The sequence below is a fragment of the Toxotes jaculatrix genome, chromosome 19, assembly GCF_017976425.1.
Source record: "Toxotes jaculatrix isolate fToxJac2 chromosome 19, fToxJac2.pri, whole genome shotgun sequence".
Lineage (NCBI taxonomy): Eukaryota > Metazoa > Chordata > Actinopteri > Toxotidae > Toxotes > Toxotes jaculatrix.
Window position 1 is genome coordinate 17152755 of NC_054412.1, and position 283023 is coordinate 17435777.

General features: G+C 40.3%; 9 protein-coding genes and 1 long non-coding RNA gene across 18 annotated transcripts; 7 read left to right on the plus strand and 3 right to left on the minus strand.

Moving 5' to 3' along the window:
- The first annotated feature begins 11513 nt into the window (after window positions 1-11513).
- LOC121199855 lies at window positions 11514-14452 on the plus strand. Its single transcript, XR_005896473.1, has 3 exons — window positions 11514-11548; window positions 12563-12597; window positions 14101-14452. It is a non-coding gene; the product is annotated as an uncharacterized LOC121199855 (long non-coding RNA).
- Window positions 14453-17710: 3258 nt separating this feature from the next.
- fam49a (family with sequence similarity 49 member A) lies at window positions 17711-48008 on the plus strand. Of its 3 annotated transcripts, none has more exons than XM_041064081.1 (12): window positions 17711-17847; window positions 35502-35557; window positions 41497-41576; window positions 43929-44050; window positions 44215-44320; window positions 45022-45158; window positions 45335-45412; window positions 45768-45884; window positions 46181-46260; window positions 46461-46587; window positions 46717-46787; window positions 46878-48008. In XM_041064081.1, the coding sequence occupies exons 3-12, from the start codon at window positions 41507-41509 to the stop codon at window positions 46939-46941; spliced, it is 972 nt and encodes a 323-aa protein (XP_040920015.1). In that variant the 5' UTR covers window positions 17711-17847; window positions 35502-35557; window positions 41497-41506; the 3' UTR covers window positions 46942-48008. The 3 variants fall into 3 exon arrangements, with proteins under 3 accessions (XP_040920015.1, XP_040920014.1, XP_040920016.1); XM_041064080.1 differs by lacking the exon at window positions 41497-41576 and adding an exon at window positions 41925-42004; XM_041064082.1 differs by lacking the exon at window positions 17711-17847 and adding an exon at window positions 30651-30679.
- Window positions 48009-49749: 1741 nt separating this feature from the next.
- On the minus strand, window positions 49750-53277 carry fbxo16 (F-box protein 16). The gene is made up of 8 exons (XM_041065014.1): window positions 53182-53277; window positions 52622-52657; window positions 52222-52428; window positions 51929-52093; window positions 51503-51768; window positions 51042-51153; window positions 50351-50582; window positions 49750-49805 (listed from the first exon to the last, which is right to left on the minus strand). The coding sequence occupies exons 1-8, from the start codon at window positions 53275-53277 to the stop codon at window positions 49750-49752; spliced, it is 1170 nt and encodes a 389-aa protein (XP_040920948.1).
- Window positions 53278-103792: 50515 nt separating this feature from the next.
- On the plus strand, window positions 103793-122930 carry fzd3a (frizzled class receptor 3a). The gene is made up of 8 exons (XM_041064446.1): window positions 103793-103993; window positions 114237-114433; window positions 115522-115984; window positions 116079-116378; window positions 116517-116768; window positions 119680-119828; window positions 121502-121759; window positions 121859-122930. The coding sequence occupies exons 1-8, from the start codon at window positions 103793-103795 to the stop codon at window positions 122115-122117; spliced, it is 2079 nt and encodes a 692-aa protein (XP_040920380.1). The 3' UTR covers window positions 122118-122930.
- Window positions 122931-126459: 3529 nt separating this feature from the next.
- cdc42bpab (CDC42 binding protein kinase alpha (DMPK-like) b) lies at window positions 126460-194818 on the minus strand. Of its 6 annotated transcripts, none has more exons than XM_041063862.1 (43): window positions 193586-194818; window positions 168621-168712; window positions 163204-163287; window positions 161322-161417; window positions 160133-160281; window positions 152337-152430; window positions 151266-151466; window positions 150922-151060; window positions 150691-150800; window positions 150440-150519; window positions 149333-149511; window positions 149012-149134; window positions 148700-148833; window positions 148319-148440; window positions 148071-148161; window positions 147534-147644; window positions 146897-147138; window positions 145047-145152; window positions 142097-142221; window positions 140809-140914; window positions 140433-140581; window positions 140208-140299; window positions 139551-139627; window positions 137996-138034; window positions 137172-137291; window positions 136031-136114; window positions 135811-135916; window positions 135401-135537; window positions 134840-134979; window positions 134393-134474; window positions 134034-134253; window positions 133580-133642; window positions 133208-133461; window positions 132837-132961; window positions 132485-132699; window positions 132202-132299; window positions 131895-131979; window positions 131450-131573; window positions 131018-131135; window positions 130326-130443; window positions 130061-130218; window positions 128919-128993; window positions 126460-127389 (listed from the first exon to the last, which is right to left on the minus strand). In XM_041063862.1, the coding sequence occupies exons 1-43, from the start codon at window positions 193761-193763 to the stop codon at window positions 127258-127260; spliced, it is 5373 nt and encodes a 1790-aa protein (XP_040919796.1). In that variant the 5' UTR covers window positions 193764-194818; the 3' UTR covers window positions 126460-127257. The 6 variants fall into 6 exon arrangements, with proteins under 6 accessions (XP_040919796.1, XP_040919795.1, XP_040919794.1 ...); XM_041063861.1 differs by having other exon boundaries at window positions 130326-130428; window positions 148041-148161; XM_041063860.1 differs by having other exon boundaries at window positions 148041-148161.
- Window positions 194819-201916: 7098 nt separating this feature from the next.
- Window positions 201917-203836, plus strand: lft1 (lefty1). The gene is made up of 4 exons (XM_041064786.1): window positions 201917-202181; window positions 202406-202652; window positions 202800-203039; window positions 203512-203836. The coding sequence occupies exons 1-4, from the start codon at window positions 201917-201919 to the stop codon at window positions 203834-203836; spliced, it is 1077 nt and encodes a 358-aa protein (XP_040920720.1).
- A 1305-nt stretch (window positions 203837-205141) lies between these two features.
- On the minus strand, window positions 205142-216042 carry hnrnpub (heterogeneous nuclear ribonucleoprotein Ub). Its single transcript, XM_041064198.1, has 14 exons — window positions 215453-216042; window positions 213859-213973; window positions 211860-211939; window positions 211567-211706; window positions 211325-211424; window positions 210596-210708; window positions 209945-210208; window positions 209719-209838; window positions 209486-209614; window positions 209203-209371; window positions 208753-209034; window positions 208395-208666; window positions 208116-208253; window positions 205142-207373 (listed from the first exon to the last, which is right to left on the minus strand). Exons 1-14 carry the CDS (start codon window positions 215901-215903, stop codon window positions 207323-207325), a joined length of 2424 nt encoding a protein of 807 aa, XP_040920132.1. The 5' UTR covers window positions 215904-216042; the 3' UTR covers window positions 205142-207322.
- A 1508-nt stretch (window positions 216043-217550) lies between these two features.
- On the plus strand, window positions 217551-238673 carry kif26bb (kinesin family member 26Bb). The gene is made up of 15 exons (XM_041065015.1): window positions 217551-217610; window positions 217818-218186; window positions 220565-221029; window positions 222742-222863; window positions 223008-223179; window positions 226338-226547; window positions 227002-227095; window positions 229178-229449; window positions 230303-230480; window positions 230683-230821; window positions 231057-231216; window positions 231430-234595; window positions 236510-236679; window positions 237851-238001; window positions 238468-238673. The coding sequence occupies exons 1-15, from the start codon at window positions 217551-217553 to the stop codon at window positions 238671-238673; spliced, it is 5934 nt and encodes a 1977-aa protein (XP_040920949.1).
- A 3296-nt stretch (window positions 238674-241969) lies between these two features.
- Window positions 241970-257894, plus strand: cnstb (consortin, connexin sorting protein b). The gene is made up of 11 exons (XM_041063719.1): window positions 241970-242107; window positions 244545-245074; window positions 246281-246390; window positions 248420-248450; window positions 249863-249949; window positions 250082-250193; window positions 251050-251071; window positions 251165-251234; window positions 251588-251868; window positions 255212-255356; window positions 255520-257894. The coding sequence occupies exons 2-11, from the start codon at window positions 244987-244989 to the stop codon at window positions 255726-255728; spliced, it is 1155 nt and encodes a 384-aa protein (XP_040919653.1). The 5' UTR covers window positions 241970-242107; window positions 244545-244986; the 3' UTR covers window positions 255729-257894.
- Window positions 257895-258539: 645 nt separating this feature from the next.
- LOC121199571 (saccharopine dehydrogenase-like oxidoreductase) lies at window positions 258540-264871 on the plus strand. 2 transcript variants are annotated; one of them, XM_041064385.1, is made up of 12 exons: window positions 258540-258743; window positions 259306-259418; window positions 259549-259629; window positions 259824-259953; window positions 260235-260284; window positions 260670-260800; window positions 261543-261660; window positions 262773-262892; window positions 263344-263400; window positions 263515-263626; window positions 263754-263835; window positions 264014-264871. In XM_041064385.1, exons 1-12 carry the CDS (start codon window positions 258548-258550, stop codon window positions 264105-264107), a joined length of 1284 nt encoding a protein of 427 aa, XP_040920319.1. In that variant the 5' UTR covers window positions 258540-258547; the 3' UTR covers window positions 264108-264871. The 2 variants fall into 2 exon arrangements, with proteins under 2 accessions (XP_040920319.1, XP_040920320.1); XM_041064386.1 differs by having other exon boundaries at window positions 261561-261660.
- Window positions 264872-283023: the final 18152 nt, after the last annotated feature.

A 283023-nucleotide genomic window follows, 5' to 3' on the forward strand; every position in this document is an offset into this window, starting at 1 on the left:
AGCCTGATAGATAAAGCTGTTACCCAGTCTGGTAGAAGCTCTGGTATCTTCTCCCAGATGGCTGGAGACTGAAGAGGCTGTGTGAGGGATGGGTGGGGGTCATTCACACTGCTGGCTGCTTCATGGACTTGGGGGGGTTGGTGTAGTAAACGTCCAGGAGGGAGAGCAGAGAGGCACCATCCATCTTCACAGCCATGTTCACTATGTGCTGCAGGGTCTTACGGTTGGAGGCAGTGTAGCTCCCGAACCACACAGTGATGGAGCTGGTCAGGATGCTCTCAGTGGTGCCTCAGTAAAAGAAGCACATGATGGGTGGTGGAGCTCTTAGTTTCTGGAGGGAGTGGAGGCGCTGCTGGACCTTTCTTGGCCAGTGATGCAGTATAATTTGTCGTATCCAGTCTAGTATCCAGTTGCAGGGTGAACAGGTCCAGTAATTTCACATAAAAACCTTTCATGTCTATGGGTGAGGACTAAGTGGAGGGCAGAGGATACTGTGTCCTTAGTAGACTGGCTGACATGATATACAAACTGGAAGGGATCCAGGGTGGGAGGAGGGATGAATTTAATGTGGTGCATGTCTGGTCTCTCAAAGCCCTTCATGATGGTGGAGGCCAGTGTGGCAAGGCCGTAGTTTCTGGGACAAGATGGGGAAACGTCTTTGGCACAGGCCTAATGTGGGGACAACAGTGTGACTCAGTGAAGTGTTGAAGATGTCCATGAGGACATTCTTGAGCTCTTCTGTACACAGGGAAGCCCAGGTATATTTTCCAGACCAGCAGTCTTGCGGGCATCAATCATGGAAAGAAGTTGTTGAATTCAGCAGAGAGAGCTTCTCCTGCCACATGCTTCCCTGATGCCAGGCTGTTCTCAGTCCAGCCGCGTCACCAGGTCTGCAGATTTCTGGATCCTCAGCGTGAACGAGAAACACTGAGATCGAAAGTGACTGGTAGTATGCCACTTTGCAAAGTGGTTCAGCAGCACATGCCGATCCCTGGTGGTGCGCTGCTCATGACCACCACCTTTGATGTGTGATGGACTACACGTGCACAGGCTTCATCACAGCAGGTAAAAACGTGCTACATGTTCTCTGTAACGTTTTGACCAAGCACTAACATGGATAGCAGGGAGTGAGTGCACGGGTGAGAGATGTGGGAAGGCTGCATGAAGAGAGATGTGTGTATGCAGGAAGGAGACAAAGGCAGATGATACGGTATAATAAAAGAAAAGGAGTGTACCGGGACACATAGAAAAAAATAAGGGAGCCATGATGAGATGATGGTGGGAGAAAGGTACGGGTAGACATGGCGATTAGCAGAGAGGAAGGAATGAATTGCAGGGGAAAAGGGAGGGGGGAGATGAAGGTCGCAGTGAGAGTGGTATAATAAGAGAGTGAGGGAGCATTACAGGGAGCGAGGGAAAGATAAAGAGCGAGAGAATCAGGGGAGAGAAAATGAAAAACTAAAACAGGCCAGGACAGGCGAAGGAGTGAGAGATGACAGTGAAAAAGGTGGAAGATAGATAGATTATGAGAAAGAGAGGAAAAAGACAAATAAGGAATGACTCAAGACAGGGGAAGAAATAAGTAAGTGAACAGGGAGAGAGGAAAGAGAGACAGAGGCAGAGAGTGTGAGAGGGGAAGCCCGGCAGATCTTGTCTAGAGGGGAAATTGCATTGCTAAGGATTTATTGCTTCAAGTGTAATTGGGTTCAACCAGCGCCAGGAGAGAAAATCCATTGAAGTCTCCTCTCCTGTGCAGTGGAGAGCAGGTTGTTGATCTGCTGTGACTCCCACATGCCTGCTGCTGCTGCTGCTGTTGCTGCAGAGCGAGGTATCACTGCGCAAGCGAAGCAGCCCAATCATCTCCCTTGAAATGAACACACCTAAATAGCATAATAGCAGGGAGGGTGGTAGAGGGGGGAGGCTAATAAAGAAGCCTCATAATTTTAGATGCTTAGCAACTCAATTTCCCTTCCAACTCAGCTGACTCGGAGCTGCTTTGTCCCTGATGGTGGTTCGATTCCACTTGAGTATATTCTGGTATTACGGGCTGTAAAATTAGCTCCATTGTTGCACTGTGAAGCTTTTTGTTTCAAATTTTTAATTCACTCTCTCAGTATAGATGGGTTGTAGGTGGTAAAACTAGACGAGCCACCATTACTGCAGTGGCACCTCGTTTGTTGTGATATGAAAATCCAAAAAAAGTAACACAAAAAGTGAAGTATATTGGACAAAAGGTTTTCTTCATTCCTCCTCATTTCTTGTTGCATCAATTTGATTTTGTGTTTGTCAGTGAAGTAACTGGGCCCAGTTATGAAGTTGGACCCTCTTGGTTCAGTTTGATTCTTCCACCAAAGTAATGACGGCAACACATAAATCAGGAGCCGGATTCACCTACAGTGGAAGACACTGTGTTTACAGTTCATGCCTCTCCAGCAGTATTCACAGCTCTGACAATGTCATTGTCTGCATAGTGTGCTGAAGCATAACAGTGATGTATCGTGTTTTTTTCAGTACCAATGTATTGGAAAATAGACTTCATACTGTAGCAGAACATTAACCATTAAAGTGATGGATCAATGCAAACACTATTTTTACTGTGTGGGCAAAGAGAGAGATGCACATCTTTAATTTGAATGACAATAGAACCGTGACACACTCTGTCCAAAAAGGGTTTCCTGGTGCAGCACATTGGGGGGGGGGGGGGGGGGGGTCGTTTATGGAACTGTGTGTGTGTGTGTGTGTGTGTGTGCGTGTGCATGTGCGTGTGTGCTTGCGTGCTCGCTCCACCCGCCACTGCAGTGCGATTCCCCCATCTCCCTCACATGCAGCAGCGTTCACAAACCCACACTGCAGAACAGAGCAGGCCTGGCTCTGCATACCAATCAGAGAGGGAGAGAGAGATAAAGCGAGAGAGCAAAAGAGGAAGACAGAGTAAGGAACAATGAGAGAGAGAGAGAGAGAGAGAGAGAGAGAGAGAGAGAGAGAGAGAGAGTGGGATCCTGTGATGCAGAGACAAAGAGCAAGAGATGAAAGAGAAGAAGCACCTCTCCTCCTCTCTCTGTCTCTCCTCGTTTTCACCTCTGCAGTCAGCCTGTCATCCTGCCCGGCCAGGCGGGTTACAGCTCTGCAGTTCATACAAAGGGATTCTCCTTCCCAGGCTTTCCCTGCTGAGAGAGGAGGGGGGAGGAGGGGGAGGAGCCGGGGGGAGGCAGGTAGCTGCAGACGCCTGGCAGTCAGGTGGTGCAGCAGAGGCTCTGCTGCTTTGTCTTGATAACGGTATTGACTGCTTCTAAAAATGGAAGATGCATTGATTGAAGCTTAGGGAGTGTGTCCGATGTAAAGGGCTGGGGACCAGGACTCAAGAAACGAAGCATATTCAGAGCAAATCCTTTGCTTAATTCACTTTGTTTGGCTACCTTGAGAACACTGTCATTTAAACTTGGAAGGTATCAAATACCTGAGAAATGCAGGTTTAATATATTTTTAGGAGAGCTGCAGTGCAGCAGGAGTGAAAACGTAACTCGAACCAACTCAAGGTTTTATGGGCAGAAGGAGATGGATGTTGACATTTGATAGCCAGCAGTTATTCGTGCTTGGAGAGCCTGGAACAATAATCAGTCAAGGGTAAACTGCAGTCTGGACTGCAGCAGATATTTCCTCATCTGTTGGTGTAAAAATCAGAGAAGGTGGATACACATCCATCATGCTTAACTGAAGGACTGTTTTGACCACTGCTGTCAAAAACTTTAACTTGACAGAATGAAGGGTTACAAAAATGGTCTCCAATGAATATGCAGCTCAAAGAGTCCGTGTAACTTTTGTTTACAAGCCTCGGTTGGCTCGTGCTTTAAACAAACCAAGTACAGCAATGTATGCCACAGTATCCTCCCTCCACTGTTTACTTATATTGCCATTGACTAACAGGATAATAAAACAGAAAAAAACATAGTTCTGCTTCATCAAATTTATTTTTTGACCAGGTTTTTGTTTCCACTGTACTTTCTGAACCAGAATTTTGGCAGCGCTCAGGAGGTGGTTCTAGTCCAAGTCCCCAGGTTTTCTTTGGAGGGAGGGAATGTCACAGCTGGTTTGCATCATGGCAATTAATAACACAGGACATGTGTTTGGATGATCGCTGTGTTATGTTGTGGAGTACATTAAAAGTTTTATTACATTTCACATCAGAGAGCTGGTCGGTGTTGTGTGAACTGGTCTGGAGCCAGGAGCCATACTCTCTGCTTCATTCTGTCAAAAATACAACTGGAGTTTCTCAACAAAACAAGCACTGAGAAAAGGTTACAAAGACCCATAAGTCAAGGAAGACATTTGGGTGCAAATTTAAACCTGTGATTTTGATTCCTATTACAAGAAACTGCTTTTATTTCCTGTTGGATCCTGATTCACGACTTCAGACTGATCACTATTCATGCTTTGGAGCTTTCCTGCCCAGCACTAGTAGTGTGTCAGATTTAACCTTGAGAACAAATGCAGAGACATCTCCGTGTGGAGACATTTCCCAGTGAAAATTTATATCAGGTATCTCATAAAGAAGCATGAGAAGCAGAGCGCTGTACTGTGCGCCCAAATGCTCTGGCACGTTTCAAAGAAGAGAGGATAGAGAGTGTTTCTGCTGGGGTTTGGTGTCGAGAGGCATTAGCTGAAGGTTCTCTTTAGTCTGGAGGTTTTGTTTAATGAAATAGAGGGCATTTTGCTTGAGGGCATTCTCGAATTAAGAAGCTTTATTTCATGGCTCATTCAAAAGAATATTTAAAAAGTAACCCCGGTATATTTTAGCATTGATGTGGTCCCCATCAGACCAAACTGTATTAAAAATGAAGAGAAACAGCTCACATATGCAAATGACATTAAACATTCACAGTAAAAAGTACATCAGGATTAAAGACATCCAGTGTGAAGATTTATCTTTGAGAATCTCAAAGGAAAAAGAAAAATCTGTCCGCAGAATATGTTTTTGTGATCAGGTGAGATTGAGAGCGTTTCTGCGATGGCGAAATTGGGTAATCACACCTTGCTCGCTCGAAAGTGAGAACAGTTCAGCAGTAAAATGACCTTTGTTCTACAACAAACATGAAAGGATGAGTGGTGTTTGCCAACTGGACTGTCCACAGTACAACAATGTTCATCCAAGGAAAGGAAACAAAGGTCAAAAGATCTTCTCAAAAAGCATCTTCGCAAAAACTTCATCTATCTAAAATCTCAAAAGTAAGGTACAGAAGTAGTTTCATCTCAACAGGTAGAACTCCTGATGTTTTAAAGTACATCTGTAGTTGTTTGTGCAGAGATTTAGGGTTTTTAGGGTATTTAGAGAGTTTTATGCCGTATTTATCTGTAATCTGTATCTCACCTTTGCTTACAACAAAGCTATCATTCATCTTTCACAAAAAATATAGATGAACTCTTTCAGATGAGTGGCTCATGAAGTTTACGTGGCTAAGACACTGTAAAGAGATTAAAGTCATGGATTGGTATTAATGAGCAGTTTAAGTGCAAAGCATAAAATATGCAGGGATGGATGCAATGATTGCAAAACATCCCCGACATCCAGCAGCTTTCTGGAAGCAGGAATCTACATGTTATCAGCTGAGACAGTGGAAATAACAACTTCCATCACATATACTGTGTTAGAATCATCTACCACAGTACATCTAATTTTATAAAGTTGTGATTTCATACATTTCCTGGAAGATCAATAATCAGTTAATGGCTAAACAACCACGCTGGAGTGTGTGTTTTTTGGCTAATGCAGCAAATGAATGACTTTAAAAGCATTAATTCCTCATGTTGATAAAAAGTAGAGACAAAGATATTAAAAGATAAAAGTAGTTCTGATTATTGTTACTTACAATATTGCACATACACTGGAAATGCAAACAGAGGCATAACCAAAGCGTTATCTTATTCCTTGCTTGTCTCCCTGGAAACCGGGTGTGGCACAGCACAAACCGTGTGTAATGCATCATCCTTTGCCAATCATGAGTCTGCCCTTGGAATAAAGTGATAAATCTGTGGGGATCCTCTTTGATAGTATAGATAACACTGTCACGTTAGATGGCAAAGGAGAAAATGGGGTGAGATAAAAACGCGCTGTTCCCATTCATTTAGCCTGTCGGCCAAAGCTGCATGCTGGATAATTCGACGAAGTGTGGATCAAATGGGGGCCACATGATTTAAACTGCCTCTGTGCTGAGATCGTTCTGTTGTCTAAGCTGGAAAAAATGGTCATCCTCAAGTCGCATCAGAGGGGTGAATCATTGTCACAGCAAAGATTCTGGGAAACCACCGTCTGAGAGGGAACGTGCTGTTTCTGCTGCCAGCTCTGTTAAAGCATCTGAAACTGCCTCTGAGTTATTCAGGGGAAAAAGGTTAATTTGTCCTATTGATTGACTCAAAAAGAACAGTAATTCTAATCATTACTTTAGACCTTGTGAGCTCCATCATCAATTCAAGCAATTCTGCAATCCACTGTGTGCCATGAATTTTTTATATTTTGTTGTTTTATTTGAAATCAGGCCACAGCAAAAAAAATAAAAGAAAGGGGCCTAAAATTATCTGCCGTTCTGTGTGTTCAGAATGCCAGAAAATGTTAAAACACAAGCGTTGAAATTACGAGAAAACAGACAAATCAAAACAAAATCTTAATTATGTATTTGTCTTGATGCAAATGTGCCAGAGCCCCTCGATGTCCTACCAGCACAGGCAGCAAACTACCACAGAGAAGCAAACACAATCTAACGTTTTCCGACCACTGATTGCACGTCAGTTCCCGTCAAGCGGAACTCAAGGCAATCAACGGCGTCTGTCTCATTTTGCTGAGCAGTTTGTGTGCATGAGCACATGTGGGGGTGTGCAGAAAGAAAAGGAACAACACAGAAAACAGAGACACAGAATGGCAATTATCTGTTTTTATATAATATGGTAACAGCTGCCACTGTTTAGAGCAGGGGAATGCCGTTTGTTTTAAGTAGAAATAATGATGATGCCCCAAGGTCTTTGACTTCCATCTTGAGTGTTATGCAACTCCAGCTCCGGACTGGAACTGGGAAACGTTTGATTCAGAGAGCCCTGGATTACATAATTCAAGTGCAGAATGGAAACTTTCATGTATATTTCAGAGAATATCCATTATTTACTAAAGGAGGTTGGCTTTCTCTTCTTCTCTTTCTCTCATGCTGCTTTTTTGGAGTTAATGAGGAGAACATCTTCTCAGAGGAAGTGAGCGGAATTTCCCCATGGCATTACAGGAACGATACTCTCAAAACATTATTTGTCTTGAAAGACCATTGTGTGTGAAGACAAATAACAGCTATTGTCAGAGCTCCTGTCAAAGGATCTTGTTTTTTTTTTCCTCTGATGAAAAAACAGTGAGGTCACCACTACAGAGCAGCAGCATCCGCACACCCATACAAGAGAAATCCATTTTTTTTGACTGCTTCTCTTTTTTCTGTATTTTTATGCTTCAGTTCAAACACAGTGAGGGAGCGACCACGCTCCCGAGGGGCCGACACCACTGAATTAAATTCAGAGCCATGAAAGAGTGAAGGGGGACGAGAGACTGCGAAATGCCTGTGAGGAAGTTGCTTACCACATATGAGGTTTAAGTCAGAGATCACAGTGAGGAAAGCATCTGTGAACTGTAACACGCTGTTATGCACCACACACTGTGTGTTAATGTAATATCAAAGAAATCTGCTCCAGGATGCAAATATGGCACTTGTAGCTGTTTATGTAGCAATTAAATGCTAAAGTGTGTTGTAACAGTAGTGCAACTGGAGAAGAGTCAGTAAACTAAACCAGTAATGTCAGTTATACAACAATGTATTTTGACAGTTTGGTAACATCAGATAACATTAGCTACCATAAAATACACAAGACAAAGTAAAGCTGAAACAACAAAGCCCCTGACTGCACTGAATCAAACGAGGCTGTGTTTTATTGCTTTAAAATACAACTTTTCACTTTAAGAGGCAGATTTTTTTCTTCCTTCAAAAGTTTCACAGTGTCGCTTTAAAGCAGAATGATAGTGTACTTACACTCATCAGGTTGCCAGAAACACAACTACAACTCATGGCTAATGTCGCTTTGTTAGATGTGTTTGCTGGAAGTTTCATCAGGCAACTGTTCACATTATCCACATCAACTTTATAAGGCAATAACATGTCCAATGTGTGTGTGATATGAAATGACCAGTGCTGCATCAAACATGTCTTTCCCAAAACAAAAAACTCCAGCATAATGAAATGTCTGACTTGCTAACTGTTAGTTATCTGTAACAGAGTGGAAAGACGGTGGTTTTTCTATTCATGCTGTTGTCAGAGAAGGTAAGGTTTATCCTCTTGCTGTCCTTCTGCTAATTTTACTAAACTGAATGAAATTTGTTCTTAAATTTGTCTTAAATTTCAAGTGCAGTATATTGTTGTGACTAAGGAATACTCAGAAAGGAAGAGTTCTCAAGCTCTCAAGATTTCTCTTCTTTCAAACATCCTGAGCCTCCCATCAGCCTGCCTCTCTCTCTCTCTCTCTCTCCATCTCCATCTGCCTCCCTGTTTAATTTTTCTTACTTCATTTACCTTATCACCATGCTGTCTCTCTCAGTGGCTCTTTTTAGTTCTTTCTCCCTGCCTGTCTCTCCATCCCCCTCTATATTTTCAAAGCATACATAGGAGACTATATATAGATTCACAGCATCATTACCAGCAGCAGCGGCCAGCAAACCGAGCAGCAGCACCACCACCAAGATGATAAAACGGGAGCACACAGCGAAGCTGTCTGTGATGGATGGCATAAAGAGGAGGGTTGTGAGCCTCATATGGAAAATCTGTGTAAGCCATGCTAGTTCAGAGCTCCAGCAACTAAAGAGCTTGTATGACGGCTGACAAATTCACAAAAACTACCCTGTATAACTAAACTGAGGGCAGAGCTTGCTTTGTTTTGTGCTGCCAAAAAGTACTGCCATTTCTGCATTTTACAGTTTTTTTTATTTTTTATTTTTTATTTTTTTGAATGTTAGTACTTGGTAGGACCTGCTAAAATTAGCACTAAACCCCCATACACGTCAAGGGGGTTTCTGTAATCTGACAACTTCATTGTAATCCTCCAGGCGGGGGCAGCAATTGAGTGAGTAAGGAGGCTGCCATGGTTCAGTATCCACCGACAACTACCAGTGAAAAGTAAAAGCTTTAAGGCAGGGTGGTAAATTCATTTTAATGACACTTATAAAAGCCTGACTGGATGTTTTATTGGACTGATGAATCTTTTGGAACTTACTGCACAGCCAGAGGAAGTGAAGAAAGTCAGATTTTGTGGTGATCACTCATCACTGGTTTCACTAATCTTGAATACTGAGGTTTGTACAGACTACAGAATAAAACAACAAAGGCTAGGTTTTCTAAAATGGAAGTGCTAAATATTAGTTCAAGAGAAAGATCTGAAAGCAGCTGAAGTCAAACAAAAGACACTACTGAGTCGTGTTATGAGAAATGTAGGATTTATTGTGCTTTGAGCTTGATCCATACTAGGGACTGAAAGTCAGGATATCTTGGCCTCTTTGCATCGATTGTGACTTTTCTTCTTTTACTGAGTTTGTTTTGAGTTGATTTGATAAAAGTACATCAAATCAGTGGAGTACACCTTTAAATACTGAGGTTTCTACAGGCCACAGAATGAATACAAATTTTGCATGGCCAAGGGGTTTAAATTTGGAATGATTCTGGTGTCTTAATACGCACCAGTCCTCTTGTGAAATGTTGGACAAGCTGATCAATGGGTCACATTCAGCACACTCCAGTGACTTCAGAGGTGGGCTGTGTAATTTGCAATAAACCAATCATGAAAAGAAGAAGAAAACACCATCAGCTGATGTTGCTCCATATATTTTTGTATCAAATAGACTCTTCCTGCAAAACTTCTAAAAGTGCAAATGTGCAGAACCAATTCACAAAGGGGACACACGATATTAGCCACGGGGCATTTTCTGCACACAGAATGAAAACCAAAGGAGTGCAAAAGTGAGGATGTGATGTAATTCTATAGTGCATATTAGACTGTATTGCTACAGTTTCTTCCTGCCTTCGGGTTTTTTTTTTTGTTTTTTTTTTTGTTTGTGGTCAGGCTATATTGGCAAGTGAATAAACCAGATTCAGAGACTCATTTGGACTTCCTCAGGTACCAGCAATAGAACAAAAAGGTGTCAGTTCTTTCATGGTGATTTCATTTGTGATGCCAGAAAAGGCCCCATCCTGTTTGCAGCCTTACAATTTTCTGCTGAGGAACCTGTGGGTTGATATTAATGGTACCATGTGTGGTAAGAAGATAAATTCCCCACTCTCATAAAGTTAAGAGCCTGGATTTCTACCATCATTACAGACTTCTAATTGAGGCATAAATCAAAACGCACTGTGGTGCTGGACAGAGGGAGAATGATGAAGGTAAGAGTGAGTGTCACAGTGTGTTAGTCCCAACTCTCTGAGCCACTTTGGTCCTGCCAGACTTCTGCACTGAGCTGGAGAGACAGCAGCATCCCTCACAGGCTCTCTGTCCCTCTTTCAGCTTATCCTTCTGTTTCTCCTCTCCTGTTTCTTTTCCCTTTCGTGCCATTTATTGCTTTGATTTGATTCTTATACCCTTATTCCTCATCTCATTATTTGTCTTCTGCTCTGTCTCCTATAACCTTTTCATAATCTCTTTCTCTTCTCTTCTTCTCCTGCTCCCCCTGTCCAACACAGCCTCTCTTCTCACATGACATTGACAGGAATCTCTCTGAGTTGTTTACCTTATCTACCGACTCTCTCTCTCTCTCTCTCTCTCTCTCTCTCTCTCTCTCTCTCTCTCTCTCTCTCTCTCTCTCTCTTCCTCCCTCTCTCGCTCCCTCCTAACACTCGCTCTTTCTGGCACTCAGTAGTTCCCTGCACCTCCTCAATAGTCACGCTCTGATGCCTTGGCTGATTACATAAGAACATGGTGTCAAATGGCCACTCCGTCAGCGCCAGCAGAGAGGGATGGGGAACACCAACACCACTGCCCACAACAAAACAGTTTGTGTCTCAGTCTGCTTCCCAGTTGCCCTTGGCCCCAGTCTCCCAGTCCATGTTCTTCCCTTCATCTCCCCTGACTTGCCTTTCTCGAGTTGTCCACCAGATGTCCTCAGACTTGTTCCCATGTCTCCTCATCCCTGCAGCCACCTGAGCTCTCCCCACCTGCACCTCATTCACTAATCAGTCTTGCTCTACTTAATAACACTTCACTTTCTTTGTTCGTGATTGGATTGTCAGCCTAAGTTAACATGTTTTCCTTTGTGCCTGCTACCTGCGTGTTGTTCCCTGTTGTCCGCACCTGCTCTGTCAGTCTTTGTTTGAAGCCGATCCAAGAATCCTCGCCTCCCTGTGTGTTGCCCCTGGGTTCACTGGCCTATCCTTACCAGTTTGTGTGTGTACACATTATAGCTTCATAAAGTTGTTAGTAAACAAGCCTTTTTTTTTTTTATACTACACCCAGCTGACACGGAGAAACATTAGCATTCATTTGGAGTCCCGTAATCACTTTCTCTATTTTTGCCTGTATTTACTGGGAAGGAAAATATTGGGCTCTTTAGCAGCTTGATGCTCCTCTATGTTTGCAGGCTTGTCTCTAACTTTGTCTGTTAGCCATTTGGTGCTGAGCAGGTTTTGTACAGTTAGTGTTTTTGCTGAAAATGAAAAGAGGGGAAAATGTAGGCAGTATAGTTAAAAGAGAACCATCCAAACCCTTTCAAATGATCCACTGGTATAAATATAATGTGGGGTGTGGGTTTAAAGCTGCTGTAATCGACCTTTTTATATTACAGTGTATCACGTGGCTACTTGGAAGTGAAAGGGGGTCACTCATGGCAGTGAACTTACAGAGAATTTTCACCCAGATTTACAGTTGTTTTTGGCTGCAGTCTGCAGCTGTTTTGCAGGAAAAAATGCTGTGGTAAACCAACCATACACCATCTGTCCAGCACCAAACAAAGAGAACAGGCAAAGTTAGCAATTAGCGATTGAACACAATGAAGTATTTGCAACTAAACAAAAAGATACTGTGGTACTGGGAGTAAGTGGAGACCGAAACAGAGGTAAGAGGAGACTTAATATTGGACTTACATTTATTAGTTGGACAGAAACAAGACTACAATTTGATGCTAATGTCACTTCATGTCTGCTGAATCTGCAGTATTAAAACTTTCTTTTCTTGTTCAAACTTGCACCAACAACACCACGTCAAATTCCTTGTATGTGTAACATACCTGGCAATAAAGTTTTCTGATTCTGATTCTAATCATCTTAAAAGGTATGTCAGTGTTGTCCCTTGTTTTCTCCAAAATCTGGAAAAAAAAAAAAATTCTGTTACAAATTTTGCATCTAAAAGCCCTGTGATGTATGGACACTTTTTTATACATCATTATGTGTGGTGATGTAACATAATGATGATACTATTAAGGGTTTTTTAAATGGTCTTATTTCTGTTTTATTCACAACTGCCTCTTATCTGTATTTCTTCGGTTTGCTTCATTTCTTTGGTTCTACAGGTGCACTGATGTTGACTTGATGTGCCAAGTCTGAGGTGAGAAATGGGAAGTGATGGGGAAAAAATAGGCCACAATATCCCTCTGGTAAAAACAACCATCAGCATTTTAGAGTTAGAGTTTAAACCCAAATCTTATGGGAGCCAACCAAGCCTAAAGGATTCAAGTTAATTCGGGCTAAATTTCTCATTTATTTGTTTCATTTGTTTTTGTAGCTTTAGATCAAAATCATTAATTCAATTTAACATCAGAGGATTATTTGCATTTTTTGGCTCCAGCCAGAACATAGGCTGGGCGTCATTGCAGGTATGCTCAGACTAGACTTGAATATTCAAGCACAGAGACAAGCTCCGGGGCAAACACAGACTCTCTTTCAATTTCAGTGCAAGCAATAAATGCTCATCTTCCTACAGTGCCTGAGTCCTCACCGCCCCCGTTAATGTCTGACACTAATCTGATGACAAAGCCTAGGGTGTAGGTGCACAATAGCTTGAGAATGCTGTGGGTTTAGGTGTTTACTCTGCTTTCCCTTATGAATGATTTCTGTATTTGTTCCCTCCTTCCTGTCTGCACTAATCAGTCAGTACCCCCATGGCTGCTGCTGCTTCTGCTGCTCGGTTTTCTGACATGACTCTGCGCCAATAATTCCACTGTGGACCTCCGGCCATAAATCAGGACACAAAAGGAGACGTTGTTTCCATCAATAACCCTGGAATCCTTTGCAGAGAACTACCCAGTGCTACTGAGATGCACTTTTCACAGGCAGATCAGTGTGCAAAGATGCATGTATATGATTAACAGCAAGCTGCATCAAACCACTATCTGTGCAGCGAAGCTCTGAAGGCAGCAGCTTCTATAATGATCCAGTGAGCTGCAAAGAAACTGGCAGAAAGGAGGAGACAGAGAGACAGAGAAGAGGCAAAGGGGGTTATGACCAAGTTAATTAGATCAAAATGCCCAGAAAGATCCAACAAGTGCTCCAAAGTCTGGAGAGCCTGGCAGATCTGAGAAAGGCTGTTTACTGTTTACTGTCAAGATGTATGTGTGTGTATGTGTGTTTGTGTATGTGACTGCACACCACGCTCACAGAACAGAAGCCAATTAGTGTGACAACACTGCAAGGCACATGGGTGTTGCAGAGCAGCGGAGCACTTAGGCGCTGCCTCCTTTCAGGGCAGGCGAAATTCAAACAGCATTTCATTTCAAGACCTCTCAAATAGCTCTGAGCTTGATGATACACGGCGAAGCCTTTTAGTGATGTTTCCTAAACATTCTGGCAGACAGCCTCCAGACAAAGGCAGGTCAGCTGGACTCACAGTGTTAAACAAGAAGCCTTATGCAACCCGGACCAAGCAAGGGGGCCTCCGGCAAGGCGAGGAGGGTCCCCTGGGCTGAGGTTCGGTCAGGTAGTTTTTATAAATATGAGAACTTGAAAGCGCAAACAAGGAGGAGCAGTTTAGTCGAGTGTCATCAGACCAGATAAAAATGGAAGACAACGGGGGCGGATTTGATTCATTTTGCCCTCTCTGCTCAACTTGCAGCCCACCACGCACAACCTGGTGTTTCCACAACTGGGACAAATGGAGAGCTGACATTTGGACACTTCGCAGTGCGGAGAGGTTTGTGAGGAAGTAGCAATGACACTTCAATGCACCTCGTCCACCGGGCAACAAAAAGCTTTTTCATCATGCAACACTGGTGACATTTAGAATCCATGTATATTCACGTCTGTTCTGGCAGCATTTAGATTCTGACCCACAAAAATGGAAATGTTGACATATCATTTAACATTTTCCCTGCCTCTGTTTTAAACCAAAGTGTTTGAAAGGATGTGAAAACAGGTGAAAGGGGAAATAAGTGAGAATCAAAAAAATTAACAGGCTTGGATGCACTATTTTAGGCTAATATACTAAATAAATATACTAATGTTAGTATATCAAATATATATTTCATGCCCTCTTTTATGTCGGTGTACTGTTGAACAGCCAGTGTAACACAAACAAGTCCATGCAGCCGTTAGCAAGACTGGCCCGGCACTCAGCCAAGTATGGACATCGAGAGATGAAAGAACAGAAACTGTTGTTCTGCTCTGCACAGCGCCAAGGGCAAACAGAGAAGGGAGCAGTAACATGGTATTTGTTTTTGTATTTGTTTCCACCTCCAGGGCCTGAATGTCGATATTGGTACTGTATATGTGTTATTTTGTGCTCACATTATGCGTTTGAAGTGGCCTCTTGGAAACAACAGCCAACTGCTTTTCATCACCACATTAAGCTCGTTTTCAATCCCCATCCCGGGAGTAGATTAGTGCAGACAATAAACAAGATTTGGGTGTCCTTGCCCTGGGCCACTACTAACTTGAAATCCTATAACCCAGCTGGTGACTGCTGGAAACCTCCGCCCACAGTTGCTGTGTTTCATTCATAAATCATCAAACATAAAGTACAACACATAGAGCAGGTACAGTAGAACATGGATGAGAAAGCATATTAAGTGAAGTAGCTTGGAACATCAGAAGACTGAGTACCAGTAAAACTTTCTTTTAATGAACAAACTGTGGATCATGCTTCTACACAGCTGGATTAGCTGTCGTGTATTATCCATTAAAGTAAAGAATATGCACATTAAATTCAGTTTATATCTGTGCAGATGCAGCTAGACAGTCAGCTGAGTCAGCAGTGTGGAGAGCTACTGCCACCCAGAGGCTGGATATTTGTTCTTTATGTTAATTCTGCAGTACTGCGCCTGCATGTAGAGAACTGGAAACCACTGGAACCAGCAGTGACATGTTTTCCAGATTGAGAATGTATCACTACAGTATTTCATCTTTATATAGATTGTACATGCAAATATGAACTAAAAAGCAGGAGAACTGGATGGATACAGATAATACCTCTTATTCTCTCATTTGTGGCAGTGTAGATTGTGAAATTTGCGCTGGTTGATGGATAAGAGTTGTTCAAAAAGTATTAAAAAAAAAAAAATTAATAAATATTAGAGTAAAATCTACTTGGGCTCTTGCAGCTTCTAAAAGAACAAATAAAAATTTGTATAGAATGATGCATTGGAAAGTAAGAGCATCTTCACTTGATGGGATTTATCATTACATCACTTCAATTTACTTCACAACCAGCAGAGCCAAGTTTTATTCGCCATTTTAAGAGGGTTAAACCTTATCATTGTATTACATATTAAAAACACGTGTAGTCTAGTTTTATCTGATGTTCTAAATAAACTCATCCGGAAAGAGGCAGAAGCACATACATGCAGGGACTGTAAATTGTGGCATTGTGACACCGGCAACACTACAAGCAATCACCACCAGGGGCCACTTTTGGCCAAATTTTACACATTTGGACAATTTGTATAACTGTTAATTCATATTCTGTGACAAACTGATAATTCCTAAAGAGAAAGTTGGAATTTTCCCCTCTTCAGCCTCAGAGGTCAACTCTGCAGTGACAAAGAACTGAATGTGCTGCTCAAGGACACTTCAGCGCTGAGACTGCTTGTTTATATGTCTCCTCAGTCAGCACGCAGCCTGTGTTTCACAAAGCACTGACCGTGTCATCAAATGTCAAAGAATAAACAGTGGGACCAACACCTTCATCAAGATTGCTTATGAGATTTCCTATGAGTTTAAGTCCAGTCAGTTGATCTGCGAGTGAGTGAAAATGTCTGTTGTATCACAGTTTCTGTCACTAAACTTTTCAATTACAATCATTCTTTAAGCAAAGTATATTTTTATAAGGCTGTAACTCATAATGTTTCCTTGATGAGAACTGACCTATTTACAGCATTGTCTCATGTTTCAAAATGACATAACTCACATGATACAACACATCAATGGCTAATTATATCATCTAGTATGGTGGCTGGACAGAGTAACTATGTGTTTCTTTATGTGCGTGGGTGTGTGCAGAGTTACTGTAAAGGAAAGTTAACTCCATGACAGCCAGCGGTTGTGGTAGTGGAAGATGTGGGTGTACTCTGACCCCCCCCATACAACCTAATTGGCCCTTATGGTCTTGTGGAGGTGTGTTTACCCTGTACATACCTCTGACTACACTGCTGACAACGATGAACTTTTCTCACAGTCGCAGTCTCCAGGTTCCAGCATGCATTATGGCAACCTGGTATGGCAACACACAGGAATAGCATCAGTGAGATGCATGTGGCTTTGTACTGAAAATACTCTATGTTTTGATTGTAGAATCTTGGCGTTTTTAAAAGCTGTGTGTGTGTGTGTGTGAGTGTTGCTTTGCATTGTAGCCCTCAGGGCGAAGTATGGAGGACCCCATTCTCTACAAGCACTAATGTTCAAACATGCCTTTGACTTCATCCATCAGTCTTAATGTCAGCTCACAGCAGCCATTACAAGCAGGAAGTTTGCTATGATGTAGATTCCAGTTTGAATACTGACCCAGTTTTAAATGTAATGTGGTCAAAAGAAAAGTATTTGGTTTAATAACATGAAGAGTTCACTGGGCACAAGTTAGCAAGATAGGTTCTTCAACTGCTAATTCAAAATAGCCTACACTTATTTAGGGATTATTGTTTATTTACTGGAATAACTGATGAATCTTTTTTTCTTTCTATAAAATGTACATGACAAAGAAAAGCAGGAAATTCTAGTTTATCAGTTATCAGAACAGCTGCTGAACAAATTTCTGTCAATCAGCTAATCAACTAATAGTCTGACTTTTACACTTAATGACTAGATTTATAAGATAGTATACCTTTACAAATTAAACACTGATAAGGGTAGGATGAGGTGGCAGAAATCTATAAAGACACAAGTTTCAGATTCTAAATTGCATTAAAGTTGGTTAAAAAATGCTGTTATAATATTGGCCTGAAATATGAGTGTTTTAATGAACTATTAAATCACAGCATAGATAAAACTCAGTTGACACACTGTTTTCATCACAAATTTCATTTTCAGCTTGAATTTTCAGACAGGAAATCTTTGCCACCTTCTGCCGAGAGGAAAGAATTTGACGCATTACTATTGGACAAAGAAAACAACTATAGCTGATTTAATTGGCTTATTTCGCACTGACCCTAATTTTGACCAATTAAAAATGTGACTGGGCGGGGCTTTTGCCCTTTTTTTTTTTTTTTTTTTGCTTCGTTTTTCTGGTGGGAAGAGGGAGGGGTAAGTGCAGAGCGTGTTGTTGTCCGTGGCTGCTGGGGACAGACAGCGTTGTCGAGGTCGGTGAAAGTACTGCTCTGACCAAGACTTCGGTTCTTACTTTCTAAAAAGTGCTACCCCGAGAGACATACCGGTGAGTATTTGGCTTTAACCAACTTTTATTCTTGTTTAGCGCGCGCTAAGTTGGCTTTACTTCGCCTGGTGTCGTGCCAAATCGTGTATCCCCGTCAAATCAGTGACTGTCAAACGAGTTCACATGGGAAGAGATGCCGGGGAGGAAGCGCTAACTTGCTAGCTAGCATTAGCCGCTTTTGAGCGCTGAATTTAGTTATGTGGGAGCGTTAAATCACTGTGCAAGTGTGAGAGGACTTTTACAGAGGGCACAGTTTGCTGCTGATGTACTACCCTTTCCAGGTTTTTGCCTGGCAGCAGCGCCGGCTAAACGGTCGGACAGGCTAGCCAGCCTTAGCTTTCAAATTCTAGCCCCGTTGTAAGTTTACTGAAATACATCGCTACTGCTTTATTTTTATTATTAATCGCTTGAATGAGGGAGTGAAATGAACTCGCTTTGGGACCCCGCTACCCCGAGAGCGAGGTGGTGAAAGTTGTCACAATTCAACAACTCTTTACATCCGCAACCACTGCGTTTTCACAACTGTGTAAAGTCCACGGTGAACCCACAACAATGCCCTGAACATAAACGAGCAGGTGGCTGCATCAGAATATGAGTTATTTCCTTTCTAGGGACGCTGTGGTGGGGGTTTCTCAACCTGTTTGACCGGTAGAAGAGCCCTGTTATCCCAGCACTGTTTCAGTGTGTCTTGGTCTCTCAGACTGCCAGACAACAGCAGCTGTTTCTTTCACTTCTCTTGACATGAGCTGCCAATGAGTGACTCTGTTCTGCCCCGTGGGACATTACTGAGTACATACTTCATTAGGTCCAACAACAGCAACACATCATTGCCCATGGTTCATTCAGTCCAATGTTTAAAGGCATTGCAGTGTTAAGGTGTAGGTGTAGGCTACACATTAGGTATTGATTGTTTAAGAACTAGATCATGACTAAGGACTTTCCAAGAGTTGAGTCCAAAGGTTGAACTGTGTGAACCAGTTAATTGGCCCATGTAAAACGTTTTCAAAGTAAGTGTTGTGAGAGGAATGTGCTTTATGGCAGCTCACGGTGCACTGAAATGGCGCTCTTTTGTTGGAGAAGACATACAGCAACAGCTGCAGTCCTGAACAGCAGCATGTGTGTCCATGCACATATGTGTATATGGGTTTTGTCTCAGTCGGCATGCCAGGCTGTAATTGCAGTATTTCAGGAATGCTGGTTGAATTCTGTGACTTAAAGCATACTGGACAATGGCTTCTGTGGATGAACCCGATCTCTCGGGGAAGAAGTTGAAATGCTTTGCATGTTCTTTGCATGGCCTAGCCTAGCTGTGTGCCTCAGTACTCACTTTTACATGGTGGGGGACAAGTTGCGGCATGCAGGGCTTTGTATAGCCCCAAAAGGAAAATGCTAAGTCATTACTATAAGCTGCAAGGTATAAAAAGAATATGACACATATGATGTGGCACTTGGTTCACCAACCGTAAACCAAGTCTCGTGCTGTTTATAGATGTGTTAGACTTTTGCTTTCAAATTCCTGGCCAGCACCCGTCACTGTCTCGAGAGTTGTTGTAGAAAGACCTCTGTTTAACACTATCACCCTCCCAACATTTATTTAGATAAGTATTGCTTTAGTGACCAGATAATGTATTTCTTTGGGACATCCCAGTGACAGGACCCTGCAGACTTGGTTTGGTAATAATTACAATATCCAGCTGGTAATTTTATTCTTTGTTATGAGTGTGCAGCTAATTTAAAGTCACTAATTAGTTGTTGTTGGGTTTTGTGTGGTCCTTGTGAACCATGAAAAGGGTTCAGATGCTGTGCTGATGCAGTGTAGCGCTGCAAGTGGAAGAAGTCTGAAAAGAACAAGAGACATGCCAGACTTTACAAACGTGTCTTGGCAGAGTTTGAACGCAGTGTGTATGTGTGACTGAAACTCCGCTTGACCATCGTGCTGGCACAGCAGTGCCTGTTAGTTTGCAGTTAATGTCTCATAGTTTTGTTTTTTTTCCCTCAGTGTTTGTGCGTGTGACAGAATAACAGGATATGGTATCTTACACCCTTTCTAACAGTAGCATTTCATTTTTTCACATTGTGGTTTTTAACCTGCTGCTGCATTACAGGTTGCCTGAGGCGAGCACGTGGGGAAGCCTCTGTGCTGCGCTGCACTTTCTTTTGCGCTTATTTAGCTCTACTAGGAAGGAATTCTTAAATACCAACCATAGTAACCATATGGGAGATATGTATAGCATGATTGTTTATATCATATTAGTTCAGTCAGCTATACAGCTTTACCTCTGCAACCTCCACAGTAACCAAAACAAGACCAGAATATGTAATGTCAAACAACAAATGTACACGTCACCTGTTGGTTGAGTGTGTGTTGTCATGATCAAAGAAATCCAGTATCCACCTCAAACACAGCTAGCAAACTGGCATTGATGCTGCTTTCTGATGTGTGAAAGATGATGACTACAGCCATTACAGTCATATTACAAAGAAGCTTCCAGCTACTGAAATGTGCTGCTTTAAACTCTCACCAGGCCGGATAGAGGTAATGTGATATTTGCAGTTTAGCTGTTCTCAGACTCCACATGAAACTGCTTGCAGCAGCAATTTTTGATTGCTGTAGTCCAGCAATGAATCACAAGTTGCTTTGTGACACTAAATGAGAAATCCCAAAGGATTTCCTTCCAGCACTGCACACTTCACCAGTGCCAAGTCTAATATCTGACTGAGATTTTAGCTGAACAAGCAGTGCGAGGCCTTCTTGTATCATTATTTCACTGTTGATGCCAGCCGAGGTTAGCCTGCAGCACTGCGAGACTGTCTTGTGGACATTCAGTCAAACATTTGTTTATGCGTGTCAGATGTTGGCTGAATGTATAGTTCCTCCTCCTTTGTTCGTTCAACAGCATGACAAATTGAGAATGTCACTGTTGCATTGAGAGAACAAATAAAAAGTAAATACTGCACAGTTGGTTACAGTACGCAAATGTTTATGTTTAAGCTGAACCAGGTATGGCAAATGTTTACAGGTATTTGACCTGGACAAAATCACCGTCTCCATTGTCCTTAATCCACTTGATTTTCCTTGTTTGTCAGTTCGTGGTTGTGCTTATCCTTTCAAGAGAAGCTGAACACTTACACTTGTTAAAGTCGTTATTTCATTCAGACAGAACAAACTGGCTAAGAAGTCCCTGAGTTGCACAGCTCCCCCCTCATGGTGTTCGGCTCTCCTCCTGTTATCAGCGACTAATCATGCAGTGGACCACCAGCCACCGCTGACTCAGCCAATGCTGCCATCTGGGCTGGAACAGAAAGCACAACAGACTTCTCACTGGCTCTAGAGCCTCAGATGCTCAGCTAACAGATTTTGTGTGTGTGAGTGTATATGCGCACACACACACATGCATGCATGCATGTGTCCGACAGTGAAAAAGTGAAAGAGAACTGAAGAGAGCAATAAAGTGTAGACAGTAATGTGAAGATAAAGTCTTAAGAGAGTGTGAAATATGAAAAAAAAAAAAATGTTCCCATTTTAGTTTTTCTTTGTCTGGTGGAAAACTGGAGAATCTCACAATGTTGTGGGTCAAAACTGAAAATAAATTGAACACACAATGAATAAGGTGGGCAACTGTTTTGACAGCTAATTGTTTCAGCTCTACAATTATGTTTCTCGCCTATTCCCACTGAAATAAAAGACATTTTGACACATTCCGTTTAGTTACTTCAGGTTCAGGGTCCTGGTTTTGTGCATGCTGGCTCATTGCCTTGACTGAGTGGGACACTTGAACAGAACAGAGCCTTAGTTAATGTCATTGGTTACACCTGTGCTTTTCCTACTGTCACACGGCATAAAGACCTATGAATCAAGCTTATTATTTTAGCAGTAGTCTTGTACCCACTTACACAAGGGGCCTTTTTTTGTCTCGCAATTTGGCAAAGCAGGATTAATAAATCTCAGTTGTTAGAACAGCTTATATCTTAAAAGCTTAAAACTTAAGCCACTAGTGTTCAATATTCACCAGGAATAATGTTTTCCAGTAAAAAAAACTCTCCAATTTTTTGATCCCCTCTTGTTTTTGTTACTCTCAGGAAATTACCTATTTGTGTGTCGTCAACTGTGGCTGCGTCGCAGTAAAACAGTGCGAATGAAACTGTGCGCTCACAGTTCCTGTTTTATCCCCAAACAACTCGTCTGCCTGTGTTTTTATCTGTCTGTCTGCCTGTGAGAATAAATGTGTGTCGAACTGCGCTGCCTTATGACCCTGCACACTTCCCGCTCACGTTTCACTTTTTAAACTCACATCCTGTCAGCGGGACAACAGCTCTCTGTAAGTGTGTTTGCTCTGCAGTATCAGTATGCTCTCGCCGGCGAGTATTGTGCTGAGGCTGTGCTTGTAATTGTCAGTTCTGTAATGTTTATTATCCCTCAGTTGGTCCAGTATTATTAGTAATGATTTTTTTTTATTGGTTTGTTGTAACGTTGCTGTGTTTCCCACACTCTGAGCATTTACGTGTAGTGGTGGTTGGTGCGTCATGTGACCCATGTGCATGCGGGATGGGGGGGGGGGGGGGGCAGGCAGGCTTTTGGTAGATGTTAGCTAGGTGCACAGAGCTAGCTGTGCACAGAGAAGACTCTAGTCAGTTTCTGCAGTGCACACAGCTCAGACAGCTTTGTGGCCAAAAATTAGTTTGTTTGAGAAGAGTGAAATTAGGTGTGAGGTTGAAACTGAGTCATTTTAACTACCTGGGCGGGTCTTAACCTACCTGGGTATGCTGCCTAAGTAGAGCCTATGTTGTTTGCTTGTGTAACAACGTAGACTCTCTACAGGAAACACAGTTTGGTTTTATGATGGGAAGCTGAATTTTGGTAAACTAAGGAGGTTTCAAATCCTCCAACTTTCAAACCACATAATGTGTCCTAATGTACTGCAGTGTTTAAGGATGTTATTTTTTCAATATTTATGTAATTCACTGCTAACTCTTAACCTGCTTTGATTATTATTGTTATGAGAAATGTTTGTATTTCTGTCTTCCTTTTTAGTATAACTTTTATTTTGGCCCTATTTAACCTCGTAAGGTTTCATGTTCCCTCATGTCAGATAAAGCGACTGCTGTTTTTGAAACCTGAGTGGTGGGACGACAGGGTCATTTAAAATGCACGCCATCTGTCCTATCGATTTTGTGCAAACTACTTTCAACAACGGGCTTCTTTGCTTTGGCAGTTTATTTATGCACAAATGCCCAAAGCATCATACTTTCTAGGCCACTGGAAAATTGGAAAGCCTTGGAAAATGTGTTACAGTACAAAGTTAAGTTGAAAGCTATAAAACTAAAAGATAAGAAAAAAAAGTTACTTGGATTTAATTATTTTCATCTTTTCATTCTTTGTCACCTGTTGGATTTGTGCCATGTTACTGAGTGGTCATATTTACTCTGCGAAGGCGCTTTAAATCAACAGCTGCGATCACTTTATTCTGTTCCGTTTTATAAAGGTGATTGCCATTTAACAAAGGGAAAACGTCACGCTTCTGCTCTGTGAGTCACGCTTTCTGATTTGGTGAATTTAGCTGGAAGCCGCTATTCTCTTGCTGGCATGATGCTTGGTGAGTTTTAAAGCATATTCAGTTGAAATGTAAAAAGGTTTATGATACAAATATGCATCACAGGCCGCACCCCTAGCTTAATTTATAAAACATTGCACTATTTAACCTTCACAGAGAATAGTGAGCTCGCTATGTTCTGCCATTCCAACAGTTTTTTTTTTCCTCCATTTCCACAGCTTGGCCTCTGCTGACTTTTTTTTGCAACTCAGCAGCACACTCACTGATCTCAGCAGGTGCAGGAATCCGGAGATTTACAGCTGTTTATTGTTCATGAGAAGCTAATGCTGTGTGAGAGCAGAAATATTAGGATGTTTAAGAGGACAGTCGTCATCCTTTGGTAAGGAGGGTGTATCAGCACTGAAACCAGTGGAGTGACCAAAACAACAGCAGCTTGGTCAGGGCAGGGCACTGACTGTGTCCAAACTGATTTAATGTGTGAGTGCTACAGAGTAATGGCTCAACCCCTGATCCTGATTACTGCATGTTGGGATTGTGATGATTAACACTGATTATTAGTCTTGATAATTTGATTATGTAATTATTTGGAGGTCCAGAGGGTCTTTGTGGTTTAGTGTAATATGTCTACATGTGTGATGTTATGTCTGTAAATGTTTGGTATGATATCCGACTGTTTTTATGGTACCTGCCTGCTTTAGGACGACAGATGAAAATTAGCTATTGTGCTAATTCTGGCATATTTGCATTGATGCTCACTGCTGATATGTTGATAAATGTGCACTGTCCTAATTCAATAAACGAGTAAAGGTATAAATGGTCAGTTGTTCCTGAAACGGGTCACGACTCAGTTTGGCAGAGGTTGACATATATAAGTTCTGCTTGTGCTTTGTGCTGTTTCCTCAATTTGTTGCTAATGGTGTATGCAGAGCTAGATTTTCACTTACTAGGCACGGATATATGATATACAACAACATGCAGACTCAACGCAAAGGTAACAAAGTGAAAACTGAAAGAAGGAAAAACAAAAAAGCATTTGGCCTCGATATGTTGCATGACTAACTGAGCAAGTGCACTTGATCTTGGCCTCGGTTGACAGATTTGTCTGATGACAGAGACCAAAGGCCTGCATGGTCTGCAAAGGTCAAGTATCGTCTGCTTGGCCATTCTGAAGTGATTAGCGTTGATCCTTCACAGTAGAGCCAGCGTTCATGGAAAGCCATAAATAGGTTTGTTTTCATAAGGAAACTCCTGTGCCCCACTGGGGCCACACCCTGTGTTTGTATAGCCTGTTTTTGCAGAAATTAGCCAAAGACCATCTCTCTCTCTCTCTCTCTCTCTCTCTCTCTCTCTCTCTCTCTCTCTCTCTCTCTCTCTAAGCTGTGATCAATATGCTCAGCATTTTGTATCAAATTTCCCAAATTTAAACCAGGTACAGTATAGTACAATAGCCTAAATGTTAGACCAGTGACCATATCGCAATACTGATAACCAACCATATACTGCACAGCTGTAGTTAAGTGCTAAATATGTTCCCACATAGTGATGCGAGGCCCTTTGGATAAATGCATTTATCAAATGACTTCTGGTCTGAAAGCAGTTAGGAAGTCTGCAGCAACAAGTCAGAGCATTTATTGGTGCTCTTTAGGTCATCCCTAGCACTACCACATCTGTCTAATTATTTTGTCTAGAATAATCTTGCTGCCATAGTCTTGGTAGCTTCAGCTTTAGCGTAGCTTGTCAGACCTCCACCCAACAGAGGAGGGGCCTGTAGTGGTGCAGATTGCTTGATGCTCTCACGCACACACTTGCTAACACTAGTTTCACACAAGTCAGTCACACACAGACATGGTTCCCTTTGTATCTGCAGTGCTGCTGACATGCAGGGCTTGGCAGAACAGAAGTGGCATTGAGCAGAGACGTAGGAGGAATTTCTACGCCTGGAGTCCCACTCTATACAGCAGTGGCTGCTAGTAGCCAGACAGCCACTCTGCCTCCTCCTCCTCTCCAAATACCAAATGCCCTCCTTTACTTTCCTACTTGCTTTTTGCCTTGATTTCTTTTCTTCCTTCCATTGTTCTTTTCATGCACTCTTATGTGCCTTGGCAGTTTCTTACCCTCTCTCCCTCTCTCTATCACACGTTCCCTCTCTCAACATTGACAGAAGCCTCTGTGAGTTGTTTACTACGTCTACTGCCCCCCCCCCCCCCCCCCCCCCCCCCAGCTCTCTGAGCAGAAAATGACCACTGTGACTTTTTGTCTCTGTTGACATTACCAGGGTCCCTCTCCTTCTCTCCGCACCAGTGGCCAGATGTGGAGGAGGGATAGTGGTGAGTTTGTAATGAGCAAGTGTAAAATTAGGCAGCAGGCCCAGCTGGCTGAACCAGAGGGCACACAGAGTCAGCAGCTGAGCTGAGTACTGCTGCAGAGGAGGAGACTGAGTCAAGTGTGTGTGTGTGTGTGTGTGTGTTATATGTGATGCATGGTTTCTGAGTGAGAGCATTTCAGAAAGCACTTACTACTTAAAAACTTAACTTAAAAATGAACTGTGCTTGATGTATTAGCCCTAACTCTGCTAACTGGCAGAGAGTTCTTCACTGCGTATAGAGCGTTTGGAGAACGGTCAGTAGACCAAAACAATTGAATCCTGTGCTGGTATGTGAAGTAGACTGTAAGAGGCAGGGATAAAGGGCATCAGTGATACAGCAGAGGGAAGTAAGGCTGCCATTGTAGTGGTGCTGGGTCAGTTTCCCCTTCTTCACCCAGCCCACCCTCTGCCCTGGCTTCCAGACCCCCCCCCCCCCCCGGCTCCCCCTTGGCCTGTGTCCATATTAGGGCAAAACTCAGCCAACCTCCCCTCGAGCAGAGCTCAACCCCCCAACACGCCCTGCTGTCACATTTGCTCCAGCGAAGGGAGCCTGAGGGAGACGCAGCTCCCCTAACCCAATTTGAAGTCTTGTTTTTGTGGCCAGTCAAAACAGCAGAAGGATTTTAAAAATGGATGCAGAAAGCCAAGGTCAATCATGTTGTTTCTGTGTAAGAGGCATGCTGGTGTGTTTTATTGTTTTGTTTTTGTTTTATTTTTGAGAGCTCCAATTGAGCAGAGATTGTCACTTGGTAACCACTTCTCTTCAGCGTCCATAATAGTTCTATATGTGCATACATCCGCAGCCTGAGCCCAGACTGCGCCAGGCCAAAGGTCACAGCTTTGGGTATCAGTAGTTTCTTCTCTGCTTCTCTGAACGTCCTTCAGTGCAGCTGAACAGTTGTTCAGACACTTTTTCATGGAATTTTTACATGTGAATGTTCTTCAATGAGAACAAGAAAAAAAAAAAGTATGCTGTTATGTTACTGTAAAGACAGTTCAGTTTGGATAGCACTGGTAGTGAGAGACACTCGAGTCAAACAATTCATTTGTGCTTGCCAGTCATTTTCCTAGAGATTCCCAAACAGAAGTTATTTTGGGTCATTGGTGTTGATTTTGGTTTCCTTTGGTTTATACAAAGTTCCTCTCAGAGGAAATGGATTGACTTAACAGACATAAGAACTACTGGGTTAGCACTGAGTATTTTAGAGGTAGAACAGTTACACTTGTTTCATTGTACCATCCAATCACACATCAACACACAAATTGACAGGTTTGGATGTGCACACACTGGCTAAAGAGCTATTGGAGTTTCATAACAGGGTATTGACATGTCCAGGTTGATGTGTGCTTGGCACAGTGGAGAAAGTGAAAGATAAAATTCCTCTCCCTTTGTTTTGAAAACAGTCGACACTGAATGGAAGCTAATGGGCCATGGTTCTTGCAGCAAAAATAAAGACAGAAGGCACTCAAATATAAACAAACTAAAACAGAACTAAATGCACTGTGTCAGGACGTCATTGCGAGCATGCTGTGCTCTCTCATGTATGTTTGTGCACCTGCAACAGGGGGGAAAAAAATCTGCACTGCTGATCATGCGAGCTTGGAATGCAGGGCTAATCTGACTAGCTTGTTTTAGCTAATAGTCAACAACTGTCACACTGCCAGAGTTCTGCAGGGGGAACAGCCACTTTTGTATTTATGGTCCTCATGTGCCATGATAAAGCCTCTAATTAGACTGTCTTAGGCAATTAATCCCTAATTATTTGGTGTAATAAGGTGTACACAGAACATCCCGTACAAGGGAGGGGGAGAAAGAAAATCCAAATTTAATACGCAGACGTCTGAGATGTGTTTGCTTTATTGACAGGTGTCTCGGCCTGTCACAGTCAGTTGTGGTGGTTGCTAAACTGTCGCCCCTCTAAATCTTTCACCCCCATGTGTGAGATTTGGATTTTGTTCCACCAAAATGGCAGCAAGTATTCAACTTAAATCCAGGCTTCAAAAAATAAAGTGTTAACTTTTTTTTTGTAAACTGGATAATTTGTCTGTTTTGTCCCATAATCGCTGTCATTTTTCACTAGAGACCGAACTACGCTGTCATTACAAGTTTTTCATATCGGATTCTTTGCCAAAGTGGCTGGTAAATAAACTTCCAGACTCAGCCAAAATGTAGAAGCATTTGGCTGATGGTCATTTTCCTCCGTCTGGGATTTACTGCATTTAACTAGCACCACAAGCCTTTTTAAGTGTTTTTTTTTTTTAAATCAGAATATGCTGCTCAGGATCAGGTCTTTCTATGTCACGTTCATCATGCATCATGTTTGAAATATGTGTACCAAGGTAGAGCTAAGGAAACTGCTTCTCTTTATTACACATCTGACCTTTTTAAAAGGCTTTTGTTTTTACAGTTGCAGGAGATGCTTAGATAGTTACCTGATTGTGAGGAACCAAATGGAGCCACATTCCAGAAACTCCAAATCAGGTCTAGCTGGCTTGGGTTTTTCCCTGTAGAAGGAAAAAAGCCAACATAATTTCCTGATCTGTTATTATTTTCGTGTGCGCCTACGTCATAAATATATAACAACAGTTATATGCTGTTTTTTTTACCCTGGGTTATGACTGCATATTCAAGGAATCATGGTGATTATGTTGCTTGATATTTGTTGTGGTTTATTATTTGAGAGAACAAAACACCTTATCTGTCTCAACTACAGCAGTCATCCTATAAATGTTAAGTGAAGAGGAACTGTACAAGAACAATAATGATGAAGTCAAACTGAGGTTGTGCAGTTACACACATCAAGCTGCGCAGCTTTACCTGCATTAAAAAAAAAAAGGAACTTAACACAGTTCCCACACATTTCAGCACCTGTTCAGCCAGTTGGGGTTTTCGGTCTATAGAGAGTGAGTAGACTGATTCATTTCCTGTTCAACTGAGCGTCAGGTGATGAATGACAGTTGTCTCTCGCTGAAGAGTGAATTCTAAAATTTTCCTGTTTTTCATTTGTGGTTCCCTTTGAAGGTTACATGTACTGGTATCAGGGCGGTATTTAAGGCAAGAGTGAATACAAAGTGAATGTAGGCACTTGTTATCATACAGCACTGTCAAATCAATGAATCTTAGTGGTTAGTGATGTCCCTGTTTCCCCTTCACCCCACCAAACATCCCCAAACCCAGAGCTCACTGGGCTGTTAAAAACCCATCATCCATTCATCAGCTGTTGCCATGCAGAATGGAAGAAAGATACTCCATAGCTTTCTCACACACACACACACACACACACACACAAACACACACACACACACACACACTTATTCATTTACTCATGGGAGGCTTGCCATCTTCCAGCCCATTGAACTTCCATTGAGGGTTAACCCTTGTTTGAACCCTTAGAGGGTGTCTGTAGAAGGCAGATCGTCCTAAGCCAGATGTGACGCATAGCCCCCCTCCACCCCCACCCCACCCACAGACACACACAAACAGAGACAGACAGACTGCCTCACTCCATCCTTTGTCGCAGAAGAGGACAGGCTTTTGTCATCAGAGACACGTGCGCTTATGTGCACATACACACACCCAAGTTATCCCCTTGTTGGTTAACGTGAGCCAAAGGTGGTCTCACCTGGGGACTTATGCTTACTCTTTACACATATTTGCACACCAACTCCCCTTGCGTGACCTGGAGCCATGTTGGAAATGTGCATTTTCCAGCAGTAGAGATGACGCTCATTCATGTAAATAATTGATTTACAGGTTCAATCCCGACTGTCTGTGAACATCAACAGCTGTCACGCTATCCATGGGCTGTGCCAGGACCTCATGTCGCCAGTTTTATGGAGGATGTAATGGATCAGCAGCAGCTAATTTGACTGAATGGTCACAAAGTTCGGTCGTTTCACACAAAACAAACTGCACATCCATCGTACATGTCTCTTATTTTGGCTTATGCTTACACACCTGTCACATGTAGTAATGTATCTAATCATCTCCTGAAAAACACTGAAACATGTACATGGGGCCGGAAATGGTTTGCCCGTAAAAAGCTTTCACTTGAGATAGTGACGTTGTGTGTACAATAACTGCACTGGAACTCTGAGTGGTTGTCTGATTGCTGATTGAGATTAGCACGCGCTTGGCTGAGATTCAAGGAAAAAGAAAAGTGTTACACCTGTTAGCTGCTGGAGTCTGTAATGTTACTATCATGATGAACATTCTAAACTATACAGGACCATGAAATCATGTTTTCCTCCTAACCCTCTGCACTAAGGGATGTTTATAATTTTTGTAGCCTTTGCAAAATTTGAAATTAAGACTGTTTGTGGAAACTTAAATGTAGCATTAAGAAAACACTTTGTCTTGATCCAAACTGGATCATGGCCTGTTCCTCCCCCCGGGGTAAGAAATGCTATGACTGAGCACATGGAGAGACTTTAGTTCAACAGTATGAATCTCCTCATTGTAAAAGTCAAGAACCATTTTTGTTTTGTGCGCTTGCCTTTTCCCAAGAAGCACTGATGTGACGGCCTTGACTGTATTTTCTCTGAGCTAGTTTTCCGAGCGGAGCTGACTTTGTCTCTTTGTATTTCTGTGCTCGTCACTCTCCCATCACTGCAAGTGAAAATACACAGGATATAACTTCACTGAATGTGTTTCTTTTTTGTTGAACAATGACTTCAGTGAAAATATGTGCGGCGCACTACAAACACTGTATTCAGTTTGTTGAAGTTTCCAGTTGTTGTCAGATGGGTTTGCTATTGTTCACTCGGTGTAAGAAGTGGCCTAGTTGTAATCACGGTTTGCCAATGCAGTTTCCTGTGCCTGTAGTTTCCGCCCGTCACGTTGCATTGTGTTTATGAGTCATTCAGCCGCAGTGCTGGTGGTTACTAGAATCACAGTGTAAAGGAAGCAACGCAGGTAAGAGATTTAAGTTTGAATGGCAATTAACGGATGGCTCGCAGTCAGCATGAGCAGGACTGGTGCATGAGAGGAACACAAACAGAGAGTGCATAAGATCTGCAATGTTTACATAGTGTAGTTTTTGCTTTTTTGCTAAGAAAACCACTCTTCAAAGTGTTGTAGTGTTGTGAACTAATTTGCATTAGATTGTAATATGTACTTACTGATTTGTTGAGTACTCAGTGGTTTGAGGCTAATGTTGGCCATGTAAACACGCTGTGAAAACACAGCTGATATACGGACTAGATAAGAGAGACTCGTGAATGTTCGCTGTTACGGTCCATTAAACACAGTGAAAACTGGGATATGGAGTCTTTTGTCATCTTGTGTAAACTGTGGCTACAGACCATTGGAGTAGGGCTTTCACTGAGCCATGTGTGTGAGTGCGTGTCTTTCTGTGTCACACATTAATGCACCTAAAAGAAATCTGTACCTTTCTGTTTGTTATTAACAACAGTTCCCTGTTTCTGATGTTGCCTGTGCTACATGAAGTGAAAGCCTATTCCAGTGCTCTTCAGTTTCGCTCAACTTTAGTCAGTTTTGTTCTGCTTTGTTTATTCTCAGTTAATTCCCCTCTGAGGCAACACTGAGGTACCGACACAATAATGATGCCCTCTTTCTTTAGGTTTTTAGACTTTGTTTGGATGCACAACTCTTTTTCTGCAATTTCTCTCAGGATTTTTTTTTCTTCTCACCTCCATCTTCCTCCTGCAGTCTGTCACTCTCAGCCTCCACCCAGTGGGGTTGGCATCGTTCTTGCCAGGCATTCAACCACAAGTGACAGCTTTCATCACATACCTTCCCTTTTTCTAAACAGCAAACCACTGAAGAACAAAGGGTGTATGTGTGTGCCCCCTCCGGCTTCCACTCTGTCATATTCGTGTGCTTCCCCTCTTTTAATGGATGTCTCTGCTGTCACCATGGAAACGGATAGCTTTTAGACAAGGCCTGGCAGGCGAGGTGTGTGGCTATGCATGAAAGTAACTGTTAATGTTTTGGGTGTGTGAGTGCTTGTACGGGACAATGCCCCAGGTTAAGGTGGGACATTACCTGTCTATAAATTATTGACGTATGGTACTAACTTTTGAATTTGCTTTTTTTTTATTTGCCCTCATCACTTTCTCCAGACAGGTAAAATTTGTCCAGAGAAAGTTAATTAGAAATACTTCATCAGAAGCTGCTGTCACTGTGTCTCTAAGCAAAGGCCCTGAGCTGCTCCGTGTGTGGCTCTAGAAAACTAGCTGCTGCAGTGAGAAAACAAGTCAGATTTCATTTTTTAGTACTCTATCGCTTTGGAGATGTAAGATAATTAGGAACATAGAACAAAGGAAAGCTAATTGGAAGCAGTGCCAAAGTTCTTGCTCAGTCCCATTCCTTCAGTATCACAGACTGCATGGGACCTACGTCATGGTTAAGGTATTGTCCAGACCAGCTAACTAAAGCTACTTGATTGAGATAGAGAAAGATGCCAAGCTTCAGGGACCCTCCAGAGCCTGGCAGCGTAGTAGCTGAATAGATTATATTGTAATGGAAATGAAACCTTTGCACACATTCAGGATCTTAACAGCCATAAAAGAGGACACTAGACGTCTTCCTTTTCACTTGCTCAAAGTCATTTTCGATTACAGCAACAGCTCCACGCCTGAAGAGTCTTTATGCAATGAAAACGCTGATGTTTTTTGATACTCCTCATTTTCCTTGAGGGCATTTGATGAAAGTTTCCCTCCTTTTGTTCGAATAAATGAAGCGTTTGATTCCAACACATCATCTTCCACTGAGATGGAAAAATGAGGCACTCTTTTTGAGATGCATGTTCCTTTTTTTGAAATTATTATTTTTTGATTAATAGATAAGAGATTTCCTCATAAAATGACATTTTTGGCTGCCAATTTTTTTATTGTAATATAAATGAACTTTGCCAGTGCTCACACACATCACTGCTCTCAACAATACATTTTAGGGTTAAATCAAACCAACTACAATCGTATAATGTTATTCCTGTGGGGTCCCTGGAAAATTCCATTCCTACTCTCAAGTGACGTTTCCTGAAAAACATGTTTATTTTTTAGGTGTCTGGATGCATTGCCCTCCTCTCTGTCTGGCTCCACCACCTGCTAGGAAGATTGACAGATTTACTGACTGACTCATTTGCTGACTGGCTGGTTAAATGTGTGGCTTGTTTACTGAATGGGTGGCTATTCACCAGGCTAACACAGTGGCTAAATGATAGGCTGGATTGGTTATCAGTCTCTCTAGCTAACGGCTAGTTTTTTTTTCTGGAATGATGTCTGCTGGCTGAGTTCGTAAAAGGTCTTCCTTGCCAATTGAACTAATAATATTCAGTGTAACTGTGTAAATGAAATGACTGCCTGGTGACATCTGTCAGTCTGGTTGGGGGAAAAAAAAAGAAACAGAGAAAATCCAGCTCTGTTTAACGGTAAAGGGAAGCAGAGAAGTGAAAGGGAGACAGAAAGCCATGAGGGAAGAAAAGGGAAGGAGAGAAAGAGTGTATGTTGGATGAAGAAGTTGAAGTAGAGAGAAAAAGAGAGAAGTTGCAAGTGTAATGAGTGAAGTGGGTGTGATGATGAAGTGTCTGCTCTCATCAGCACTCAGTCTGTGCTGTCCACATGGTGTTTTGGCAAGCGAGTGTTTCCAAGAGGTCCAGAAGGGACACATGAAGTGTGTATGTGTGTCTGTCAACCTAGCGTGATGTGGAGGTGAAGTCTGCTCATGTGTCAGACCGCAGGGAGCTGCCACACACTACTATGCCCTTATCAGGAAAGTGTCCAGGGCCCCTGTGGGGCCTCCATCCATCCATCCATCCATCCATCCAACCACAGCATCCCACCTCTTTTTCCCTTGCTCTGTTGCTGTGTGGGTTCCACAGAGGGAGGGCTAGAGGTCAGCACAGATGGATGAGGACTGGATACTGTGACAGATGGGAAAGAAGACATACTGTATATGTGGGTTTAAATCTTAAATCTCTGACATGATAGATTGGATTGTTGGCATTATCTAAAAGACAAGCACACACCTGCATGTCTACAGTAAACAAAACATTTGCTTGTGTGTGGAAGAATTTGAATATAATAAGACGGATGAACAGTGTTTTCTGTCACCTGGTAATGTTCAGTAAGTTGTGTATATGCTATGCTATATGGAATACTGAGAAGAGCAAGACAGATAAATTGGTCAGGCCAATATGTCAGGCGGTATTAGCTTATTGCACATATACTGCTATTTGAAATTAAGTCATTTAGAATTTTCTCACCAAATAACTTGAAACCTCAAAATTTATGATGAGTGGGAAGTGAAACTCCAAAGGCTATGAATAAGGAACAAGCATAGTTTCTGAAGATATAATCAGTGCGCTAATGGAGCTAGCAGCTGATCTCAGGAGGGACAGTAAGTACCTGAGACATCAGTGACCTGGGACAAGGAATACACAGTAAATTTAACAACCTTGTGACAGAAATGAAGAGTTTGTGTGACCGTGTAGGAGAAGCAGGGACCCATATGTAACGGGTGGAGGGATGAGTGGCAGAGGTGACTGAAGGGCTCTGCACCTGCCTCGAACAGCAGAGTCCTGCAGCAGAAACTAACAGACTCAGAGTCCTGTACTCAGATAATTTACGCTAGCAAGATGCTGGTCAGACAGAAATATGAGCCACGGCATGTGGGGACATAAAACAAAAACATTTCAAGCCACAACGTGATGTGCAGTAAGATATAACCATCCACGAGACAGTAGAAAAACTCCGCTTTATCACAGCTGCTTATTTCCGTCCGGTCAGGCCTCTGTAAGTTTTAAACAACTGTTGGCCAAGTTGTAGGTCATTGTATTACTGCGCACCGCAGCAGTGAGAATGTGTGTTTAGACTACAACATGAGGCTGTAGTGCTGATGATGTCCTCTGTTGTTCATTATGAGAACTTCTTTCATATTTTAACACTGGAGCATTACAGGGTCATGTTACATCCAGTGTCTCATTCCACAGCAACAGGTTTTTTTTCTGAAAACCAACAGATGCTTAGTCGTTGAAGATTTGGTCCTGAAGTCCAACGACGAATTTCACTTACCAGGTGTTCAGGTGTAAATTGATAGTTTGCAGCTGAAGAGTTTGAATTAATCTCTACGTTAAGAGACACAAAATCAAAACAAAGTAGTTACAGTTTTTAGTGCTGCTTATTTTTTTTGTTGATAAGATGAAACTTATGTCAACATTTCAAAGTATATGTATGTAAAAGTATGATATGAATCTGAACAATGAGCCTCAGATAATCCTGTTGGGTTTTTTTCTCTTCAGCTGGGCAATAAATGTCACATTGAATGTGCATTACCTTTATTTATGACAGAATATGACAGTGCCATCTATTTATTTATTTTCTTCTCTCACTCTGGGGGAGGGGGGGGGGGGGGGGGTTTACTTTTCAGCGCATCCTGGTGACCATTAGCAGCCGCAGCTTGTCACAGGACATTTAATACTTCAGTGAACAGGCAGCAGACAGAAGCTTAATCAGCTTTATTTGGGATATAACAAGCAAGGGTGTAGATTTCGCTGTTGAATAATGTATTGGTGTGTTTTGTGACGGGAGGAGGGTTGTATCTGTTTGCTGAATGCTTGTATGTCAGGAGAAAAGGTGGTTAATGTGGAAAGCTGATACTGTACCTGTCTGACAGGTGTGTGATGTGCACGTGGACACACGCACACACACACACACACACAGGTTTCTAAAACATGCTGATTTTAAAACTTCTTTTTTTCTCTCTTCTGTTTCAGAGACAAAGAGAAAGCGGATGATATAAAGAGCAACCCAAGGTCCTCCACCAGAGAAGGTATATGACTCATTCATATACACACATACACACACACACACACACTTTAAAAAAAAAAAAAAAAGCTAGTGTAGTCATGTTTGAATAAGACCACACTCTAAGCTGCCACTGAGGCACATCAGCCCAGCAACAATGTTGAGGTTTAGATGATTACAGCAGGGATTAGCCCACGCTTGTTGTAGCTAGCCCAAAACTTTCTCTCTCGGAGGCTGCTGCTCTGTTAGTCCTCAGGGCCGTTAAAGAGAAATACTGAACCTTCAGTAGGAATTTCTCCAATGTACGCAGGGACAAGGGTTTCCTAACTATTTATGCTGGGAACTTACTTACCTTCTTACTTTAGTAAGAAAAAAACATGAAGCTGAATCTACAAGACTGTGAACTACAAATACCATGTCATACTTGTACATAAAAATGAGTTTTCCAGGTTGGTCATGTTTCTGCTTCCATTCTCCTCAGCAGAGACAGAACAAGATGTGAACTTCAGTTGCATTAAATTAAAATGTGCTTCTAAGCAAAATTCAGAGGCTGCAAAAGAAACTGTGAGATCAGCTGTAGGTATTTAATGGTGGCTCTGCTTTGTGTTTTTCAAAAAATAATTCAAAAAAAAATGTTCATTAAAGGTGTCCTGTGGAGTTTTCCTGCAAACAAACAAAACTCCTGTTTACATTCAGTGTTTCTCACCAAAACACAATGGCGTGTATCCTTGAGGTCTAAGAAACATCTTGAATTCATTTCTTTTCTCATTAAACATTCATTTTTTAAAATGACTTGTTTACATCCATATTTGCCAGATTGCTTCTTTACAGCCTTTGTTGACGCATTGCTATGCTTCTTATACATGTTCACATAATGTGATGTTGTCATGTTCAATAAATAGATAAAGAAAAACGGTGTTGCTGGACATCAAAAACTCGACAGGACGCCTAAAATCAAGAACTTGAACATGATTGAATGAAATCCTGACGTCTGGTATTTAATTATTTGGATTCTTCTCTGTAGGTTAACAGCAGAAACACTTTTGTTAGATCTGAAAATACTATTGACATCTGATATTTGCACTTCTCAAACTTTTTTCCCTCTTTCCAAAGAAAAGACCAATATAGTAATACCTTGTAATGCAATATGCCAAATTACATTCACGATTCAACAAATCATTTGGTTCGTCTCTTTTGCTCAGAGCATGATTTCTCCCTTTGCAGAGGTTGTTTCTGGCTCCCAGACAGCAGGGAAAGGCAATTTAAATGTGGCACTCATTTTGGTGCTTTAAATGCATAGAGTTTGCTTTAATTATAAAGTTCAAATAGCCTTGAGACTCCTACACGGTTTCACAGGCACTTTTTTTTTTTGAAGCAGGAGGAATGTTTTAAATTGAGGTTAAAGGAGGACAGTGGGGTTGTTGGGGGAGTTCCTGCTGCTGAGAACAACTTGAGCACCACACAAGTGTGATGGAAAGGCAGGTCACTGCTAAAGACCAACAAGTTGACTGTCAGGGTAATACAGAGTTCGTCAGCCTGCACAAATCTGTAACGTCACTTGGACATCTGGAGGGATTTGAAACTTGTTTATTTTTTAATTCCAGGGTTTTTTTTTCTGTCTGACAAAGAAAGGTCTCACTATAACTTCTTGTTTTCCTTTCGTCTTTTATTTTTTTTTAAATCTGAACTTCTTGTAAATGGCAGAAAGGGAAATACCTTTTGTATACAATACTTAAATGGTTTCAGTTGCACCCTCAGCACATCCTTCACAAAATCTACTCCTTTGGTGTACGATATGTGCTATTTCCCTTTAATTCAACCCATGTCAGCTGATGGTATACACTATGGGAAAGAGGAAAGTCAGAGCTTACGCATTTCCAGTCCAGGCTATAATAGATAAGTGGTTGTGAAAGAGAAACCGGTCAGACGAGAAAATTCCCTGTTCTAATTTTCCTTCCCTGTCTGGTATTAATATTTATGGGTAAAGATGGGAAAGTCTCTGACCAGTCAGGGGGACGACCAGGACAGAAAAAGCATATACTGTTCACTGTCTTACAGAATATAAACAGAGCAGCTTACTATTTGCATAATGCGCATTCAGCATGTATTTGTCTTTTCATAGGTTTGTCCCTTGCAGATATTCTACTCAAAGTCTTTAGTCTGCAGTAGTCCATGCACATCACTGCTAAACCACTGAATTACACAGAATTACATTACATAAGTACCAAATGAAGTTAAGTTTCAGCTCTCTCTGTACACTCTCATGCGTAGTCATCCCTGCACTCTCAGGTCTCTGGTGGTCTCCCTCTCTTTTTTATTTATTTTGTCTAGTCAGTATTTAAAGGTTGTTAATAACTTAAAATTTAATTCCTATCCCATCTCCTGGCCTGTGTTCAGCTCGGGTCAGGACGAGGATTTTGAAAGCGGGTCAGGTGATGTGCCTTAAGCCATTCAGATGGAGCATCAGTGTTGGTTTCACCCAGTTATTAAGGGTTTTACCAGCAGATCTGTGAGCAGGATTAGAAAGATGGAACAAAACTTCTTTCACAACTCTTTTAGAGTTTAACTGCGAATGAGTGTTTCTGTAAGTATTTCATGCATTTATCAACCTTTCTGAAAGGATGAGACAGGGTTAAACCATATCTGACACTATTAAAATCCAATTTCAGTTCTCATTCCAAAGAGTTATTACCATGTGTTGTCCTTCATTGTTCACTGTAGACTGTTTTTAACAGTAGACTCTTTGATGTGCCATTGTAGGAAAAGAACGGATGTAATTGATAACATTAATTACGGCTGCATTCCATTCAGGTGTGTCAGTTCTGACTGAGACACTTAATGGGACCTACCCTTCCTAGTATCATTAGTAGCATCTGTGCTTTTCCTTCTGTGACAAGTGAAAATATGTGTTGTGAGAAAAAGCATTGACCTTATAGATCACTGTGTAAAGTCAATGCAGAAAATCCAACTTCAGTCTTTTGCTCCAGTCAGCCTCAATTGTTGCAGTGGCAACAAACCATGTATAGTACATTGCCTTAAGTAAGTAAACAGGAGCACAGAGTGTGGATGGTTATGTATGCACAGTTTTACCGTGTGTTTTTATCATGTTTTGTATCTTTTACCCAATTAGCATAAATAGACTGAGGGGTATTAAGTTCTCTCAGACAAAAGCAGTTCTCATTGTCTCTGTAGTTCTCTCACTGTGCATTCCTCTGAGTATACATTTATAGCTTGTTTAGTGTAGAGTCCTGCTGATGGTTTGTTTCATTTACACCTTGGCTTCTTGAGAGAAAAGAAATAGTAGAGAAAGCTGCTGGATCTGGTTTGTTTACCTCAGAGGGGAAGTAAAGCACAAACGTAACTGCAAGTTAACTGTCACAGGACATTATTGGAGGCTTGTATTTGCATACACATTGGCATGTTTTACTTGCTTAAAGTCTGGTTAGTTCATGTGTAAGTTGGGTTTTTGCACTGTTGAGTCTGTTTTTTGGTTTGTTTTCTTACATCCTGCATCACATTACAAAAGCTGGAAACCTAATTTTTGTGTTGCCTGCACTTTACTAGATCTGGAGACAGTCGTCACAGATGTTTTATTCTGCTCAGCGTGTTGCTCTGAATCATTGCTTTCTTTGTGAACAGTAGCTGTAACATACCAGAATGCAATTCAGCTGCATTTCAAGTGACACCACAATCACAGACATTCCCCAGTGAGCACAAGCCAGCTGGTTTACTAGCAATGTTAATATGCACACACGTGCATGCACACACACACCCATGACTCAAAGCCATAAAGCTGTTCTCTGGAGGTCGTTAAAAGTGATTCTGGTGTAGTTTCGGAAATGACAAATTAATAATATCCAACAATGTAGGAATGCATGAGATTTACCTTAAGGCATCTCTTAAAAAACTGAAAGTTATGAGATTTTCTCTGTTACAAACTCTCTGTAATGAATGAAACAGTCCTTAAAATACCTTGAATGAAAAGGCATGTTAAAGCAAGCATTGCTTTCGTTTTCACTGGACCTTGATTGTATCTTGGTCTGTGGTCGCTCAGAAAAAGAAGCCGCTTTAGATGTAGTCGTCTCTGTTAGAGCTGGCCGTCAGTTTTAATACTTAACTGGTACCTGAAGGAAGCATATTCATTGTTTGGCTGGAGATTAAGGCGAGTGAGATTGTTGAGGAACTTGTTGTAGCCGCGGGTTAGGATTCACCCAGAAAAAATACGGCTTCTGCAGCACATGTACCAACATGACACCATTACAGCACAACGTCTATCCTTGTCAGTGAAATGTAAAAAATAAACCAGCACTGCCCCCTTCTGGTATTTTTTGTATTTTATCAAGTTTTGAATTGTAGCTGCATGAAATTGCTAATCAGACACATTACAAGGTTTATGATCTCTACAGAATCGAAGCTTTAACTGTAGGATCAGTATGTAGACTTATTTTTTATCCGGACTGTCACATATGTATGAATTTATGAAGAGTGCAAGATGAGGAATGAATGCCATGATTGAAAATGGTCGACAGCTTGCTGGAGGCTGTGCAGAGAAATGCAGTGTGATTATCATGTGCACACAGTAGCACAGTGTCTCTTTTGTTGTCACTTCACACTATGACTTAAGTCGAGGAGAAGCTGGATCTCTGTGTGTGAGGAGAAAAGACTGTGTGCTCTTATGGTTTCTCTCTGAATCTGCAACTACTGATTCATTTACATGTCCTAAATAGATTGACTGACTTTTTTTTTTAAGACTAAGTCTGTTTTTAGAGTACATCTGGAGTTTTTTTTTTTTTTCATTCAAATAACAACTTTTGTTTCCCACCCAACATGAATGTAACATCTGGTTAAATCTTTTGAACCCAGCAAGGTCATACTATTCCCACTTGTATCCCCGTGACATATTGTGACGTTCTCCCTTTTACCGTAATCATGGCCTCATATCTATTGTAAGTCTAAGGCCTGCTGTGATTACAGAGTTTGTGACCACCCTCCGAGGCTGGGGAGGTAGCCTTTTCTGAGGAAATTGCTACCTACCCACTGCCTTTTGCCGCCAATAAAACCTTTATAGAGTGTAACTGCCATTTAGGACTGCATCCCTGTGTTTGGTCACGTTTAGAAAGGCTTGAATCCAGAAGAGTAGAGAAACTGGTTCAGAACCTCAGGAGTTTTGTTCAGTGAGGGTGGGAGGGAATTTTTTTGCTTTTTCAGCCTCTTTACTGACACACACATGTAGTACGTACATACTCACAGCTGCACAGTGTGAATTCAGCTTGTACACAAAGCATTTTAAATGTCAACAATTTCATTTTGTCTTGATAACTAATCCCTGCTGTGTGTGGACACATTCTGATGGACACACAAATTATTAATAGTTAGAAATACATTTCCCCTTCAGTTTCATTTGTGTGAAGTGAGGTGAGATTATTTTAAAAGATTACGTCATTGATTGAAAAGAATTGACCTCACACAATTAGTTGAGTAATCAATCAACAAAAAATATTTAAAAAATATTCATCTTAGAGTAATATTTTAAACAAAAATACCTAAAATTCCGGTTTTTGCTTGCTGGGTTTCTTCTGCAACGTACATGCACATCAAGAGTCCTCTAACCATGCCTCAGTGTTTAGACAGGGCCATAATTGAATTCAGTCTATGCATCTGTTGCATCTAAAAGATGACACAAGCTGCACTTGAAGGCATCAGTTGAACACTTTGGCTTGTGGTTTGCTCGTAGGATCAGAAATATACCCATGTTATAAACCTTCAGGATCCAGAATACCTGCATTAACCTGGGCTGAAACAGAACCTACATCATTTAAAAATTCATAACTCAACTTGCTAAGGTTATCATTGTCTCTGTTATAGTACAAAGTTAGCTACACACTGAATGTATTTCGTGTCATATATACATGTATTCATGTCTTTTTGTGTCTCCTGTTTTTACCATTGTATTTTGACCATCAGGTTTGCTGGAATGGGTAACCTGCTAAAAGTCCTAACAAGGGAAATAGAGAACTATCCACACTTTTTCCTGGACTTTGAAAGTAAGTCTGGCCGAGGAGTGGAACAAAGGGAGAAAAGATGGATGGAGAAAGAGATGTGGGGAGGGGTGGTGCGGTGGTGTGGTGGTGGTGGGGTGATGGGGCGACCGGCTCAGCTGTTTCCTTTCCGTCAGCAGGTCTCTGCTCCCGGTGATGAAGCCATGAAGGAGTCTGCTTATGCTCCTATCTCTTCTCCTTTGCTTTTTCCCTTTCTTTTTCTTCCACTCAGTCTTGACCTCCTGCTATTTCAGCTCTGATCTCCCGTCTCCGTTCAAATAACGTTTTTGATGACTTTTTAACATCACACATACTTTTCTTCCTTTCTCTTTCTTTCTTTATTCTCTCTTGCAGAAACCAAATGGGGAATCTGTTAAAAGTGCTCACTTGCACAGAGCTTGAACAGGGGCCAAACTTTTTCCTTGACTTTGAAAGTGAGAAGAGCTTATGCCTGTCCTTCTGCTAGGCCAACCCTCCCCTCCATATCCCTAAATTCATTTTTCCTTTATACTCTTTGGCTGCTCTCACTGGTCAGGGGTCAGCCTATTCAGCCTTTGAACAGTTAACCTTTCCCCTTTCGATTTTCTAAAGCTGCCTCTGAAGGCTGTTATTATAATTCATGATTGATTTCAGTATGGTTTTAAAATCTATTCTCCTAATGCCAAGTTGAAGAAGAATGGAGCTGACCCTTGACCTTTGCTGTCTGTTTTTACTAACTTGTCTGCATGCATGACCCTGTAGGTTCACTTACAATAAGACACATCTGATGCATATGTATGTGGCATAATGTAATTACTAACACATTACTGATCGGGTCCCATATATAGTGGATTGAACAATGTTTTATCTACATTTAGTCTCATTTCTCTTCCTGTATAGTCATGTTATTTATAGTTACCATTAAATGTTCTGATCAGTATTCGTTGAATATGTGAACACTGTTAAGGTGGAATCATTCCTCCACCTTTCATCACTGCAGTAAAACATTAAATCAGCTACATTACTGCCCCGCTACACATAAAATAGACTATTTATCTCATTTTTAACACAGCAATTATATCTGCTTTTTCCAAAACCTTCCACAGAAAAAAAACAAAACAAAAAAACACAATACGCCTCCGCTGTTGCATTTCAGCCGCACTCACAATGTAGCCAACCTCAGGCTTTGTTTATTCAGCAAAGAGGAAATGATGGGAGTGGAAAGGGTTTTGAAATGCAAAACAGACCCCAGACACAGAGTTTTAATGTTAGTGATGCTCTATATTTAGAGCTGTTGTTGTACAGTTTGACTGTCTGTGGCCATGATAGCCAGTAAAGCCTGTATTCTGAGAATCTTAGTTGCCTGCAGACACTGTAAAATTAAAATGATGTGTTGTATTACAGAACTCACATTAGCTCACAGAATTAAAGTCCTTATCAAGCCATATTTACTGTAGTCTTGCTATGACCATGCAGGAAATATAAAAAAAAAAGAAACTTGCAATGAAATCATTCTTTTCCAGTAAAATGCCATGAATATTCTGATCCAGGCTTTTTAAAACATCTGTTCATTTTTTTTTTCCACGGCTCATTAACATGGTTCTACTGCAGCTCCATGTCTATCCAGGAGTTTGCTGCAGCATGCTTTGGATCAAACTGTCTGCAAATGCACTTACAAATATTTCACTCTGGTAGAACATTTACAGTTTATAACATATACTGTATACGCCCGTGCTAGTTCTTTTACTGTCAGCTTTCATACATTTCATACAGAGTTCTGTCTTATCAGTGTAGTTATGATATGCAGCAGATGTGTAACGTTTGGGTTTTGCATTCCAAATTAAAAGCGTCCCTGTGGGTGCTCAGGGCAGCAAATGTTGGCAGCTGACTGTTGAAGGACTTGATGTGGATATACTATATGTGCTGAAAATGTTAACTTAAGTGAAATAATGTTTTTAGTTTTGACCCACACACACAGTTACACTGAATGTTTTTGCTCTGATGAGTCCAGTTTCAGTGACAAAAACATTCAGCACACATGCCTGTGTTCTCCCAGTGAGTGTTTCATCATTAGTAAAAATAATGTCATTATTCCTTATTTAAAGCCATTTCACATCAATGAAAATTGAATGTGTGTTGTAATATAATGTTAGACTAGAAACAAAGAGTTAATTAAATCTGTGAGTTCGATATTTGTAAAATTGGAGATCACTCAAGGACTGATTCTTGATGTGAAAAGGCAAGACTTCATAGCTTTGTGATGTGTTTGCATTGTCAGACAGCTAGCTTAGCTAACTGTTCTGATGGTATGTGTTTGTGTTTTGTTGTGCGTGCGCATGTGTACACGTATGCACATGTGTGTGCATGTTTGTCTCTTAGATGCACAGCCGACAGAAGGAGAGCGAGAGGTATGGAACCAGGTGAACTCAGTCCTCCAGGACTCTGAGAGCATCCTGTCTGGCCTGCAGGCATACAAGGGAGCCGGCCAGGAGATCAGAGATGTAAGGAACACACACACAAACACAAAACCCATTTAATTTTCTAAACAGCATGCAATATCGGTGCTGTACCTGGTCCTTAATGTTGTTGAGCATTATAACACTAATCATGGATGTTTTCTGACGTTATCCTGTTTTGTTTTGTTTTGTTTTGTTGTTTGGTTCAGGCGATTCAAAACCCCAACGACTTCATGCTGCAGGAGCGAGCGTGGAACTCCGTCTGCCCGCTCGTCATCAAACTCAAGAAGTTCTACAGTTTCTCTCTTAGACTAGGTATGATCACAGCACAGGACAAAATGTCTTACCTTTCTTTTATTTTCAGTGGCAGGATGATCATTTCTACTTTGAATGAAAGGTCATGTCATAGACAGAAATGTTTAATCTCAATGATTCACTGCCCAGGCTAAACAATGGTAAAATAGTGTTCGAGAAGGTTTGACTTCTATAACACACAGGCTGCACAGTCACTGACTTTAAAACTCATCCAGATAGTATTTACACAGGGTTTGCATAACAGCCGGTCTGAGGTTATGTGCTGTTCTGTGTACTGTCCTGTCCCATTCAGATGAGCAAAACACACTCACTCACTCCGTCACTCGCTCATCGCTCATCGCTCACTCAGCTTCCAGTGGTTGCTGATGTAATTCCAAAGATAGAGGATATGCGAAATAAAAGGTTGTCTTGTAATACAGCTGATATCATGAAAGTCTATGATAAAGAAGAACTGAAACTAAAATCATGTCAAATAAAAAAATACGTTCACTACAAAGTGAAGTTCTCTCCTTCTCTTCTGCCTAAAACATGAATGTGCAAATAAATTCAGAACTGGAAGAGTTTTTCAGGGTTTGCAGGAGAAATCTAACACCTACACAGCAGCTGACGTCTTATCTCTGTGTGTGTGTGTGTGTGTGTGTGTGTGTGTGTGTGTGTGTGTGTTTGTGTGTTTGTGTGTTTGTGTGTGTGTCTGCCTGCAGAGGAGGCTCTGCAGAGTTTGTTGGAGTCCCTGACGTGTCCACCCTTCACGCCCACTCAGCACCTGGAGAGGGAGCAGGCTCTGGCCAAACAGTTTGCAGAGATCCTCCACTTCACTCTGCGCTTCGATGAGCTCAAGGTCTGCTGGAAAACACTGAGTGGCTCATCTCAGTAACACACACAGTCTTAGTCACTCTTCCCATATTACTTCAGTTAGTGACACATACGCATACAGTGTACATGTATGAAATACTGTGTTGGTTCTGTTTGTTCAACACTGGTGTCTAAATGTGTTGTTGGCCTGTTTTCATTCAGATGAGAATTCCTGCCATTCAGAACGACTTCAGCTACTACAGAAGAACTATCAGTCGAAACCGAATAAACAACATGAATGTGAGTTGTCCAGACATTATATTAGCTGAGATCTACATTAGCTGGCAGTAGGAAGACGGCCATCTTTTTTCCCGGGGTTCTCAAATTCACATATTTGCAGTGACATAAAAAAAGAACATGTCCACTGTCTTTTATGTCACGTCAGACCCCAGATGTAGGCCAAACTGATCACATCGGTGGTACTGTAGTATTAAAAATGGAACTGAGGTGAAATAGTTAGAGCTACTTTTCCTGCAGTGTATTGATGTTCAGTAAATATAAAATAGATTATCATGCCAATCCTCATTGGGAAATTTAACACCTCCTACGCTGACATGTCTAAGTCGTCTGTGTCCGTTTGCTTCTGAACCTGAAGTTGGACATTGAGAATGAAGTCAACAATGAGATGGCCAACAGGATGTCTCTGTTCTACGCCGAGGCAACACCCATGCTGAAAACACTCAGCAACGCAACCACAAACTTTGTGACAGAGGTGAGAAAACCATTTGTTGGATAACAGTGGTTGTTACTGTGTCAAATTTGTCACACTGGCAGTTTGAAATTCTGCTGTTAGTCTTGTTCCATCTGTCATACTTCACACATGTATAATTTAAGAGAAACTAATATTTGTTGCATTCATTGTCATAATGCTGGACCTCTGACCTCCCTCACTGAATGAGGGAAACACATCTGTGCTGAATTACATTGCCGAAGCATGATGATTTAAGAAATGTATGTAATTTTTTTAAATGATTAATGTTTAACGTCATTGGTTTGTGTGCTCTGTAGAATAAGACTCTTCCACTGGAGAACACGACAGACTGTCTCAGCACTATGGCCAGCGTCTGTAAAGTCATGCTGGAGACACCGTGAGTTACAGTGGTTTGCTACACACACATGCACACACACACACACACAATCATGAGGTTTATTAGAAGCCTTGAAAAAAAAAAAAACCTTAAACAGTTTGTAGATTAAAAGCAAGTCAAGTTTTTTTTTAATCAGTGGCTCTCAGTTTACAAACTCTTTCTTCACCATGTAGGTCTAAATCTCTCTGTTGTGTTTACAGGGAATATTCGAGTCGTTTCAGCAGTGAGGACACGCTCTTGTTTTGCATGAGGGTCATGGTCGGGGTCATCATTCTTTATGACCATGTCCACCCCAACGGCGCCTTCAACAAGTCCTCCAAGATAGACGTAAGACACGCACACATCTGATTTAAGCTGCACGTTTAACGTCACAGCGGCGTGTCAGAGCACAGATCTGTTTTGTGATGCGGCTCTTGGGTTTGTGTGCTCTCGTTCTGATTGTTCGTTTCTTCTCAGATGAAAGGCTGCATAAAAGTCCTGAAGGACCAGCCGGCAGACAACGTAGAAGGCCTCCTGAATGCCCTCAAGTTGGTTACATCCGCTCTGTTTAAATGCTTTTAAATGCTACTGTACAGAATGGCCTACTAATGCATTGTCCATCATTAATGTCTCATCAGATTCACCACAAAACACCTGAATGACGAGTCCACTCCGAAGAACATCCGGACGATGCTCCAGTAATATTTTGCTCTTTCTTTTTTTTTTTTTTTTTAACTATAAACAGATATGAAGAGGATCACTGCTCTGACCTCAAATAAGATGTATATGTTTACATTATTTAAAAAGACTCGATGTTCATACTTGTGTGTATTTGCATAGTCATTCCCTCCAAGTTATTGAAGCCTGCAGAACATGTACCTTGTACTTTGCAAAAAAAATATGAAAGCATCACATGAATTGCCTCTACTGTTAACAGCTGTCAAAGCACAAATGATGGATTTGTCAGCCTTATACTATAACTGAGCTTTGCAAGCAGCACTTGGAAATAAATGAACAAGGAAGCATAAAAAAAATTGTAAACAAATCTTTCATTTGACAATGGATTTAGTTTAGTGTGCAGATTTTTAACTTGGTGTTGAGCTTTGTGTTTTTTCAAACAGTGAAATTAAATTCTGACACAGGTTATATCACAATGACACAATCCTAAAAATCAACATGCATTTAAACAAGTGAAATTATATCGTCCTGTGATTTCACTTGATCTACAAAGACTAAGATTTGATGACAGAATGTGAAATCAGTCAATGTTAAGTGGACATTTCTGTGGCAGTGAAGGGCTAAATACTGAAAGCAGATAAGGGATGATTGGTTTGGTCAGCTGGGAGAAGCATTTGGGTGCTTTTCTCTTTTTATAGTCAGCTGTTGTAATTGTTTTTTCTTTTCAAACTCCAGTCTTGTGCATCTGATAAAATAAATCCACTGTGAACATAAAGACATACTTTGCACATTCAGTAAGATCCAGTGTGTCAAAGTTTGCTTTAACTTAGAGGTTTCGCTGATTGAGAAGGTCGTGATAATGAATCACAAAATCAAATCAACCAACCAAATGTTTTTATTTAATTGTTCTGTGGCAATGCTCTGAATGGTAGCTGTGTGTTTTGCCATGTTTTAAGTGACTTTTTTGTGGCTTTTTTGTTGAACTGAAAATCTGTCTCCCTAAATGAAAGGCCAAAACAAATCTTTGATCCCAAATAAATAATATGCGCTTCTTAAGCGAACAAAATGATTTTTTAAAAACCTTTTCCATTCTTAAAAAAAAAAAAAAAAAAAAAATCATCAGTTTAACCCCTTGGATATGTTCCCAGATGGGTTAATGGAATAATTCACCTTGTCTCCACTAGAGGGACAAATCTGACCAGGTCTGTCCCTGTTCAAAGTGACATTTGAGTTTACGAAACCCTTGTAAACTCTGTTAATTGTCTCCTATACATCAAACTATGCCTAGGATTTGATATAATGTACGCTTCAAAATTTGCCTTAAATTGGACTCGCAAGACTTGAGCCTTCAAACTGCTGCGTGTATGACTGTTGTCACTCATCTTTGCATTTTGCTGTGTTTCTGATATCCTGGCTCATTTTACTAATAATACACCATAGACGATCCTGATGGTCCCTCTGTCCCTCCACGTGCAGTAGCTCCTAACTAAAACAAACCTGTTGTCATGGACAATCTCATCATCCGTGATGGTTTTACATTGTACTCAGTGACATTGTGGTTCACTTTTTCTACACTCTTTATGAAGGTTAATGGATCAGATTGAATTTGTTTCTAAAGCTTCAGCTAATAAATATCTGGATCAGTTGTTAAGACATTTTGGGTAAAAATGTTGTAAAATCACCTACTTTTCCAGAGGAATAACTGAGCAGACTTCTTTAATTTTACCATCTAAGATAAGACTTGAGCTTCACCATCATCACCCCTGTGATCTCACCATACGGACAACGTGTCTGGGGCTTATCATAGAGCACAACATTGTCTTGAAGACAGAACATAAGCTGACAAATTACGGTTTTAACCTGTGAGACCTATAAAGACCATTTTTATTTTTCAGTCACAGCACAGACTTACTTTCATCAGCCACATTTACTGTACACTGTACCATACACACTCCTGCCCTTTGATTAACATGTCAGCATTCGGTTAATTAACATTAAATTAACATCAGGTATCTACCATTCATTTAAGTCCTTTATATTTGATCCTCTTGTAGTTAGTAATATATATACATGTGTGCGTGTGAGCCATACTTTGGATGCAATGTTTTATATGCAATAAGTGAGGTGTACGTATGATACTGATATTTCATATCTGACTGAAGTGGGGGTTTTTTTTTTTTTTTTAATTAAAAAAAAAAAAAAATCACGTCCTCTGTCATGATTGATGTACACAAAGCTTCCCTCTTTGCCCAAGATATGCTACTGTGTGTTGAATGCAAGATGTTGTTTTGAATAATGAGACAAAATCTTTTTTTTTTTTGTCTTAAACTGACAGTTATTGTTTGGAGTTCAAACTCACCTGTTTATATAAATTGCTTTGGCTTTGTACTGCGTTCTGAATGGGATGTGTGGATTGGATAATAAAGGTGGTACCTTTCTTTTACAGACTGTTTCCAATGGCTTATTTACAATTTGTGGCACACAATGTCAGAATAATGATGTGCAAATATCCAAGTCCATCCAGAGCTATTTATATCTAAATAGCTTGCAGAGAAAAATTGTAGTTGTTGAATTCTCTCCGGGTACTCCGGCTTCCTCCCACAATCCCAAAAACATGCATGGGTTAGGTTAACTGGCTACTCTAAATCGCCCGTAGGTGTGAGTGTGTGCGTGTGTGGTTGTCTGTCTTTGTGTGTCAGCCCTGCGATTGACTGGCGACCAGTCCAGGGTGTACCCCGCCTCTCACCCATAGTCACTGACATAGCTACTGACAGCTGATAGCTAGTGTAGTTCTGAAATCTTGCTGATGGGGGCGATATGCTTTACTCTTCATCAGTGTGCATGTGAAGCAGGAACAATCCATGGCTGAACCTCGAACAGTGGTTTACCTGGGATTGATGATGAGTTACACTTCATAAATCAGATCTCTATAGCAGTTCAAAGCAAGTCTACACACTAGATCAAAATCACTCAGCCTCTGAAATAATCTTTACAAACACTAACACAAAGGTGTGTGCTCATATTAAATTGGCTACCTATTAGAAATGTTCCTCTTTGATTTCAGCCCATGGCAATGAAATATTTTTGTGTAAAATAAAGTGAGTACACAGAAATTTTCAGCCTTCTCTTACGTTAACAGTTCAGCCTAACGTACATTTATTAGTGAAAGAAAACCACTCAAATGTATTTAGTGTAAAAACTGAATCAAATCTAAATCTATTTGCTAAATGCATCATACAATTACTTCCTAACCCTTCAGTTACAATACACAGAGTAAAGCATAATTTCTAATAGGGTCACAAACTGCATACACTGACTTTCTTGCAGAATCAGTCTTTTTTTTTTAACCCATAATTTGTCCTGAATGCATTTCTTGCTGTGTGGTTACATCATATATTCAGCCCAGAGCAGTGGAAGTGCGGTGATTACTTACTGGGTGAGCTCCGGTGTGAGCGCTGGGATGCCCTGAGCGCCTCCATGCTCAGCTGGGGCACCGCAGACCTCACCGGCCCCGGACGGATCCCAGCGTTCCACTGGGCCAAGTGCAGCAGGCTCTTGGTGGTCTCTTTGGTGACGGGGTAGTCGTTACTCTGAGATGCCCACTGAGGTCGGGTTTGGGTCTGATGAGGAGGATGTTGGGTTCTGCAGTTGGAACTGAGGAACATCTGAAGAAGGAGGAATACAAACGTTCTTAGAGAACTAGGGTTACCTTGATAACCACGTGTTCAGAGAAAAAAAAAATATAGCCTACTGGGTATTGTTATATTTCACAGTGGTTCCTGTACCCAGGCATTAAAACAAATGAATGATGATTTCACTGAAGTCTGAATATTAAATGCCATGGTGTCCTCTATCTCACCCTTTCCTCCCCTTCTCCTTCCACAAACCCCATTATCAGCATAATTTGGTTTCCCCCCGTCACCTCCGTCTCTGAGCAGCTTATCATTAACATGTATTTTGGTGTAAACGCTGCTCCATAATGCATGATGCCTGCTGGTTTCACAGTCTCCAGAGACCCTTCCGTGTTTATCGCCCCCCCCTCCACCCCCTCCCCTTTGATTCAGACAAGGAGGTCACAGTCACAGTGAGGGTATGGCTGTGATGATGAATGCACCGTGGTTTACCAGAGATTTGGCTTTGCGGAGTTTGTAATTTGCCTCAGACAGCGTTTTCTTGCTTCCGTCGTCTGGCTTCAATGTGTTACTACGGCAGGTGGTGGCTGCGCTTTTCGTCTGCCTGCAGAGAGACGACTGAGTCAGTGAGCAGAAATAACACTTCAGTGGATCTGTATTATGTAAGTATATAAAATATGTTGAAAATTAAAATATTATGTATCTTAAAACATCTTTATCTCTATCTCTTCATCTGCTATGTGATTTTATTTTCTACTGTACTGTTTTATTGGTGGTGACTTTTTTTTTTTTTGATGCCAAATTGTTTCTGTGCCTTGTCAGTGATCAGTACAAATTTAATTGCAAATGTTTTAATTCTAAAGAACTGGTTCCTGATGTTATCTCTAAATCACATCATATCACTATAATGTGCTTCATTGTGGTAACTTTCTGCCTGCTGCCCACAGTCTTACGCTGCCATGGCCTGTTTGACTGTGTCCAGGTTGTCTAGGTAGTTAAAGCGCAGTGTGTCTTTGGGATGTCTGTCAGAATCTCTCCATGGAGGCAGAGCATTTGGCTGCTTCTCCTTTATTAATCCAGTCCTGAGGCTGCTTCTAACTCGCTGTTTAGTGGACACTGGATGCTCGTCGGTGAGGAGGGGCGGTGCTAACAGATCTTCATGTGTAGTGCTGGTCGTGGCTGCATCTGGAATCGCAAACTGCTGCTGGGACCAAGCAGCCTGGAGGTGGGAAAAAGACTTTGCATGAACATTTTATCACTGCATTGTAATGTAGTTTTACTGTAACATCAGTTTGTTCTGCTTTATTCAGATCCTGTTTATTTGAGAATATAATAATACCAACCGAAGGATGAGATTGTTCTGCATCTGGTCTCCTGACCTGCAGTGGGGTGAGTCGCAGCTCCTGCACAGTTTGGATGTAGTACCTCTTCCAGACGCCCTGCTCAAACGGTGTGGGGGAGAAATTGATGCACCAGCCGAACCTCAGACACTTGGGCATCCACAGCTGGTCCAGCTCCACAATGCTCTTCCAGTGCCAGCTCACCTGCCCACAGCAACAAAAAAAGGGTCCAGAATGTTTTATAAAGCACAATCTACAGTTGGCTTAGTGATTGTTGGGTCATCTATGTTAAGAACCCTACTACAGGTCGATAATATGTTCAGTGCACGTACCTGTGCACATCGACATAGGCTGCGGGGGTCCAGGAAGGAGAAGATGTAGAGGCAGAGGGCTCGGGGCAGCAGGCAGGTGAAGTCTGCAGCCTGCAGGGGGAGCTGTCTGCTCACACTCAGACTCAGGAACTTCAGCTGCTCCAGCGAACAGCTCAGTACAAAATCCTGCAGCACTGCCCTCCTCTGACTGTCAGACCACTTGTCAAACTGATGAGGACATGAAAGACTGTGTTTCACATGCACTGACTCAATTTAATTGATTAACAGATTCAAAATGGGCTCCACAGAGCACAAAGAGTGGTTTCTAACAGCCTGTTATTTGTGTGAGACTCACAGCTCCCACTGCGCTTCCATCCATCAGTGCATTTAGTGTATCTCCATTTATGTGATTTAAACTTACCCACTTTGCCAGAAGGCTTCGTCTCTCTTCAAACACCTGAGGAAAAGGAGAACACTGAAAAATTAAACTGCTTATTAGAAATAACATAAGGAATAACTACATTCAATGAGAAGAATCTTGTATTATCAGAATAAATGATTTCCAGAACCTTGGACCAAACTTCAAACTATAGGTGCACAAGGCCTGTTTTTGAAAATCATACTGGCACAAACTGAAGCATGTCTGAGAGCAAATCTGTGCCTCATTACTGCTTAAAAACCTTGTGACTCCAGTTTTAGAGAGGGTCAGGGCTTAACTCGACTTAATACTCCACAAATGATTTGAATGCAGTAAGAAAATTCAAAAACATTTAGGCTCATCTTAAAAACCTGTCCAAATGCATGGCTAACAGTAAACTGGTTTTCATCTGATGGTCATAGTTCATATGAGGATGTAATTAAAGTAATAAGTAAGAACTTATAAATATATGTAACTAAGTAAATAATGTGTTATGGTTTGCAAATATCCCTCATATATCCTTTATTTGTTAAAACGCTCCAGGACAGATGAACTGATCTGACCTTGCTGTTTGCCAGAGGATGGTTCAGAGGAGTCCAGGCGCTCAGTTTTGTCTGCATCTTGGCACAGTTTGCAGAGGACCTTGGTGCATGTGGCATCTCTGGGTAACAGCCAGGTACAGGTGATGTGCTAAAATACACAACAATGAAACATCACTCTTGTGTTTGATACTTTCTGTGCACATTTTTGATTGTGTGCAGCTTATTTCTACCATTTCCCACCATGGTTTACAATAGAGCTATGCTACCTTACACCATCTGCCAGAGCACTTTAAAACTTTTACAGTATAAAGTTGTACAACATACCACCTTTTATCACAAGTCTTATAAATAACGCCAGATGATAATGTTGGCACCTTGTCAGATGTTTTTCTATAAATGTTTCTCTGACATTATGTTCTTCTCCACTGTTACCTACTAAACAAATCATTCTCCATCTTTTACTCTGTATCTTATAAAAATAAATGTTAAAAGCATAAGGATTCCAAAGTGAAAACGGCAAAAGTCCAACCTGACACTCACACACACTTAAAGCTGCAGTGTTATATGTGTGAACAGGACACTGCTGCTCAGCACTGCACAACACACTCCTCTGGTATTTAACTCACCATCAGTTCTCCTCGGCTGGCAGTAAGAAATAAATCCAACTCCTAAACACACTTTCTGTTTACGTGCATACTCCTGAAGGCCTTTGTGTCTGTACACCCAACTCTTCTTCTCTTCTTCTTTCCACTTCCCTGTGCACAGTTTACTTGTTTCCATAGTGACACTGAGAGCATTCTCCTTACGCAGACTGGCCTTCACAGCCTGTCACACACGGGGGGTGCTGCAAAGCAAACTATGGTGGAGTGTGGAGGCTTCAGTGGCTCTGATGATGACAAATGTAGTGCAGAAGGCCTGACACTGCAATCACTATAGAGACCATCTACCTCTGACACACTGATACTGCAAAGACAATATGTTTCACAGCTTGTTACTTCTATGTACGTATATATCTATGTGGACACTAAGAATATATTTTGGACACAGGAAATAAATAATCTACATGCACAGATACTGTGGGTCAACCTTCAAAATGTCAAAACGTATTTTAAAACATTAAATATATGTAACACGCATATATTTAAACTTCACATGATTATTATCAGTAGTAGTAGTTGCAGAAGTAGCTGAAGCAGTTGTATTGTAGGTCCCACATAAACGGACTTGTTTAAATAGCCTAATGTAGGCGCTGGCTCAGTGTGTTTCCGTGCAATAATGCGCCCGTTGTATCGGTTAGGTTAGAACCGCTGATGAGGGGTCACCAACAAAACGTTCAACTACAACCCAACAATCAATCCCACCAGTCAGAGAAGTTTTTTCATTCAAAAGCAGAAAGCGTGCTCGTGCTCGGTAGTGGTGTGTCGGTCACGAATGAAACGGCTCTGAGAAGCGAACGACGGGAGCTGGCTCCTGATTAGGAGCCGTTTTGTTTTGTTTTTTTTCTCTCTCTTTTTTCTTAAACCCACACGTGATTGATCAATATTTGTTTGCGGCCTGTGTTTGCGCTGAGTAGAGGGGGGAGGGGCGGTAGTTACACTCGCAGCAGCAGTAGCACATGAACAGGAGAGCAGGAGGGGAAGAGAGATAGAGAGCCAGGGGCTACAAGAAAAGACAACATCGACGCATGAGAAAGGTAAAGTTAAGAAAACGAGTGACACCAGGAAAAGAAGCAAAATCTGGAACCATTTCAATTATATTGATAATACAAAAGAAGAGTGTAGAGTCTGCAAGAAAAGAATTTCATATAGAGCTGGCTTTAAAAACAACCTGCACAGGCACCTGAGAATTGTTTGCTTGTTTAAAATTTGTTTAAAAGAAAAAAGCTTAAGTTTAATATTGTTAAAAATTGAATTATAAATAATTGGTTTTTGTATTTTTTATAGTTTATTTTTTATGTGGAGTAAATGAAGCAAAAAAAAGTCAAAATTTTTTTTCACTTCAAATTGTCATAAAAAACATCATAGTATAGTAAGGCATCAAAATCGGCCAAAAAAAGTCATACTTTAGTATGACCTCAAAATGTCATAAAAAATGTCATAGTATAGTAAGGCATCAAAATCGGCCAAAAAAAGTCAAAAATTTTTTTCACCTCAAAATGTCATAAAAAACGTCATAGTATAGTAAGGCATCAAAATTGGCCAAAAAAAGTCAAAAAAAATTTTCACCTCCAAATGTCATAAAAAACGTCATAGTATAGTAAGGCATCAAAATCGGCAAAAAAAGTCATACTTTAATATGACCTCAAAATGTCATAAAAAACATCATAATATAGTAAGGCATCAAAATCGGCAAAAAAAAGTCAAAATTTTTTTTCACTTCAAATTGTCATAAAAAACATCATAGTATGGTAAGGCATCAAAATCGGCCAAAAAAAGTCATACTTTAGTATGACCTCAAAATGTCATAAAAAACGTCATAGTATAGTAAGGCATCAAAATCGGCCAAAAAAAGTCAAAAAAAATTTTCACCTCCAAATGTCATAAAAAACGTCATAGTATAGTAAGGCATCAAAATGTCATAAAAAACGTCATAGTATAGTAAGACATCAAAATCGACCAAAAAAAGTCATACTTTAGTATGACCTCAAAATCTGCCAAAAATCGTCATAGTATAGTAAGGCATCAAAATCGGCCAAAAAAAAAGTCAAAAGTTTTTTTCACCTCAAAATGTCATAAAAAACATCATAGTATAGTAAGGCATCAAAATCGGCCAAAAATCGTCATAGTATAGTATGGCATCAAAATCGGCCAAAAAAAGTCAAAAGTTTTTTTCACCTCAAAATGTCATAAAAAACATCATAGTATAGTAAGGCATCAAAATCGGCCAAAAAAAGTCATACTTCAGTATGACCTCAAAATTTCATAAAAAAACGTCATAGTATAGTAAGGCATCAAAATGTCATAAAAAACGTCATAGTATAGTAAGACATCAAAATCGACCAAAAAAAGTCATACTTTAGTATGACCTCAAAATCTGCCAAAAATCGTCATAGTATAGTAAGGCATCAAAATCGGCCAAAAAAAAGTCAAAAGTTTTTTTCACCTCAAAATGTCATAAAAAACATCATAGTATAGTAAGGCATCAAAATCGGCCAAAAATCGTCATGGTATAGTATGGCATCAAAATCGGCCAAAAAAAGTCAAAAGTTTTTTTCACCTCAAAATGTCATAAAAAACATCATAGTATAGTAAGGCATCAAAATCGGCCAAAAATCGTCATGGTATAGTAAGGCATCAAAATCGGCCAAAAAGTCATACTTCAGTATGACCTCAAAATTTCATAAAAAAAGGTCATAGTATAGTATAGTAAGGCATCAAAATCGACCAAAAAAAGTCATACTTTAGTATGACCTCAAAATGTCATAAAAAACGTCATAGAATAGTAAGGCATCAAAATCGGCCAAAAAAAGTCATACTTTAGTATGACCTCAAAATGTCATAAAAAACGTTATAGTATAGTGAGGCATCAAAATCGGCCAAAAAAAGTCATACTTTAGTATGACCTCAAAATGTCATAAAAACGTCATAGTATAGTAAGGCGTTTTTTTCGGCCAAAAAAAGTCACAATTTTTTTTGACCTCAAAATGTCATAAAAAACGTCATAGTATAGTAAGGCGTTTTTTTTTGCCAAAAAAAGTCAATTTTTTTTTGGGCCTCAAAATGTCATAAAAAACGTCATAGTATAGTAAGGCGTCAAAATCGGCCAAAAAAAGTCAAAAGTTTTTTTGACCTCAAAATGTCATGAAAAACGTCATAGTATAGTAAGGCGTTTTTTTTTTCGGCCAAAAAAAGTCACAATTTTTTTTGACCTCAAGATGTCATAAAAAACGTCATAGTATATTATGGCGCTTTTTTCGAGCAAAAAAAGTCAAAATTTTTTTCGACCTCAAAATGTCATAAAAAACGTCATAGTATAGTATGGCGTTTTTTTCGGGCAAAAAAAGTCAACATTTTTTTCGGCCTCAAAAAGTCATAAAAAACGTCATAGTATAGTATGGCGTTTTTTTCGGCCAAAAAAAGTCAAAAAATTTTTCGGCCTCAAAATGTCATAAAACCTCATAAAAAACGTCATAGTATAGTATGGCATTTTTTTCGGGCAAAAAAAGTCAACATTTTTTTCGACCTCCAAAAGTCATAAAAAACGTCATAGTATAGTATGGCGTTTTTTTCGGCCAAAAAAAGTCAACATTTTTTTCGGCCTCAAAATGTCATAAAAAACGTCATAGTATAGTATGGCGTTTTTTTCGGCCAAAAAAAGTCAAAATTTTTTTCGACCTCAAAATGTCATAAAAACTCATAAAAAACGTCATAGTATAGTATGGCGTTTTTTTCGGCCAAAAAAAGTCAACATTTTTTTCGACCTCCAAAAGTCATAAAAAACGTCATAGTATAGTATGGCGTTTTTTTCGGGCAAAAAAAGTCACAATTTTTTTCGACCACCAACAGTCATAAAAACTCATAAAAAACGTCATAGTATAGTATGGCGTTTTTTTCGGGCAAAAAAAGTAAACATTTTTTTCGACCTCCAAAAGTCATAAAAAACGTCATAGTATAGTATGGCGTTTTTTTCGGCCAAAAAAAGTCAAAATTTTTTTCGACCTCAAAATGTCATAAAAACTCATAAAAAACATCATAGTATAGTATGGTGTTTTTTTCGGGCAAAAAAAGTCAACATTTTTTTCGACCTCCAAAAGTCATAAAAAACGTCATAGTATAGTATGGCGTTTTTTTCGGGCAAAAAAAGTCACAATTTTTTTCGACCACCAACAGTCATAAAAACTCATAAAAAACGTCATAGTATAGTATGGTGTTTTTTTCGGCCAAAAAAAGTCAAAATTTTTTTCGGCCTCAAAATGTCATAAAAAAGGTCATAGTATAGTATGGCGTTTTTTTCGGGCAAAAAAAGTCACAATTTTTTTCGACCACCAAAAGTCATAAAAACTCATAAAAAACGTCATATTATAGTAAGGCGTTTTTTTCGGGCAAAAAAAGTCAAAATTTTTTTCGACCTCCAAAAGTCATAAAAAACGTCATAGTATAGTATGGCGTTTTTTTCGGCCAAAAAAAGTCAAAATTTTTTTCGACCTCAAAATGTCATAAAAACTCATAAAAAACGTCATAGTATAGTATGGCATTTTTTTCAGGCAAAAAAAGTCAACATTTTTTTCGACCTCCAAAAGTCATAAAAAACGTCATAGTATAGTATGGCGTTTTTTTCGGGCAAAAAAAGTCACAATTTTTTTCGACCACCAACAGTCATAAAAACTCATAAAAAACGTCATAGTATAGTATGGCGTTTTTTTCGGCCAAAAAAAGTCAACATTTTTTTTGACCTCCAAAAGTCATAAAAAACGTCATAGTATAGTATGGCGTTTTTTTCGGCCAAAAAAAGTCCAAATTTTTTTCGGCCTCAAAATGTCATAAAAAAGGTCATAGTATAGTATGGCGTTTTTTTCGGGCAAAAAAAGTCACAATTTTTTTCGACCTCAAAATGTCATAAAAACTCATAAAAAACGTCATAGTATAGTATGGCGTTTTATTCGGCCAAAAAAAGTCAAAATTTATTTCGGCCTCAAAATGTCATAAAAAAGGTCATAGTATAGTATGTCGTTTTTTTTCGGGCAAAAAAAGTCAACTTTTTTTCGGCCTCAAAATGTCATAAAAAAGGTCATAGTATAGTATGTCGTTTTTTTCGGGCAAAAAAAGTCAAAAAATTTTTCGTCCTCAAAATGTCATAAAAAACGTCATAGTATAGTATGGTCATAAAAAAGGTCATAGTATAGTATGTCGTTTTTTTCGGGCAAAAAAAGTCAAAAAATTTTTCGTCCTCAAAATGTCATAAAAAACGTCATAGTATAGTATGGCGTTTTTTTCGGGCAAAAAAAGTCAAAAATTTTTTCGACCTCCAAAAGTCATAAAAAACGTCATAGTATAGTATGGCGTTTTTTTCGGCCAAAAAAAGTCAACATTTTTTTTGACCTCCAAAAGTCATAAAAAACGTCATAGTATAGTATGGCGTTTTTTTCGGCCAAAAAAAGTCAAAATTTTTTTCGTCCTCAAAATGTCATAAAAACTCATAAAAAACGTCATAGTATAGTATGGCGTTTTTTTCAGCCAAAAAAAGTCAAAATTTATTTCGACCTCCAAAAGTCATAAAAAACGTCATAGTATAGTATGGCGTTTTTTTCGGGCAAAAAAAGTCACAAATTTTCTCGGCCTCAAAATGTCATAAAAAACGTCATAGTATAGTATGGCGTTTTTTTCGGGCAAAAAAAGTCAAAATTTTTTTCGACCTCCAAAAGTCATAAAAAATGTCATAGTATAGTATGGCGTTTTTTTCGGCCAAAAAAAGTCAACATTTTTTTCGACCTCCAAAAGTCATAAAAAACGTCATAGTATAGTATGGCGTTTTTTTCGGCCAAAAAAAGTCAACATTTTTTTCGACCTCCAAAAGTCATAAAAAACGTCATAGTATAGTATGGCGTTTTTTTCGGCCAAAAAAAGTCAACATTTTTTTCGACCTCCAAAAGTCATAAAAAACGTCATAGTATAGTATGGCGTTTTTTTCGGCCAAAAAAAGTCAACATTTTTTTCGACCTCCAAAAGTCATAAAAAACGTCATAGTATAGTATGGCGTTTTTTTCTGGCAAAAAAAGTCAAAATTTATTTCGACCTCCAAAAGTCATAAAAAACGTCATAGTATAGTATGGCGTTTTTTTCTGGCAAAAAAAGTCACAAATTTATTTCGACCTCCAAAAGTCATAAAAAACGTCATAGTATAGTATGGCGTTTTTTTCTGGCAAAAAAAGTCACAAATTTTCTCGGCCTCAAAATGTCATAAAAAACGTCATAGTATAGTATGGCGTTTTTTTCGGGCAAAAAAAGTCAACATTTTTTTCGACCTCCAAAAGTCATAAAAAACGTCATAGTATAGTATGGCGTTTTTTTCGGCCAAAAAAAGTCAAAATTTTTTTCGACCTCCAAAAGTCATAAAAAATGTCATAGTATAGTATGGCGTTTTTTTCGGGCAAAAAAAGTCACAATTTTTTTCGACCTCAAAATGTCATAAAAACTCATAAAAAACGTCATAGTATAGCGTTTTTTTCGGCCAAAAAAAGTCAACATTTTTTTCGACCTCCAAAAGTCATAAAAAACGTCATAGTATAGTATGGCGTTTTTTTCGGGCAAAAAAATCAAAAATTTTTTCGACCTCCAAAAGTCATAAAAAACGTCATAGTATAGTAAGGCGTTTTTTTCGGGCAAAAAAAGTCAAAATTTTTTTCGACCTCCAAAAGTCATAAAAAACGTCATAGTATAGTATGGCGTTTTTTTCGGCCAAAAAAAGTCAAAATTTTTTTCGACCTCCAAAAGCCATAAAAAATGTCATAGTATAGTATGGCGTTTTTTTTCGGGCAAAAAAAGTCAACATTTTTTTCGACCTCAAAATGTCATAAAAACTCATAAAAAAACGTCATAGTATAGTATGGCATTTTTTTCGGGCAAAAAAAGTCAACTTTTTTCGACCTCCAAAAGTCATAAAAAACGTCATAGTATAGTATGGCGTTTTTTTCGGCCAAAAAAAGTCAACATTTCTTTCGGGCTCAAAATGTCATAAAAAAGGTCATAGTATAGTATGTCGTTTTTTTCGGGCAAAAAAAGTCACAATTTTTTTCGACCACCAAAAGTCATAAAAACTCATAAAAAACGTCATATTATAGTATGGCGTTTTTTTCGGGCAAAAAAAGTCAAAAAATTTTTCGGCCTCAAAATGTCATAAAATCGTCATAGTATAGTATGGCGTTTTTTTCGGGCAAAAAAAGTCAAAATTTTTTTCGGCCTCAAAATGTCATAAAAACTCATAAAAAACGTCATAGTATAGTATGGCGTTTTTTTTCGGCCAAAAAAAGTCAACATTTTTTTCGACCTCCAAAAGTCATAAAAAACGTCATAGTATAGTATGGCGTTTTTTTCGGCCAAAAAAAGTCAAAAAATTTTTCGACCTCAAAATGTCATAAAAACTCATAAAAAACGTCATAGTATAGTATGGCGTTTTTTTCGGCCAAAAAAAGTCAACATTTTTTTCGACCTCCAAAAGTCATAAAAAACGTCATAGTATAGTATGGCGTTTTTTTCGGCCAAAAAAAAACCAACATTTTTTTCGACCTCCAAAAGTCATAAAAAACGTCATAGTATAATATGGCGTTTTTTTCGGGCAAAAAAAGTCAACATTTTTTTCGACCTCCAAAAGTCATAAAAAACGTCATAGTATAGTATGGCGTTTTTTTCGGGCAAAAAAAGTCAAAATTTTTTTCGACCACCAAAAGTCATAAAAACTCATAAAAAACGTCATAGTATAGTATGGCGTTTTTTTCGGCCAAAAAAAGTCAACATTTCTTTCGGCCTCAAAATGTCATAAAAAAGGTCATAGTATAGTATGTCGTTTTTTTCGGGCAAAAAAAGTCACAATTTTTTTCGACCACCAAAAGTCATAAAAACTCATAAAAAACGTCATATTATAGTATGGCGTTTTTTTCGGGCAAAAAAAGTCAAAATTTTTTTCGACCTCAAAATGTCATAAAAACTCATAAAAAACGTCATAGTATAGTATGGCATTTTTTTCGGGCAAAAAAAGTTAACTTTTTTTCGACCTCCAAAAGTCATAAAAAACGTTATAGTATAGTATGGCGTTTTTTTCGGCCAAAAAAAGTCAAAATTTTTTTCGACCTCCAAAAGCCATAAAAAATGTCATAGTATAGTATGGCGTTTTTTTTCGGGCAAAAAAAGTCAAAATTTTTTTCGACCTCAAAATGTCATAAAAACTCATAAAAAAACGTCATAGTATAGTATGGCATTTTTTTCGGGCAAAAAAAGTCAACTTTTTTCGACCTCCAAAAGTCATAAAAAACGTCATAGTATAGTATGGCGTTTTTTTCGGCCAAAAAAAGTCAAAATTTTTTTTGACCTCCAAAAGCCATAAAAAATGTCATAGTATAGTATGGCGTTTTTTTTCGGGCAAAAAAAGTCAAAATTTTTTTCGACCTCAAAATGTCATAAAAACTCATAAAAAAACGTCATAGTATAGTATGGCATTTTTTTCGGGCAAAAAAAGTCAACTTTTTTCGACCTCCAAAAGTCATAAAAAACGTCATAGTATAGTATGGCGTTTTTTTCGGCCAAAAAAAGTCAAAATTTTTTTCGACCTCCAAAAGCCATAAAAAATGTCATAGTATAGTATGGCGTTTTTTTTCAGGCAAAAAAAGTCAAAATTTTTTTCGACCTCAAAATGTCATAAAAACTCATAAAAAAACGTCATAGTATAGTATGGCATTTTTTTCGGGCAAAAAAAGTCAACTTTTTTCGACCTCCAAAAGTCATAAAAAACGTCATAGTATAGTATGGCGTTTTTTTCGGCCAAAAAAAGTCAACATTTCTTTCGGGCTCAAAATGTCATAAAAAAGGTCATAGTATAGTATGGCGTTTTTTTTCGGGCAAAAAAAGTCACAATTTTTTTCGACCACCAAAAGTCATAAAAACTCATAAAAAACGTCATAGTATAGTATGGCGTTTTTTTCGGGCAAAAAAAGTCAACTTTTTTCGACCTCCAAAAGTCATAAAAAACGTCATAGTATAGTATGGCGTTTTTTTCGGCCAAAAAAAGTCAAAATTTTTTTCGACCTCCAAAAGCCATAAAAAATGTCATAGTATAGTATGGCGTTTTTTTTCGGGCAAAAAAAGTCAAAATTTTTTTCGACCTCAAAATGTCATAAAAACTCATAAAAAAACGTCATAGTATAGTATGGCATTTTTTTCGGGCAAAAAAAGTCAACTTTTTTCGACCTCCAAAAGTCATAAAAAACGTCATAGTATAGTATGGCGTTTTTTTCGGCCAAAAAAAGTCAACATTTCTTTCGGCCTCAAAATGTCATAAAAAAGGTCATAGTATAGTATGTCGTTTTTTTCGGGCAAAAAAAGTCACAATTTTTTTCGACCACCAAAAGTCATAAAAACTCATAAAAAACGTCATATTATAGTATGGCGTTTTTTTCGGGCAAAAAAAGTCAAAAATTTTTTCGACCTCAAAATGTCATAAAAACTCATAAAAAACGTCATAGTATAGTATGGCATTTTTTTCGGGCAAAAAAAGTTAACTTTTTTTCGACCTCCAAAAGTCATAAAAAACGTCATAGTATAGTATGGCGTTTTTTTCGGCCAAAAAAAGTCAAATTTTTTTTCGACCTCCAAAAGCCATAAAAAATGTCATAGTATAGTATGGCGTTTTTTTTCGGGCAAAAAAAGTCAAAATTTTTTTCGACCTCAAAATGTCATAAAAACTCATAAAAAAACGTCATAGTATAGTATGGCATTTTTTTCGGGCAAAAAAAGTCAACTTTTTTCGACCTCCAAAAGTCATAAAAAACGTCATAGTATAGTATGGCGTTTTTTTCGGCCAAAAAAAGTCAAAATTTTTTTCGACCTCCAAAAGCCATAAAAAATGTCATAGTATAGTATGGCGTTTTTTTTCGGGCAAAAAAAGTCAAAATTTTTTTCGACCTCAAAATGTCATAAAAACTCATAAAAAAACGTCATAGTATAGTATGGCATTTTTTTCGGGCAAAAAAAGTCAACATTATTTTCGACCTCCAAAAGTCATAAAAAACGTCATAGTATAGTATGGCGTTTTTTTCGGCCAAAAAAAGTCAACATTTCTTTCGGGCTCAAAATGTCATAAAAAAGGTCATAGTATAGTATGTCGTTTTTTTCGGGCAAAAAAAGTCAAAATTTTTTTCGACCTCCAAAAGTCATAAAAAACGTCATAGTATAGTATGGCGTTTTTTTCGGCCAAAAAAAGTCAACATTTTTTTCGACCTCCAAAAGTCATAAAAAACGTCATAGTATAGTATGGCGTTTTTTTCGGCCAAAATAAGTCAAAATTTTTTTCGACCTCAAAATGTCATAAAAACTCATAAAAAACGTCATAGTATAGTATGGCGTTTTTTTCTGCCAAAAAAAGTCAAAATTTATTTCGACCTCCAAAAGTCATAAAAAACGTCATAGTATAGTATGGCGTTTTTTTCGGGCAAATAAGTCACAAATTTTCTCGGCCTCAAAATGTCATAAAAAACGTCATAGTATAGTATGGCGTTTTTTTCGGGCAAAAAAAGTCAAAATTTTTTTAGACCACCAACACTCATAAAAACTCATAAAAAACGTCATAGTATAGTATGGCGTTTTTTTCGGGCAAAAAAAGTCACAAATTTTCTCGGCCTCAAAATGTCATAAAAAACGTCATAGTATAGTATGGCGTTTTTTTCGGGCAAAAAAAGTCAACATTTTTTTCGACCTCCAAAAGTCATAAAAAACGTCATAGTATAGTATGGCGTTTTTTTCGGGCAAAAAAAGTCAAAATTTTTTTAGACCACCAACAGTCATAAAAACTCATAAAAAACGTCATAGTATAGTATGGCGTTTTTTTCGGGCAAAAAAAGTCAATATTTTTTTCGACCTCCAAAAGTCATAAAAAACGTCATAGTATAGCATGGCGTTTTTTTCGGGCAAAAAAAGTCAAAATTTTTTTAGACCACCAACAGTCATAAAAACTCATAAAAAACGTCATAGTATAGTATGGCGTTTTTTTCGGCCAAAAAAAGTCAACATTTTTTTCGACCTCCAAAAGTCATAAAAACTCATAAAAAACGTCATAGTATAGTATGGCGTTTTTTTCGGGCAAAAAAAGTCACAAATTTTCTCGGCCTCAAAATGTCATAAAAAACGTCATAGTATAGTATGGCGTTTTTTTCGGGCAAAAAAAGTCAACATTTTTTTCGACCTCCAAAAGTCATAAAAAACGTCATAGTATAGTATGGCGTTTTTTTCGGGCAAAAAAAGTCAAAATTTTTTTAGACCACCAACAGTCATAAAAACTCATAAAAAACGTCATAGTATAGTATGGCGTTTTTTTCGGGCAAAAAAAGTCAATATTTTTTTCGACCTCCAAAAGTCATAAAAAACGTCATAGTATAGCATGGCGTTTTTTTCGGGCAAAAAAAGTCAAAATTTTTTTAGACCACCAACAGTCATAAAAACTCATAAAAAACGTCATAGTATAGTATGGCGTTTTTTTCGGGCAAAAAAAGTCACAAATTTTCTCGGCCTCAAAATGTCATAAAAAACGTCATAGTATAGTATGGCGTTTTTTTCGGCCAAAAAAAGTCAACATTTTTTTCGACCTCCAAAAGTCATAAAAAACGTCATAGTATAGTATGGCCTTTTTTTCGGCCAAAAAAAGTCAAAATTTATTTCGACCTCAAAATGTCATAAAAACTCATAAAAAACGTCATAGTATAGTATGGCGTTTTTTTCGGGCAAAAAAAGTCAAAATTTTTTTCGACCTCCAAAAGTCATAAAAAACGTCATAGTATAGTATGGCGTTTTTTTCTGGCAAAAAAAGTCACAAATTTTCTCGGCCTCAAAATGTCATAAAAAACGTCATAGTATAGTATGGCATTTTTTTCGGGCAAAAACGTCATAGTATAGTATGTCGTTTTTTTCGGGCAAAAAAAGTCACAATTTTTTTCGACCACCAAAAGTCATAAAAACTCATAAGAAACGTCATAGTATAGTATGGCGTTTTTTTCGGGCAAAAAAAGTCAATATTTTTTTCGACCTCCAAAAGTCATAAAAAACGTCATAGTATAGTATGGCGTTTTTTTCGGGCAAAAAAAGTCAAAATTTTTTTAGACCACCAACAGTCATAAAAACTCATAAAAAACGTCATAGTATAGTATGGCGTTTTTTTCGGGCAAAAAAAGTCACAATTTTTTTCGACCACCAAAAGTCATAAAAACTCTTAAAAAACGTCATAGTATAGTATGGCGTTTTTTTCGGCCAAAAAAAGTCAAAATTTTTTTCGACCTCAAAATGTCATAAAAACTCATAAAAAACGTCATAGTATAGTATGGCGTTTTTTTCGGCCAAAAAAAGTCAACATTTTTTTCGACCTCCAAAAGTCATAAAAAACGTCATAGTATAGTATGGCGTTTTTTTCGGCCAAAAAAAGTCAACATTTTTTTCGACCTCCAAAAGTCATAAAAAACGTCATAGTATAGTATGGCGTTTTTTTCGGGCAAAAAAAGTCAACATTTTTTTCGACCTCCAAAAGTCATAAAAAACGTCATAGTATAGTATGGCGTTTTTTTCGGGCAAAAAAAGTCAACATTTTTTTAGACCACCAACAGTCATAAAAACTCATAAAAAACGTCATAGTATAGTATGGCGTTTTTTTCGGGCAAAAAAAGTCAATATTTTTTTCGACCTCCAAAAGTCATAAAAAACGTCATAGTATAGTATGGCGTTTTTTTCGGGCAAAAAAAGTCAAAATTTTTTTAGACCACCAACAGTCATAAAAACTCATAAAAAACGTCATAGTATAGTATGGCGTTTTTTTCGGGCAAAAAAAGTCACAAATTTTCACGGCCTCAAAATGTCATAAAAAACGTCATAGTATAGTATGGCGTTTTTTTCGGGCAAAAAAAGTCAACATTTTTTTCGACCTCCAAAAGTCATAAAAAACGTCATAGTATAGTATGGCCTTTTTTCGGCCAAAAAAAGTCAAAATTTATTTCGACCTCAAAATGTCATAAAAACTCATAAAAAACGTCATAGTATAGTATGGCGTTTTTTTCGGCCAAAAAAAGTCAAAATTTTTTTCGACCTCCAAAAGTCATAAAAAACGTCATAGTATAGTATGGCGTTTTTTTCGGGCAAAAAAAGTCAAAATTTATTTCGACCTCCAAAAGTCATAAAAAACGTCATAGTATAGTATGGTGTTTTTTTCTGGCAAAAAAAGTCACAAATTTTCTCGGCCTCAAAATGTCATAAAAAACGTCATAGTATAGTATGGCATTTTTTTCGGGCAAAAACGTCATAGTATAGTATGGCGTTTTTTTCGGGCAAAAAAAGTCAGAATTTTTTTCGACCACCAAAAGTCATAAAAACTCATAAAAAACGTCATAGTATAGTATGGCGTTTTTTTCGGGCAAAAAAAGTCACAAATTTTCTCGGCCTCAAAATGTCATAAAAAACGTCATAGTATAGTATGGCGTTTTTTTTTGGGCAAAAAAAGTAAAAAAATTTTTCGACCTCAAAATGTCATAAAAACTCATTAAAAACGTCATAGTATAGTATGGCGTTTTTTTCGGGCAAAAAAAGTCAACATTTTTTTCGACCTCCAAAAGTCATAAAAAATGTCATAGTATAGTATGGCGTTTTTTTCGACCTCCAAAAGTCATAAAAAACGTCATAGTATAGTATGGCGTTTTTTTCGGCCAAAAAAAGTCAAAATTTTTTTCGACCTCCAAAAGTCATAAAAAATGTCATAGTATAGTATGGCGTTTTTTTCGGCCAAAAAAAGTCACAATTTTTTTCGACCTCAAAATGTCATAAAAACTCATAAAAAACGTCATAGTATAGTATGGCGTTTTTTTCGGCCAAAAAAAGTCAAACTTTTTTTCGACCTCCAAAAGTCATAAAAAACGTCATAGTATAGTATGGCGTTTTTTTCGGCCAAAAAAAGTCAACATTTTTTTCGACCTCCAAAAGTCATAAAAAACGTCATAGTATAGTATGGCGTTTTTTTCGGCCAAAAAAAGTCAACATTATTTTCGACCTCAAAATGTCATAAAAACTCATAAAAAACGTCATAGTATAGTATGGCGTTTTTTTCGGGCAAAAAAAGTCAGAAAATTTTTCGGCCTCAGAATGTCATAAAAAACGTCATAGTATAGTATGGCATTTTTTTCGGGCAAAAACGTCATAGTATAGTATGGCGTTTTTTTCGGGCAAAAAAAGTCACAATTTTTTTCGACCACCAAAAGTCATAAAAACTCATAAAAAACGTCATAGTATAGTATGGCGTTTTTTTCGGGCAAAAAAAGTCAACATTTTTTTCGACCTCCAAAAGTCATAAAAAACGTCATAGTATAGTATGGCGTTTTTTTCGGCCAAAAAAAGTCAACATTTTTTTCGACCTCCAAAAGTCATAAAAAACGTCATAGTATAGTATGGCGTTTTTTTCGGCCAAAATAAGTCAAAATTTTTTTCGACCTCAAAATGTCATAAAAACTCATAAAAAACGTCATAGTATAGTATGGCGTTTTTTTCGGCCAAAAAAAGTCAACATTTTTTTCGACCTCCAAAAGTCATAAAAAACGTCATAGTATAGTATGGCGTTTTTTTTGGGCAAAAAAAGTCACAATTTTTTTCGACCACCAACAGTCATAAAAACTCATAAAAAACGTCATAGTATAGTATCGCGTTTTTTTCGGCCAAAAAAAGTCAACATTTTTTTCGACCTCCAAAAGTCATAAAAAACGTCATAGTATAGTATGGCGTTTTTTTCGGCCAAAATAAGTCAAAATTTTTTTCGACCTCAAAATGTCATAAAAACTCATAAAAAACGTCATAGTATAGTATGGCGTTTTTTTCGGCCAAAAAAAGTCAACATTTTTTTCGACCTCCAAAAGTCATAAAAAACGTCATAGTATAGTATGGCGTTTTTTTTGGGCAAAAAAAGTCACAATTTTTTTCGACCACCAACAGTCATAAAAACTCATAAAAAACGTCATAGTATAGTATCGCGTTTTTTTCGGCCAAAAAAAGTCAACATTTTTTTCGACCTCCAAAAGTCATAAAAAACGTCATAGTATAGTATGGCGTTTTTTTCGGGCAAAAAAAGTCACAATTTTTTTCGACCACCAAAAGTCATAAAAACTCATAAAAAACGTCATAGTATAGTATGGCATTTTTTTCGGGCAAAAAAAGTCAAAATTTTTTTCGACCTCCAAAAGTCATAAAAAACGTCATAGTATAGTATGGCGTTTTTTTCGGCCAAAAAAAGTCAAAATTTATTTCGACCTCAAAATGTCATAAAAACTCATAAAAAACGTCATAGTATAGTATGGCGTTTTTTTCGGGCAAAAAAAGTCAACATTTTTTTCGACCTCCAAAAGTCATAAAAAACGTCATAGTATAGTATGGCGTTTTTTTCAGCCAAAAAAAGTCAAAATTTATTTCGACCTCCAAAAGTCATAAAAAACGTCATAGTATAATATGGCGTTTTTTTCTGGCAAAAAAAGTCACAAATTTTCTCGGCCTCAAAATGTCATAAAAAACGTCATAGTATAGTATGGCGTTTTTTTCGGGCAAAAAAAGTCAACATTTTTTTCGACCTCCAAAAGTCATAAAAAATGTCATAGTATAGTATGGCGTTTTTTTCGACCTCCAAAAGTCATAAAAAACGTCATAGTATAGTATGGCGTTTTTTTCGGGCAAAAAAAGTCAACATTTTTTTCGACCTCCAAAAGTCATAAAAAACGTCATAGTATAGTATGGCGTTTTTTTCGGGCAAAAAAAGTCACAATTTTTTTCGACCTCAAAATGTAATAAAAACTCATAAAAAACGTCATAGTATAGTATGGCGTTTTTTTCGGGCAAAAAAAGTCAATATTTTTTTCGACCTCAAAATGTCATAAAAAACTCATAAAAAACGTCATAGTATAGTATGGCGTTTTTTTCGGCCAAAAAAAGTCAAAATTTTTTTCGACCCCAAAATGTCATAAAAACTCATAAAAAACGTCATAGTATAGTATGGCGTTTTTTTCGGCCAAAAAAAGTCAACATTTTTTTCGACCTCCAAAAGTCATAAAAAACGTCATAGTATAGTATGGCGTTTTTTTCGGGCAAAAAAAGTCAACATTTTTTTCGACCTCCAAAAGTCATAAAAAACATCATAGTATAGTATGGCGTTTTTTTCGGGCAAAAAAAGTCAACATTTTTTTAGACCACCAACAGTCATAAAAACTCATAAAAAACGTCATAGTATAGTATGGCGTTTTTTTCGGGCAAAAAAAGTCAATATTTTTTTCGACCTCCAAAAGTCATAAAAAACGTCATAGTATAGTATGGCGTTTTTTTCGGGCAAAAAAAGTCAAAATTTTTTTAGACCACCAACAGTCATAAAAACTCATAAAAAACGTCATAGTATAGTATGGCGTTTTTTTCGGGCAAAAAAAGTCACAAATTTTCACGGCCTCAAAATGTCATAAAAAACGTCATAGTATAGTATGGCGTTTTTTTCGGGCAAAAAAAGTCAACATTTTTTTCGACCTCCAAAAGTCATAAAAAACGTCATAGTATAGTATGGCCTTTTTTCGGCCAAAAAAAGTCAAAATTTATTTCGACCTCAAAATGTCATAAAAACTCATAAAAAACATCATAGTATAGTATGGCGTTTTTTTCGGCCAAAAAAAGTCAAAATTTTTTTCGACCTCCAAAAGTCATAAAAAACGTCATAGTATAGTATGGCGTTTTTTTCGGGCAAAAAAAGTCAAAATTTATTTCGACCTCCAAAAGTCATAAAAAACGTCATAGTATAGTATGGTGTTTTTTTCTGGCAAAAAAAGTCACAAATTTTCTCGGCCTCAAAATGTCATAAAAAACGTCATAGTATAGTATGGCATTTTTTTCGGGCAAAAACGTCATAGTATAGTATGGCGTTTTTTTCGGGCAAAAAAAGTCAAAATTTTTTTCGACCACCAAAAGTCATAAAAACTCATAAAAAACGTCATAGTATAGTATGGCGTTTTTTTCGGGCAAAAAAAGTCACAAATTTTCTCGGCCTCAAAATGTCATAAAAAACGTCATAGTATAGTATGGCGTTTTTTTTGGGGCAAAAAAAGTAAAAAAATTTTTCGACCTCAAAATGTCATAAAAACTCATTAAAAACGTCATAGTATAGTATGGCGTTTTTTTCGGGCAAAAAAAGTCAACATTTTTTTCGACCTCCAAAAGTCATAAAAAATGTCATAGTATAGTATGGCGTTTTTTTCGACCTCCAAAAGTCATAAAAAACGTCATAGTATAGTATGGCGTTTTTTTCGGCCAAAAAAAGTCAAAATTTTTTTCGACCTCCAAAAGTCATAAAAAATGTCATAGTATAGTATGGCGTTTTTTTCGGCCAAAAAAAGTCACAATTTTTTTCGACCTCAAAATGTCATAAAAACTCATAAAAAACGTCATAGTATAGTATGGCGTTTTTTTCGGCCAAAAAAAGTCAAACTTTTTTTCGACCTCCAAAAGTCATAAAAAACGTCATAGTATAGTATGGCGTTTTTTTCGGCCAAAAAAAGTCAACATTTTTTTCGACCTCCAAAAGTCATAAAAAACGTCATAGTATAGTATGGCGTTTTTTTCGGCCAAAAAAAGTCAACATTATTTTCGACCTCAAAATGTCATAAAAACTCATAAAAAACGTCATAGTATAGTATGGCGTTTTTTTCGGGCAAAAAAAGTCAGAAAATTTTTCGGCCTCAGAATGTCATAAAAAACGTCATAGTATAGTATGGCATTTTTTTCGGGCAAAAACGTCATAGTATAGTATGGCGTTTTTTTCGGGCAAAAAAAGTCACAATTTTTTTCGACCACCAAAAGTCATAAAAACTCATAAAAAACGTCATAGTATAGTATGGCGTTTTTTTCGGGCAAAAAAAGTCAACATTTTTTTCGACCTCCAAAAGTCATAAAAAACGTCATAGTATAGTATGGCGTTTTTTTCGGCCAAAAAAAGTCAACATTTTTTTCGACCTCCAAAAGTCATAAAAAACGTCATAGTATAGTATGGCGTTTTTTTCGGCCAAAATAAGTCAAAATTTTTTTCGACCTCAAAATGTCATAAAAACTCATAAAAAACGTCATAGTATAGTATGGCATTTTTTTCGGGCAAAAAAAGTCAACATTTTTTTCGACCTCCAAAAGTCATAAAAAACGTCATAGTATAGTATGGCGTTTTTTTCGGCCAAAATAAGTCAAAATTTTTTTCGACCTCAAAATGTCATAAAAACTCATAAAAAACGTCATAGTATAGTATGGCATTTTTTTCGGGCAAAAAAAGTCAACATTTTTTTCGACCTCCAAAAGTCATAAAAAACGTCATAGTATAGTATGGTGTTTTTTTCGGGCAAAAAAAGTCAAAAAATTTTTCGGCCTCAAAATGTCATAAAAAACGTCATAGTATAGTATGGCGTTTTTTTCGGGCAAAAAAAGTCAACATTTTTTTCGACCTCCAAAAGTCATAAAAAACGTCATAGTATAGTATGGCGTTTTTTTTGGGCAAAAAAAGTCACAATTTTTTTCGACCACCAACAGTCATAAAAACTCATAAAAAACGTCATAGTATAGTATCGCGTTTTTTTCGGCCAAAAAAAGTCAACATTTTTTTCGACCTCCAAAAGTCATAAAAAACGTCATAGTATAGTATGGCGTTTTTTTCGGGCAAAAAAAGTCACAATTTTTTTCGACCACCAAAAGTCATAAAAACTCATAAAAAACGTCATAGTATAGTATGGCATTTTTTTCAGGCAAAAAAAGTCAAAATTTTTTTCGACCTCCAAAAGTCATAAAAAACGTCATAGTATAGTATGGCGTTTTTTTCGGCCAAAAAAAGTCAAAATTTATTTCGACCTCAAAATGTCATAAAAACTCATAAAAAACGTCATAGTATAGTATGGCGTTTTTTTCGGGCAAAAAAAGTCACAAATTTTCTCGGCCTCAAAATGTCATAAAAAACGTCATAGTATAGTATGGCGTTTTTTTCGGGCAAAAAAAGTCAAAATTTATTTCGACCTCCAAAAGTCATAAAAAACGTCATAGTATAATATGGCGTTTTTTTCTGGCAAAAAAAGTCACAAATTTTCTCGGCCTCAAAATGTCATAAAAAACGTCATAGTATAGTATGGCGTTTTTTTCGGGCAAAAAAAGTCAACATTTTTTTCGACCTCCAAAAGTCATAAAAAATGTCATAGTATAGTATGGCGTTTTTTTCGACCTCCAAAAGTCATAAAAAACGTCATAGTATAGTATGGCGTTTTTTTCGGCCAAAAAAAGTCAAAATTTTTTTCGACCTCCAAAAGTCATAAAAAACGTCATAGTATAGTATGGCATTTTTTTCGGCCAAAAAAAGTCACAATTTTTTTCGACCTCAAAATGTCATAAAAACTCATAAAAAACGTCATAGTATAGTATGGCGTTTTTTTCGGCCAAAAAAAGTCAACATTTTTTTCGACCTCCAAAAGTCATAAAAAAGGTCATAGTATAGTATGGCGTTTTTTTCGGGCAAAAAAAGTCAACATTTTTTTCGACTTCCAAAAGTCATAAAAAACGTCATAGTATAGTATGCCGTTTTTTTCGGCCAAAAAAAGTCAACATTTTTTTCGACCTCCAAAAGTCATAAAAAACGTCATAGTATAGTATGGCGTTTTTTTCGGGCAAAAAAAGTCACAATTTTTTTCGACCTCAAAATGTCATAAAAACTCATAAAAAACGTCATAGTATAGTATGGCGTTTTTTTCGGGCAAAAAAAGTCAATATTTTTTTCGACCTCCAAAAGTCATAAAAAACTCATAAAAAACGTCATAGTATAGTATGGCGTTTTTTTCGGCCAAAAAAAGTCAAAATTTTTTTCGACCCCAAAATGTCATAAAAACTCATAAAAAACGTCATAGTATAGTATGGCGTTTTTTTCGGGCAAAAAAAGTCAGAAAATTTTTCGGCCTCAAAATGTCGTAAAAAACGTCATAGTATAGTATGGCGTTTTTTTCGGCCAAAAAAAGTCAACATTTTTTTCGACCTCCAAAAGTCATAAAAAACGTCATAGTATAGTATGCCGTTTTTTTTTCGGCCAAAAAAAGTCAACATTTTTTTCGACCTCAAAATGTCATAAAAACTCATAAAAAACGTCATAGTATAGTATGGTGTTTTTTTCTGGCAAAAAAAGTCAAAAAATTTTTCGGCCCCAAAATGTCATAAAAAACGTCATAGTATAGTATGGCGTTTTTTTCGGGCAAAAAAAGTCAACTTTTTTTCGACCTCCAAAAGTCATAAAAAACGTCATAGTATAGTATGGCGTTTTTTTCGGCCAAAAAAAGTCAAAATTTTTTTCGGCCTCAAAATGTCATAAAAAAGGTCATAGTATGGTATGGCGTTTTTTTCGGCCAAAAAAAGTCAAAATTTTTTTCGACCTCCAAAAGTCATAAAAAACGTCATAGTATAGTATGGCGTTTTTTTCGGCCAAAAAAACTCAAAATTTTTTTCAACCTCCAAAAGTCATAAAAAACGTCATAGTATAGTATGGCGTTTTTTTCGGCCAAAAAAAGTCAACATTTTTTTCGACCTCCAAAAGTCATAAAAAACGTCATAGTATAGTATGGCGTTTTTTTCGGCCAAAAAAAGTCAACATTTTTTTGGACCTCAAAATTTCATAAAAACTCATAAAAAACGTCATAGTATAGTATGGCGTTTTTTTCGGGCAAAAAAAGTCAGAAAATTTTTCGGCCTCAGAATGTCATAAAAAACGTCATAGTATAGTATGGCATTTTTTTCGGGCAAAAACGTCATAGTATAGTATGGCGTTTTTTTCGGGCAAAAAAAGTCAAAATTTTTTTCGACAACCAAAAGTCATAAAAACTCATAAAAAACGTCATAGTATAGTATGGCGTTTTTTTCGGCCAAAAAAAGTCAATATTTTCTTCGACCTCCAAAAGTCATAAAAAACGTCATAGTATAGTATGGCGTTTTTTTCGGGTAAAAAAAGTCAAAATTTTTTTAGACCACCAACAGTCATAAAAACTCATAAAAAACGTCATAGTATAGTATGGCGTTTTTTTCGGCCAAAAAAAGTCACAATTTTTTTCGACCACCAAAAGTCATAAAAACTCATAAAAAACGTCATAGTATAGTATGGCGTTTTTTTCGGCCAAAAAAAGTCAAAATTTTTTTCGACCTCAAAATGTCATAAAAACTCATAAAAAACGTCATAGTATAGTATGGCGTTTTTTTCGGCTGAAAAAAATGTAAACATTTTTTTCGACCTCCAAAAGTCATAAAAAACGTCATAGTATAGTATGGCGTTTTTTTCGGGCAAAAAAAGTCAAAAATTTTTTCGACCTCCAAAAGTCATAAAAAACGTCATAGTATAGTATGGCGTTTTTTTCGGCCAAAAAAAGTCAACATTTTTTTCGACCTCCAAAAGTCATAAAAAACGTCATAGTATAGTATGGCCTTTTTTTCGGCCAAAAAAAGTCAAAATTTATTTCGACCTCAAAATGTCATAAAAACTCATAAAAAACGTCATAGTATAGTATGGCGTTTTTTTCGGGCAAAAAAAGTCAAAATTTTTTTCGACCTCCAAAAGTCATAAAAAACGTCATAGTATAGTATGGCGTTTTTTTCTGGCAAAAAAAGTCACAAATTTTCTCGGCCTCAAAATGTCATAAAAAACGTCATAGTATAGTATGGCATTTTTTTCGGGCAAAAACGTCATAGTATAGTATGTCGTTTTTTTCGGGCAAAAAAAGTCAAAATTTTTTTCGACCACCAAAAGTCATAAAAACTCATAAGAAACGTCATAGTATAGTATGGCGTTTTTTTCGGGCAAAAAAAGTCAATATTTTTTTCGACCTCCAAAAGTCATAAAAAACATCATAGTATAGTATGGCGTTTTTTTCGGGCAAAAAAAGTCAAAATTTTTTTAGACCACCAACAGTCATAAAAACTCATAAAAAACGTCATAGTATAGTATGGCGTTTTTTTCGGGCAAAAAAAGTCACAATTTTTTTCGACCACCAAAAGTCATAAAAACTCTTAAAAAACGTCATAGTATAGTATGGCGTTTTTTTCGGCCAAAAAAAGTCAAAATTTTTTTCGACCTCAAAATGTCATAAAAACTCATAAAAAACGTCATAGTATAGTATGGCGTTTTTTTCGGCCAAAAAAAGTCAACATTTTTTTCGACCTCCAAAAGTCATAAAAAACGTCATAGTATAGTATGGCGTTTTTTTCGGGCAAAAAAAGTCAACATTTTTTTCGACCTCCAAAAGTCATAAAAAACGTCATAGTATAGTATGGCGTTTTTTTCGGGCAAAAAAAGTCAAAAATTTTTTCGACCTCCAAAAGTCATAAAAACTCATAAAAAACGTCATAGTATAGTATGGCGTTTTTTTCGGGCAAAAAAAGTCACAAATTTTCACGGCCTCAAAATGTCATAAAAAACGTCATAGTATAGTATGGCGTTTTTTTCGGGCAAAAAAAGTCAACATTTTTTTCGACCTCCAAAAGTCATAAAAAACGTCATAGTATAGTATGGCCTTTTTTCGGCCAAAAAAAGTCAAAATTTATTTCGACCTCAAAATGTCATAAAAACTCATAAAAAACGTCATAGTATAGTATGGCGTTTTTTTCGGGCAAAAAAAGTCAAAATTTTTAGACCTCCAAAAGTCATAAAAAACGTCATAGTATAGTATGGCGTTTTTTTCGGGCAAAAAAAGTCAACATTTTTTTCGACCTCCAAAAGTCATAAAAAATGTCATTGTATAGTATGGCGTTTTTTTCGACCTCCAAAAGTCATAAAAAACGTCATAGTATAGTATGGCGTTTTTTTCGGCCAAAAAAAGTCAAAATTTTTTTCGACCTCCAAAAGTCATAAAAAACATCATAGTATAGTATGGCGTTTTTTTCGGCCAAAAAAAGTCAAAATTTTTTTCGACCTCCAAAAGTCATAAAAAACGTCATAGTATAGTATGGCGTTTTTTTCGGGCAAAAAAAGTCAACATTTTTTTCGACCTCCAAAAGTCATAAAAAATGTCATAGTATAGTATGGCGTTTTTTTCGACCTCCAAAAGTCATAAAAAACGTCATAGTATAGTATGGCGTTTTTTTCGGCCAAAAAAAGTCAAAATTTTTTTCGACCTCCAAAAGTCATAAAAAATGTCATAGTATAGTATGGCGTTTTTTTCGGGCAAAAAAAGTCACAAATTTTCACGGCCTCAAAATGTCATAAAAAACGTCATAGTATAGTATGGCGTTTTTTTCGGGCAAAAAAAGTCAACATTTTTTTCGACCTCCAAAAGTCATAAAAAACGTCATAGTATAGTATGGCCTTTTTTCGGCCAAAAAAAGTCAAAATTTATTTCGACCTCAAAATGTCATAAAAACTCATAAAAAACGTCATAGTATAGTATGGCGTTTTTTTCGGGCAAAAAAAGTCAAAATTTTTTTCGACCTCCAAAAGTCATAAAAAACGTCATAGTATAGTATGGCGTTTTTTTCGGGCAAAAAAAGTCAACATTTTTTTCGACCTCCAAAAGTCATAAAAAATGTCATAGTATAGTATGGCGTTTTTTTCGACCTCCAAAAGTCATAAAAAACGTCATAGTATAGTATGGCGTTTTTTTCGGCCAAAAAAAGTCAAAATTTTTTTCGACCTCCAAAAGTCATAAAAAACATCATAGTATAGTATGGCGTTTTTTTCGGCCAAAAAAAGTCAACATTTTTTTCGACCTCCAAAAGTCATAAAAAACGTCATAGTATAGTATGGCGTTTTTTTCGGGCAAAAAAAGTCAACATTTTTTTCGACCTCCAAAAGTCATAAAAAATGTCATAGTATAGTATGGCGTTTTTTTCGACCTCCAAAAGTCATAAAAAACGTCATAGTATAGTATGGCGTTTTTTTCGGCCAAAAAAAGTCAAAATTTTTTTCGACCTCCAAAAGTCATAAAAAATGTCATAGTATAGTATGGCGTTTTTTTCGGCCAAAAAAAGTCACAATTTTTTTCGACCTCAAAATGTCATAAAAACTCATAAAAAACGTCATAGTATAGTATGGCGTTTTTTTCGGCCAAAAAAAGTCAAACTTTTTTTCGACCTCCAAAAGTCATAAAAAACATCATAGTATAGTATGGCGTTTTTTTCGGCCAAAAAAAGTCAAAATTTTTTTCGACCTCCAAAAGTCATAAAAAAAGTCATAGTATAGTATGGCGTTTTTTTCGGCCAAAAAAAGTCAACATTTTTTTCGACCTCCAAAAGTCATAAAAAACGTCATAGTATAGTATGGCGTTTTTTTCGGCCAAAAAAAGTCAACATTATTTTCGACCTCAAAATGTCATAAAAACTCATAAAAAAAGTCATAGTATAGTATGGCGTTTTTTTCGGCCAAAAAAAGTCAGAAAATTTTTCGACCTCCAAAAGTCATAAAAAACGTCATAGTATAGTATGGCGTTTTTTTCGGCCAAAAAAAGTCAACATTATTTTCGACCTCAAAATGTCATAAAAACTCATAAAAAACGTCATAGTATAGTATGGCGTTTTTTTCGGCCAAAAAAAGTCAACATTTTTTTCGACCTCCAAATGTCATAAAAAACGTCATAGTATAGTATGGCGTTTTTTTCGGGCAAAAACGTCATAGTATAGTATGGCGTTTTTTTCGGGCAAAAAAAGTCAAAATTTTTTTCGACCTCCAAAAGTCATAAAAAACGTCATAGTATAGTATGGCGTTTTTTTCGGCCAAAAAAAGTCAACATTTTTTTCGACCTCCAAAAGTCATAAAAAACGTCATAGTATAGTATGGCGTTTTTTTTGGGCAAAAAAAGTCACAATTTTTTTCGACCACCAACAGTCATAAAAACTCATAAAAAACGTCATAGTATAGTATGGCGTTTTTTTCGGCCAAAAAAAGTCAACATTTTTTTCGACCTCCAAAAGTCATAAAAAACGTCATAGTATAGTATGGCGTTTTTTTCGGCCAAAAAAAGTCACAATTTTTTTCGACCTCAAAATGTCATAAAAACTCATAAAAAACGTCATAGTATAGTATGGCGTTTTTTTCGGCCAAAAAAAGTCAAACTTTTTTTCGACCTCCAAAAGTCATAAAAAACATCATAGTATAGTATGGCGTTTTTTTCGGCCAAAAAAAGTCAAAATTTTTTTCGACCTCCAAAAGTCATAAAAAACGTCATAGTATAGTATGCCGTTTTTTTCGGCCAAAAAAAGTCAACATTTTTTTCGACCTCCAAAAGTCATAAAAAACGTCATAGTATAGTATGGCGTTTTTTTCGGCCAAAAAAAGTCAACATTATTTTCGACCTCAAAATGTCATAAAAACTCATAAAAAAAGTCATAGTATAGTATGGCGTTTTTTTCGGGCAAAAAAAGTCAGAAAATTTTTCGGCCTCAGAATGTCATAAAAAACGTCATAGTATAGTATGGCATTTTTTTCGGGCAAAAACGTCATAGTATAGTATGGCGTTTTTTTCGGGCAAAAAAAGTCACAATTTTTTTCGACCACCAAAAGTCATAAAAACTCATAAAAAACGTCATAGTATAGTATGGCGTTTTTTTTCGGGCAAAAAAAGTCAACATTTTTTTCGACCTCCAAAAGTCATAAAAAACGTCATAGTATAGTATGGCGTTTTTTTCGGCCAAAAAAAGTCAACATTTTTTTCGACCTCCAAAAGTCATAAAAAACGTCATAGTATAGTATGGCGTTTTTTTCGGCCAAAATAAGTCAAAATTTTTTTCGACCTCCAAAAGTCATAAAAAACGTCATAGTATAGTATGGCGTTTTTTTCGGGCAAAAAAAGTCACAATTTTTTTCGACCACCAACAGTCATAAAAACTCATAAAAAACGTCATAGTATAGTATCGCGTTTTTTTCGGCCAAAAAAAGTCAACATTTTTTTCGACCTCCAAAAGTCATAAAAAACGTCATAGTATAGTATGGCGTTTTTTTCGGGCAAAAAAAGTCACAATTTTTTTCGACCACCAAAAGTCATAAAAACTCATAAAAAACGTCATAGTATAGTATGGCATTTTTTTCGGGCAAAAAAAGTCAAAATTTTTTTCGACCTCCAAAAGTCATAAAAAACGTCATAGTATAGTATGGCGTTTTTTTCGGCCAAAAAAAGTCAAAATTTATTTCGACCTCAAAATGTCATAAAAACTCATAAAAAACGTCATAGTATAGTATGGCGTTTTTTTCGGGCAAAAAAAGTCACAAATTTTCTCGGCCTCAAAATGTCATAAAAAACGTCATAGTATAGTATGGCGTTTTTTTCGGGCAAAAAAAGTCAAAATTTATTTCGACCTCCAAAAGTCATAAAAAACGTCATAGTATAATATGGCGTTTTTTTCTGGCAAAAAAAGTCACAAATTTTCTCGGCCTCAAAATGTCATAAAAAACGTCATAGTATAGTATGGCGTTTTTTTCGGGCAAAAAAAGTCAACATTTTTTTCGACCTCCAAAAGTCATAAAAAATGTCATAGTATAGTATGGCGTTTTTTTCGACCTCCAAAAGTCATAAAAAACGTCATAGTATAGTATGGCGTTTTTTTCGGCCAAAAAAAGTCAAAATTTTTTTCGACCTCCAAAAGTCATAAAAAACGTCATAGTATAGTATGGCGTTTTTTTCGGCCAAAAAAAGTCACAATTTTTTTCGACCTCAAAATGTCATAAAAACTCATAAAAAACGTCATAGTATAGTATGGCGTTTTTTTCGGCCAAAAAAAGTCAACATTTTTTTCGACCTCCAAAAGTCATAAAAAAGGTCATAGTATAGTATGGCGTTTTTTTCGGGCAAAAAAAGTCAACATTTTTTTCGACTTCCAAAAGTCATAAAAAACGTCATAGTATAGTATGCCGTTTTTTTCGGCCAAAAAAAGTCAACATTTTTTTCGACCTCCAAAAGTCATAAAAAACGTCATAGTATAGTATGGCGTTTTTTTCGGGCAAAAAAAGTCACAATTTTTTTCGACCTCAAAATGTCATAAAAACTCATAAAAAACGTCATAGTATAGTATGGCGTTTTTTTCGGGCAAAAAAAGTCAATATTTTTTTCGACCTCCAAAAGTCATAAAAAACTCATAAAAAACGTCATAGTATAGTATGGCGTTTTTTTCGGCCAAAAAAAGTCAAAATTTTTTTCGACCCCAAAATGTCATAAAAACTCATAAAAAACGTCATAGTATAGTATGGCGTTTTTTTCGGGCAAAAAAAGTCAGAAAATTTTTCGGCCTCAAAATGTCGTAAAAAACGTCATAGTATAGTATGGCGTTTTTTTCGGCCAAAAAAAGTCAACATTTTTTTCGACCTCCAAAAGTCATAAAAAACGTCATAGTATAGTATGCCGTTTTTTTTTCGGCCAAAAAAAGTCAACATTTTTTTCGACCTCAAAATGTCATAAAAACTCATAAAAAACGTCATAGTATAGTATGGCGTTTTTTTCGGGCAAAAAAAGTCAAAAAATTTTTCGGCCCCAAAATGTCATAAAAAACGTCATAGTATAGTATGGCGTTTTTTTCGGGCAAAAAAAGTCAACTTTTTTTCGACCTCCAAAAGTCATAAAAAACGTCATAGTATAGTATGGCGTTTTTTTCGGGCAAAAAAAGTCAAAATTTTTTTAGACCACCAACAGTCATAAAAACTCATAAAAAACGTCATAGTATAGTATGGCGTTTTTTTCGGGCAAAAAAAGTCACAATTTTTTTCGACCACCAAAAGTCATAAAAACTCTTAAAAAACGTCATAGTATAGTATGGCGTTTTTTTCGGCCAAAAAAAGTCAAAATTTTTTTCGACCTCAAAATGTCATAAAAACTCATAAAAAACGTCATAGTATAGTATGGCGTTTTTTTCGGCCAAAAAAAGTCAACATTTTTTTCGACCTCCAAAAGTCATAAAAAACGTCATAGTATAGTATGGCGTTTTTTTCGGGCAAAAAAAGTCAACATTTTTTTCGACCTCCAAAAGTCATAAAAAACGTCATAGTATAGTATGGCGTTTTTTTCGGGCAAAAAAAGTCAAAAATTTTTTCGACCTCCAAAAGTCATAAAAAACGTCATAGTATAGTATGGCGTTTTTTTCGGCCAAAAAAAGTCAACATTTTTTTCGACCTCCAAAAGTCATAAAAAACGTCATAGTATAGTATGGCGTTTTTTTCGGGCAAAAAAAGTCACAATTTTTTTCGACCTCAAAATGTCATAAAAACTCATAAAAAACGTCATAGTATAGTATGGCATTTTTTTCGGCCAAAAAAAGTCTACATTTTTTTCGACCTCCAAAAGTCATAAAAAACGTCATAGTATAGTATGGCGTTTTTTTCGGCCAAAAAAAGTCAAAATTTTTTTCGACCTCAAAATGTCATAAAAACTCATAAAAAACGTCATAGTATAGTATGGTGTTTTTTTTCGGGCAAAAAAAGTCAAAAAATTTTTCGTCCTCAAAATGTCATAAAAAACGTCATAGTATAGTATGGCATTTTTTTCGGGCAAAAAAAGTCAACTTTTTTTCGACCTCCAAAAGTCATAATAAACGTCATAGTATAGTATGGCGTTTTTTTCGGCCAAAAAAAGTCAACATTTTTTTCGACCTCCAAAAGTCATAAAAAACGTCATAGTATAGTATGGCCTTTTTTTCGGCCAAAAAAAGTCAAAATTTATTTCGACCTCAAAATGTCATAAAAACTCATAAAAAACGTCATAGTATAGTATGGCGTTTTTTTCGGGCAAAAAAAGTCAAAATTTTTTTCGACCTCCAAAAGTCATAAAAAACGTCATAGTATAGTATGGCGTTTTTTTCTGGCAAAAAAAGTCACAAATTTTCTCGGCCTCAAAATGTCATAAAAAACGTCATAGTATAGTATGGCATTTTTTTCGGGCAAAAACGTCATAGTATAGTATGTCGTTTTTTTCGGGCAAAAAAAGTCAAAATTTTTTTCGACCACCAAAAGTCATAAAAACTCATAAGAAACGTCATAGTATAGTATGGCGTTTTTTTCGGGCAAAAAAAGTCAATATTTTTTTCGACCTCCAAAAGTCATAAAAAACGTCATAGTATAGTATGGCGTTTTTTTCGGGCAAAAAAAGTCAACATTTTTTTCGACCTCCAAAAGTCATAAAAAACGTCATAGTATAGTATGGCGTTTTTTTCGGGCAAAAAAAGTCAACATTTTTTTCGACCTCCAAAAGTCATAAAAAACGTCATAGTATAGTATGGCGTTTTTTTCGGGCAAAAAAAGTCAACATTTTTTTAGACCACCAACAGTCATAAAAACTCATAAAAAACGTCATAGTATAGTATGGCGTTTTTTTCGGGCAAAAAAAGTCAATATTTTTTTCGACCTCCAAAAGTCATAAAAAACGTCATAGTATAGTATGGCGTTTTTTTCGGGCAAAAAAAGTCAAAATTTTTTTAGACCACCAACAGTCATAAAAACTCATAAAAAACGTCATAGTATAGTATGGCGTTTTTTTCGGGCAAAAAAAGTCACAAATTTTCACGGCCTCAAAATGTCATAAAAAACGTCATAGTATAGTATGGCGTTTTTTTCGGGCAAAAAAAGTCAACATTTTTTTCGACCTCCAAAAGTCATAAAAAACGTCATAGTATAGTATGGCCTTTTTTCGGCCAAAAAAAGTCAAAATTTATTTCGACCTCAAAATGTCATAAAAACTCATAAAAAACGTCATAGTATAGTATGGCGTTTTTTTCGGGCAAAAAAAGTCAAAATTTTTAGACCTCCAAAAGTCATAAAAAACGTCATAGTATAGTATGGCGTTTTTTTCGGGCAAAAAAAGTCAACATTTTTTTCGACCTCCAAAAGTCATAAAAAATGTCATTGTATAGTATGGCGTTTTTTTCGACCTCCAAAAGTCATAAAAAACGTCATAGTATAGTATGGCGTTTTTTTCGGCCAAAAAAAGTCAAAATTTTTTTCGACCTCCAAAAGTCATAAAAAACATCATAGTATAGTATGGCGTTTTTTTCGGCCAAAAAAAGTCAAAATTTTTTTCGACCTCCAAAAGTCATAAAAAACGTCATAGTATAGTATGGCGTTTTTTTCGGGCAAAAAAAGTCAACATTTTTTTCGACCTCCAAAAGTCATAAAAAATGTCATAGTATAGTATGGCGTTTTTTTCGACCTCCAAAAGTCATAAAAAACGTCATAGTATAGTATGGCGTTTTTTTCGGCCAAAAAAAGTCAAAATTTTTTTCGACCTCCAAAAGTCATAAAAAATGTCATAGTATAGTATGGCGTTTTTTTCGGGCAAAAAAAGTCACAAATTTTCACGGCCTCAAAATGTCATAAAAAACGTCATAGTATAGTATGGCGTTTTTTTCGGGCAAAAAAAGTCAACATTTTTTTCGACCTCCAAAAGTCATAAAAAACGTCATAGTATAGTATGGCCTTTTTTCGGCCAAAAAAAGTCAAAATTTATTTCGACCTCAAAATGTCATAAAAACTCATAAAAAACGTCATAGTATAGTATGGCGTTTTTTTCGGGCAAAAAAAGTCAAAATTTTTTTCGACCTCCAAAAGTCATAAAAAACGTCATAGTATAGTATGGCGTTTTTTTCGGGCAAAAAAAGTCAACATTTTTTTCGACCTCCAAAAGTCATAAAAAATGTCATAGTATAGTATGGCGTTTTTTTCGACCTCCAAAAGTCATAAAAAACGTCATAGTATAGTATGGCGTTTTTTTCGGCCAAAAAAAGTCAAAATTTTTTTCGACCTCCAAAAGTCATAAAAAACATCATAGTATAGTATGGCGTTTTTTTCGGCCAAAAAAAGTCAACATTTTTTTCGACCTCCAAAAGTCATAAAAAACGTCATAGTATAGTATGGCGTTTTTTTCGGGCAAAAAAAGTCAACATTTTTTTCGACCTCCAAAAGTCATAAAAAATGTCATAGTATAGTATGGCGTTTTTTTCGACCTCCAAAAGTCATAAAAAACGTCATAGTATAGTATGGCATTTTTTTCGGGCAAAAAAAGTCAAAATTTTTTTCGACCTCCAAAAGTCATAAAAAACGTCATAGTATAGTATGGCGTTTTTTTCGGCCAAAAAAAGTCAAAATTTATTTCGACCTCAAAATGTCATAAAAACTCATAAAAAACGTCATAGTATAGTATGGCGTTTTTTTCGGGCAAAAAAAGTCACAAATTTTCTCGGCCTCAAAATGTCATAAAAAACGTCATAGTATAGTATGGCGTTTTTTTCGGGCAAAAAAAGTCAAAATTTATTTCGACCTCCAAAAGTCATAAAAAACGTCATAGTATAATATGGCGTTTTTTTCTGGCAAAAAAAGTCACAAATTTTCTCGGCCTCAAAATGTCATAAAAAACGTCATAGTATAGTATGGCGTTTTTTTCGGGCAAAAAAAGTCAACATTTTTTTCGACCTCCAAAAGTCATAAAAAATGTCATAGTATAGTATGGCGTTTTTTTCGACCTCCAAAAGTCATAAAAAACGTCATAGTATAGTATGGCGTTTTTTTCGGCCAAAAAAAGTCAAAATTTTTTTCGACCTCCAAAAGTCATAAAAAACGTCATAGTATAGTATGGCGTTTTTTTCGGCCAAAAAAAGTCACAATTTTTTTCGACCTCAAAATGTCATAAAAACTCATAAAAAACGTCATAGTATAGTATGGCGTTTTTTTCGGCCAAAAAAAGTCAACATTTTTTTCGACCTCCAAAAGTCATAAAAAAGGTCATAGTATAGTATGGCGTTTTTTTCGGGCAAAAAAAGTCAACATTTTTTTCGACTTCCAAAAGTCATAAAAAACGTCATAGTATAGTATGCCGTTTTTTTCGGCCAAAAAAAGTCAACATTTTTTTCGACCTCCAAAAGTCATAAAAAACGTCATAGTATAGTATGGCGTTTTTTTCGGGCAAAAAAAGTCACAATTTTTTTCGACCTCAAAATGTCATAAAAACTCATAAAAAACGTCATAGTATAGTATGGCGTTTTTTTCGGGCAAAAAAAGTCAATATTTTTTTCGACCTCCAAAAGTCATAAAAAACTCATAAAAAACGTCATAGTATAGTATGGCGTTTTTTTCGGCCAAAAAAAGTCAAAATTTTTTTCGACCCCAAAATGTCATAAAAACTCATAAAAAACGTCATAGTATAGTATGGCGTTTTTTTCGGGCAAAAAAAGTCAGAAAATTTTTCGGCCTCAAAATGTCGTAAAAAACGTCATAGTATAGTATGGCGTTTTTTTCGGCCAAAAAAAGTCAACATTTTTTTCGACCTCCAAAAGTCATAAAAAACGTCATAGTATAGTATGCCGTTTTTTTTTCGGCCAAAAAAAGTCAACATTTTTTTCGACCTCAAAATGTCATAAAAACTCATAAAAAACGTCATAGTATAGTATGGTGTTTTTTTCGGGCAAAAAAAGTCAAAAAATTTTTCGGCCCCAAAATGTCATAAAAAACGTCATAGTATAGTATGGCGTTTTTTTCGGGCAAAAAAAGTCAACTTTTTTTCGACCTCCAAAAGTCATAAAAAACGTCATAGTATAGTATGGCGTTTTTTTCGGGCAAAAAAAGTCAAAATTTTTTTAGACCACCAACAGTCATAAAAACTCATAAAAAACGTCATAGTATAGTATGGCGTTTTTTTCGGGCAAAAAAAGTCACAATTTTTTTCGACCACCAAAAGTCATAAAAACTCTTAAAAAACGTCATAGTATAGTATGGCGTTTTTTTCGGCCAAAAAAAGTCAAAATTTTTTTCGACCTCAAAATGTCATAAAAACTCATAAAAAACGTCATAGTATAGTATGGCGTTTTTTTCGGCCAAAAAAAGTCAACATTTTTTTCGACCTCCAAAAGTCATAAAAAACGTCATAGTATAGTATGGCGTTTTTTTTCGGGCAAAAAAAGTCAACATTTTTTTCGACCTCCAAAAGTCATAAAAAACGTCATAGTATAGTATGGCGTTTTTTTCGGGCAAAAAAAGTCAAAAATTTTTTCGACCTCCAAAAGTCATAAAAAACGTCATAGTATAGTATGGCGTTTTTTTCGGCCAAAAAAAGTCAACATTTTTTTCGACCTCCAAAAGTCATAAAAAACGTCATAGTATAGTATGGCGTTTTTTTCGGGCAAAAAAAGTCACAATTTTTTTCGACCTCAAAATGTCATAAAAACTCATAAAAAACGTCATAGTATAGTATGGCATTTTTTTCGGCCAAAAAAAGTCTACATTTTTTTCGACCTCCAAAAGTCATAAAAAACGTCATAGTATAGTATGGCGTTTTTTTCGGCCAAAAAAAGTCAAAATTTTTTTCGACCTCAAAATGTCATAAAAACTCATAAAAAACGTCATAGTATAGTATGGTGTTTTTTTTCGGGCAAAAAAAGTCAAAAAATTTTTCGTCCTCAAAATGTCATAAAAAACGTCATAGTATAGTATGGCATTTTTTTCGGGCAAAAAAAGTCAACTTTTTTTCGACCTCCAAAAGTCATAATAAACGTCATAGTATAGTATGGCGTTTTTTTCGGCCAAAAAAAGTCAACATTTTTTTCGACCTCCAAAAGTCATAAAAAACGTCATAGTATAGTATGGCCTTTTTTTCGGCCAAAAAAAGTCAAAATTTATTTCGACCTCAAAATGTCATAAAAACTCATAAAAAACGTCATAGTATAGTATGGCGTTTTTTTCGGGCAAAAAAAGTCAAAATTTTTTTCGACCTCCAAAAGTCATAAAAAACGTCATAGTATAGTATGGCGTTTTTTTCTGGCAAAAAAAGTCACAAATTTTCTCGGCCTCAAAATGTCATAAAAAACGTCATAGTATAGTATGGCATTTTTTTCGGGCAAAAACGTCATAGTATAGTATGTCGTTTTTTTCGGGCAAAAAAAGTCAAAATTTTTTTCGACCACCAAAAGTCATAAAAACTCATAAGAAACGTCATAGTATAGTATGGCGTTTTTTTCGGGCAAAAAAAGTCAATATTTTTTTCGACCTCCAAAAGTCATAAAAAACGTCATAGTATAGTATGGCGTTTTTTTCGGGCAAAAAAAGTCAACATTTTTTTCGACCTCCAAAAGTCATAAAAAACGTCATAGTATAGTATGGCGTTTTTTTCGGGCAAAAAAAGTCAACATTTTTTTCGACCTCCAAAAGTCATAAAAAACGTCATAGTATAGTATGGCGTTTTTTTCGGGCAAAAAAAGTCAACATTTTTTTAGACCACCAACAGTCATAAAAACTCATAAAAAACGTCATAGTATAGTATGGCGTTTTTTTCGGGCAAAAAAAGTCAATATTTTTTTCGACCTCCAAAAGTCATAAAAAACGTCATAGTATAGTATGGCGTTTTTTTCGGGCAAAAAAAGTCAAAATTTTTTTAGACCACCAACAGTCATAAAAACTCATAAAAAACGTCATAGTATAGTATGGCGTTTTTTTCGGGCAAAAAAAGTCACAAATTTTCACGGCCTCAAAATGTCATAAAAAACGTCATAGTATAGTATGGCGTTTTTTTCGGGCAAAAAAAGTCAACATTTTTTTCGACCTCCAAAAGTCATAAAAAACGTCATAGTATAGTATGGCCTTTTTTCGGCCAAAAAAAGTCAAAATTTATTTCGACCTCAAAATGTCATAAAAACTCATAAAAAACGTCATAGTATAGTATGGCGTTTTTTTCGGGCAAAAAAAGTCAAAATTTTTAGACCTCCAAAAGTCATAAAAAACGTCATAGTATAGTATGGCGTTTTTTTCGGGCAAAAAAAGTCAACATTTTTTTCGACCTCCAAAAGTCATAAAAAATGTCATTGTATAGTATGGCGTTTTTTTCGACCTCCAAAAGTCATAAAAAACGTCATAGTATAGTATGGCGTTTTTTTCGGCCAAAAAAAGTCAAAATTTTTTTCGACCTCCAAAAGTCATAAAAAACATCATAGTATAGTATGGCGTTTTTTTCGGCCAAAAAAAGTCAAAATTTTTTTCGACCTCCAAAAGTCATAAAAAACGTCATAGTATAGTATGGCGTTTTTTTCGGGCAAAAAAAGTCAACATTTTTTTCGACCTCCAAAAGTCATAAAAAATGTCATAGTATAGTATGGCGTTTTTTTCGACCTCCAAAAGTCATAAAAAACGTCATAGTATAGTATGGCGTTTTTTTCGGCCAAAAAAAGTCAAAATTTTTTTCGACCTCCAAAAGTCATAAAAAATGTCATAGTATAGTATGGCGTTTTTTTCGGGCAAAAAAAGTCACAAATTTTCACGGCCTCAAAATGTCATAAAAAACGTCATAGTATAGTATGGCGTTTTTTTCGGGCAAAAAAAGTCAACATTTTTTTCGACCTCCAAAAGTCATAAAAAACGTCATAGTATAGTATGGCCTTTTTTCGGCCAAAAAAAGTCAAAATTTATTTCGACCTCAAAATGTCATAAAAACTCATAAAAAACGTCATAGTATAGTATGGCGTTTTTTTCGGGCAAAAAAAGTCAAAATTTTTTTCGACCTCCAAAAGTCATAAAAAACGTCATAGTATAGTATGGCGTTTTTTTCGGGCAAAAAAAGTCAACATTTTTTTCGACCTCCAAAAGTCATAAAAAATGTCATAGTATAGTATGGCGTTTTTTTCGACCTCCAAAAGTCATAAAAAACGTCATAGTATAGTATGGCGTTTTTTTCGGCCAAAAAAAGTCAAAATTTTTTTCGACCTCCAAAAGTCATAAAAAACATCATAGTATAGTATGGCGTTTTTTTCGGCCAAAAAAAGTCAACATTTTTTTCGACCTCCAAAAGTCATAAAAAACGTCATAGTATAGTATGGCGTTTTTTTCGGGCAAAAAAAGTCAACATTTTTTTCGACCTCCAAAAGTCATAAAAAATGTCATAGTATAGTATGGCGTTTTTTTCGACCTCCAAAAGTCATAAAAAACGTCATAGTATAGTATGGCGTTTTTTTCGGCCAAAAAAAGTCAAAATTTTTTTCGACCTCCAAAAGTCATAAAAAATGTCATAGTATAGTATGGCGTTTTTTTCGGCCAAAAAAAGTCACAATTTTTTTCGACCTCAAAATGTCATAAAAACTCATAAAAAACGTCATAGTATAGTATGGCGTTTTTTTCGGCCAAAAAAAGTCAAACTTTTTTTCGACCTCCAAAAGTCATAAAAAACATCATAGTATAGTATGGCGTTTTTTTTCGGCCAAAAAAAGTCAAAATTTTTTTCGACCTCCAAAAATCATAAAAAAAGTCATAGTATAGTATGGCGTTTTTTTCGGCCAAAAAAAGTCAACATTTTTTTCGACCTCCAAAAGTCATAAAAAACGTCATAGTATAGTATGGCGTTTTTTTCGGCCAAAAAAAGTCAACATTATTTTCGACCTCAAAATGTCATAAAAACTCATAAAAAAAGTCATAGTATAGTATGGCGTTTTTTTCGGCCAAAAAAAGTCAGAAAATTTTTCGACCTCCAAAAGTCATAAAAAACGTCATAGTATAGTATGGCGTTTTTTTCGGCCAAAAAAAGTCAACATTATTTTCGACCTCAAAATGTCATAAAAACTCATAAAAAACGTCATAGTATAGTATGGCGTTTTTTTCGGCCAAAAAAAGTCAACATTTTTTTCGACCTCCAAATGTCATAAAAAACGTCATAGTATAGTATGGCGTTTTTTTCGGGCAAAAACGTCATAGTATAGTATGGCGTTTTTTTCGGGCAAAAAAAGTCAAAATTTTTTTCGACCTCCAAAAGTCATAAAAAACGTCATAGTATAGTATGGCGTTTTTTTCGGCCAAAAAAAGTCAACATTTTTTTCGACCTCCAAAAGTCATAAAAAACGTCATAGTATAGTATGGCGTTTTTTTTGGGCAAAAAAAGTCACAATTTTTTTCGACCACCAACAGTCATAAAAACTCATAAAAAACGTCATAGTATAGTATCGCGTTTTTTTCGGCCAAAAAAAGTCAACATTTTTTTCGACCTCCAAAAGTCATAAAAAACGTCATAGTATAGTATGGCGTTTTTTTTCGGCCAAAAAAAGTCACAATTTTTTTCGACCTCAAAATGTCATAAAAACTCATAAAAAACGTCATAGTATAGTATGGCGTTTTTTTCGGCCAAAAAAAGTCAAACTTTTTTTCGACCTCCAAAAGTCATAAAAAACATCATAGTATAGTATGGCGTTTTTTTCGGCCAAAAAAAGTCAAAATTTTTTTCGACCTCCAAAAGTCATAAAAAACGTCATAGTATAGTATGCCGTTTTTTTCGGCCAAAAAAAGTCAACATTTTTTTCGACCTCCAAAAGTCATAAAAAACGTCATAGTATAGTATGGCGTTTTTTTCGGCCAAAAAAAGTCAACATTATTTTCGACCTCAAAATGTCATAAAAACTCATAAAAAAAGTCATAGTATAGTATGGCGTTTTTTTCGGGCAAAAAAAGTCAGAAAATTTTTCGGCCTCAGAATGTCATAAAAAACGTCATAGTATAGTATGGCATTTTTTTCGGGCAAAAACGTCATAGTATAGTATGGCGTTTTTTTCGGGCAAAAAAAGTCACAATTTTTTTCGACCACCAAAAGTCATAAAAACTCATAAAAAACGTCATAGTATAGTATGGCGTTTTTTTTCGGGCAAAAAAAGTCAACATTTTTTTCGACCTCCAAAAGTCATAAAAAACGTCATAGTATAGTATGGCGTTTTTTTCGGCCAAAAAAAGTCAACATTTTTTTCGACCTCCAAAAGTCATAAAAAACGTCATAGTATAGTATGGCGTTTTTTTCGGCCAAAATAAGTCAAAATTTTTTTCGACCTCCAAAAGTCATAAAAAACGTCATAGTATAGTATGGCGTTTTTTTCGGGCAAAAAAAGTCACAATTTTTTTCGACCACCAACAGTCATAAAAACTCATAAAAAACGTCATAGTATAGTATCGCGTTTTTTTCGGCCAAAAAAAGTCAACATTTTTTTCGACCTCCAAAAGTCATAAAAAACGTCATAGTATAGTATGGCGTTTTTTTCGGGCAAAAAAAGTCACAATTTTTTTCGACCACCAAAAGTCATAAAAACTCATAAAAAACGTCATAGTATAGTATGGCATTTTTTTCGGGCAAAAAAAGTCAAAATTTTTTTCGACCTCCAAAAGTCATAAAAAACGTCATAGTATAGTATGGCGTTTTTTTCGGCCAAAAAAAGTCAAAATTTATTTCGACCTCAAAATGTCATAAAAACTCATAAAAAACGTCATAGTATAGTATGGCGTTTTTTTCGGGCAAAAAAAGTCACAAATTTTCTCGGCCTCAAAATGTCATAAAAAACGTCATAGTATAGTATGGCGTTTTTTTCGGGCAAAAAAAGTCAAAATTTATTTCGACCTCCAAAAGTCATAAAAAACGTCATAGTATAATATGGCGTTTTTTTCTGGCAAAAAAAGTCACAAATTTTCTCGGCCTCAAAATGTCATAAAAAACGTCATAGTATAGTATGGCGTTTTTTTTCGGGCAAAAAAAGTCAACATTTTTTTCGACCTCCAAAAGTCATAAAAAATGTCATAGTATAGTATGGCGTTTTTTTCGACCTCCAAAAGTCATAAAAAACGTCATAGTATAGTATGGCGTTTTTTTCGGCCAAAAAAAGTCAAAATTTTTTTCGACCTCCAAAAGTCATAAAAAACGTCATAGTATAGTATGGCGTTTTTTTCGGCCAAAAAAAGTCACAATTTTTTTCGACCTCAAAATGTCATAAAAACTCATAAAAAACGTCATAGTATAGTATGGCGTTTTTTTCGGCCAAAAAAAGTCAACATTTTTTTCGACCTCCAAAAGTCATAAAAAAGGTCATAGTATAGTATGGCGTTTTTTTCGGGCAAAAAAAGTCAACATTTTTTTCGACTTCCAAAAGTCATAAAAAACGTCATAGTATAGTATGCCGTTTTTTTCGGCCAAAAAAAGTCAACATTTTTTTCGACCTCCAAAAGTCATAAAAAACGTCATAGTATAGTATGGCGTTTTTTTCGGGCAAAAAAAGTCACAATTTTTTTCGACCTCAAAATGTCATAAAAACTCATAAAAAACGTCATAGTATAGTATGGCGTTTTTTTCGGGCAAAAAAAGTCAATATTTTTTTCGACCTCCAAAAGTCATAAAAAACTCATAAAAAACGTCATAGTATAGTATGGCGTTTTTTTCGGCCAAAAAAAGTCAAAATTTTTTTCGACCCCAAAATGTCATAAAAACTCATAAAAAACGTCATAGTATAGTATGGCGTTTTTTTCGGGCAAAAAAAGTCAGAAAATTTTTCGGCCTCAAAATGTCGTAAAAAACGTCATAGTATAGTATGGCGTTTTTTTCGGCCAAAAAAAGTCAACATTTTTTTCGACCTCCAAAAGTCATAAAAAACGTCATAGTATAGTATGCCGTTTTTTTTTTCGGCCAAAAAAAGTCAACATTTTTTTCGACCTCAAAATGTCATAAAAACTCATAAAAAACGTCATAGTATAGTATGGTGTTTTTTTCGGGCAAAAAAAGTCAAAAAATTTTTCGGCCCCAAAATGTCATAAAAAACGTCATAGTATAGTATGGCGTTTTTTTCGGGCAAAAAAAGTCAACTTTTTTTCGACCTCCAAAAGTCATAAAAAACGTCATAGTATAGTATGGCGTTTTTTTCGGCCAAAAAAAGTCAAAATTTTTTTCGGCCTCAAAATGTCATAAAAAAGGTCATAGTATGGTATGGCGTTTTTTTTCGGCCAAAAAAAGTCAAAATTTTTTTCGACCTCCAAAAGTCATAAAAAACGTCATAGTATAGTATGGCGTTTTTTTCGGCCAAAAAAACTCAAAATTTTTTTCGACCTCCAAAAGTCATAAAAAACGTCATAGTATAGTATGGCGTTTTTTTCGGCCAAAAAAAGTCAACATTTTTTTCGACCTCCAAAAGTCATAAAAAACGTCATAGTATAGTATGGCGTTTTTTTCGGCCAAAAAAAGTCAACATTTTTTTGGACCTCAAAATTTCATAAAAACTCATAAAAAACGTCATAGTATAGTATGGCGTTTTTTTCGGGCAAAAAAAGTCAGAAAATTTTTCGGCCTCAGAATGTCATAAAAAACGTCATAGTATAGTATGGCATTTTTTTCGGGCAAAAACGTCATAGTATAGTATGGCGTTTTTTTCGGGCAAAAAAAGTCAAAATTTTTTTCGACCACCAAAAGTCATAAAAACTCATAAAAAACGTCATAGTATAGTATGGCGTTTTTTTCGGCCAAAAAAAGTCAATATTTTCTTCGACCTCCAAAAGTCATAAAAAACGTCATAGTATAGTATGGCGTTTTTTTCGGGTAAAAAAAGTCAAAATTTTTTTAGACCACCAACAGTCATAAAAACTCATAAAAAACGTCATAGTATAGTATGGCGTTTTTTTCGGCCAAAAAAAGTCACAATTTTTTTCGACCACCAAAAGTCATAAAAACTCATAAAAAACGTCATAGTATAGTATGGCGTTTTTTTCGGCCAAAAAAAGTCAAAATTTTTTTCGACCTCAAAATGTCATAAAAACTCATAAAAAACGTCATAGTATAGTATGGCGTTTTTTTCGGCTGAAAAAAATGTAAACATTTTTTTCGACCTCCAAAAGTCATAAAAAACGTCATAGTATAGTATGGCGTTTTTTTCGGGCAAAAAAAGTCAAAAATTTTTTCGACCTCCAAAAGTCATAAAAAACGTCATAGTATAGTATGGCGTTTTTTTCGGCCAAAAAAAGTCAACATTTTTTTCGACCTCCAAAAGTCATAAAAAACGTCATAGTATAGTATGGCCTTTTTTTCGGCCAAAAAAAGTCAAAATTTATTTCGACCACCAACAGTCATAAAAACTCATAAAAAACGTCATAGTATAGTATGGCGTTTTTTTCGGGCAAAAAAAGTCACAAATTTTCTCGGCCTCAAAATGTCATAAAAAACGTCATAGTATAGTATGGCGTTTTTTTCGGCCAAAAAAAGTCAACATTTTTTTCGACCTCCAAAAGTCATAAAAAACGTCATAGTATAGTATGGCCTTTTTTTCGGCCAAAAAAAGTCAAAATTTATTTCGACCTCAAAATGTCATAAAAACTCATAAAAAACGTCATAGTATAGTATGGCGTTTTTTTCGGGCAAAAAAAGTCAAAATTTTTTTCGACCTCCAAAAGTCATAAAAAACGTCATAGTATAGTATGGCGTTTTTTTCTGGCAATAAAAGTCACAAATTTTCTCGGCCTCAAAATGTCATAAAAAACGTCATAGTATAGTATGGCATTTTTTTCGGGCAAAAACGTCATAGTATAGTATGTCGTTTTTTTCGGGCAAAAAAAGTCAAAATTTTTTTCGACCACCAAAAGTCATAAAAACTCATAAGAAACGTCATAGTATAGTATGGCGTTTTTTTCGGGCAAAAAAAGTCAATATTTTTTTCGACCTCCAAAAGTCATAAAAAACGTCATAGTATAGTATGGCGTTTTTTTCGGCCAAAAAAAGTCAACATTTTTTTCGACCTCCAAAAGTCATAAAAAACGTCATAGTATAGTATGGCGTTTTTTTCGGCCAAAAAAAGTCAACATTATTTTCGACCTCAAAATGTCATAAAAACTCATAAAAAACGTCATAGTATAGTATGGCGTTTTTTTCGGGCAAAAAAAGTCAGAAAATTTTTCGGCCTCAGAATGTCATAAAAAACGTCATAGTATACTATGGCATTTTTTTCGGGCAAAAACGTCATAGTATAGTATGGCGTTTTTTTCGGGCAAAAAAAGTCACAATTTTTTTCGACCACCAAAAGTCATAAAAACTCATAAAAAACGTCATAGTATAGTATGGCGTTTTTTTCGGGCAAAAAAAGTCAACATTTTTTTCGACCTCCAAAAGTCATAAAAAACGTCATAGTATAGTATGGCGTTTTTTTCGGGTAAAAAAAGTCAAAAATTTTTTTAGACTACCAACAGTCATAAAAACTCATAAAAAACGTCATAGTATAGTATGGCGTTTTTTTCGGCCAAAAAAAGTCACAATTTTTTTCGACCACCAAAAGTCATAAAAACTCATAAAAAACGTCATAGTATAGTATGGCGTTTTTTTCGGCCAAAAAAAGTCAAAATTTTTTTCGACCTCAAAATGTCATAAAAACTCATAAAAAACGTCATAGTATAGTATGGCGTTTTTTTCGGCTGAAAAAAATGTAAACATTTTTTTCGACCTCCAAAAGTCATAAAAAACGTCATAGTATAGTATGGCGTTTTTTTCGGGCAAAAAAAGTCAAAAATTTTTTCGACCTCCAAAAGTCATAAAAAACGTCATAGTATAGTATGCCGTTTTTTTCGGCCAAAAAAAGTCAACATTTTTTTCGACCTCCAAAAGTCATAAAAAACGTCATAGTATAGTATGGCGTTTTTTTCGGGCAAAAAAAGTCAAAATTTTTTTCGACCTCAAAATGTCATAAAAACTCATAAAAAACGTCATAGTATAGTATGGCATTTTTTTCGGCCAAAAAAAGTCTACATTTTTTTCGACCTCCAAAATTCATAAAAAACGTCATAGTATAGTATGGCGTTTTTTTCGGGCAAAAAAAGTCACAATTTTTTTCGACCACCAACAGTCATAAAAACTCATAAAAAACGTCATAGTATAGTATGGCGTTTTTTTCGGCCAAAAAAAGTCAACATTTTTTTCGACCTCCAAAAGTCATAAAAAACGTCATAGTATAGTATGCCGGTTTTTTTTCGGCCAAAAAAAGTCAAAATTTTTTTCGACCTCAAAATGTCATAAAAACTCATAAAAAACGTCATAGTATAGTATGGTGTTTTTTTCGGGCAAAAAAAGTCAAAAAAATTTTCGGCCCCAAAATGTCATAAAAAACGTCATAGTATAGTATGGCGTTTTTTTCGGGCAAAAAAAGTCAACTTTTTTTCGACCTCCAAAAGTAATAAAAAACGTCATAGTATAGTATGGCGTTTTTTTCGGCCAAAAAAAGTCAACATTTTTTTCGGCCTCAAAATGTCATAAAAAAGGTCATAGTATAGTATGGCGTTTTTTTCGGGCAAAAAAAGTCACAATTTTTTTCGACCACCAACAGTCATAAAAACTCATAAAAAACGTCATAGTATAGTATGGCGTTTTTTTTCGGCCAAAAAAAGTCAACATTTTTTTCGACCTCCAAAAGTCATAAAAAAGGTCATAGTATAGTATGGCGTTTTTTTCGGGCAAAAAAAGTCAGAAAATTTTTCGGCCTCAAAATGTCGTAAAAAACGTCATAGTATAGTATGGCGTTTTTTTCGGCCAAAAAAAGTCAACATTTTTTTCGACCTCCAAAAGTCATAAAAAACGTCATAGTATAGTATGCCGTTTTTTTTTTTCGGCCAAAAAAAGTCAACATTTTTTTCGACCTCAAAATGTCATAAAAACTCATAAAAAACGTCATAGTATAGTATGGTGTTTTTTTCGGGCAAAAAAAGTCAAAAAATTTTTCGGCCACAAAATGTCATAAAAAACGTCATAGTATAGTATGGCGTTTTTTTCGGGCAAAAAAAGTCAACTTTTTTTCGACCTCCAAAAGTCATAAAAAACGTCATAGTATAGTATGGCGTTTTTTTCGGCCAAAAAAAGTCAAAATTTTTTTCGACCTCCAAAAGTCATAAAAAACGTCATAGTATAGTATGGCGTTTTTTTCGGCCAAAAAAAGTCAACATTTTTTTGGACCTCAAAATGTCATAAAAACTCATAAAAAACGTCATAGTATAGTATGGCGTTTTTTTCGGGCAAAAAAATTCAGAAAATTTTTCGGCCTCAGAATGTCATAAAAAACGTCATAGTATAGTATGGCATTTTTTTCGGGCAAAAACGTCATAGTATAGTATGGCGTTTTTTTCGGGCAAAAAAAGTCAAAATTTTTTTCGACCACCAAAAGTCATAAAAACTCATAAAAAACGTCATAGTATAGTATGGCGTTTTTTTCGGGCAAAAAAAGTCAATATTTTTTTCGACCTCCAAAAGTCATAAAAAACGTCATAGTATAGTATGGCGTTTTTTTCGGGTAAAAAAGGTCAAAATTTTTTTAGACCACCAACAGTCATAAAAACTCATAAAAAACGTCATAGTATAGTATGGCGTTTTTTTCGGCCAAAAAAAGTCACAATTTTTTTCAACCACCAAAAGTCATAAAAACTCATAAAAAACGTCATAGTATAGTATGGCGTTTTTTTCGGCCAAAAAAAGTCAAAATTTTTTTCGACCTCAAAATGTCATAAAAACTCACAAAAAACGTCATAGTATAGTATGGCGTTTTTTTCGGCTGAAAAAAATGTAAACATTTTTTTCGACCTCCAAAAGTCATAAAAAACGTCATAGTATAGTATGGCGTTTTTTTCGGGCAAAAAAAGTCAAAAATTTTTTCGACCTCAAAATGTCATAAAAACTCATAAAAAACGTCATAGTATAGTATGGCATTTTTTTCGGCCAAAAAAAGTCTACATTTTTTTCGACCTCCAAAAGTCATAAAAAACGTCATAGTATAGTATGGCGTTTTTTTCGGGCAAAAAAAGTCACAATTTTTTTCGACCACCAACAGTCATAAAAACTCATAAAAAACGTCATAGTATAGTATGGCGTTTTTTTCGGCCAAAAAAAGTCAACATTTTTTTCGACCTCCAAAATTCATAAAAAACGTCATAGTATAGTATGGCGTTTTTTTCGGGCAAAAAAAGTCAAAATTTTTTTCGACCACCAACAGTCATAAAAACTCATAAAAAACGTCATAGTATAGTATGGCGTTTTTTTCGGCCAAAAAAAGTCAACATTTTTTTCGATCTCCAAAAGTCATAAAAAACGTCATAGTATAGTATGCCGGTTTTTTTTCGGCCAAAAAAAGTCAAAATTTTTTTCGACCTCAAAATGTCATAAAAACTCATAAAAAACGTCATAGTATAGTATGGTGTTTTTTTCGGGCAAAAAAAGTCAAAAAATTTTTCGGCCCCAAAATGTCATAAAAAACGTCATAGTATAGTATGGCGTTTTTTTCGGGCAAAAAAAGTCAACTTTTTTTCGACCTCCAAAAGTCATAAAAAACGTCATAGTATAGTATGGCGTTTTTTTCGGCCAAAAAAAGTCAAAATTTTTTTCGGCCTCAAAATGTCATAAAAAAGGTCATAGTATAGTATGGCGTTTTTTTCGGGCAAAAAAAGTCACAATTTTTTTCGACCACCAACAGTCATAAAAACTCATAAAAAACGTCATAGTATAGTATGGCGTTTTTTTCGGCCAAAGAAAGTCAAAATTTATTTCGACCTCAAAATGTCATAAAAACTCATAAAAAACGTCATAGTGTAATATGGCGTTTTTTTTCGGCCAAAAAAAGTCAACATTTTTTTCGACCACCAACAGTCATAAAAACTCATAAAAAACGTCATAGTATAGTATGGCGTTTTTTTCGGGCAAAAAAAGTCAACTTTTTTTCGACCTCCAAAAGTCATAAAAAACGTCATAGTATAGTATGGCGTTTTTTTCGACCAAAAAAAGTCAAAAATTTATTCGGCCTCAAAATGTCATAAAAAACGTCATAGTATAGTATGGCGTTTTTTTCGGGCAAAAAAAGTCACAATTTTTTTCGACCACCAAAAGTCATAAAAACTCATAAAAAACGTCATAGTATAGTATGGCATTTTTTTCGGGCAAAAAAAGTCAAAATTTTTTTCGACCACCAAAAGTCATAAAAACTCATATAAAACGTCATAGTATAGTATGGCGTTTTTTTCGGCCAAAAAAAGTCAACATTTTTTTCAACCTCCAAAAGTCATAAAAAACGTCATAGTATAGCATGGCGTTTTTTTCGGGCAAAAAAAGTCAAAATTTTTTTCGACCTCAAAATGTCATAAAAAACGTCATAGTATAGTATGGCGTTTTTTTTCGGGCAAAAAAAATCACAATTTTATTCGACCACCAAAAGTCATAAAAACTCATAAAAAACGTCATAGTATAGTATGGCGTTTTTTTTTCGGCCAAAAAAAGTCAACATTTTTTTCGACCTCCAAAAGTCATAAAAAACGTCATAGTATAGTATGGCATTTTTTTCGGCCAAAAAAAGTCAAAATTTTTTTCGACCTCAAAATGTCATAAAAACTCATAAAAAACGTCATAGTATAGTATGGCGTTTTTTTCGGGCAAAAAAAGTCACAATTTTTTTCGACCACCAAAAGTCATAAAAACTCATATAAAACGTCATAGTATAGTATGGCGTTTTTTTCGGGCAAAAAAAGTCAACATTTTTTTCAACCTCCTAAAGTCATAAAAAACGTCATAGTATAGTATGTCGTTTTTTTCGGCCAAAAAAAGTCAAAATTTTTTTCGACCTCAAAATGTCATAAAAACTCATAAAAAACGTCATAGTATAGTATGGCGTTTTTTTCGGCCAAAAAAAGTCAACATTTTTTTCGACCTCCAAAAGTCATAAAAAACGTCATAGTATAGTATGGCGTTTTTTTCGGGCAAAAAAAGTCACAATTTTTTTCGACCACCAAAAGTCATAAAAACTCATACAAAACGTCATATTATAGTATGGCGTTTTTTTCGGCCAAAAAAAGTCAAAAATTTTTTCGACCTCCAAAAGTCATAAAAAACGTCATAGTATAGTATGGCGTTTTTTTCGGGCAAAAAAAGTCAAAATTTTTTTCGACCTCAAAATGTCATAAAAACTCATAAAAAACGTCATAGTATAGTATGGCATTTTTTTCGGGCAAAAAAAGTCAACTTTTTTTCGGCCAAAAAAAGTCACAATTTTTTTCGGCCTCAAAATGTCATAAAAACGTCATAGTATAGTATGGCGTTTTTTTCGGCCAAAAAAAGTCAACATTTTTTTCGACCACCAAAAGTCATAAAAAACGTCATAGTATAGTATGTCGTTTTTTTCGGGCAAAAAAAGTCAACATTTTTTTCGACCTCCAAAAGTCATAAAAAACGTCATAGTATAGTATGGCGTTTTTTTCGGCCAAAAAAAGTCAACATTTTTTTCGACCTCCAAAAGTCATAAAAAACGTCATAGTATAGTATGGCGTTTTTTTCGGGCAAAAAAAGTCAAAAATTTTCTCGGCCTCAAAATGTCATAAAAAACGTCATAGTATAGTAAGGCGTTTTTTTCGGCCAAAAAAAGTCACAATTTTTTTTGACCTCAAAATGTCATAAAAAACGTCATAGTATAGTAAGGCATCAAAATCGGCCAAAAAAAGTCATACTTTAGTATGACCTCAAAATGTCAGAAAAAACGTCATAGTATAGTAACGCATCAAAATCGGCCAAAAAAAGTCATACTTTATTATGACCTCAAAATGTCATTTAATCAACAAAACAATCTGAAGAGCTGCTTGGGAGCCGAAAGAGTCGGCTCTTTTTAGTTATGCGAGCCAAAAGAGCCGGTTCTCTAAAAAGAGCCTGAAATCTCATTACTAGTGTTAGGATGTGCGATCGCGCGCAATAAAGACAGAAAACCTGCTGTGAAGAAAGAGGGAGGGCTCCGACAAGTTACACACACAGAGGCGGATCACCACCGGAAACCTGGCGGTTATCCTTTCAGAATAATATTGTACAATTTGCCAATGCATCAAAAAAAAAAAAGGTTTGGTTTTGAGATAGCATGTAACGTGTGCTTGCTATGTGTCATCATATACTGTATCACACATTTCACACAGTGTCCATTTGAATTTTTGTTCGGCTTCGACATTTCATACAACTTCACAAAAGTACCCCAAGTATGTGCAAAATGTGCCAAAGTTAATGTATTGATTTTGCAGAAAAATACTCCCTGTGAGAGATGTTTTTGTATTTTACTATATTGCATGATTGTTAATACTAATGCTTGAATACCACTTTACTGTTGTAGCTCTTTGATTTTAAATAAAATGTTAAATATTAACATTTCATTCTGGTAGGTGGTTGAGTCTACATAATGTGAAGTCAGCCCATCCAGTGTTTTAATGTAATAATGTTGATCTGTAAAAACAAACTTGTAACTGTGAGAGATTAAAAATGTAGAAGAATGAAAAGCGCGTTTACCTCTCAACTTTGTGGAGTAGATGTTTAAAATGCCATGAAGTATCTCATAACTGTACTTAAATGCAGTAGTAACTCTAAGTGGTTATTTTTCACTACTGCAAATTGTTGTTTGTGAAATAAATAACTGTAAATAAACCCTAACACATTAGCAACTAAGCTGACAATATAGTAAAATATAACACTCCTTCACTACCTCATTAAAAAAATTTACTGATTTCTGTATGGTTTAACCAGGCTTTTAATTTGACGGGTTTGAGTGGAAGTCGTTTTGAAAATCTCACGGACTTGACGCTCGGCAGGGAGGAGGGAGAAGGAGGAGGACAGAGGAGGAGGAGGAGGAGGACAGGAGGAGAGTAGAGGAGGGTGCGGGTAGAGGGACATTCACTCATTGTTACCAACTAGAGGACCGGCGGAGACCCCGTTGCAACACGTGAATTTTCGGCACAACACTCAGGTAAAGTTGGCGATAATTTAACTCGTTCAGCTTAGATTAGCTCACCGCACCGGCTGGGTGCAGATCGGTACAGATCAGGCTACGTTACATTTGCCACGGTTAGTATCAGTTAGGATGAAGTAACCGTCATCTTTTGTCTGCGCTGCGTTGCTTGACATTTCCATCGGTTTAATCCAACAATTTCTGTGCTGTGAGTCAGTTACAGTGGACAGGGACAGACAAACCGGCCGTGACGTGCACATCGGTAACGTTAGTTTGATACAGTCTCATTTATGAGGAGCAATTAATTTATGAATGCCCTGCTAGGAGCTGCAGGAGGAGCCCGTTAACAGTGACGCACAGGTAGGGGAGGCTAACAGGCGCATTCATATCACATTAAGAATAAACCTCCTTAAAAATACAGCTGGGCTTTTTAAAATTTTATTTTGCATTTATATTAAGTAAACACAAGTGTACAAGAATAAATTATGTTTATATTTTGCGTGTCATTGAATGGAAAGGTAATTGGTTGTTATGGGTGTGTTCTGGCATGTAAATGTAGCAGCATCTGCTATATGGAAAATTAAAAACAGGATAAACTATTTCTGAACATCCTCACGGCAGTACCAGAGATAATATCACAAATCATAATAAGTCACTTCAACAAACTGTTAAAAACGAAATTGTATATATGTGTAAATATAGAACAGATTTGGATCTTACCACTGTATGTGATTGTATTTGCTGTATTTTTTTTTTTTTTTTAGCACTGATTATGATATATTGCTGTTAATTAATGCTGCTAATGTTATAATTCATCCACATGGACCACCACCACAGTTAGTGACCTAAAAAGCAATTACCAACCCTCCTGAAACAGTCTTTTGTGTGTTTTTCCGATGCAAGCTGTAATATCTAATCTTCATTTCAACAGGAGGTAATTTCTGGTTCTGGTTTTTTAAAAAAAATGCGCCAGATATCTCATAACCTTCTTATTTAGAGCGTGTAACATTTGAACAAATGTATATATATTTGAAATTTTGTGGTTTTATTTTTCAGATCGCAGACAGATCGTCTCCATCTGTGGTTGTCATCAGTATTTCCTCAGAAGCATCATCGCCGTCCTTTGAGTCAGGAGAGGGAGGAGTGTGAGCCGTTCGGTCACAGTGCAGCATCTTACAGGACTACAGCATCTCTCAGGAGATGGAGGTCTTGTGACATACTCCTGCAAGAATTGCCACAGTGATGGATGCAGCCAGCTTCAAGCATGGCCGTGTTGGATTTTGCTGCCCAACCCAGACTGTTTCTCTGTGAGCTGAAGAGGTGGACGAGACAACCACACAGTCCTTAAGCCTTGCGATTTCCCCTCCTTGGTGAATGAGCCAGATGCTAACGGGGCTCAACCCCTCGTCCTAACCAGCCGTTCCTTGGGTCTTCCTTCTCTCCTTCTGTACGGATCAGCCATGGATCTCCTGTGGGTGCTGTCGGTGTCCATGCTGACGGTGTGCGTTGCCATCCCCATGGATGCCGTGGCGGGGAGCCACAGTCTGTTCACCTGTGAGCCCATCACCCTGCGCATGTGTCAGGGGCTGCCCTACAACTCCACCTTCATGCCCAACATACTGAACCATTACGACCAGCAAACTGCCGCTCTCGCCATGGAGGTACAGTACACTGCTGACACGTGAAATATGTAAAAAGCTTCATTCAGGCATCAGTGTATTTGTCTGAATGTGAAGGGTAGTACACATACATGCTGATGTTTTGTGCTGATAATCAATACTGATTTTTTAACAGAGGAAATAAATGCTGTTAGGGTGGGAAAACCTTTGTGATCCACCACACCTATTCAGAAGACACAATGTGACTTAATGTACAAATGTACAAAAAAAACTAAAACCTGTTTGGTTGAAAATTTAGAAAAATTGCAAGAAAAATAAGACAAAGATAAGAAACATGTCTAGATTTTTTTGACCTAATTGTGGTCAGATAAACCTTTTATCAGAGGTAAAGAAAATCACTAACTGATTACTAATACAAGAAGAATATCTGAAAAATATGGATTTTAACCTATTTGTTTTTATTATTTATTACCAATTTGTTAATTCATTTTTCTTAAAACTGTGGACTGGTGCCACAAACATTTGATGGGCCTGTACAAAATTGGCTACTACCTGTCCAAAGTAATATGTTAAATTCCAGTTGGTCACATTTTGAGCAATCTTAAAAAAAAAAAAAAGAATCACTAACATACAGGCTGTTTCTCTCTGTTTTGATCAGTGTTCATATTATTGCCTACCAAGACATCCAGTATATTTATTGTGTGATTCAAAAGTGCTAGCTGGTCTTGTTGCAGATGTTCCAATTCCTCCAAAAATTTGAAAAACTACTTCACATAATAAAGGTTAAATGTGAAATAGTGTGTATTTTTGTGATCTGTGACCCTTTCTCATGGATTTGTTCTCCACTGTCCCTGCTGCTGACCTTCTCTGAGCGTTTTTTCTTCTGGTCCGTTCTGGATCTGAAACAATTTGTCGATCACGCAGTTAAGATGAAATTCGTTGGCAACTATTTTGATAGTCCAATCATTTTTCAAGCAAAATGCCAAATCATGAATCTTGATTGCATCTTGAAATATCTGGTGCGTATGATTTTAGCCTCCTTCTGCTTAAACCCGTGGATTAAGAGCACAAATGGGAAATTCTCTTCTTTTTGCCTCTCTTTTTTTAACAATTTGACCTTTTCTTTAGTTTTTCCCTCTCTTTCTCCCTCCTACTTCATTCCTGTATCTGACCTTTACTGTGCATGTTTCCCTGGTCCCCTTCACTCCTTTTCTCTATTGAAGTGCGGCACAGAGTTAAAATTGACATCTGCAGACACACACATATCCAAACAGAGTAAGGCACAGGGGTTTGTGAAAGTGATTAGTGATTGTGATTGTTAAGTAATTAGTCTTCCTCACATGTTGAACAAGTGGTTCAGTGTGTCTGGTGCACTGCCTGCCCCATGGACATCAGTAGCCTAGATTGCTATCACCACGGCTAACTGGGTACGTGCTGAGAGTTGGTAATTTCAAAGTGCTAGCCTACTTTAATTTGGTTCCTCTAGCTCCAGGGACTGGGAGTGTATTACCAAAACATTAAGCAGAAAATTAAGTTTTAATATTTGTCCCTGGGGGCCATGAGAACAGTGCATTATTAAACTCCACTAATTTAACAGGGCGTGTTGCCCTAAAATGATTTCTGTCCGCACGTCTGGCATGTTGACAGGCAGAGCGATTTACCACATGTAGTGACTCTTCACATCAGTTGTTGTGCACCAAGCCCATTTTACATAACAGGCTTTTCAACAGTTTGTCAACTCATTCTGGGAGCACAGATACAAACTTTGTTTCAGTGGATTAAAGCTCAGATTCCTGTGTTTGGTGCATATTTTATTGTTTCTACCTCTTAGATAATCTATAGATTACCAGCCACAGCATTTGACTGTTGTGGCTGTGTTATCCTCTTTGAAATGTCGAGTTAGGCATTTAAACATAATCATGGAGCAGATGCATCACCTCGTTAAGTTAATCCCGCCCTTCATGTAGGCTGATCTCTCTGGAAGCTCAACCTATCGAGCAATTACTGGCCAGACTGCACCAAAACATTAGATTGGATGCTCTGTTGACTGAACTATCTGTGTGTGTACGCGTATCACTCCATCCATCTATATTTATCTCAGTTTATCCATTATCAGCATCATGCTCCCATTGGCTCCCGTTCCCTCTATCACTTTTACCCTTTGACCGCGCCCCGCCCTGCCTGGCACAGCGAGGATGTTGATGTGCGAGGAGCCCTGCCGACCATCTGTGCCTTCTCCACTTTGCAGTACTCTGCAGTGAGTACACACTAAGTGAAAGAGAGAGATGGAGGGTGGGAGGAGCTGTGTGGCACGAAAATCCAGGGTTATGTAACCTCTGAACATGCCCTGCCCGGCTGTGGGAGCATGCAGCATCGCATCAAATCGCACCACAACACAGCTGCACTCTCATTTGAAAAAGATGCAAGCACCCCCACCTCTGTTGACTTGACTGCCTGCTCACAGTCTCACTGTGTCCTTTCTTGTCATTGCCAAAATATTCTTTCTCATCTCCTGGGTTTAGTCGCTCTTTCATATCTGTTTACGATCTTCATAGTGTAATTTTTTTGATGGAGACAACACAAGTTGGATTTTAATGTGCAGATACGATAGGTGTATGTGGTTCCAGTAGAATTATTTTCTCATTGCCAGTATGTTAATAACCCAGTGCAGTGTTGTTTTGAGGCCAGGTTAGCTTCTTACGCCTCATCACAGTGTGTGGGTTGCAGTGAACAGAGAGAAGCACTTCTGGTTTAGACGGTGTTCACTTTGATTGGTCATGGATCCACAATTAAGTCTCTTTTAGAGCTCACAAATGCTGGTTGGTAAACTCATGGACACCAAATAGGTTCTAAATAACGGGGCCTGCGCCTCTGTTTGGCTCTTGTTTTCCAGATAACTTGCCCTAGATCCAGTTCATGGGAGAATTCAAAGCCTTTAAGATGTTGAGGGCAGCCAAATGAGAATTGACAGCTGATTTTAAAGGGAATTAGCTCCACCGAATAGCTATGATAATGATGATGAATGCCTTGCACCATGGAGAAACTGCGAGTTGGACGAGAACCAACGCCTGCCATTCTTGCACTTTTTGTCTAAACCCCCTGAAGTGGTGTCTTTCTGGATTTCTTTTTTCATGCCTTGCTGTTTTCAAGGTCTTTTCAAGGTTTTTGTCTTTTGGGAAAATGGGCACAGTTTATATCACTATATTGTTATAGACTTTCACATTTTCTTTGTCATTTGAGATTCCTAAAACTACTGTCTAGTAATGTTTGTACCACTTTTTGCAAACTTTATAGTCTTTATGTCTAAGTTTGGCACCAGGTTGGCACAAAGCAATGTGTTGCAAACCACCGTAACAGACTGAATTTACACCAGGATAAAAAAAAAGAACAACTTTGTTTTAGGTTTTTTTGCCAGGTATATTTCACAAAGTAATATTCTATGGCTGTCTGAACAGGAGACACCACTAACTAGGTGATTTCTAAAAACAGAATTTTCTGTTTCGGTGTTCATCCTTGCTCAGTCAGTCATCGCTGACCGTCGAATGACCTCGCAGCTGAAGTGGGACAGAGGCCTCGGGGCTGGGAATCAGCTATTTCTGTGCCACAATGATACTGTGCCACACTCATAAGATAAGTGGGAGCGTGGCGGATTTGACTGGCATTACAAAAAGAAAAAAAATAAAAGGGCGAAAATCCCCTTATTTACAGATAGATGCACAATGTAGGTACTGGATGAAAATGTAAAGCAGCGTGGGTTCATCACAGTAATCAGTTCAGCTGGTATGAACTGTCCTTGGCATCCAAAACAGATTAGGCATTAGGATCACACCGCAGCGATGATAAATTATATACTAAAAATCTGAACAGCTCATTACATCAAGTGTGTGTTATTGTAGATTGGAAAATTTGTCCTTTGTTGGACTTTTAGTAGAAGACATCTACAAAGTGTAGAAACAGGTTCTTTAGCCTGGGACCAAAAGACACCATTGTAAATATCTTGCATTAGCCAAAACATTGCATTCTGTTAAAAGGAAAATTGGCTCCTTTTTATTATTTGGTATGATTCTCAGATATTTAGCAGGAAAAATAAATTGTGCTATCTGGATGAGGAAACACTGGGTGATGGAAGTGGTTTTCAGAAAAGTTGGAGTCGTGCTAAAGAGTAGGGACTGCTTTGCCAGATGGGCCAAGCCAGGGTCAGGGCCGACTGAAGATGTTAATTGAATCAGGTTGATAAGAGGGTTTGTTTACATGAAGTCAAAGCCAAGCCAGTAAATCATTTTTAGTGGCTGCAATATAATAAAAAAAGGGTCACATGAATGTTGTTATCCCAGGGAAATTCAGTGCAAGGTTTTAGTTTCTCACTCTTCACAAATGCATGAAATTAAAGATGAATCCCAAGTTACTCTGCCTGTTCTCGTTGTTTCTCGGTCATCTTGATTTCAGCTTTCACGGTGTTTGTCACGTTTTGTTTTGTGTGAAGGGTGTGCAGTGACAGAAAGACTAGTCAGTGGTCTGTTTTTAATCTGCTCAGTCCCACTTCCACTCATTTCCTCCTCCTTTCAGGCTGTTAAATCAGCCTCTTGTCTCAGGTTTACAACAGGTCCAGATAAACTGTGTCATGTTACATCTGCTGTTTAGAATAACCTAGATCCTCCACCCATGCTGTGTGAATGGATTTGTAAAGGAGAGGTGTGTGTGTGTGTGTTTGCGTGTGTGTGTTTCTGTAAAATGCTGATACAGCTGTGTGATGGCTGCAAGTCTGTTAAAACGTTCTGCAGTGAACTAAAAAGTACACCATTTAACATGCTTATTGTGTTGGCTAGTAAAGATGTATCCCAGCTAAGCACACACACACACACACACACACTCATGCAGACACAACATGGTCTGATAAATCCTACCCAGCGTGACCCAGGATATAAAAGAGCCTCTTGTTTTATGTAATGTCCAACACCGTGTTTATTGGCAGTGCAGTGAATGAGAAGCACATCCAGAGAGCAAGTCGCTGGTCCACAACAACCTTTCTGTGTGTGTGTGTGTAGACATTACAGACCTCAGAGTGTGAGGTTTTCAAACACTTTCAAACACGGTGAATGACACGGCTGACTCCGTCAACCCATCCCTCCTCTCTCTCTCTCCCTCTCTCCTCCACCCTCTCAACCCCCCCTCACCCATATCTTTTGTCCTCCCCCTCCCCCTACGCAGGGCTCACCCGTTGCCCAGGAAACAGTCCCAATTGTGCTGTTAACAAAGGGAGCAGAGGCTTTCTTGCCTCCCGGGAGGTGGTCCCCTCCGCCCCGCACCCTGACCTCCTCGAACCCTGCTCTCCTCCCTCTTCCTCCTCCTCCTCCCTGGTGATGCATCATTTGTCGCCATGGTGCTGAGCTTGGAAATTTGGAGAATTGGAATGGCAGCGGAGGAGAATGGAGGATAAAGGGGGGAGAGAGGGAGAGAAAATGTGGGAGGGAAGGGGGCTGAAGGAGGAAGGGGGGTGATGGGAAGAGAGGTGACTGGGAGGTATTTATAAGAGAACAGATCAACACAGACCAGTTGGCCATGGTGTGCTTCTTTTGTCAGTGATTCATCAGTCACAGCATCTTACCAGCTGACTCAGAGCCTTTATTTAAAACTAATTACTTTAGCATTAGGAAGGTACAAACAGCCACACTTGGATGCACTTCATTGGACTAAGCTGTATTAATAATTAATATCACAACGATCTTGGTTTGCTTCAAAACATGCTCTTTAATCTCAAAACTGCATGGAGGTGAAACTGAGGTCAAGGCTGTGACCTAGTTCTTCAAAGACAAATGCATGCTTGCCACATTGATCTTCATGTTAATAATCACTTAAAAATAATATTCCTTAGGTTTTTTTTTTCCTCTCTTCAGTTTGGGAAAGATTTCAGTAATCACTCTAATTTAAGACCAATGGTTTTCAGTCTCAGAGCACCTGTGGTGTTTGCCATTTAATCACAGATGATTTACGTCAGCACGAATGCATCAAAGTGAATGCACAACTACAATTAACAAACCTGGGGATGGCGAGCTAGTACCATACACTGCCAAATTATCTCTTTAACACCAGATAGACTGAGGCCTATTTCACTGATGACATGTTGACAGTTCACAGTGGGAAAAGTACAGGTGTAAATAATAAAAAATGAATAATGGCAGAATTCCATTTACCTGCTTCAGTTTCAGGGTCCTGGTATTGTGCATGCTGGCTCACTGTCACACTGTCGGGACTAACTGGGACACCTGAACAGAACAGAGCCATGGTTAATGTTATTTGTAACACTTGTGCTTTTCCTACTGTGACCAGGAAAAATGAGGAAAAAAACATTATGGATCTTTTACTGACTTAAATTTCTGAATCTGTAGTCCGAACCAAATGTTATATATAGTTGGATTATAAAACTGTTATTGCTGCATTTATTTTTAATCTAGATAAAATTTCTTGTTTCTACTTTTAAAGTCTGAATAAACCTTCTGTAAAATTGTAAAACAAACCAGCTTTTGTAACTACATTTACCCCCCTACGTGCGATGTTTGTTGGCTTTCTTTTGCGGCCCCAGAATCCACTGTTTCTTTAGCTGCCATGTCTGACTGTGTGTGAGCCTGCTATTTCCAGAGTGGCACATTATTCTACATTTTCAGAGATCAAAAATCCCCTAACAAACTCCCATGAATACGTAATGACTGTAGCAGCAGGATCGAAGCTGAAATTACATTAGCATACCGCCCCCCCAGGCCCACACCATTCGACAGAGTTTTGTATTACACGCTTGATTCTCCTTACATGGCTGGCTCTGGGGTGGAGAGCGCCATGGCAAACCCCTGGCCATTCATCGGACCAGAGGTTCACCAGCTGTTTCCAGTGTGGCCGTTAACATGCAGTCCCTGTGGAGAGCGGAGAACCTCCGCAGGGCCTCAAGATGTTGGTGTTTGGAATTGTTTGGGCTGCTGACTGTGCGGGTGAAGCAGCGACCAGCCATATGTCCCATCCACCACCAGTTTAGTCCTGCCCACACTGGCTCACATGATGGGTTGACTGTCATAAAATGGCTGAATGGAGATACTGAAGAGAAGGGGAGGAGGGGTAGGAGAGGGAGGGATGATGGAGGAGTATAAAAATAGAAAAAATGGGAAGCATGATGAAAAGAGGAGGAACAAATATGAAGAGAAGCTGAGCTTTTTTCCCTAGCAGAAATCGCTTCTTGTAGCCTATATATTTATTCAACCGTTTCCCATGGCATCTCAGTTTGTAGCCCAGTACAGTGTGGTACACTGTGTTCTATGGAGCATATCAGCAGCCTGCGGGAATCAAAATAGCGTGGAAGAGCGGAGGTGCAAGCTCGCTTTAGCTGCATTAGATCATGTTCGAGTGGTTCACCCGCGCTGACAGAGCGCTACTGATGAAGTAATAGATGTCACAAGAACGCACACTGGCAACTATACGCAAAGGGAGTCACAGGGAGGATGATCAGTACAGTAGCACCTTTTTCACAGTACTAGCAGGGTGTGGTGAACTTCACGATTGTGTGCTTTTGTATGTTACTTCTCCAGAGACTAACAACATACTCCAGTTTCCTTTCTCTCTCTCTCTTTGACCCTGCTGTGCCTGACTGTGGCTGTAATATAATAGTCTAAAAGTATTTTATTTAAAAAGGTGATATTATTGTAAATTGTGTCATTATAATAGTTGCATCAAGCCAATTGAATGCCTTTATAATGGCTGTGAATTCACAGGTTCCCACCAGCCATAGCTCTGTCAGTCTGTGAGGTCTGTTTGTTTTCATGAAGTTTGGGTCATTGTAGGTTTTCAGGTGTTGTGTTCTTGGCCTGTTCGGCTTCAGTGGCTCTCTGCTTATGCTGCAAGGAGGTTTTTCTAGCACTTCACTTTGCATATCTACTTTTATTTATTTTAAATTGCTGTTGTCAAAACTTTCTAACCAAAAAATGTACAGTTAAGCTGCTTGTACTATTGGAAGACATAAAACAGCACAGTGTGCTTAATGGTATCCATCTGCAGTAATAGACCCGTTTCAAGGTAGATCACTCTCAGCAGTTGTTTTTATGCTTCATAGATAATTCTGTGTCAGAGCGTGCCTTTGTCATCGTACAGTGGTGCCCAGTGAAACGTGATGACTCCATTTGTCCAGAAATTACACGATCGAATAGTTGATTAATCGTTGTTATGACAGGCGTGTAAGTCACCAAAATTGATCCTCTGCATTTTGAATACTCTGCTGGGTTAAGACTCACATTATGGGCTGTGTGTGTGTGTGTGATCATAAATCCCTGTCAACACCCACCCATCTCTGATCTCTCTCAGTGGAAGTGACTAACCAGTCTGAGTACCTCCTGTCTGTCTCATGATTACTTTATGTCAGTTCCACAGCAGCTGAATGTCCTCTTGCCAGAAAAGTGATATGAACAAGGCAATGACAAAAGCTGCACGGATGTGGGTGCTTTGTGCTTCGAGGGCCAAGCCTAACACCCATTATAATCCTTTTTACATAAAGACATCACATGTGGGTGGCAGGCAGACATGCTGTCAGGAGGAAGATATGTAGCAGTGTTGTAGACAGATGTTGGGGGATACACTGCAATAGATCTGGTTGAGGTTGAGGTAGCAAACAGTTCAGAAGATCAGAATCCTGCATCACTGGTTCCCTAAAATGATTTATTTCTGCATTCTGAGAAAAAAATGTTCCTGGAACAACAAGATGCTACAGACATTTTTCATTTCTAAAGCCATGCTCTGTGTACTATGTGTTTTAAATGTAGGATTAAAGAAATGAAATGTGCTTCATCAAATATAAAGCTCTGTTTAAATGGCCAGTTGTTTAAAAAAAATTCTTTTCATGTTTAATTTTTTCATAAATCCAATCTTGGGATTTCTTGGTATGTGACTCAGATGTGTTGTAGTTTTTGTTATGCTTACATCTGAGAGAGAAAAGAACAAAGACTCACTGATCTGTGTAAACTCAGGCTTATATGTTTTTGTATGAACTACAACGTATATCCCATCTGCTCCTCCTCTGACTCTGTGAGCGTAGCAGCTTTTGAATTTGGTCGAATGGCCTCATTAGTGCAACAGTTTCTCTCTTAAAGGGTTGTGAAACATATACAGAGAACTAAATTCCCTTCTCCTTGGCCAGACTTCAGAGAAATCTCTTAATATACTTCGTTACACAGAGATCAGTTAACAGTGTTCATGTGCTTATCTTCATTTAATTTACACTGAAGAAGCAGAACTAAATGTTTAACTTGTTTAAACCACACTGACTTGTCCTCTTTAATATCCACCCCTCTAACAAATACAGACAAATTGCCCCCTGCCTGTCCTCTCCTCACCCCTCCCCTCCCCCTCCCTTCCCTTCCCCTCCCCCTCCCTGTCCCTGTCTGTCATACAGACCTCTGTCTTTAAATTTTGGGGGAGGGCGGGTAGCGTTTGTCTGACTGACTTGGGTGTGGCTGAGGGCCTTTCTGTAATACACACACACCAACTGAGAGGTATATGCAAATGCATGCATACACAGACATGAAACCATGCACTCTTTGGTACATGGATTTGTGGATGTGCTTTTTCACTCATTCACACGAACACACACATATGTGTGCTCCCACTCTCTCCTAGCTATTTGCATATTAACAACATGCCCCACAGATGCTTCCTGCGCTCACAACGCCTCTTGGCTCAGTTTATATGTGTGAGACCATTATTTGTGTTGGTATGTGGGTGTGTTAGCATGTAAATAATATACTTCCACTGGTACTTTGGCTTATGTGTGAGTGTCTGCACGTTACTACAGTGTGTCAGTCAGGCACAGCGTGGTCCTGTCTGTAACACAAAGACCCTGTCAGCAGCAAAAGCAGCCCTGTGTGAGTGTGAGTGTGTGTGTGTGTGTGTGTGTAGTGGTGGGGGTTGGCCAGCTTGTAGTGCTCCTTGTATTTGGAGGTTGGAGGGAAGGAAGAGAGAGGACATGGAGGAAGGGGACTTTGAAATTATTGGGGTGGAGGGGATTATTAGGAAAGGGGCCAGAGTTGTTTTTAAGGACTCATCTCCAGAAAGTGTCAGACGACATGCTCCACTGATCTCTTTGTGCTTCTCTTTGGCTCACACTGTGTTGGGTTTGGCGTAACACTCCGGCCTGGGAGTGCAGTGTTATCTTCCAAAACCATTTTAAAAGACACTCATTACTCTGCCCTGGTGTTTGATATACTCCTATACTAAAAGTCTGTCTCTGTATCTTTCTCCCTGTCTCTGCCTGCAGCCCTTCCATCCCATGGTGAACCTGCAGTGCTCCTCAGAGCTCAGGATGTTCCTTTGTGCGCTCTATGCTCCGGTGTGTACAGAGTACGGGCGGATGACTCTGCCCTGCCGCCGCCTCTGTCTGCAGGCCAAGAGCGACTGCTACAAACTAATGGACATGTTTGGTGTCAGCTGGCCGGAGGAGATGGACTGCAACAGGTTGTTACAACAGCAATAATTCTTCTTCCCTGGATGTATTTTGGCAGCAACAATCCTGCTGCATTTGTAATTTAAGCAGATTTTCAGGATTTTTGAGGGAGGAGTGATAATACAACATCAGCACAGCAGGCATGTAAAAAAAATGATTTTCATGAACACAGAACTGAAGAGGCTTAGAAGAATACCAAAGATCAAAATCATTAATCTGATTCAGAATGAGTTGACTCTCACCCATAAAGCACTGTGTGGCCTCTAAATAAAACTCTGTAGACATAAAAGGTATTATAACCAGGTAATCAGTGAAATGGAACATTTAACAATTTTGCCAAAAACAATATTACATGCATGAGTTGTCACAAATGAAACCTGGAGGACAAACAGTGAAAAGATGTGGATACAGAACAGGTAAAGTTCTCTTCTTTTCAGGCAACTTACTAACATATAATACAAATATGCATAGAATGTATACCCACAACACAAACAAATACCAACCCACAAATGACAAACAATAAATACCTCATGAAATTTCAAACAAGATAAGCGGTGAGGTTTTAAAAAAAAGGTTATTTTACTTTGGCAGAGTCTTGCATTAAATAGATGTATTCACATTGTCTTGGTGGTTTAAGATACTGACCGAGAACTGCAGCACTGCTGGTTCAAGTCCGGCTGGCAACAGCTGCATATCATCGCCCTCATTTTCTCTCAGCTTTCTACGGTTTTTCTGTTAAAGACAGAAATATCCCAAGAATACTTAAAAAAGATGAATTCATCTACTTGACAGCACTGAGATAATGTGACTTTGAAAATAAAAACAGTAAAATGCTCACTGGAATGGATTGTCTGTCTCAGACATGCTTCATATCTCTGCAGGTTGTATTTCTTCTCCTTTATGCACTTGATAGACAGTTCTGTCTCAGGGCTGTAATCACCAGGTGCCTTGAAGGTAGAAAAACACATTAATCTAAAAACCTACCATGTGCCTTTGGAACTGATTAGCAGTGATATGATGTTGGCAGTGTATGTAATCTGTTGTTAAAGGCCTCACAGCTGACATAACCCTGACGCCATCATGTCTCCTCTGCTCCCAGGTTCCCAGACTGTGATGAGCCTTACCCCCGTCCTGTAGACCTCCTGTCCAGCTCAGACACAACCGAATCCCCCATCGCCGTCCAGAGGGATTACGGCTTCTGGTGTCCACGCGAGCTCAAGATTGACCCTGAACTCGGCTACTCTTTCATGGGGGTTCGGGACTGCTCACCCCCCTGTCCCAACATGTACTTCACACGGGAGGAGCTGACGTTCGCCCGCTACTTCATCGGAGTGGTGTCCATCGTCTGCCTGTCTGCCACTCTTTTCACCTTCCTGACTTTTCTCATCGACGTGTCGCGATTCCGCTACCCAGAGCGTCCGATTATTTTTTATGCCGTGTGCTACATGATGGTGTCCCTGGTGTTCTTCCTGGGGTTTCTGTTGGAGGACAAAGTTTCCTGTAATGCAGCGATTCCTGGGAGGTTTAGGGCTTCGACGGTGACTCAAGGCTCCCATAACAAGGTCAGAACGTCTGTTCTTAACTTTGTATTCTTTTCTAGTTTTCTACTGTCTTTGCACTGATAATAATCTTGTCTTTTTTTTTTCTCTGTCTCAGGCCTGCACTCTTCTCTTTATGGTGCTATATTTCTTCACCATGGCCGGAAGTGTCTGGTGGGTCATTCTGACCATCACCTGGTTCCTGGCTGCTGTTCCCAAGTGGGGCAGTGAGGCTATAGAGAAGAAGGCTCTCCTCTTCCATGCCTGTGCTTGGGGCGTCCCTGGTGTCCTCACCGTCACTCTGCTCGCCATGAACAAGATTGAGGGGGACAGTGTCAGTGGTGTTTGTTTTGTGGGACTCTACAACTTGACGGCACTGCGCTGGTTCCTACTGGTCCCACTGGGACTGGACGTGGTGGTGAGGATAAGTATTATTGAGTATACTGCATATTTTTCTAACTGTCTTTTTAATATGCAGAGTATCTTGTTTTTCTCTACAATTTCACTTCCTGTCAGTTTTGATCTTTAACTTCGTCCACCTCTCGTGTCATCGTAGGTTGGCGTGGCGTTGCTTCTGGCGGGCATAGCAGCACTAAACCGAGTCCGCATGGAGATCCCGTTGGAGAAGGAGAACCAGGAGAAACTGGTCAAGTTCATGATTCGTATCGGTGTGTTCTCCGTGCTCTACCTGGTCCCTTTGCTGACCGTTCTGGCTTGCTACCTTTATGAGAACAGCTACAGGACTGTCTGGGAGACGACCTGGGTGCAGGAGAGGTGTAGAGACTACCACATCCCCTGCCCCTACCAGGTAATATACTCGACTCTGGTATATTGAAGAAGCAGTGCATTGTATTTTAACATAAATCATTAATCATTTGCAGCATATGCTGGTCTTAGTCAATAATTCCCAGTATCATATTTCCCAGTATCATCAGTACCAGGAAATGTGCTTTGGGCAGAAAACAGAAAATGTTTGTAATTTTTCAACATTAAATTTTGGTGATGCTGTATGTGAATGTAATTTCACATCATCCAGAAAACCCTGATGAACACTGTTATGATCACTTTGAGGTGCTGAGAGTAGCTGATGCATTAATGCACTGATGGTCATCACAGTTTGCACAGATGTACATTAGCATTAAATGTACAACTGGGGACTTTTACAAGGAAGCTAGGAGACAGAGCAGGAGGTAACATCTGGAGGAAGCTGATAACTGCCAGATGTGTTTGCATACAGAGATTTCAAAGACCAGATACTCAGAAAGATTGTGTGTCCCAGTGTGTAAACACAGTCTCTATCCAACATAGACCAAACTCAAACACACACACACTTGTCTTCAGTCGCTTCACAGAGCTACACTCGCCTCCAGCATCTGCACACATGCAGGAGCTCATCTGATAGAGCTGTTAATAATTCACACACCTCTGTTCCTCTGTTGTGCTCTGCTCCCTTCAGCCAGGTATCACCTCCCATGTGAGCAGCTGCCTTCATACATCCGCTTTTCCTGTTCCCTGTTCAGAGTGTTTTGTTATTGGGGTAGAGCTGAGAGTGAAAGAGTGCTGCAGGTGTGCAGCGGTGCTCGTGTTTGTGCATTGTCCCTGATAAGTCTAAGTCCTACCTCATCAGAGATTCAGTATCCTGTAGCAGTAGTATCCACTCTTGAATTGCTGTCTGTTTTTTTTTTTTTTTTTTGACTCTAACCGCTTAATCTGAGTCTCAGCCACTGCGGCACTTAGACGTAACTGTTACTGTTTAAACCATTACGGTTTCATTCCTTCGCAGCACCAGACACAGTTAAACTAATTTACTTGGGAGTAGTTGAAATGTGCAGAAATGATTGAAATGCCATTGTTGTGTTAATACAGATGGAAGGGAAGGAACACAGGAGCAACTGAGTGGGACTAAGATCCGATGCATTGTGCTGCAGAGTCCTGCTCTTAATCTGTCACGTAAACACTGCATTGTGTAAGAGAGCAGTGCAGCACAATAATCCAGTGCGTGTTTCTGCTGGGAGAGGACGGGGTCGCTGGGGTCAAGCCGGCCCACGTCACAGTGGCAGCAGATCTGAACGCAAGCTGCGTTTTCTGCACAGCTGAGCGCTGGGCTCTTATACAGGATGTGTAAAATCACACAAAGATTCAACTTTGCGTCCCACCCCCAACCCCGCTTTGTTCGTGGAAGTCCATAGCATGCATCAATAGATAGCTTAGACTCAAAGTGCCTTACTATATTTATCTTAAAAGCCTTCCCCGAGGCTCAGACCTCTCCTCTGCTGAACAGCTCCTGAGTGATCCTCGACCCTTCCTCTCCTCACACACACACAGACACACACAGATTGATGACTGACAAAAACCTCACAAGGAGCGAAGGAACAGAGAGAGACCAAGGCTGTGTTTTCAGTCTTACAGCTAATTTTAGGCTCAGCTATTATAAAACCACTTCCAGCTGTTTGGGCCACTGAATTTGGTGTTGGAGCTTTAAGCTGCTGTGTGGATGTGGGCGACGTACAGTCTGTAACGAGGATGTTGGTTGTAGTCGTCCTGTGTCTTATCTCGGTGCTATAATAAGTGTATCTGTGCATCGCTGAGCCTCGGGGCTCTCTGCCTGGCCCACTCATAATGAGGCCATCATGACTACATCTGTGTATGACTGCACGAGTGTGTGTGTGAGAGGGAGAAAGGAGAGTGGGGGAGACAGTAGGAGATAGTATTTCTGTGGTTTCTGTGCTAGCTGAAATGTAGTTGCTATGGCAGAGAGCAGCAGGGTGGTGACTCTGTGGTTTTCTTCAGCTTCAGCTGGAAATAAATCACTTTATTCTTACTGTGACCAATTTGTATAGTCTGAATACACAAAAAATTGCCGTAACCTTCGTCTTAGATTATCCGTATATAATCAGCCATTACTGGGATTTCACATTAGTCAGGATAGAAAACGTCAGATTCCCAAATACTACTGAATATCAGCTCCAAATCACAAACCCTCAGTCTGTTAGGCCCCATCCGTCGTGACAGAATGATCACTGGAAAAGAAAGAACAGAGATGTGAGCATATTTTTTCAAGCAAAGAGTAAAAAAAAAAAAAAAAAGAAAGGCTGTAAGAGGAGTCAGAGCTGGGTGACTGTGTCGGCTGCTGTGGTGTTTACGCCTCCAGCCAGGCTGCTCCGTTGTCTCAGTGATGATGTGCAGGAGACTGACACTGGAAATGAATGAACACAGTCTGTCAGCGGGGGCGTGAGCCTTTTAAAGTAGCTCATACAGTCTGATGTTTACACGCAGGAGTCAGTGACTAAAGGAAGTGACTGTTTAATGGCCTGCAGCACAGCAGTTTGGTCTTTTGTTTCTGTGTCAGGTTGTGGTTGGAAATAATCACGGAGAAGCTGTGTGTGTATGTATGGTCTATATTTTAGTTTTTGGATGATTCTGCAGATTCTTACTTTGACATTAACGGAGATAAAAATCTGAGATTTGGAACAGGAAGTTATTGTCTGCAGCCACCACACACCACCATGACACACACACCTTCCTTCAGGCCATATGTGGGTGAATTAGCCGCAGACTCCCTCTTATTCTGTCTCTACCTCCAGCTCTTCCTCCCACATGGACCAGACTTACTCAGACTTATGTGTCTTTCTCTTTTGTCTTTGTTTTGTCCCAGTTAACACAAACCTTCACCACCCAACCATTAAACTGCATCTTCTGTGTGTGTGTGTGTCCTGTAGGTGGAAAGCACCAGTCGTCCTGACCTGGCTTTGTTCCTCATCAAGTACCTGATGATGCTGATCATAGGGATCCCCTCTGTGTTCTGGGTGGGCAGTAAGAAGACCTGCTTCGAGTGGGCCAGCTTCTTCCACGGCAAGAGACGCAAAGAGTACGTGCTTTAAACACACACACACACATACACATCGTGTTTTCAAGATGATCACAGCTTTATAGGGACTGGTTTAAATATACGATGCTAAATATTTTAGCAACAAACGATCTTTAAAACATCTTTAAAAGGTTTGTTACATAAGTTTTGTCTCGGTATTTTTAACTCAAGCAGAAAGCAAAGCATTTCATCTCTTTGTAGTGATAATTAGATAAAAAAAGACGAGTGGATTTTTACTCTAGCACATCTCTACTATCTGCCTCTCTGCTGGGAAGGACACATTTTAACCAGCTCATAGCAACATAAAATAACACCATAAAATGTTAAACACAACATGTAGACAGATAATTAGTTGTATCTTTATGTTATTAACAACCTACAAATGAAGCTAACTGCACTAATAATATGCTACTTACCTTTTAAATCCAGTGACATTATGAAGCAGAATATGTGGAAATGTGTGATGTGTTGTTGTAGCTCCTCGAGTTGTTTGCTGGTTTAGATCATGAGTTTACAAAGTGCAGGACTTGGACACCAGAGACACATCCTGAGTCCTTTGTGGGGTTCAGTCGAGGCAACATCAGCACTTTGGTCAAAGTGAGACGCAGATTGTGGTTTTGATTACTAATAATTCTGACTGTGCCTGCGTTTCTGAAACTGAAAGCGCAGACTGATGTAGAGACGTGGACATGAGTTTGATTTCATTTTTATATCAAACCAATACTGTCCTGACCCAAAGTATTTGGACAGTCACATAGTTTGTTCTCCAGGCTCTGAGCTTCAGCACATTCTGACACAAAATAAAGGACATGACATTAAAGTGCCAGGTCTCAGCTTTAATTTGAATGAGTTTATGCTAATATTGGAAGAACTGTGTGGGACATATAGCTCATAGACATAGAGCCTTAATTCTAATGGTTCAAAAGTAATTGGACACTTGGCTGGTAAATGTGTGTTCTTTCAACATTAGTTCATACACACTGAGACTCACTAGTTAGACTGAGGCTCAAAAGAGCCAACATCTATCAGAGATATCAAAGTTAGGTGGTTTGTTCAAATCAGATCAATGAAAACTGCTGGAAATGCTGAACCAGCTGGTTGAATGTCTGCACAGCAGCTCAGTGTACCAGTCCTCAGAGGATGGGCTTAAAGTCCAGGCTGCATTAACTTCTCTCTCTGATATAAACCTACTCAGATTAAAGCTGAGACTTTACACTTTAATGTTCTGTCCAGTATTTTATTTCAAATCAAACGTGCTGAAGCTCAGAGGCTGAAGATCGAAAACTGTGTAGCTGTCCACATACTTATGGCCGGGCCTGTAGGAGTAGAAACATTGTTGGAGTCTGAGCACAGCGTGTCTGTGGCTGAGCTCTGCAGAGTGTAGTGGTACTCCAGTGTGTGTTTGTGTGTGTGTGTAGACGTGTGCGGCTTGTTGGTGAACACAGGCCCTTCTCTGCACTCACTCCCCTCCCCTCCAAACTCAGAGCATTAACCCCCTCTCCCACCGCCTGCTCCACACACTCCTCCATCCTCTTCTACCACACCCACTACCCCACTACCTTCCCCCTCTCCCTCCCCACCCTCCTGCGTCTCTCCCTGCCCTCCCTGCCTCCACTCCCCATCTCCTCCTCCCCCTCTGCCCCCTCGTTCTCCTCCTCCTTCCCCTGCTGCAGCGGGATGGTCAACGAGAGCCGAGAGGTGCTCCAGGAGCCGGACTTCGCCCAGCTGCTGCTCAGGGACCCCAACACGCCCATCGTGAGGAAGTCACGGGGCACGTCCACCCAGGGCACCTCCACCCACGCCTCCTCTACCCACCTGGCCATGCTGGATGAACCGCCCAGTGCCAGTACCAGCCGGGCTGGCTCAGTTCGCAGCGCACGCTCCAAGATGAGCAGCTACCACGGCAGCCTGCACCGCTCCAGAGATGGCAGGTGGGTTTGCAGTTTTCCACTTCACACTTTTTTTAATAAAAAAATAATTCCACAGAATATTCCACACCTGAAGCTGATTTCTGTTCTTCTCCGTCCCAGATATACGGCCTCCAGCTTCCGAGCCGCTGATGACCGACTGCCCTACGGCAGCATGCCTCGCCTCAACGACCAAACACAGTCCAGGCACTGCAGCACCAACCGCCTGGACAGCCTGTCACGGCACGGCTCCACCCAGCGACTGGAGAGCCAATCGCGGCACAGCAGCATCCGGGACCTGAGCAGTGCCACCCAAGCTGTTCTCGGCGTCCCTGGAAACGGGATTCACAGAGTCCTGGAGGAGGACGGAGCTACAGCCTGAACATTAATCCCCCTTCTCCTGGACACTGGTGAAGAAGATGTGACTGAAAGGTCGAAGTAAAAGTAGAAAAGATGAAGAATGTGTGAGGACGCAGAGCAGCAGCCGCTGTGACGTCCACGCCTGTTGAATTTGGGAGCTCCGAGCTGCAGCAGGACCATGGTGCTTCAGTTTACAGTTGAAGTGAGACGGACGAGGGGACTGAGCGTGGACTGATGCCTTAAAATGTTCTCTCTGCTTTACCTGACCCAGCAGCTGATCCCAAAAACTGAAATCCACCATGATCTTCTGTCCAGTTTACCAACAAAATTTGTGGTGCTGATGTTTTTGATGTCTGGATGGTCCAAACTGGAAAATGACAACAAAGCTTCACTGGACCAACTCTACTGAACCAGTAAAGAACAACATGTGGTCGACACTAACGGACTAAACTGGACTGGTTTTTACTTGTCCTGTAGTTGTTTGTATAAAAGACTCTTAACAAGACCTGAACACTGAGACTTTACAAGCCTTCTCCTCTAGTCTGTGCTGTTGAGCACTGAGGAAGGTGGAAGCAGGGTATTTTTTTTTTTTTTTTAGATTTTACTTTTTACCTATTTTGCACCTCTTCAGTTTCTGACATCAGAATTATTTTTCAGTTTCATATTTCTAAAATTCTGGTAACTTAACCTGCTAAAACCTCTATTTATAAAGGCAAATTGTTTTCACACCTGATTAGAAACTCCACATGAAGAGGAACAACGTTAGCTGGAAGTTTAGGGAACCAACATCTGAGTGTGGATCTTTGCCTTAAATTTTCCTCTCAGCTTTACCTGACCTGACCTTACTGGCTGATCCCAAAAAACTGAAGTTCAGAATGATCCGAGTCAAGTTTACGATGGATTTTCAGGACGTGATGGTGACATCTGGATTTAAAAACTGGTTTTAATATTGAAGTACTTCATTTCACCTGTGCAACTATGTATGTAATAAGAATAGGGGAAAAAAATGCCTGAATGCAAGGGCTGAAATCCAGGACAAAAAAAAAAAGCTGAATCCAAACTCTTGCCTTATGCCTGTGTGCAGACAGAACGAGAAGTGAGTTTTAGAGACTGTGACTGTTTAGAGTGGAAAGAAGCGAATACATGCAGGAGGGTGAACTGAGGCAAAGACGCGTCTGTGCACGTTGAAAATGTTTCATCTTGGTCCAAAACTCTGCTCAGATCCTGCTTCTTTATGAAACTGTCAGAAATGTACAGAGAAGAAAACATAAAGGAGACAGAGAGAGAGAGAGACTGGATGTGTCTGTGTGTGGTGAGTTGAGTTCTGGTTGAACTGAACACACACACACACACACACTCCAGTCACACAGTCGGTGCTTGTGGCCACTTACGGCTACATTTCACTCCACGTTCTGTCTGAACACCTTAACAGTTTAAATAGATAGTGCCCCCTTAAATTAGCTGAATTGTGAATAGTTGATCCTGCTGAACTTGTGTCCTTACTTGTGTAACTACTGTAAATGTTAGAACAACATTTCTTCTAGAGGCGAAACCTGTGCATAGATGTAAAGACTGAACTTCTGTTGTTCATTTGTAATAAAGTTCTTTTTAAATAACGGACGGAGAGGACGTTTTTGGCAGAAGAAATCACCACACAGAAACACACTGGGTGTGTATTTGTAACAGCCCTCCGCTTTATTGAAATACATCGGAGTCGGGTTAATATAATGAGTTCTCCACATAAGTGTGGCAGCCAGTTCCATACATTATTTTTTGTTTTGACCTTACACCTTAAATATTTTTTTTTTTGTGCAAAAAAGAATCTACATCACCTGTAGTGGGTTATCCTCAGTAAAACGCCCAAACCGTTCAAAAAGGAGCAAGTCCAAGTAAAACAACAAACCGAAAACAAAAATGATTACATCTATAACATGCAAAACTGTACAAATTATTACAAAGCAATCCTAGAAAAAAAAAACAAAGTGTAATATGATATGAAAGAGCAAAATAATATAGAAGGTACTGTGGATAAGACCTCACTGAAATGCAAAGGCATTTGATTTTTTTTTTTTTTTTTTTTTTAAAGATTTTCTTCCTCTTAAATGTTACCACTGTGGCACCTCAGCCATCATACCACCTGTCACCCTTCACCCCTGAAACATCTCATCATTTCCTATCTTCTAGTCCTCACCAGCCTTTCTTCCTGCTGTCTCCACCCAGGTTACATCTACTGTACACTACAGCCAGAGTTCCCTCACTCACTCACTCACTCCTCCACCCACTCACCCACTCATCCATCCATCCATCAAACAAAACGCTAGCACGCTTCATTCTCATCTAAATGAAAAGAATTCATTGGTTCTGACATTTCCTGAGTTTCTCTTCCCCTCTCTCCTTAAACTGGAATATCTGGGATCACTTCTTCTGTACAATATTGGCCAATAATAAAACACCTGGCTAAGACAGTTTCCTCTTCCCCCAGCGAATACATTCTACAGATAAACTCCAGCAGGAACTAAGGAGAGCCGCTAGCTTAAAAAAAGTTTCTACGAGGTGGTTGTTTGGAATAAAACCAGCTTAGTCACACTCTGGCTCCAAATCCCTCTCCCCTCGTATAAAACAGAAAACTAAATTAAAAACACGTGGAATGGGTTGTTAGAACTACTTTGCTGTGTTTCGACCGGGCAGGATCGGCAGGAATGTGCACCACAGTTCTTCAGTTTTTGTTTCCCTTTCTAACAAACAAGACAAGCAGAATAAACCGGAGGACTCTGACTCGGGACACTTGACTGGAAGCTTTCAGCTGCTCCTACAGAGGAGGACCACGTCTCTCCAAAACCCTCGGATAAAGACAAAAGAGCCTCTGCACCGTCACCGACAACAGGCCAGGGTCAGAGTACAGTATGTGCACTCTCCTCACAGATAATAACCACGTTATAACCACACTGCAGTTAGTGTTTAATTCAGCAAACAGCTTTTCTCACATTCTGCCTTCGGAGCGATGCCTCAAGTTTAAAAAAAAAAAAATGCTTTTCCACTGAACTGAAGGCGATGAACAGAGGTAACAGGTTATTTTGGCTGTGAATGCCCCGCTCTGCAGCCAGGAGCCGCCACACCAGAAAATGCTCTTTCAAAGGCCTTTTCATTCTGCCAAAGAAAAACCGCCTGGAGGGAGGTTTCCAGATCCAGCCCTGTTCGTTTTACAGACAACAACAACAACAACAACAGGTAGCACTGAGCTTATTTCATCTGCCGTTTATCAACACAAACACAAACCCAAGTGCCGACTTTCTCGCAGCTTTTAAGTGTTTACATTCTCATTTTAGCATTTTTTTTTTTTAGAAAGGAAGAGCTCTTACAAACGTAGCTTTTTAAAGAACAGATCATTAAAACATTCTTCAGAATAAGCAAAGGCTGTGAGAAAGACACCGACCATGTCACCAAGTCTCCCTCTTTACGTCCTTTTTTGGTTAAATCGAGCTGATCCGACCTTTTTCCGTCCAGGTACCACAGCGAATTTAGAAGCACACACACACACACACACGCGTTAACATGTCGATTACATGATCAGAGCCACTTCACCTCTTACAGTCAGAGGAAGAGCAGGACAAGGCATCTGCTGCATAAAACACCACCTCAGTGTGTGTGTGTGTAGATACATGTGCGATAGGAGGGTTGTGATAAATGCACGTGTTCGTTCTGCAGTACGGGCAGTAGTGTTGATCCATACGTCAGTTTTCTTCACTCAAATTCAAACTGAGTGGGAAAAAAAATAAAAAATAAAATAGAGAAAACACACAACGCGTGTTATACATACAATAAAAAAAAAAGAAATCTAAAATCAACTGGTAAAAAAAAAAACTGGAAAGTAGTTTAAAATGGCTTTTTGTGTGTGTGAATACAAGCTCAATTCACTCTCAAAAACAAAAACAAAAACAAAAAAAAAAGGAAAATAAAAGTCAAAGAGGATTTTTTTTTCTTTCCCGTGTAGTTCTCTACAGTATTTTCCTTATCATATATTACTCTCTACTTTGAACCTATATACATCGTCGTGATGGTGAGTCTGTGAGTCGGTCAGTTTGGTTGCACAGCCAAGTGGAACGTCTACGCTACAGTAGAGGACGCGGTCCCCGAGCTGCGGGGACCGCGTCACTCGCGCCGGACCGATGAGGGAGAGAGTAGCACAGCAGGAAGCCGCGGTGATGTCGTATGAGCTGTTGTCATTAACACAGATCGTAGCTTTTTACTGACGGTCAACATATAAAAAAATATCATAAAGCCACTGCACTTAGTATCATGAGAAAAAAGAAAAAAGAAAAATCACTGATTTCCATACTTTCTCTCCCTCTCTCTCTCTTTTTTTATAACCTTTTTCAATTTTTTGCAGCACCCAAAGAGAAAGCGACTGAGGGAAGTGAGGAGGGCTTTAAACTCCACCCGTCTGCTTCAGGCCATTAAGAAGCAAACCTCCCTTTCCTTGTCTAAGATTGATAAATAAATTAAAATATCGTCCCCTAAAACCCAAAGGGTCCTATGTACAAGTACAAATCATTTCCTCTCAGTAATAATCCTCCTCTGTTATTTTTTTTTTGTTGCATCATGAGGTTTCTGAGTCTGAACCGATCTCATTGGGGGGGAGGGGGGGGGGGAGTGAGGGGTGTCACGTCAGTCGATAGCGGAAAGAGCCGAGTCAAGCCGAGAGTGTTTCATTCCTATATCATACGCCCTTCCCGAACAAACACATGCACACACGCAAGAGCATACAGCTTCTCTCAAACACACACGCACACATCTGCACCCTCAAACGTCAGCACCCACATGTGCACTGCCACTAACGCGTGATGACGTCTCCCTCAGAGCGTCCCTCAAACACACGGCAGACTGTGTCTTAGTGTTTCTGCCCCACGTTGGAAGTATGGTGAGAGACAAACAGACAAACGGAGGCTGTGAAGTGGGACAAAAGTTCATCAAGAGAGAGTGGAGGACAGGGGGTGCAGTTCTCTGGGCAGTGAGGGGGAATATTCAGAAAGGAGGCGAGAGGCTGCGGTGGAGGAGGACGAAGAAGAAGAAGAAGAGGAGGAGGAGGAAGGTTTAGAGTCCTGTGCTGTCGGTCGGTCGGTCAGTGGGGTTGGGCGGGCGAGAGGCTGGGAGGGGAAGGGGGCTCATGTGTCCCAGCCCATCCGGTCTGTGCTCTCCAGGGACAGGGACTTGGTCTTGTGTGGGGAGGCTGGGCTGGGAGGGCTGCTGAAGGTGGAGCTGTTGGAGGCCGTGGAGTGACGGGGGGAGTCCGAGTCCTGGAGGTGAGGGAAAGGGGCGAGAGAGATAAAGAGAGAGGGGAAGAGGGAGTTGGAGATAAAGAAAGAAGATGAAGTTTGGGAAAGAAACAAAGAAAGAAGCAAAAAAAAAAAAATTAAGGAAAAAAGTTAGACGACGCTGACTTTCATAAAGTGGATCACAATCACTTCTCTGATTCAGACTCATGACAGTGGAGCCTATGTCTCTGTCTCAGGGTTAATAAAATGAGCAGTGAGCTCTCAGCTGACAGCTGTACTCTAAGCATGCAAACTCTTCACCTTCTTACTCCTCATTAATCTGCTGTTGGGGATGGAGGGCAGATGTAAAGTGAGAAATGAATCACACTGCCCCCACCCTCCCCTCCACCTCGTCTTCCACCACATTCCACATCATCAGCAGATGAAACGGCTCAATTGACCAGAAATGATCAGCTGAAGGAAAACAAACATGCAGGCGAGGGCGGATGAAGGGGGGAGGGGGTCAAAACCTTCATACTGTACAAACACCTACAGTATGACTTGATCAGCCCTTTACATGAGCTAACACATGATTTCATATGTAAGACAATCCCTGAATCCAGTACAGTGCATGAGAGAATTTGGCCCCAAACACTGGATGATTCACACGTCTGTTCAGTGTGTGTTTGGTTTGTATGATGTTGTTTCCAGTTCAGTGATAACATCCTCAGGTTGGGGGGGGGGGGGCGTTTCAATTATCTCATGTGCTGCACAGAGACGTGTTTTTCCACGTCAGTGAGTCTTTATGCTTTTCTCTGCTGTCCTGTTTGGATCTAATCTATAAAGAGCACACTCACTGTACGTCTCTACCATCTATGGAAGAAGATCTCTCTCTATGTGAGGTTGTGTTTAATCACTCAACCTTTCCAAGCACTCTTCAGTCACTGAACTGTCATGTGATCCAGAGATGTGATTCGCTCCAAACCATGCAGCTGTTGTGATGTATGTACAGTGTAATCGTATCATTACAGAAAGAGCACTGCTCGATCCTGGTGGAATCCTGAGCGCGGACAGCACAGTGTACTAACTGTAAGTCCTTCTGGCCTAGTTGTGCTCTGAACTGGACAGCTCATGGTTAGAAACACGGGCAGGCCGTCGGGGGGGGGGGGGGCTGTATGGAAGCGGACATGCTCTGTGATTGGCTGGGTGGGCAGCGGTGGGAGGAAGTATGCAAAAATGGCCGAGCAGCAGCAGCAGCGTTGCACCATTCCATCAGCGACCACAAATAATAATGGTACAGGCCGGGTGAGGGGACGGACTGCTGGAGCAGCTCATGCTCCGGTGAAACATGAGATGCTGCTGACGTGACGGGGCTGAAATGGTGCAGCGAGAGGCCGTGGGACCCTCTGTGTGTGTGTGTGTTTATGTTTTGAATGCACCACATGCTACTGAAAGTGTGCGCTTACATTTACTGAAATAACACACTGTGTTCTGCATGTGGGTGCATCCTCAGTGACACGGTGCTCTCAGGTGTGTGTTTGGTGCAAAGTCGTTGCAGCTGTTGACATTACCTTCATCTTACTAAGCAGGGTCCTTAAAGCCCTTTTCAGATCGGGGGTCTTCTCCGACGGTGAGACTGCCTGCCACTGCAGAGGAGAGTTCAGACTCAGCGCCCAGCCCACAGACAACATGCTGGGGTGGGAGAGGGCAGGCGGGGAGGGCGGGGCACACAGCTGGGTGAGGGTGGAGGAGGACGAGGGATGGGGCGGGGGGGGGGGGGGCAAAATGAGGCTTGATGGAGTTGGCGGCGTCCAGGCTTGTGGGCCATGAGGATGGGGAGCCACAGGAAGGATGGCAGGCAATTTGAGGGTGGGTGGGTGGATGGGGGTACAAGTTGCACTTAAACGCAAAAGCTAATGTTTGATGCCAGTCGTTTTACTTGTGCCGTGGAGTTTTATGACTAATACTGGTGCTGGTTTAAAGTTGGTCCTGCAGGGAGGTGATGCTCTAAAGGGACAGTTTTTCACCACTGCCTGACTCCAACTACATTTTACGTATGGACTGTTAAAGCGACACGACAAACCTCAGTAAGTGTCACAGCGTCTCCTTACTACTACTACTACTACTATCCCGACCTAAACCTGAAGCAGGGTATTATGAGGAGGCAACACCAGTCGCTATACTGGGAGAGAGGAGGAGGAGGTCGGAGGACTCGGCAGACTGTGTTTACTATGAAGCGCTGACATCACAGAGAGCTAACCAATCGGACACAGACGTGGGATGAGGTGAGGGGCCTGCGCGCAGAGGCCGGGATGTTGGTGACAGATGGGACAGAGGGAGGATTTTTTTTCTTTTTTTTTCAGTGGGGAACAATGTGATCTGTTTTCAAGTACTTAATAACTGCTTATCTAACTTCTACAATCACATGACAGGGAAACATTCATGAGCCTGGTTTGGACTTGTTCATACAAAGCTGATGCTGGGTTGACATTAACTCCATATTCAGATTCATTAAGTGGCTCCAGAACAATCTGTCCAGTCAGATTAGCCCTGATTTAAACCAACAGTTAGTAATGCAGATACTGAAGTATGCAATTAAAACAAGATTAGCTGTTTAGGTTAACTGTTCAACCAAGTATTTACATTAAATCCTTTAATGTTTAGAGTCAACCGCACATGAAGCTGTATGCTCAGGTTTCATGTAATTACTGACCTCTCTGTCAAACTGTGACAGCGGAGCGTCACCACAGTCCATTCCCCCGCCAGAGGACAGGGAGCTCTCAGAGGGAGACGTCATGGTCTGACGTTTGGATCCGTAGCTTCCTCCCGACAGTTCTCTACGCAGAGCGCTGCCGTTCTGGGAGGACGAGCCTGGAAAGATGGACGGACGGAATGGACGGAGTCAGTTCATCCTGCGGGGATAAAGCTACCAAGAGTGTCTCTGGTTCTCAGAGGATTAACGAACTCCCGTTACTCACGTATGCCCAGTCCACTGCTGGCGCTCATGGAGCGGCCCGGCTCGGCCCGGTTCTTGGTGATGGAGGGGATGCTGACTGAACCGCTGAAGCCCGCACGACTCTCCTGAACACGAACGTTCTGGTTTAAACATGCGCAGAGGAAAAACACACACACACGTACACACACCCACACACGTATACGTATACACACACACACACACACACACACCAAGACAGAGTGCAATGCAGGGGACAGGAGTGAGGAGGGTGGACAGTGATATACACTACATGCTCAAACTACTGAACACAAGTCATTTGTTATTGGCCACTAGGTTCAGGCAGAAACAAGCATGCTGTCCATAAACACACAGCGGGTCAGGTGGAGGAGGGTCAGGGAACTTTAGAGGATAATACATCTGTGACGAGGTTTGTTATGTGATTCAACTCAGCCTCTCAGGTCGGGTTAGAAAGTAAGGACTGACACAGGAACTACGACTAAAACTCTGAGCATGCTAAACATCCGTGGGAAAGGAGGGACACACTGTTCCTGTTCAAGCAGCAGGTCAACACACAGACACAGTCAGCAACTGCTCCTGTATGTTCATGTGTCTTTGTGCCTGTATTCATCCTTCTGCTTACTTCCTCAGTCGTCTGATATGTCTGAATGTGTATGTATGGTGTACAAATATCAATGCATGTGTTTGTGTATGTACCATGGGCAGGTCTTTAAGGATCTGGATCCCGTCTCCTGGTCCCATGTGGGCCACGTGGTTAAAGTTGGTGGGATTGGAGATCAGCTTGTTCCTCATCTCTGGATCTCGCAGCATCTCTCTGAAATCACACACACACACACACACACACAAATACAAAAACCCATGAGCTGAGCCACAAAAACGTTTAGGGCAACAAAGGACAAACACACACTAAGTGCAGCTTTAGATGTGGACACACATTAAGTGGACACACATTAGTCTCCCTCATTACGCTCTTGAACAAACTGAGTGCAGCAGTGCACAGAATCAGCCACTAAAACGTGGCTTTAGTTACACACTTGTTTAGCACTAAAACACCACAATGATGAAAGTGAACGTCATACAATCTGCATAAAGCTCTGTCTGCACTGATGTGTGCTGCAAGTAAACTACCTCCTCTGCTGAAGCCGCTCTTCCTCAGGCACCCTGAAGGAGAAGCGTCTCTTGTTGTTCATGCTGCGCACCATCTGCTTCCTGCTGTTGTCTGACGTCTCCGGGACGACCAGCTCATCACCCTCTGGAAGATCGCAACAAGGCTTCAGGCTCGTTTACATGAAAGACTACAAAGCACTTCAAATTTACTTTGGCGGCTGCGAGTGGCATATCCGACTTTCTACAGTTACGTTGTGCTATAAAACCTGTTATATACAGAACAGAGGAAGGTTTCTCTAACGAGTGCCTCTGTCAGCAGCCATTTATCCTGCTGTGGAAACTGATAAAGAGCAGGAGCCAAATATAAAGGAGGAGAAATAAACTTCAGACTTTATTGTGTCATCCCTGACATCTTTGTAGTATTTGCCCGTGTGATGCTTGACACAGCACACTGGTGAATTCTTACCGGCCATCTTGTTTCTAAAGTAGATGAGCCGGACCGTCTCCAGTCCCAGCAGGTTCAGAGAGCCTTCAACGTTCAGAGGTCGCACCTGAAGGGGAAATTTATCATCAGTAAAATTTCAACAACTGATTTCTAACCAAGATTCATCTCTTTTATTCTAGGAATGCAATCTGAGATTTCTATAAAAATCTGGATTTCATTCATCTTTTTTATAGGGATCAAAAGAAGTGATTCATTTCATCCACCAGGTGGAGCCAGAGACTTCATTACATCACATTCACAACATGCAGCAGCAGCCCACAGCACTGACCTTCTTCAGCGGGATGGTCTGAATCCACTCCATGGTGTTGACGTCAAACACATCGACAGCGTTCTCACTGTACACTGACAGGTAGGGGGCGTTGTAGCCTGGAGAAAACATGAGTTCGAAACAGTTTACACCTTCAGCACAGCTATATTCCATCTTTGTGCTTAATCTTACTATGATAATATTTTCACTGATGTGTATGTTAAGATTTATATTACTTGCAACACTTCATACTCCACTCTAGCAATTGATCACTATGTAAATGAACATTAATTCTTTCGCTCACAGGCAGCGTTGGGCACAGCCGGCCACATCAGCTCCTGCTGGCGTGACCTGCGGCCCTGGGAGTCCACATACACCCCGATGGAGCTGAAGCACAGCAGCAGCTCTTTGCTGGAAATCTCCACAGCACAGAGGGCGTCCAGGTTCTGCTGGGGGATAAAGGCCAGGGTGTGGTCCTCATGATGGAGCAGGCTGACCGGAGACATGTCACCGTGGACGCTGTGGACGACAGAGCGATTAGAATAAGACTTTAAGCGAATAACAAATTCAAACATTAATTGTTGTTGTTTCAGCTGGAATGAATCAGAACAAAAATCTACACTGAATTGAGATCAGCTGATAAACAGGTGGGGCACCTGTAGCGGGTGAAGCCAGACTGATAGCCCACATAGAGACGCTCACTGAGCAGACCCATCCACTGAACGGGGCCCGGGGCCTGCAGCTCTCGCAACCGACGGTGACGGGCTTTACTCTTATTCACCTGGAGGACAGATTGAGAATTGTTTTTTGAGATCTTATAACATGTGTTAAGTAAAAAGAAGAAACGTTATGTCATATAATGAAGAGGCAGTAGTTTGGAGGGTGAAGGAATCCAAGACAGGAGTAAAGTTCTGGGTGAAGAAACAGAATGAGCAACTACACTTCAACAACTAATGCCCAGGTGCTTTTGAGCATGAACTGTTCATTATATTACCCAACAAAGATAAGTTAATCAGTGTTTTCTGACCTCATAGCATATGATTTGTCTCTTCATGGCCACACAGAGGCAGGTGAGCGAGCCGTTGCGGACGGGGCCAGAGACAATGGTCTGGCAGCCTTTTGTCTCGGCCAGCTTGTAGGAGTCGGTCTCACGGCCGTCCAGGGCCTGCGTGGGGAAGAGACGGACATGGCGGTTCCTGCCGGAGATGACGGCCAGCAGCTGCTCCTGGGGGATCAGGTCGATGTGGTGCACCTTCTTATTGTCTCCCACCCGGATTATTTCTGAGGATGGAGGGAGCGTGCACGAGTGAGTAAATCAAGGAGGAAGAAGAAGTGGGGAGAGAGGCATCAGAGGGAAACAAACAAATGAAGAAGAAACCAGCTTTTAAGTGGCTCTTACCATCTTTGGTGACATGGATGACAAAAAGGCCTTCCTCATTGCCCAGGGCGACACGCTCGTGATCTGAGGGCAGAGGAGATGAAGGGAGACTTACTTCAGAGCCAGCAAGGGGACAGAAAAGGGTATTCAGCACAGAAAATGTTCCAATCTGCTAGTTTCTATTTTTATAACAAGTCAAACTCTGAATTATCGGACACAGAGGCTGACTCATGTCTGATTGGTTGTCTGTGAAAATAGCTCAGCTGTGCTTAACTGAAAATACACAAAGACATTTCTATTTTTGAGATAACAACTGCATTCTCGACAAAGACGTGATAAAAACAGAGTATGTACATCTGACAGCTTGATTAACAGTGACAGTGACATTCTTGTAACAGCTCTTCTGTTCTGTGAATCGCTCCAACAAGGTGCTATGTTTCTTGAACTGGACTGTGTGTGAATGCTGAATACCCACCTATGATAGCAGCAGACTGTGTCGTCTTGATGAGCGGCAGCGTGCTGTCATAAGCCTCCTTGGGGATGTAGACGAAGCGCTCCTTGAGCTTGTTCTTCTTGAGGATGCGGTGGAGCTCATTGAGGAGGCCCACCCATTTGTTCCTCTCTTGGTCGCTGTCGGCCAAGATCAGGATGGAGGGCTTGTGGCTGCTGGAGGGGGAGAGCTGGGACGCTGTCACCTGAGGAGAGGAACGGGACGAGTGAAGGTGACATTAGATCTCTAATGTGTGTTGCACTTTGAGTGAAATATCTTACCACAGGGGTGATGAAGCTACTGGTTGCACATACAGCATTTAAAAAGCATTAAGTAGAACTCACTCTGAATATGCAGGGGATGTCCTTGCGGCTGGCGTGGATGACATCGGAGGCCAGGACAGAACTGACTGAAAACTCTTCATCCCTGGACGACAGGACGAGATGTGAGGTTAGACATGCAGGACTACATTACTTGTAATAGTGTTTATACTACATTAGCATCCTCCACTATCAAACAATAACCCATCCTGGACTGGAGACTCAGCTGCAATTCAAGAATATCTGAATGAAATCTAAATAACTATACTGTAAGTGCATTCAACAATTATTTTATATTGATTAATTAGAAGGTTATTTTCTCAATAAATCAATCCTTTACTGCATAAAATGGTGATTTTTTTTTTTGCTTAACAAAAAAAAATACTAATTAATTTTCTGTCAAATGACTGTCTGCTGGACTTCACCAGTATTGATGGTACATATAATGGGAGCTGATAGAGCTTCTTTTACCTCATATCAATGACTTGGCTGACTACTACACTTGGTTGTGTTGCTTTTCCTTCTCCCAGTTCGTAGAGGAACAGTTTGAAGTCACAGACCACAGCCATTGCCCTCTGCCAACCCTTCTTCACCCCTGTGGGTTTGGGCACCTGGGACACACACAGACATACAGTTTAGTGTTACATATGGACCAATACCAAAACTTAAAATGTTTTTTTTTTTTTTTACAGTGTAACAAATCCAAAGGTGCCAATTCAGAGCTATGGTATACGAGTTGATATAAAACAGGTCTAATTTCATTTTGGGATCTAGCACTGTGAGAAACCTCAAATCAAAGAGTCCTTGAAAAAGATTGTATTTCATGTTTACCTTTATATACATGAGGGACGACAGCGGAGAGAGTCAAGCTTTATTTGGTTTCAGATGAAGTAAACAACTCAGAAACCAAAGCATGTCGCAAGATTTCCAGTCATCTGCATTCTTTATTTGATTACTCAACGTCTGCAATGTTGATGACCAAGTCACTATCTGGGCCCAGGGACAACCAAGGCCTTTGTGTGTCTCACTCACCCTGACGTGCCCTTCATACGCCGTGCCAATGCCCCTCTGAGGGTCAATACCCAGTGGGCCCTTGGTCTGGTCCTGGGGCACAGGACACACGGCCGGTGCCTTGTCCGCACATGTTACGTGGCAGGAGAAGTTACACACTTGGCGACAGAGGGAGACAACACAATGTGGAGAAAAAAAGAGAGAGGTTTTACTGATCAAATCAAATCAGATTTTTAAATGAGTGAAAAGACAAACTAGCTTTGTAGTTCCATGGATATTTGTTAAACTGAGAATATATGAACAGGAATCAGTTAAGTCAAAGATTATGCAGGTTCTGAGTGTGTTACAGAGTTGGCAGAACACTATCCCATCTATATATATATTTAAAGTCACTGTCCTCCTCCATCAGCTTTCTTTGTTTGTGTCCTTACCTTCACAGGTACAACCTTGACGTATAAGCCCCACCATGAGGGACGTGCACTGGTTACACTTAGTGGGCGTGCTGAATGTCTTGACCACAAACTGGTGTGCTTTGGGCTGTGGAGAGCACAAATGAGCAAAAGAGACATAATCAGTGGTGCTAACATAACATGAGGTCTATTGGGACAAGGGTGAACAACAGTGACGTGTGACTACAGAAAGATGTCCGACCTTAGGTGAGGAGCGTCCAATACTGCCGTACCCTCCTGACCTCATGGTGGGTGTCTGGACTGTACGAGGAGGATGGTCTATCAACTGCACGACAGAACACACACAAAAACATTAAGCCGAGAGGTATCTCACTGTAACTCGGCTGTGCTTTTCACTAATAAATTAGAGACAGAAAACGTGGTTAACAGCCACCCAGGCCAAAGCTTTCCAAGAAAAACAAGCAAGGACAAGAAGTTCTGTGAGGTCAGAGGTAAGACTTCACGAGTTGTAAATCATTTCGGTGGATCGGAGCAGTATTTCTGTTTGAGTGTCTGTTAAAATTTGTCTACAGTTTCCCACCGGCTCATGCGACAATACGGCGCTGCCAGTATGAGCCCAAAACAGGGTCAGAAAGATTCTGAGCTTGTAAAGAGATGTTCACAAATAATTCCAGATTTTGTAGTTGTTAATCTCTGTAAACCTGAATGAGAAATTCAATTGTGTGCATGTGTTCAAAAGAGAGAGATTACACCATAACACTGTGAAAACTGAAGTGTCACATCTGTGAACTTAATTATTTTTTCCGTTTGAGAAACTTGCAGGTTGTATCCACATCATTAAAGAAACAGTTGGAAACAGGACACTGGTATCTGCTTACAGCCCCATGATGGACACCAGTCTGATAACACGCCACGTTCAGACTGGAGTCCACTGTGGGCCTCAGTGTTCTCCTTTCTCTCGTTGTACTGCTGTTCCTTGAATTTCTCCATAACTGAGTTACTTGAAATTCACAAGGGCTGACCTATTCAACAGTCTCAGTATTGTGAGCTGCTTCAGCTGAACCTTAATTGGAAATTGTCAACTGATTTAGCTAGAGGGAATACTTGGACCCATTTCTTTTGTTCCTCAACATGCCAGACACAGAGATACCATTTTAAGAGAGGGGATCCTGATGCTAAGTTAGACTGGAAATCTTCATTACTTCTCCTGTGCTGATGAATTACAGCCAACAACTATCCACATTCTACTAATATCTCACTATGGGTGGAGTGGGTATCCACAAAACCAGGTCATCAAAAGACATTCAAGTGTCCTGTTGTACTTAAAAAAAATCATGGCAGCCTCTAAACATAAACATGCCAAGACTTAGGGGTTTTCTGACCTCTATAGGCTCCATATCACTAGCCATGGAGGGTGAACGCGAACGGGATTTGAGGTGGGACTTAGCGTCATCTTCTCGGGATGGAGTGTTAGAGGGGGTGAAGTTGTCCATGGAGTCCACCTGAGGACAGAGAGGCAGGGTGGAGAATGAGAGGACACGGGGACATGTAAGAAAGTGAGAAAAGAAGAACAAAAAGAGGGATATTGAAAGAAAGAAGATGACAATGAGGCAGGAGGAAAGGTGGATGAGAGAAATAGAGAGGAATAAGGTGATGGCGGGGTAGATGGACAGAGAGAGAAAGAAGACAGTGAAACAAAACAAACCAGAGAACAATATGCAGCATCCATGCTAAGCAAGAAGGGTGAGCTCCATAATACACACATGGAAAACAGATATAAGAAATATTGTGGTCAAGTTATGTGTCATATCGACTAGACTTTGAAAGCTATAGCAGAAAACTGACCACAACTCTAGTGCATCTCACACAAAGTCACACATCATAGCCCAATGACCACGCTAATTTAAGACACTGTACACCATGCACGGCCATTCACAAAGCTACACTGTGGAATAACAAGAAAACACACACAGACACCGAGCAATACCCCATGTATCTAAAATAAGAAAAATCCAACACATTAATGCCTCTGAGAACACAAACACAGAAGAAGCTGTTTATTCAAACCCCCTGCCATGCAACCAGACAGCCACAGTACACATACCAAGGAAATGCACGCACAAATTAAAACATTGTGAAAAGGACACGACAGGATATTTAGAAAGGCTCAATGACAGCAATCACAGAGCACAGAGAGGGTGCTTACACGTCTGCCTTTGCTAGCTGGGCCAACGGATGGCGAGCGCTTCAGTGGCAGGAGAAGAGGCAGAGAGTGGCAGAGACACAGAGATGAGTAAATATCAGAAAGGCTGTCTAACAGAGCTGAAAACACACTCAAAAAGACTGAAAGAGAAACATGAAAATGGCAATATTAGCCTGTTACAATAGACCAGTGGTTCCCAACCTTTCTTTAGTCTGATGTAGCTTTACTCTCACAGCCCACCAGATGGGATCAACAGACTCTAAACTGGGTGTACGCATTATATACTAGTGAATATTATATATAAACATTTCTAAATTTCTAACCATCATATAGCCATTTATCCTCATTCAGCTAATGATTTCATCTGTGAGTTGAGGTATTCAGTTGAGTTTTTCATATACTCCCCCAGCAGCTCTACCTGGGGTAAAATACCACTGGTTGGGAATCACTGCATTAGACTACTGTACGTCCACCAGGGTTTAATTGAGGACAGAGGTTGAAGAGGGTGGATGGATGCTGATGGAAAAAATGCACATAGTCATGGGGAGGGAGCAGCTTGGGAAAGTCTGTATGGAGCACAGTGACTAAACAAGTTCTCTTTCTGGCTGAAAAAAGAACGAACAGTGGATGAAGGATTTAAATAATGTACTTTGTGGTTCTGTTCAACCTAAGTCCTAGCACTAGGAAGCTAAAGTAGTGCCATTCTTCTACAGGGGAAGCACACTGCAAAAAAAAGTCCACCTTAACAAGTGTTTGCACTTAGCATTATCTCTAATTATTATTATTAATTATTATTATTTATTATTATTATTATTATTATTATTATTATTTTATTTTTCTTAAAGCAAAAAAAGAAGAAAAAAACTTTCAATATAATGAAATATCAGTCTCCTCAATTTAACTGCTATAATACAATGTTTAAAAACATTGGAGAAACTGGGAAAAATGAAATGATCTCTTTCAATTGATTCATTTTTCATTTTGTTTTAAGAAAAATAAGATTTTCACTCTTGTTAAAATGACAGGAAGGACTTTTTTTTTTTTGCAGTGGATCCACTCTTCCTCATATTTACTCTAATGACCAGGCACACACTCACAGGCGCATTTATCCACACATCTACAGCATTTATATACACACACTTACACTGTCTTTCTCATCTACTATATATGCCCACAGCTCTACAGCATACAGCTACTGTTACAGGTATATACACACACATTGAGCTCCACCTGACCAAGACAAACTTACGTCTTCCCAAAACTCAATTAAAGAGGATGAGGATGAGGAATAAGAGTCCTGATGTACCAGAGAGTGAAGCAAGGAAACAACCAAAAAGATAAAATAAAAATCTGGGAACATTCATGTGAGCTAAAACAATAAAAGCATGGAGACAAATAAAGATGCAACTTAATGAACTGCAGCTTTATGAGATTTAAGATTTCCAAGTCAGTCATCATCATTGATTTCAATTCTTCAATTCCAGACAGATACATGACTGCTCATATCAGCTATTTAATTAAATCGGCCCCTGCAAAGACTCTTTTCTTGAATACTTACATCAAACTGGTCAAGTGCTGAGGTGGGGGCATTGAGAAAAGCCAAGAAGGAATTCTGGGAATCCTGGTGCTTGACACCTAAAGACACAGAACAAGTAACACAACCGCGGTTAAGTACGTGATATTAAAACATCAAAGGGTGACTTAAACAAAATGAGTCACAGGACTGTTTCTAAGAAGTGGGAGGGGGTGTTTCATATGACCTAAGTAACAATACATTTTCATGTACATAGCACAGGATTTTATTTCTCAAATTTGGGTGCTGATGCAAAAAGTTAATTTGCGTCCCTGATTGTAGTATAACCCTCTTTTACAGCGATAATCTCTCATCACGAGAAGGTTCACAGTGTGAAGTCAACCATAAGAACCCAACGTATGGAAAGAAACTGCACATTTGAACAAAAAAACTCTACTATCCCATTTATTTTTTGAAAGATTGCAAACTTTAAGTCTGCAGCGTGAGCGCAATGAATGAACAGAAATGGCAAAAGTCACTTTTTGTCTGCATAAGTTTGCCATTAGTACTTTTTATGGGCTAAAGCACTGAATAAATGTTCATATGGTAACACTTATGTTCCTTAAAACAACTATCGCAATGGAATTCTTTGTGCATTTTGGTGACTGACAAGAAAAATGAAAGATCTTGTGAAATATTTACCCCTTCGTAGCCGAAGCTCCTCTGTCTCCTTTTTCAGCCTCTCGATCTCAGCCAGGAGTTCCTGGTTTTTATTTTCCACCTCCTGCAGTTTACTGGAGACAATAATGCATCAAATATTAACCAGAGGTCTGGACAGATGTTTGTCTAAAATTACTGAAGACACATGAATAACCTCTAGACAGGAAACAAATGAACTCTTTAGCTTTTGCTGTAAAGCATCCATACCATTCTGTGGAGATGCTGTTGGCCTTGACTTTGTTCAGTTCATCCTGGATGCCCTGTTTGGCCCTGATCTCAGCATCCAAGGCCGACTGCAGCTCCAGACGGGCTGACATGTCCAGCTTGGCAAACCGGCGCATTTTCCATGGCATGTCCTTAAACAGAGAAGAAGAAAAATTTAAAATAGTGAAAGATGGGATCCAAAGGTGATGGTGCTGAACCATCACTCTTATTACAATAAATTAGACTTGTTTGTCAGCATAATATAAACCCAAAATGTAAATCCAAAACTTCCTAATCACAGAGTACATGCACATCAACAATAACAAGGCATTTTATTTGACTGAGGAGCATCTGAAGCAGCTGAAAACAGTGTTTTCACCGTGGCTCTGGGTCCCAGGCTGGTGTTTCTTAGTCCCTCCAGCTCTTCTGTCATCTTAGTGGCCAGAGCCTGCAGGTAGCCCCGGGCATCCTTCTCATCGCTCACCCTGTGGCAAGCAAATACACATATTTGCATTACTATGCATAAAAAGACACTCCAAACACAAATGTCACCCATACCCATAAATATCACAGGCCTAAAAACAGAATCTAGAAACTTATTTGACATTAAGTTATTTTCAGCAACACCCCATACTTATAATCATCTGCACAGTTACGTCATCACAGTGTTCCTCTTACTTGAGAGCCTTTCTACAAACATCCTTCAAGAGGAGAATGAAAAACAAACACACACATTGTGTAAACACTGCCTCTAAGAAAACCTGATGTTACTGTATGCTCTTTGGGTGTTGTGACCCCAAAACACACTTATCATCACTTCAACATCATTAAGTGCACACACACACACACACACACACACACACACACACACACACACACACACACACACACACACACACACACACACACACACACACACACACACACACACACACACACACACAGACACATGTTCAGTCTTCAGGTAGCTCTGGGCAGCTCACTAATCCCCAATACTCAGGCTGAATAAACACTGCCAGTGCTACAAGTATAAACACAAGCTAACTCTAACTCAAACATATACAACTTTCACATGCACACACACTTTATATTTAAGTTTTACACAATTCTGACATTCAAAACCCTGATAGAAAATAGTCTTAATAAGAGGACTACATTTAATATTTTACCCACTGAGGCATCCAATTTCCTGGATTGTCCACTGTAGTAGCACACTATCTCCACCAGGGGGGATTATGGATCACTGAATTCTTTTAAAAGTACATTCCAGACTACATTTGTATGTACATGTTTGCTGTGTGTGTGTGTGTGTGCGTGGTATGTGTGCTATGTGAAGACTGCAGGCTTGTCCAACAGAGGGAAGCTGAGCAGCTGGCGGGGTATCAGCTGCAATGGGAAGTGATCTGAGAGGAAGGGAGGGTCAAGAAGCTCTAACATCTTCAGAGGTATGTGAGAAATGCTGCAGTTATGCTGTATGGAGGAACCCAATACACTACTAGACAACACAGGGGTGTGTGTCTGTGTGTACTTTATTTCAGTTTCTGCTGTAGCATCCATAAGAAAGTACAGTACATGCCTCAGCAAGTATTTACGACTCAGAGAAAGTTGCTGCGTTCATGTGTGTATGTCTCTGTGTGTATGTCTCTGTGTGTATATCAGTGTCTCACCATTGGATGATTTCTGTGATCTGGGCCTCCCAGTGAGCAACACTCTCCTTTTTGTCAGCCAGCTCCCTCATCTCTTCCTCCAGCTGCCGGTTGGAGCCGCTCACCTTCTCGAACATGCTCGTCAGCTGAGGAAATAAGCGCACACACACAGGGAGGGAGGGTGATTAATCTCAAAAAGTCCTCCTGGATCATTTACTATGAGAGGTGTGCAAAAACATAACCACGGTAACATGCATGTCTCAAGCTGCCATTTCATTTACTTAAATACCTCACTCTGTGGGCACAGTTCTGGCGTTTTCAAACTGTCAATATTGTGATGTAATGTGCAAGCTGAGGCAATAATTATATTGTTTTGCAACTACTTTCCAATCCCTGAGCTGGTTGCCAACAAATGTGTGGAGTATGTATGAGGACAGTCGAGGTCATTAAACAATGTCATTGTTGTGGCAAAAGCCACAGAAATAAACACAAACATGGGTTGAAATACATGTTGGCTTGTTTTGGCACATCCTGTCACTCTCTGGGCAAGAGTCCACCAAATGACATATGTCTTAATCTGTAATGGATTTCCAGTGATGAAATGACACCACATACGAATAAATTTAAGTGTAACGGCCGTGTGGAGTTGCTTAAGAGAACACACAAACACTACACCTCATCAGAAACACAGTATATATTTGTATGGTTTAAAAAATATACAAACTCACTCAAATGACATTTATCTCAGCTGATCCTTAATCAACAATGAAAACATCTCTTACACAATAAACAAAGTGCCTCTTGCCGCAGGAAGTTTTTCAACTGTTACTTGAGGACAATTTTGACTTATAAAGAAATGTGGGATGGAACAGTCAGTGGCTCATGTTTCAAAATGAGGTTTCTATGCCCAGATGTTAAATAGCAGTTATAACACTTGCACCTGGGACCCCACAGATGTTTGTCCAGGTGTGGAAATGACCATCAAATAATCCTGCTAAATTATGGATGTAGCTATTAAACTAGATGTAGCTGTAGCTTTAAGCTAGCAGGCTCTGTTAGCTACTTAAAGTCAGTACAAAATAAAAAATAAAAAAATAAAAAAATAAAAAAACCACAACAATGGGCCTCAGGCAAACACTACTCAATATAAACAAATTTGTTCTTAAGTGGTATGTAAACATGATTTATGAAAACCTGTTGCATTCACCAGCTGACCTAAAAATTAGAATGCATTATAAATTTGGAGTTTAAATATGTAACTAAAAACAATCCAAGCATAAAATTAACATTCTTTTCACCATATCAGCATGGTGTGACGTCAACAGCAGGATTTTTTTTTCATAGCTGCTATCAGAGTATTTTGCCATGACAGTGCCCAGTTTTTGCTAGAAAAACTGTCACCCTCCAAAAAGCTGTCTGGGCGTCTTTATACTGTCCAGATGTACATCCTCCATTTTAACACACCTCTGACTTACTTTTCACTCTGGGCATGGACTGTTTTACTTTAGCAAGACGTTTTTTTGGCATCTAGCTCCATGTGAAATCATTCACTGTCTATGCCTTTGTGACGACAGCACAGACACCAGTAGTAAAATGTGTTTTATTGGTCACCTCCAGCACTGCCTCACGGTGCTAAATTTGTTATGTTTTAGTCGACTTATTTTTTAAGCGTGTGACTTAAAATTCTTCAGTGTAAACTACTACTTTTTACTGGGTGACATTTTTGTGAATCAACAATGCACATCAATGGAGCTACCTAACGACCTGTGAAAATGTGGCATTTATCAGGCTGAAATAAACAATTTATGACGTTTGTGCAGTAAAGAGAGTCTGATGAATCCAGCCCCAAAGACTCGTACAAGCAAGCCTCAGAAGAAAAATACCACCAATGGAGAATAATCGCTAATGTCTGGCTGAATTACAGCTCACAGAGCTTGTCTTTTTGCATTCTCAGTCCACGTTCACCACCAATTTGATCCTGTCAACAGTGAAAATTAAACTTCAGACGTTTGCCCAATCACTCTCCCTTACTGACAACGCACATGAAAAGTCGTTATAACTAAAGATGGAGTGGCTTGAGTTTGCTACTAAGCAAACACCGCTGAAGTTTAGTGCCTCCTTTGAAAAATAAGACTAGTCAAACAATAATATTTTCCGACACTTCAAATGTATTGAAAAGCTAATCTGTGCAAAGACTGTGCAAGTGCTTTACCTTCTGAAAATATAATTTTTCAAAAAGTGAAACAACAGAATAACACATTAAATAACTACAGTGATATGCGCCGTCATTCCAGTGGCTCCCACATCCATATTCTCTCCATTTCATCAAGACATTTTCTTTTTTTTTTTTTTTATCAGTTGCAGACTTTAAAAGCAACACTCTGACACTTTATGCCATATGTCAAAATGCCTTCTACTTCTAAGAAATTGTTTAAATTGGGAGCCTTTTTGAACTTCCAAAAGCCATTTCCAAAGTCAACAGAGCGTAATCCAGAGAGTCATTCCATCTGACCGTGTAGGAGGCTACGGGGTGTTTTTATGGAGGATATTGAACAGTGATTTCTTTGGCATTGCTGAGAGAGAGGGGGTGGAGGGAGGAATGTGATGAAAGAGTTTGGGCCGACCAAGAGGGTTACCTGGGGTTAGGGAATTGTGTTTTCTTGCATGTGTGTGTGTGTGTGTGTGTGTGTGTGTGTGTGTGTGTGTGTGTGTGTGTGTGTGTGTGTTAGAGAGATAAACATTACAGTGAAAAGCTGAGAAAGCAAGAAAGAAAAACGTCCAAAAAAGAGCGACAATTGAGAAAGAGCAAAAAGAGAAAGAGAAGCCTGACCTGCGATAGATGTGTTTTCAGAGCGCTTTTTGTTTCATTATGTGAGGTGCTTCCCACACACGGACTTTACCCCCTCCTCCAGTTAGTTACTGCCTAATTCTGGGGGAAACACTGATGTGTATATATGAACAGATAACTTACCTTATCCAGTTCACTGGAAAGCTTCTTATTTTCTTCAGAAAGCAGGATTCTTTCCCTCTCATACTTCTGCTTGTACTCGGTCTCAAACTCTTCCCGCTCGCTTTGGCTGGAGGAAAAACACACACACACACACACACACACACACAGATTGTTAAACTTGTGACATTGTATAAACTTAAATTTATTTCCTAACCATAATTTACAATTGGAAATCCAATCTTGACTCTTGAAATTGTCATTTTAACATGAATACCATCTCAATCTGTATCTGGAACAGTTTTCTACCTCCTAATGGTCTTTGAACAATCAATCTACATTAAAACAAAATAGCCAATAATCTTAGTGCAGTGCTTTTAAAAGAACATAAGCACACACATATCCTACATACAATTAAGTGTTCACCAATTTCACAGTCAACCTCCCTCAGAAAGCCTTGTCTATCCTCCTACCTTTGTTCTTGTGTGGGCCTCAGGCTCTACACATTTCTTACAAAACCTAAATCTAAGGCTTGGTACTAAGACCAGGTACACATTATTCAGCCCAAACACATTAATGCAGTTAGAATCTGATACACCGGTGTGTTTAAAAATGAATTAGAAAGTAGTGAGAATAATATGTCAGTAACAGCAGACAGGAAGGTTAGGATAGCGGCTGCAAAAACAAAGCTCTAAAGCTTTCTCCTCAAAAACAAGATTTTATTAAAATTTGATTAAACCAGCGGTTCTCAAAGTGGGATCAGGTGCCCCTGAGTACCTACCAGGGGGTCTGCAGCAGAAAAATAAGTTAACTTCTTTTCATTGCTTGGTATTTAATATCTGAGTTGGCACATTTTGGCAGAATGTTTATTGTTTTTACTCGTTCAACCATTGTCGTCCTCGTTTTACCGTTCAGATATTCACAGTGCTCTTAAAGTATTAACTTGCACTTAAAGGCACAATGGGTCAGTTTCATAAGCTGCTATGCTGCTTAAGCTCAGAAATATACTTTCAATTGAGTGCCCATAGCTAAAGCAACTTTGTACAATCTGTACAGTAATGTTAACAGCGCTGTTACCGACCACTGCTTGGCTTTTAACTGATTCTGTGGCTCAGGAATGTGACCAACCGAGGTAAGCATGAGACTAAGAGGACTTGATTTAATAAGCTACATACTCAGTCATACTAACTGGGATAGCTACAGTAAATGTGTCTGTCTGCTTAGTTTTCTTCTACAACAGTGGACAGAAAAAGGTCCTTACACTGCTGTGTGACAGCACAGCAGTGTAAGGACACAAAATACACATTGACACAAAATATATAATGTATATCTGTATTTCAAAAACACCCATTATAGCCTTATACAACTTCAAGGCCACATATCTCTATCATCAATAATTTCATAAGTATAACTGAACATCTCCTCTGAAATGGTGGATATCATCTTTGGGGTGAAAATTAGATGGGGAATGGGTGTGAACAGAGGGATGAAAATACTTGAGAACCACTGAAAAAGGACCTGAAGTTACCTGGACAAGAAGTTGACACTAGCTGGGATCACATAACTTTTAAATTCTGGGGAATAGCTAGATTAACTACACCACATCACTTACTACAACTTACTACACATTTATACCAGACAGGGGATTAAGCTGTTTTTTTAATGTAACTGTAATTACCTCATGGAATCATCACTGAAAGAAAAATAATACAATGATGACTTAGACATTTATGTTGTAGAATACTGGCAGCAATACCACTGATCCAGCACCAGAGAAAAATGCAGAACAAAAGAAAATGTGTCCTAATCAGACAAGACTGATGATAACAAATAATGGTTAGCAAGTATTAGAATAAGAAAAAGCTAATAAATACCTCTCACGGCGAGTCTTATCCAGCTTGTCTTTAAGCATCAGGATTTCTTTCTGCAGGGCAAGGTGCTGGCTCTCAGCATCCCTCAGCTCCTTGCGCAGCGCCTTCAGCTCGTTGCTGTGCTGTGCCTCCCTACGGCCCAGTTCCTCCTCGTACTGGAGCGTTTTCTTCTCCAAGTCTCCACGCAGGCGTCCTACCTCCTGGTCAGCCGAGGTCAGAGTGGCAGAGGGACCAGCCTGCTTCAACTGGGCGATGGGAATACGGAGAAAAGGAGGGTTGGTAAAGCTGAGCAACAGAGGATAGGATGATTCACATGACACAAAAACTCAGCTATACTACAGGGGAAAGTTGAGAAAGGCTCAACTTTATGCAGTAAATATTTTTTTTGACAGCTGTTTACAGCTCCACTCCATTATGCAAAGGAAGTTTAAGCAAATTGAGAAAAAGTTGATTATTGCTGTCTCCAGGTTCCCGATTCCATACGTCTTTCACAAGTTACCGTGCTCAATACATCACACCCTGAGAGATACGGATTCATGAGAAGCCAGATACTGACAGTTTCTCCATATCCTTACAGGATGAATGAGGCTCTGCAGAAGGACAGGTTAATGTTCAGCTGTGTGTGTGTTTGCAAATTTACCTTAAGTCCTTCCAACTCCTCCTCCAGCTGTCGGCTGTACTGCTCATTCCGCTCTCGCAGCTTCCTCTCTTTCTGAGCCTCTCCTGCCTGCTCCTCTGCCTGCGCCTCCATCTGATGATGGACACACACAGACTCAAGTGACTGGATGAAATCATATGTCATATGAAAATGTTGTCCTCATGTACCCATACCAACACAGCAGGAGCAGAAACAGTCATGTTTTTATACTTAGAATACAAATGTGACCTACAGGAACATCCTCAAAAGCTAAACATTCAAAACACAAATAACAACTGCACCAATACACTACAAAGAGAAACAACATCTGTAGTGCTTTAAGTGTATAGTAACACTTTATACATTTGAATAACACTACTGCAACATTATGGGGTTATTATCTACTGGACAGGTACAATACAGAGACAACAATGGATGTTTGAATTGTGCACCAACCAGTGAATGGAGACAGAACAGGTAGCGCTAACAACCACAGGGAGACTACTCTACCTCCTTCTTAGCCCTCTCAGCCTTTCGCACCTCAAGGCGGAGAGCCTCAACCTTTTGACTCTGGCTCTCCATCTCCTCCTCCTTATCACGCAACTGGCGAACCAGACGCTGCTTTGCCGACCTGGGCGTGAAGCGAGTACAAAAACATCAAGTAGGACAAAGTGAAATGGACCGTGGGCATTTCTTATAAAAGTCGTGTATAAAAAAAAAACAGTATGGGTATGATTTTCAGTGTTGGTATCGTATTTTGATAAAATGTTGAAAGGCAGTGGTTTTACCTGAGGTCTGTGAGTCTCTCATTAAGCTCTGAAAATTCCTGCATGGCCAGTTTTCTCTGACTGTGAGCTTCCTTCAGCTCTTTCGACTGAGACTTCAGCTTTTCATTGGCGTCCAAAAGGTCCTGACCACAACACACAGGGACGGCGTAGATAAGATTACCACAGTGACATTCAAACACAATCTTGTAATTTTGTGACTGACAAAGTAAATATGTGAACATTTTTCTGAACAAACATGTTGCTGAAGACCAAAAGGTACATTTTGCTCCTACAGGTAATTTCTGCCATAGCTATGGCTAATTTCTCGAGCTCTAGGAGTGGGACACGAATAAAACCCCAGTACATACACAGTCAGACACACAAATGAAACACCGGTTCTACCTTTTGCAGATCGTCTCTCTCCTGTGTAACGCTCTTCATCTGTTTCTCCAGAGTTTTAATGTGTTTGGAAGAGTCCTCCAGGTCTCTGCGGGCCAACGTCACATCCTCCAGCTGCTTCTCTAGTTGTCCCGAGTCTGACATGCAAATAAATATTAATGAACTTTTGAGTTCGAATGAAAATATCTGTGATACCGGTTAATTTTCATCATTGAAAGATATCCTAAATACCCTTGGTATTAAAAATATTTTACATTTTCACCATAAAACTCAAATTTGCTGAGCTTAACTAAAGCGGAACAAAGAATTCCTGACCAGCGATCTGCTTCTTGAGGATGTCGATCTCGCTCTTCAGGCTCCTGATCTCCACCTCCTTGTTAGCGCTGACGGAGCCCTCGCCTGTTGGGTGCTGCAGCGCCTGCACCGTCTGAGTTGACTCTACAACAGGTCAGGTAAAAGGCATCCGTCATGCTTTTTTTTTTTCTTTTTAAACCAAATATAGGTGTGTGGAGAAAACACCTATGTGTATATGTGCATGCTTTGCTTTGCAGAACTATTTATGCATATCAAACTGCAGTGTGGTTGTGTGCATTTCACACATGCTCACAACCAGATGGACTCTTTCTGCAGCCTCACCTTGCAGTTTGCGGCTCAGCTCCAGTTTCTCCTGCTCCAGGCGACGGATCCTCCTCTCATAGGCCTCGGTGGCCAGGCTGTCCTCCAGGCTGCGCTGAACATCCATGTCCACCTGATCCTGGCCTGCCTTACCTGGCTCCCCTGCCAGCTGTCGCAGGCAACCCCGGTCAGATAGGGTACTACAGGGGAGGAGAGTAAGAAAACAGTAAGGTAATGAAGAGAAAGGTGTCGGAGGCATGAGAACAATAACAGTATCAATAATAAAGAGGGCAACGAAAGTGGGTAAAAATGGCAAAGACGATTCACAATGAGGGACGAAAAATATATTATTTGAGTTGAGAAATGGCCAAAATGGTGTTGAACATCCAGTGAAAATTAAATACAAACGTGTTTGTTTAAGAGGTGAGAAGGAAATGACAGAAACACAGCAGAGGAGGGAAAACAGGAAAGAGAAGTAGACAGAGAGAAGAGCTGAAAGATGGGAGGATGTTGAGTCATGGAAGGAGGGGGTAGAGGGAGGGTGGAGAAGGAATGACAGTGACATAAAAGAAGATGTAAAATAGAAAGAGGCAGACAGAGTGGGGGAAAGGGCAAAGGAAGAAAGAATGGAAAAGGCCATTATCACTGAGCCATGAAGAGATAAGAAAGTAACTGGCTGGTTTCTCACGGGTAACACTTCAGTGTGAAGATCTACAGCAAGTCATGGACATCACCTTATTAGGGAGGGAAGCTAACTTAATACTCCTACGCTTCTTTAGATAGAGTGATAACATTTCCATGCAGCAGTCTGTTTTAAATGACCGATGACATGTGAAGCAAGATAATGACAAGGTGCCACACTTTTTCCATCCCTCTTGATTCTTGTCCATTTTCACCTTTTTAATAATCGTACTTTTGCTAACTAGAAAAATACTGGAGGAGAATAGTGCCTCCGCTTCATCCCACCCACTTCCAATCACAACCATAACGATGAGTGTGAAGGAAGACTTTCCAAAAATGACACAAAATGACCAAAGCCCAAATCTACATTTTCAGCTGTGCTTAAAATATTATTTTTAGATTTATCTGTAATTTATTCATAAATCTGTTTCTCTTTGCAGCACTTACCATTTACTTGTATAGGTGAAGCCCACAAAGGGCAGATGGTGGCCAGAGAAGGCAGTGTGAGAGGGAGGGGGCATGGTCTCCTGAAAAATGAATCAGAGTCATGACAAAAAGGGACATTTTCATCAGTCAAAGAGAATCACATCTGGTACATGTGACTGTACAGATATATTATTACATTTGTGGGCGGACAAGACAAACAATGAGTTTCCAGTGTTTGTCTTAGTCTGTTTATCCCTAAATAACCCCCTTACCGAGTTCTTCAGACAGTCATCATCCACATCAAAGTTGGAGGTATCTGTTGGACTGCTGACCTCTGGGATGTATGGGGCCTCACATGTGAGTATGTTGTCCCAGTCAATGCCTGAAAATACACATGATCATTATAATAAATAGAATTAAATATTAATTTCCATGGGAAATGGAAAGAATGTTCAAATCACAGAAGACACTGTGACATCTGTGAAGTTAGACGTAGCCTGTACCGGAGAAGAAGGGGTGCTGCTTGAAGTCCTCAATGCCGTTCTGGCCCAATCGGTGCTCTCGACTGCAAATGAGCCGGCGGATCAGATCCTTCGCATCCTCTGACACGTCTGATATCTGCTGTGGGAACTGGAATCGCTCCTGCGCAAATACAGAGATTAGAGATCTCCATTTCTGCATTGTCACTGACACGTTTGCAGCTTTCACTTAATTGCTACCTTCTGCTTTTATATCATACCTTTTAAAACCCTTTTACAACGCCGTTGATATGTCTCGATATTGTATTGACGTGATTTACATGTACAGAAAGGCAACTTTAAATCAGCCTCAGGCTCCATGAGCTCACCTTGTGGTTCATGATCTTCCCATAGGTTTCCACCAGGGACTCTGCATAGAACGGGGTCTCGCCGTACAGCATTTCATACATGCAGACACCCAGGGACCACCAGTCGCATTCAGGTCCATACTTGCCTTTCCCGTCCTCCATTGCCTGGAGGATTTCTGGGGAGATGTAGTCTGGAGTCCCCACTGCCACGGAGGACTGGACCTAGCGGAGGGACAAGACATGTCAATAACTGATCCCAAAAATGTCACATGAAGTTCATTCTGCATGTAACAGCAATAAGAGAGATGATGATGATGAGTTGCAGGCTGAAGTCTTGGAAACATGCAAGATAATTAGCACCAGTCCAGCACAACCAAAAAAAACAACCAAACAAAGAGAATATTGAATATTTCTGACCACCCCCAACTACAGGATGAATTCCCTTGTCAACCTTTTTTTTTTTAAAAACTGTGTTTCATTTTATTTCAAAACAAAGCAATTTTGAGAATGCAAATGTGATGCTGCATCCTGAACAAAAGTCAAAACAGTACATTTGAACATTTCAAAATGTAAAAAAATATGCCAAAGGTTCCACAGTGGAAGAGAAAAAGCAGATACTGGAGTTTGGATCCATCGCATGTTGTACGATCTCTCTTTATTATTCAGGAAATTGCTTTAATACAGATGAAACACCAAAGAAATGCACTCTTATCATCACTCAAAGCTTCAATCTAGACATTTCAATGTATGACACAGTTCCAGGGAGTGTCCAGCAACCACTGAATTTATTTTTTCAAACGCTCATATAACCTCATCACTATATCAACATTGGAGGAACAAACCCAGGCAACTCTTTGATCATCTATTTCATCCTGTCAGTTTTCTTTTATATGAAACCTGAGGGGAAAGGTTTTTTTTTTTTTTTTTGCTAGGAGAATTGTCTGAATCATAAACTACAGGCATAGCCAAGCAGCTGAACCACACACTCCTCCTGGGAGACCCCTGGGGGTTGACAAGGAGGTCAGTAAAGCTCTGGTATGTTTGCTTTGGACCAGAGGACGAGGCATCAGCAGCAGTGTGGTAAAAACTTACCGTCCCGTCCTCCATAAGTTTGAGGCAGGAGCCGAAGTCAGCCAAGCGGATGTGGCCGTTCATATCCAACAGAATGTTGTCGGGCTTTATGTCCCTGAAAGACGACAGAGAGGAGACGAGGTGAAAGGAAGGAAAAGACAAACTGAGCGAGTGACTCCTCAGAGAAGAATGAAGAAGGTGAAGAAAACAAGACATTCCTCCAAATAAAACAATACCAATAGGACATCCAAAACACACATAAAAGCCTGATCTCATATTACAGTGAAACTCCCCATCAATTATCATCAAATTAAATTACACAACCTAGGGAAATTTAACTGCCTTAACTTGCTTGTATAGACAGTGAAAAAATAATTGCGATATATTTGTGATTCAATTAAGTGTAATTTCTCCGACCCTATTTATCATCAGCGTGACAACTCAAAACTGACCAAAAGAAAGAATGAACGCTGGAAATGGCTAGAGCTGTGTTGTGGGAATTAGCTGCACAGAATGTGTGTGTGTGTGTGTGCGTGTGTGTGCGTGCAGGACACAGATTCAACACACAAACATGCAGTCTGTTTGAGGAAATATGCAGTGCACAAACACACTCCCACTCTAAAAAAAAAAAAAAAAAAGAAAAAGAAAAACTCCTGTGTCCTAAACAGACTCACTCCCCTGTTCCCTTTTTCTACAATATTTGTGTTTGTGAGCAGAGAGGGGCTGGGTGGTGGGGGTGGGGGTGGGAGGGGGCTTACTGACAACACATTCTTTTACAGATGTGGTCACAGAGGCCGCAGTAGACTTTCTTGTCAACCTGCATCTGTTCTGCATTACTACTGCTGATGATATAGATACAGACCGTGGCTTGATTCCAGTTAGTCGGATTAATTGCTCGACGGACCACGAGTTTTCTGTCCACCAGCCCCAACAGCTGGAACATTTCAGTAATCATCAGCAACTTTCACTATTTAACCAGTAAAAATGGTTTTCACAGCAGGACAGGATCATCAGAATGGATGGAAGACTCACCAACCACAGACAAATGTAGCAGTACTTGGTTGGTGGCCACAAGGGCTGCAGCTAAGAATTATTTTCCTTATTAATTATTCGTTTGGTTTATAAAATGACAGAAAATGGTTAAAAATGCTGACCACAGTTTCCTAAAGCCCAAGGTAACGTCTCCAAGCATCTTGTTTATCCAACCCACAGTCCAACACCCAAAGAAGTTGAGTTAACGATCACATAAAACAGAGAAAAGCAGCAAATCCCCCGACTGAGACAGTGCTTTGACTTGAAAAACTAGTAACCTATTCTCCAAATACTTACTGATTATTTTTCTGTCCATCGACTATTTGATGAACAAACCAATTAACTAATCGTTGAAGCTCTAGTGGCCAGTGTTAGTTTCATTCCCATGTGCTAACACCTCACAGGGAATATTTTCAAAATCGATCTGTCCGGGGAACTAGCTCTGTATGAGTTTTATTAGTAACATCCTATGAGGAATAATGTGCAGCATGTTAAACGGGTGGTTGCTAACAGGTGGTTGATGCTGGGCTGCTGGTGCTATTGTCTTACATGGCGGTCTAATGTAGATCCCTGGCCAGACTCTAAAGCCAGGCCTGGTCTAATCCAGTCTCTGGTGGGTGACCCTCAGCTTGTGCCTCTTCAGTAATTCTTGTAACACTAAGTCCAGTGTTAATATTTTTGTTTAGGTGTCTATTTGGTTGGAATCCACATTATAATAATTGTAAAAACATAGTAAATAGCCCCAATGAACGCTGGCCTGAATTGGTATGAAACAGAGACATTACTGTGTCCCACCATCATGGCTATATATAGCCTCTGTCCTTGTCTGACCATTCCACTTATTTCCCCTGAGGGCAGACCCTGTCGAGCCCTGTGTCTGAGGCCCTCTTATCAACACATTGGACCACGACACGCCTCAATACACAAGCTATGGACGGCACACAAAAAACTCTTTGGAACAGTGTGAAAAAAAAAAAAACACACACACTCACACTACATGTAGTAACACCCAGTGACACAAGTTAGGGGAATGATGTGTTCATAAGTCAGCGAAACACACACACACACACACACACACTTGATGTAACAGGTTACAGAAGTGAGCTGGTGCTATTTCTGTCCAGTGATGCGAGCATGGCTCTGCTTAAAATAATAAACCTGATGTCCAACACAAGCACACACCCCCGCACTCCCTATCCCTAACTCATGCACAAAAACACCAACAGGGCACTAATACTGATACTAATACTGATCAGATGAGGGTGACTGTGTGAAAACTGTGTAGAATAAAATGTAACATGGAGATAAAACAGAAATGTGGCCACTAAGTTCAATACATTAAAAAAATCCAAGAGCCAAATCTTTACTTTGTCTTTACTAATGACAATGGCTCACTTGCATTTTCCAACTATTACACTGTTTGTGGTCTTTCATATTCAGCCTCAACCAAGAGCTATCTATCTGCTAAACTTACAGTGAGGTCACAAATAAATTCCAAAAATAATCAATGTTATATGGCTGCCGGGGCAAAACAATCATTTTTTGCCAGATAACAAAATTTCAGGAAATAGAAGTTAATCAGTTAAAAATTATGAAATTCCCCCATTCCACTTAACATGTTTCTTAAAATCTTTTTAAACTACTTAATAAAAGGCATGAGACTACTGTCCAAGCTTGAGAGATTTTTTTTTCCCTTTTACCATTGAACACATAAAATGACTCTGAATATGTCTTTGATATTTATGTCTTCAGTTAGAGATCCCTTCAAAGCCAGATGTGAAGCCCCTGTCATTTTCCAGTAGTGTTAATAGTCCTATCTCATGGGGCTTAAGCAGGGGGTGGGCTAGCTATCTCTCTACTTCAGAGACGCCACTAAAGCACCAACCTATAAAACCATGGATTAAAGTAATATGTGCACATATGTGACGTGTATAGACACATAAAAGTCGGGCACCAAAACATATATATATATATATTGACACAATCGCTGTCTGCACAGTGGATTACTTAGAAGTCTTTTTAAAGAGCTTGACTGCTCACTGATGAGTTCCAGATTGGACATCACTTTCCAAAGTGGATACTGTATATAGTATTTTGGATAGAAACCACACACTGTACCCAAGTGCATACATTCACGCAACCAATGTGGAGTAACATGAACTTGGCAGGCACAACACACATAAACAACTGACATGATGAACACTCAAGGTCAGACTATCAAAGCGAGCATAAAACGCAGACATGGAGGGATTAAGATTACTCAGATAAAATTTTAATGTCTCTAAAAGGACATTTATCTTGGACTATACACTGCTCTGTTATGAACCTTCACCTTAATTCTAACAACTCAAAACCTAGACATAATGTAAGGCTTGAGCAAGAGGACACAAACTTGGGCATAATCACTGGAAAAAATTTGTGGCTTCTGGCTTGTAATTGTAAAATGTTATAAACAGAACCGCTGGGATCTTTTTAACCTTTAGAGGAGATGTCAATTCTGTTTCACTAAATGGAAACAACATCCAGCTTCAATGGCAGATCTGTAGTGTAAAAGGCCAGCACCCTGAACCTAAGCTGCTGTTTGAATCGCTTTAAGGACATCATGCTTTAAACCAGAAATGAGACATGTACTTCAAAAAATAAACACAGATAGCTACACCATCTTATGTTTTATGAATCGCAACATACCTAATATTTTAAGTAAAATTTAATAATAAGTTCAACTTTCAGAACAGTAATGCCCTATTTTTCAGCAAGTGGATACAGTTTCTAACTTTTTAAAGACATTTGTCTCTACTTCACAGAGTAATGTGTGACCACTGGTGTAGCTATCTATTACCCTGACAGACACACAACTTCTGCACACAGAATCTGGATCACCTTGGCAGGAAGTGTAGAGCTCACAAATCATGAATGACATCTGTAATGCTTAGACTAGACTGGGACCACGTGGACCTGTAGGTGAATGCGTGTGTTTATGTACATACACAGGTGCTTCAGTTGCTGGAAGGCCTTAATCTGCACTGGAGACTTCTGGTCTGCCAAAGAGCAGGCAGCATGAGTTGACCCTTGCCTTGCCGCATGTGTGTGTGGCAGACACATAGTAGTGGTAAGGGAGGGGTGTGCTGCTACTGATAAACCATTTAGCATTCAGCTAAGCCCCCCCTGTCTTTCCACTTCCCTCCCTTCCTTACTGATGGCCGGGGCACCCACACACCAGCCTCCAAACACCAGCTAACAGCACAAGAGTTGACTCACATTTAGCGTTTCACGAATGGACAAACACATAAAGGTGGTAATGCTAAGCTAATACTAGCCTTCGCTAGTTAGGGTGGCTAATTGGGCTACTGTGTCACAGGACTCATGCGGTCTTAAGGAGCAGTGCAGAGACGAGAATAGAGGGAGGTAATCTCTTCTAAGACCACAGCATCCATCTGTGAGGGCCATCTGGACAGCACCTCACAATACACACACACACACACACACACACACATATACACAGTGTGGCCTGCAGCAACACTGGAAAATGCACAGACGAGGCATGTCCACATGGTTAGTCTAGTGGTTCTCAACTTTTTCAGGCATTCCACCCTTCAGAATTAGATTTTTTTTTTTTAAATATGCCCCCCGCCCCCCAAGGGATGCCCAGCCCTAGTTTGACAACCACTGCTCTAGCCAAGCATTCGTTATCTAATGGTTCAAAGAAATGCTGTTTGTGTGACACACACCAACCCACGCTGCCTCCTTATCACAGTCTCTCCAATTAAAATATTTTCATTAAGTGTCCATTTCAATCAATACTAAACATCCAAGAAGCCATATAAATAGTTATCAGTGTAAATGAAGCTCTTTGATAAATGATGGTTAGGGGCGTATACTGTGTGTGTGTGTGTGTGAGTGTGTGTGAGTGTGTGTGTGTGTGTGAGTGTGTGTGTGTGTGTGTGTGTGAGTGTGTGAGAGAGACTTCTGTTAATGCTTAGATCACTGGGCTGTGAAGAGACACATGGCCCTGATCAATAATCAAACACACAAAGGCTACAATCAATAGGAAAACACACATTAGCACACACATACACACAATAACATCATATTCAGCAGAAAGACACCACTCATGAGAGATGCTCACTGCCACACCCTCACATAACATCTTGTTTCATTTGAGTCTGTGTTCTTATCTGTCTTCCTCGCTCCATGATCACAGCACACACACACACACACACACACACACACTTTTGCCTCTCTGTACCAGCCCCCATCTCTCCACTCACTATCAAAATCCCCCTATCTCAAACAGTGTCTCTGTCACACACACACACACACACACACACACACACACACACACACACACACACACACACACACACACACACACACACACACAATCCCATGGCAGACAGATGTGGTGCTAGGCAGCACAAAGCCATGCTGAGCTGGCCTATTGAAGCGTTTGTCAGGCCCCTCTGGGAGGCCACGCAGATCACTGACCACTGAATAAATGAACACACTCACCCATACACACACACACACGCACACACACACACACACACACACACAGTCTCCCTATGTGTCTGACTCTAACACACTCTGCCTCTCATGGGACTCAGCTGAGGGGGACAGAAGGTTGACCTCAATGCTCTTTGCTCTTCATTTCTTTCATCTAGGCTCTTTTCAACTTCATCAGCATCCACAGGACCACAGATACTAGTTTTAATATGGACCAATAATGTGGCGAGGTCAGCTTCTTCACAAAACAAGGAAACGCACACACTGAGAGCACTAACATGCCACAATTTACAACGCAGCCTGATCAGGTTAGCAGCACAAATAACAATATGACAGGATGGGTGGTGTTACGATTTATACCATGAGACAAGAACAGCTGCACAATTCTTTCTCTCTTTGAAATTATAAAACAGAAAAACGTAAATAAAATGACATTTAAAAAGTTGCTGGACAATAATTTGACATAAAAGCGTGGGCAGTCTTATGAACACCTCTGTCTTATATTAGGGCCAATACAGTATTTTTATGGACACTGCCAACAGATTGCATTTTACCGTCTGGATGAGGACCTGACATTTTGTCACATGAGGGTGGGACCTCAACAGTTGCACTGAACATGTGAGCCCCCAGAGAAAAGAAAGGAAGCTATTGCCCTGCTGTACAGCCACAACCTGTCCACTTATATTCACAAATAGCGGCTTCATTATGTGTGTTTGGTGCAAATGAATGTGAGCCATGAATATTGGGTGAATGTGTTTTTTTTGTTTAATGGACATTGAAGCCTTTAAATTATAGGGTTAACACACTGTCGTTTAACTTAGTCATAAGAATAGAAAACTCACCAAACTCCCATATACACATCAACGGCAGGATAAACACACACCCTCATACATGTGTACCCAAACACACACACACACACACACACACACACACACACACACACACACACACACACACACACACACACTCATCAGACAGGACCAGCCAGCAGGACACACCCTCCTCAGGGGACCTGCCTGGTTGTCTCCACCCTCTACAAAGCAAGCGTTCAAATCTCCCACGAGTATGTGTGTAAGTGAGAGCAAAGGAGGAGTTGGGGGTTGGTACACGGGGGGGAGAACAGCACCACACCCCCACCCACGCACCTCCCATACCCCATCATTACTGTCCCAAAGCATCCATGAGGGGACTTAAAGAGAAACAGTGCTGTCCCCTCCTCCCTGTCCTTTTTTCCTCCCATCCGCTTCTCCCATCTCCACTGCCAACCCCCACCCACGGCCCCCAGATAACACCATGCAATTAGTGGCTCCCCACTCTCCTCTCATTCACTCCCTTTTTTTACTTATACACTTATACCTACATCTCTCTATAACTCTGTTGTCATCTGTTAGTATGTTTCTTTCCGTCTGACTATCCCAAGATCAGAGCAACTATAGACACACCCAGAATGTTATCCCACCAGCCTACTCCTCCTGTGCTTTCAGTTTCCAGCTTTATCTTACTCTTTCTCTGACCCTCCCTTATTTTCTACACATCTCTCATCTTCCCTTCTTCTTGTCTATCTATCCTTCCCTTGCTCCTTGTAGAAAATTGCTGTGACAAGCCCCTGGCGAAAGCGACACTGTAATTATGTTAACGGGCCAATGTGACCACTTCCTGTATGGCACGGCCTTATTTCCTGCTCCCAGGGGCATTTTCTATTGGCTGAAAAATTTCTTTGGTGTGTACGTCAGAGAAGAAAAAGGTTTGGAGAGCTGTGGCCTGTGATTGCTCTTTTAGAGGGTTCATTTGTTTTTAGTTCAGAGAAGTGAGAGAAAGTAACTGAAGTGTGTGTAACTGGAATCAGGACAGGGGCTTGAACATGTGATGAACAGTTGAAATGACAGCTACACAATAACATTGCACAAGACGACAACAGTTATTTTCTAAAGCACTGAAGTCCTGCCTCTCACACAAACCTAACTTCAAATGTCAATTTTCAAAAGATAAATAATAACAAACACAGGAATGCAAACTAATGTTCTCTATAATTAGTCAGTGGTGTTGACTGCCTTCAGTGATGACTGAAGGCAAACCTGTGTACACACACTCTTCACGGTCGTCATTCATTTTCATTTAGCTGCAGTGGTTCCCCACAGCTGGAAAATTGCCCACGCACTAAGAATAATGTAAATACACTGAGCATCCATCATCAGGACTCTTTGCTCAGTCTGTTTCTCCCAGAAAATAATTAGACACATTTGTACCCTCAAAAACGCACATCTACCCTACGTGCTCCTCACCTGTGGACGTAGTGTAGCTGATGAACAGAGTCAATGGCCAGCACCATCTCAGCCAGGTAGAACTTGGCCATCTCCTCCGGCAGTCGGTCCTCAAACTTACTGAGCAGAGTCAGCAGGTCACCACCCACATAGTAGTCCATGACCAGATACTAGAGAAACAAAGACACGGACAGAAAGAAAGGAAATGTGAGAGAGAACCGCTGCCGCAGCACAGTTACTGATATGAACAGAAATCATCAGTTAGCAAAGGTGAAGAATAACACATTTTAAAGAAAAGTCTTAAAAACACATTTTTAAGACGATCAATGAAAAGTGAAACTGAGATTATTTCATGTAGAAAACAAAACACCAAAGTCACGCAAGAAAGTCAAAAATGTGCCGCCCTTCGTTCCCCTCGTCTCCGCCATCTCTCCTCTCCCTTTTTTCTCACAGTATCATTACTAAAGAGGGGCACCGAGGCAGCGAGCGCTTAAATGGTTCTTAACTTTTGAGAGTTTTCCTAAAAATAGACGTCTGGAAGGGCAGTGGTGTATATTTTTAAAGCCTTGGGGAGTGTCCAGGGTGAAGCATTTGTTGTGAGAATGTGAGAAATGGAATGACAAGCAGTCCTGGCATTTGAGCTCAGGGTCACAGAGAGAGGGCAGACTGTCAGGTTAGAGTATGATTGCCTCCAGCAGCTAATGGAAGTAAGGAAGAGCTTGGCTCACAACCAGTCAGCTAGCTCCAAACTCATTCTTTTGGTCTTTTACGTTAATGTTGTTTTGGCCATGTTAACCTGCGTTGCCCAACGTCCTACAATTCTAAGTCATGTTGTGCTTTGCGGTAAGAATTGAATGTGCTGGTCAGCGTCTGGCAGGTCACCAGGCATCATGCAGAAGAGGTACTGTATTCTAAAATGAAATGGTGAGAGTAGCAAGTAGAGCTACTCAAAAGAAAGCTCTGGGTGTTACTTTGGAAAGTACCAAAATGTGGATGTGCTGAAATGTACGAAGCAACATGGGGTTATATTCAGAAGGAGTCTGATTCATCTGATAAGGTTTATAGTTTCCTGAGAAAAGGTAAGGTTAAAAACCTGGCAGAGAATTTATGGAAAGAACACTTACTGCATTGTAGTGGGTGGAAAAAAAAAAGTTTCCTGCTCATGATACACACATTTACATAGAGAAGAAGAAAAAGAATGCTATGTTACCAAATTATTGTCGTCCTGGAAGGCGTAGTGCAGGGTGGTAATCCACTGGCAGTGTCCATTTACCAACACATCTCGCTCCTCCCGGAAACATGCCGTCTAAACAAAGACACAATAAACATACTTAACAAAAGTTACACATCACATGTACTGGCAACAATATAAGAGAATGGCAATTCAATTTTCAGTCGTAGCATAGGTGTCAGTCCTCCATATTTACCAACCAAGTTGCACCTACACCACTTTATCTTCTATGAGAGAGGATTTTCTTATTAAATCAAATTTAAGGTTATTTGAGTGACACATACACTGATGCATGTATTAGTGTAATATACTATGTGACACCTCTGGCTCCATCCATTAGGTCAGGATCTTCTACACAATTGCGTGCCTGGCATTCACAAGGATTCAGTGTCTTGGCTAAAGGACAGTTCAACTTATTGTTCAGCTTATTAATATTTTTCTACAGACACCTGATTTCTTTGTTAAGAATAACATTGATTGGATTCTAAAAGTGCTTCAACAAGAGAACAACACATGAGAAATGTACTGGAACTGCACCAGTAATGCAGCAGAAACTAGAATTACCACCTTGTGGTTGTATGCCTCCGTTAACCAGTCAAGTTGCAGTTTAAATCCATGTCTGCCCAGACTCATATATGTAGTGAAGACTTGTGCTGTTGAATACTGGCCAGAAAAAGTATTTTTGCATTTTGATGTCACAGTGAAGTTGACCTTTGACCTTTTGGATGTAAAATGTCATCAATTCCTTTGTGTGATATTTTGTCATACTTAAAGTATGAATCTTTGAGTAATGGCCAATTCATCCTTAAGACCAAATAAACAGATTTTGCCAGATTTGGCAAAAAAAAATTTCCCTCACGGCATTACTGAGATATCGTGTTCACCAGAATGGGACATACGACAGTCAACCCGTAAAACATAACACCTCCGGCCACATTTATCTACGGAGCTGAGGCATAAAAAGGAAAGATCATTACTTGCAGAGCTGGATCCTTGTGTCAGTTTAAATCTGACAGACTTAAACTGAAACCAAAATAAGTCTACAGAGGACAATTTCCACAGCTGAACAGTAGGTTATTTTCTAAGTCGATCACATGCATGCACAGAAAATGTGAGGTCTCAAAACATACCCTGACCTCTCACTGCTCTGGGAGTCTAAATGACCTGACCAGAAAAGAAAATAAAACTACTCAGGCTACAATGCCTCAGAATGAAACAGATTACCAATCAGCTTCACAAAGTGAGTACACAGTAGAGTAAATCAAATTTTAGATTATTTTAGTATAAATAAATGGTCATTTGAGAACATAAATCAACACCACGGACAATATGATACCTAATCTTATATCCAGAAAGAAAGAATGTGTGAACGTCAATATGTAAAACATCCCCAGTTCTTTGATGTTCTCAGTCTACACTGGCAGTTACATGTTTTTAGTATGACTTGTCCACAGCACATTTGTTGCTGTGCATTGTTTCCCATGTCCGGGCGTTTGCACACACACACACACAGCAGGGACTAGTTTTGTCCTGTGACGTATGAGGCATGAAGACTGAGAACCCAGGGGACCAACAGGAATGTCAGACTGTCAGGAAGAGGTCGATGAGAAAAACATGCATCAACAGCTTGTGCAGCTCAGGCTGCGACATGTTCTGCAGACATCTATCAATGAATGCCTGATTTGAAGGTGGATAACGAAGAGTTATAGGTTTTTCTTGGCGGCAGACACTTTTTTTAATAAATCATCAATCCTTATGATTATTTCTTTATATATCTCTCCATACTGCTGATCTGGCCCAGTATCCGTAACCAGTACCAGTTCCCTAACAGAAGTCTGGAGAATCAGTGAGTGATACTCACCTCAGCTCGCTTCAGCATCTCCCACTTGTTGAGAATCTTCATAGCGAATACCTTGTCAGTGTTTTTCACTTTTACGACTGCAACCTGAACGAGGGAAAGAAAAGTTGCAGTGTTTTAATCGTTTAGAACGTTTTAATCATTTGTGTGACAGCAAAGCCAGTAAAAGAATGTGAAGCATGTAAAAAACACAGACCAACAGGGAAATACCAAACAGATTTAATATCTTATCCTTGAGGTAACAGGAAAAAGAAAAAGGACAACAACTGAACCGTGATCATTTTTCAATAGTTCCGAAAACAATAAATCAGATAATTCAGACAGATTTATGGCAGAAATTACTTCAGAAAATCCGTAAAAAAAATAATCAATAAATAATGATAATACTTATTTATACAATTTTTCAATTTACGATACAATTGTAACCACAATTTTATCCCAAGTGAGAAGATGGGGTAACAGAACATGGAAGAAGAAAATCTTAAATGATGCAAAACTTTAAGATAGCAATTTGCATACAGGAGGAGAGAAAATTGTATATATGGGAAAGGAAAAGGAGATGTGGATGAAAAAAAATAAAGATGAGTTGCAAGATGAAACAGGATGGGTTTGACGGGAATGAAGATGGGATGAAAAGGAGTGGAGAGAAGAAGGAGAAAGAGGAAATGAGACAGGAGGAAGGAGAAGGGGAGGTAAAGGATGAAAGGGGGAAGGGACAGGAAGTAACCATAGATACTAAAATGCTGACCTAAAAGGCCAACAGACGCACACCACCTGGATCCATACTCACACACTCACACACACACTCACACACACACAGCCTCACACAGCTGGACACTTAAATATGATTCATGCATCTTGAAGGGAAAAAAAACATTCCTCTAATCACTGTGTCCACTGATTTTTACATGAGTACAAAACAATAGTGGATGTACAGGCTTGTGCAGATGGGACAGCTTAGAAAGAGTTTGATGATCACGGATTATTGATGTTATAGTCACTATTAAAAACAAAAGGCACAAAAAGCAAAACAACTTACAAAACAGCCCTTTGTCAAAAATCAGCAGAATATGATTTAAATTCCAGTGTGTATCCCTTTTTCATTCAGACCATCAACCTACTCACACAAAAATGAACCTAAATCTGTCATCAGATCTGGCACATATAACATATGTATTTAATGTATGTCCACAGCTACTGTGTGTGTACACCAATCAATATGGGGGACACTTACAACCTAAAGTATGTGAAATTAACAGTATACTTGACGTGAGTGACTTGAAACAGACTGATTAATTACTTTTTAACACTACAATGAGGCACTGCACTGTCCAACCTTTCCACTACAATCTCACACTAAACCGTTTAAACCAAACCAATCAATGAGTGAGCAATGCAATGGACTTGGACTGAATTAAGTAAATACTGAAGATCTTAACAGCTACTAGTGTTACCCTGTCAACTGCAGTTTTTACTCTCACACTGTGTTTCTCAAAACCTCTTGTAGCATATTAACAACACAACAACTGCTAGCTTTCTTTTCACTGATAATTTTGGAGCATTTACTTTGAAACCTCTACCGTTGCCATGGTAACTGACGTCCAAATCGGTATTCGCGCACCGCGTTTTTTTAAATTAGTATTATTATTATATTTGCACTGCCAGAAAAATTCCAAATAGCCTGTGAAATAAGAAACAGAAATATAACATCATTCATTATGCATCAGCATTAATTATTATTAGTTATTCTCAGACAGACATTTAATCTCAGTGATAACTTCAAAAATTCACGGGTCATTTTCAGTGAAGACTCCACGCCCCAAAAATGGTATTCGGGTCAGCCCTACATTACAGTGATAAACTTCCTCAGCTCGGGCTTCACATTTTGCCAAAAAAGGAGCTGCACAAGCTGCAGTGACAAACCACTGCAAGCTGCCAGCCCGAAGCCCATGGTCATGCAAATGTATGTCCATGGTGATCTTCTTTAGGTTCTTTAATACAGAAACACAGAAAATGCACACAAGTAAACAGACAGACAGGAATTTTTAAGTGCACTGTGGACACACAGATCCAGTGTGCACACACACACACACACACACACACACACACACACACACACACACACACACACACGAGTAGTGAAACAAACACAGGCGCCCTATGCAACAGAGGGGTCTGTAGTCTATTAAATGAGCTGGGGAATGCTGCTAATGCAATACAATGATAACATTCCTGCAGTGTTTGGATTTCCCCTAGTGATCCCTCACAGAGGAGAGGGGGAATGGAGGAGGAAGAGAGGAGGACAAGGGGGGAGTGCACTGTTCTTGGCAAAGCCTGGCTGTTTTTGTCCTCTTCTCCATCTCTCCTTTCTTCTCTCTCTACCATTCCTTCCTTAATCTTGTCCTCCCTCTTGGACCTGGTGTCAACTATAGGGCCCACGCAAGACTAAGAAGAGTTTAATGCACCATTCTTGTCTATACTCATGGATAAAGTATGTATTGTAAATGTTTTTTACTTTGTGCTGCCACTGAAGATGACCTGTTAGCAACATCCGTTAGCATCGACTGTGCCTTCAAAATTGATTTTATCCGTTGAGAAGAGACATGAAACAAACCACAACAGTTAATCTGATTTTTCCAAAGGACATGGAGCCAAAGAAAGACTGAAAACATGCTAGCTACGTGCTGAAAATGGCTTCAGACCTGCTAAACTCAACTGCCAAGGCCACATTTACAAGCACGTGGCAGCTGACTGTGGCTGTGACCCAATGTAACAAGCAGTATAGTAACATGTAACACTGACTGATGGCCAGTGACTTTGGAGAAACTTAACAGTTACCATGATGACATCCATCGTTAGCAAAGTCAGCCACTGGAAACCAAACCTATAACCCTGGCACTGTTTGCATCGATCCGGTGAGCTCCAGCAGATTGAGCACCATTTGGGCCATTTGTGTTGGTGAAGAGGCAACTGAGTCCTAATGGAAGCATTCTCACAGGCAGCAGGCCAGTACACACTGGTCCATTCATCAGATGAACTCCACAACGTCACGCACCCGAGCCATATCTCCGCCTGCTGCTGACAATGGGAGGATGACATCAAAACATCCTACACTCGAGCTCTCTCACCTCCCTTTCTGACTCTCAAGCATTTTTTCTTTACTTTGTTTTCCTGTGTCTTCGTCTTCCCATCTGTCTGTCTCTGTCTGCTGCATTTTTAACTCTGTGACTCCTTGTTCTCTTATCTCAGCCACACTTTTCTTAAGAATCTCAAATCAAAAGGGACTATAAAAAAAAAAAAATCACACCCTTGTAAATTTTCATGAGGCCATCCCAAAAGGTCTGACCTCAGGTCAGATGACTGTTAATACACTCATTCAACTGGAATCCTAACTTTGTGATGCCATTAAAAAGAACTGAAATGTGATTGTTAGTTTGCAAACCTCTCAGGTGACTAAAGGTAACAGGGGTTACACATTTGAAGAAATTTATGTTCTCATACTCTCCCCCAGGGCCCCCCTACCGCTTGGACATGCCTGGAAAACCTCCAATGGAAGATGGAAGAAGTAGAATTGGTGACAAGGGACAACCCTGCTGGAGACCAACATTAACTGGAAACTTGTCTGACTTCCCGCTGTGAATATGGACACAACACTCACTCCAGTTATATAAGGACTGGATGGCTCGTTGTAATGACTCTGGTACCCCATTCTCCCGCAGTACCCCCCACAGGTCGCCCTGAGAGACACAGCCTTCTCCATGTCCACAAAACACATTTAGAGTTTCTTGCATATCCAGGTCAGAATACACACTGATACCCCTGGACCCAAGGTTCAAAAATCCGTTGGCACCTCCTTTCCAGCACCCTGGCAAAAGTTTTTCAGGAGAGGCAGAGCACTGAGATAGCCTAATAATTGGAGCCCACCCACCAATTCCCATTTTTAAATATATGGACGACCACACGTCTGCCGGTCCACAGGGACTGTACCCAACCCTGCGCTTACAAGTTTTATTGTGTTTTACATTTTTGAACATATTTTGATTGTATCTTATCATTGCCATTCCTTGTTGCTGTTCATACCTTTTCTACTACTTGTGCCTTTACCACTTTACTTGCCATTGTTGGGCCTTTAACTAAAAACTGTACAAGCCTTTGGTTAATACTCGGATGTTTTAAATGTGCTACATGGTTACATTTAAAAAATGTACACAATGTACCAAGTATGTCTCCATCAGGTGATTAAAAAGTGGAGCCATGGGACAATCATGATGTCTCCCAAGCTAATTTAATTTTTCTGTCATGTAAAACTCGTACAAGCACAGCTGGCGGAGCGAAAGGGCACTGGAATGTTACCAGAAGGTAGCACCATTCATGGATCACACCACATTACTGAGAACACACACACAAACACACACACGCTCATACAAGCAGTCCTTGCAGTGGCTCAAGTGAGAACATTAGTACGTTGTCCTTGTTGCTACATGCTAGCAGGTGTGTCCAATCTATCTCCATCTATCAATCTATCACTTTCCTAACTTCTCTCTGTGTCCCTCCACTTATCAGTGTTTGAAAAGGAATTCACAAACTTGTTTGTACAGATGCAGGAAAACAATTTCAGAGGGCAAATGTTTAGAAGTGAGCCTTATGGCTCCAGATGATGAATTCAATGCTGAAACCTTTATAGTCTCAAACAGTCAACATAATTCTGTGCAATTATGAAAACTGTCAGCTTGAAGATAAAAGGTTTTTGCAGGACATTGATATTACATAAGAGACTTGGCTCAGGACCACAATACCTGTCCCTCCAACATTCCCCAGCTTTGACATCATTACCTGAAACCCAGTGACAAATGCATTTCACCCTCCCTACGGGCACATATAAAAGAAAACTGAACAAACAAAAACACGTGAACCCACACTACATGGTTTCACTGACACTCTCATTCGTTTTCTGTTCATGAATTACATGTGAAAGAAGTTTTTAGAAAGTTTTGCTCAAGCTGCAAGTAGAGTCATGCTCATGTGGCAGACCAATACTACGCACTGCTGCTGGAATGCAGCAGAAAGTAATCCGCTATTAAACACAACAACACTTGTGCCTTTTATAACACAGGTATGAAGGTATAAGGACACAAGACAATAGCCTTTTACTGGCAGGTATCTTCCCAGAATCATACCGCAAAATTATTGCCTGAAGGAAGAAGTTCCACATTTTGAGATGTCCCCTCTCAAAACAGACAAGTGGACAAAAAACATACACTGCAGATAACGTACCTATAAGGAAATGCCCCAAACCAACTACAACTCCTGTTTCTTGTACGCAAAGAGAAAAAGGGGGAAACCAAATTGCAATTTCTCAATATGTATATTAATGATTTGTTGTATGGTGAAGGTGAGTGTAAAGCCAGAAGGTATATTACCTCTCCAAAGGCTCCTCGTCCAATCACCTTGAGGATCTCAAAGTCTTCTTTATGAAGGCGCATCTGCTTCACTTTGGATGTGAAGGGTTTGGCTGTAGAAAGGAAGAAGGCAGAAGACAAGTTAGTTAAAAATCAATCAAAATTGATATATACATATAAATAGGACTTGAACCAAAGAGCTCAGGTTTTTTTTTTTTTAACTTTAAAGCAGGTTATATAATCATACATTTTTGTCATAAAACATTGGAGAGAGGTGAAGAATATAAGTAGGATCCACTGAGTGAATTACAGAATATGGACACCACAGGAAAATAGAAAGTACACCCAGGCAAGACTCCATTTTGCTCCTTTGACTACCAAGACTATCAGAGCTACCCACAGCGTTTTATAGTGAAGGGGCCTTGCCTGAAAGTGACAGCATTTCCACAAATGTCAGAGGAAATAATACACACAAGTATAATATCAGGGTTATTAGGCTTCAGGGAAAAGAGATGCATCAGGATCTGTTCGATTCAAATCAGCTGCTGATTTGATTGATCGATGGCACTGCACATTTCATCCATTGTAATTAATCAGGGAAGCACTTTGTAGTGTCGGGGAAAAAGTAAACCCTTTAAGTTTTTACAAGTTTTAAGAAAAGTAGAGACAAATAGCCAATATGGTTATAAACCCATGCTAGTGTGTGAGGAAAGAAAATGACTCAGTTGCACTGCACATCAGACACCAGACTGAAGTTAGTATGATAATCACTAATTAGACACATTTAACCCAATAGAGTCTGCTTCTACTTGAAGCTGAAGTACACAGTGACTAACAACCATGGCTGTGATCAGAGGGGGAAGGGGAGTTCTCACCACTCTCCTGGAGTAAACTCTGACTATGATTTACATTTTTCTCTTCAGAGCATCAGAATCAGCAAAACCACCAATACCCGCTGGTGGAATTGAATATAACTGTGTCATGACCAGGCAGAAAGTGCTCAGGCATTTTCTGTGTGAGCAACCCAAAATGAGAAAACATACTTTTATCCTATGACCCAGGCTTATGGAAACATACTTGTGTTAGTCATGTGGTAACCCACCAGGGACACACCATTTTTTCCCACAACTCATGAAAGGCTACCATGCTATTCTAAATGAACATTATCAAAGTGTTAGTGACCACCTGGACCTCTTTATAGCACATGACACCGGACACAGAGAGGCTGAATGATAAAGCTAGCTATTGTTACCCCTGCAGTTATGGTTCCTGGTGGAAAAAGGGCCTTGGGCGGGATCAGCAAGGGTCGCCAGCGTTCTCTCACAAAGCTAGACAGATTCCATCTATGGCTGACAAAGTCAGCATTTCCCTCATTTGTGGACAGCTATTCAACCACTTCCTGGTTTACATGATTCCTGCATGCCAAGGATAACCTGGACTGGCTTCAAGTTCACCAGGGTCAGCATATTGGTTACAATGATACACTGATTTTCTGATAAGACAGAGAAACATAACTACATATTTTAAAAAGTTTGAGCTGTCTGTCTATATTTAAGCTGTGTTTTAGTGCTTTTTGACAGCACACACACAAGACAATCTTCATCTGCTATACAAACTGCTGAAGCATGTGTGAGTTTGTGTGTGTGGGAGCTGACCAACAGCCAAGCTGACACTCTTGGCCCGTCTGCAGCCCCTCACTGGCCAAACATCATGCTAAACTCATCCGGTTGCCATGACTTTACAGAACCTCCAGTGTGGAGGAAAAGGACGCTGTGAAACAGGGAATGCCTGTCGAAATAAAACAAACAGGCCACTCATAAGTCAACCACCTCTCGCTCTCAGTCTCTCTCACACGCCCTCCTGAGTTCCCTGACAGCTCGACTGGTCTGCTATGACCGCAGGGCAGAGGGAAAGTACGGGCCAGTGCAGCGTGCCATGTTCTGGCAGGCATTACTATAGACCAGGCAACTCAGCCATCGCAGTCAGTAAAGCTGGGAAACACTGGACGTGGGAAAAACGATTAGCTGTATCATTAATTTCCCTGTTGACCAGTTAAAAGAGAAAATAGACCAGAGACACTGACGTTATGTCTACTGGGTGATCAATCCTGTTGCATTTGAGGTGGTGAGCCAGCTGCGAGGCAACTGGCGAAAATATCACCATGTCTGCAAAACTGACGGCAAACAAGTGAACTGGTCTTTCTCACAAAGTGTTTGAGTGCATCCTAATTTCCCTTGGTTCATGCAGTATCGAACTACCAAACAGCACAACAACACAAAAAACAGTCTAGGACAGAGAAAGACACATGACATTATGACCAAGAAGGACCCATGGTTCATTGCTAGAAACAAAAAAAAAACGTTGGTATTGTCAGATGTAATAATCATCTCAGGTCTTGCATTCAGGACAGGTTAACCGCAGGTTAACACGTGTAACCAGTCAAATTTACCATCATTTGGCTCGAGGCTGGTGGTAATTTCCCATTTGGCTTTCCACTGCACATCCAATTCTTCTCCATCTCTGCCAGTGTTCTAACCTGACACGGCATGTTTTCCAGAGTAAAGCTAATATCTGGCAACTAAAGCAACTAAATCCCTTTGGATTCATATTAATTCACGTATCAAAGCCACACAATTATGCTGGAGAAGCAAACGATTAGGCAAGAGATCAAATCTATTTAATAAGGCCGTTTTTCAGCATTTAATAACAGAATTGGAATTGTCTTCAGTTTCACTTTTCCATAGCTTGCAAAATAAGAAGAATATAGTTATAATATCTGTTTTTTAGTCTGTTAGATTGTTACCTAAATGTAATAGTCCTCTAATTTTTGTCTGGAGTGCTGAGTATTTATTTTATATAAAAGAATATCATTAATAGCCAAGATGTCTTAAAATATGATGACTAAACGCTGCTAAGCTAACTGCATTACAAGATCTATACCTGTTCAAGAAGCCTATATGGACATCCTGCACTGATAGGAGCCATTTCAATAAATGCTGTTATCTCAGAAGTAGGGATCCATTAATTCAGCACTGTGCACACAAACTACACACAGACTTATTATCCCTCTTACCCCTCCTTATCTGTCCTAAGGAATTACAGTAATTTCTTTTACACATAGATCCTGCCATAGTTGCCTCATTATGCTGGCAATGCTTGTTTACACTGAACCAACCAAACAAACAAATATAATGCTGCCCCAGTGTGTGATTTTAGATAGAATGCTAGCGTTTTGAAATCAGAAGCATGACATGTAACACAACAACCTCGGTGTCTGTCCCACCATCCTGGCTCTCACTTTGACACAGACGTCGATCCACTGCCGGCTTATGGCCAGAACAACAATGCCCCCCACCCCCTATTCCATGTTTGTACCTTTTAAACAGAACAGGAAGGCGGAATAAAAGGGCAACATTCCTGCCTTGAACAGGCTGTGTAAAAGAGGCTAGTAACTGATATAAACTAATCTACTCTTTAGAGACAAAACCTTGAATCCTGCTGGTGTTTCCCATTCTGTTATCATCCCGGTTCAATAGTGTTTATACTCAAAGTGCTCAACAACAACAGACCACTGCTGTTGGAAGACAAGGTAGAGCTGGTCCCTGGTAGATTTAAACCCTATGGCTAAAGGCTAAAATACATAACATACATCCAATTTACTTGTGATTTTTATTTATTTATTTATTTTTATTTTAATTGTAAAAGTCAGGCTAGAGAGTAGGGGGAACAGAGCCAGGCTAGCTGAGAGGGAGAAAACACTGATTAGTAGCTGTACGCTGACTCAGGAGCTCCACTAAACCAGCCACATGAGAAATGTCTTTCATCTCTGAGCCAGGAGCCCACAGGCCCTGTCCACAACAAAGCACACAAACAAACATAGACACATGCAAGTATGTGCACGCATACACACAATTAGATCTAGTTTCCTACATCTACATCTGACACATAATTGGTAACTGTGTCTTCCTCTGGCCTTGGTAGAAATACCACAGCCAAACAGATTAAACAAATGGCTGAAGAGTAAAAATAATTGGACATCACTCCAACAGCAGGTGGTTTACTGAAGCACACAGCAGCTTTTAACATGTTATCCTGGTCTGTCATTTGTAAATGGAATTCAATTGCGAGTGTTTGTTTGTGTGTTTGTGTGTGTGTGTGTGTGTTAGAGTGTTTTGGAAATACTAGGCCTATATGTCAGTATGCAGGGTCAGCATGTAAAACACAGTGACTCAAACAAGAACTGCCTATAGTCACTAAGCTCACCCACATTTACCCAGGGATCAATGTGTCTGTACTTTTCCTTTAGCTGAGATCACTTCATAGAAACATGCAACAACCCTTTTTTTTTAAACAACAGAAAAAAAAATACCATACAGTTTGGTCATACATCTTTACTCACACGCAAAATATACAGGTAGGCCTAAACATAGCAACGGTTGCTATGACAAGGTGTGGTAGGAACCCCTGGCAACGCTTGGGAAGGTGGCTATCCAAGCTTTAGCATGACTGGAGCTCTTTGTTTTTAGAGGGTGTTGCAATGTGTAGGGCAAGTGAGCCAAGATTGGAAAAAGATGACATGTCAGTCACAGTAATGTACTGCGTGCTTTGTGGGGAAGACATCCATCCACACACTGTGAGTGCACACATAAAAACAAAAACACTAGAAGATACACATACACTTGCAAATTGTACGATGCAAAATATACACACATGTTCAGCAGTAGGCCTTAGGATGTAGTGAAACTGGAAAAACATGAGTGACGCCAGCTAATCCACATAGCCAGACTGGTTTAACCCAAAATGCTGAGCACTTATCAGGCCCATCTTGCTCCATACCAACAAGAAAAGTCAGAACCGTTTTTGTGTGAAACTTGGTAACTACAGGCAAGTGTGTTCCCTTAGCAGCCGGCCCACAAATGATATGCTCAGTGCTCACAACAGGCCCCAGCCTCGGTCTCCGCCATGCTATGTCTCTAGGGTGTGTTCATGTGAAAGTAAGTGTGCATGTGTGTACAATGTCTGTTATACATGCATGGTGTCTGTGTCCGACTCAATGATAGGTTGATTTACATTGTTACAAATAGCTAAACTGTTTCTTGTAATAAAAGTAATTTAATTTATCAGCTACTTACAATAGTTTATTTTCACAATGATAAATTTTGTTACTTCCCCCTCTTGTTCCATTGTATTTTTGAACACTGAAAATACAAACTACTCTAAGTACTGCACTACATTGCCAACATGCTGACTCTTGACACTGCTGTGGGTGTGTTACATGTTCTGTGTTCTTTAGTGCAAAATGGCACACCCACCACTTCAATCATATTCCAGAAAAAAACAAACATATAGTCACCTGACACATACAGTCTGTCAAATATCCTAAGCCCCAGAACAAATGTGTTTGACACCCTGCAGAGGACATAAAAGTCAAAAGTCCCCACACAGCGTAGGCTTCATATACGCTACCAGTGAAAAGTTTTAAAACACACAATTTATTCAGTGTAATGTCTCAGTGTACTCTGAAATTCAAGTGCAGACCAGATAAATAATAAAAATTCCTACTTAATTTACTTGCATAGCTACAGGAAAGCTGTCAGTTAAGCAACTTCTTAATCCCTGATGAAGGCCTGTTTTTTCTGTAAATAGAAACAGGTGACCTAAACTTCAGCTTATCACTTTTTACAATATAAAGTTATTTGCTGGATTTGAACTGCTTAAAGTTCAATAGAAACTGAAGAAATGGGGGTGTTCTAAAAACTTTTGACCGGAAGTGTTTGTTACATGACTTTTCAATGTTTTCTCAAAGAGAAAATTGTAGCTCTGCCTTCAGAATCATTCAAGCACACAAACCACAGGGCATGTTCAAAAGTAACTGTTCCCGACACTGGTGTGCCTGTGTGTCTATTTTATACTATATGTATGTAGAAGAGGAACTGTTTGTGTGCGGTTCAGAGCTAAGTTGCGCATGTTACATGTGAGTCATGCATCTCAAAGTATCTACATATTGCCAATGTGTTTTTCTGCCTTTCAGTCAGAGGGAAGAGGGAAGCTATGCAGGGCATCAGAAAAAGAGTGATGTTGGAGCTGGACCAAAGGACAATCCACACACCACGTTTTTGACATCTGTCAATCTTACACAGAACAGACACACTTCTTTTATATGAATCCACACCAACCGTAAAGGAAATGTTCTTTATGCGGCAGCTACACATATTTGTTGTATAAGATACCTGTATTCTTCCTGTATACAGGGCTTGCAGCCTAACTCAAAACTATTTCAGTAATTTTTGCAGGTATGTCTCATATCAGTCTGTCTATATGAGTCCATAATGTCTATATAGTTTGGCTTTTCACACGGATCTCTGATACTGAAAGGACAGCTGATTCTGAGACGACTGATGGCTATAGAGGAGGCAGGACTTGGTGTCGGCTGAATGGACGGACAATTCCATAGCGCTTCTGCTCTGAATTAAAGAATGACAAAATAGAGAAGGACATAAAACAACTGTGGGATAAAAACAATGAGAGAAAAAAGACGTGAGAAACGGAGACAGAACAGGCAAGAAAGGAAAAAGCAATCAAATTCAACTCGTGGGAGAAAGTGAGACTGGGCAGGACTTGGAGGAAGCAAGTGAGACGATTGAGAGACAGAGAAAGCATCACATACTCAGACCCAGTCAGCAGCTGAGCCAGTTACAGTAAGTGTCCAACCCTTACACCCCCACTGCGCTCCAACCCTATCCCCAAATCCAGAGTGGGACGGAGGGACATCTGGAAGCCATAATGGGGATTATTTACAACCACAGTGAGGTAACGACACAAAAATGCCGCTTGCAAGAAAGACAGGGGAGACGGAGAGATGGAGAGAAAGGGAGAGTGGCTTTCCAGGGTCTGACATGAAGAGGGAGAATAGCAGAGAGGAGAGGAAGAGACCTGGGGATGGCCTTTCCTCCCTCTGACCGTGGAGGAACCACTGGAGGGGGCGAACTTATCACACCTCATAAGCAGGCTGGGAGTTTTCCTAGAGTGTGTAAACCTTTGCCAAAGAAATACTCTGCATCTTAAAAAGAAGCAAATGATAGGCCTGAATAACTCTGGCCTATGATTGTGCCAGGGTCATAAATGGCCAATCATGACTGATTTTTTTTTTTCTGATTTAGAAAAAAAAATTTGGAGTCCCTGTTTTCCTAAGAATCTGGTATTTAATAATCACATAATATGTTCCCTTTTATTTTTTTGTACAAGTCGTATAAATGTAAATGTACCAGCATGCAGTTTCCTGTGAGTCACATGGCACCGGCTTCTCCTAAATTACGCTGCCGGCCAGTCTGTCTTTTACATTACCTTCTGATTCCAAAAGGGTTACGTATGTGACATTTCGGTGCCACTGTGTCAGCAGAAACCCTGAAACCAACTCCTGTATCATTTTCCTGCTACAGCAAGGTCTGCACCAGCAATCAGCCCATCATCCCATCACTCCCGACACAAAGTGCATTAGGCTGCTTAATACGATTCCAAAAAAAATATTTAAAACTGCCTAGCTGCCATACGAGGACTTAAGCGTTCATTTGTTTTTGTTTTTTTGTTTTTTTTTTAAGAAAAAAATATCTAAGGTAAAAACTGTTCCAGATCCGTCATGTCCTAATTTTCTATAAATACAAGGCTTTGGCCTTCTAGAAATAACAAATGCTTTATTACAAAAGTACTTCCTGGTTAAATAAAGGCTAAATAAATGCAACAAAGTAACAGCTGAATAAACAGCACAACAAGGTCATGGAAGGAAAAAAAAATTAAACCTGTGTGATTCTAATAACATAGTCCTTAAAAGGGAAAGTGACTCATTGCCAGAGGCACTTCAAAAACACAGCCCTTTAAGCAATTCGATTGCAAGTAGCTTAAAAACATCCAGTAAATTACCTAAATTACAGATGGAAATAGAACCAGGCCCCTTTATGTCACAGCCAGAGGTTCTCCCAACAGATGTGTGGAGGGAGGCACGACCAACTCCAATAAAAGATTTTTCCGTGTTTCACCCTCTCTCGTGTGTCACGTGCACAGCTCTCTGATCCCCACAGGCTGTGCCAGGGGGCACTGACAGTGCCCTAACACATATCTTGCATGATGAATGTAAACTGTCAGAGAGGTGGGGGGGTATGCCATTAAATCATTGATAAGCACAGGAAATTCATGGAGGACAAACAGGGAATCATTTACATAGCATGTAAACATGCCTTGGAGCACTCAACTGCATTTAATGCTAGGCTGCACACCAGCGACACCAGAATTCCCAGTGCTGTCTGTCTGCAATAACCCTCCCCGCCTCCTCCACCCCACCACAGGCCAACCTCAAGTTCCCCTCAGTGCACTTTTCTTTTCTCTGCCATCCCTTCTCTTTTCTCTCTCTATCCATCCATTCATCTCCTTGTCTACATTCCCACTCCTTCCTTCTAAGTTCTCCAGTGTGAGCACTTACATTAGCTTCCTCTCTCTTTTACTGAAATAGTTGTTCTTTTCATCCACTGCCTCAGTCCATCTTTCTTGTCCTATCACACTAACAAGAGGGCAGGAATGGTCAGAGGCCTTAAACTAAACAATCCTTGCCCCGCGGCATTAAACACACAAACAGGATGTTCCCAAAATATTAAGAAACCACAAACACCAAAGAAAAGGAGGGAGGCAGGGCTTGACAAAACAATAGATCAGCTCTAGTGTGTGTTACAGCTCAAGCACTGCTGCAGCGAGCATACACCCAGGCCAGCAACGTGAGAAAAACTGCCTTGGATGGGCTGGGCTACATCAGTTTCTGCTGTCTGTAGCTGTCTGAACAGGAAGTGCTCCCAGTACATCAAAGAATTCTCCAAGCCCACACATCGACCTGTTCAACCCTTGTCGCAGAAAAGTTGATTCAAACAATTCTGTCAACACAGCCTCCTGATACCATCTGGAGATAAAGGGTAAGCATGAAAGAAGCCTGCCAGGCCATGTTACCCAGCTTGGCTGGGTTTCTTTACTGTCTGCCGCTCTGTAGGTGGTGGAAGCACCAGGTGCTGCATTGTTCCTCTGCCGGGTATTGATAGTAACAGAACGATGACTGTGATAAGACAGCAGGATGTCAAGCAAAGGAGTGCTGCACAATTCACGCTACATAGCTAATCCTGATTGTGTTACACGCTATTATAATAAATCAATAATAAATAGATAAACAACATTCTGGGATATATATATATATATATATAAAATAAATGAGGCTTTGGAGGTGGCCACCATAGAAACAGACACTGACAGCTGTACAAATCTTCTGCTTTTACTGCCAGCAGAAACACTTGCTTCTCAGACCCAGGAACAAATGACCTTATAGCAGCCTGCGAGCACCTTCACAGGCCAGAGCTCCCACTTCAACCAAAAGGGAAAAACACCATAGGGTGGTTAAAAGAGCCAGAGATAGGAATACTGGGCATGTGCTGTGGGAATGCTCAGCAACCCAGACAGCATTTTCCAATACCGAGTGTGTAAAACTCTAAGCTGGCACAGTGCACATACAAGAATGCAGCGGTGCTGTGGCACCTCGTCAAGTTGCCGCAGCACCTTATAAATTTCAAGATCAATCAACTTTAAGTCACCAATCACTTAAACAAAAGTTAGACTTTACTGCCAGTGATGTTCCAGCACCAACATGTCACAACATCCTGACAGATATTATAGCACAAGTCTCCTACTGCCTTTTCTGGGCTCATCCTCTCCCTGACTTCTTTTTTTTTCCTCTCTGGATGCCGGCAGCTTGTGGAAAATGAGGGGGGTTGTTACCATGCTAAGGCCCTCTGTGGCTCGACTGGTACAGCCCAGCACTGACATTGCACCATTTAAGGGTTTGATTCCCATTGGGACCACCCATACTATAAATGGATCCATCCAAATGGATGGAAGCATCCACTAGGCATTGGATAAATGCTTTAAAGCAATAGCGATATATATATATAACAATAATAAGTAAATTTTGATGGAACTAGCACAGACTCAGGTAAAGGAGGTAGAGGCAGATTAAGAGAGGGCTGGAACACTGGAAGAAAAACTACACTGAAGAAAAAGGTGAACAGAGGGTATGTGAAAAGAGAAGAGAGAGGAAAAGACATAACAACAGAGAGGGAGGAAAAAGGAGGATGGGGAGATAGGCTGGGAGGTGTCAAGAGAAGAGGGGAGGAGCAGTGAAGAAAGGAGTTGAGAGCAGAGAGAAAATAAAAGATCTGGGAGGAGTGAAAAGAGGGGTATTTTAGAAAAACTGAGATGTCTGTGAGAGTAAAGCTACACTATCTACTTATACACAAATGGAAAGGTAAACTATTCACAGACAGACACGAACATACACCACCCCCCACTGCTGTTACTGGAGAAAACAACCAGAGTGCCAATTACTCCACAGATGATCCAGGGCTTTTCTATTCAACATGAAGATGCGTTCAGCTGCGGGCACCCTGTGGCAATATGTGTCATGACAGAGGTAACCCAAGATCCCTCTCATTCTCTGGAAACCTGCCCAGGTAGGTATGCTCAAGCTGGGGCCGACAGGAAGGACCTGAAGCTATGGCAATGCGGTGACAATGACAGAAAAACCAGGCCAAGACCAGACACATTTTCTAAAGCACATTCCAGCTTGGCTCCTGGTTTAGATTGTTTGCTGTTACAGAGAATAGTTTTTGTTCTCAGTAAGGCTCTGCTTTAAAGTTGTAGCTTGCTACGTTCCCAAATTATCCTCAACATTCACACAATGAAGAAAATGTTGAACCACCATGCACAACACGCTAACACCACGGTAGCAGTCAGTACTTATGTGTCATAAAATATGCTGGACATGCACCCAGACATGCAGCCATACAGTGTTACTGAAACTATCAAATTCAGACAGATGACAATGAAACAGGAAATGAGTTTAACAATATCCAGTTAGCAGCATTTTAATGAAAAAAATGTTTAAGGACTTGCCAAAAGTTACGCAGTGTATCAGCCCCCATGTTTACAACATAACACAATTTTCTGGGGCATTTTTGATTCAGTATATGAAAGACAAATTGAAGAGCTTTAAGATCAAAAAACATATCCCATTTGTGTGTCCTCACACACAGGGATGAGATCAGATTATAGGGCAGAATTTTAGCAAATCATTGGTTATAAGTTCTGTAACCTAAAAAGATTAAAAATCTAACTCCTAGCTTATACCACAACACTGCAACATCACTTTTCCAGTGCAGGTGGTGGCCTCTCCCCTTACAAACAAATAATAGACAGACTGTGAAGTTAACTGACACTGAAATCTGGAGAAAACCACTAAATTACCACTTTCAGCTCCCAAAATAAATGGAGGGGACTGAAGTGCTACGCTATATATACACTTCCCCCTCTGCAGCAGCCATGCACAACAGACACTTTCTAGGCCACAACGAGGCCCTGTCGCTGCAAAAAGGACTAGCTTGGCTACTAATTATAACCTCCAGAAGAAAGGTGTCAGTGCTGGGACTTGTAACCAAAAGCATCCTGAAAATATGCATCTGGAAACAGCAGGGCGTGTTAGGACGCGCTGCCTGTTCAGAGCAGGAGGAAGGTAGTCATGTGACCACTACAAAAAAAAAATTATAATGAAATCATATTTCAAAGTGAGGTTACAGTGGTAAGGCTAGGCTAGGTCGCCCATAAACAGAGATCACATCAGGGCAGGGCCTGGGTCTTCTACATGTTGTTATCAGAATATCCATGATTATATAACACACACAGAAGATAAGCACAGAGGATGCTCCATGTTCTACAAAATTTCCTCTTCCCTACACAAGCACTCTCAGTAAAATGGACTAATAATCTTCTAAAAGCACAAAAACAACATTCAGAATAAACAAGACTACTGGCATTCATTCATAGACTGACATGGCACTAGATCCATATATTTTCATTAATTCAATTAACTGGCCAGCCAATTAAAGGATCCATCCAAGAGTTAACCAGAGAGGGAAAGCCTCAAGCCTTATCCATTTAGGACTTATCCGTGAGCTCAGGCCCAATGGTGTAAGCTGCGAGAACAAACAGCGGCCGTGCAGTAGCAGGCAGACACCTAGATAGCAGTTAAGAGACTAATGACCTCACTGATAAGCAGATTGAGTCAGCGTGGGAGGCTACAGCGGGATGGGCCCTTGTTTTGACGAGGACATGAGACATCTAGGTGATCACAGACACCGACTCCCTCAACAGGCTGCACGTTGTCTGCTTCCACAGTAGTGTGCCGGACTTTTTAGACCAAGCACCCGTGGCTACTGGAGTGTCACCACATACACTGGGTCTCCACACCTCTAACTTCAGCATGTGGGTCATCCCACCTCCACAACTTCCCGCGACACATTTATTGCTGGACAGATCAGTGAGCATTTAAAGGTTAAAAGGAGCGTCATTCCTGGTGGGCCATCCACAGGTTATTATGACAAAGACATGAGGAGTGAATTTCTGCTGGAAAAAAACACTTCCATTGAGCAAAGCAGGGAACGTGAGGCAACAGCAAATGGGAATGAAGACTGACAAGTACATATTTAAGATCCTATTTAAGAGTTCTCAGTTCAGAACAAGTCAGCCAGACATGTAGGGTTTTACCAACTTCACTGAGCTAACAATAATTAGCAAGCTAGCAAGCCACAATAAAATACGCTGGTCAAAATTGTCACTTAAGCTGCCAAAATCAATAGCCCTCCTTATGATAACCTGTTTCCAAAATGGCTGAGAATATTGAGCGATACATCTTCCATCATTATCACTGTAAACTGTATGTGTTCTACAATAGAACGGAAAGCTCGAGACAGGCTAAGCAACAGTGACAGTAAAGGTGGGGCGGCAAAGCAAAGGGTCAGTTCTAGTGTCAGCATTGTTTTCTTGTGGGTAGATTATGCCACAGTAACTTTCCCACATCACAGGGATAATACCAGTAACTGCAAACTTCACACTTAAATGCTGTAATCTGCAGAATTCACGCTTGCGACAATGTCAACTAGGAAAAACCTCACTGCACTGATAACTGCACCTCTTTTTCTGTGGTAGACGATACACACCCAGGGTAATAAGTGCCTCAGCTAAGCCATTTTCCGACCTTGGGAACATCATTATAATAATAAATGGAAATGCCTCATTTACGGTATTTCCTTATCTGTGGAGGACTTAGTCTGGAGGGAAGCAGATTTGCACAAATAAGGCATTCTGAAAACAGATGGGAACCCAACAAAGCAATTAAAGCTAAGCATCTGGCTAGAGGGGCTAAAGCATCTAGAGCGTATGTAAAGTAATTATTACCTAATATCAGTGAATTAAGTGTTTTGGACAGAAAACTGTGTCTAAGCCTAATTAGATCTAACCATAGGTTCAGTATTACTGATACTGAAGTCAAGTAACTGAGTCAATTTTACTGTTTGAAAATACTGGGGCTATTAGTAAGGAAAAGGAGAGCAAGAGTGTGTGTGTCAGTAATTAACAGAGGGTAATGCTGTGTGTATAAAAGACAGTGAGAGCAGATGCCAATAGATTTTTCTTTGCTAAATAAGTGTTCTATGTAACATTTTATTTTCTATCAAGAATTAGGTCATGCTAAATAAATTCACAACAAATATCCCTGCAAACTGGCCACCGTAAAATATGAGCAATCAATAAACAGGAAGGGAGGAAAATAAATTAAGTATCTATGCCACTTATTAGTCTTGTTTCAAATGCCTAAGGGGGCAAAATTGGATTTGGGGGTGATGAAATTTGCTCATCAGCGCCATGTCAGATTGTTGTGTCTGTATCATGACCTTCAGCACAGAGAGGAAACAGTGTGAGGGAGCTCTCTATATATAGGAGGTGAACAGTGGAAGACAATTGAGATGACAATCGGAGCAACCACAGGATTTCCCCACCAGAGACGTCTCGGGAGGGAGACAGAGGATAGGGACAGCAGAGGATAGAGGGGCGTGGGCTAGTCAAACCACATATAAAATTTACTGAAATATATAGAGGAACTTTCAAAACATCCATTTATAGTCACACAAAAACAGGTCTTCAGCACTGAGTCTTTCAGTTGCGCACATAAGCAGTGACAAACTCGCTCTCACAACCCACAAAACCCCTTTCCATAAAACCACTAAATTTCTGTCTAAATGTAAGACTGCTGAGGAGGAAACATGCCTACAACTGAACATGTAAACAGATTGCCAGGTGCTGCACAGGGGCTTCATTTTATCACTGAGAATCTACCCAGACAACACAGTGATTCAGACCCAAGTGGAAGGAATGAGGGGCGATCAGATCAGCTGCACGTGAGACCCACCCGCCTGAATGACTGCCATTCAGGTGGAAGACAGTGGAATGGCGCGGACAAACTGCTGGCCCGTCTAACATTATTTGAGTCATGTGTCTACACTATAGAGACAAGGAGGTCGGAACAGTGAGTACAAGAGACAGGCACACATACAGCACAGTAGATATATAGATAGGCCTAAAAATAGATCAGGTCACCGTCAAATTTGCCACCACACCACGAGCCAAGGTCAATGCTCCATCAGTATCAGCAACTGTAGGCAGGCAGCACTGAGGCAGAGGAACACAGAGTACGACAGCGAGACAAAATGACTTCAGTTGTTATCTTCTTCAGCAAAACCAAGCCCACAGTGGGCTCCTCTAATCTATTTCAACTATTTCAATTTGTCCCCATCTTTCACTCTCTCTCACACTCTTTGCCTAATTTCTCACATCTCCTCTCTCATTATCTAATTAAGAAGATTGAGCAGAAAGACCACAAAATACAAGTTTGAATGCTAATGTGTCCAGACAAGTCTGACTAAGTGTACATGCTTTTTTAAATTCAGTGATAATTTGCTTTAAACCCAATTACACATTTGTGCCTTGGACCAGTTCTGCACAACATTCAAAACAACAAGCAGCATTTCAAAGTGAACTGCTTTCTATTTTAGAAGCAATAATTAGCCTCTTTTCACTCCATGCATCTTGGTGAACTGGGCATCCATTGCTACCAAAAAGTATGACAGTATAAATGACTGCATGACAAAACGATTCAAGCCAGACAGAAATGAGATTGCTCAAACCGCCTAAGGAGGTAGTCTGGGATCCATTCTTGTCAGATGTTAAAAAGGTGCACATGCATCTGCCTTTCCAGGGCACATACGTAATATCTTCCCATGTATAATTACATCAGTAAGAGGTCTGTGGAAATAGCCACTGACAGGCTCCATCCTTTGGGATAATGGCAGCCATGTTTAAAATACACTGAAATGAAATGTCATTCTCAACATCTTAGCTAAGACTAAGAGTCAGGAAGAAGCAGCTCCAGTGACTTCAACACATATGATCAAACAGAGGGCAAGTCAAGCTGTTATGGTCTTCACCTGATCCCGGATCAGATATAAGTGTTTTAACTTGTTGCAGCTGGATATTATACAAGTACCCGACATTTGAAATGACAAGTGTAACTTAAGTTATTGATATAAGTGAATTACTGGTACTGACGTTTTCCTAATTGTGGACTTATTTATACTTAAAAACAGTTGAACAGTTAAAAACAGGAATGTCTGATTTAGCTTTAGACTCAAAAAACTTTGAGTATTACAATCAACTAATATTGGTTTTGACATACCAGAATACAAATGTGCCTGCCTACATTTTCCTCCCGCACTGGGATTCAAAGAAGCCTGCTTGTGTAACTTGTGGGCTGCCGCAGTACAGTTCTAATAGTCATGCTAGGCAGCTAATTTAGCCACTGGAGTGTGCGGTCCTTATTTAGCCTGAACAAATCCGAAGAGCAAGCATCTATCCATTTCATTTGGCATGACGTCCACTCTACAAGTATGACAGCATGAGATAGTAGATCAAAGCCTGTACGTGTGTGCGTGGAGATGCAGCAGGCAAGCTTTATTAGGGATGCTGCTCAGCTCCGTGCTGTCAGGATGTTGCTGGCTGGACTGAATGCGCTGTCTGATCGACTCAGCTTCTGCACGTGTGTCCATTTTGCACACGCTAAGGCAAACGCATGCAAACATACCCAAAAAGGGACAAGCATGTACACCCAAACACCCACAGATGCACAACACGCGATACTGCTGGTACATGCCCTACACAGACACACATAAACCCAGCCTTCCCTGTCACTAGGCAAAGCTGGGATACAGCAGTCTAGAAGGGAGTGAGGGAGGGGGCAGAGGAGAGGCAGGAAGGGGAGGGAGAGGACAGGAGGAGAAAGCAAAGGAAATAAAAGAGGGAAAGAAACAGAATAGGGGAGAGGAAAAGAGAGAGACGATATTGAGACAAAGAAGGCCAAATAACCAGCAAGAGGTGCGAGGCACTGCAGAGCGCATGAGAGCAATGAAGACTGAGTGAATGGAGGAGACAGCATATTGACAGAGTGACACAGACCTAAACAATGGGAGCAAGAGAGAGAGCAGAAGCTGACAGACAGACAGAGAGGGAGAGTGAATGGGGCGGGTGGCACTGGTGGACAAAGAGGCAGACCTGGCCTCATCTAAACAGCTGCTGTTCTCCCCGAACATTGCACCTCAGCTCCAAATTCCACAGGCAGCCCGGCTATGAGGGGCTGGGGCCTGAGTCAGCACTTCTAGCACACACAGCTGAGCCCTCTCCTCAATGCAGCCAGGGGACACGCTGGCTACAGCACATGCAAAGGGGACATAAAACAGTCGCAATCAGAGTTCTGGAGCTCTGTCTTGATTTTTCAGATTTCTGCGCCTAAAGCATAAGCTTCAGTTTAAGATTTAATGAAAGTATTAATTTGATATCAATGAATGTCTACCTTTTTTTTTAGCACAAAACCATATACAAAGATTTCAACAATTTACAAGCTACTGAAATCAATGTAATAAAGGTGATGATGCATTATGATGCAAAATCAGACAAGCCAGTGACTGGCATATCAAAGTGAAAGGCAGTCAAAGCATAATAGCAGAGGCAGAGACATTACAGTGAGCAATGAACAACATCCCTATCAATAAAATATGACAGAAGCACCAAACATGGATGACTAACTGGCTGGAATGAGCATCTAAAATGAATGCTAACCGGTCCTGCACTAAAGCTGATGGGAAGTTACATTCAGATACCACAAAACAACAGGACCAACAGAAAATAGATGAAACGTAGGAACAGGCTGCCAAAGACATCCACAATAACCTTAAGTCCAAAAACTTCTAAATTACAAAATAAATAAAGTAAACATAATTTCCCTGCTAACAGCGAGAACAAGCCTCAAGTAGAGACATGCAGGGGTGAATTGCATTCCTTGGCATCTCCCCATACTACCACAGCTGGGGTTTCATGCCAAACTGCCTGGCTGTTTCTCTGCATGTCAGAGAAACATCCTGTGATAGAAAAGAGCAAAGGGAGGAGAGAAGGAACTGGAGAAGAAAACCAAAGGGCCAGAGAGGGTCACATGCTGCAGTTTTCTTCCGTGTTATTTAGGAACTGCTGCCCTGACGCGGCCCCTGAAGGCTCTGGTTTTAGGAGCAGCTAATAGGTTTTATCCAGGGGTCGGAGACAGTGGAGGGTCAGGCAGCAGGCACACTCCCTTGCTGATAGATTTATATGGGAAACAATGGGCTGCACTTACATCGTATTTCAAATTTAAAGTTATTTGCCTTCTCAAGAAATCAATTTATAACTCTCCTCTTTTAAGGACTGGTATAACAAAGAAAATCAATTCCTTTAGAAATACTACAGAAATATATATATCCACACACACACACACACACATATATCTATCTGTATCACGATACAGACAACAATACAACAAGAGAATCAATGTATCATCATTTAGAGGCTTTGTACTACAACAGACATAAAGATCAACAAGCATACATTTTTAGGAATATTCCTTTTATCTGCTGCTGTAATTACTATGGATTTGATACCGTTTTATGAATGAAGAAAGGGAGGCATGCTCCTGATGTGCATTTCTCCATTTCTCTGTGATGTTTTGAATTGGCTTTGTTCTAAATCTTGCTCAGTAAGACCAGTGTGGATGCAGTCCCCTTCACTACGCTACTTTTGTCTCTTCCCATACTCCCAGTTCAGTGAGTACGGGAAGAGACAAAACTATGCGAGCAAGCGCCTTCGCCAGTTGGCCGTGGGATCGTTTCAGTTGAACGAGTGGACGGGTAGAAAACCCTTTGACAACACAAAAAAAAAAATCTTGTGAGAAAACAATGTTGCTCTGTCTGTGGCGTGACTTGGTTCACAAATGAAAAGGAAGACTTGCCAATTGCTCCTCTGAGCTGAAGAGTCATTACAAGGAAAGCGACCAACATTTTTCCTTCTGTATGTACAGAACAACACATTTACAAACACTGAAAGTCTTAGAAGCAGCACTAATGCCTCTTCTAATTTCCTAGAAATCATAGTCACTTTGGATGTTAATGCCAAGAGCTTGATATTTGCGACAATTACTTAAGTAAATGCACTGGCTGAGGTTGTACTTATATTTTGTACACTACCAAATAAATCCATATAAGTCACAGTGATTCCTGACAAGCCTTAAATGATGACGTAACTTGTGCTTATGCAAGTACATGGTGTGTGCTTCATGCTAAAATGAGTCCATCCAACAGAGGTGGACGTATTTTGAAAAGCTGCAGTGGGAAAACAAACATTATAATGAGCTAAAAAGCAGCCAACTGAGCAGCTTCATTTTCATTTGATCTGTAAACAGTCTCTGAAGTGACGGACAGACAGCTGAGCAAAGAGGTCAGCCAAACCCAGCCAGCAGACACTGCAGAGGAAAAATGAGGCAGAAAAAGAAAAGAAGAAAGCAATGAGACAAGATGTGAAGGTGAAGAAAAGAGAGAAAGGGGAAGGGGGGGGGGGGCATTTGCAGTCAGATCCCGAGGGTCCTGAGAGGCAGGCTAATGACCTGCGCTGCAGTGTGTCCTCTGGGAGACGGAGAAAGGAAGCCAACCCTTCCCCTGCCACTTTTTGATGACACATCACAATTAGCAGCAGGCATTTCTCTGCCTACAAAAGCTCCCAGACAGATTGACTAAGTGTTTTTTAAAGGCCACCTGTGAATATTCTGATGCTGAAAATGCCACGCACAAATTCACGTGTTATCCTGGCAAAAGTCCAGGTAATCCTCAGCATGGACTCCAACTATGCCATGGTAGCTATCAAAGATACACTGACTGCACTCAAAGGACTGGTCTATTTATTAATTAAACGCACCTCATTAGCCGTGCCATTAGAACTTAAATATTCTTTTTTAAAAAATTGTAGATTTCTTGTCAGTCAGGCTTTGTCCAAGAGTGGTGACCGCTCTTATCAGACAGACATAGTTAACTGCTGGTATCTAACAGTTACTACAGCTTTTAAAAGGGGTGCTCCACCAAGGTCAGAGCATTCATCATAGGCAGCACTGCTCAGCTGTCACTGCTGTATGCCGTCCTCTGTGGCTATGTAGGGTGCTTTTGAAAGTCTGAGAAAAAAAACCCTGAGGGTTATCTGGACTGGCTAAAATTTTTAATAGAAAATTGGCATTATAAACTGAAGTGTGGAACTGGGATAATGGAGAGTCTCTTGAAGGACACTATTGATTTGATTTGCATTATGGGAATTGTGGGAATTTTGGGGGGCTTCAGCTATAGTAGGGCCTGTCAAGACATACTGGACACTGTAGAACAGATTCCAGCCATTCTGAGTTGAATCTGCCTCAATCGCGTACTCCAATAAATGATTTGTCTTCATGTTCTTCTTCTGACAGGTTTGTTTTAAACGCTGCAGGGTTTTAATTTGGGCTAAGAGTAAATGAAATGTGGAGGGCAGGAAGAGCATCATAAAGCGTAAGTGGCTGCTGGACCGCTCCCTTTGGGATACTAAACTCTGGTGTGAAGCAGCGGACACCATTAGAGTTGAGGATCTACATGGACCCCTCTGCTATGTCTGATTGTTTGTGAGTCCACTCAGGACAATAGAAAAAGCATTGTGTGTGTGTGTGTGTGTGTGTGTGTGTGTGTGTGTGTGTGTGTGTGTGTACGCAACATAAAGACTCAAAGAGCTTATGAGTGTTGACGTGAGCGACCAAACATCTGAGCTCGTGTGAAAGGGGGGAATCCACCAACAAGGAAATAAACATGCTGGTGACCTTGCGCCTCCCCAACAACACCAAAATGTTGGAAACGAGTGAGCCACAGAGTACACAATGACACAATGAGATACAGCTGTCCCACTTCCCCGTATGACATCATGTACCCGTTGGGTCCGGACTAGCTCTCTGAGTCCTTGTGGTTCCTTCCTGTTCTCTGTGCCCGCCGCAGCCACCGGACAGCCAGCCAGGAAATGGCAGAACAACCAGAGGGGTAACAAGGATGTCCGGAGAGATTCCAGGCCATATAGGATTTAAAGGTCTGATTCTAATATTGACATTAAGGTTTATTGATGATACAGATTACTGATACAGACCACAAGTAACTCAAATTTGAGTTTTTCCTTTTCAAAGAATTGATCCAAAGATGCCTGAAAAGAACTTAAACACCACAGTCTTGTTATCAACAGCAGCTATATCTGTAACTTCATTTTCTTCATGGGTTAATTATAATCTAAAACCACACAGTCCTGGTCACGACCAAAACACCAGAAGGCACTGCTTCACAGTCAACTCTCCACTCTGTTTTTCTTGGCTGCCAAAAATAAAAGCACTAGAGTACATTTCCTGCCTGATCAATCTCCACCTGAACAGGGCACACTGTGTAACATCAGCGATGCTGCTGCAGTTACTGCTACAACATCACTGGCAAAGCAGCTAGCAATCCGTTAGCTTGACCTGGTCTAAGCATTGTGGTCTTTATTACTGTAGTGGTGGTGTGAAGTCAGAGGCTTGAAGACATAGCTTTGCATACAGGGCTGTTTGTTTTTGGTGGAGTGGACTTGACCTCTGAGCAGAATCTAACACCATGTGACACAAAAATTCTTCTTTAGGAGCAACACAACTCAAATTCTTATAGGCGTAATGGCAGCTTCTCGAGTCTGTTCAATAGTGGGAATAGCAGGGAGGGACTCCAGTCTGTGCACTGTGAGATATCCTAGTTCGGCAAAACCACAATAATAAGTGTGTGTGTGTGTGTGTGAGATCAGTCTTTGCTGTGAGTAGTGTGTGAGGCATGCTGCCAATGAAAGCTTTGCAGGGTGGAGCACACATCAGCTGCAGCTGAACAGCTGGCCACTGCAGCTAACACCGAGTCTGGATCGAGACAAGGTCAGGCTGCCCCCCCACCCTCACCCCCCGTTTGCCAACTGTGGGCTGGCATGGCTGCCCGTTTTCATTCAGCTGCCCCGCAATCCATTTCCCAAAACAGGGAAGAAGATTAAGACCAAAAAAAGCAGGAAATTAGGGGAGAAAAGTAGGAAAACAGGATATCTAAGAGAAATGATTGCAAGAGTCGTAGCCACATAAAACAGTGGAAATCCTCATTTTAACTGAAAACACATGATTAAATGACAAAATAAGTCAGATGCTGACAGAGGTTGGCAGGCTTACAGTAAATGTCGCAGGCTAGGTTGTAAGAGTACAAATACAAGAAGAGGCCCAAGCCAGTGATATTGGTGGACACGGTGAGTGCGGGTATACAGTATGTGTGGAGTCAGGATACAACGTACTTTCCCGTGTTCATTTCCCCCGTGGCTGCGGGTCATGTAGGGGTCTCTATTTCAGCTGGAATGAGGTCACCAAACAACAAGAAAAGCAAACTCAATACAAATGTTTGTCCTCTTCTCTGGCTCATATATATTCTGAGGAAGAAAAGGGAACATGGCTGCACCTTTGTCACGGCCGTGCCGCTGTATCATGAAAGTACACAGACCCAGCGACTGAGGTAGGATGATGTATCTCTTTTCTCAGAGCATACTGCAGCTGCAGAGGCAGCCTCTGAGCGGCTGACAAAGCCAGATCACTGACAAGTCAGAGAGGTCTTAGGTTTCATGGGGCCCATCTTGAACCATTTTTCTGCATGTAGGATTAAACTGTGTTTTGAGTATGTGTTAACGCTATCTGTCTGAGCCAATCTGGTTTTTATAGGATACAGTCGGTCACGTGCACTCCTTCGCTCTGCTGGTACGTATAAATATAGGGCCATAATGGTATTGTATCACTTCTTCAGCTAATATTTAGCTTGTAATTGTCAATCTACTACAAAACATGTTGCATGTGTAACAGGTGTGCTTTTTCCTTTGACCCTCTGTCTGGGTGCTCTGCCAAGAAAACATGGGAGTGGTGACACTTTAGAGGACAAGACAAGACTTGACCTCTATTATACCATATTTTTGTTGATGCTACACCACAGAGGTGTGCTCTACTCGTGGACGTGCGTTATCGCAATGCTAAAATCATGCCAAGAGAAAGTCATTTCATCCCTTCCCAAAAGATGGAAATATACTCCTCAGTACAGCAGTCTCCGTCCCCACATGCATCTTGAGTGACCACATGTGATGAGACCTCACTTCACTGCTCTATATGCAAATAAACACGCATGTCAGTTCTGTCTGCAAAGACCAAAATGCATTGTTATTTTTAACCAGAGGTAGCAATGCAAGTGCCTAGTCTACCAGAAAGCAAAAGAAGAAGCAGTTAATCATAATAATACAACACAGACTGGGTCTATTGCTCGGCGTGTGATGTTTGACACACTCATAATATTTCTCTGTGGGCATTTTGAAATTTTCAGACATCATGGACAAAGCCAGTTTACAGGATTTGTACAGCTTGTATTTGTTTAGGAATAAGTACATACAATCAGCTCACACAAAGGATGTCCTCAATGAGTCTCAGGAGCATTCACACCTGTACTTAAAGCTGTCCGCTTGTGATCAGATCACCCAGGGTGCATGTTAATACCAGGTCTGAACAGGTGCCTATGGCTCAGTGTTTGTTTTTGACTACTGATGAAGCACATAAACGCCTTAACCAAAAAACAGGTTTGTGGCACAACATCACTTTTTCATTTTTGAATCTTAAATTAAGTAAAACACAATATGCTTTTTGGAGAAGACACCAACTGACATAAGCAAAGGCTCTCTAAGCGCTCTTGTAGCAGGGCTAAGTGGTGAAGATAATCATTAATTTCCTTTACATGACTTCAGCTTCACTGACTTCTAGGTACAAACTCTGCAATTCAAGTAAACTCATTAATATTAACTGTGGAAGCTGGACGTTTCTAATACAAATACCTCTGAAGCAGAGAACAACAAAGCAGCAACATGGGACCTCTACACAGCTATGAGAGCCTGGACACATATACATGTTGTGTGTTGTGTCTGGCTGAGCTCAGTCAGAGTTTCTAATGTCAACACAGGGAAATGTCAGGATGAAGTCACCACTTGGCATCCACACACAGGGCACCTCTCCTTAAAGGCCAGGGCACACCGGCATTGTTGCCAGGCCAGCTGTATGGGCTGGTTTTCTGCAGCAGATCAGCCCTGGACTAGCAACTGGGGCAAAAAATAGAGTGCTCTAAAGAAAACAATACATGTGAAATAAATAAACACAGTTGGGTAAGTCTTTGGACTGAGAGGAAAGTACCTCTTTAAACCCACACAAAAATCACCAAATCCAGCCACTTCCAGTATTTTACCAGCCAGTATAGCTCCATATTTAGCACAGAATTGGTTGTCCAGATGGTGGCTGGTGGGGTTGACCAACTTAGCAGCCACAGCCAAAATTTACCACCATTTGACTGATTTAACTGCCATCCTGTCTGCCTTTGACACTGCCACTCTAGAATGGGCCAAACTGTGGCCTGTTTAACATTGTAGTTTAAACTGTCAGCAATAAAATAAGAAAAAAGGTGCGAGCAAATATGCCAAACTGCACTTTCTTTCCGTTATACTTGTTTTTTTTTCTTATTGCCTGCTGTTATATGAATTTGCCTTGATCCAGGGGAATGATCTGCTCCTGCTCTGCCTCAAAGTGCTGCTTCTTTCAGGGCTTTAAAGGACAAGCAGGCCAGCCAGGCATGCTCCGGCAGCTAGCTGGGCCTCTGCGCCAGATAAAAAAGGTGAGTTGTTCACATTCCTGCTTCATGCACAAACCAAACCCCCGATGCCACACACACACACACACACAGTGCTTTTGCACAAATGATTGAGTTGTTTGTGTGTGTGTGGTCCTCCTGCCTCCTGTGTGTTGTTTTTTCTAACCTTGCTTTAACCAAGAGGACTGGAAAAGTTACAAAACTCCTGACCCAAACCTCGCTCCTCATTATAAACCAATTAAACATTTATACTGTACAAATGATCTATATGCAGCAGATGGTAATACAACACAGCTGTTTTACTTTATTACATCTATCTGACTTCTAGTAGGTTATCAACAAGCTTTCAGCTACACACCCATAAAAAGGAAAACAAACTGACATGCAAAGTAGTTGTGAAAACCAGACAGAACTGAAGAGGGTTGGTGCAATGAAAGAAAGGCATCCACTTTATTTCAGAGTGCACTTTCATGAGAATAAATGGTGGCCCGGAGGTGATGACATCTTTATAAGATCCTTCCTGACTTTATATCAAAACTTAAAGTGGTTCTGTGTGAGATCTTCCTCATTATAGCTAATGTCCTTCTGCGTACTTGGTTTCTCCTTCTCGCTGTCAACTTGGTGCCACCATTTTTACAGCTTATCTGTTTTCGACATGTCCTCTGTTGTGTTCTAGTAACTCCAGCATGCTGTCGTGTAATATGCTTTTCCAAAACATATAAAACATTTAACTACACAAGAACAAACTGGCCTTGCTTTTAGTTTCGGGGAGTGTTTGAGTGAGGAGAGAGCAGGCCAACAGAGCCCCACTACTACTATAAAAGGAATGTGATGGGGAAGGGAGGGCCACTGCACCACCAACATTATTAGCCTATCATCTTACCAAAAAGACAGGGAGGCTGAATGCACAGGCCAAACATGAAGAAGTAAAAAAATAATAATAAGCTTGCCTACCCCAGTCCAGAAACTCCATGATATTTTTCTCTCTCCTGAGCGGGGAGTTGTTGCACTCATCGTAGAGGCAGACCAGGATATCCAGCAGCGTTTCCACACTCATGCACTGGCCATTGGACTGAGCTGGTCCGTCCAGGAGCAGCTTCTCCAGCTTCTTCAAACGCACCTCTCCCGACATTATTCCGGCTTGTTGGTTTTTGAAGTAATGATGATGGAGGAGGTGAGGGTGGGTGAGCAAACACCTCCTCGGCCTGTTAGTTAGCGCTGAGGGGCCTGTAAAGAAGTTTTCTCACCTTGAATATGTCTCGAAAAGAATAAAACTTTAAATAGAGGGCATGCCGGGGCTAATTCCGCGTTAAACCCGACCCATTCATGATCTCCCTCTCGAGATCCAGTATCTGGGAGGTGGATGAGACGAGCAGCATTTCCCCATTTTATAATACCTATCCCCACAGGGTACATAAGAAAAGAAGTAGTCAGAATTATAGACCCTGTCTGCCCCGGGTCGGCTGATTTTGATGAAATCCCAACGTTAACTGGAACTTTCTGGTCTCCTCTGTGTTAGAAAATGGAAAATAATCGAGTCGATGCGGTTCAACAGATTCCCCTGAGTTGTTGTGGCAGATATCTGGGATTCTCCATTCTTGCAGCAACCCAAAAATGCAAGGCAGATCTGCAATGCTACAAAGCCCCAGCGCCCCTCTGCTCCAGGAATGGAAGGGCGACACAGGCTTTAGTTAGCAGCCTGCTAGGTAAGCTATTTGGCTAGCTAGCGAGCTAACGTTGAAGATACTTTTCTCCGTCCCTAAATCCCATCATTGCCCCATTTTTCCGAGGAACTGACATAAAATATACACAGTGTTAACAAAGAGTAACTGAATTCGTCCTGTTCCGACGGTATGGTTATTATTATTTTTATCCAACTGGAAAATATCCCCTTGTTTTCACAACTCAGTGCTGGCAGATATGTTCTTTAAATCCCATTCTTCGTCCAGAAACCAAATGTGTCTTTAGTTTCTTCACAGTTCTAAACGATGGTTAGTTCAGGAGTTCAGCCCGTAAGTTAGCCGTCAAAAATGAGGGTCCTTTTTGAAGGTTAAAGAGGAACTCGTTTCACGTCAAGAGGAAAGCTGTGGTCTACAGTCTTGCTTATTCCAAATACGGGACACAGCCTAAATTCCCCCCTGTCCTTTCCTTTGCCTTGACTTCCTCCGCCGCCGGTCGGTCGGTCGGTCGCTTCTTGCCGTCTTTGCACAGTCAAGCTACCAGCAGCTTGCTGCCAGAGACTGTCGACGGGAGAGACAGGCGAGTAGACAGCGCTATCCGTAACGTCGTGCTGGATTGTGGGAAGTGAGGCCCGGTCATAAAATATGAATGAGTCACAAATGGACGCTTTGCTCGCGACGCTGCTTGTACACGCTAAAAACACAACTCAGAGACCTTCGTAAAATCCTTTACCTCTATGTCACTCGATTAAAAATGTCTTAGCTGCCACGCGATACGTTTACAGTCCTTCATGTGTGGCATTTTTACGAAATATGTGGATATTTTCCAACTTCCACGCATGCGTACACCTCCGAATTCCCAAATCCGCCATCTTTGCTGTGCTTCAGTGCGAATCCGTCAATTCCCTTAGAGTTGGCAGCGGATCCTCTCAGCGTTATAGCATCTCTGGTTGCTGCTGCAGGCAAAATCCCAGATCATCATCATGGCGCCCGTCAGAGCATCTGCTGTGCGGAGGGGGTGGTGGTGGTGTGTGTTTGGGGGGGGGGGGGGTGCGCCGTGGTGGGGGCTGTCAATATTGTGAATGGAAACTGCGGGCTGTCTGTCAGTCTGCTGGTGGCGTGGTGCGGGGAGAACACATTCCCTTCACACTGGAATAACAATGACTGCTGTCCCTTTAACTGACTGCGAAACAGTGGATATATAACTCAGTGGTGTGCGTCAGTATAACCTGTGCAGAGACCTGATAGTTGTTGCAGTGGGCCACAATCACACAGCCTTGCCAAGCTGGCCTGTGTATTGCATAAATGCAAATAAACTTGAAAATTCTGACATTTTATGGCAAGTTATGGTTCCCTGCCTACAAAACTGACTCATGAAGCTTGTTTATGTGCATAAGAATAGCACTGTATGCCCACATGCCCACACACTGACTTCATCAACTAAATTGCATCACACCTTCATGGATGACACCAGAAATAGCAACTATGAGAACAGTGTTTCGTGTTTCTTTGACTACAGGATCCTTGCAGGGTCACAACATCTAGGTGTGTCAAGTTTGTCCAGGATTTTCTGCCTCTGTCACTGTTCACACAGGTGAGAGAGGATTGAGGTTAAGAGCAAACTAACCACAAACCAGCCTGTAGGCTAGAACAGGATTTTCTGATGATTGTTCCTGCATCAGGAGTGAGTCAGACTTGTCATGTGCACGGATCGCCATGTGAGGATCAAACTCAGATCCATACGGTGGATGAGTCACACAGACAGTCCTCGATGAATTAGGATCGATCATGCTTTTTTTTCCCCACCTGTTCAGCTGCCTCACATAGTAGTCAGACCCTGAATGTTATCACAAAGCTCACTATCACAGTATTACAAGAAAAGTGATAGGTAACAGTATAATCCAGCTCTATTAGATAACCATTTGATGACATATACAAGACCAGTGTGTGAGGTTTTACAGTGTGTTACTCTGAACTTATTATCATCTCTTGTGTGGAAATGTCCTATCCTTTTGAAGTGTGGTGCCTATCGCTGCTAAAAGTACATCTATTAATGATTAACAGCCTACGTAGCAGCTGAACCTCAGGGGGTGGGAAGCCAGAGATAGAGGCTTTGTGAGTGTTTATGCGTGTGTTTCTGTTTACTGCACACCAGCACAGACCAACATAAAATAATATACTTTTCCATTTAGGAAAATATTCAAATGTATTCTTGCTGCAATCCTTTTTCAGTGCCAGGAAGAAGAAAGGCACAAAGAGACTGTGATGAAATGAGAACGTACAGAACAACTTAACATGCAAGCTGTGTCCAATAAACTGTATTTTGATGGTGACCAAGATGTAATTTGACACATGCTGTCTTGGCATGACTGTTTATCACAACCAGCCAAACAACAGTTTATATATTTTACAATGTGTAACCACTGAGATGATTGATTATGTTGGTTTGGAATTATCCTCTGTGTAAGTAAGTACACGAGCAACGGTACACAACAACACAATAACAGCAAAGGTGAGAAAATGTCTTTGCTCTTTCTCTTTGTTGCACAACATTTATGACACTGTGTGGCACTGCAGAACCAGGTCATCTGATCAAAGGAAAAATCCACTCTAAAATCAAATTCACATCTTCACAATGGTTTATCATATCTCTCATTATACAACCGATAGATATATAGTTTAATGGTACACACTGTAAATGGGTGTGGTAGCCATTTTTTTTCTCCAACGTTTTGATCTGACCAGAGCAGACTAGGATAAAATGTTTTCTATTTAAATAAATGGAGTGGTTGGAGTCAGTGCAGGTGGCTCTTTTCATCAGACATGAATAAGTTTAATTGAAGTTCAGCTGCTGATGTCATGACAGTAAATAATGAACCATTACAAAAAAAGCAAAATCACAGAATACATAATAAAACTACATTTACTATTATAAACTATATTTGTCATCTCTTTCAAATATAGTCTTCTAAACTATTTGAAGAAATGTATTAGAATAATATTTTAAAAAACAAAATAAAAAGGAAAATAAAATCAATTAAAATAAATAATAAATGCCAAACGGACAAGCAGTTATAGACTAGAGGAAATAACAAAGGAAATAAAAATGCAGTAGAGAAATAAATCAGTCAAAGGCTATCGATCCAAATCTTGATAGGGGGAAGACAGCTGTCTATTTAATACAACTTTGACGTCAGCGTACCTGATTTCAATATGAATACTGTTTTTAGTGTGGATGTTCCCTTTAAAGCTGCTTTAATAACACTACTGTGGCGCCCTCTGGTGTACGGAACGTCTTCCTGCAACTGTTTAAAGCGGCGTACACAAACATACATGCATCCATTCATCCCACATCAAGCTTAGTCTCTCTGAGATCTCTGAGAGGTCATCTGAAATACCAGCATTTCACAACCAGCATTTCAATTTGAGATTTATGGCAGTATCAGAAGGGTGAATGTAAGGAGACAAACAGGAGAGAGAATGATACTGTAGTGTATCAAACCTGCAGTCAAACATGGGGGTGGGAATATTCAAGTATTGCCTCCTCTGGAGTTGGACACCTGCACCAAAATGACTACACCCACACCAAGGCATGCTGCACCCTCTGGTTTGCATCTCTGTGCAGAAGGATTAATACTACAGCAGGATAATGACCCCAAACACACCTCAAATCTTTGCGAGAAGAAGAAGACCAAAGAGGACCAAGGAGTCCTGACTGTCACAGACTTCCCTCCACAGTCACCTGACCTCAACCACACTGAACACTTATGGGGGACACCTGAAGACTGAGAAAGCCGAGCACACTGTGACACCACAAGAAATTATTTCAAACATCTTCAAATCACGCTGGGTGTGCAGCTCGAGTGCTGTCGTTGAAACAAGAGAGGGACAAACAAAATACTAAGATATTCTGAAATTCATGTGTATTTTTCAAAGATTCAGCTTTTCACTGACATAGTTATTCTGATATTATTTGTAATGAGAAAAAATCTACTGCTTTCGAAAACAAGAGCATAATAGCAGCATCTTGACTTGTAGTCTAAGACCTTTGGACCCACTGTATATATTGATTTCAACCATTTATTACATTTTCTCAGCCACAGAAATTATCACACATTATGGTCAATAAAGATACTTTCAGCAGTTTTGGATTTCGTTCCTATAATTGTGTTTATCCGCCTTCCATTATCACATACCACGCACACTAGTTTCCCCTATATCGATTAATTAAAAGTTAATGAAAATATTTATTGTTAGTCCTATCTAATCATGTCTGATCCTATTGGGTTAAGTCTCCACTGCTGGGATTAAACCCTCTGTCTCTGCACTGATTGGCCTGTCATTAGCTGTGTGAAATGCAATTAGACTGTCCTGTACTTTGTCTAGATGTGGAGGCCATTGAGCAATAATTGTTTTGTCCTTGCACAGGTCTAGCGCTTTCCCCTTCTGACAGACTCATCAATGATTATTGGCAGCCAGCTCGATGGATCTGATCCAGACTTGCAGTGTATACTTAAAAAAAAAAAAAGCTTATATGGGCCATTAAGGTGCAAAGTAGAGTGGTTCATTTCCCCAAATATTTGATGTTAAGATAAAGCAGGCAATAGTAGCTCAGGAAGTCGCTGACAATACAGCCATGTGAATAATGAGGAATTTGCGCTGCCCACCAACACAAGTTCAATATTGACTTTCTGGAGCAGGCAGCAGCTCCGCCTGGTTCCCAGGGAGACGTCTATAATGAGATGCTGTAATATAATGTGCAAACCTCATGGAAAACAACCAAACTGCAGCCTGTGCTTCCTCCTGAAGGCATCTCTAAACTTTTTTTTTTTTTTTTGAAGTTGGTCTACTACAAACAGCAGGTTTTTTTTTTAAAGCAAAGGGGATTTCATGTTTCACAAATGGAAGGGAATGACCTATAAATTGGACTGCTTTTGAATGCAAATGGGTGGATGTTAATTAACACCTGTGTTGTTGATTGTGGGAGCTTGTTGGCCTTTGATTGAAAAGAAATGGCACCTCAGAGCATCAGATGTAGCTTTGAACTAGGCCGCTTGGCTTTCATTGGCATGGGAAGGAAGAAAGACTGAGAAATATCACACAAAGGGCATCTTAATTTCCCGAATTAGGGGTTGTAATGTCAGGGAACGAGAGCACAGGCCTATGCATTTCAGGCTCTGGAGAACAGGCACTGAGACTGGCCTTTGGCTGGACCGGACAATAGATGTGCTCTGAATTTACATGTCTGCACTGATGATTCTGACATCAGACAATCTGATAGACCAGTTTGGACCTTACCTGTGGGCTTTGAAGGTGAATCTGCGTTGAAGCATTCTGTTTCTTAAGTGTGTGAAACTCGAGCATGAGTTGTGTGTTATGTTGTGTATGTTATATTTATAAGACATGTAGTTTTATTCTATTTTAAAGGTCCCTTTTTAACACCTGGCTGGGGCCAGTGGATAAACATTAGGCAAACTCTGTCTCACTTACTGCATTTTCTCTGTTTATTAGTGTTTACTTAATAAATACTGTCCCAGTCACATAAACTAATGAAAAAAATAATATTAATTAAAGTATCTCATGATTTAATTTTTGTTTTCCGGCAATAATTTTGTAAGATCATGAGACCTTCCCTCCCTCAATGAAAAAAATTAAATATAAGACCAATGATTGGACTACACATGTACAAAATAAATTTCTTAATGTTTTTGTGCAGTTGCAAATATATTTATTTATTCAATAATTTATAAATATTTGAAACCGTTGCATTAAAGACACTTGCAAAGAAGAGTAAATGTGTATTTGTGATAAAACTGTATTTAAGAATTTAAAATCTAAAATATAATAAAGTAGTTGTCATAACCCTGTAATAATGTTAGAGGCCTTAACTTACATGTGTACACAATACTGGTACATATGCAGTTGGATGTTCTGATTTTTTTTCCACATTGAGAAATATGTTTTAGTAATACATCCTGTGATTGTACCGCACATAGAGGTTTTTGTCATAGTGTGGTAACAGCACTCTCCAGCACTAATTAATAATTTGTCCTCTTTGTGAGCTGCAGGCTGTAGCTGGAGTGAGCAGGTCTGGCAGTCATCTGTCATTTGCTCTTCCTGTGTGTCCCTTCAGTCTGTCTGACATCTCTAAGCAAACACAGCCCAATACACAACCACAGGCAGGGCCTTCTGGGCAGCCAGTGAGAGCACCCCTCTTCTAATGTTTGTGTGACAAAAAAGGCAAGGCAAATCCTCGCAATGGAATCAGATAATCACCAACCTGTGAAGAGCCTGCCCCAATCCACATCCACGCCGGCCCCCCGGCCCTTGGATTAACTGTCTGTTTGGCTAATAATTTTAATCTGCTGGAGAGGGCCAAGAATGGGTGACAGGGCTTGGAATAAACATCTAATCCCCTGGTCCCCCTCCTCCCTCAAAGCTCCATGCACCACTTCCTCCTCGACCCCCTGGTATACACTCGTACCAAAGTGAACAGACTGGATGGCAGACTGGTTTTAGTCCTCATCTTCTGCCTATGCTGGACAAAATAGCTTTCCAGCCACCAGGCAGAAATAAGCCCGCTGTGTGACAGACTGTTGCCAGACTGCCCCAGCCTGACATCGTCCGGTGGAATGTACTCATCAGAGTGTGGGGTGTGTGTAGACAAGGGTGCTACTGAAGAGGGGGCACTTCAGGTTCACAGGGTCAAGAGATGTCTGTCTGGAGCGCATGTGTAGCAGCAGAGGACACAGCTTGGATGGACTGGGGAAGACAATATTCTAATTTGAGAGACATAATAGTCTCAAGACAAATAAAACACTTCATTTTATTCAACTAAACTAAGTAAATACTAATATGACTGCTCATAAATCACATCAGTGAAAATGCTATTCAGTTGCTTCCTGATTTATTGGAAAATAAGTCACACAGAATCATTAAAGTTATGGGTTTGTTGGGGTTTTACAAATGTGGGTTTTTGAAATGCTAATATCAAATATTTAAAGTTTGACAGTTCTGTCAAAAAAAAAAAAAACTCTTTGGTGTTTCCCTCACAAATCTCATTTTTGTTTAAGCAGAAAGGCCTCTGAGAGGGGATTTGAACCACTATGAGACCTAATTTAACTTTATGACACATTTGGCCTTCAGATATATAGCTGAGCAAATCTATACATACATAAGATGCACAATGAAAACCTGACTCGATTGTCTGATTTTCCCCAAATCAAGATTAATCCACATTACCTGATTTATTTGCACCGTAAAGAGCAGATCTGAGACCCTCACTCTGGCATCAAATGGAACACAAGCCATCAACATCAAGCATAGTTTTAGTGGAACTATGGTGAAATTACACCTCCACAATACGGATGCCACTCGAGTCTAATTGTTGCTGTTTGAAGTATGGCCACTTAGATATCCTGTTTAGGATGGGGCTGTATTGTCGCACCTTTGTTCTGATAAGGGTCCCCTGCCCCCATCGACAAAGTGCGAACGACTGGGAGGGCCGCAACAATATAAGGGGCAGGAGAAGTGTCCCCAGGACACTGTCTATCTCTGTGTGACTTGTGCTACCGTGCTGCAGTTAATCACACTGAAGTTTCTACTCATGGATTTCCTCCGCGTTTGTGTCCTGTGCAGCGCTCTCTTCAGTCTCGCCAAGGCTTTTACGCATCAGGATATGAAGGACGCGCTGCTGAAGAAACTGGGCTTGGATGAAGTTCCTAAAATCCATAAGAGGGATTTGGAGAACCTGGTTATTCCGGCGCCTGTTAGAAATAAGTACTTGTCCATGCTGAAGATGCACCACAGCAGGAGACGCAGATCTCTACCCAGCCTGGCGGGCATCCTGAGGGGAATCCCTGGTAATGCAGGTAAGGACCTTTCAAATGTATAATTTTAAATAAATATAACTTGAATTGGAGGAATGAGTATAAAAATAGCTCTCACATCGATAAGTTGAATACGGTTATTCCGTGCGTAATTCTGACAGTGTGCAAAAACTGTTTTACGCACCAAATTTCCTTTAGAAAATAGTCATTTTAAGGTACTCGAGACAAACAGTCGACTAAAACACTTAAATTGTTTTCTGCTTTAGACATTTCTGGGGAGTATGTGTACTCTGACACCACCCGGTATCGCATGGTGTTCGACATGGAGGCGAGGATCCCGGATAACAGTGAGGTGACCATGGCGGAGCTGAAGCTCTACCAGCGGGCTAACTACCACAAGCGCTTCACGGTAGAGAGGAAGAACCACCGTCCTGTCAGCAACGCCCGGGTCAGCATCTACTGGGTGGAGGTGCTGCCCAACGGATCCAACCGGACATCGCTGGTAGATTCGAGGTAAGAGGTCTTTTCCTCACGGTGAGGAGAAATTACATTATCATGGCCGCTGTGCGTTATCTTAAACATAATTCAATTGTTTTCCTCACCGGGAAATATCAGCTGCATCTCCTTTTAATTAATCGTCCTTATCTCTCGTGTTCACAGGTTGATCCCCATTCACGAGACCGGCTGGAAGAGCTTTGATGTGACCCAGGCGGTACACTATTGGTCCAAGACGCAGCAGAAGACACCTATGCACCTGGAGGTGTGGATCGAGGGCGAGAGACCTGGCAGCTACGCGGCAGAGATGGCCAAGAGTGTCCACTTTACCACCCAGGAGCAGACGGACAACACCTTGGGAAAGCCCGAGCTCATTCTCTACACACTCAACCTCGAAGAGTACGGGTAAGGGCGCGAGCTTTTGATATACAGGATATTGTGTCAGTGTGACAATTAGCCCGTGGCCTCTTTGTTTTTACCTGTCACCACTCGCATTCATTAGTGCGGTTGTAGTTGTGTGGCACAGGGGCGTTAGTTTACTCATCCTAATGGTTTTGAGAAATCAGTGGCTGGTATCAACAAAGAGCCTGCATCCAAAAAGCACGTGCACTTTATTTAGGTGTTTTTCACATGTTAAAGTTCTGATCCCATGTAATGTTTGAACATATTGTCTCTGAATAGAGGCCAATTTATGTTGATTTACCTCCTAAAAAAATCTAATATTATTATTCGATAGTTGTGTGACAGGCAGGGGTGTAGCTAAGAGATTCTGGGCCTGCTGAGAGTCAGGCCAACGCCCCCCCCCAACTGTGTTATCTCAGTAGTAGTCATCTCACTGGAACATGTCATCTTACTTTCTTCATCATTTCCTCCTCAGTTCTCGTGGCGACTGTGACCTCAACCAAAACAAAGACACCTGCTGCAGAGAAGAGTACTTTATCAACTTCCGCGCTCTCACCTGGACGCAGTACTGGATCATTGAGCCGGCAGGTTACCAGGCCTTCAGGTGCACCGGAGGCTGCAAACAGCCCAAGCGCAACTACGGCTACGGCGAGCGCAGGTGTATGGTGTCGGAGAGTGCCCCGTTGCCTATCATGTACCTGGTGAAGAAGGGGGACTACACTGAGATAGAAGTGGCTGAGTTTCCTAATATGATTGTAGAAAGGTGTGCGTGCACGATGGACAACGTGTCCATAGTATGAGGTCAACAGCCAAACCAAAGGGTGGACAGTATTATAGGAGAGTTTGGGGTGTTGATATATTTAATGGTTTTGAACAACACGTCTAGTACTTTCTATTTAAATGGACATTTATCAGGAGTTTCACAGACAACTGGCAGTCCTGCTGCCACAAACTCCACCTCCTTCCACAAGCACTTTTATATATTTTGTAAATTTTGATATCTTTTTTTTTTTTTTTTTTGAATTTGTATGAGTTGTGTTGAGTCTGCAGCCATCATTCAAATTCTGTCTGATGTGTTATATTTTCATGCTGTACATAATATGAATGAGTTTATGTTTGGAAAATAAAATATTTTGTTTCACGTAAAGTTTCCTGTCTGTTTGTCTGTCTGTCTGGGCCCATTCACATTCATGATCACATTCACATGCAGTTACATACAGCTGCCTGCCTCCTCTTTCTCCTCTTCATTTACACTTTTTGTAAAGTTGTAAAATTGTAGAGCAGAGCAAATAATTTGCCTAATGACTTATAACACTTGTTACGCTGAAGGCACACTGTCATTGACAATGACGGTCAAACCCACTTGCAGTGCTTTTATTGACAGTGGAGAAGAGCTACACGGCCACATGCAGAGAAACATGAAGTCAACTCACCTTAAGCTGGAATGGGTGTTTACATCAGGCTTAGACCGGGCCAAACGTTGGGAATCAGCTGTTTGCTGTCTGAGTGGGGGGTCTTGTCATTCACTAATATGCTGCTGATGGAGGTAAACACGCCACCCTGCCAAAGACAAGCAGCTGTCTGTCTGGGAGGGAAGTGGATTCCCATCATGCACCTCCAGCTGCACCGGGAGGCATGAGAATAGAGGAAACGCAGGTGGTGCTGTGGAGAGACATGAATGTCAAAAAGGTCATACATACTGCTCAATTGCTCAGCTTCTACATAGCCCATAAGAAGAGATAAACAGTATTCTTCCTCTTTAATAGGACACACCTACATCATCACTGACACAGCTGGTTAAAGAAGTCACTGTAACCCACAAAGACAATACCAGCACACTCATAATCCCCACATAACCTGACAAGAAGAAGAATGGGGAAAACATTTGTAGGGTCCAAATATGAATGGTAAACTGGAGGGCACAAATACTTATGTATTTTAGTATTGTGTATTCAAAATTAATTGAAAACAGTTTGAAGAGATCTGTCTTCACTTTGACATTAAATCCACTTTGATTCAACATTGTAAGACAACAAAACATGAAAAGAAAAACATGACTTACATTTTTTTTTTTAGGCACTGCAACAAATCACAAAGTCATTGTGTACCAGCTTCTTTAACTTTAATAGAGTTGAGGCAAATTAAAAAAGAAAATACAATCCCAAATTTTTTAAACACAAATATCAAAAAACCGTCAGATAGAAAAGACAACAAATCTCAAAAAGTCTCAAAGCTTTTGCACTGTTGGTTTAATAATAAAAGACCTGATATACAACCTGCAACATAAAGCGATAAAAATATAGTGTCTGTTGTATTATAGATTATACTGGAAAGTCAAAGCTTGCATTCTGCTAGATTTATGTATCCAGTACAATAAAACAGGAGGGCACAAACTCTCCAGACATTTAAATAGAATCGACAATTCATCACACAGCAGTACTCTGGCAAACTAACACTTTCTTAATCACAATACAGTTAAGTCAATTAATTAATGAACATTCGTGCATGGTTGAAATAGTGGTGAAGTATTTACAAGTTTGTTAAATATCAATAAGGGCAGTTTAAAAAAAACAAACAAAAAAAAAAAACAATGGACACACACCACCGAATTTTACTGTAATAGTTTGTTTTCCAGCTCGGATGTTGTTGTTCCAGTGTTGCAACACAAATTGGGCGTCCTCTGCCAGGATAATGTGGCAGGACACTTTATGAGCTGTCTGAATGAGCTGCCATTATTGCTGGGCCGCACAGTCACCACCACAAACTCTGGAGTGCTTTGAAACGACATAATAATGCCTTTAAGTTGGAATTTAAAAAAAAAAAAAAAGTAGTTACTGTCTGCTTCCTTCTCATCCATCTGAAAAGGTTTTCATGAACTGTTGGTTGTGTGGATGTTGTCGTGACACTGTGTAGCCCTTTAGGTTTGCTGGTGAAAATGAGCAACCCCACCACTTTGTGCTGAACTAGCGTCATCGGAAATTGGTTCAAAATTGAAACGGTTGTGTTAAAATACACATGCACAAAAAAAAGGAAAATTATGTGGTGGTTTGGGATTTGTTGTTTAAACTGCACTGGTCAATGCTAGGTGTTCTTCAGAAGTCTACTGCACTAAAGGAACCACTGATAACCTAGGAACCACACTCTCTCCTGAGAATCCAGCATAGTCAGTGCCCTACATTTACTATAAATTAAAGATAAAATGAATTAAAAGGCATAAAGTAGTACTAAAAATGGCTTACTTATATCCTTAAAATGGCTTGGCCAAAATATTTTCTCAAAACAATGTGCATTAGAGGAGTTAAAGGACTGGATGGGACATATCAAAGACAGGACACTGGGACGGAATACTTAACTAATGAGGTGTCAACTGGGGCTTGTAAGGGGGGCTGATGTCCGTATTGTTTGAAGTAGCAAACGAGGCCATCGCCCATTCAAAGGTCTTTTACACACCTTTGAACTGAATCAAAAGTCATAAGCCAGGAAGAATGTAAAAAAGCCAACGAGTTGTTTATTGTAGGTCTATGGAGTTTAGGTTACAGGTTTGATAGTGGGAACAAAAGACAAAAAACTTGCTGTAATTTATCTGCTGCTTCAGTTTAACTGCTTGACAGTGACTCTACTGACATGTACAGTCTAACAATATAATCAGCTACCACGCTTCCTGCTAAGAAGCCATGGTTCCTTTCAATCATTACCGTTTTTTTTTTTTAAACTTCTCATACAAACTAGGCAAAAAAAAAAAACACAAAAAAACCCCAAAACAAAAATATTTACAATTTGTAATAAAAAGAAGCACAAAAAAAAAAAAAAAAAAAAAAAAGATCACAGCACAGATAAAATGCACAACCCTGAAAAAAACTTTCTTAACATCTTGCCAGGCTGGCAAAATGTGTCTGGTTCCTGATATTACAGATTTTTTTTAAAAGCACATCATTTAAAAGTGGTGGAAAAGGTAATGAAATATACAACAAAAGAAAAAGAAATAAACAGATGATTGAATGAGAGACTGAACCCACATTGTACATGTGTATATAGAGATATATATATATATATATAAAGCTTCCATTACACTCCGGCTGCCTGGTCTCCTCTCTGATGTGGAATGTTGTTGCTCCATATCGCTTGGTATTCAGTTGGTGGGTTTTAGATTAATAAAAGTGGGTTCGAAGAAAAAAAAAAAAAACTTAAGGAAAAAAAAAACAAAAACAAATCAAACAGCAGGGTGGAGGGATGTTCCGTGGCAAGCGGTGGGTCTCCGTGGCCACCAGTCCGTTAGAACAAGTGTCTTAGTAATATCCAGGCTGATACTGCTGGCTCCATGGCTTCTGGTTCCAGAACTGCAGAGACACAGATACACAGTTCACTATGTGTAAACCTTTCTGTTGAACATTTTCTAAAACGTGCTACTTCTACCACCAATATGTGCTCATTTTAAACTTTCCTCTGATTAATGATACATCAGGGTATTTAACTGCCTTTCTTTGGTCAAAGCTAATGTCCCATGATGGTCACAAGCTGGGATCAATCTGAAAAGTGGTCACTGTTGCTGCATTTAAGGATGCTGTGGGATCTGAGATCAGGAGTGGCCTGCCAGAAGTCAATTCATTCACATGCTATAAAGTTTGAAAATCAACCTATACACCACACACACACACACATGTAAAGGAAAAAAAGGGAAATGAATCTCTGTTGTGTTTGACAACTAGTTACATGTGATTGTTTTACATGTAAAGCTACAGGCTAAATCACTAACAGAGGAACTGTTGACATTATGTTTAACAGGGATTCTCACTAGCTGAGCATACTTATGCAGGCTGTTAATCAGAGTGAATGTAACTTTATATGTATAGCATTGACACTTGTTGTTCTTTGTTAACCCCTCTATCTAGATTCCATTTACACTTGTGCTTGTGGGAAAACCATTTTGCGGGTCTGTACAGTTCTCTTTACTTATGTAAGTGAAACCTGGGTGTTAAACTTCAACCTACATCATTATCAACATTGGAAGACATTTATATCCAAACTAAAAAAGCCTGGTGTGGAAAGTAGAGACAGTTTCTAACACGGAGAAATACTGACCCCTTGCTGCCAGCTCTGGTTGAAGGCCTGGGCCTTGTCCATGCCGTTCCTGTTGCCAAAGTTTCCACTGTTCCTGTTGTTACCAAAGTTGCCATTCTTGTTTCCAAAGTTGCCACGGTTACCACCTCTCTGCTGAAACTGTAGAGAGAAGGAAAATGATCAGATTAAACATGTTTATATGAACATAGGACAGTGTTTGCATGTTCTCAATGCAACAGATATTCTGTGAGCTGACACAGCCTGAATAACATGATGTACACCTGTCATTATCTAACCCACCTGGTTGGGATGTCCCCTGTTTCCACCACGACTCATGCTGCCTCCACCTCCTCTGTTCATGTTCCCTCTGTTCATTGGACCGCCTCTGTTCATGTGTCCTCCTCTGGGCCCCATGTTACCCCTCATTGGCCCACCCCTGGGAGATCCGCCCAAGTTGGGAATGGGGCCACCACCGCGGTTGAAGTTTCCACGGTTGGGGAATCCTCCTCTGAAGGCGGGAGGAGGCAGGAAGCCACGAGGTGGACGGTTGAAGCCGCCACGAGGACCAGGAGCTGCAGACAGATCAAAATGGTTAAACTACTTAAAAACACACTTCCCTCAATAAGAAGAACATTACATCCCTAAATATCAATCCTACCTCCTCTAAAGCCGCCTCTGTTCTGGAATCCTCCACGGCCACCACCTCTCTGTCCAGGTCCACCGCCCCGACCAAACTGGTTCTTGCCTCCCCGGCCGCCACCACGAAGGCCGCCACCTCTTTTTGGTGTTGTGCTTCCCTGGTTGGGTTTCTTTTCAGCAGGCAGAGCGGTCTTGCTTTCCTCTTTGTATTGCTCCAGAAGCTTGGCAGCCTCCTCCTTCTGCAGCTCAGCATAGATGACCTCATCGAAGCTCTCTCCCTCCTCAGGCAGAGAAAAGAAACCTGTAACACAAGGAAAACAAACCAGAACATGGTCAGAGGTGCAACAAGAGAAACGACTGAACCAGACAATAAACAGCAAAACAAAACAAACCACTAGAGACCCTGTGGAGGTTTGAACTATGTACCAGTACATGTAAAATTTATGCCACAAGCATCTTTTTTTTTTACCTTTCATTTTGAGGACAGCATGCTCAGGCACTTCTTTGCCATCAGTCTCCACCTTCTTCTGGACTCTCTGCTTGTAGTCGTCGTCAGAGGGGCAGACCACCACAGCCTTACGCTGGAAGCCGGCAAACAAACACATCTTCCTCTTCTGGCCTGGGGCAGACAGGTTAGTCTGGAAATGAAGACAGATGATCGGTTATACTGTGATTTGTAATATCTGATTTTACAGTTGTTATCTGTATCACAGTGGCACAGGCAGCGATCAGCTTCATCACAAACCACTTACATGATCCAGGATGTAGTTTCTCTTCTTGCGGGCGGCAATCTCAATGAACTTTCCCAAGAAAAGTGGTGCTCGCTGGGAAATGGCAGTCAGTTTTGTAATGTCCTTTGACTGGCGTTTCAGGCTGTTGATCTGTATGAAATGAGCGAAGATTAAGCCATGAGTTTTTTTGTGAGACAGAAACTATAAGACATACAGAAAGCCAAAGCTGCCACACAGCTGTTTTTGGTACTGACCATCATCTTGTCCACAATGGTGTCACTGCCCAGGATGTAGTATTTCCCAGGGTTCTCCTGGACGTGGTTCTTCACCCATGTGGTCTTCCCTGAGCCTGGCAGACCTACCATTACAATGATCTACGTAACAAAACGGAAAGAAAGAGTTATAATTATGAATACCAAGGTACAAAAGTACATTTTCAATGTATGACTAATTAAAAAGAATATCCACAGCTGTACTTACTTCGCAGTCTGCCTTGGTCTGTGGCCCCTTAAGGCCCTGGACCCGCTCACCGACGGGGATCTGCTGCAGGAAGGTGTAGCCCTGAGGCTCAGGGAAATATGGAGTCTCCATTTGACCAAAGTTGAACTCCACGGCACAGTTGTGGCAGATAACGTGGGGGAAAAGGGCCTGGCCGTTCAGAGTGTCCTTTTTGATTTGGAAAGCAACAAGAGGATCCCCACCATTCTTGGCGAAGGACATCACCACCTCCTCACCCTCAAAGTCCTAAGCAAAGAAAGTAAAATGTAAAAGTTCTTTTTCGTCTGTATGTGTGTGAAAAAACCCGGTTATAAAATGAAAACAATTCAGACAACCACTCTATGAAATCATACGTAATTTTCTAAATGAAATAAAATTTAAAAAACAGTAGATACAACAAACAGCATCTTCTTTCAGAATATTATCAAATAAAATTAACCATAATAAAGAATTACATGAAGTTTCTACCCTTTCTGGTGTACATTAAATGAGGGAACTATATATTCCGCAGAGAATAATCATTTCATTTTATTGCAGCTTTGTATTCTTTGTGACATTCAATCAATCTTAGTTTTGGCTATTGTAAGAAACCAATGCAAATACCAGGTGCATATGATCAGAGTTATGTCTTACAATAAGGCAGCAGATGACATCATTCTCCTCATAGGTCTCTCCAAAGTCCTCTGTCACACAGTTGGTGGTCTTCTTGCCTTTCCCAGAGTAGGCGTAAGAATGTGCCTCCTCACCTAAACATTAATGGGAGAAAACTTTAATTGACAAATACACTTTGTACCATTTTGTAACAGATGGCATGATATTTCTGAAATAAGACACCACGTCTCAGTTACTGGTGTGTGAATCATCTGTGTTGGCCCTAAGCCAGCCACCATTACCATGAAGCAGCCAGAGCTGGAGCCATTTTATATGAACATGTCATGCTGCTCACACACCACTAGAGGGACCACTTAGGACAGACTGCCCTTTATAAAGGGCCACTGAAGCCTCTGTTTTTAGGGGCATTATTTGGCTTGACCATCATGCAAATTCATACAGCCAGTGGCCTGCATTTTGAATAAAAGGTCAATGTTCTTGCAGACTCCCAGTGGGTGTAATGTGCTCTATCCAAAGCACAGTAGCCCTTCAGGTATTCAGCATGTGTGAATTATAGCAACTAGCAGCACTGGCTTAGGTGGTGATGAGGCAATGATATTCAGTAAATCGATAAGTCCTTACAGACATGAAAGCTCAAAATGGGACTACAAACGTATTTAGCAGTTCTCTGTTCATTCCACTGACACTGAGCGTCAATGACACAGCCAACAGTATGATATGTTCAGAGCTAAAGCAAGTATAAAAACTGACCCAGGAGCAGTGTGCCAGTAGACAAGGACCATCCAACCTGCACATTGTGGATATCCATGTTCTTGTTGTTAATGTGCTTCACAGGAATTTTCTCTGTAATCTGGTGACATGAAGCAACACACAAAATGTGTAAGTATTAAGTATATACTATAAACATTCAGGGATGGAATACAGAACAGTGAGGTGGGGCAGGAAAGGGTGATTTCTTTCATGTGCAGAACATATCAGCATTGTTACTGTACCTTCATCTCAAAGCAGGCTTTGCCTTTGTTCACACCATAGGTGGCCTTGCCTCCGGACCACAGGTAAGCAAAACTCTCCATTGTGAGAGATGAGGCGCTGTAACGGTCCCGTGACACCTTAAAGTGCAGGTCGCAGTTGTCTAGAGCACAAAAAAAAACGACACACTGAAGTATCTGTACTGAACAAAAACAAACTGTGGTTAATGTTCTTTTTAACTGTCATCCATGTCGTCTTTGCAAATACAATTTTGGACCTTGGAATACTGTTAACCTAACCAAATAGGAAAACTTACAGGTATCCAGACAAACTTTTGTGTCATCAAACTCCTCATCTTCTTCCTCCAGAGGTGGCACAGGTGACTTAAATGAGGCCCTGGAAAGAGACACCGACCAGTCAGTTAGAGGATTCACATGTCAGTGAAGCTGCATGGAACATTTAGATGCCCTGGGTACCACTTCCTGAAAAATACTGGGGGAGAGTAGTGGAAAGAAACTAGGGGAAGCAATACAAAACAAAAACAGTGAACTTGGCAAGCGAGCCTCCAAACTTTCTGGATAGTCAGCTGTATTGTGGCCCTTGGAAAACAACACTTACCTTGTAGCATCCAGCGAAATCTAAAATGTGAAAGATACATAGAAAGAAAGCACTGCCGCACCGCCGACTGGTGAAAGTGACAAAATCAAAGCAGACCTCTCCCCTTTCAGGTCAGTGTGTTTATGGTCTCCTGGATTTGTGTGGGGTCAGTAACAGTAATAGTGGGTGTAGTTATATTTAACTTCCCATGTGTGGAATTCCAAATGAAAAGGTCACGACTAGATCACACTGTTCTGTTTAACTACGCAACTGTGCAGTACAAGTTGTTACCATGCCTCGATGCTTGAAATGAGCAATCACAGTGTACTGAGAACTACAGCAACTTACCAACTCTGTAGCTTGACTTTATATACATAAATCTCTAAGAGAGCAGTCACAATGTGGTAAAGAAGGAACATTTAAATAAGACTTAGGCATTGTTCCACCTGTAGCAGTGATCTAAGTCCAGTGGATTAGAGTACTTATTAAGAGGGAAGAAACAAATTTGGGGATCATCAACCCATTCTCATCATCTGCAGCAGTCATAATATCTCCCAGAGACGTGTGGTCATATCTGTCCTCAAACAACCTTGAGTGCTGTAAAATTGGCTGCTGCAGAGGAGATCTGGTGGCACTGGAAAGCATACTGTATGAGTTGGAGCATATGGTCAGTGCTGCCCGTTTGCAGGCAACACGCTGACTGCTGCTCTGGCGGCATGTGGCTGCCCAGGGATCGTTGGTTTCACACAGGGTAAATTAAAGTGCTACAGTCTTAGGGAAAAAAATTGGCACCCTGAATATTTGTGAAGAGTCCCAGACTTTTCCCAAGATGTAAAAATTTCCTTAAAAAGCGATTCCATTTTCTGCCCGTTCATTCTTACAGTGTCAACAGCGCAATGAAAACGAAACACCGACCAAGAAGTAGATACATGTATGCACACACATACACTCACAACCACTCATGCACACCATGCATGATGTCACCTGCGCAGGGATAGAAAGAGCCTTGCAAATATACACATTCACACCAACACACCATGATATAACACACAAAACATGATACATGGGACAGAGATAGCATTTTGACGTCATACAACCAGTGAAAAAAACAAAACAAAAACAAGAACAAAAAGAACAAAAAAACAAAACAAAAAAAGACCATTGCGAGGTAAAACGATGGACGGTCGATAGCGAGCTCCTCCGTGGACGTTCCAAACACTCTGGGAGTTTTGCTACATCCTTGTGTGCTACCTTGCAGCACTGGACCCCTCCTCCCACACCTCTCAGCTACTCCTCCCCACCCACCCTCCATTCAAAAGTGCACATCTGCTACTTTCCTCTGGGTTCTCTTTGAGCAGCCTCGATTCACCTTGAGGACACAACGGGCTTTCCAACACAATAAGTGGCAGAAGGAACAGATGTGAAAATTCACAGAGACTTGATAGATGCACTTCTGCTACAGAATGCAGTCCATTAAAGACACAATGTGAGTGGGCACTGTAAAAGGTAAATGGTAAGGCTCTTGAAGTACTCAGGGATGGCCCTCAAAACATGTGTGTGAAAGTAAGGTTATTAATAAATAGTATAATACTTAAAAATGAGGGTTTTCCTCTTGCTAGATATATGTGCATTGGCACTTAAAGCCAATACAGTTCAACAAAGCTATGGATGGCGCTTCAGGGATGCTGAAGGCCATTTTTGCTCTGTTCCATCCTTACCAGCTGTATTTGTTCTCTTCAATAAATTCAAAGTAGCCCCTTCCATGTTCCTCCCGGCGTCTCTTAACACCCTTCTTATTCTTCTGATCAGCATTCGTGTCTTTGTCCGCATCCCCTTTGAAAATAGAACAAAGATATAGAATGAGGTGCTCCTTTTTGAGAGAGAGAGAGGTCGGACTGGCAGTGGGGTTCTGGCCCACAAAGCCCGTTCATTAATTACATTGTGTCGACCATAATCATCAATGTTAAAGGTAACTAAGAGGTAACACCTCATGATTACATTAAACAATACAGTCATATTTCAGAAATTGTAACAGCTCTAATGACCAGGTAGTAATTACAATGTAAGCTGGTCCAAATGAACATTGTGAACAGTATTTACTGGGGCTGGAAAAACAAGTCTCTGCAAAGTAAAGGGACATTAACCCTACAATAAAGGGCTTAGAATATACTGTTTTCAGTAAGATTCATGTATAAGTATATTTAATTAAAGAGGACAAGTCTACTGTTGTCTGGGACAAATGCATCATGCAAGGAAATGTGGAAACCTACTTCGACTCGTAATGACCCCCCTCCCCATATCTTATCCTTAATATACCTAAGTGACTAATCATTATAAACCTATATTTTCTGTGCAGATCCAACAAGATGACACTTTCTATTCAAACCCAGGACAAACTAACCACGTGCTGGCTAAACAAGCAGTTCTGCGCCGGCCCCATCTTCCGCACAGCCTTGGGTTAGCTAGTTCAAGTGTTCCCGGCCCTATAGAAGTCAAACACACTTGGACGTATATCCGATATGCACCAGTCATCGCGCTTGTAGAAATTTAGTCCCAAGAAATTCGAAAGTTGATTTTAATTTCTATTTTCTTTGAAGTGCCCAATTGTCCCTTTTGAGCCTGAGATAACTGACAAGTATATACTAGAGGCAAGATATGCTACAATCAATGCAGTAATCTTTACAAACATTTTTGCTGTAAAGTTATATCGTTTTGTGCGTGTAGGTTATGAAGTTGGGGATTCCCGTTGCCCACCTCCACGCTATCATCCCATTTCGTAGCTAAACTGTAATGTGGGAAACACTAGCTATAGGGATGACCAGCTTGTTAGCGCTGCACCACAGACACAAAGAAAATGACGTTAGCAGGCAAGCTAACACGCTAACCGAAGCGAAACGAAAAGCCAGAGTAAAGCAAATTATTAGCTCATTTCCCACTTCCTCCGCTTAGTAACTGTAGCTAACGACGTTCAATTGTGTACGATAATAATGCTAAAGTTGGCGCATGTGGACTGTGCGATCGATACTTAGCGTTACAAAACGGTTAACGTTAGCTAACCATTGGCGACCGATGCTAACGTTGAGTTAGCCGATCGGCTAACTGTTTCAGTTTGAGGCTAACGCTGGCTAGCCTAATGAGGTCACGCTATCTAGCCTAACATGGACGCTCTGCTGTACGCATTCAAATTAAGTGTTTCCCAGCCGGCTCCCTCCTCCCGCGGTAGCATTAACGCTAACGTTATAGCAGAAAACCGACAGCCAGCCACAGTCCATCCAGTCAATCACATTTTCATAACCAATTCGGTCGACTCACCCTCTGCAACCTGGTCCCCGGGCTCACCATCCTCTGTGTCTATTTTCTCCATGTCGTCCACATCTCCCTTGAGCATGGGATCCATCTCATCGTCTTCGTCCCCGTCCTCTTCCCCTTCACCCATTTCTTCGTCCTCGGCAACGCCATCGCCGTTGCCCCCATTTTCCGGCTCTTCTTCCTCCTCCTCCTCGTTGGCCTCCATGCTTTCTTCTATCGGGCCGTCGCCCTCTTCTTCCTCCGCCATACCTTCCTGGTCGGTGGCCTGACCGAAACTCTCGGCCGCCGAAACTTCTTGGTCCAGCGGGGAGTCTCCGGCAAAGGCCTCCTCGTCCAGCGCGGCCTGCAGGCGGTCCATCAGCTCGGCCTTCAGCCCCTTGTCCGAAAGATTACGCTTTTTCAGCTCGTCCTTCAACTCGTTGACTTTCAGCTTTTTAACGTTAATTGAGCTCATTGTGAATTTCTGACGACAAACGTATTAATAAAATTAACAAATACGACGATAAATAAATTACTGGACGCTCTTTGATAACGGATGTGGCTCAATACTGCGCCAAATGGCACCCGCTGCACGACCAAGCTTTCACCGGCAAATGAGCTGTGCGGAGTCCGCGGTGTGGGGGAGGAGGATGACGTCCTCTACCGTAATTACCCAGAGAGCAGCGCAGCTTGGTTATGTAGCCTGCCCACCATCTGTCGCTGCTGTAACATCAAAACAACCACCAAGAAAGCATTGTTGTGGAAAAAGTGGGACAGTGTATGGAGGAAAACACAGGCCGCACAAAGAGCACCCAGGATCACACAGAGCTTTTATTTTCAAAATCTATATATCTCTAGCTATAGTGCCCTAACCATAGATTAATACATTTATGAGGTAATTGTAGATTTAAAAAAGTGAAGCGCTCAAGAGGGAGGATAATGAGATATATGATACCGTAATGTACAAAATTATTAAGCATAGCAAATGTAGAAATGTTGGTCCGTGTCCTAAGTAGGATAGAATTTACATTATTGGGCCATATGTATGTATGTATGTCTGTACGTACACTTAAATACATAATGCATTTGTATAGTATGTTTATAATACCTATTTAACTGTACATTCTGTTATAGAACACTCATCTGTATATCATGTTTATTGTATATATCTACTGTGTATACTGTATATCCTGCACTTGCTGCTTTTGCACTTCTGGTTAGATGCTAAACTGCATTTCGTTACCCTGTCCCTGTACATGTGTAATGACAATAAAGTTGAATCTAATCATAGTTACAGCGTCATCATCTGGCCAATATGGCTCACGTTTCTTGGGAAGCACTTGCAAACCATTTGCAGTTATAAGGCAAATTTTCATGTTTCTGGCTCATTCGAGCTCATGGCATTTTAGCTCCAGGGAGTACCCGATGTCATGGTGGTGCAGCATGAAGTAACAGGAGTCGCCCTTTAATTTATTTTTAACGCAGTCTCTGCCTAGCGTTATAATTTAAATATGACATTCCCTTGTTTTGCATAGTTTAATAAATACTTTTGAAAAAAAAATCCTTTATAAAATTATTAAATTTTTATAAAGGATACTTTTATAAAGGATAGTTACTTTTATCAAACAGCTCACTGACAATGTGATCTCTATATTTTCAGAAGTCACATTATAGGGAGTATATTGATATCTTATTCTGTAGCAAGAAGGTGCACAGAACTATTACACAAAAGGAAGTATTATGAAGGAGAGGGGCTATTTTGGGATTATGTTTTGAAAGGAAAGAAATATCCAGTGAAATCCAAATCCCAAAAAAGAAAAGAAACCCTGCAACCTTCTGTTCACTTGCTCCTTACCGCCTCCCTGAGGAAGCCGTAATAAATAGACACGCACAGTCATGAAGTGCTCTCTAGTGCGCGCACTGCCTCTCCACTGTGCCGCTGTTATCACTCCACCTCTGAGACAGTGTCTCCAGCTTCTTATAGTTTGTCATATATATTTTTTTAATTTAAGCCTACAATGAGTGAAACAGTTTTGCTTTACATCCACGGAGCTTTGGCAAAATTAAATAAAAGTGCGCCCTGCCTTTGTTCGGATATCTTTTTAAATATTAACAAGTTGTCATGTCATTTCTGACTGGAAGAGGAGAGCGATTTCCTACCTCGGTCAGAGGAGCACACTGGGTAAGTCAGATTTATTCCTCATGAGCACAGTTTGTTCACATTTGTAAAAGACCGCATGGTCTGAGAAGACTTTCAGATAAGAAGAATACTGTTGCACTGCTAGAAAAAAAACATTTGGGTGTGGTTACAGTAGTGCATGTCGATTGATATCTAATTTCCCACAGCCAGAGCCCACATACATCCTTCTTATAATGATTTATTTCTCAGAGCACAGAAGTGCAGCATCACTGTGAGCCCATCGGCTTTTCTGCAAGTATTAAAGGCAAAGACTGCCAACCTAAGGAGCGCCCTACTCCCGAGGGTGCCAGAGGGTCCAGGGGCGACCCACATCGGAATATGTGCCAGAGAGCAGACGCTGTCCCCTCCTACAGGTCCCTCCCTGGATCTGTCGGAGACCGCATCAGGAGTACTATGTCGTTTGGTAGTGGGACCATATGCAGAGGCTCTATGTCGGCGAATCCTGGCTTTGGGAGGTCTGTGAGGAAAGTTGCGTGTTGTGAGAAGTGCTCAGCGACCCTTGTTGCTCTGAAGAAGCAAGCGCTGAGTCTGGCTGTGCACCATCACTTCTCCTGTAAGGTCAGTAACCATGATGCTGTGATGGAGCTGCTCAGAGATGCACCGGACCATAAATACACTCAAGATCGGTCTGCTCTCTTTTTAGGCTGACATCAACAGAAATATATATAGTTTTTATTGTCTGAATGATGTTTGGGCTCAAGAGTTGGCGTGGACAGAATATAATTGAAGTAAACACATCTTAGGACTTCTCAGCAGGTGGTGGTATAGGGTAATAGTTGACAAAAACAAACAAACAAACAAAACAAAACAAAACAAAAACACAGATACCAATGTATATTCTTGAATTAGATGTGTGATAATAATTTTTTTTATGTCATAATGCCAAAAAAAGAGATTCATAAGCCTGCATAAGCATTTCCCCCCACATGTTCAACAAATAGGAACAGATACTAGACATGCAACAACATTAAAAATAGAACAATATATATCACTTGGTCATCAACAGAAAATTACTATGCAGCAGTTTTTTATCAGTCAACTATTTAAGACATTTTTTAAAAACTAAATAGGTAGATATTTGCTGGTTTATTTATTTATTTTACTATAATCAGCTTAAAATCTTGAATATGAACATGCCCACTTAGGCTCTGAAAAAATGTAATTTTTGTATTTATTATGATTATTATTGTATTTTATTACTTTCTGATGTTTTACAGACCAAAAAAAATGATTAAAATTAATTAATAAAAAATGGATCTATAATGAAATGAATCATTAGTTGCAGCCCTGATATACTCACACATGTAGACTTTGGAAAGCCACAACTACACATTTTCTGACAGTATACTGTATGTCTGAGACGATAAAAAAGCATATTAATGTTCATGCAGGAAGCATCATTCTTTACAGTGCCGCCTGTGAGAGCAATGCACGCCCATACATTTCTGCATCCATCTGTACATTTGTCACCACCAACATCCATCAAACACACTCCAATCGACAAAGTAGACCAGTGCCATTCCTGCGTGAGTGGTTTCAAATGGGCATGAATATTTCATCTCAGCATCCCTGTGTCATCTCCTCAGTCCTCTCCGCAGAGCGAAGACTATTTATTTTTGTCCATTTGAGTGGGATGGGGCACAGTTTTTAGAGAGAGACCATAGTCCGAGCAGCAGAGAGATGCTATCTTGTGGCCACAGGCATGGTCAGTAGAAATCTGATAAGCCAGTTAGCTCCTTGCAGGTTTATTGATCTAAGCATGATTTCTCAAAAGCATCATGGCTCTGTAATGTCATCTTTTATAAGGGCTTGCAGTCTGGTTAAGATGGGAAGTCCAATTACAAATTTTACTACAACAGCACATTTCTTTCTGTATAGGTCTGTCATTTTTTCTCTTAATGACATGCAAGGTACCCAAACCTGAAACTGAACATTGTAAGTGGGAGAATTTGTCTTATTTTCCTATTTGATGTGGAATAAGGAGAATATCAGGACATACTTGTGGCTTAATTATCCCTTAACATTATTTTATGGAAGCAGTAAATGTAGTCCCTGATGCTTCAGCACTTCTGGAGTTTGAATGACATTGTTTCACATAATATTTGAGAGCTCTTATAGTACTCCTCTGGGAGAATATGTGTCATTGGCAATGTGCTAGCAGGATGGATGGGGCGAATGGGAAGTGGTAGGGAGTGTGTGTGACTGTGCTGGAAGTTGGTAGGTGTCAAGGGCAGACCAAACATGATGTGACACAAGAGTGTCCAAGATGACGGTTTGATGTTTGACGCTCATTTTGTTAGATTTGACAGTCTGGGTCCAGACTGGGAGCTCAGATGTTGTGTCATATGATTTTAACAATGTCAAACCTCATGTTGTCAGAGTTTTCTTAATTAAATTTTTTTATCTTCAGTCTCATTAACAATTGTCTCGAATAGTAACATGTCATATTGACTGTATACATTGTATAGTACAGTATATTACCCAACTCCTTGCAGCCAAGGAGCAATATACTCAAATTTAATATATTCGAACAATATATACATATATAATATAACAGCATATTCATGATTCACAACATTCTTCATTTGCTTTAAAGGTGAAGTAGGTTCCTTTTTTTTGCTTACGGCTCTTATGAGGATGACAAGGGTGGTATTAATCAATACTACCGACTCTGTGATTACTTTGCTAAGTGCTAAGATTGCCTGGAGTGCCTTCCCACGACTCAGTTTTTATATGCTCAATGATCATTCATGTTATTCTCAAGCCAGATATCAAACAAAGCAAATTAGCTTTGTTATTATTTGTGCTGCATCTATGATCTTATTAGGCTACAGACGAGTGTAAACGGAGCAGAAATATTTTCAACACCTAAGTTAGATTCCAGTATTTAAATGTAAAATTATGTCATCTGCCTTTTTTTTTTTCTAATTCTACAGGACTCAAATGACCTGTCAGCATTTCTTAATGACAACCTTCGTGTCCATAGTCGGTCCACCATTGAATCCAGAGACAGGGAGAGGGACCAGGGCCAGTGTGCAGCCTGTGGAACAAACCTGAACCAGCTCAAACAAGAGGCCATCCACCTGGCCCTGAGCAGGGGTCAGTCATTAGCTAAGCCTCCCTTTGAACCCAGCCTCAGCACTGGCACACTGCTGGGACAAAGTGAGACAAAGCATGGGGATAGGGCTTCAAGGGAAGCGCATCAACCACACAGTCGAACCCACAGTCCTCACAGCCCACAGAGCCCCAGGACACCTCAGAGGACCCCTCAAACCCTCAGACGGAGGGGGCCTAAGCTCCCTAACCCCGATATGGACCGCTGGGTAGAGGAGCAGCAGGAGCTTGTTGCTTCTAAATCTGTGTCCAACACTGATGGTGTCACCGTCTACCCTTACCATCAGGTACCCCTAAAAGCTTTCTCTTAACACTAAATCACACATAACGCATCCCCCAGTGAGCTTCCCCCTTTTAATGAGCTGTATGGGTAAAGAACGTCTTTACGGGTGCATGTGTCAGTAAGGCAGTAATTCATAGTGCCTAATCAGAGCCTATTTAGATCCTATGGCTGAGGACGTTGTTTAAAAGTACTTTTGCTAATGGAATGGAATGATTTACCCCTGTCATAAAAGCCAGCAAGTCAAAATGCACTTGTGATCAATAGGGGGATGGTCATATTTAACAGGGTGGCTGGTGAAATATGCATTACTGTGATGGAAGCCACAGCAGATTGAGCCCGCCCTCCCCTGTCCCCAGTGAAAAAGCTTATAAAGTGAGAACAGTTTATACTGGATGATGTTTTTGGCTGTGTGAGTTTTTGTGTTTTTCTTTACTCCTGATCTTTATGGACAGAAACAGAAGGAAAATCCAAATAACTCACCTGTGATGTACTGCCTGTAGCTATCCTGTGACCTGGTTGATAGAAAATCCTCACAGACATCACAATAAACTATTTGCTAAACCACTCCCCTGAGCAAAATGAATTAACGAATTCATTAATTAATGAATTATAAAACTGTCCTGGCTTGTGCAAGACTGTAAAAGAAATTAGCCAGACAGGTCCAATATGGGAGCTGATCATTACAGGTTTATGCAGCTGAGGTGAAGCAGTATGAGAGTAGTGAGAGTGGTGAGGAGTCAGGAGCAAGCAGGCAAAAAAGAGGGTGGAGGAAAAATGGATAGCAGAAGAAGAGAAAGGGAAATTAAGTGTTTAAGATGGCGGGCAGGAGAAAGAGTAGAAAGGATGATGGAGTGGAGGGCAGGAGAAAACAAGAGATAATAAAAGACCACATGAGAGCAAATACAGAGAGATTCAGAACAGGGAGAAAGAAGAAAAAAAAGCTGAGACAGAAGACATGAGTCAATAAGATGAGAAGAGTTGCTGGGAAATATCTGTACATCATCCATATATCCTTTGGCTAAGTAGACAGTATTAACGTAGTCCTTTGTCTTTACAATTCTCCTTCTAGTCTCCTTCCAGGGTACTACTGTAGTTCTCCTACTATGGCACTAATTGGTATTGTTGGACAATATGAAAAGAAAAACCTGAGCTGATGTTATTATCATGCCCTAAAAAAAAAGGCTGAGACGTTGATGAGATGTGGAGCTTGAGAGCAGCGCAGAAGAGCTCTGTAATGCAAAGACGCTGGCTCCGAGGCCTGCGGCGAGGTTCGGTGACTTCATGTCGAGCAGCAGCAGATGCATGCTGAATAGGTCATGTTGCACACACTGCGTTATGAATGAATGCAAAACACACACTGGGGAAGTGTTGGAAGGACTTTACATAAAGCAGCTTGACTGAGGGTGTGTGTCAGAGGCTGTGACAGTATGTTTGCTGCACCTCTTCGTCTCTGAGTCATGTTTTAAACTCAGACAGGAGTCACTACTGCCATCAGAAACTATTCCTCACACTCCACATGCAGCCTAGCTACAGCTGTAATATGAGTTAATGGTGTATGTTTAACCCAGTGTGCGCTCAGCCTACATGCCCTACTTAGACAGATGCACCCCGCGTTTTTTCCCCAGAGTAATTCCCATGATAATAGCCCCTTTTGGAGTGGGTGCTGGAGTGCAATTACAAATTTTGATTTTTATAATGAGCTTTGTCCCCTGGTAGGCTGCAGATGATGCAACACTGGGCTCTGGTAATGCTGGGACCGTACAGACGAGCTCAAAGATCCCTCACATATCCAGAGTGGTGACCATTGCTAACACTGCTGCTATGTCCTTTTTGGCCAGGTAAATATGTCAAAATTTAAAATTAAAATTAAAATTAAATCTAAACAGCAAATGTGAGTAAAAAATGAGCTGTATCTTCAGCCTGTCTATACTGGTTACTTCATAAATTTCAGTATGTCATGCTGCCTGCCCTCTTCCCTGCAGGGCAGCTGAGAAGCTCAACCTGACATCGAGGAAAAAAGGACAGGCTTCTGATCCAGCTCCTGCGCATTTCTCCACCTGCTTCAGGGACATCGTCCAGAAAAACCCACCCCCTGTCCCCTCCTGCCTGCTCCAAGCTGCCACCAGAACCAAAGACTCACCCAATGTTGGCAAGGTAGATCTTTGGGCTTCAAATTCCAGTAGAGCTACAGTAGATGCAGATTATTCTGTTTATCAGTGAACCACATTTGTTTGCAAGAAAATGAATAAGCATATTTCCCACAATGCTTTGCTGCTAAACTCTTTGTTTAAGATTAGTTTCTAGTTGAAATACAGTGTTATCAGTGATTCAATATAGTCCAGCCCCACAGATTAATGTTTTTAAAGCCATATAAAAAGCCAAAACACTGCACAGTGGTTTGTAATACGGCAGTCTTCTGCTAATGGCCTTCAGCTATTAGCTGTGCTCACAAAGGTCAGCACAGCTTGGGTTCAAAGTTCAACAAATGCAAACTCTTGACTCTGTACCGGTCTGTGCAGCACATCGCATACATCAGCACAGGAAAAAAATACACCTCGTGCACAATAATGGAAGATACACAGACACTCTATACACATTAATATTAATTCAAATACAAAGTATATGCTGAATTAAATACTGTTTCACCAACAGCCATCTAGGTGTAGTATGAGAAGACAACTGCAGTCACTTGATGAATTTCTTGTGTTACATGGGACACTTGTATTTTATATTGCCTTTTATAAACATATAGAATGTGTCTGGATTTATGGTGGAAGAATACAATGCATCCTCATCCACAACCACCACCTTGGAACTGTTTTTACCACCCTTGTTGCGGAGTAAAGAGATCATAGTCAATTTGGGGGAGATCCTATATCACTCCTCCTTCATGATACACTGTAATGTGGTGCTAATGTCTCCATCTTGTTCCTCCCCTCCCCTCACCTCCTCTGGGAGAAGCTGGGGGAGATCGATATGGCTGCCTATCCTCCCCTTGTCTCATAGATGGACTCTTGAGTTTAGTCTAGAGTTACATATAAAGGCTCAGATAGACCCCAATGCCAGACACACCTGCCTGAGCACTCAACTCTGTGCACCATCATAGACAGTGGGGTCCAAAAGTCTGAGACGACATTGAAAATCTTTAATAATTTCATGTAAACTTGGAAACAATCAGAAAATTTGAGGATTCAGAAACACAAGATATTCTGAAATTCATGTACATTTTTCAAAGACTCGAATTGTTAAGCTGATATTGTAATGAAATAATTGGTATTCCATTTGAAAAAAAAAAAAGCAAAATAGAAGCATCTTAACTAGTGGTCTCAGACTTCTGGACCCCACTGGAGAGTGGAGCAGGATTCTCTCTGCCTTTAAATGGATGTCTTGAATTATTTATCCTTCATAAATAGAGTTTGACACATGTTCAATAGGGTTAGGGAGCCACCTCTTGCATAAGGTATTAAAATTATGAGAAGGGGAAAGAAGGAAAAATCCTTTACAGACACTGGAAACTAATTACGTGCCAGACAGAATATGGCCGTCAGGTTTTCAAATTGTCAATGATGGATGATGTCATTGTGGTGTAATGCAGTCCTGCACAACTTCAAGAAAACCACATTCGACTGGATGTTACGGTGCACAGAGCTACATGCAATCTCGCAGACCTGAATCCTGCTTATGAATAACTTTGTAATTGGTTTACATTCTGTCATACGGCTTATTGTCTTTTGTGAGGTAAATGTTGCCTCGTCCTCCTGCAGACTAAAACCTATGAGGCTTGCTAAATGTCTGTCAGAGTCAGGATCTAACTTAATTTAAGACCTTAAAGCCTCTGAATTCTGAGGCTTCCTGTAGAGAACTGCATTAAGGAATTAATGTCATGACATGCGGAAATATAGCAGGAGGTATGCATCGCCATGCAGCTAGCTGTAAGCTTGTGTGTAGTTTCTGCACTTACTGGATCAACTGGCTGTCTACTGCAGTCAAAAGAAAACATGTTTTTATCTCAATTGAACATTAAACAACAAAATACTGCTTATTTTTGTATTTATACAAATCATTTGATGGCTATGGGGAAAAAAACAGATTGCCAGATGTGTTAAAGGATACAAAACAGTTATAAACAGTTGTAAACATTCACAACACCAAAGTACACCATCCCCAATGCTCAAACCTAATCCTTGTTGACATTTACCAGTTAGTTCTGTCAAGTCTTCTCTTCTCCTACTGAGGTTTCTTCTACCTTACATTGCATAAAATAGTAACTCAGCCTCCCATGGCTGAGCAGCAGGGGCTCAAAGCTGAAGTCTGACTATTATCTCCCTCTCTCATACAGCTACATTTGACGTCAAGCTCCAGAGTTAAAACCCCTGTCATTACCCCTGATAAATGTAAAAGTCTTATACCACTTTTCAAAAGCAATGTATTAACAGAAGTGAAATGCACTGCAGCTGATATCATAACAGACAGCTTTATGCAACAAGAAGATTTTTGTATTTTTGTATGTATGCATGTATGTTTTTACTCTGAAATCTGTGTCCTCAGATTTCAGGATGCAACGACTCTGTGATGGTTAAAACTCGCTGAATTTGAAATGAAGATATTTTTGAACTCATTCTTTTTTCATAAGCGTCTGTATTCTGCTGGTATTTATTTTCAAAAGTTAAAGCTACATTTTTGCTGCACACATTCTTAGCTGAAGGGGTAACATGCTTCTCCTGAGATCACTTAGATACGTGTTGCTCCTGTAAAAGCTGCGTACCTACGCACTCCTTCAGTTTAATAAATAATGACATTTTCTTCTCAGCGGGTCTCAGTGTAGTTTAAAATGTTTAGCTATTTCCTGTATATATGTATACAATATGAATACAGGAGTAAGTTCAATATTAGTGCTCACTCTTCCTTCAACAATCCTTATAAAAGGCATTTAATCTCTCAGCCAGTAGCTGTCCACTAGTGACTTAACATTAGCTGGGTGCACTAGAATGCTGGTTGTAAGCCATTAATGGCCGTAGTCTGGTTAGGCTGGACAGTGCCAGCTTATTTTTCTTTCCATTATACATGTAATGCATGCACAAAAACATATTTTACAACTTGTTGTTCAAATATATTAGACTGGATCAATGTGGTGGACCTAGACACAGACAGTCCAACAGTTCCATCCCTAGAGCCATTCCACTAGAGTAGCTAAAAAGCAAAAGCAAAAAATAAGAGTGCTTGAGTTTAAAGCAGAGCACTACTTAAACCAGTATTCAGCAGTTTATAGTATACTCAACATGGTTCTCCTCCTCATTTCCTTTGGTATACAGGTCAAAGTCGTGCTGAGGGTAAGCCCAACACTGTCAGGGGGCCAAGCCCAACCACCTGTTCTCCAGATTGACCCATCCAAGAAAAGAGTCACCATCATGGAGCCAGTCAGCAAAAGCCAACCACCCACTACAATGATACTAGGCAGGGATGGCAAAAATCTTCTGAAGACATTCAACTTTGATGCAGCCTATCCTCAGGAGTCAAGCCAGGTTTGGTTCTTCATCCTGATTACTGCTGAATATCATTTAACTATGGTTTCAAATGTTTCTATTTGTGCTTGCTTAACATTGATCTATCTTGAAGGATTTGTTTCACATTGACAGATACTTGATGGTGTAACATGAGTGTAGCTCGTTCTACGTTTTCTCAAGTATTCAAAGTGCATTTTTTTTCCTCTTCTCTGTACATGGCACAGCATGATTAGTTTGCTCTCTCTGTCTGATGACCTGAAAACTGATAGGGCCTGGATAGCCACCACCATTACACAGTCCATCAATTACATTCAACTTTCCCCAAGCTCTGCTTACAGTATCTGAGCCCAAGGGAATTTACAGAATCAGTATGCATCCCTCCTCTGCTTCAGCGCTTTCATTTCATTGGATGTTCTTTTTCCGGCGCAGATGAATCATAAGATGCTTGCTCTTCTTTGTTCTGTCTGACCAGGCTGAGGTGTGTGCAGGCGTCTTGGCTGATGTCATCCGCTGTGTGCTCAGTGGCAGCGATGGATGTGTTCTGGGATTGGGGTGTGCTGATGTGGGTGAGTAATCGTTCACTGTGAGAGGCCACGGGTTAAAATCTTAAAAGAGAGTGGCACGCTTTTATCTATGCTTAGGGGCCAACCCGCCCTCCTTCCTCCTGCACCCTTGTCCCACTCCCGTTATCATTCACTTTCATTATCACTTAAACTTCCTGTCTCCATTTTATCTCTCTGTCCTTGGTACAATCGTGACACACATCTCCAGCCTTCTTGTTCTTTTGCTTTATCTCTTGCTCCATTTGTCCTTTTTCTGTCTTCTTTTCTTTCCACAGCCTTGACCAAAAAGTGTTGCCATTTCAACTCTTTCCTTCATAGTGATTCATCTTTCACCTGTAACCTTGTAAATAAAAGCGTATTCATCAATTATGCAACATATGCTTTTTTAAAAGCTTGTCGTCGACATTTCAGCATGCTGCATAAAAAAACACAAATATTTGATTTTATTTTGCTGAGGCACTGAGCTCGGACAGGACTGTAAACAAAATGGACTGTAACATGTTGCTATTAGAGAGATGGGACCCTGCACTTAGAGTCAGTGAAGGGGTTTAATAAATTTGCAACACACACACACACACACACACACACACACACACACACACACACACACACACACACACACACACACACACACACACAGGCTAAGGACAGGGTCTCCTTGGAGCTGCTTTTTCACATGACGCCACTCTCCGTAAATCTGATTGAATTAGTTGGCCAATACAGACTACATGTGGCCCACAGCCAGGGGATATCAATCTCCTCCACAGAATACTATTCTCTCTGAATAACGGCCAGCAGCTCGGCCTTTAATTGGAGTAAACCAATTCTCTTATCCTCATTCAATTAGAGTTTGGATAAGACAAGAGAGGACAAAACAGGCCCATAACTCAAAACTAATGTGGGGCAAAAGTGCAATAGAAGACAGAGCATGGCACCAGTCCATAAGAAAATCTGAAAATGTTTGAGTGTGTATGTATTGTGACTGCCAGTGCACCTCTGCCATTACATATATACACCCATTGTCACGACTTGGAAAGGCAAGGACTAGGACCCAAATGCAAGACCCCACAGACGTAGTCCAAACTAATAATTATTTATTTAAACAAAGTAACAAACAGAAAATCACTCACTGAGGAGGAGGAATACTAACTGGACAAAGTAAAACGCAGACTATATATACACACACACAGGTAAGGGGAACAGGTGGAACCAATTAGGGCGGGGAAAACAATGACAAAAGTGGGAAACAAGACAAAGACAGGAAGTACAACAAGACCAGATACACAAGGGCAGAAATTTCAAAATAAAACAGGAACTATAACCAAAACTTAAACTAGAGTTCCAGAGTCCCAAAAAGATCCAAAATCAGCCCCCTTAGGGGCTAGTCATGACACCCATGTTTCTATGCTGTCTTACAAATGTGAGTGTCTGTGAAACATGGGGGTATCAGTCGCTACTTTTGTTTGTGCCACTGATAGATTTTAACAGGGGGATATAATTCCCCTCAGGCTTCACCCCCACTGTGCAGACAGTGGCAGGGAGGACAACGCTAACTGGCTTCCCACCTGTGACCAGGCCAACTGTGTTTACTGGAACACATGGACAAGCTGGGGGTTCAGCTTCAGTGACTCAAACTCTAGATATTTATATATACAGCAGAAGATCCTGTGCTCTGTGGGGACACCTTGATGCAACACATGATGCAACGTGTTGTTTTCATGTTTAAGTGTTTTTAGTTTTGGTACAGATCAAACATACAAGATGCACTGATGTTAATCAGTGAGCTTTACAGATACCTTAGAACTGAGCCAGTCCAGATGTTTCCTGTGTTTATTCTAAGCTCTAACTGCTGGTTAGCTGCTACTGCTAACAGCACTTTGTGTTGACTATATAGGACTATAAGAATGGTATCAGTTTTCTCATATAACTCTTGACAAGAAAGCAATAAGCATATTTCCCAAAAGCGCTCCATGGTGGGAGTTAATAAAAAGTATAAATAATAAATGATAAATCATTTATATGTACTATATGTGTGTGTATGTACTGTATGTAACATGGATACACCTGCACTGTTGTCTGCCTCAGGCTCCTGGTCCAGCATGGTGGGAAGTGATGAGAGCATCCACAGGCTCGGGCTGATTCCATATGCCATCTCCTGGCTGTACACTGCCATCGAGCGGCGGAGAGAGAAGACCTGGACTGATCTGACAGTGTCAGTGTCTGCCATTGAGCTCTGCTGTGGAGAGGAGGACAAACTGAGAGATCTGCTCGGGGAGGTCGTCCCGTCATTAGGCAGTATCCAGGACAGCCCGAGAGCACGTATTAGACTTCAAGAAGACCCTGTCTACGGGGTACAGGTAGGATGAAAAATGTTTTCATTAGAAAAAAGGGGGCTTGCTAAATAAACAACTGCTTCTACTGTGTCTCTCTTTGTCTGTGTTTATCACACAAGGTTTCATTGACCCAAGATGGTTATATATTCCTTTGAAGAAAAGAATCATCTGAAGAATTAGAGTTGTTATTAATGGAATTATTTTGTACAGTCTAATCAGTGTTTGTTAATATAAACAAGCCTATCCCAAATCTGTAAACCAGAGCCAAGGCTAAACTTTTGTTCCAGAGAAGTGACAATTTCTTGGCTATGCTTTACTGGCAATGAATCAAAGACTCAATTTGAAAATTAACACACAAATAAATGTTATTTTACAGTTGTTTTAACAGCTGGGATTCCGGAAATGTGCCCATATTCCTAGGAAAGCTGGACGTTTTTTTTTTTTGGCCACAAAGAAAATTGCCCATTTGTTTTCTAGAAGGTTCCAGTGGTATCACAGATATTGTGTTAGATCCCCGTGTTTGATTTTAGGCTTCGTCTGTGGATATGGTCTATTTGTAAAATGGTCCACACCCTATGTGAGAAGATAATGCTGGTAGGGACTGAAGTGTATTAGATTACATTATAATTGGACAGCTCTGTACTCCTTCGCACTGCCATTTGCCAGTTGCAAGGTAGTGCCTCATTAGAGTAGATGTGTGTTTCTCTGTATTTCTTCATTAAATGATGAAGTCTACTGTATGAATGGAGCTGTTATTCTGGGATTACTGGGATAAATTACAGTATATAACAATAAACACAAGAAAACCTTTACAAATGGCAAAACTCTGCCAAGACTCAGCAGTTCTCTAAATTACTATCTTCTCCCTTCCTTCCAGCTACGTAACCACAACCGGGTCAAGGCCCCCACTGCTGAGCGTGCTGCTTCCCTCCTGGACGCAGCCATTGCAGCGCGTCGGCACAGTGACTTCATTACGTACCTGTCCCACACTTCCATAATGTTCTTCACTCTCCACGTCCAGCCCCCTCGTACAGAAAGCAGCACCATTGGAAAAGGTTGGAATGAAATATCCAGTCACCTAAGCAGCTTCTCTCAGTTCAATTTTTTTTTCTCCTTGAATTACTTTTAAAAATGTTAATGCGAATGCATAGATGCAATGCAGTTTAATGTATTGTAAATTTTTTTATTCATGCGCTCTTTATTTGTATATTTGAAAGCATGGAAGACCTTTTGATCTTCTCTGATCTCCATCCTTAGGTTCTCGTGGCCCCACCAAGTTGACCATGATAGATGTGTGCAGTGGTATGAGGGGTATGAGCAGAAATAAACCTCCTCATGCTGAACTAGGCCCTGTGGTCTTGTCTCTACTAAGTGGACATAAAACCACTCCCAGCAAGTAAGAATGTTACAACAAAATATTATTTGTGGAGACACTTTGGCAGACACTGGTGTAGAGCCAGTTCCATTAATATTTTGACAGTGAGCTGAAGTTGATTCTTGGTGTTGGTCAAAACAAAGAATTTTTGGCTATACTACTGGCTAAAACTAAGGCACTACAATAGCAACTACATCAAAATTGACAGATTTGGCTTGAGTTAACAATGTTTGACATTTGCACTGTCTCTGCACAGGGGTAGTAAGCTGGCTATGCTCCTTCGAGAGTCCTTGGGTCATACAAATTGCCACACCACAGTGATTGCTCAAGTGGCTGATTCACTGTCTCACCTTCAAGAAACCTTATCCACCATCCAGCTGGCTTCCCGCATTCGCAGGACACAGAAAAGGACAAAGGTACTGTACATGTCCTGGAATGTCTTCTTAACAATATACCACCATATAATGGCATGACATTTCCTTTACTTTTTGTAAAGGAAGTGAGAGTTTTATGATTTCATTTGGTGATCATGTGATTGTTTCCATTGCACCACAATGATTTATTGGTCAGTTTATGTTTTGGATCGTCCAGTTGTAGAACTAACACCATGATTTGTCTTTATTGAACAGCAGTCCACCTCATGCTCTCCTTGTGGGAGGAGTTTGACTAGAGAAAAGAGAGGGCCACAGTCTTTGTCCCTGCGGGCGTTCCACTCCACTGATGAGGTAGATGTTGACATCCATCCTTTCCGTCTACGTGGTGAACTAGATGAGCATTCCAGTAGTGACCAGTCCTGTGACACCGTCATCCAAATAGACTCAGATGGCTTCATCCAGCCTAAAGCACCCCCAAGGCTGGCACAACCTGAATTTGTGCCCATCATACCTTCTTTGCATCCTAACAAGGCCGACTTGGAAGACCCAGAGTTTACCGCTCTCCTCCAAGAGCTTTTGAGAATTCCTCAGCTACAAAGAGAGAAGAAGAGCGAGGAAACTGTTCAAGGGAATACTGAAATGCTCAAAGCAGATATGAAGCCGCCAGAGAGGGACTGTCTTAAATGTGAAACATTTGCTGAACTTCAAGAACGTTTGGGCTGTATCGATGGAAGTGAGATGACAGTGGATCTGCTCAAGTCATCCTTGAAAAACCCTTCAGTTAACAATGTCCCAACCAATTCACAAGCCCAGAAAGAAGCAGGGAAGCAGACAGACTCTGATTCATCAGCAGCACCACAGACGTTGTTGAATCAGGGGTTAGGCTGCAGTCAGACCTCTGCTGGAGAAAAGCAAACAGATGGTGCCTTCCCTGGAGACAGTTTTCAGAGAGAGGATTCAGGTCTGTACGACTGTGAGGAGTGCAGTGCAACCAGTTCCAGTGAGGAGCTCCTGAATCAAACCCTCAGTCTGAACATGACCTGTCGCTCTGATCGCAACACTGGAACTCTTCAGTCAGGTGATAAACTTCCTTCTCAGGACTTTAATGGGGATCCTCAGGGCATTGCCGTCACCAGTTCAGTTCAGCCTACTGGAAAACAGGAGAGTCCTGAAGCTGCTGACTGGTTCAAACCAGACAAAAGGACATCTCCAGTTGGCAAAAGCTCCCCCATATCTCCTTCTTCCTCCTGCTCCTCTTCACAGTCCCTGGCTACAAGTGTTATTCATGGAGGTGTCTTATCTAATCGCCCCGCAGAGGATGTTAAGGAAATGAAGGCCACCATCACAGTGACTGTTCAACAGCCTCTGGACCTAAAAGGTCAAGATGAACTTGTCTTCTCTATGGTAGAGGAGGTGACCATCAGTGGAGCGTTGAACAGCGCGAGGACAGGCGGAAACATTATTTGTATCAGAGACACCGCCCAGTCACAGACACATGCTCAAAGCTCTGCCAGCTCTCAACCAATCAGGATAATCAGCAATGTCAGTGAAGAATCTGCAGCCGCAGGTTCCTCTAATGCAACCAAAAGCTCTGTTGTTCAGCCTGCAGCCACAGAGGCTGGCACTGAAAAGCCCCAGCATCAATTCAGAAGGGAAAAAAGGTTTTTACCTTCATTTATTAATCCCATGCTGATTAATACAGATGTGGATTCTGATTTGGATGATGCTAAAGAAAAAGACAGTCCTAATGACACTTTTATGAGAGTCAAGTCAGGGTCTGAGCTCAAAAGAAATAATGTCAAATGTCCAGAAGATAGGAAGACTCTTGAAAAGACGGATGTAGCCTTGGCCTCTGAAACACAGGTCAGAAAGTCAGATAAAGTGTGTGACTCACCTTTTAGCCAAATTTCTTTTGACCCAATGGTCTTGGAAGATTCAGCTTTCTGCAATGAAACTGCAGAGAACAAAATGTGTGGAAAGAGACCAAGAAATACAGACAAGAGACACGCTAGAGACAGGGAACATGTTTATTCCACTAACACTCAAAGGAGCTCAGAGGAGGGAGAAATCAGCTCCAGACGTGTCGGGAATGGCCCCAAGAGAATTGGTGTTTCACCTGGTTGCCAAGAAACCGCCCATGCTTCTTTTAAAACAGGTAGTTTGCCTAGAGGCTGGCAAAATGCCAATCACCAGGACAGCTACCATGTCAGTCACATGGCAGACGACCACAGAGACCCAAGGGGGGTGACATCATCCACCCCATGTAGCCCTGGGGTAACTCTGGAGAGAAGGCATGGCAGACAGCACTCCCCAGCGAACCACAGCCTCCATGTATCCTCTCCTCGGAAATATGGGTCAGAGCACAAACAGGAAGCTTGTAGCACTCCCAGAAAGGGTGTTGGATCTTTGTTTGAAACCTCAAGTCTAAGAATGAAACATGATCATATGTGTGGGGGGGTGAAGTCACCCATTGAGGACAGTGGCAGGCTTTTCAGTGCAAAACTGGAGCAGCTGGCTAGCAGGACAAATTCCCTTGGGAGAATACCAAGCGACTTCTCAACTCTGGATAGAGGCAGCAGCAACACCTCTATGAGCTCTAAGGGGAGCTCCAAGGGAAGTACTGAAGGGGCTTGTAAGGGAAGTTATAAAGGAAATAATGAGGGACATTGTACTTTACCGAGGGCTAGCAGGAGCCCCAGGAAGAATCCTCGGTCTGATCAGAGTCATCACTTCTTCTCTTCAGAAAATCCTGTAATTCAATCTGCTAAGCATACCCATTACAAGCTCTCTGCTGTCGGGAAACTTAAGATGGCTACCCCCAAAGTCCGCCGACTGTCTGCCCCCAGCATCAAGAACCTCAATCTCTCCCACAAAGGCTTGCGACAGTCCATTAGCCGTAGCTCCAGTCTTTCCCCAGACAGTAAAACCGTTAGCTTTGAGCGGACGTCCTCCTTTCTCTCCTCTTCCCCTCCACAGTCTTTTCACTCCATCAGTCGTACTCCAAGTCAGAGCTCCACATGCTCATCCACAAAATCTGCCATCCAGAGTTTTGTCAACGGCCGGATCTCAGACCTCCTCAAGGAAAGGGCCTCCAGCCCCACTTCAGGAGGAGTGGACCAAACTACCTCTCTTCCCTCACCATACAGTCAGGTGACTGCTCCCCGCATGCCCGATCACCTGAGTGGGCATGCGAGCGACACCACCAGTGTGTTGAGTGGAGATTTGCCACCTGCTATGGGGAAGACATCGCTGTATTTCTCTAACAGGAACAGTTTGGTCAGCAGCGGATACGACAGCATGATGAGGGACAGCGAAGCCACAGGCAGCAGCACCTCAAACAGAGATTCTGTCAGTGACAGGAGCGGCTCTCTCCTTAGTGTGGCTCGCAGCTGCCGATCATCTCGGAGGAAAGGCAGCACAGGTAAAACACCTGGGACAACTGGCCTTTTATGAACTGAACTCACCAACTTTTTAGTCTAGAAAGATCAGAACCTGATCCAGGTGCTGAGTGCTCATCGTGTGTTGATGGTGTTAGGGAGTAGCTTTGACATCTAATCTTACAAAAAAATAAAGTGAGGATAGCCTGTTTATCAGAACAAACAGCTTTCTTTTAATTTTGTCTTATTATCATTGCTTGGTAATGCAGTTGAAGACAGAGATTTTTTTGTTATTTTGAATGTGCCATGACCCAGTGGTATGTTAACGCACTCATGACAGGTACAGGAAGGCTGTGTTTATTATTGCAGGATTCTGCTACATGACAATTTTAGTAAACTACAAGAGTAAAATTCTCTTTTGTTTCTTCACACAAAAGATGATTACTTCTGAAAATACTGTATAATATTTACATCGGACCAATATTACAGAAATCTGCCAGATAATTTCTTTTCTAGACATGCAATTTACAAACTATAAACAAGACTATTTTTATGATAGTCCAGTTATCACAGTTATTGGTTTGTAATCTAATCTCATAAAATTTTAATGTGACATTAATTGGAGATGACACACATCTGTAGAATGCAGCCAGACCTAGTTTCCTCACTGGCATTAAAAGCCTAATTGTGTAGGAGGTCACATCATTAATATATGATCCCAGTGACGGCGCTTTACTAATGGAATCATAAATGGAGAAAATTAAGATGGGTGTGCACATACTACCGACACTTGCTAATGGAATTATGCGCAGAGAAACCTTTAATAGGATTTTGTAGAAAACGTGGTTAACACAGTTATGATACTGCCAATGGAGCAATAAAAGCAATAGACAGAGCTTTTGCTGGATATGAATTAAAAGTCCCCCAAAATAATATCCTGTTCATTGTCCGTGAATCTCATCAAGGTCATGGTATTTCTAAGTGCTATATGGAGACAACTGGACTTGCCTGAGGTTCTCAAAGGCATTTCAACTCTCAACCGAAAGGCCTCTTCAGTTCTAACTGACTGGTGGATGTTTTTCAGGTTGTATTTTTTCCTGAATTGGCAAATCCAGTCAATCCAGAGAGACTTAACGAAATCATGTCTCCTGTCTTGACACTGAAAAGCTGCAAACAGTTCCAGCAATGCATATGGCCTAAGCACTGAAGGGAGCTCAGGGACGCATTCCTTTATTTATCATACTCATTTATTCTTACAGTGAAGTGTGATTCTTTTAGTGAAGAATGTTAGATGACGTTACCAATGTAGCAGATGAAGAATCCTCCAGCTTTGGCCACCTTGTAAATCCATGAGCACCATGAACAGGGTCATTCATTTGTTAAAAAAACATACGACCTTAGAACAGAGGTGTCCAAACTGTTCCACAAAGGGCCGTGTGGCTGCAGGTTTTTGTTCCAACCAAGCAGCAGCACACCAGACTCGGCTCATTTAATCAACTGATCTCAGTGTTCAGACAGTTGATTGGTCAAACTGTGTGCTCTTGATTGGTTGGAACAAAAACCTGCAGCCACACTGCCCTTTGTGGAACAGTTCACCTCTGCCTTAGAACAAAACAAACTCGTGACTCCATGTGACTGAATTTAAGTTAATGCCATGTACTGTAGTTTAATTTGCAAATGTGAATTCTGTTTTTAAATTGTGTGACAGCAAGCAGTGGCCTTTCTTTGGCCTCTCTTACTGGTACAAAGTGTTGACAACTGATAATACCGAACGCTAAGCTTAAAATCAGCAATTAAAATTAAACAAAAAAACTATACAAATCTTAAATATAGCTTTATTACAAGCCTTTATGAAATGATTTGTAAAGGCAGCAGAAAGTTTCAGAGAGGGGCGAAGAGAAAGAAAATCAGGCTGTGATACGGCGTCTCACTGCACATTCTGCCTGACCCCGCTGTAGGTACTCACCAGCGTCGTCTTTCCCATGATACAGCCCAGTCCCTGAGACGCTCTGCTAGTGGTCTTCGGTCTCGCTGGGTGGATCGGGGAATCCCAGAAGCCTACGAGATCAAGGTCTATGAGATCGACAATGTGCAGAGGATGCAGAAAAGAGCAGGTGCTGGCAAACAGGTGCTGGGTTTATTTTGATTTTTTTTTTTTTTGAGGTTAAAGGGCATTACGTAATATATGACCTTTATCGACCTCAGCTGGCAGCCCGTGGGAAAACTGGTAGACTGAATTGCTGCCCAACCTCTTCCAGGGTCTTTAAAGTCCCTTCTCATCACGTCAGCATCAGGTTTGAACAGCAGCCCAAGTTTTTTTGCCACTAAAGCTTTCCAGCTGTTTCAGTTTTATAGGAATCGTCAAGTGCTTGTCTTTGAGCTTGAAACAAAGTAAACAGAATTCACTGCATGTAGACAAGGTAACACATCGCTTTATTATCAGCACAGCTCCAGTAGTGGCTTCACTTCAGTAATTTGTGGGGCAGCCACTTAAAAGTTCGAAATCACAAGCGTCTGCCTGTTTGCTCACTAAAAGCAAAAATCTTGATGGGGAAGTAAATAATTGACACGCACCCCTTCCACAATATGTTCTGTCTGCGCCCTCAAGGCAGGTACAACTTCTGCACTGGCTACAAATAAAGGCCGTGGCTTCTGCTTTACAGCTACTGTAAGGCAGCATTTCGTTGAAAAGCAGCGTGTTCAGTGAACTGACCCCGGGAAAGTAAAGGTTTTATATTCCACCTTGCATGTACAGTCGAAATGTGCTTGAAAACAAGATGGGGGTGCATATGGTGATGTAATCTCCCCATGACGAGAGGTCTGGTCTCATGAGACCGTTCCCTGCCTCCACCAGTCTCAGGCAGGGCAACTTTGATACAATTTTAATGACCACATGGGGGAAATTGGGTCAATGCTGCAGCAAAGAACAAAGAATATTGAAAGTAAAACTAATTCAAGACATTGTAGGTAAACGATAAAGGAAGATTTTAAAGAAAATAGCACACAATCAGCAAATATTGAAATTAGAGTATCTTCACATACAAATTAATTAAATATTTTAAAATACTCCCTCTTCCTAAATCCTTAAAAATTTGTCAGTCTGTTTAATGTCCGTAGATTGGAGCCGAGGAGTTTGCACGACAGAAATGCCAAATCCTGCTGGCATCAAAATATGGACACGTGACACAACAAAGTGTCCTGCACGGTTTTATTTTGGTGTGTTCAGTAACTATTTTGTGCTACATGAACATAAATAAAAGTAGTGAAACGTGTGTGTGTGTCTGTGTTTGTGTTTTCAGGGCCCAGCATGCTTCAGCGCCAAGCTGAAGTTTTTGGAGCACCGTCAGCAGAGGATCTCAGAGGTCCGAGCCAAATACAACGACCTGAGGAGAGAGCTGGAGCAGGCCAAACACAACCTCATGCTGGAGCCTGCCAAGTGGAACCAAGAGTGTCAGTGAAGTGATTTATTCTTTGAAAAAATAAATAGACAAAATAATATTTTTTTTCTGCTTTCAGAAAATAAAATAATTCAGTGCAGTTTTATAGTATTCTTTGTCAATTAGATAGACCGAATACTAAGTGTAAGACTGCAACCAACGATTATTACTAATGGTTAATTTTCCCAATTAATTAAATATTTTTTGTCTTTCAAAAAAAAAAAGCAAAAAATAACTGTACCCTCAAATAATGATCTTGTGGTTTTACAGCAGTTCCACAGGGGGCAGCATCCCTCTATCACTGAATACTCATTACCATCATCGGAATTATTCTTAGCACTACATGTAATTTCAGAGCTACAGTATGGGTAGTCACCCACCCTATAACGTCTACATAGAATAATGTAATGTGGTAATACACTGGTTAATATGCTTTACCTGACAAACAGCTTCAGTAATACCTCACTGTCCCTCTTCAGTTGACCTGTGGCAGACGTTCGAGGTGGACTCCCTGGAGCACCTGGAGGCCCTCGAGGTGGTGACGGCTCGGCTGGAGAACAGAGTCAGCTGCTGCAAGGCCAACGTCATGATGGTCACGTGCTTCGACGCCACCTCCAGGAGACGGCATAAGAAGAGACGGCGAAGAGCGCCAGAGCAGAGAGCCTTCAAGGGAAATCTAAGCTGAACAGTGAGGATTGAGACATGTTCAGATGAGGCAACTCTTTTCCTTTTTTCAGTTACACCTGGATACCTGTTGCACACCAAAATCTTACACCCACACACTGTGTTTTACACACACTTTATGTTGTCAGCTACCCCATTACCTCTGATAACTTTAAATGAAGTGATGAATACCATCACAGGGAGGTCAAAGGTCAGAGACAGAGCCACAATCCTACACCTGACAGGAATTCTTCACCTACAAAGGGCTGATACGTCTACAAAGTGATTTGTAACCATTCACTTTTTAGACTTTGTTGCACATCAGACAGCTGAAAAAAATATTTTTTTTTGCTCTTATTTGTCCTTTAAATAACCTTAAAGTTGAACTCGGTGCAACATCTAATGCTAACAAGACATTTTAGTGTTGCTAAAGGACAAACATAACCTTTCATCTCCTTGTAAAGAATCTGCTGAGAGCTAAAAACATCAAAATGTTGCTTTAAGGTGATAAACCAAGAGACTTGTCTTGGTTCTTGGGTTGTTTGGAAAGGGTCACTTTGGGTTGAATACTGTACAGACAATATGCTTGATATTGGACGTAACTCCTATAGATGCGTATTTGGTCATTAAGACCCCAATTATGCACTTTTGTAAATTTGTTATAATTTCAATTCACTCAAGCAATTACTGGGAAATCTGAAGCACACATGTATCTCAGTGTCTTCATAACATGGATCTCAAGTACACACTAACACCCACTGAGGACAGGAGGAAAGGCAGACACTGTGCATTTTATATATTTAGAATGCAGTTCACTGAAAACGTTATACTGTGATCTTTGTGTTCTCTTAGGCTTTTATGTTGAAATATCTACTGATTTAATGATTGAATTGGTTACCTAGAATCATGGATTAATTTTAAATAAGCCAACCCTGCATACCGGCATGTGTCATTTGAACATGAGTTTCTGTTTTGCAGCAAAACTTAAAACTGTCTCAGACTAATGAAACTGTTAGTCTGCCTTATAACCTGTTCTTTTTTCATCAAGTATGGCGCTCACAGTTATTTTCCAACTGACTGTTCAAAAAGGGAAAACCATGCTAACCTGATGCCATTTTGTACATAGATTTTGGTGCTGAATACAATTGAGAAGATAAAACTGTATTTCACAACATGTGGGCCGAATATTAGCAGGAGCTGTGGAAACAGCAACTGAGCTGTCTGAAACGATGAGTGAAGGATTGAAGGACGAGGTCCAAGTTCCTTGAAATTGCTGCCAACAGAGACACCATTGTGAATTTTTTTCCCCCCTCTCTTCAGAGGGTGCGTGGTCCGTGATCAATAAACTGGCTGCTAAAACACATTAGTAAATGATTGGGGGCAGAATAAAAAATGTGGCTTCTACTCTCAGTCTAATGGAGGAGTAATTACATTAAAGGAATAACGTCATCGTGTCTGAAGAGCCTCGTGGCTCTGAAGTCACTGAGCCAATGCTGGGTTTTCTACCTGGATCAATGCTTTTAAACACACAGGGAAGGCACACATACACTGGATGTTTGTTTTGTGAATCCTATTAATCAGCATGTTGTGCGTTACTGTTAGTGGATGACCACAGCTCTCTCTTGTGTTTGTAGACATTGCAAACTGTGCATCCTTTGATTTGCAAAAATTAAAGTCGGTATGCTGTTCCTGCTCATGGTTCCATCACATACGCTTGTCTGTATGTAGTGATCAGAGTGTGCATTCAGTTTTTGTGTATGCATTTTGTGTATTTGAGTGTGTGTGTGCAAAAAGAGAGTGAAAATGCTCCTGTTATGTTGTGACCCAATATAACAACAACAGGGTGACTTTTCAAGATGTCCACAGCAAGAGAAAAGGTAATGAGAGCGAGCAGAGTTCAGCCCTAAAGCGGCCAAATTCTAAAGTCAGACTTATTACAGGAGAGAAAGAAAAACACACACACACACACACAAACATATCTGCTTCCTTCCCTGACTTTGCCCTTCCTCCCTTTCTGCTCCACTTCCTCATTGTTTAGCCTCATTAGAAGCTCCATATAATCAGTTGCAATGCAGAAGAGACAACCCACAGTCCTCCATTCAGCCTGTGTGTGCTCAGATTCAGACACACAGAGACTTCTGAAAAACCCATGGCTTAGCCAAACCTGAAAAAATACATGTGAATGTATTTTAAAAATGAAGAAAAGTCATTTTTCCCTATTTTGGACATACGTAAGCTCCTGGAAAAACAAACTGAGCTTGCCTCAGCCAGTTCAAACATCTGAAAAGCTATTTTGGGATGAAGATGTGGGAATTATATTAATGTAGTTTGCACAAGTAAATTATCGCCATAATCATAGTAAGAAAATAAATACTGTGCTATTTCTGACTCTGAGAAGTTTTTAATCTTGATGCTATCTACCAAAAGAAACTAGACGCCAGTTAAAATAAATTATAATTACATTGATGTATTAAGGTGCGAACCTGCATCTCATTTATTTATTAATTTACAAAAATGGTTACTTCACAAGCTCACTGGTGCATTGTGTATTCATTTAGGTCATTCTTCTGATTCCTCCAAATTACTGCATATAAAACATATATATGATACTACACATAGTTCATGATAAGATGTGGGAACTTAGTGCATTTCATGCTTGATGCATTTTTATTGTCTCTTATTCAAGACTTGAGATCACAATAGACACTCCATTACTTGTGGTGCTGCCTGAACCCAATAAGATCCAACTGATAAATTAAAGAGCTGCACTAATGCACATATAGCTGTTTATTTATTTATATTTAAATGACCAAACATAACGTATATATAAGGAGTCCTCTCCTCTGATGTCTGTTACAGGCTTACAGAGTGAGAGTGCATGGTGATAGTGAAGAAGAGGGTGAAGAGGAGGGTTAGAGCTCAATTCAGCCAAGATAGAGAAACTGTTATGATGGTTGTCTGGCATGTACCTCATCAATCTGATTTAAACGCAGTGGATTTAAATGCGTTTTCTATTCTGTTTATGTAATAGTAACAATAGGATGCAAAGAAGATGTACATTTTTTTCCCTACTCCCCTTGTAATCCGGAGCGCGGTTTATCAGCTTAACACCCCATCATATGACCGCCTCATCTGCTGTTACATAACCGCTGACACACGGCCAGGGGCCAGTGTGCCACATCTGCCAGAAGATGGCAGCCTCGGCCACGCGCTAAAATAAATAAATAACCGCGACATGTAGGAATATATATCTTACAGTGAGGGGAAGGTGAGAAAAATCCCCGGATTGGGCCGTAAACAAGAAGCATGAGAGAGTCTGTGAGACGGACGGGTGACAGAGTGAGGTCTGTGTGGATCCCGCTGTAGGCCAACAGAGAGAGGAGGGAACACGGCCGCGCTGTTTCAGGGGCGTTGATGTTCAGAACCCTGAGACAAACTGAGGGACATCATCCAGCAGTGAGTACATCTGTCCGTCCTGTGTCCTGTGTGCTGCGTGTTCCGTTTTTATGATGTGACATTAACTTACATGAACGCGGCGGAGGGAGCCTGGATGTATTTCTATCTCATCGGAAGGAATTAAATTGACCCTAGAACGGGTTTAAGAGGGATGTAACCTAAAAAAAAAAATAGGAAGTACCGAATCGAACGGCAGTATTATGGAGAAAAAACCCGCAATAAACTGGATAGCCTACTTCAGACACGCTGTCACAGGGATGCTAGGGTGTTGATGTTTTTAAAGCTCAGCATCTTTCCACCAAGATACCGTTATAAATATAATTTTAAAAAAAACCTCGTTGACATTTGATTTGTAGCCAGAAAACCAAAAACGTTTGATTGAGCGCGAGGTTTTATAGTGCACGAAAGCGTCAGCGGCACGCGCCCTCGCCCTCGATGCACATGTTGACTTTGCCTAACGCAGAGCACACGTGCACACGCACGCACACTCGGCCACCCACTCGTGCGGTAAAAAAAAAAAAAAAAAAAAAGGAAAAAAGAAAGACAGAAAATGAATTGAAACCCCTTGACAGAGTCAACTATAAAGGCCAGCGAAGAAACAAAAAGCTGTTTGTCACAGCGGTTCAGTTTTCTCATCGCAGAGTATCAGACCGGGCGTGAATGCATTTTAATGATGGGTGTGTGGATAGAAGCACAAGTGAGAGTTGTTGCCAAGCTGGGTTCAGTGAACTACATTGCTATGAAGGCGGATAGCATCATTTTGTCCGGAATAATTAACAAATATAAAATATAAAGACCATATTGTTTTGCATTTTCACCCCATTATTTTAGGATACAGGATTCTTAAAGTAAGAGAGACTGATGGTTCCCTAAAAGCATAGAAAAAGACATTGAACTCAGCTTTGGAAAATGGGCAGGAATACTGTTATGTATAATTTAAAGCAAATAGGCTAAAAATTATGATTATGATTGATTTAGGAAAAAAAGCAAAGGGCACAAAAACAGTAAAGCTCCCACAGCCTGTGGCGGTTCACAGGAGAAACCTCGCCATGTGAAGGCGAAGCCATAACTGTCATTTCATCTTTAGCCTCCTCCATCATCCCATCATTCTTAATTTTATGCTACACATTCTTCTGAGTCAGTCTCTGCTCCCAGCGTTTTGTACTTTGTGTCACATTCCATGCTGCAGAATTCAGAACGTGCACATGACTGCTAACATGCTGTGTGAACACGTAGTATCACACAGCTTTCATGTCCTCACACCGCTCAGGCTGAAAATGTAGGTTTCATGAGGCAGAAAAACAGTATATTTATTTACAGCATGTCAGCCTTTGCCTATCTAACCTTTGCCAATGCAGAGAGGAAGTCATGTTTTTTGCAAGCTTGTGTATAAGATTTTACTGATACTACACACATTTCTGATCTGGCTCCCACTAGAGAGACTAAAACAGATGGACAGCTGGAGACCTATGAATCTCTGAAGCCATAATTCAAGGAAAAAGAAAGATGGAACTAATGTATAGGAGATAAGAAAATAAAAGATAAAATACACAATGAAGTGACAATACTTTGTATCTCTGGATAAAAACTACAGTGATAGGACTGGTTAGAGGTTGGTGACTGCCCTGTGAAAGGTCAGTCCTCCTGATAATGTTAGCCTTTTGTCAACAGCTACAGGTAAACCCTTGTGAACTAGCTGTAAAGTGGCCTTAGGCAAGTCACTAAATCCTTTCCTTGTCAGGCATTGTTACTCCAGATAAAAACATCAGCTAATGGCCTGTAAATGGAGACTTTTGCCATCTTATATTGTATGGTACATGACGGGCCAGGGGAGAACCCATTAAATATTTGGTGTGGATCCAGGAACTTTTCATCACTTTCCTTAACACTGTGAAAATGTGAGTGCCTCTCAAACATTACTATGCTAACATGCTAAACCAAGATAGAGAACATATTAAACATCATTCTCACATATATCATAATTTCTCTCTCTTTGCAAAGCACATCATTAACATAAATCACATTATCAAATCCGTGGTGAATTAATTGAATTAATGCACATTAGACAGTCCTCTTGTGGCCTGGATTTCAAGTTACACAGTTCCATTTTATTCTTGTTCAATGGAATACTCATTTCTAATACTTCTAATACTCTACTACACAGTCTCCTACGGAGCTATTTTCAACCTGGGAGTTATTCTGAATGGAGCACTCTGCCATGCCTTAATGGACAGTCATGGTTTAGACACAAAGACAACCCTTTCAGTCAGTGACATAACTGCTTTTTTTTTTTTTTTTTTACCAGCAGTGCAGCTTCTCTTTGCATTCACTCATCTCTTCTTTCTCTGTTTTTGTATCCTCTCTGTCTCAGAACATTCTGCATGCACGAGGCATACATTTTATTCTCTATTTAAAATGCATCTACTCTTTTTGACAGCTTGCTGTGGACAGGGAAAGAAAGCCACGCTGAATTCGGTGTGTAAGAGAGAAAAGAAAAGCACAATACACCACAGAGAGGACTGTGGAGAGTCAGAAAGAACTGGGAAATACGTCCTCCACACCCCAGCCTTCCTATACTGTGGTAGACATTTCAAATCTCTGTTCTTGGCCACCCAGGAGAGGCGATGGAAGATTAAATCACATGCTCCGCCAAGAGTGATCATAAACCAAACCTGCTGAGACCTCATGCTACAGTGTTTGAGACGCCCTTGAAACCTTTCGGGGAGCTTAGAGCAACACAGACATTTTTGATAAAGGTCAGAAACATTTGATGTTTTTTTAGCGAGGGCCCATAAAGAGACCCAGCCACGGCCCACTGCAGGGTCTCAGGGAAGCTTTTGGAGAACGCTGATTTGGACGAAAAGCTTGTGGAAGAGGTGATGGGTAACAAGAACACCGGCATGCCGAAAGGTCCTGACACTGGGCTCACACAGAAAGAGGACGGGGTGTTCACTGACACAACCACAGGTAAAAGACTTTACTGCATCTTATGTTTCTTCACTAAATCTACGACTGATGTGTGTTTTTGATGTTTGTGCTCTTGAGGGACTTAAGCTTTTTTCCAATGTCAGCTAACGTGGATGGTAATGACACAGCTCATTCAATAAAATGTCTCAGATATAGTTCATCATCTTCAAACGATCTAAGACTGACTGTATTAATCTCTTAGCACAGCAGAGAGATGGTAGAGTGATAACACACATTATCCTGCACAGAAGTGATTGAAAGCTTTTCAGAACAATTCCGACCTTAATATCGATCTGTGGATCACAGTTTCCCCACAAACTGTGACAATGCACGAGAAAAAAAAAACAGAGCTTAAGATGATCAGGATGATACTAAGCTGTCAGTACTCTTGGATGCTTATGATGTACTATACAGCTGGAGCTGGTAAGCTATGTTATGTAAGAGTTGCACTGTACAGCTCCAGCTAATAGTGACTAATTGTCACAGTAATGGCTGCAGGCGAGGGGCTGACAGGTTGTCACTGATGGCAACCTGCTGAGGTAACAGCCTGTTTGTCAGTTGGCTTTACCATCTACCATGTCTTCTGAGTCTGAGACACACATACACAATCTCACACACACACACACACACACACACACACACACACACACACACACACATTTAATTCCAACTTTAATCTATAAAAAGGTCTTAACCTTCGAACTGTGCTTTAACGTAGAGAGAACTGGCCACAATGTCTTCATAATGCAGAAATGTCCTCACTGTGATGGATTAAAACTGAAACTAGCCCTAGCTTAGGTTAGAATAAAGACTGGAAACTGTTACTGAAAGCAGCTATCGTGATCAGCCCAAGCAGTGACTCTTTTGTTGACTCGGGTCGGCTGAGCTTGCTGTTTCCCATTGTATCCAGTCTTTATGCTAAGCTAAGCTAACTGACTCCACAGGAGACATTACACAACTATTTGTAGACAGCTATCTTTTAAGCAATATAATGTACAGTATATTTTTTCATGTCAATAAGTGAACATTTCTATCACTGACTGATTACATCAGCCGTTGAGAAATGCAGCACGGAAACAACACAACAAAGATACTGTGATCAAAGTTTACACATCGAGGTTGATACAGTTGAAGAAGACATAACCTAAACATGTGAAACATCAGGTATATTTCATTCTGGAGTTTGTTTGTGCTGTATGATTCTAGGAAGTGTCTCTAGAGATGCACTGCTGGGCCCCAGCCCGGAGCTCCTGGCCTCCCTGCAGTCCCTCGGAGAAAACAGTGACTACACACTGCTGCCACACTCCCTGCACCAGGTGTGTGTATGTGTGTGTATGAGAGAGAGAGAGAGAGAGAGAGAGAGAGAGAACAGGAGGATTTTTTTCTCCCAAGTCCAGAGAGAAAACATGTCTTTATTTAGTCAGACAAACTGGCTTTGTGTGAGGGTGTATATGGATCCTCCCCTTATGCTTCCGTTACAGAATATGAATATATGACAGTCCTCCTGTGAGACCTGATTCCAAAGTCTCTGTTTTTAGTGTTAGCTGAGACAAATATTATAAATCCCTGAGCTGGTGTTTCTCAAACTTATCAAAATAGTTATATTTTTACCACCACCATGCAAATGATAATAACTGAGATAACTGCATTGGTCAGGGAGACACCAGCAGTAGTTGCTGAAGCAGAACAGAACATTTATGCAACTGCTCTACTCCGCAGGTGCAGGGATTTAAACTGGCAACCCTGTGCTCCTTTGTTCATCTCCTGTTGCCTCTGCTGCCTCAGATCACAATTACAGCATTCAAAGCAGACATGCTAATTAGAGGTGTGATAAATATAGTTTGGTCTCTGTGTTTCGCTGAAAAGGATCACGGCAAAACATCAGTGGTTTCACGTTGCTCGTGCAATACTTTGTAGGCCACAATTTCCAAACAATGCTTAGACAGTGTGATTAATTTGTCTCAGCTATTCGAGTGCCTCGAGAAGCTTGTAGTTTAGTCTGCGTTGCTGGCAACTGCAGTAATCATGGAACGAAGGCGAAGCAGTTTTGCCTCAAATACGAAGAAAGGAAAGGAAAGGAAAGGAGAGGCAAAGCTGTGCAATCAGTCAGGCTCATTTGACAAAAGCTAAAAGTTAAATGACATGTTACTGTAAGAGTCAGACATATGATCAAAGGTATCGTGTTTTGACAAATACGCTCAAATTACAAGGAATTATTGTTGGTGTGAGTGATTGTACACACCACAGATGTTCACCATGTAGGCCCAGTTTTAGCAGGAACATGGTGTGTGTCTTTAGACATGAGAGTCCATATTTGGTCATGGCTGCTAACACCTGCTATTCTGGTGTTCTGAATGTTTCATTGCCTGAATTCATTTGTCTAAAACGAAAGATATCCAAAACAGTCAGACTCTTTTAAAACATCAGTAAGCTCAGTCAAAAACAGAGGTGTCCTGATGTCTTCCTCTTCTCTACTTGAGCTGCAGTAAGTGTAGTGTACCATGCCTACAAAATAGTCTGTGAATGTCTGTTCCAACAAACATACAGAGTGAGATGCACATAAAGAGAAAATTATTGTCATGTCTGTGTATGAAGAGATGTACAGTTCAAAGTTATGATCAGATATGTAGGAAACTAACTAGAACTGAAATGATTAGGTGATTAATCAAATAGCTGAATGACCAAAAATCAGTCATTCATTATGTTGAGGACTGGTCCTCATTTTTCAGCCAAAACAGCCACACATTTTCTAGTCGCAGGATTTGATTAATCAACAGTGAAAATTGTAATTATCTACACCCCTAAAACTGCCTGGTATCATGGAGTTATAGAAATATATCTGAGGGGAAGAAACATCTTCCACATCCACATCTCTAGATTTATTAAATCATAAAGTCGACTGGTGGAGAGGAAGGTTAAAAAGTGTCTGGATGGGGGAAAAAGCCCACAGAGACACGTTAATCCAGACCATAAGTCGTAGCATGTGACTCCATGTCTCACAGGTTGTCTGCATGTCTCTGCCGCTTGGTGTGACGCTGCCATGTGATCCTTGTTTTTGAAGGAATTCAGGGAATTTCAAGCAACAACTTCAAACTGCATTTGGTTCAACAGCCTAATTAGAGTTTGACAACGTCATTTTCAGTGCGCAGCGGCGTGGTTTAAGGTCACTGTGTGCTTTGATTCCTCGTGGGTTAATGCCAATGTTTCACACTGAAACTGTCACGATTTGTTTGAGTTATTTTAAGTCACAGAGTAGCGCGGATGATGTACAGTCCCATATACTGCGCTTTATTGTGAATAAAAGTACTGTACTTCCTCTTTGATCAATTATGTTTTTTTTTTCAGATTGCAGAGGCCTACTCACTCAAAGAGGACTGTATCCTTTCAAGTGCACGCTGACCTCATTCCTCTGTTATTGTGACATTTGCCAATCAACAGTATTTTCCAGCCGAGTCGTGACTGAACCAGTGTGGCATTTATGATGACCAAAAAAAGAAACAAAAACACTAAGAGTGTTTTCTACTCAATGGAGAAAGTGTTTCCATCTGTGGTGGCTGAACAGAGGTTTACCTTTAGAGCATGAATCTGACCCGTTAGGACAAAGGTTGCTGCTGTTCATCAATCTAAACAATCAAAAATGTAGGCACAAAATTAAATATTCAGTTTTTCTTTGTCTCTCTTGCTGCTGTTGTTGTCTTCTATCTGTTCATTTGTCCCTCAGTCACTGGGTGTTCCCCATACTTTGGCTCAAAGCCCTGAGGACTTGCTGTAGTAGTTTCCTCTGATTCTGTTTGTGCTGTCGGCCTGGCAACGGCTGTCAGCCCGTCTTGCTGAGGATGGTGTGTGTGTGTGTGTGTGTGTGTGTGTGTGTGTGTGACAGGAGAGAGAAAGACGAACACAGAGACAGAGAGGATGCTAAACGTATGGGGGAAGGAGGTTTTTGTTAGAACGAGAGAAATGTCTGAGACGAGGAAGGTGGCTGCTCACTGGGAAACATTATTATTCTGTGACAGAGTAACATCCCTCTTAAGCAACAGCATGTCACAACCCTAACAAACAGCAAAACATTTGTTTGGCCTCATACCCAGTTCTCCTAATACAGCTTCAAGTAGTGATCAAAGTTCTTGTGAAGGCTTGTAGCGCTTCAGATCAAACCCCAGGGCCCGGAATCTTTGTTTCCAGTTTTATTCTTACTTAGTCTTATAAATGCTCATAACATGGCCACTGGAACATTTAGTTTCATCTAGTGTCAAAGAAAACAGCTATCTTCATCTACTTCCCCCAGTGATTTTTTTGAAAAATGTGTTGTGTGGGGCATTTGTCTTGGCTAATGTCCTCTGCTTCTGTATCTGGCAAGTGGAAAATGTTTCTCTCGTCATGTTGCTGATGCTGTTATCCAGACTCATCTTAAATAAGTGAGCAGTGTTTCACTCTTTTAATTGACCTTTTGGTTACAAGATAGATGACCCCTGGGTCATCTGAGGCCCTAATTGCGTCATTTTGCCGCGTTGTGTTATGTATTTAATTTCTGTTTATTAATAATTAAAAGGGGCATCTGTGCACCATAATGAGTCACCAGCCTCTTTAATGCAAGTATATGTTTACAAGAGTGAGTCACTTTTGGTGTCATGAGAAAAATGCTTTGCCTTGCTGCCCAGTATAATTTAATGTTACATGTCCATTATATTATATATGTTATTTTCACAATCTCAGTGCTAAATCCATGTAAAAACCCATTAGTTTGGATTGAAGGTCTCAGTTGGTGTCTTTAACTAGTGATGCTACCAGACCAATGGGCCATTCAGTTCCTACAACTGGAGAAGCTCTACCACGAACGCCTGCTCTCTAACCTTGCTGCCCTGCAGGAAAACTGGGGTATTGTATTTCTCTCCTCTGTCAAATATTATCACTGATCAAAAACCTGCCTGCAATTCTGTGCTATCCTCAGACAAAGGGCGAGTGTGGGCATTTACTTTGTGTGCACCTGTTCTCTGTATGTGTTCCCAGAGAGCCAGTGGAGAGAGAAGAAGAACACAGGGAGCAGTTTGTCCACTGACACAGACACCATCAGTCAGAAGCACATCGAGACCCTGAGCCAGATCTGTAGGACGCACCCCAGGTATCATACAACACCTACACACAACATGTATCTGCTGAAATTTAGACACTCTGTGGTCTGAAGCAGACAGAAGGAACCTGAATTCATCAGCGGCCTTTTTATCTTATGATCTGCCACAACCAATCTTCCCCAGGGTGTGGTTGGAGTCAGCAGCAGACTTCCCACACCTCTAAGCATTTCCCTGTCATTAAAGCATGTACTTAGTAAAGTTATGCCTTTGATGTGGCGCGTTCTTGTGTCCTTGCTCCAGTCCAGGTGGCAGGAGCTCCAACTGACCTCAGCTAAATTCCTCTCATGCCTTTCGCATGTCCTCCCATCACCTTCATCGATGCTAGACAGAAACCTTTTAGTACTCGTTTTGCTTTAGTGTGATCGACTTCTATCTTTGTCTTCCATGTGGACACACTGAGGAGCCATAGACCAAACCAGCACATTGATAATGCATGAAGACACGCTGAGGATGCAGACACACATGGGAATGATTGGGAAACATCAATATTTCTGACAGGCCAGAAAAGATTTCTGCAGGATATTGATTTTGACCAGACACAGACAAATATCTGTGGTCTGGACGCCAGGCACAGTTGTGTCCCACCTATTCTCTGACTCTCTTGGTATGTGATTGCAGCCCACGGCCATTTTGTGCAGGTGGATTTGATTTGCCTGGAGAAGAGATGCCAGCTTCTGATGGAAAACCTGAAGAATATTTTAGCTTTTTAATATGTTAAGTAACTCACCATTAACTTTGTCTGACCTTTCTCATGCTGCCTGTTTTCTCTCTCTCTCTTCTGCTGTCTGTCTGGTCTTCCTCTGTCTTGATGTTTCTTTGTCTTTATCTCTCTTTGGCATCACTTAGACCATCCATCAGTGTGGAACAGGTAAGACGTGGAAGCCTTCCCTTTTTGTTTGCTCTGATCATAAATCAATTTCAGACTTTTAAAATTGATCGTTGTCTATGTTTGTATCAACAGGAGATGCTGAACACAACAATGAAAGACATTCAGAGCAAGAACCAGACACTAGAGTCCTGTCATGATAAAGGTAAACATGTATTACTGTTTATATACAGTACCAGTGGAAAAAACAAGACTGAGATCACCGGCCATGCTAACAGCACAGTCAGTAACAGCAACAGACTAAAGTATTGGACAAATTAAAAATTTGACTTAAGGATGATGCATCTATTTGAACTCATGTATCTGAACAGTTTCTAAGGGCTATGAAATAAAATGAGAATCACCTGTGTTCTTTAGTTAGACAGAGGAAAAGACTAATCTACTCATGGACACACTAAGCCACACAGGGGCTCCGTGTCAATACACAGCAAGTTCCCATACTGGTAAGGCTTGAGTGATAATCCGTAATCAATGTCCAATGTTTCTTCACCATTCTAGTCAATAATCCTGAAACATCACACGAGGACGGAGAACAAGAACAAAACGTGGACTCAGAATCAGAGTCATCTTCACCACAGACGGGCCATCAGGATGGAGGAGGGGAAGAGGATGGAGAAGAAGAGGAGGAGGAGACGTATGAGGAAGGACAGGAAGTAGAGGAGGAGGAGGAGGAGCCGTGTGAGGAGACACCGGAGGAGGAGGAGGTGAAGGTGGAGTGGCCAACAGGAGTCCCCCAGGCTTCAGACAAGGACCTGGCCAAACTGTCCCACACAGAAGGGGTAAGGGTCCACTTTTTTTCGTTATCACCAGAGTTAGGGATTTAAAAACTACTTTACATTTTGGAAGGATAAAGCAGACTTTAATTATAATGTTTGGACTGTAGAAGCATTTTTATTTTAAGTGTAAATTCAGTGTGAACATGATGGATATGAGATAAATGTGTAAAGGGGAGCTGTTTTAACAACGGGTATAAATATCTTTTTCTGCTCTATATCCCTGCATCTCTTGATCTTTCTCATCTTTCCTTCCTGCCCTCTTTCCTTACTCTTCTCCATCCATCCGTCTTCCCTTGCATGTATCTGTCCTTCCTTCCTTCCTTCCTTCCTTCCTTCCTTCCTTCCTCTTTCCAGTCTCTTCAGATTTTACTCCCTATAATACATTCCACCAGCAAAAAAGTGTGACTGTATTTGTTTAAGTTTCACATCCTGACCCACGGCTCTTTGTCTTTGCTGGGACACTCCCACTGAAGATCTCTGTGGTCCCTCGGTGAGATCATTGCCAACTTTTCGATGTTCAAAAACCTCCACCCACGTTCACTGGTGTGGCCTCACATTTAGGATGACTACCCTGCCAAATGTGCTACATTACTGAGTCTGTGCCTGAGCCAAGACATCATGTCCTGGCTCATGAGCTGAACACTGAGCTGGAGGGGCCTGGTTCTTCCTAGAGGTGGGGGTGAAATCAGATCTATTCCAAATAAGCTGTACAAGCTGAAGGCCTCACATTGATTGGGGTCAGGATCATGGCTGTTATGTAATCCAGTGGAAGTTTTGACTGGGTGGGGCATGGGTGGGACTCTGTGTCACATTTCATGAGGCTTATATCAGTTTTTCTACGAGCAGGAAAAACTGTTCCCCTTTCCCTTTTTCAGTCACATTACAAGAGACTAAACAGAGTGAATTTACACTTACACAGCCCATTTTAAATTTTAAATATTAATGCACGAGGCTGGAATGAGCACAACGGTTCATATTTTCTGACAAAAACGTGTCGAGTTATTTGCTTGTAGTAGTACTGAAGTAGAGCCTGAGGCAGTGAGTCCTGCACACTTACACATATGGTGGCAAAAACGAAACAGCAGCAAACAGGGCTGAACTAACTGCAGCATGTGAAGCCACAGCTGTGCTCAGTAACAATCCATTTAGTCTGAGGGCTCACTGCTCATTCAGTCCTCAGCCGGGCAAAACAGTGACCTCCTGGACCAAAGGCAGCAGCATTAGTTTATGGGCTGTATAATAGATCACTTTGTTGACAGTGTGATATGTGAAAAGGCCGTACTGTGTCCTTTCAGAGGCCCCAGAATGAGCTCTGAGAGCACTGTAAGGCATTAGAAATATTTGAAAGACATGCTCTTCTGTTGCGGATGAGTCATTTTTTTATGATGCTTTGTGGGTTTGGATGTTTCTCTTAGTTCAGCTCTGTTTGCTGTTGTTCACGTCTGTCTGCCTTCTCACAGCCTCAGCTAATGTCCATGCATAAATACCATCATCACTAACTCACAACACCTTGTGTGACAATTATTGTTGACTTTTCGATCAACTAATTTTACTGTAAATACCATTTGTGTTGGCCAGCTCCCTGTAAATGTGACATTATATTAGATGGATTAGATGACTCCGAGGATCCACCACTTTGGCCCAGACATTCATGTTTTTTAATGTCAAGTCTTGACTACAATTGGATGAACTGTTGTGACACACATTCATGTTCCCCTCAGGATGAACAGTATTTACTTTGAAGACTCTCTGAGTTTTCATCTTCATCATCAACATAGAACTAACCCAGAGTTTAAAGCTTTTTCCTCCTCACACTCACAAATACTACTTTGTCTTGACACAAGCATATTTCCATTTAACATCACAATTTTCACAGTGGTAAAGCAGGAAAATTATGATTTGCACAGGGCCCAGAATGTGCCGGAAGCAGTAAAACATGATATACTAACGTGCCTCTGTACAGATTTGACTGAATGTGATGACCGGTGCAATATCCAGCATGGTATTGACCCACTGACCTCACTGAATAATTGACCTATAAATTACGGCAGCAGATGAGGCTGACAGCTTGAGAGATGAGTCCATCTCACCAGTCAGCATATGACCATACTGTGTGTTATTGTTTCTGCTCTGTGGCTGACATAGAGATTATGATCAGGTCAAAAGGTTTTCATTTGGGAGGGAGGTGGTTTAAGCTCTACTTAGGAATTTCTGGCTTGCTGACCTCTGTTGACTGTGCAGTGTAACTGCAGTTTGAACATCAGTCAGTAGCTCTTTATTGCAACAAATTACAATATTTACAGTGCAAGGAATTCCTCCCTTCCTCTAACTTGGGTCAGTTTAAATATTGAGCTTGTCCAATTATGCTTTCCAACAGCAACACTTTCCCAAAGTCAGGCCTGCTGCGTTTTTCCAGCACAGAGAGAATAATTCATGTCTCTGTGCTGTTTACACCTGTGTTTCTGCAGATCTGTGTTTACTTGCCTCAGCCAAGCTTCTGTGGCTCAGCTCCAGTTCATCTAATATGCTGCTGGTCTTCTGTTGACTAATACCAAACATAAAGTAGGCCTCACATTAGTCTGCTGATATAGCCTGTACACTGTGTACCTTGTGTTTTATAGTGTTTTTCTTGTATTATATCCTGTGGTTTTACTGTCCTCATTTAAAACAGGATGATCTATTATTCTAATAGTTTGTGTTCTTATACTATTATTCTGTTTTTTTCTTTTAAGGTTTTATGACATTTGGCCATTATTTGATAGTATGACAGCATAGAAACAGGAAACACATGGACAGAAATGTTATTGGCCAGAATTGAATCAGGAATATTAAATGATACATGTTGCAAACCACTTAAACCTCCTGGTCTGGGCTCCTGTTCATACAGTGGACTATAAGACTGAGAATCATTTTACCAGTACAGTAAAATATTACACACAACATGTATTACTAATTACAAATTTTTGACCATCCTTCATTGGTGACACTTTCCCTTAAGTGACACTGATTTTTTTGGGAATATACCAAAGGGTACCATTGTTTGTGGTGATGCAGGAACATGTTATATTTGTTAGTAGGATGAATTCACAGTTATTTTTGGGACTTTTCAGACAACACATTGAAAAACAATGATAGAATTTCACCAGATTTAGCTCCGAACAATACAACACACAAAGTTACCGTACTTAACAAAGATGTTGGGATCATTTTGACACCAGTCCTCTCATCAGATTCAGGATAAAGTGACCAAACTCCCCAAAAGTTGCAGTTGTCCTTTTAAACAGGAGGAAAATGTGATTTATTTATTTATTTTTGTTTCCTGTGGCCTTCTGTACTGTACCTTCAGGGTTCCTCTCCTGATGGTCTGGTCTCCATTCTGAAGAGGAGGAGAGCGTCTCTGGATGGACTGCCTCCACCAAGCAACGTCGCCACTAAACAGAACTCCAAACGCAAAGTTCGCTTCAGTGAACCCGAAGACGGCATTGAGCAAGGTACAGTTTAACTCACCTGTATTCTACATGTAAAAAATAAATTAACATATGGAATCAGACTGTAGCTGAAATCTGTGTTCTACAGATTACACTACAGTACTGTCAAATGTTTCGACATTATAAACATGCATATTACATTTGTGCATCATTTCTTACTTCTTAGATGAGGTAGGTGGAGATTCCTGCCTGATCCTCCTGCTGCTGTGTCTGGTTACCGTGGTGATCAGCATAGGCGGGACCGCTCTCTACTGCACCCTGGTGGACACTTACTCCAACATTTGCACCGACTTCACACAAAACGTCAACTTCTACGTCATGAGCGTACGGAGGGTCTTTGAAGGGCTCGGACACTGGCTGCCCCTCCGGACTTAAGACAGTTTGACGTGCGTTGAAGAGAAGAGCTGATTCAGACGTTTGTGCTGTAATGGACAGTGAAAAACAGAGAGTGAGGATGAGAGAGACAGTCCCCGAGTAAGGATGCACAGACATGGAACCTACAGGCATTGATGTGATGCTGCCATCCAGTGTTTAAAGCTTTGATTTCTTCTACAGTGACTGAGCAGAAGAGCTCACACCCGGTGACTCACTAAGATTTGTACATGTGAAGCAATGGACATAGATTTATGTATCAGTAATCGGGTGCTCAAAGCAACACCAAACAGTACAAACTTTCGTCACCTCAGAAGAAAAACGTGATGATGTGTGCATGTTGTGGGATGAGAGTATAAAAAACACAAACTTGTTTACTACTGTCTGTGCGGATGTTTCATCTTTAAACTGAACCTTACAGATAATCAAACAAGAGGGCTCACAACTCTCAGCTATATTTATATTTTAACAGAAGTAGTTTATCTATAGTGTTTCCCTCACAGTTGTAGCAGTTGTAGCTGTGGATAAATTTGTCTTTTGTTCCCAGAGCTTTCTTGTTCTGGCAGTTTTATTTTGACCTATACAGAGAGAGGCTGTCTTTAGCATCATTAGGATCATAAGTGTTGTTTCTTCGTACCAGTAATGGACCAAAATGATTATTATTTTTTCCTTTTAAATTCATGTTAACATTATTGTTTGCTCTTTTGACCCGTCTCTGTTAAATGAATATACTGTAAACCTACTGTATATCAGACACATCATACAGAACGACTATGAAGATTTATATTATTTTGAAATTTCCTGATTCCAGATACAGATAAGCCTTTATGATCCTTTCACTGAACAGGAAAGTTTCATAGCTGCATGTTTACCTCAATGCAAGCGGTTACTCTTAACATTCCTCTTATCATCTGAAGATGACCAGGTCAAAGAGAAGCATAGTGATATTGGTATCTGTATATATACAAAGTGTCCTATTAAAAACAAAGCACAGCATCATGAAACACTCTGCATGAATGATGCTGTGTGTGTAGATTCAGGAAGAGTGTGGCTCTTGGTATGAAAATATCAAGTCTACCACCTTATAACACAATACATTTCTACATAAGAGGATTAGGGCCACAGCTAGAAAAAAAAGAAAAAGTAGTATTCTGAGATTAAAATCAGAATACTGACTTTGAACTCTGAAATCAAATTTTCTCATTTATTCCCCACATGTGGCCCTAATCCTCTTCCTTACATTTCAGTGTAGTCATCATGAGTATCAGTATGCAAAACAGCAATTTAACAGCCGCTCCACACACTCAGGCACTTACCCTGTGTTTATACTTCTGGTGCTCTTATGTTTTCATGTTCATCCTTTTAGTGTGTGATTCTAAAATTCCTGCCCTACATCTGGATGTACGATCACGTCCAGTCTTGCAGTCTGCAAACAGCTACACCATGATCTTAAAAGCCCAATGCAGTGAGAAGATGCATTTGGATTGTGTGCATGTTGGAAACCAGACCTCATTCAAAAACAGACAAAAAAAGAGGGCAAAAAGTACATTATTACTGTGAACAAAATTTGTTTTATTTCTGAGTGTTGTATTTACACCTAGCTCTAAATGTTTGATTGGATTTTAAGCACAATCTTGAGGCTGCTTTTAAATGCATTGGGAGTTTAATATTGAGTTTTGCATGGGCGATGCTGTCTTTGAATCATTTTGTCCAAAAGCAGAGCTTTACGGATCAACAAGTTGTGTTTCCTGGCTGGCTCAAGGAACACACAAGAAAATATTCCTGTAAACACCAGTTTTTTATTGGAATGGAGAAGATGGAGAAAATGAATTTTGATCAGCATGTACCTTTATCCATTGCCTTGTATTGATATTTTCTTACACATTTCAGCTCTCCTTCTAAACTTCAGATGTTTGCAAAGTAATGAATGTTACCTCTGTACTGTCACTGTGGATATTGTTTACCAACAGCAGCTGCATTATGCAGTCCATCTTTATGTTTCAGTATTTATGTTAAGTTGTGTCTGCAAGGGAATACAATATATATAATAAAAAAAATGCCATTGTGTATTTTTATTTTTTGCTAAAATATGTTTGTGAAATACCGACGTTTGGCCACAGGATGTCGCTGTACACCTAAGAATGAACAACCATTTTCTCTAGAAGATTCACCTACATACTGCTGCAGTCACACTGCACGCTGAATACAGTTTGTGCAGAGAAACTAAGACTTAGATTATATATATATATATATATGCGCGCTAAAATTAGGAACACAAACCAGTGGAATGAATGAAAATGTATGTATAAATGTATCTGTAACATTAATAAAATGAACTCTCCACATTTTACCGCAGCTCTTGCACAGTTGAAAGCTTTAATAGTGAATCAATTAGCGGATTAATACACACCTATATACCACATTTATTGGTGGAGTAGGAATTTCCCACAGACTGTTATGTTGTTCCTTAGTTTGTTTTCATATGTTTTTCATAAGTTTCATAAGATGTGTTCAAAGCAGTTAGGTTAAATAATTGTTTTTGCATGTCCTTGTATGTTTTTCATTTGATGGAGACTTCAGACCGTTAGAGCAGGGCACTAGTGACTGAACATTACTTTATCATATTATTTTTCATTATTTCAAGTTGTCAAATTTCACAATTAGGTTTCCAGTTGCTTACTGAAATTCAGATTATTATGGTTTTAATTGTTTCCATTTACATAACTCACGGTGTCAGGACGGTTACGTCCGTCACCAGCCAATCTGCGCACACAGCCGGAACTAACGTTACCGGGCGGGACCTCGAACCAAAAACGTAAACAATGGCGGCCGTAACCTCCCAGAGGCCGTATCACATTATTATTTTCGGTGCCACGGGGTTCGCGGGGCAGTTTGTTGTGGAAGAAGTGGCCCGATGCGCCGCGGAGAGACCCGGGGGCAGCCCTCTGATCTGGGCCGTGGCCGGGAGAAGCAGACAGCGTCTGGAAGGAGTGTTGGAACAAGCCGCGGGGAGGCTGGGTACGTGCCTGACGGGGCGGACTGTGGCTAACGGAGTCCAGACCAGAGTGTCTGCGGTCAGCCAATGAACGATCAGATGTCAGGCTGCAGGACACGTTACTCACTTGACTGACAGAGGCAGCAGTCTGAGGAGTTGTTGTTGTCTGCGAGGGGTTATGTAGCTGGGAGTGAACAATTTGGAGCTTGACCCCTAAATGAAAGTTCTTGTTTGGCTCCAAAGCTGCTGCCAGCGAACTTTAGAAATGGGTTTCAGGTTATTCAGCAGTGTAGCTCCCTGCAGGGCCTCAGTCTGACTGGCCAACAAACACCTGTACAATAATACAGTACAGGTGGTATTTCTTATTTATCAAATGCAGGATTGAGAAAATATTATATTCATATTTTATTTATATCTAATATTTTCAGCATTGCTCGTGGTTATAACCTGGGAATAAAGAAATAATAAATATTTTTCAGACTACTGTCAGTACATTGTATGTAGAGGTTTTGTAGTTGTAGAACATTGAGTAATTCACTGTAAATTCTATGAAAGATGTTCTCTTGTTTTGTTTTTTTTTGTCAGCTATGCCTGAGTTGAGGACAGACATCGAGATCATTGTTGCTGATGTGTCTATTGAAGAATCACTGGCCGTCATGTGCCAACAAGGTGTGATCATTCTCAACTGTGTGGGACCAGTAAGTATTTTGCCAGGAGATGAAACAAAGGAAACGTAGAGATAACATTTGACAAAGGTTAAATTGGAAACACTGCAGCCATGCGGTTTGTGTCTGAACAATTCCCTCTATGCTCTCTTTGTCCTCTCAGTACAGATTTTATGGTGAACCAGTGGTCAAAGCTTGCATAGAAAATGGAGCTCACTGTATAGACATCTGTGGGGAGCCTCAGGTAATGTCTAGTTAAATACTCATTTCTTATCTTGTATCTTTGTATTTGTTTTGTCCTTTGGTCATGACTGTTCCTAGAGTCTGAGGATCAAACCTTATTTGCATCTCTGTCTGTGCATAATGTGTGCGTACAATGAAATGCATTGTGTTTCTCTGCGTTTTTGTTTTATGTGTGTGGGTGTCCATCCTAAACAGTTCCTAGAACGTATGCAGCTGGAGTATCACACTAAGGCTTTAGACAGAGGAGTTTATGTGATTGGCAGCTGTGGCTTCGACTCTATACCGGCAGACCTGGGTATTCTCTACACACAGAGGCAGTTCAAAGGTAGGAAACTGCACACAGAGGTTGAAGTCAGCTACTGTGAATCAAAAGCCTGTAAATGGTTCACTCAGTCAAGGTAAAAACCACAAAAATCTATATATTCAGGTGTAAATCACTAAACACACCAAACACTGCAGTGCTTGTGTTGATCTTTTTTTCTATTCCTTCATTGAAACAGTAACAGTGGCCAGTTTAGTTGAACTCATGCACTTGTCTGCATTTTCATTACTAATACATTTTACCTGGAACTTGACCTTCAGCTGTGTGATTTGGTCTGATTTCAGGAACACTGACAGCTGTGGAGAGCTTCCTGAAGCTTAGCAGTGGGCCTGAGGTAGCCTGAACAACTGCAGCTCCTACACTGCATGATGGGAATTGTAGTCTTGATACACTTTCACCCAGATTTTAAAAAGTAAAGTGATGTCTGTTTTGGTCTATATAATTGAGCTGTCACTATAAAGGCACAGTTGAGCATATGATTAATCATAGATAATAAATACTCTCATATATAAACTAAATATGCTCATGTACAACCACAGTATGCCACTGCTGCTTTTGTGCAACTACACTGCAGTTTCAGAATTGGTGCATAGATTCTTCACTGACATTTATTTGTTTTTTGAGATGAAACTGAGGGGACTATTGGGGAGGGAGAGAGTGGACTACAGCGTTGGTGTCCTGCACCGTGACAGAATTAAAAGCACACTCAAACCTTACAGGAGTTCTCTGGTCATGACGCCACTTGGCAGTCTGCTGTGTATGGCTTCGCAGACAGTGGCTCGCTCCACCAGCTGAGGAAGAAGTTTGGCCACAGGCCGCTGCCTGTGGTGGGAGCCAAAGTCAAGAAAAGGTAAGACTATAACTTAGCAATTACTGTCTGGCTAAAACACTTTAGTTTGAGTAATAACGTTTTTATTGGAATGTGGGGCTTGGCAGCAGTAAGTTAAGAAAGTGGTATGTTGTATTTCTTCAGTGCACAGCAGAGAGGGATTCTCCCACTGAAATTGATGTATCTGTTTTACCACTGACCTACAGTACGTTTAAATAGTTTGATAAAAAGAACGATGGGATATTATTCAACTATAATAGCTTAATTTACAATCTAATTCTTTCTGAGCATAGGCAGTCCTCATCAAATAAATGTTTAATGAAATGTAATTGTTCATAATGTGGTACAAATGTTTTTTGTTTTTTTTTAAACCTGATCAAATTCATACTGGCTTGTAAAGCAGGGTGGGGGAGCTAGAGGAATGGCAGCAGTAAGCGAATACATATTTTCACAGCTTCTATTTAACACCTCTGAGTTTATAATAAAACACAAAACAAAATTACAACCCATTTTCACCTGAAGGTACAAAGTGTCTGAAAGATAGCTGTGACTTGCAAGCTACTGCTATCTGGCAGACTGACTTCCACTCAGTGAGGTTTTATGGGAACGTGGAGCCTGGCAGGGATAGAGAGACAGATTTAGAGGACTATCAATAGATGAAATGAGCTTGAATGCTACTGTGCTGACGCTGCAGGCAGAGATGGATTTGGTGAGTGTAGACCACTTTGCTTTCTTTATGTGTGATTTTTGTGTGCGTTTCCAGGGGTTTTGTGTTTTTCAGCAAGGAGATTGAGCAGTACGCCATCCCGTTTATGGGCTCCGACCCCTCAGTAGTCAAGAGAACCCAGCGTTTCCTTTATGAGGAGGAACACCAGTCACCAGTAAGATTACAACAACACGAGAACTGAGACCATGTTTACAATTATTTTAAAGTCGTAGTTAAAGCTATCTTGTAGAATTTTATACTAAACACCACACATATCAGTAATGATGTCTGTGATGTTGATGTAGGTCAAGGGTACTCTACCATGCAAAAAAGACTTTAGGTCCCATTGAAGTTTGAAAGCCATTTTATAAGGGAGACCTGACCAGGACAGTTTCACAGACTATATCTGTAATCACTACAAGAGGGTTAATCACTTCATTCTCTAAGCCAAAATGAATTTTCCTCATCTAGCAGCTCATTGTGCTTTCCAGCCCTGAGGTACAATCAAAGTAGACACACAACATTTCCTTGTAATCAATAAATTGGCACTCCCTGCTCGAGGCAGTAAATAGCCAGACGACGTGCACTGAAGCATTTTACTCTTCCTAAGTTTTGCCTCAGGACCAGTACGATGAAGAACCGCTAATGTCTCAGTACTATCCGTGTCCCTGTGGAATCCAGTTTGGTACGCTGCATTAAGTGACACAAAGAGGTTTTATATTAACAACATGTCGTCCCTCTCATCTTGGATATGTGGTAGACTCTGCGTCCTGGCTGCGAAAAGCAAAACGCTTTTTCTTCCCCCTGCTGTACCTGTAACTAGGTCAGCCATTCTAGCAGCTGTCACTGTTTTGATCACAGCCAGAGACACAAGCCTTAATGAAACTATCTCATTATGTTGTTTAGATCGCCATCTACCAGCGGAGTGGAGATATGATGAGTCATCTCTAGTGATTCATCACTTTCCTCCCCGCTGCTCATTATTCCCTTTGACATCTCATCTCGCCCTCCCTCCTGCTTCACTAGTTTTTTTTCTTCCTGCAACTGTTTCTTTTTTTCACTCCTCTTTCCTGCTCCCTCGGTCTGATTTTGGCATTTCTTCTCACCTCACTCATCTGTGCACGTACACCTCCCTCACCCCTTCTCCTCTCCTGCCTCCCTTTCCTTTTATCACTTCACTTCTCTCCCAGCTTATCCACTTCCCCTTCATCTCTCATTTTCCCCTCACCTGCAGCTCCCCTCTCTGTCACCTTTAATTTATATCCTACACTTCTCTTCCTGCCTCAGGTCCAGTACAGTGCCTACGTTGGGGTTGGTGGCCTCTTCTCCATAGTCAAGCTTTTCTGTGGTGGCCTACTCTTCTGGTTCATGGTCAAATTTGGCCTTGGCAGGAAACTCCTCACCACGGTAGCTACGCCAGTTCTTAAAACAATTTTTTAAATTTTTTTTATCGTGACCATCTACTATGGTATTTACTGTCCAAAGCAGATCTGCTTCGGGAAGTAGTCCCTTGGATGTGGAGTTGATTTAAATGGAGTTAAACCTTTAAGACGTGGACTTAAGATGGTTATTCTAAGTATTTAAATGTGGATGAATGTCACAGTTAGGTGTGGGTGTTTAGCTGAAAGGCTTACTCAAAGCTACTCACGTTAAATACGTGTGGCGACAACTGTGACTCTGTGATTCCTACAGGCAGAAAAATGTTTCAAAACAACATGGATTATTCAGTTTTAATGCTTCGTTTTGATCCAAGAAAAAGTGCTAAGGAGTTAAGGAGCCTACACTGAGTCAGTATATTGAATAGCATTTGTAGAGTCTTGCACAAGACACTGATCTTTGGTTCTTGCCTTTCCCAAAGTTTCCAAGGTTCTTCTCCTTTGGCTTGTTTAGCAAGGCTGGTCCAACCATGAAGCAGGTAACAGTTTGTTTTTGTAGTAAATTAACATTTTCATGACTATTCTTAAAATTGATGCTGGTCGGATGTTTTACAGTTGTCGAGTCTCATCATTCACCTCCCCATCTCTCTCAGATTGAAGACACCTGTTTCAGCCTGACATTTTTCGGTGAGGGTTACTCAGAGGGCACGGACCCCTCGCAGGGCCGACCCAACGCTAAGATCTGTACTCAGGTCATTGGGGCAGGTACGACCACCACAGCTCAGTTAAAATGTAGAATAATAAGTTTTCAATACTTGTTCACTATAGAGGTATAGCTGTCATACAATTCCTGTCATTTTTCAGCTCTATGTTTGTTTCTTCTTGTTGCCAGAACCTGGTTATGTAGCCACAGTGTCTGCTGTGGTACAAGCAGCTGTAACCTTGCTGAATGAACTGCACTCTCTGCCCAGGAGGTTGGTTATGTCTGTTTTTATTTTCTTAAGCTTCTTTCACTCTGCTCCCCTCTGTCATAAATAAGAAGATTTGGTGGTCTTTCCTTCTTGTCTATATCTTCCTCATTCCTTTATCCAAGTATTATAATGCTTTTTCTCTATATCTTACTCTCTTTTATCTCTCTCTCATCATTAACAGAGGAGGGGTGTACACTCCAGGAGCTGCCTTCTATAAGACCAGTCTCATCGACCGCCTCCATAACCACGGCATCAAGTTCTCAGTCAGAAGCTAACAGTAGTCCTACCAGTAACCACTGTAAAGGTCACACCACTTTCCAAATGCAGCTTATTGTACTACTATGTTGTTTGTCAGTTTCGTAACATCAGAGGTACAGTGCATTGCTGAAGGACTCTTGAAAAAAACACATGTACACACTGGGGGCCACCTACTGAGGACAGCTGTGCCTTTGCTGAACTCCTTCTCCTATTTGTTTTCACCTGCAAAGTGAGAGCTTGTGTTTTTGGTCCAGGCAAATGGAAATATATGTTTTTTTTAACATTAGAAAGTTTCATCTCAACACCCTTAGGACCCAGAGCTGATAACACTAAATAGTGAGGTAGTTTACTAACTATGCATTTATCATCTACAGCCAAAACTACAAAAATTATAATAGCCAGAATGTAAATTATTGTTTAGAGTAGATATTTTACTGTATATCTGTGTAGTTTTGTATTTGTGAAATTGTCTTCAATCAAAAATGTCATACTGTGGTGGAATGCTATGCATCTTTAGTTTGTGTTCAGTATTTGAGAGTGAAATATTTGCTCACTTGGTAAAAATGCAGCTTTAAGACAGAGTCAGCAACAGTCTAAATGAACAGTAACTACTTACAACAGCACTATGTCATAGTAGACTCAATTTGACCTTATTCCCTATATAATGGAGAAGTTCTGGCTAATTGAATCCTGTTAATGACACCAAATTACTGTCAAAATGTGAGCACTAAATAAAAGACAATACAAAGAAACTATAAAGTACAAGTGACAAAATACAAGAAAAGGGACAAAGAAATCCTTTGGCTTCAACCTGTTGTGTTTTTTTTTTTTTTTTTTGAAGATACCATTTCTTTTAAAAAGCACAGATACCAGCACGTGTTCAGACAGTTTCTCCAAGGCTTGGATTCAGGTGTTCAACTTCAAGTACGTCAATAGCACATAGCTCAAATTAATAACTACAAAGTCCAATGTCCTGACGTACATGGAGACAGTCTGAGAAGACGCTACTGTCTCCTGTTGCACTTTATATCTTTTGCAGAATAATCATATCAACAGGTTGACAGCTCCATGTCTTGGGCTCAGAGACAGAAAAGTCCAAATGCAAAGTAAGAAAGTAAAAAAAAAAAAAAAAAAAAAACCACAAATGATCAAACACTACAGAGTACAAGGTTTTCTTCATCCAAGTGACAAAGTTAAATAAATTCACAATGACAAATTTAAGAAAAAGGATAACTATGGAAACAAACAAAAAAAAAAAAACAAACCAAAATAAATGACATGATTAGTATATGAAAAAGGTGCTCAGGGACAGAAAACTGACAGCAAGGGAGCAATGTGTGCAACATACAATGTGAAGGTAAATAGCTTGGATAAAGAGATTAACACCATCACTGGAGGTTCAGCCACAGAATAATACCTCGGTTCACTCATAATCGAGCTACAGAATCATTTAAGCATAATTTATGGTCCGTCCAAACTTCAACATGTCTTCCTCACTCTCTTTCATCAAGTACTGGAACGAGGCCTTAACTGTGTCTTCCCCTCTAGTGTCTTTGACATGGTTTTTAAAACAGTGAAAGGTTTCTCTACCATCTGTAAACATCTTTTCAGGTTTGGGTTGTGAAATAGCTGTCACTCTGCTCAAGTTTGTAAAGATTAGCAGTTCTACTCCAAGACAAAATCTGTTATCCTTTAGACCTTCTCTTGAATTCAGCCCATGACAGTGTCTCATTTCACATATGTCAATAGCATGAAGCTCAGTAAGAGCAAATTAAACATTATTGTTCAACTCGGTAAACTTGACACATCTATTAGGTTTTCACAGTGGTCACTGCGTTCATCATCACCACAAGATGGAAAATGAAGCAAAAATACCCAAACTGGGTGCATCTTTACAGTGGTCTGAGCTCTCTGAGTCGTCTCTCTGCCAGGCTTCCTTCACTTACCCTGTACAAACCCACCTACACTTAAACCTGACCCAAATAACCCCACGCCGCTTGATACTGCAGTGGATTTTGTCCACGATTTACTGTGCGTAGCGCTTTACAGGGGGGGAAAGATTCCCCTGTCGGGAGGCCTCCCTTTGTGCCGACGCTAAAAAAAAAAATGTAAGAATCGCAAAACTTATCCTCACCACACCTACTTCAACCCAGAAAGCTCCTACTCCTGTCTCCCCTTGGAACGAAACTTGGCAGAGCGAGACGAGCCAGTGTTTGACCTCAAAGTCAACTCACCCTGCCTGTACAATAAAGCTTCTATCAAAATTTGGGTGGTGATGACAGACAGCAGTGCAACTATGCTCAGAACACAGGCTGAATACTATTAAAAAACAAGTCTTACTTTGGAGGATCCCCAATCCATCTACATCAGACCTGCCTGTGTACCTCCATCATTTACTGATCAATGATTTTACTCAATATCAAAAAATGTGATCACAAATGTATCTCAGATGCAAATACAGATTTTAAATGCATTCAGAAAACATCATCCATGGGCTGAATAACTGTTTGAGAAAGCCAATGTCAGAGACACATTTCCAACTTATTCATCAGATCAGAACAGCAATGTTCTATCAATAATTCTATTTAAACCAGACATCAGTCTCCTTGCTCACACTCTTTTTACCTCAACAGTAATCACTTCTACAAACAGTAGACCTATGATGTACATATAAATATGAAGATGTGTTTATTTTTTTCTGATATCAGGGTAAATGTATATTCTAAGGTGCGGGTATTGTATTTTTTTTATTCTATTTATAATTTAAATTCATTTAAGAAAAAATGTTTATATCTTACGTCTGTCAACTCTTCTGCATACTACGTTGTATTTTCTTCATTTTCTATTGGGAGTTTGATTTTAACTAAAGAATTTCCCTCCAGGGATTAATAAAGTTTCTCTGACTCTGAGACACATACAAAGAAGATTGTGTTTGTTTCTGAATATAACAAAAAACCAAAAACACAGCTGGAAAATTCATTCATAACACGTGATCTATGAGCTTCAGGCATCACAAATGAAGAGCTGGTAAAACTTCAGTTCCAACAACAGAGATAATAAATGGTCACAGTCTGTGCTTCATCAGCATTTGAGCTTCACTATGCAGAAAATCAGCCCATCCACCTCCTAGATGCAGCAGACTCACTTCCTGCTCATGTCCTGTAGTTTGAAGAGCAGTTTGCAGACTTGTGCGATGTGGGCTGCAACAGTCCTTCAGAGGTGAGGTCTGGAGATCTAAGCGGTATCCAGGGCTTGGTGGATCAGGTCAGGCCACAACATTCCCCTTCCAGCCTTCCTTAAGATTGGACATATGAGTCAAACAGAGAAAAACAATCATTAGGAATAAGTAAAAAGCAAACAGACTAAAGCAAACCTTCAACATGACCTCAGATCTTACCTTTGGTTGCCACTCTCTCACTTCTCCTGACTCTGGTGTCCACTGCTTTCACAGACTGTGGTGGAACAGTCCAGTGCATCCATCCCTGCAGGGTGGAAAGTCTGCTGGGAGTCTCCGAAGTCTTCTATCCATCAGTCCATGAACTCAAAACCTCATCATATTCCAGTTCGGTATTGCCGGTGGAACTCCTCTTCAGCATGTTCTGCCATGGTCCAATGTCCAATGTCCTGACGTACGTGGAGACAGTCTGAGAAGACGCTATTGTCTTCTACTGCATTTTACACCTTTTGCAGACTAACATCAACAAGCTGACAGCTCCATGTCTTGGGCTCAGAGACAGAAAATGTAAAGTAAGAAATTCAAAAAAAAAAAAAAAAAAAAAAAAAGAGAAAACAAATGATCAAGCACTACAGAGTACAAGGTTTTCTTCATCCAAGTGACAAAGTTAAATAAATTCACAATGGCAAAGATATTTAAGAAAAAGGATAACTACGGAAACAAAAGAAAAAAAAACCCATAGACAAAGTCAAACTAAAATAAATAAAATGACAAGTATATGAAAAGGTGCTAAAGGACAGAAAACTGACATTTTGGGAGACGTGTGCAACAGACAATGTGAAAGTAAATAGCTTGGATAAAGAGAGTAAAACCATCACTGGAGGTTCAGCCACAGAATAAAGCCTCAGTTCACTCATAATCGAGCTACACAATAATTTAAGCAGAATTTATGGTCTGTCCAAACTTCAACATGTCTTCCTCACTCTCTTTCATCAAGCACTGGAATGAGACCTTAACTGTGTCTTCCCCTCTAGTGTCTTTGACATGGTTTTTAACACATAGTGAAAGGTTTCTCTACCATCCGTAAACATCTTTGAAACGGCTGTCACTCTGTTCAAGTTTGTAAAGATTAGCAGTTCTACTTCAAGACAAAATTTGTTATCCTTTAGACCTTCTCTTGAATTCAGCCCATGACAGTGTCTCATTTCACATATGTCAATAGCACGTAGCTCAGTAAGAGCAAATGAAACATTATTGTTCAACCTGGTAAACTTGACACATCTATTAGGTTTTCACAGTGGTCACTGCGTTCATCATCACCACAAGATGGAAAATGAAGCAAATAAACCCAAACTGGGTGCATCTTTAAAGTGGTCTGAGCTCTCTGAGTCGTGTCTCTGCCAGGCTTCCTTCACTTACCCTATCCACCACGCAAAGGTACGAACCCACCTACACTTAAACCTGACCCAAATAACCCCACGCCGCTTGATACTGCAGTGGATTTTGTCCACGATTTACTGTGCGTAGCGCTTTACAGGGGCGGGAAAGATTCCCCTGTCGGGAGGCCTCCCTTTGTGCCGACGTTAAAAAAAAAATGTAAGAATCGCAAAACTTATCCTCACCACACCTACTTCAACGCAGAAAGCTCCTACTCCTGTCTCCCCTTGGAACGAAACTTGGCAGAGCGAGACGAGCCAGTGTTTGACTTCAAAGTCAACTCACCCTGCCTGTACAATAAAGCTTCTATCAAAATTTGGATGGTGATGACGGACAGCAGTGCAACTATGCTCAGGACACAGGCTGAATACTATTAAAATACAAGTCTTACTTTGGAGGATCCCCAATCCATCTACATCAGACCTGCCTGTGTACCTCCATCATTTACTGATCAATGATTTTACTCAATATCAAAAAATGTGATCACAAATGTATCTCAGATGCAAATACAGATTTTAAATGCATTCAGAAAACATCATCCATGGGCTGAATAACTGTTTGAGAAAGCCAACGTCAGAGACACATTTACAACTAATTCATCAGATCAGAACAGCAATGTTCTATCAATAATTCTATTTAAACCAGACATCGGTCTCCTTGCTCACACTCTTTTTACCTCAACAGTAATCACTTCTACAAACAGTAGACCTATGATGTACATATAAATATGAAGAAGTGTTTGTTTTTTTCTGATATTGGGGCATATATATATTTTTTTATTCTATTTGTTATTCATAATTTAAATCTATGTAAAAAATGTTTAGATCTTACTTCTGTCAACTCTTCTGCATACTATGTTGCATTTTCTTCTTTTCTATTGGGAGTTTGATTTTAACTAAAGAAGAAGATTGTTTGTTTCTGAATATAACAAAAAAAAAAAACAACCAAAAACACACCTGGAAAATTCATTCATAACACATAATCTATGAGCTTCAGGCATCACAAGTGAAGAGCTGGTAAAACTCTGGTTCCAACAACAGAGATAATAAATGGTCACAGTCTGTGCTTCATCAGCACTTGAGTTTCACTATGCAGAAAATCAGCCCATCCACCTCCTAGATGCAGCAGACTCACTTCCTGCTCATGTCCTGTAGTTTGAAGAGCAGCTTGCAGACTTGTGCGATGTGGGCTGCAACAGTCCTTCAGAGGTGAGGTCCAGAGATCTAGGCGGTGTCCAGGGCTTGGTGGATCAGGTCAGGCCACAACATTCCCCTTCCAGCCTTCCTTAAGGTTGGACATATGAGTCAAACAGAGATAAACAATCATTAGCAATAAGTAAAAAAGCAAACAGACTAAAGCAAACCTTCAACATGACCTCAGATCTTACCTTTGGTTGCCGCTCTCTCACTTCTCCTGACTCTGGTGTCCACTGCTTTCACAGACTGTGGTGGAACAGTCCAGTGCATCCATCCCTGCAGGGTGGAAAGTCTGCTGGGAGTCTCCAAAGTCTTCTATCCATCAGTCCATGAACTCAAAACTTCATCACATTCCAGTTATGTATTGCCTGTGGAACTCCTCCTCAGCATGTTCTGCCGTGGCCTTGTGATCTTTGCAAACCCTTCCACAGAGGCTCAGCAGTAATTACAAAGTCCAATGTCCTGACGTACATAGAGACAGTCTGAGAAGACGCTATTGTCTCCTACTGCACTTTATAGCCTTTGCAGAATAATCATATCAACAGACTGACAGCTCCATGTCTTGGGTTCAGAGACAGAAAAGTCCAAATGTAAAGTAAGAAATTAAAAAAAAAAAGAGAGAGAAAACAAATGACCAAGCACTACAGAGTACAAGGTTTTCTTCATCCAAATGACGAAGTTAAATAAATTCACAAAGAAATTTAAGAAAAAGGATAACTATGAAAACAAAAGAAAAAACAAACATAAACATGTAAAGTCAAACTAAAATAAATAACATGACAAGTGTATGAAAAAGGTGCTAAAGAACAGAAAACTGACAATTTGGGAGAAATGTGTGCAACAGACCATGTAATAGTAAAGAGCTTGGATAAAGAAAGTAACACCATCTCTGGAGGTTCAGCCACAGAATAAAGCCTCAGTTAACTCAAAATCGAGCTACAGAATCATTTAAGCAGAATTTATGGTCTGTCCAAACTTCTACAGTCACAGTCTGTATTTAATCAGCACTTGAGCTTCACTATGCAGAAAATCAGCCCATCCACCTCCTAGATGCAGCAGACTCACTTCTTGCTCGTGTCCTGTAGTTTGAAGAGCAGCTTGCAGACTTGTGCGATGTGGGCTGCAACAGTCCTTCAGAGGTGAGGTCCAGAGATCTAGGCGGTGTCCAGGGCTTGGTGGATCAGGTCAGGCCACAACATTCCCCTTCCAGCCTTCCTTAAGGTTGGACATATGAGTCAAACAGAGAAAAACAATCATTAGCAATAAGTAAAAAGCAAACAGACTAAAGCAAACCTTCAACATGACTTCAGATCTTACCTTTGGTTGCCACTCTCTCACTTCTCCTGACTCTGGTGTCCGCTGCTTTCACAGACTGTGGTGGAACAGTCCAGTGCATCCATCCCTGCAGGGTGGAAAGTCTGCTGGGAGTCTCCGAAGTCTTCTATCCATCAGTCCATGAACTCAAAACCTCATCATATTCCAGTTCTGTATTGCCGGTGGAACTCCTCTTCAGCATGTTCTGCCATGGTCCAATGTCCTGACGTACGTGGAGACAGTCTGAGAAGACACTATTGTCTCCTACTGCATTTTACACCTTTTGCAGACTAACATCAACAAGCTGACAGCTCCATGTCTTGGGCTCAGAGACAGAAAATGTAAAGTAAGAAATTCAAAAAAAAAAAAAAAAAAAAGAGAACACAAATGATCAAGCACTACAGAGTACAAGGTTTTCTTCATCCAAGTGACAAAGTTAAATAAATTCACAATGGCTAAGAAACTTAAGAAAAAGGATACTATGAAAACGAAAGAAAAAAAAAACTCATACACAAAGACAAACTAAAATAAATAAAATGACAAGTATATGAAAAGGTGCTAAAGGACAGAAAACTGACATTTTGGGAGATGGGTGCAACAAACAATATGAAAGTAAATAACTTGGATAAAGAGAGTAAAACCATCACTGGAGGTTCAGCCACAGAATAAAGCCTCAGTTCACTCATAATCGAGCTACACAATAATTTAAGCAGAATTTATGGTCTGTCCAAACTTCAACATGTCTTCCTCACTCTCTTTCATCAAGCACTGGAACAAGACCTTAACTGTGTCTTCCCCTCTAGTGTCTTTGACATGGTTTTTAACACAGTGAAAGGTTTCTCTACCATCTGTAAACATCTTTGAAACGGCTGTCACTCTGTTCAGGTTTGTAAAGATTAGCAGTTCTACTTCAAGACAAAATTTGTTATCCTTTAGACCTTCTCTTGAATTCAGCCCATGACAATGTCACATTTCACATATGTCAATAGCACGTAGCTCAGTAAGAGCAAATGAAACATTATTGTTCAAGCTGGTAAACTTGACACATGTATAAACTTGACACATGACACATGACAATGTCACATTTCACATATGTCAATAGCACGTAGCTCAGTAAGAGCAAATGAAACATTATTGTTCAAGCTGGTAAACTTGACACATGTATTAGGTTTTCAAAGTGGTCACTGCGTTCATCATCACCACAAGATGGAAAATGAAGCAAATAAACCCAAACTGGGTGCATCTTTACAGTGGTCTGAGCTCTCTGAGTCGTGTCTCTGCCAGGCTTCCTTCACTTACCCTATCCACCACGCAAAGGTACGATCCCACCTACACTTAAACCTGACCCAAATAACCCCACGCCGCTTGATACTGCAGTGAATTTTGTCCACGATTTACTGTGCGTAGCGCTTTACAGGGGCGGGAAAGATTCCCCTGTCAGGAGGCCTCCCTTTGTGCCGAAGCTAAAAAAAAAATGTAAGAATCGCAAAACTTATCCTCACCACACCTACTTCAACCCAGAAAGCTCCTATTCCTGTCTCCCCTTGGAACGAAACTTGGCAGAGCGAGACGAGCCAGTGTTTGACCTCAAAGTCAACTCACCCTGCCTGTACAATAAAGCTTCTATCAAAATTTGGATGGTGATGATGGACAGCAGTGCAACTATGCTCAGAACACAGGCTGAATACTATTAAAATACAAGTCTTACTTTGGAGGATCCCCAATCCATCTACATCAGACCTGCCTGTGTACCTCCATCATTTACTGATCAATGATTTTACTCAATATCAAAAAATGTGATCACAAATGTATCTCAGATGCCAATACAGATTTTAAATGCATTCAGAAAACATCATCCATGGGCTGAATAACTGTTTGAGAAAGCCAACGTCAGAGACACATTTACAACCAATTCATCAGATCACAACAGCAATGTTCTATCAATAATTCTTTTTAAACCAGACATCAGTCTCCTTGCTCACACTCTTTTTACCTCAACAGTAATCACTTCTACAAACAGTAGACCTATGATGTACATATAAATATGAAGACATGTTTGTTTTTTTCTGATATTGGGGTATATAAATTTAAATCTATGTAAAAAATGTTTATATCTTACTTCTGTCTGTCAACTCTTCTGCATACTACGTTGCATTTTCTTCTTTTTCTATTGGGAGTTTGATTTTAACTAAAGAAGAAGATTGTGTTTGTTTCTGAATATAAGAAAAAGAAAAAAACAAAAACACAGCTGGAAAATTCATTCATAACACGTGATCTATGAGCTTCAGGCATCAAGTGAAGAGCTGGTAAAACTCTGGTTCCAACAACAGAGATAATAAATGGTCACAGTCTGTGCTTCATCAGCACTTGAGCTTCACTATGCAGAAAATCAGCCCATCCACCTCCTAGATGCAGCAGACTCACTTCCTGCTCATGTCCTGCAGCTTGAAGAGCAGCTTGCAGACTTGTGCGATGTGGGCTGCAACAGTCCTTCAGAGGTGAGGTCCAGAGATCTAGGCAGTGTCCAGGGCTTGGTGGATCAGGTCAGGCCACAACATTCCCCTTCCAGCCTTCCGTAAGGTTGGACATATGAGTCAGAGAAAAAAAAAAACAAACAATCATTAGCAATAACTAAAAAGTAAACAGACTAAAGCAAACCTTCAACATGACCTCAGATCTTACCTTTGGTTGCCGCTCTCTCACTTCTCCTGACTCTGGTGTCCGCTGCTTTCACAGACTGTGGTGGAACAGTCCAGTGCATCCATCCCTGCAGGGTGGAAAGTCTGCTGGGACTCTCCTAAGTCTTCTATCCATCAGTCCATGAACTCAAAACTTCATCACATTCCAGTTGTGTATTGCCTGTGGAACTCCTCCTCAGCATGTTCTGCCGTGATCTTGTGATCTTTGCAAACCCTTCCACAGAGGCTCAGCAGTAATTACAAAGTCCAATGTCCTGACGTACATGGAGACAGTCTGAGAAGACGCTATTGTCTCCTACTGCACTTTACACCTTTTGCAGAATAATCATATCAACAGGTTGACAGCTCCATGTCTGCTCCTAGATGCAGCAGACTCACTTCTTGCTCATGTCCTGTAGTTTGAAGAGCAGCTTGCAGACTTGTGCGATGTGGGTTGCAACAGTCCTTCAGAGGTGAGGTCCAGAGATCTAGGCGGTGTCCAGGGCTTGGTGGATCAGGTCAAGCCACAACATTCCCCTTCCAGCCTTCCTTAAGGTTGGACATATGAGTCAAACAGAGAAAAACAAACATTAGCAATAAGTAAAAAGTAAACAGACTAAAGCAAACCTTCAACATGACCTCAGATCTTACTTTTGGTTGCCGCTCTCTCACTTCTCCTGACTCTGGTGTCCGCTGCTTTCACAGACTGTGGTGGAACAGTCCAGTGCATCCATCCCTGCATGGTGGAAAGTCTGCTGGGAGTTTCCAAAGACATCTATCCATCAGTCCATGAACTCAAAACTTCATCACATTCCAGTTGTGTATTGCCTGCGGAACTCCTCTTCAGCATGTTCTGCCGTGGTCCAATGTCCCGACGTACATGGAAACAGTCTGAGAAGATGCTATTGTCTCCTACTGCATTTTACACCTTTTGCAGACTAGCATCAACAGGTTGACAGCTCCATGTCTTGGGCTCAGAGACAGAAAAGTCCAAATGTAAAGTAAGAAATTCAAAAAAAATAAATAAATAAAATAAAATAGAAAACAAATGATCAAGCACTACAGAGTACAAGGTTTTCTTCATCCAAGTGACAAAGTTAATTAAATTCACAATGACAAAGAAATTTAAGAAAAAGGATAACTATGAAAACAAAAGAAAAAAAACTCATACACAAAGACAAACTAAAATAAATAAAATGACAAGTATATGAAAAGGTGCTAAAGGACAGAAAACTGAAATTTTGGGAGACGTGTGCAACAAACAATGTGAAAGTAAATAGCTTGGATAAAGAGAGTAAAACCATCACTGGAGGTTCAGCCACAGAATAAAGCCTCAGTTCACTCATAATCGAGCTACAGCAGCTACACAATCATTTAAACAGAATTTATGGTCTGTCCAAACTTCAACATGTCTTCCTCACTCTGTTCCTTCAAGCACTGGAACAAGGCCTTAACTGTGTCATCCCCTCTCGTGTCTTCGACATGGTTTTTAACACAGTGAAAGGTTTCTCTACCATCTGTAAACATCTTTGAAATGGCTGTCACTCTGTTCAGGTTTATAAAGATCAGTAGTTCTACTTCAAGACAAACGCTGTTATCTTTTAGACCTTCTCTTGAATTCAGCCCATGACAATGTCTCATTTCACATACGTCAATAGCACGTAGCTCAGTAAAAGTAAAACATCATAATTGTTCAACCTGGTAAACTTGACACGTCTATTAGGTTTTCACAGTGGTCACTGCGTTCATCATCACCACAAGATGGAAAATGAAGCAAATAAACCCAAACTGGGTGCATCTTTACAGTGGTCTGAGCTCTCTGAGTCGTGTCTCTGCCAGGCTTCCTTCACTTACCCTATCCACCACGCAAAGGTACGAACCCACCTACACTTAAACCTGACCCAAATAACCCCACGCCGCTTGATACTGCAGTGGATTTTGTCCACGATTTACTGTGCGTAACGCTTTACAGGGGGGGGGGGGGGGGGGGAATCCCCTGTCGGGAGGCCTCCCTTTGTGCAGACGCAGAAAAAAAAGTAAGAATCGCAAAACTTTTCCTCACCACACCTACTTCAACCCAGAAAGGTCCTACTCCTGTCTCCCCTTGGAAGGAAACTTGGCAGAGCGAGACGAGCCAGTGTTTGACCTCAAAGTCAACTCACCCTGCCTGTACAATAAAGCTTCGATCAAAATTTGGGTGGTGATGACGGACAGCAGTGCAACTATGCTCAGGACACAGGCTGAATACTATTAAAATACAAGTCTTACTTTGGAGGATCCCCAATCCATCTACATCAGACCTGCCTGTGTACCCCCATCATTTACTGATCAATGATTTTACTCAATATCAAAAAATGTGATCACAAATGTATCTCAGATGCCAATACAGATTTTAAATAAATCAGAAAACATCATCCATGGGCTGAATAACTGTTTGAGAAAGCCAACGTCAGAGACACATTTACAACTAATTCATCAGATCAGAACAGAAATGTTCTATCACTAATTCCATTTGAACCAGACATCAGTCTCCTTGCTCACACTCTTTTTACCTCAACAGAAATCACTTCTACAAACAGTAGACCTATGATGTACATATAAATATGAAGAAGTGTTTGTTTTTTTTCTGATATTGGGGTATATATAATTTTTTTATTCTGTTATTCATAATTTAAGTTTATGTAAAAAAAATTATCTTACTTCTGTCTGTCAACTCTTCTGTATACTACATTGCATTTTCTTTTTCTATTGGGAGTTTGATTTTAGCTAAAGAATTTCCCTCCAGGGATTAATAAAGTTTCTCAGTCTGACACATGCAAAGAAGATTGTGTTTGTTCCTGAATATAACAAAAAACCAAAAACACAGCTGGAAAATTCATTCATAACACGTGATCTATGAGCTTCAGGCATCACAAGTGAAGAGCTGGTAAAACTCTGGTTCCAACAACAGAGATAATAAATGGTCACAGTCTGTGCTTCATCAGCACTTGAGCTTCACTATGCAGAAAATCAGCCCATCCACCTCCTAGATGCAGCAGACTCACTTCCTGCTCATGTCCTGTAGTTTGAAGAGCAGCTTGCAGACTTGTGCGATGTGGGCTGCAACAGTCCTTCAGAGGTGAGGTCCAGAGATCTAGGCGGTGTCCAGGGCTTGGTGGATCAGGTCAGGCCACAACATTCCCCTTCCAGCCTTCCTTAAGGTTGGACATATGAGTCAAACAGAGAAAATCAATCATTAGCAATAAGTAAAAAGTAAACAGACTAAAGCAAACCTTCAACATGACCTCAGATCTTACCTTTGGTTGCCGCTCTCTCACTTCTCCTGACTCTGGTGTCCGCTGCTTTCACAGACTGTGGTGGAACAGTCCAGTGCATCCATCCCTTCAGGGTGGAAAGTCTGCTGGGACTCTCCAAAGTCTTCTATCCATCAGTCCATGAACTCAAAACTTCATCACATTCCAGTTCTGTATTGCCTGTGGAACTCCTCTTCAGCATGTTCTGCCGTGGTCCAATGTCCAATGTCCAATGTCCTGACGTTCATGGAGACAGTCTGAGAAGACGCTATTGTCTCCTACTGCATTTTACACCTTTTGCAGACTAACATCAACAGGTTGACAGCTCCATGTCTTGGGCTCAGAGACAGAAAAGTCCAAATGTAAAGTAAGAAATACAAAAAAAAAAAAAAAAAAAAAAAAAAAGAGAAAACAAATGATCAAGCACTACAGAGTACAAGGTTTTCTTCATCCAAGTGACAAAGTTAAATAAATTCACAATGACAAAGAAATTTAAGAAACAGGATAACTATGGAAACAAAAGAAAAAAACAAAAACAAAACATAGACAAAGACAAACTAAAATAAATGACAAGTACATGAAAAGGTGCTAAAGAACAGAAAACTGACATTTTGGGAGACGTGTGCAACAGACAATGTGAAAGTAAATAGCTTGGATAAAGAGAGTAAAACCATCACTGGAGGTTCAGCCACAGAATAAAGCCTCAGTTAACTCATAATCGAGCTACAGAATCATTTAAACAGAATTTATGGTCTGTCCAAACTTCTAGTCACAGTCTGTATTTAATCAGCACTTGAGCTTCACTATGCAGAAAATCAGCCCATCCACCTCCTAGATGCAGCAGACTCACTTCCTGCTCATGTCCTGTAGTTTGAAGAGCAGCTTGCAGACTTGTGCGATGTGGGCTGCAACAGTCCTTCAGAGGTGAGGTCCAGAGATCTAGGCGGTGTCCAGGGCTTGGTGGATCAGGTCAGGCCACAACATTCCCCTTCCAGCCTTCCTTAAGGTTGGACATATGAGTCAAACAGAGATAAACAATCATTAGCAATAAGTAAAAAAGCAAACAGACTAAAGCAAACCTTCAACATGACCTCAGATCTTACCTTTGGTTGCCGCTCTCTCACTTCTCCTGACTCTGGTGTCCACTGCTTTCACAGACTGTGGTGGAACAGTCCAGTGCATCCATCCCTGCAGGGTGGAAAGTCTGCTGGGAGTCTCCAAAGTCTTCTATCCATCAGTCCATGAACTCAAAACTTCATCACATTCCAGTTATGTATTGCCTGTGGAACTCCTCCTCAGCATGTTCTGCCGTGACCTTGTGATCTTTGCAAACCCTTCCACAGAGGCTCAGCAGTAATTACAAAGTCCAATGTCCTGACGTACATAGAGACAGTCTGAGAAGACGCTATTGTCTCCTACTGCACTTTATAGCCTTTGCAGAATAATCATATCAACAGACTGACAGCTCCATGTCTTGGGTTCAGAGACAGAAAAGTCCAAATGTAAAGTAAGAAATTAAAAAAAAAAGAGAGAGAAAACAAATGACCAAGCACTACAGAGTACAAGGTTTTCTTCATCCAAATGACTAAGTTAAATAAATTCACAAAGAAATTTAAGAAAAAGGATAACTATGAAAACAAAAGAAAAAACAAACATAAACATGTAAAGTCAAACTAAAATAAATAACATGACAAGTGTATGAAAAAGGTGCTAAAGGACAGAAAACTGACAATTTGGGAGAAATGTGTGCAACAGACCATGTAAAAGTAAAAGAGTATGGATAAAGACAGTAAGACCGTCACTGGAGGTTCAGCCACAATATAAAGCACCAACATGGCGGCTGTAGATAGGCTCCTTGCTCACTCCACCTTTTATCTCAACAGTAACCACATCTATATACAGTAGACCTATGACATACATATTCTTGTCCAACTTCAGTTGTGAGGACACACTGAAGCATAATGCCTTAACTATCCAAACTGAAAGTTGAAAGGAGGGTCTGACTTGTCAAAATGCCTGATTGTTCATCTTTTTTTTTTTTTTTTTTTTTTTAAACAGCTGCCTGTGTTATTTGTCCTTCCACACTTGTGACTATGGTCCCAAGTTTAAGTTATTTTGTCTTATTTGCAGGATTTAGTCTTGTGACATAACTGCTGATATATATCACTGTAGATTCTGCCCATCATCTGTCTGCCTTGGAAATTTGGTGTTTAGGCCGAAATCAGAGCCAACACAGGGTACCAAAATCAGCCCACATAAAGCTAATGGGGATGGGAGAGGCCAAAATCCACCACATTAGACAGAGACAGGCCCTAAACAGCCCCAAAGTTGGGGCCCCCAGATCAACCCCTAGCAGGCTGATTAGAGGGAGGGAGAGAGACAGAGGTGTGAGTGTGAGTCTATGTGTATGTGTGTGTGAGACAGAAGGACAGAGACTGGCACAGCAGCCGAGATAAGGTAAAGTGATGGCACGGTGGCCAAGCAAACACCAAATACCACATACTTCTTGGATGGGCAGCAGCCAGGTTGGAAGGATGGACAGGAACAAATTCTGTTGGAGGAAAAGTTATGGCACGGCGGCCAGACATCCCAGCATCAAAGAAATGAGAGTTGTATACCTTGAATAGCCTCTTGATCCCACGTGGTCAAAATCGAAGAGCAAACAATCATCAAACAAACAATAATCAAACAGACAATAATCAAACAACCGCCCGACCAACAGACTGATAGAGAGAGACAACCGATGGCAGCCACACTGGATGGACAGGAACAAATTCTGTAGGAGGAAAAGTTATGGCACGGCGGCCAGACATCCCAGCATAAAAAAAAATGAAACCTATACCTCGTATAGCCTCTTCATCCCACGTAGTCAAAATCGACGCTACAATGCTGAGAGGGGGGTTAGGGTTAGGGTTAGAGTGCAAGTGAGTGTACGTGGGAGAGAGAGTGACAGACAGGCAAACGGTCGGGCGGACAAATAATTATGGCATGGTGGCAGTGTATGAGACAGAAAGAAAAAGAGGGTGAGACAGATTGGCCGTGTGTGTGTGTGTCTACGTGCGCATGTGCGTGTGTGCGCGCGTGCATGTGTGTGTGTGCAAGAGACACACACACAAACACACCTCAGCAGCAGAATAAAAAACTTCACTTACAATTAGCTGATTTCTTCTCATGCTGATCTGTTTGTGGATCTGAAAGAAGAAGAAGAACCAGCTCAGTCTGAGTCTGCAGGTCAGAGCCAGTTCACCTGTGAAGACATGGAGTGGACCGATCCTGTCCAACACTCGCACTCTGTGGACATCAGTTCACTGAATATAAATCCATCTGTGTGAAGCTTTATACACACACACACACCTCACACTGATCAGGGAATAATCATTTCTCCAACTGTGATCGAGCTTATGGAACATCCCTCATATTGGAGACTGTGATGTGTGAGTGAGGATGACCGTGGTGAAGCTGAAAGATGAAGATTTTCAGACTGACTGCAGGTGTTCCTGCAGTTCCTGGGTTTAGAGATCGGCAGCATGTTCTCTCCACTGAGCAGCGTTTCACAATCTTTAAATATTGTTTATTGATTAAATTCTGCTCAACGAGTAAAATGGAAAATCAACACTGATCCAACTGATGACGGTATCTTACCATGCGAGCTTCACTCAGAGCGAACCACGGCCCTCAGGTTCAGCTTCACCCAGGCCGCTGCTGCACCTGTGAGCCAAAGCAGCAGGTGCGCTCCAGACAGCCACAGTCCGCGCGCACTGACCTGCAGCGCTGGAGACCAATATAACAAATAAATGTTTATGTGGGTAAAAACTCTGAGGACTTACAGACCTGTCTCCACATACCCCTGATAACCTGAGCACTTGGGAGGTGAACTGAGGGTTTACTAAGGTGAACTGAGGAGGCCGCTGAGGCCTAATTATCTCTGTGCGGCTGCGCTGTCCCGCGTGTCATATTCGGACTTTATCTTTACTGAAATGTTGTATGTACTCACTTTTCGTAGAAAGTCCAGAAAGCCGTTTCCAAACCGTCTGTCCAAGGTGAGCGGTGCGATGGAGACACGCGCACTGAAGCTGTGTGCGCGGGCGTGAACACAAAGTGGCGTCTATGGCTCACAGGGTGGAAAGGCCCCGTGCACCTCTGTTGCAGCCTCTGAAGAACAGAGATTCACAGGCTGATACACTAGGTCTGTTTCCCTCGGTGTGCTCGCCCTGTCTCCATACTCAGAAACTCGGTGGAAGTCTGTGTTCCGCGCACACGCGCTCTCCTCTCCTCCAAACCGGCGCGGTAATGCCGGACTCGGTGTTCCGCGTGTTGGTCACAGTGGTACCGTGGTTTAGCTGAACTACGGCCTGAAACCAGCTCCAACACACGGCTCAGCGTCCGGTTTTATCAGGTTACACTTTGACTCAAAGTCCCGGGTCTTCACCTGATGTACAACAGTATTTCACAGATTCGAATAAACTCACAACCTGTGTCTCTTTCTAGAGCGCTCGCGGCCTTCACCTGGCCCTTTTAAGTCCCACCCTTCTAACAACCAGGTGGGTCGTCATCTCTGATTGGCTAATGATTGGCCAGTGATAATTGAGCCAGACCATAATATCACAGGCCATGTATTACGAAACAAATAGGAGTGTGCACAATACTGTAAAATTTGGTATGAGCCCATACTAAGTAAATACAGGTCCAGTACTGCTGATACCAGTACCACTATCAATACTTTTTTACTCTCAAAAGCAGCTTATCTACTTTTGTGTAGGGCGGAGCACTGCGTCATAATGACGTGAATGCAATATGCAAACTTGAATGAAAATTGAAAATTTGAATTTTTATGATCATTGAATGCTCCCTTCCCTGTGATAGATATGTTTCTGTGGTGATATACAACACATCATAAATATCCTGTGGCTTCAAACTTGTGTGTGAGAGCCGGTGGCCCTCCTCCCACTTGAAACAAGCTCCTTTTTTTGTACCACCAGGTGTCAGTGTTTGCTCTGCTCTCCAAACCTGACAGATGTTTACAACACGACAGCAGAGGTCATTTCATGCCTTTGAGGATACAGAGACAGTGCATGGCCTTAATTTAAAGACTGTGGGTGCACCACTGAAACCAGGAGAACTGGAGACATGATCACATGAAGGCTGCTGTGAGGTAGCAGACATCTCAGATCTGAGAAGAGGATGTCAAGGTTAATGAGAGCTGGCAGCTTTTCGCCCTCTTTTACTCTTTCTCCTTGTGAGTCATCTTGAGTCCTCTTTCTGTCCTATGTCCCTCCCCTCCCCCAGCTGTCACCACTACTCCAATAAAACAGCTCTTCCCCCAAAACATAAATACACACACACATTTACCCATGAGGCTGGTTGTCTCCCTGTGTGTGCAGTGAGAGCACAGTGTCTGCTGACAGAAAATGTCAGTGGGGTAGTTTGTATGTTAAATAGCTCTTAAGTACAGTGTGATAAGAAGGAGGGATGTTTTTTTTTCTTTTGCTGTGTGTGAATGTGCAAGAATGAGAGGGAGTGGGAGAGATTGCAGTGGTTTCCTATTGCATAACAGAGAGCCGCCCCACCCCTCTTGCTTGGCCATGCACATCTCCAGTCCGCCATTGTGGCTGTGCAGATATTCATGTCATGTCCCTCACCTCAGCCAGCTCCTCTCCACTCTCTCCTCCTCTCCCTTTGGATCTGTCTGTCTGAAAATATTATATGCCTTCACGCTCAGACTCTACTTGATTATATTGGCACAACCTTAATTAACAACAGGCTTGCCAAAACATTCTGTACCAAGTATAAGTATAAAAACATTTCTTGCTGTTTTGAGTTCAGAAAAGCTGTGTTGAAAT

What these genes read in the sequence shown, in the direction of transcription:
- fam49a (XM_041064080.1), top strand. Translation starts at nt 41,932, where the DNA reads ATGGGGAATCTGTTAAAAGTGCTCACTTGCACAGAGCTTGAACAGGGG. An exon ending in CTTTTTCCTTGACTTTGAAA is followed by an intron (nt 42,005 to 43,928) that starts GTGAGAAGAGCT and finishes TTTGTCTCTTAG; the next exon opens with ATGCACAGCCGACAGAAGGA. An exon ending in CCGGCCAGGAGATCAGAGAT is followed by an intron (nt 44,051 to 44,214) that starts GTAAGGAACACA and finishes TGTTTGGTTCAG; the next exon opens with GCGATTCAAAACCCCAACGA.
- fbxo16 (XM_041065014.1), bottom strand. Translation starts at nt 53,277, where the DNA reads ATGCCACATGCACCAAGGTCCTCTGCAAACTGTGCCAAGATGCAGACA. An exon ending in ATCCTCTGGCAAACAGCAAG is followed by an intron (nt 52,658 to 53,181) that starts GTCAGATCAGTT and finishes CCTTTTCCTCAG; the next exon opens with GTGTTTGAAGAGAGACGAAG. An exon ending in TCCGCAAAGCCAAATCTCTG is followed by an intron (nt 50,583 to 51,041) that starts GTAAACCACGGT and finishes CTCCTTCTTCAG; the next exon opens with ATGTTCCTCAGTTCCAACTG.
- fzd3a (XM_041064446.1), top strand. Translation starts at nt 103,793, where the DNA reads ATGGATCTCCTGTGGGTGCTGTCGGTGTCCATGCTGACGGTGTGCGTT. An exon ending in CACGGCAAGAGACGCAAAGA is followed by an intron (nt 119,829 to 121,501) that starts GTACGTGCTTTA and finishes CCCCTGCTGCAG; the next exon opens with CGGGATGGTCAACGAGAGCC. An exon ending in CACCGCTCCAGAGATGGCAG is followed by an intron (nt 121,760 to 121,858) that starts GTGGGTTTGCAG and finishes TCTCCGTCCCAG; the next exon opens with ATATACGGCCTCCAGCTTCC.
- cdc42bpab (XM_041063860.1), bottom strand. Translation starts at nt 193,763, where the DNA reads ATGTCGGGAGAGGTGCGTTTGAAGAAGCTGGAGAAGCTGCTCCTGGAC. An exon ending in CATGGAGTTTCTGGACTGGG is followed by an intron (nt 168,713 to 193,585) that starts GTAGGCAAGCTT and finishes TCCTTTCTACAG; the next exon opens with CCAAACCCTTCACATCCAAA. An exon ending in GCCTGGGACCCAGAGCCACG is followed by an intron (nt 140,582 to 140,808) that starts GTGAAAACACTG and finishes TCTCTGTTTAAG; the next exon opens with GACATGCCATGGAAAATGCG.
- lft1 (XM_041064786.1), top strand. Translation starts at nt 201,917, where the DNA reads ATGGATTTCCTCCGCGTTTGTGTCCTGTGCAGCGCTCTCTTCAGTCTC. An exon ending in ACATCGCTGGTAGATTCGAG is followed by an intron (nt 202,653 to 202,799) that starts GTAAGAGGTCTT and finishes TCGTGTTCACAG; the next exon opens with GTTGATCCCCATTCACGAGA. An exon ending in CTCAACCTCGAAGAGTACGG is followed by an intron (nt 203,040 to 203,511) that starts GTAAGGGCGCGA and finishes TTTCCTCCTCAG; the next exon opens with TTCTCGTGGCGACTGTGACC.
- hnrnpub (XM_041064198.1), bottom strand. Translation starts at nt 215,903, where the DNA reads ATGAGCTCAATTAACGTTAAAAAGCTGAAAGTCAACGAGTTGAAGGAC. An exon ending in CCATTGTGGACAAGATGATG is followed by an intron (nt 209,615 to 209,718) that starts GTCAGTACCAAA and finishes CATTTCATACAG; the next exon opens with ATCAACAGCCTGAAACGCCA. An exon ending in TGCTGTCCTCAAAATGAAAG is followed by an intron (nt 209,035 to 209,202) that starts GTAAAAAAAAAA and finishes CTTGTGTTACAG; the next exon opens with GTTTCTTTTCTCTGCCTGAG.
- kif26bb (XM_041065015.1), top strand. Translation starts at nt 217,551, where the DNA reads ATGTCATTTCTGACTGGAAGAGGAGAGCGATTTCCTACCTCGGTCAGA. An exon ending in CCGTCTACCCTTACCATCAG is followed by an intron (nt 221,030 to 222,741) that starts GTACCCCTAAAA and finishes GTCCCCTGGTAG; the next exon opens with GCTGCAGATGATGCAACACT. An exon ending in GCTATGTCCTTTTTGGCCAG is followed by an intron (nt 222,864 to 223,007) that starts GTAAATATGTCA and finishes TCTTCCCTGCAG; the next exon opens with GGCAGCTGAGAAGCTCAACC.
- cnstb (XM_041063719.1), top strand. Translation starts at nt 244,987, where the DNA reads ATGGGTAACAAGAACACCGGCATGCCGAAAGGTCCTGACACTGGGCTC. An exon ending in GTTCACTGACACAACCACAG is followed by an intron (nt 245,075 to 246,280) that starts GTAAAAGACTTT and finishes GTATGATTCTAG; the next exon opens with GAAGTGTCTCTAGAGATGCA. An exon ending in CGAAGACGGCATTGAGCAAG is followed by an intron (nt 255,357 to 255,519) that starts GTACAGTTTAAC and finishes CTTACTTCTTAG; the next exon opens with ATGAGGTAGGTGGAGATTCC.
- LOC121199571 (XM_041064385.1), top strand. Translation starts at nt 258,548, where the DNA reads ATGGCGGCCGTAACCTCCCAGAGGCCGTATCACATTATTATTTTCGGT. An exon ending in ACATCTGTGGGGAGCCTCAG is followed by an intron (nt 259,630 to 259,823) that starts GTAATGTCTAGT and finishes CATCCTAAACAG; the next exon opens with TTCCTAGAACGTATGCAGCT. An exon ending in TACTCAGGTCATTGGGGCAG is followed by an intron (nt 263,627 to 263,753) that starts GTACGACCACCA and finishes TCTTGTTGCCAG; the next exon opens with AACCTGGTTATGTAGCCACA.